The sequence below is a fragment of the Prionailurus viverrinus genome, chromosome A2 (genome assembly GCF_022837055.1).
Source record: "Prionailurus viverrinus isolate Anna chromosome A2, UM_Priviv_1.0, whole genome shotgun sequence".
In the NCBI taxonomy this organism is placed as follows: domain Eukaryota; kingdom Metazoa; phylum Chordata; class Mammalia; order Carnivora; family Felidae; genus Prionailurus; species Prionailurus viverrinus.
Window position 1 is genome coordinate 69,243,982 of NC_062562.1, and position 288,358 is coordinate 69,532,339.

A 288,358-nucleotide genomic window follows, 5' to 3' on the forward strand; every position below is an offset into this window, starting at 1 on the left:
ATGATTTTGCTACTATTAATGTTGGCATAATAGTAAGTACAAAAGATTTCAAAATGAAATAGTGTTTACTTTATTGATCACGACATAGTCGATACTCAAAGAAAAACATAAAAATGTAGAAAAAGGAAAAAACCTTCTGAGTTCCACTATCCAAATATAACTATGTTTGAAAAGAGTGCATTTTATTTCTTTCTAGTCTTTTTCCTTACCGGTAAAGGGGTCTTGTTTTCACAGTTATCGTCAGCACCAGATACAATTTAGGTTATGATTTTAAATGAAATACTGCAATTTCAATCATAAAGATGACAATGGCAGTAACAATGACTACCAGTTGGGAAACATTTCCACGTAGGAGCCTCTTTGCACATACCACCTCTGATGCACCTAATCCTCTAATTTACTGAATGCTGTATTGACTTCGACATCCCCGTATAAAACGTCTAAATGGATTTTGACGACTTCCCTAAATTCACGGTAGATGTAGACTGTTCCTAAAAGTGCCTTATCAATCCACAAAGGCAGCATTTCCAAGCTGGGAGCGCCCATAACAATTATTAGAGTACAGTCTCATTGTTAAGAAGAGGAAATGAGGACCAAAATAAATTATGTAATTTGCTCCAAGTTAAACAGTGAATTAGTTTCAGGGTCAACCACCGCCACCAGGCCCCTTGATCGCTCTCTAGCCCTTTCCACAACACCCACTGCCTGTCAATCATTTGTTGCCAAAATTAGTATCGACTGGAGGAGGCTCTCTGGAGCTCTCCCAGCCCCTCATACCTCTTTCTTAGCTCTTGGGCTGGGCCAGCTTTTTGGAAAGCTACCACAGAAAGAGTATATAAATACTACATTTCTTTTTTTTTTTTTTTAATTTTTAGTGTTTATTTATTTTGAGAGAGAGCAAGCACAAGCAGGGGAGGGGCAGAGAGAGAGAAAATCCCAAGAAGTTTCCACACCTTGAACATAGAGTGATGTGGGGCTCGAACTTATGAACCGTGAGATCATGACCTGAGTGGAAATCAAGTCGAATGCTTAATGGACTGAGCCACCCAGGCTCCCCTGTAGTTATTACATTTCTATGGGGCGCCTGGGTGGCTCAGTCAGTCAGGCACCTGACTTCGGCTCAGGTCATGATCTCACGGTTCGTGAGTTCGAGCCCTGCGTCAGGCTCTGTGCTGGGCTCAGGTCATGATCTCACAGTTCAAGCCCCTCATCAGGCTCTGTGCTGACAGCTCAGAGCCTGGAGCCTGCTTCAGATCCTGTGTCTCCCTCTCTCTCTCTGCCCCTTCCCCTCTCATGCTCTGTCTCTCTCTCAAAAATAAATTTAAAAAACATTAAGAAATTACTACATTTCTGTCTTGAATTCATAGACAGTTCCTGCAAACTCATAATTCTTGAGTCCTCTCAGGGGCTGAACTCTTCATTTACTGAGGAGGGAGACCTATTCTTCAATTCAACCACACAATTGAGAAAAGCATTTGAGTAGCAAGAATAAAATCTCAATATTGAATCTACCCTTTGTCCTCCTGTCTCTCCAGCTGGCTCTGACTTGGAGTTATCTGAAACAGGCCTGGTATTCTTGGAGGAAAGAAGATGATCTAGAAATAAGAAAAAATTATCCTGCAGGGAAGCTATGGTCGCAAAGAGAACACATTAATTTTTATTTCTTGCTAAGGATAGAAAGTCATTTTAGGATTTGCTTTCCTTTTCACTCACCTCCCCATCACCAAGCTTTCTTGTAGGAGGGGAAAGTTGATTTTGGATGAATTTGGAAAAGCAGTTGCTATAAAAACACTCCTTCTATTCTCACTTCTATGTGCCTAGTCAAACTCAAGTTCAATATGTGGAGGGTATCTCTAGGCTTCTAAAACAACTCATCCACGAACTTGACTCCGGAGGTAAGGCACTCCAGCCTTCCTCTTAGAGTATTTCCTCTTACTCTAAACACAGTTCTCTTCGACAAAGTTGTCTGTCCCAGGAATGCAAACATAGAGATTCTGATGAGGGGACATGTTAGCATGTGACAAAGGTGACACTGTCAGTGGAGAGACAGAAAACCACAAAATCAGAGAGGGAGCTAGTCTGTTTGCCCAGGGCCTTCCCAGCTTTACAGTTAACCCTTTGCAAATTGGGACTCTGCACATATTCAACTGGTCACCTAATTTACAAAGAAGATGTGTTATAATTGCTTAGGATTACACAGCATCACCTCATTTGTGCAGAGATCAGTAACCCCAAACCCTGCTTCTCAGAACTCGGCCAAGAACACAGGAACAAAACGGTGCCCTGAAAAACGAGATGGACTGAAGCAAGGTTCAGGCTCTGAAGTTTAGGTACCTTGCTCATGGCAGAGGCCTCATCCAAAGCCAATTTCATTTTTATCGTTACGTATTTCTAACCAGCACGATTACGAGACTCCTCAGCCCACAATTACGTTAGAAATAGCAACTATTTAAAAGGTAGCTGTCTTGCTCAACTGATGGATGGTTAAGGAGAGATACTGAAAGTTAATAAATGCATAGCCACCTAGATGTGGATTCAGGTTAGAGGCTAATACACCCCAAACCACCTTAGTGCCTAGGGGACCGCCATCTGATCGGCCAGCCTATCAGTGAGTGTCAAGAATGATGAATGTCCGTGGTTCCTTCATGCCCTTCAGATGGCAGCTTGCACATGAAATGCTCGGAGAAACCTCTCCCGTGATCCTACTGGAAGCAGCCCTAACCCATTATTGTTTCTCAGCACCTATCAAAACTTGTAATCATGTTATTTATGACGTTACTTTTTTTTTTTCTTTTGGTCTACCTACTGCATGAGATATGAGCTCCATGTGGCAAAGAGCCACAGTCTCCCTGATTCATCACTGACTGACCAATTCCTGGCTCGGTCCTTGTCAAATGTAAGGTGCTTGATAAATAAATATTGGGTGAATAAAGAAATGTTACCAGAGGGCGCCTGGGTGGCTCAATCCATTGGGCGTCCGACTCTTGGTTTCAGCTCAGGTCCATGATCTCATGGTTTCATGAGTTCATGCCCCACATGGGGCAGCATGAAACCTGCTTTGGATTCTCTCTCTCCCTCTTTCTCTGCCCACCCCCCACCTCCACTTGGGCTGTCCATCTCTCTCAAAATAAATAAATAAACTTAAAAAAAAAAAGAAAGAAATGTTACCAGGGAAGCACCTACATTCCTTAATTACAATATATCACTTTAGAAACATTTTTTTAAGGGGTGCTTGGGTGGCTCAGTTGGTTGGGTGACTGACTTCAGCTCAGGTCATGATCTCACAGTTTGTAAGTTCGAGCCCAGTATTGGGCTCTGTGCTGACAGCTCAGAGACAGGAACCTGCTTCGGATTCTACCTCTCTACCCTTCCCCTGCTCACACTCTGTGTCTCTCAATAATAAATAAACGTTAAAAAAAATTTTTTTTAAAGAAACATTTAAAAAAATTTTTTTTACATTTATTTATTTTTGAAAGACAGAGAGAGACAGAACACAAGTGGGGGAGGGGCAGAGGGAGAAGGAGACACAGAATCTGAAGCAGGCTCCAGGCTCTGAGTGTCAGCACAGAGCCGGGCTCCGGACTTGAACCCACAAGCCGTGAGATCATGACCCGAGCCATAGTCGTATGCTTAACAGACTGAGCCACCCAGGTGCCCCAGAAACATTTTTTTTTAACTGAGGAACGCTCCTCAGAAAGGTGGTTAAAGGATGTTATTTCCTGGAAGGACAGGAAGGTTGGGAAAAGATAACCACCATTTACTGAGCAACTGTGACGTATCAGGAATGTTAATCCTCACAATGACGCAGTAGAATAGGTGTGATTAGTCCTCATTTCACTGATGAGGAAACAAGTTAAGCAACTTTCCAGTTTTGTGACTTAGCGGGAAAGCCTGCATTCAAGTCCATTACTTAGATGGGTAAATCTTCAATATTCTCATTTACGAGATAACTCTTTTATTGTCTGAGATGCTGGATGGGCCCAAACCAAGAACTAGGGTCCAAAGAGACTAATTAGGAAGGGAGGAAGGGAGGAAGGGAGGGAGGAAGGGAGGAAGGGAGGAAGGGAGGAAGGGGAAAGTTCGTGTAGATTGTGGCTGAGTCAGGTCTGAGAGTCATGGCAGAGAGATGAAGCTCAAAGGCCAGACACGGAATTAGGAAAGGACAGAATCAAATGTCAGGGGTCCTGTGAAGACAGGATGAGTCACTCTTCAGCCCATTAAAATCTGGCTTCCTACCCCCAAACTTTCCCCAAACAGCTCTCATTAATGTCATCAATGACTTCGACATCAACAAATCCAATGGGTAATATTTATTCTCTATCCTGCATGGTGTCTCAGTAGCATTTGGCATTCTGACCATTTCCTCCTTTGTGAATCATTGTTTACCCCTGGCTTCCCTGCACCCTCCCTTCTGGTCTTCCTCTTACCTATTTGCCTCTCCATCTCAGTCTGATTTGCTGCTTCACTCTGCACTACCTGGGCAATAAATATCAGAGCTTCAAGGTCAAGGTGAGACTTCTTTCTCTTCTGTCTCCCCGTCTGTATACCTCATGTCTATAGGTAAACTCATCCATTCTCATGGCTCTCGATATTACTGACCAGCTGATGACTCTTTAAAATTTCGTTTCCCATCCTACACTATCCTTCTGAGCTCCAGACTTGATTTAGCAATTGCCTACCTGGCATTGCTCTTTGACTATTCCAAAGGCAGTTCAAATTTAACCTGTTCAAGTACACACTCACCCATTGCAATCTTGATTGTCTTTAATAGTCCTCATCTTAATAAATGAGCCCATCTACCACTTGAGCAAGGCAGGAACTTAGCATGATCTTTATCATCTCCTTCTCCCTCAGTCCTCACATATAAACCTACCAATTATCTTTTTTTTTTTTTTCTGGAAGTACACTTAATTGGTCTCTCCACCTCCACCCTTGGTCTCTTCTGATCCATTCTCTATGTTGTCACCAGAGATTTGGTTTTAAAACACAAATTTGACTACGTCATCCCACTATAACCATAGAATAAAACCCCAGTTTCTACATGGTCTATATATTCCTGAATGATCAGACTTCTGCCTTTATTTCTAGGCACATCTCAATCTGTACTAATTCTCTACTTTTGGGTTCTCGCCACCAATGGCCTTCTTTCAGTTTGTAGAACATATCATGCTCCCTTTGGCCTTAAGGCTTTGGACATATTCTGTCCCTCTGCCTGAAACATGATCACTCCCTTCTATCACCCCGCATTTGGTCAATCCTTAGATCTCAACTCAAATGTTACTTTCTCAGGGTCCATGTACATTTTAGGCCCCATAACACACACACACACACACACACACACACACACACACAGGATTAAGTTCCCCTAATACCCAACATACTTGTTCATAGGTCCCTATACATTGTATAATTTGATTGTCTCTCTCACTGAACTATAATCTTGGAGAAGGGGGGCATGGAGATTGCTCATCATTTTGTCCCAGAAAGAAACACAACATTTTGCACAAGGAGGATCTGTGAGTATTTGTCAAATGAAGGAAGGAAGGAAGAAGAAATGTAGTCCTGAGGGGCCTTTCAGGTATCAACAGCTTATATGTATCAGGCAGTGAGTAGGCAGGGCAGGTATACCTGGCTTAAAGTGAGAGAGATGTAGTGTTATCAGTAGAGAATATGTACCATTTATTTATAAGGCAAGAAACATCTCACTTCATCTTTAGATTTCTTTGATTTTACAAAGCTGAGCTGTTGCTAACAATTTTTTGTTGTGATTGTTGCTGTTTTGGTAAATTATATTTCCCCATTAACTTTTAATTCACTAATTGAGACACATTTCCATTATAGAAATTTATTTTTTTTAATGTTCATTTATTTTTGAGAGAGAGACAGAGATTGGACAGGGGAGGGGCAGAGAGAGAGGGAGACACAGAATCCAAAGCGGGCTCCAGGCTGCAAGCTGTCAGTGCGGAGCCCGATGCGGAGCTTGAAGTCACCACCTGTGAGATCATGACCTGAGCGAAAGTTGGATGCTTAACTGACTGAGCCACCCAGGTGGCCCATCCAACTTTTCTTTCAATGATAAAAGAGATTTCTTCAGGCCTGAAGACCATCGTCAGTGGATTCAGAGTGCTTGGGTTGATACAGCATCTAGCGCTCTTCTGATAAGAGCCCCTTAAGTGCTACCTTAGCAGACCACTTTGACTCAGTCTATGTGGTTGGGGTGGGACTGACCCATCCCTGGCCCCAGGGGAGGGCGAGTGATCCATGTCTGATCAGGGTACCACTTCCCCTGGCCAAAATGACTGGCACACAGAAGGACACAGTTGTGCCAATGGAATTCAATTCTGGTTCTCTGAACTGAGCGGAAAAAAGAGAAACTCTCCTTCCTTCCTCTTTCCTTGGCTGAAAGAACAGAAGTTAGTGTGCCTTGCCTTTCTGCACTCTTGCCCCAACAAAGTGAAAAGGGAGGGTCACCCGGGTGGCTCAGTGGGTTAAGTGTCTGACTTTGGCTCAGGTCATGATCTCATGGTTCATGGGTTTGAGTCCCACATTGGGCTCTGTGCCGCCAGGGACGAGCCTGCTTGGGATTCTCGCTCTTTCCTCTCTCTGCCCCTTCTCCACTCACACTTTTTCTCTCTCTCTCTCTCTCAAAATAGATAAGTAAACTTAAAAAAAATACCCTCCTCTTATTAAAAAAAAAAAGAAAAAGAAAAAAAGAAAAAGAAAATGGAGCTAATACACAGAAAAGCATAAGTGGGGGTTGGTAAGATGATGTCAATGGGCATAATTTGGTGGTCAGTGCATCATAGGGGCCGGGGTGAAAACTTTTTCTGTAAAGGGTCAGCCAGTAAATAAGCTAGGTTTTGTGGGCCAGTTGTGACTACTGCCCTCATAGCACAAAAACAGTGATAGGCGATATGTAAACTAATGAGCGAGGCTATGTTCCAAAACTTTTATTTACGGATACTGAAATTTGAATTTCACATAATTTGTATGTGCCCTGAAATGTTATCCTTCTTTTGATTTTTTTCCAACCACGTAAAAAGTGTAAAAACCAATCGTAGCTTAATAACGGGCTATCAGCCAGATTGGCTTACAGACTACTTGCCTTTTCGGTAGAGGGCCTGTAAATTCTCTTCCTTGCCTTAAATCAATCAGAGTGTGGGGGTTCTTTGTGTTTTGTTTTTTCGTTTTTTGTTTTTTGTTTTTTTGTTATTTGCAAATGGAAGAGTCCTGACCTTATCCCACACCTGGGATTTAGTTTCTCTTCCTTCTTAGCCTAAACAGCCAAGAGGTCTGGACAACTCATAGAAATGAATGCATAAGACACTCTTTTCACACCTGCTAAGGTGGGCAAAAATGTTTGACAATATCTCAGCTGGTAAGCTGTACGAAAGCTGGGACTTCCTGAGGCGTCGCTTCAACATCCACAGGAAAAATTCATTAACAAAAATAACAATGCAGTTTGTTATACATTTACTAAACTAAAAAGAATTACTAACTTAAGAGCCTGAAATTTGACAAGAACTTATTCAGAACAGCGTATTTGTGTTTGACCCTTTCCAGATTGATCTCCCTTGACTCAAAAATACTGTATTAGATGTTAGTATTAATAGTTTTGCCATTGTCTCAGGTGGAATTTATCACCCAAACCAGAGTATACTGCTGACAGTGTTTTTAACAGTACCCTCAATCATTTATTCCTAATTAAAGTTGTCTCTGTCAATCTGCATATATTTTTCTTGCCGCCCATTACCTGTTTATTCGTCATTAAGTTGGTTCTTGGTATTTTAAAAACCTATTGTTTAATTTAAAGCAAAGTGCAACAAAGAGAAACGAACAAATAATTATAATAAATTGATCTCTATGCTAATAATTAACTCAATATACTCTACAAGCTTGAGATACAAGCTTAAAATTACTGTTTTTTTTCTTTTTTACCGAATATTTTTACCTGTTTATTTATTTATTTTATTTTTTAAAATATAATTTGTCAAGTTGGCTAAGAGGGAATTGATTTTCTTGCCCTAATGTGCATCCTAACATTGACACTAATTACTCAGCCATGCAAACTAATGATGAAAGGAAATGCAAATCTGTATGGAAACGCTAACAGAGCCTTCACTTTCAAAAAATATCCACTAATGACACAATGCCCTTTGTTCTTCCACCGTAACAAAATCACTACTTACACGTTTGCACGTTATCTCCCAGGAAGATAATTTTTACACTTCACATTGTTGTCACCATTGCATCCAAATTTCTGCATGTGTTTTTATTGTAACTTTCCATTGAAATTTGGCATTGCTTCGTGTTTCTACACTGTCTTCATAGTGACCATTTTATTGGCAACGTGACATTATAAAATATTATGTTTCCTTTATATATATATAGTAAGCAGAAAGATTGTATTTCCCTGATGTTTTAGAAAATGCTTCTTGGGGTCTCTGAATCCATCTAGAGTCTCTGAGGACCATTAAAGAGTTCCTTTACCATTTCCCTCTTGGATATTAAGCAGCTCCTTCTTGATTTAGTAACTGTCTATTCTCTCCTGTCCAGATCATGCAGGTTGTACATCTACTTTATGGGTATACCAAAAACAAAAGTAGTAATTCCATTACAAATCCTATAGACAACATAGATTTCTTACCTTTTTTACTTTTTTTTTTTTTTTTTTTAGAGAAAGAACATGCATGAATGGGGAAGGAGGGCAGAGGAAGGGAGAGAGAGAATCTTAAGCCTACTCAGGGCGCCTGGGTGGCGCCGTTGGTTAAGCCTCCGACTTCAGCCAGGTCACGATCTCACGGTCCGTGAGTTCGAGCCCCGCGTCCGGCTCTGGGCTGATGGCTCAGAGCCTGGAGCCTGTTTCTGATTCTGTGTTCTGTGTCTCCCTCTCTCTCTGCCCCTCCCCCGTTCATGCTCTGTCTCTCTCTGTCCCAAAAATAAATAAATGTTGAAAAAAATTTAAAAAAAAAATGAGTGAACATAAAAAAAAAATTTTTTAAAGATTTTATTTTATTTTTTCTGTTTTTTATTATTCAAGTTAGTTAACCTGCAGTGTAGTCTTGGCTTCAGGGGTAGAATCCAGTGATTCATCTCTTACATATGACACCCAGTGCTCATTCTGAAAAGTGCCCTCCTATTTAACCCTCCCCCCTCCACCCACCTTCCCTCCCTTCTAGAAACGGTGTTTGGTCTCTATATTTATGATTTGCCTCCCTCTTTGTTTTTATCTTATTTTTCCTTCCCTTCCCCTATGTTCATCTGTTTTGTTTCTCAAATTCCACACCGGAGTGAAATCTTATGATGTCTTTCTCTGACTGACTTATTTTGCTTTGCATAACGCCCTCTAGTTTCATCCACGTTGTTGCAAATGGCAAGATTTCAGTCTTTCTCATCGCTGAGTAGTATTCCACTGTATATATGTACCACATCTTCTTTATCCATTTGTCAGCTGATGGACATTTGGGCTCTTTCCATAATTTGGCTATTGGTGATAGCGCTGCTATAAACATTGGGGTGCACGTTTTAAAGATTTTATTTTGAAGTAATTTCTACACCCACATCGGGCATGTGAACTGACAATTCCGAGATCAAGAGTGACATGCTCCACCTACTGGGTCACCCAGGCACCCTCAAAATGTCCCCTATCTTAGTTGTGGTGGTGATTTCACAGGTGCACTCACTGAATTTTATACCTTTAGCAGATACAGTTCCTTATAAGTGAACTATACCTCGGTCAAGTTGATAATTTTTTTTTAATAGGCAAAAGATTTAAAACAGACACTTCACAAATGGCCAATAAGTACATGAAAGATCTCAATACCATGAGACAATAGAGAAAATGCAAATTTACACCATATAAAGCCACTTAATGCCTGCATTTTACTGCATGTAAATTATACCTTAATTTTTAAAGTGCAGCTCTTAAAAAGAGAATTAAAATAAATTTTCTTTTCAAATCAGAAACAGAACACTCAGAGATTTCACTTGCAAATGTGTGAAATCAGTACTCCAGGTTATTCCTTCAGCATTCTTTGGAAATACTCTAAATGTTCTTCAATAAGGAACAGGAAAATAATTTATAGTACATACAGCAAAGGAAGTACTCTACTATGGCAAAAAGAACAAGGAACTGTATTCCACTGATGTATCTGCAGGTTCTGATGGAGCTGATTAACTTTTCCCCTTTGAAACCTGTTCTCCACTTGCTTCCAAAACAGTAGATCAGGCCACTCCTCTCCCTGGTTTTTCCTCCTTAGGTCCAGGGTCTCTTTCACATTAGAGGCCCCGGGGCTCAGGACTCAGTCACCTGTCCTTGTCACGAATATTGTCTTCTAATCCCTTTATGACCTCATTCAACCTCAAGACTTTGAGTAGTATCTGTATATTGATGGTCCCAATTTTTGTCTCTTGCCTGGACCTCTCTCCTAAAGCCCAAACTCGTAGCTCCAACTCCTTACCCGATATCTCCATTTGAAAATCTAAAAGGATCTCACACATAGCAAGTTCAAAACCAGATTCTTAGATTTCGCCCTTCCAAACCCCTCCCCCCACTCTGTTTTCCATCTCAGTGAAGACCACCATCCTCCACTTGCTGACCAGGAACTTCAGGTCATGCTTGGCTCCTGTCTTCCCCTCCTGCCCCAGATTCAACTCATCAATAATTTGTATCAGCTCTTGTATCTACATACAACCAGAATCTAACCACATCTCATCACCTCCACAGCACCAAGCCAGGCCCACATCTCACCTGGATTATTACAAAAGCTTCTTCCCTGCCTTCATTCTATTCTGGACTCAGCCACAAAAGAGATCCAGTCAAGACCTAAGTCAATCATGTATCTCACTTCTCTGTTCAAAGGCTTCCAATTTTATCCCTTTCTATTTTTTAGGAAAAGCTGAAAATGTTACTATGCCCTACCAAGGCCCTGTGGTCCCCCTGCCCCTCTGACCTTAGCCCCTGTCTCTCCCACTCCCTACCCCGAACTCCATTCCAGCCACGCGGGCCCGCTTGCTGTCCCCTGTATAAACAAAGCCTCCTCCTCCCAGACCCCTGCTGGACTCACTGACTCTCCTCCATGAATTCACATGCTCCCCTTCTCACTGAGGCCCTCCACCCCATCTCATTTAAATTCATTGATCTTTATGCTGCTTCCTTACTTTGTTGTTCTGCACAGCCCTTATCCTATAATATTATGTGTACTGGCAGTCTTTTGCCGGTTAGAATATGTGCTGGGCACTGTTCTCACAATTCGGCAATGCAAGAGTAAGCACTGCTCGGTACACAGAAGTCTCTCAACCAAGTGCATGTGCGCAAGTGTGATGACTGAGGAGTTTACTACACATTTAACTGGAACTTACGGAAGGCCATCTTCCACTCACTCTTCTCCTTAACCCCAAACAAGATGCGCAGAGGTCTGTTCTCCATAGCTCTGTGTGTCCCACAGTCGGTATAAGAGGTGATAAACCAAGGAGCTGTCTCAGGAGGCGACCGGAAGAACATCCCGCTGCTGCTGGAGAAAAAGAACTGGTGATTTCTGTGTATCAACCGCCTTGGAGAGGGCACAGCATCCTGGAGCTTGTCCTAGATTGTCTGGTCATAGTAGAACCCTAATTCCTTGGCCTTGGAGTCAGGTAACATTCGAGGCAGAATCCTGGAACCAGGGAAGGGGGCCCTGCATTTTCCAGAAGATGGTCTCTTTCTGTCTTCTGTACCCTAGAGGGCAGCCTTAGGTTCAGGGGAGGGTACATGACCATTGAAGATTGGTCCGTGAAGCTGTCTGATGCCACAGGATTTATCTTAATCTTTATCTAGAACGTGGGGTCATTAGATCTTCCAGGAATAGGTAAAGGTGTCACACTCCAGTAGAAACACAGCCAGCCGACCTACCCAAGGGCTGGCGGTACAGGAACTATAGGGATCAGGTGACAGGGAGACATGAGAGCTTCTCCACTCCCCAGTTGTCATCTTCTCTCCTCCAGATGTGGCTACTCTTCTTTGAAGTTCTAGCCTGTCACATAAGTCAGTTTAGAGGGGCTGTAGAGTTGGGGTGCGCAGGTTACCCCCTGGCACTCCCCTGAAGACTTCCTGAGGACTCTCCAAAGGGTTGGATGTGTTCAGTCACTTTCTGGGAGAGGAGTTAAACTTGGTGGCCAGGGACGAAACTGGTGTCTCCCACCTAGTGCACTTACTCAGCACAGCTGGGTGAGGGGAGAAGGGCCAGGACTAGGGTGGGGGGAGGGGGCACTGGAGGAAAGGCTGGGCCCTATGCCAAGAGCAGGCTGACCAGGAGAACCCTGGCTCCGTCTAGGGTAAACTGAGAGCAAAACAACCCTGTAAGGGAGGAGAGGCATCTCAGGGCTTGTCTGAGGTGCTACACACAGTGGGATATGCCCTCCGTGGTGGAGGGCCAGGACCCGTAGGGTGGGGCTGGGAGCTCAAGCCACTGCTTTTTTCTCTGGTTCCCCGAGGCCCCAGGTGTCCCCTGGTCCACTCAATGCTGCCAGCTGAAAAAGAAACCGCCCCAGCCAGTTGCCCTGGAGACATCTGGGCCCTCCCTCTTCTGCAGGTACCGGGCAAGAGGCACTGCAGGAAATCGAACTAACAATTCCAAAAAGAAACTTGAGAAACCTTCCAAATCTCAGAAGAGGAGTTGGGGGTGTGGGGGAGGAACGGATATCCCCATTCCTCATCTTGCTGAAATCAAGCTAAGACCCCCATTCTCCCAGGCTGGTCCGGCTTCCAATCTCTCATTTAAAAGTGAAAGGTTTACAAAGAGACAAAAAGTCTTTGTGGGGGAGGGGGGGGGGGACAAAAGTAGTAAAAGGAAGGAATTACAAAGTATCCCAAGGTGTGGCTGGGATGTGGGGCCTGCTGGCCACAGGTCTTGGGTGAAGCTCTACAGGGCCAAAAATCCCACGAAAATCCCGCCCGGGGGCAGGAGGCCCTGGGCTTTCCCCGGGGGACTGCCTCTAGTCTTTGTGGAAGCCCTCAGGGCACCGCCAGCCTCCTCCTACGCGCGCTGCACTTGGCCTCAAAATCCCTCCGGCTGGAACGCAGCTAACTTCACCTTCACAGCTGCTCTGAGATCCCGATATCGGTCTGGAACCCGAGACTGCTCCCCACCCCCACCCCACAGGAAGGGAAGCGGGATTGAAAGCCACCTTTGAAGCCAGGCAATCGGGGAGCTTTTGTGCTGAGGCTCCAGCCAGGCTCCGAAAGTGCCAGTCGAAGGAGCCTGCGTGGTCCCCGTTAGCGCGTCCATCCGCAGGCGGCTGGAGCACCGACGGGGGGGGGGGGGGGGGGGGGGGCTTTTCGGGACATTCATTGCCCCTTTTTCCCTTGCAGCTGCTGCACCAAATAGCAGTTCTTTTGAAGGCCAGGAACAAGGCTGGTCCTCAAAGTTCATAATTAGAAATCTCAGGGAGAAATCACTGTTGCTAAGTTATGCCATGGGGAAGGGGGTTTCTTTTTTTGTAATCAAAAAAAAAAAAAACCAAACAAACAGAACAAAACGAAAAACAACACTAATTCTATGTTTAGATTGTTCATATGACCATAAAGACCAACTGACGGATAAATCTAATGGAGTGCACTTCACGGCAGGGGGCTCCGAGCAGAGCCAGTGAACTGTCTTTGTTTACTGCTGTCTGCAAATACAGAAAGCTTAGAAAATCTCCAGGGAAATGAAAGAATGTTATATATGCAAACCATAGTTCCAAGAACACATGTACATGGTAGGTTTTGTCAACTGCCCTGTGCTAGGTGCCTACATTATTTCAAGTCATAACAAACCTGTGGGGCAAATATTTATGACAATTTACAGAGAAAAAAAAAAACTAAGGCTTTGGAGAGATTGAAAAAAATAAAGCATGCTCAAAGTCACATTTAGTTTATGGCAATTTTTACATCATATGGTTATTCCATATCCCTCCCAAGTTAAATATATATATATTTTATATATATAAATATTATATATATTTATATATTTAATATATATTTATATATATATTTGTGTGTATACAATATATACAGAATAGTAATATGTATATATTATAGAGACATATATATGAATGTATAGCAAACAAAAATAATTTAATATAAAGTATACATAAAATCTACAAATATTTAATTAGGGGTTGAATACTTCTTTTATAAATTATATTAGTGTATGAGGGAGTAAAAAACAACCTGAAAATTCTGATAGCCTGATAAAGGGATCATTGCCTGGCACGTTTCATGCCCATCATGTAGATGTGACCTATGTGTCCCCCGCAGAAGGATCTACTCTCTGCCATCAATTCCACTCCAGGCCCAGGTTGAGGAGGAAGCCACTCTCTGGAGCATTACCAGCCAACAAGATAGAGGGAGAGGTGTCAAAGGAACACCTGTGACAGAAGGGGTGCCCGGCTTCTGAGAGCTTCTGCCCAGAAGTGACGTGTTTCCCTACATTACCATATCACGCAGCTGACTTCCAGGGGACCAGAAAGTACCACTCTCCCTTGGGGGTTGGGTAGCCAGATCCTGAGGGACACACTCTACATTTTTTCCCCATTGGCTACCATGGATTGTTCTCAGGCTAGGTTACTTGCCCAAGAAGGAAAGACAGCGGGCACTTGCCCAATTAGCTCACCAGGTAACAAAACTAAATGGCACATTGTCAGAACAACTCACTAATCTCCAATGACATAGTAATTTCCCTAAATTTCAATGCAAGCATTGAGAATTCATTTTTATAGTGGAATAGCAAAACATCCTATTTTTTTTTTGGTGGTGGCATTTAGAAATCAGTGAAATTGATGATTAAGGTAGAAAGGTTCTTTTTCTTACATACACACACATCTGGTTCGTCTAGGTGACCATTTACAGGCTGCTTATAATTTCTATGAGAGCAGGAACTGGTACCCGACCTCTGAGTAGGGTACTTCAGACTCACTGAGCAGACAGTAAATGCCATTTTTTCCAACTGTGAATTTTAATAAAATAGCTAACAACCCTGAGAACTCCTTTGTGTTTTATTTTACTACTGAAATATTATTAGTCCTTCCCCTCCTTGAAACAATTCATTTGGACAAGGTGCTCACCCTGTCATCTGCAAAATGGCAGGGCCCTCTCTCTGATGTCCCTGCCCAATCTGAGCCTTGACTCAGGCTTTCTTGTGGCTCAGTTCTACAGATTAACAACTGCAATAATTTCTAATTTTCCATTGAATTGCAGAAATAGAAGAGCAATTAACTTGGATTTCTCCAGCTCTGTTGATCATTTTTAATCTACAACATCCTACTCCTTACAGACCCTACAGACCCTGCCATCATCTAGAAATGCCACTTTGAAGGGTACCTGGCTGGCTCAGTGGGTACAGCATGTGACTCTTGATCTCGGGGTCGTGAGTTCAAGCCTCATGCTGGGTGTAGAGATTACTTAAAAAAATAAAATCTTAAAGAAAAATTAAAATGCCACTTTGAATCTAACTTCTGGAGACCCCCTCAAAAGCGATTTTTTTTCCTTCTTTAGTACAGATCAATCCTTCATTCATTTCCTCTATATTCCGTATGAAGGAAAATAAAGTGACACAATTCTCTCACTTTGTGAAGTGCCCTGAATTCCTGTTTAGAAGAAGCTAAGCTTGACAATAGGTCTTTGTCTCTTTCTTACAAGAGAAGAGACACAATTATATTAATTAAAATAAAAATTAAATATAAATAAATGAAAATAATAAATACAAATAAATTAAAATAACAATATTAACTTATAAATAGCTAAAATACCTCAAAATGTCTCCTTAGTTGTTTCCTTATGAAGCACATATTCTATCATGCATTACAGTTTATTATAGACAGATAAGCTGGGCAAAACTTGCTGATTTGCAATAATATTTTGTCCACACAGCCTTCTAAGCCCTTACCTCCTACCCCCGATTTTCTCCAACATTAGCACATGGTCAGCTCACAGTACATGGTCATTGTACATACAACCATCCATTGAGAAGGTCCTTCTTTCTTTATCCTACAGTAGGACTCTATTTGTCTCCAATAATTTTTAATTGACATATATATTACATACATATATATGCCTATAGAATGTCAACCATGATAATGGTATAAGCATGAGCTGCGATAAACATTTGCGTTTTTTGGAAAAAAAATAGAAATATGCTAATGTTTGAAATATGCTAATTTAAAGTGAGGTCTATCTTGATATGCTATGTATTATGACTCGGACCGAAATCTATCCACAAATGCATAGGCATACTCATGAGGTGAGCGAGGATGAGCCGGAGAGAGAAGGGAAGGTAAGGAAAACCAGAGATGAGAACCATACCTAATGCATCATTGGCATTAGCATCCTTTAACTGGGAAGGACACAGCTGTAAACTTGAATGTCTGCAGTAGCCATGAAGATCCATGGACTGATGAATCCAGCTGGTGTCATTGTGAGCTAGAGACTTGATGTCCTTTCTGAAGGGGGCAGCTATGACCCAGCACATTGCCATCTCGCTTGAAAGAAGACACAGTTGGCCAGCACTTCCCGGTTTTCAGGAGGAACATAAAATCTGGGGCACCTGGGTGGCTCAGTCTATTAAACATCGGACTTTGGCTCAGGTCATGATCTCGAGGTTCCCAAGTTCGAGCCCCACGTCAGGCTCTGTGCCGATGGCTCAGAGCCTGAAGCCACTTCAGATTCTGTGTTTCTCTCTCTCTCTCTCTCTTTGACCCTCCACCACTCACTCTCTCTCTCTCAAAAATAAAAAACATTAAAAAAAGAAACACAAAATCCATATTTTAAATATGAAATGTCCTGATTTTTAAATGTTGCTGTTAATTCGATTAAAATAACTATTGAATGGGCCACAGAAGCCACATCCTGAACTTGGTCTTCAGGCCACTAGCTATAACCCTGAGGCTAATGCTATCACTTATAACTATCCCTGAGAGAAGCAGTAATACCTTGGACAAAATTATTTAATCTCACTTTGGAACTGTTAACATGGGCAAAACATTGTGCAGTGTCCAGAAGCTTCCTACAAGATCCTTTGCAAAGTAATTAACAAACATCTCAACAATGCTAGAAACTAGCATTCAGAAATGTGATCCTGCTTTTCAAGCATTACGTAACCCTCAACCCTAGAGATAATGAAGAATACTAATGACATATAATGCTAATAAGAATACTAATGACAAATGAATGCCTCAGCAGTTTTGTGCTAGCCATATTATCTCCAAAAAAGCAGCAGCTTCTTCCCTACTCTCTGCCAGAGATGGCTCTCAACTCAGAGTCAAATGCAAATAACTTGACTCAAAGGGAGAGAATTAATGGCTGAGGAAAGGAAGAATGTCTGTAACTAGGAACTACCCCCCCCCACCCCCACCCCCTCAGCAGCAGGCCTACTGAGGTCACTGACCCTCACCTTACAGAAATAGGTACTGTTCACAGTACAAAATTGCAAAGGTATAAAAGGACAGTTGAAAAATAGGCCTCCTTCCAACCCCTGACCCCCAGCTAACAAATCTTCCTCCCCAGAGGCAACCCTGTTACTGAATTCTTGCATCTTCTTAAAATAAATCTTCAGAAGAGCTGTTGAATGGATGAACATTGGAAACGTATTTTAGAAATACATGCTCTTTTGGAATTTTAGGATTGGAAGGGACCTGGTTCAGTCCTTAACTCACAGCCTCCCTTAGCACTGCTCATACATACCAAGCTTTCTAAGGATAAGAAACCATTCCATTCAGAGGTGGCTCATTCCACTTTTCAATTGCTCTAGTAGTTTATAAAGACTATCTTTAAAAATTTTGAAATCTGCCAATCAGGTGTTTTTCGTCACCAATCCTTGCTTTGCCTTAAAAGGCCAGAGAAAACAGGTGGTCAAAGACCTTTTGCCTCAGGTTTGCCCGAGAAGGAACTTAAAGTATTTGAGGCCCTCCTTTCTCTATTCTGTCAAATAATTTGTTTCTCTTCCCTTTCCACAGGGTGTGTGGTTGCAGAGGACCCACCACCACGTTCCTTCTAGAAAAGATTAAGCTCTTACTTAAAATACTCAGGAAGTTCTTCTAAGAGGAAGACTGCTCGTAAGAGGAAGAAAAGAGTTTCCGATTTGTAGCTGGCCAAGAGAACGGACAGCCTGTGTCGTGAAAATTGATAGACCATATGAGACTTAATGTGGTAAGTACTGGGGTCTCAGTACATACTTGCCAAGATGGTATGCACGGATGCTTTATCCAGAAATTTTTTGGTCAAGCAGCAATTTTGGTTGTAACTTCTCTAAAAACTTGCCAAGATATCCTGAAACACAATTTAGGGTCCTGATGTCTCCATTTGAAATGTCGTAATTGAATGATGGAGGACACAGCCTGGATCTGGATTCAAGTCTGGCTTCATGACTAGCAAATCTTACTTTGGGACTTTTGGGGAAAATTATTTATTTAACTTCTCCAAGCCAGTGTCATCTTGCTGTAAAAGGCAAACACCGTATAACCTAACTAATGGGTAATTAGATGAGCTCATTTCTGATCAGTACTTAGCACGGAGTTGGGGTTGCCTCTGCTATTCGTATGGTGGTGGTGGTGGTGGTGTGGGGCCCAAGACATGCCCCGGGAGCACTCTCTGCAGAGACTGAGTGCCTGGGAACCCTTTACGCAAGGCCCAGTCTGGGCGAAGCTGTATTCTCTTGAGAGGATGTCATTTCTGCCAGCTTGGCCATATGGTTTTTCACTTCACAAATAACACATTATCAGGACACTCCACGTACCTGCCAAAGAGCACAAAATCATCTGGAACGTCACCCCTTCCATCACAAACTCAGGGCAGAAACTGAAACTTGAGACAGGTGCCCCAGGAGGATGTGAAGGTTACCCCTTCCTCCCCAGTCCTCTCCATTCCTTGGGATCAACCCAATATCAGATTGTGTGCCTGGAAGTGTCCCACTGCCTCCTTGAGTAATTGTTTTCATAAAGCTTTGCTTCCTGAGATGCCATCATATCATATCAAAGGTCATTGGAACAAAATAGCTCTAGAAAGCTTAGTACTATTACAAAAAGGTGGCTACTAAGAATTCTGAAGTCTTTGTACATTGTCTTCTTTTGAGGAGTCCCTGGAAGAAATTGCTATGCGGTCTTAAAAATTAGTTGTAGCTTCAATTGATTAGTGTTTTAACCTATGGACAATATGATTTGTGCCACCCATCATATTTCCTTGACAGACGCCTTAGAGTCAAATCCGTGGCCTTGTTAAGTAAACGCACCGAACTTTGCTGTGTGCAAATCTTCTGTAAGACGCCGTTCCAGCTTCATTCCAGGTTCCCCTGTGGTGTTTCTGGTTTGCTCTCCTCCAGTTTGGGATGCTTCTGTAGCTGTGTTTCTTTGCAAAGTGCTTTCAGTCCTTGTTTGGAACACGTGGAGGGAACTAAAACATGGCCTGCAGAATCTTCATAGCCTTCCCCATCCAGGGGCTGAGTGAGTTCAGAAGGCTCAGTGGTTGTCCTGATTTGTTAAAACAAAGGAACAAATGAGAATGACTCTAAATTCAGGTGAAAAATAGATATAGGTTCTATGGATGGTGAGGGGCCCTGTGCCCTGGACCCCTCCTCCAGTGACAGGAAGGTTCTGAGCTTTAACTCCACTTACTTTAGGTTAGTAATTCCTACTTACACAGTGGGGAGGCCAGAGCTGAATCAGACCCGAATGTCACTAGTGAATCTTGTGTGGAGAGGAGGGAATCCAGTTGTAGAATGGGGCCTGCAGGTATCTGTCAGGTCTAGGAAGGAGACTGTACTCTGAAAAAGAAATGTCGCTCAAGTTTCTGCTGCCAGAGAACGTCTGATTTCTTCTGGCCAAACCCTTAGTGAATTTCCCCGTCGTTCCTCCTGCTTGAGAGGCCTGGTTGTGGCAGAGAGGTGTGTCTCCACTAGCGTTTGTGTTGTCTTCATTAGAAGCCCTGTTGTTTGCGAAATAATTTACCAAGCACATTTGCTTTTCAGGTCCCCGTGGCTGGTTGATACGAAATGCTGTGGACTCTGTCGGTACTCATGCATTCATTCAACTAATATTTTCCAAGGCCCATCTCTGAGCCAGGAGTTGGGTGCCCTCATTCCAGCCGATTTCTAGGTTGCTCGACGGGATGTGAAAGGTCCTCAGACTTGAGAGTTCCCATGTCAGCAGCCTGGCACTCCCGCCACGCAGGCGCAGCGTGGCCAGGCCAGCCTCTGACCCCCACTAGGGTCCCGGGGTGCTGTGGAGGAGTTGGGGGCCAGAATAAAGGGATGGTTTTCCATTCCTGCCGTTACCCGGTCTTGGGCCTAAGGCTCGGCCAGTTTGCCCCGGAGCTGGTACAAGTTTGCTCCGCAGGTTGGAGGGACGAAAGGCGGAAATGGGAACCCTGGTACAAATTTGGCTCCACGAAGGCTGGGTCACTGAGTAACTGCTCGAGTCCGCGAGCTCCGGGTCCTGAGGGACAGCGCAGGGAACGTCCTGAGGGCACCCGCTCGGCTCCAGGACATCGCCTCCTGCCGCCACCCCAGCCCTGCCCCGAGCGCTTGGACCCCACGCGGGCCACCGCTGTCCGCCACCTCTAGTCGCCGCCCGCCCGAGGTCCAAACTGCCGGTTCTTCCTCCCTTCTCCGCGCTTTCTGCTCCTCCTCTGCTCCTCCCGATCCCTCCTCCTCCGCCTGGTCCCTCCTCCTTCCAGCCCAGCCTCCCCGGCCCCCGCCCCCGCGAGCTAGACGTCTGGGCAGCCCCCGGCGCAGCGCCGCGGCAGCAGCCTCCGCCCCCGGCACGGTGTGCACGCCCGCGGCCAAGGCGGCCCGAGTCCGAGCGGGTGCCGAGCTGGTCCCGAGCGAGCCCCGGCGGCCACCGCCTCGCAGACCGGACGACAGGCCACCTCCGCGTCCACCCGAGTCTCGCCTCGCCACGCACGGCCGTCCGACTCGCTCGCGACTCACTGCGGAGACCCGGAGCCGGAGCAGGGGGGCAGCGATGCGACCCTCCGGGACCGCGGGAGCCGCGCTCCTGCTGCTGCTGGCTGCGCACTTCCAGGCGAGTCCGGCGCTGGAGGAGAAGAAAGGTAAGGGCGAGTCCCGCCGGCCCCGAGCCGCAGCCGGCCCGGCCCGCACCCGCCGCACCGGCTCGGCGTCCCGCGCCGCCCGCCCCTCCTTTCCTGTTTCCTTGAGGATCAGCTGCGCTGCTGGCCGGGACCGTGGGAGGAACTGGACGTTTCGTTTCTGGGCTGGGCGAGGCAGAGGCGGCCCGGGACCCGAGGCTCCCTGCGCGGGGCAGCGGGGCTGCGGGCGGGGTGTGGGAGCCGCGGGCCGGAGCTCGGCGGCCCGGAGCGCTCGCAACTTTCTGTCCTCACTTCCTTGGCCTCCCGCGCGGGCTCCGTGTCCGAGCGCACACACTTGGCGCGGGGCGGCTCTGGTTCCCGCGGTGCCGGCTCGCGTTCCCGCACGTGCGCCCCGCGCTGTCCTCCGGGGGAGGCCGGGCCGGGGGGCGCGTGCCCGGGGGGGGGGGGGTGTTAGGGAAGCTAGGGAACAGCCCCCGGGAATCCATCGCACCCCTCTCGGACCTCCTAGGACGGGCGGTTTCCCGAGCAGACCCACCTCACATCTTGCCTACACCCGCGTCTCGCACTTAAGCCACCTCGCCGGCCCTGGCCCTGCCAGCGTTGCCAGGCCCACGTCGCAGGACCCTGCAAGCCCTTTTCCTAGGTGTGGTGCTGACCTGAGTGAGACGCCCGAGCGTCTCATGTCTGCCTCAACCCGTGGCTACAGGGAACCGGGGGCTTCGTTTCCTCTTAGGCAAAAAGGGGGTGGGGTCGGACCCACCCCGTGGGCGCAGACCCCGACGCTCGCCCTGCTGTGGGTCCTCCTATCGGTCAGGCTCCGCGACAGCCCAGGGCTCCCTCCCAGGCATCCACGCCCCTCGGGTCCATGGGCTTTTGTGAACTCGTCGCTTCACGGGAACTCCTGAGATTTGTCCCCACCTGCAGCCCTTTGGTTGCAGGTTTTGCTGTGGAGCCGGACCCAGAGGTGGGGCCAGCAGCCACGGGACAGCTGGGTCCTGCTGCGGGGACTTCCTAGGGGCGGGACCCATCCTGGTCAGGTCCCCACGGTTTTTCAAAATAAGGCTCACAGCAAACTTTCCTAATCAAAATCCCGAGATTTTCTCTTTGGGATGTTTCCTTTAGCTTTTTGAAGAATTTGACATTGGGCCAACCAAAATATTAAACACAATTTAAAAAAGCGGGAGGGGGGTGGTGGTGGAATTGATGTCCGTGGTTCATGTGTGCCAAATGTCCAGACCAAACATGAGCGAGTCTGGCTTCGTGACTACCGACCATAAACCCACTTGACATGAGAAACATGCCTCAGAAGGTTTAATTACACAATTTCAAAATCAAGCAACCCGGGTTCCAAGAGTCAGGTCTGTACTTGCTGTTGATGTCATTGGCATAGGGAGTTGGGGCTGGAGCTGAGTGAGTTTGCTAGGGGAGCGGTAAGGCATAGACCAGTGGTTCCCCAAACTTTGTTGCACGTTAAAATCACCTGGGATTTTAACCAAACAAAACAAAAGGAAAACTGATGTCTGGCTCCCACCCGCAGACGTTCTGATTTCATTGATCTGGGATGAAATCTGAGTGTTCAGGAGTTAGAAAAAGCACCTCTGGTGATTCTGTGGGGTGGCCAGGTTTGGAAATCATTGGCATAGAGGAGAAGCTGGTGAAGTGTATGGAAAGATTACCTGCCAATGTAAGGAACTCTTTTTGAATGTCTGGAGTTTTAACAGTCTTGCAGAATATAGGAAAAAGGAGGTGGGGGGTGGTGATTTCAGTAATCAGGGATTAGTCTTTTCACTGAGAGAGCTGGTGGCAAGCTTTCTGTCCTCTAAGGAGTCTGAAGGGCTCCGTCTCCAACTTTGCTATGAGCCCTGGGGGCTGTGGTCCTGCTCCTGAATCAGCTGGCAATTGGGTCCTCTTAGGCAGGTGGTATCTCTCCCTCTCTGTCACAGGAGACCCCTCCTTTTTAAAATTTTAAATGGACTCTTGGAAGGCCTCCAAAGCATCACTTTTTTTTTTTTTTTTTTTTACTTAAATGTTCACAGCGCTTTGCTATTTGTTACCCCTTTGAACACTGCTATTAGCGCTTGGAGATTTGTTTCTGAGAAAAATATAAATACCACTTCATTTGACTGTCACGTATCCACTTAAAACAGAATGCTCCTGAATAAAATTGTGACAGTAGGCGGACAAATGTCATTCTGTTAAAGTAACATTAAAACACCCATTTCAAAGGGCAAATCATTAAAAATATAAAGTGAAACATTTTTACAAAAGGTGTTAAAGACCCGTATCAAATTCAGTCAGTGTTGTGCAGGAAAATCTGCTCATTTTAGAGAGACTTGTTCGGTCTAAGACGGTTATCTTCTGTTCTCACTGCACCTGCTACTGTCAAACACTGTGTTAAGTGTCCTTTTATTCCTTACATTAAGCATATGTGGCAGGTATTCTGTTTATAAAAGGGGAAACTGAGGTACAGAGAAATAAAGCGACCTCCACATTTAGTAGGAATGAACCAGGATTCGAACTCGGGCCTTCTCACCCTCTTGCCCTCCCCCAACCACCTAACTGAGCTGCACTGCCTTGTGTGACACCTGGGAGAGCCAGGTCAGGTGTGTGTGAACGTCTCATGTCAGAGGCTGGGAGCAGGGAGGAAAAGCACAGGAACGGGCGCGTTTTAGGATTGGACTCTGTGTGAAACTTGGAACAAACATCGGCCTGTGCGGTGGTCTAGACTCTTGCTCATGTACTCAGTAGTCGCTCTGCTTGCCTGTTGTGGAGGCAGCGGCAGCTCAGGCACCAGAGCAGTGGTGAGGTTGGAGATCGCTGGGGGGGGGATGGAACGGTAGAGGCTCTGGAAGAGACGCTGGGTGGTATTTTGAATTGTATCCCAAGTGAGGATCCACTTCCCGCCTTTCTCTAAGGAGTTCAGATGTGAGGAAGTTCAGTTCAGTCCTGGCCTGAAGCCAGGACACCTGCCTTCTCCTTGCAGCTCTGAGTCAAGGTGGACATGTCACCGACCAGCTCCAGGCTCCTGAGTCCTCATTTCTGAATTCAAGAAGTGTTTATTGAGTGTATAGAGTGTACCAGACATTATGGGCTAAAAGAGGCAGGGGTGATTTTAATAGTTTCTACTGTTGCTTCCACAGTGTGATTCTTTAAGTCCCTAATTAAGTACAGATGGACCCAGATTTTCGATGGCTCAACTCAGTTTTTTTTGTTTTTGTTTTTGTTTTTGTTTTATGAGGGTGTGAAATCGATGCATGTGAAGTAGAAACGGGACTTGGAATTTTAAACTTGGGTTTTTTCTTTTTCCCGGGCTAGTGATATGTGGTACAGTCCTGTCCCGTGATACATGAGACATTCAACACTTCATATAAAACAGGGGCTTTGTGTTTCAGGACTTTACCCACCCGTAGGCTAATGTAAGTGTCCTGAGCACGTTTAAGGTGGGTTAGGCTAAGCTACGATGTTAGGTATGATAAAAGCATTTCAACTAATGTTTCTAATTTATGGTGACATAACTCCATTATAAGTCAAGAAAGATCTGTATTTGGAAATTGCTTTTCAAATCCGAAAAGGAGACCAGGGGTCTGTGTGTCTATCATACATTCACAGCCGTGGGTAGCTCTGTCTAGCAGTAACTGGTTGAGCTCCAGTAGGTTTTTGACCATTATTTCTGGCTGTATCTATTTAGTTTCATAGTCTGTAATTTTTCAAAAATTCATTCTTAAGTTTGAAGAAACCGATGGCCAGAATCCACTGTGCTACATAATTAGACTTGGTCTGCGTGACAGCACTAACATGTTTTGAAATGTTTTTAGAGGTAGTGTCAGTAAAAGATGAAGGATTCCGCCCTGTTTAAAAAGAAAGTACTTTTTTTTTTCTTTTTTCCCTTTGATCTAAGTTCCAGGGCCAGCAGCTAGTCTGAAACTTTACTGACGGGAGGTCCGAGCCAACTCTAATATTAAGTTGGTGATTATGGATGTTAAGAGAAGATAGCCCTACCCTGGTGCCCCAGGTCCCGAGATTAAGATGGGATCAGAATGTTGGGGACGTGCGGCTTGTTGAAGGACGCACCTGGGAAATCATTTGGCCCTTGCCATGTAGCTTGCTGTGAAAGTTGTGTGTTTATGTGTGTGTTTTGATTTGGACTTAGTACAGTTGAAACGGGCTTATTTAAAGTTAGGTTTTTAGTAATAGAGGTATGTTTTGAGAAAAGCTCCAAATTCTAGAATATGGTTCACCCATGCATCGTTTCCATGTACACAGTTTCAAAACTAGAGTCTGCTCCTCTGATCTGTACTGAACTACTTTCATTTTGTTACCTTCTGTCACTTTTGGACATTTGAAATTGTCACAAAAGACATTTTTGGCCTCAGTTATTACTGGTTTATTCTCACACTATCAACACACATGGAATAGAGTATCAATCTTGTTCTTGTGGGCCATTCCTATTCGACATCAGCACTTCTGCTCATTCCTTCCTTTTCATTTTCCTCCTAAAAGGTTGTCTTTTCTAAGACAATTCCCACAGTTGCTCTTTGCACAACATCTGAGTCTGCCATCCAGCTCATGGCCATGAGCAGGTTAGTTTGAATTTGGGCAAGGATCCAGTCTTACGTCAAATAACCGGTTTGACTGAGATTTTCACTTTTTCAGAGTCGTTAGGTACAGCCTCCTTCCTACACATTTAGATAGACACACTGAATTCAGTTGTCTAGAAAGTTCCCTGAGCCAGCTGGGAGCAGGAGGGATATCTAGGGCCAGTGAGCAATGGTGGCTTGTTTACTTAGCCCTGTTAGAAGCTAAGTGCTGGATTTGACATTTTAATCTCTGAAGGCCCTGAAGTATAATATCAAATGCCTGACTGGCCCTGTTGACTAAGCATCTGTGAATTGCATACGCTTAAAATAAATTTTACTCCTACCAAATTTCAGCAGCTTGCTTCGGAAAGTAGTATGTGAAAGCTAACACAGGGGGATCGAATTTCCCTCTTAGCTCCAAGTTCTAGCCCATGCTGGTGGGCCAGCACACCTGGCCCTGATTTAGTAGAAATAATTACCTAAGTTCACCACTATTGTTTGTCCTCTGAGTATAAGGGCGAGTATTGCTACCTATTACAACTTAGGCTCTTATTTGCTTTATTTCCTCCCCCCACCCCCTTTGTGTTTGAGCTACAGTGAGCAGTTCACACTCTTCTACCCACATTTTGAGATTTAGGAATGAATCGGAGTTGGCACTTGCCCTTAAGTATCTGGAAGTCAGTTCGGGAAAGAGGAATCTATAGGTGACAAGTGTAGAACAACATCAAAGAAGCAATGGTAGGATTCTGTACAAGATGATAAATTCTTCTGGTGTTAGTCTTTGCTTTTAATTCTACCTGCAGAGGGGAATATCCCCCAACGGAAGGGTGTACTCATCTGAGCCTGCAGAGAGCTGTAGGTATTTCCCTGGAGAATATAGTCGGAAGGCATCCCAAGAGTAGTGCCAGTAGTAGCAAAGGTCTGAGGAGCACTGGTTATTTAGTGCACTGGGAAGAGAAGGGGGAGATGGGGAGGCTCCAGTTCATAAGGGCTTTGCCGTCCTCCCCTGTGAAGGGGAGCTCACTGGGGAGAGTTCTCAGCTGAGAACCCACATGATGGCTTTGAGGTTTAAGAACGAGGACTTTATCAGCAGCATGGGGAGCGGATTGCAGTGAAAAATGGGGAGATAGGTGATTCCTGTGGGCCAGGAGAGATACAGAAGAGGGAGTAGCGAGGATGCAGAAAAAATGACTCAGGCTGACCTGGAGGCAGTTAATGTATAACCAGTGCAAGGAACATGGAATCCCAGGTGACACACAGCAGTTCTCACTTGGAAGGCAGGGTAAACACTGTAGCCATTCACAGGTTGTGAATGCTCCCGGGGTGGGGGTGGGGGTGGGGGGGGGCGGGGAGTAGAGTCAGCCAGGGGGATGTGAAGGGCTCAGATGGAAAAATCCAGGGGGCAGTAGAGTATACAGGTCTGGAGCCCAGGAGAGCAGCGTGGCCTTGAATTGTGTTTTATTAGATGTTTCAATTGCAGGCATTGTCTTTGGCCATAACACAACCCGCCTCCAGCCTGTCTCAGGCTCACTGTCTCCATCTGTTTTGAGTCAGGCTGGGTTCTTCTGGATTACCAGCTTCTTTCTTCATTAGGCTGCTGTGGTTACCAGCCCAATTAGTTGCAGTTATCAGCAATTGATAAGTAATATATTATGCGTATAAGTACATTGGGATTCCTATTTGTGTGATACTGCATATCCTTAGATGGGTATCCCCCAGTTCTATCTAAGGCAGCATCAGACTACTTGGTGTGTGTGTTAGGGACTGAACTGAAAAGACTAGAGGTGACTTTTTTCCTTTTTTTTTTTTAAGCAGTAGCTTTTGAACCTTGAATGTACCTTAGAATCACAGGAGGAGGATGAAAAATAGTGTGCCTCATAGCACCCTAAACTTCCAGGGGAAGGAGTGCCAGCATACGTGTTTTTAAAAATTTCCTAGGTGATCCCGATGAGTGCATTAAGTAGTGTGTTTCACTTCTGGCAGAGAAGAAGTTTTGTCTTTGTTCTCAGACTCACTGCCTGAGCTTCCTCAAGATCCAGGAACAGTGTTATATTTCATTAGTAAATCATCTCGAAGTTGATTTTTTTTTCTCATGAATTCTCGAAAAGTCTATTGCAGTGCATCCCAGAGTGTGTTACCCAAGAAACTTTGAGAAAGCTGATAGAAACGCACATTCTTGGATCCTTTACCTGGACCTCTGAACAGGATACTAGAACACGAACCCTCCCACAGACACTGACACATGCCAGTTCCAGAACCACAGACACTACACGCAGACCTCATGCTGGGTTCTGGAAGTTTAAAGGGAATAGGATAACGGCTTGTCTTTGAAGCACTCACATTTGGAAGGGCTGAACAGGGAGAACCTATTGTAATGCAACATCTCATTAGAAGTGTGATTTGGGATTTCAGTGTGAGCCCCCAAAATGGGGTTAATTCTATTTCTGTGAGGGGGGAGGTTTCTCAGAAAGAGAACATTTAGCTGGATCTCAACGATGAGATTTTGCCCGTCTCCAGGCAAAGGGAAAAGCAGACGGACAGTTTATGCACTTGGCGATCCATCAGCAAGCCCATCACTGGTCATTTTCTAAACGTGAGTGTCTTATTAGAGCTCCGGCTAAAGTTTTAGAATTTCCTGCTTTATATTTCTAAACGACCATGAGGAAACTTACAATGTCAAAAGTAAAGTGCCTGAGAGGTAGCACATTTTACATTTAAAAATGAAAATGGCAGTTTTTAAAAAACTTATGGCCAGATGTGAAGAATTGAACTAGAATCTGGATTATAGTTGATAGTTTTAACATTCTTCCCAGTAGCATGACTTGGCCCCTAAAACTTGTTATGAATAAGAAAAATGATTACTTTACATTCTTGATTTGACTCCTACCACAGAGCAAAGGGAGAAAGGAAACAAAAGTCTGGGTAATTCTAGACGTTTAGTAAATATCCGTTGAATCACACTGAATCAGAAAACGTCTCTCAGATTAATTGAGCTCCTGCCACTTGTAAGTTTGAAGACATCTGTGTCCTGATTCATTGTTGATAATTGCACAAATTGACCTGTTTATTTGCAGAGATCATGTGGAAACAAAGGGTAACATGTGGCTGTTGGTGCTACCTTGGGTACTCAGGCCTCTCTTTATGCAAGAGGAAATATCCAAGTGGTTCTAGACCGTTTTGCTGCACAGTTGTTTTAAGAGCATTTTTGAAGGATTTTATTTTAAAACCAGAAATACACGGGTGCCTGGGTGACTTAATCGGTTAAGGGTCCAACTTTGGCTCAGGTCATGACCTCGCGGTTCGAGGGTTCGAGCCCTGCATGGAGCTCTGTGCTGAGCACTCAGAGCCCGGAGCCTGCTTAGGAGTGGGTGTCGCCTTCTCTCTCTGCCCCTCCCCCCCTCACACCCTGTCTCTCTCAAAAATAAATAAAACATTAAAAAATTTTAATTTTTTTTCAACGTTTATTTATTTTGGGGACAGAGAGAGAGACAGAGCATGAACGGGGGAGGGGCAGAGAGAGAGGGAGACACAGAATCGGAAACAGGCTCCAGGCTCTGAGCCATCAGCCCAGAGCCCGACGCGGGGCTCGAACTCCCGGACCGCGAGATCGTGACCTGGCTGAAGTCGGACGCTTAACCGACTGCGCCACCCAGGCGCCCCAAACATTAAAAAAATTTAAAGATAATAATAAAAAAGAAACCCAGACAGGTGATACCTGAAGGTGTACCGCTCTGCACATGGAGGCCTGCACGTGCTGGGTGATGTCATGACTCCCTTAGCGGTTGTGTTTTCTTAACATGTGATTCCATTAGAACTGTTTGAAAGTCCTTTCACCCCAGGTTTCGTAGAAAATCAATGCAGTGCCTATCATCAGTCTCTCCGATATGACACACTGACATTTTTATGTGAAAAACTGTGCGTGTTTTAGTTTCTTTGCCCATAGTCATAAATTTATTGCTATTTTAGAGTCTGGAATAAAAACCAATCATTTATTGAATCTGTGCTAATCCTCAAGGGTGGGCGTGTGCGCCTGGAAAAATTCTTACCATCGTGAATGAGATTTCAGAAAGGGTTTCAGGATTTTTTTGTAACATCAAAAACCTGGTTTTGCTTCTTTACCAGGAAACATTCAATATCTGACAACTGCAGAGGAATTTCATCACCATGGCTTCTCTGCATTTACAGCGTCTCCTGATTCATTCCTATATATTGCAAGCCATAGCGGATGGATACATTGTTTTGAGCAAGATAAATTAGACAAACTATTTTAGGTGTGTTCTAGTATTCACTTGCAAGGTCCTTTTTAAAAAATAGATTTTAATATAGCATTAGAAATTAAATTATCGTAACTTTTCCAGGAAAAGAAAAAAAAAACCCAGAACCCCCCCGAATTTCATTGACTTTTGATTGCATCCAGATGAATGCCAGAAAAACAAAAGGTGGTTGTTGAAGAATTATCACTCCACCTGTTTGGTTTTTTTTTTTTTTTTTCAACGTTTATTTATTTTTGGGACAGAGAGAGACAGAGCATGAACGGGGGAGGGGCAGAGAGAGAGGGAGACACAGAATCGGAAACAGGCTCCAGGCTCTGAGCCATCAGCCCAGAGCCTGACGCGGAGCTCGAACTCACGGACCGCGAGATCGTGACCTGGCTGAAGTCGGACGCTTAACCGACTGCGCCACCCAGGCGCCCCACCTGTTTGGTTTTTAAGATACTGATATCAAGGGTCTTTTGACTATGATGAATTTCAGAACTTTTTCTTGGCTTTCATTTGCTGCAAAGTGAATGGAGAATCAGAAACCTTATCCTTACAGCACTTCTTGATTTCTTTAACTCTGCCTCCATTTCCTGGTACTTTAATAGATTGTATGCATGGAGCATATTTATGAGTGAGAATAATGTATTGCCTTAATCTGTCCTCCCTCCCTTCCTTTCCTGCTTCCTTCCTCTCTTTCTTTTTTGCAAGCTGTTATGGATAAGTCTTCACAAAGAAAGACTTTGACGTGTGATTATAAACGAAAAACCCTGACAAACGGCTGGAAAAATATACTGTGTAATTTTTAAAAGTTAGGACGTCAAAGCCATTCGGTGTTTACGATGATTTTTAATACAAATATGAATATGCATGTATCATTCCTTCAAAAGTTGTATCGCTAAAGGAGTTTTTCTGAGGACATGGCTTCACATGTTTTTCCCTGTAATCTGTTGTTAGTTATGATAGGAAGAGAACACAGGTTAGAACCTACCTTCCCGGTGTCATCTTCCATAAAATAACTAAACTAGATTGTTTGATGGAGCCTTCCAGCTGGAAACATCTATGAAATTAAAAGCAAATATAAATGCATGCAAGATATGTATTTAAACATTTAAATAATAAGTATGCTGTCCCTATAATTTAGATGCCAAAACACTGATGTCATAATAATCATAATAACACCTTGCATTTGTACAGCACTTTACAGTTTACCCAATGCCTTAACATCCATCTCTCCAAGCTTCCTAACAACCCCACAGGGTGGGAATAATTATCCACCTTTGAAGGTGAAGGACTCAAATTCTGCCGTTTGCCGACGATCACCAGGATGGTCAACATTTAGGTGCGGGGACAAACACTGCCTCCTGACACTGGTACCAAATGTCTCCAAAACTCTCCCTCTTCCTCCTTTAACACACCATTGCTTTTCTGTTTTTGTTGTCTCCTCTCACTTTGAGTCTTATTTGTGAGTCAAAAGACTAACATAAAATATTCTCAAGTTTTTTGTTACACTTCTTTTACACCCAGTGCCCCTTCCAATTTTGTATATTCTGCTCCAGTGTTGTTCTTTCCTGCTTTTTTCTTGTTGTGAAGCAGTTTTTCCTAGAGTTAAGTCTCATCTGTGTATTGTAGTTGCCCATTTCATAAGATACAGGGCAATACATTTATGCACCTTGAAAACATCTACTTTGGAAACTAGAACTGTGGCTTTTTGCAGTTATGTCATAAACTTCTGTAAGTTTGCCAGACCTATAAATACTTGAAGTAAAAAGGAGGAGAGAGAGGTGCCTGGGTGACTCCGTTGGTTGAGCATCTGACTTCAGCTCAGGTCATGATCTCACGTTTCGTGAGTTTGAGCCCCACATCGGGCTCTGTGTGGACAGTTCGGAGCCTGGAGCCCGCTTCGGATTCTGTGTCTCTCTGTGCCCCTCCCCCACTCACACTCTGTCTCTGTCTCTGTCTCTCTCTCAAAATGAATAAACATTAAAAACACATTTTAAAAAAAGGAGAGAAAGCAACTTGATGTAGCAGCTGAGTCAGTGAGCAGTGCCTATGGCAAGATGTGGTAATTCACTCACACAGATCTGTAGAGTCATTTATGTGATTTAAATGAAGCACACGCTTAAACTCATTAGGGTGTGTAAATAGCTCTTATGAAGAGAGAGAAACTTAACAAGTTGTGTGTATTCCAGGATTGCTCATTTTCTGTATCAGACCCTTTATAAGAATGTTTTCTGCCCGAGATGATATGTGGAAGCATTGACTTTAAGGAGAAATTACTACAGAAGTCATAATTCTCACTTCGAGGCGCTTCATTGTTTGAATGAATAGAATTTGGAATGTGACACTTAGTGGGTCTCTCATTAATGGCAATATACCTTTTCCACAAGAAATTTCAAAATACAGTGTGTGTTTTCCTCCATTAGGAAGGAAAGAACTTTCTGTGTTCTTGTTTATTTCTAACATCATGGAAACTTTTCAGCACTCTAGTAGATTTTCCCCTCAAACACGTTTCTTTTTCTTTCTTTCTTTCTTTCTTTCTTTCTTTCTTTCTTTCATTCATTAATTTTGGGAGAGAGAGAGCAGCATGAACAGGTGAGGGGCAGAGAGAGAGGAAGAGAGAAAATCCTAAGCGGGCTCCACACTGTCAGCATAGAGCCCGACATGGGGCTCGATCCCAGGAACTGTGAAATCATGACCTGGGCTGAAATCAAGAATTGGATGCTTAACCTACTGAGCCACCCAGCCACCCCAACACATTTACATTGCTTAATTATAAAGCAGAATAGGAAAAAGTCTCATATGTAAACAATAGTTGATCCTTAGCTGTCATCCATGTAGTGTAGGTTTAGAGAACATCACGAAGGGAAGATGTTGATTTTTTTTTAGAGCCAAAGATGATGTATCTCTTGTAGCAAACAGGCAGTTAGCGTATTGATTTCAGGGTGGCTTGCTTCGTAACTGGTCTCTATGCATTGCAAAAGTTATTTGGGCAAAAGCTATGCCATTTCACCTTCAATCAACAGAAATCTGCCCAGCCAAGGCAGAACGGAAAGTTGAGCAATTTGCTGAAATGGGACAACATAGAGTCAGACTAGTTGCTCGTTTTTCACTTCACTTTTGACTTCTCAGGACTCTCGTTTACATGCAAATCTCAGCGCTGTGCCTGGTTTGGAGGGGACGCATTGAATGGGAAAAGTCCCAGAAGGATCCAAGACCCGGGTAGTTATTGGAGTCCATCTTCCCTCATGACAGTCAGGTTCTTAAAGTCTTGGCTAGAAAAGACCAGCTTTTAGAGTGTTGGGCAGTGGCTACTACAGATTCATAATGTTGCCCAGTTGCAAAAACAGAATGTTCAAACAATAGCCAGGAAAATAGGTAGTCAGGGCCTGAACCATGCTAAGGAAGCCAGTGAAAATGGGGTGCCCGAGTGAGGAAAATTGCCGATAGTGTATACACTTCTTTTGCAACTGGGGAGATTTTTTTCTCTCCTCCTTGGACCTTGTTATTTCCCCTCTGGGCTTGCATTCTCTCATCTAGGTGATAAGGGAAGAGGTAGGGGAGGTGCCAGCCACAGGTGAAGCACAGTGTTGGTCAGATAGGTAGCCGAAGCTGAACGCGGGTTTGTCATCTGGCATCATCTGGCAGAAGCTTTACGAGCTGGGTGACTTCTGAACACTATTTACAAGGTTGACTTTCAGTTAAAAGAGAACCCACTAGGTGCCACGTAGTATAATAACAGTAGTCCTGATCTTATGATCGTCACTTGTGCTGTTCACAAGATGTCCTGCTAAGCCGAAAAAAAAAAAAAAAAAAGCCTAGGCTAAGTTTAAGAGTAGTTTTACAAGTAACAGAGGATAATGAATACCCACTGATGTTGAAATGAGCCATCACATGTGTCAACTCAGCAGGGTCCTCTTAGAGATGAAGGGAGAACAGTGAAATTAACAAGTCCGTGTCTGTTTCTGAGGAAGCCCCGTAGTGTGGCCGGGCAGAGTGTTCAGTGCACCTCTGGGGGAGGAAAGTATGTCTGCGGATGAATTTCCTTTCGAAGAGAGTTCGATCCAGTGAAGTTTCATTCTCCGAGGAGAGCTTCACCTGCACACACTTCCATTGTGCCTTCAGAGGTTAGCTAGCAGAACCCTGGTATGATGAACATTGATTCCAATATTTCGGGGGGGGGGGTGGTGTATCATAACATGGGTGACCAGGGTACATTTATGGTTAGCACATGCTGAGCCCAGAGATAAGTGGCGGCTTGCTCTCCTGGCCGTGTGCACGGGTCACTGTGTCTCCGTCTGGCACTCTGACCGCATGCTCTCCCTGTTGGTATTATTTTGCCAGCACATGTTTATGGTCGCTTATCAGCTAGATGTGCCCACTTGCTGGCATAGAATTGATTCTCCTGAAGAATCTCTGTCCATTTGCATTTTTTTGTTCTTGGTTGTAAACTGGAATGCGTATGTCATTTACTTAAAATGGGAAAAATGTTCTGGGGTTTCTCAACTCAGAGAAGAAAAGGGGATACTTCCTCAGCCAGGAGTTGACTACAATTTTGGGGTGAAGGGGAGTGACCAAGCCAGAGGTCAAAATGCCACCTGTGGGGTACCTGGCTGGCTCAGTTGGTTAAGCGTCCAACTCTTGATGGCAGCTCGGGACATGATCTCATGGTTTGTGAGACGGAGCCCCGCGTAGGGCTCTGTGCTGAGAGCACTGAGCCTACTTGGGATTCTCTCTCTCCCTCACTCTCTCTGCCCCTCCCCTGCTCGTACATGCGCGCACTCTCTCAAAATAAATATATAAACATTAACAAAACCCAAGTCACCTGTGCCAGTTGTTCAGGGCTCTTGGAATAACTCTGCTCTTAAAACAAAGGCTACCCTAGGTGGGTGTTTGTGAAGTTCCACTCCCTCTAAGTGTATCCAATGATCGTGTATGTGAATAATTTCCCCAATCTGAACATTGTTATGATGGGCTAAAGAATGTAACTAATCATCATTAACATTTGATGGATGTTTTTGTTGGTGGTGTTCCAGAAAAGGCAATAATAACCCTTCTTAAATCTAGCATCTATTTGATGTTAAATTTTTTTACAAGGAGGAAAACCAAAATGTGTACGTGGGACTAAAACATAAGTATACAAAACAATATGCCAAAGAAAAAAAATGTCTAGACTTTCTATGTGGTGCTTTTCTTTGGACAAAGGTGGTGCATTAAGACTTTGTCTCCTCCACACACATAGGACGGTGCAGGCTATGATAGATAGGGGTGCTGTCTCGGACCCAGGACCCCTTTGGTTTCAGGGTGCTGTTGGCCAAGTTGGGTAACTACCATGAGGCCTGGTTTCCTCATCTGGAGAATGGAGGTAATAATGGCCCTTATCTCACAGAGCTGGTGAGAGGATGAGATGAGATGATTCATGTAGAGGAAGGAGCACAGGGCTCTGTCCCCGAGCACATTCCAGAAATGGTGGATATGATCACCGTTTGAAGTGCTGACTCTCACTGTGACCTCTAACCCTCACCGTGCCCTTATGATCCCTGTTGTAGGTGAGGAACCTGGGGTTTACAAAAGTTGTGTCACTCTCCCAAGGTCATCTGCCTAGGAAGGGGAGACCCTGGCCTCCGGCTTGGAGGCTGTGCCCTTAGCGGCCGCCTGCCCCTGCCCTAGATGTCTGCCCTGCCCTCAGGGCCCTCAAAAGGCCACAGGACCCAGGCAGGGGAAGGCTCAGCTCGCCCTGCCCCCCTCACCTCCTATCTCAGGACTCCCAGAGCCCAACCATCTTGACCCCTGTTTCCTTCCATGGTGGGCCTTCCTTTCCCTCAGAAGAGGATCATTGTTTTCTTGCAGGGCGCCTTTAACATGCTCTTCATTACAATGTGCAGCCTAATGGTTTATTCCTGTGCTGTTTTTACTTTCAGACTTTTGTTATGGCTACTGTGAAGGCTACTGTTTTGTCTGTTTTTTCCTGCCATCCTCTCTCCCCTTTCATGGCACTCGTGGCAGTCATGGCCACGCATACTTACCCAGTCCGGCCTTTATGTCTTCGTGGTCCCCTGGATACCTGGACCACCTCCCAAGGAGGGAGGCAGGCGCCCCGGAGCCCCTGGCCCTTTCAGCAACACTTAAGCTTTCTAAAGAGAGAAAAGAATACAATCTGTATTCTCTCTTTTATTATTTGACCTGAATTAATTGTGCTGTCACAGGGAATGCTTCGTGCACTTGGCAGTGGGTTTTGAGCCACTGCATGCCCTTACCCAAGATACCTTCATCTGGGACTCCACCCTCACAATGTCCTTTGCTGCTGTCCTGTAATGTCCATAATAGCAAGGCCTGCAGGTGTTTATATGGACCATGAAAACACATCAACTCATCTATCATCGTTTTCAAATTTTGCAAAGTGGCGGACTGGTCGTGCATTAATACATGCTAGAGACTTGCTGTTTCCTCCCAGCAGTATATTATTCAAGTTATTGTAAAAGTTGTTTTAAATCTGCGAGCAAAAATAAATTGCTTTTGCTGCAAGAAACACCAAAAATGGAAAAGCTAACAGTTCAAAGATGATCATTTATCTCAGAAGCCCTACTGGCAGCATCACAGTTTTAAACAGTGAGATGATTTATGAGATGATTTGATCTACAAATGGGTTGAAGGGAGGTCCAACCTTTGTGCCACTTTTCTCTGAGCTCCCTGGACCCATAACGTCATAGTCATGGAGATGTGATATGCTTGGAGCGGTCTATTTGAAAACATGACAGACACAACGGGAAGATATGATCACTCCTAATACGTGAGGCTTGGGAGGCAAACTTTGTTTTCTTTGAACATTAACTTTACGGTTAGCATTTTTTTTTTTTTTAGTGTTAAAGCAGTTGAGGGGGGATGTGGGGTTAGGAAGGAAGGATTAAGGAAGTTAACTATCATGCATACCCTTGATAATGTTTTGAGGCATTAAATTCTTCACTTTCAAAACACATTTTAGAGTCAGTATTTGAACTTAATATTTTGATCTTATTTCTTCTCAGTACTTTTTTAGAAGTTAGTACAGAAGTTAAGAAAAGTTTTAAAATTTGCTGTCGTTGTTGGAAAAATCATACTGAAAACAAAGCACTGCCCACGTTATATAAATAAGAATAGTGGTTTGCTGCAAGACCAAAGCTTTTTGTTGCTAGCTTTTTATTTTGAAAGAATTACAGATTCACAGGAAGTTGCAAAATAGGCACAGGGAGGTCGGTGCACCCTCTCCCTAACCTCCCCCCAGTGGTAACATCTTCATACAAAGTTTTAAATATTTAGTTTGGCATCTTTATCTAGTATTGACCTAGGCTAAACGCTCACTGTTTTCGTTAACTAGTGAGAAGATATTCTAGAATTCAGAGCCTTCACAATACTGTTTAGAAGTTAATTTTTTAATGAAATTTTTTGGCCTTTAACATTTGGGGCTCTGCAGGAATGAGGAGGAAAGGGGAAGGAGGGCTAGAGGGAGAGCCTAGGTAGGCAGACAGACAGGCAGACAAATAGACACAGAAATAGGAAAATAGTATGGAGTTTCTTCAGAAGGTGAAAAATAGAACGACCTTACAACCCAGCAATTGCACAACTGGGTATTTACCCCCAAAATACAATAATATTAATTTGAAGGGATACATGCACCCTGATGTTTTTGGCAGCATTACCAACAATAACCAAATTATGGGAAAAAGTCCAAATGTCCATTAATTGATGAATGGATAAAGACGATGTGGTACACACACACACACACACACACACACACACACACACACTAGAATATTACTCAGCTGTGAAAAAGAATGAAATCTTGCCATTTGCAATGACGTGGATGGAATTAGAATGTATTATGCTAGGCAAAAGAATTCAGTCAGAGAAAGACAAATACCGTATGATTTCCTCCTATGTGGAATTTAAGAAACATAACAGATGGACATGGTGGGGGGGGGGGCGGAGAGAGAGAGGCAAACCATAAAACAGACTCTTAACTATAGAGAACAAACTGAGGGTTGCTGGAGAGGAGGTGGGCAGGGGGATGGGCTAGATGGGTGATGGGTATTAAGGAAGGCACTTTTTGTGATGAGCACTGGGTGTTGTAGGTAAGTGATGAACCACTAAATTCTACTCCTGAAACTACCAGAACACTATATGTTAACTAATTAGAATTTAAATAAAAACTTGAAACAACAAAAAAAGAAAAAGAGAGAGAAAAAGTGAGATAGAGAGATGGAGTCATTCATTGATTGGACCAACCAAATGCCCTCTTGTAGTTTTTGGACAATTTGCATAAGCTATGTTTCTATTCTATTCAAATCATAAATGGTTGGGTTTTTGTGTGTGCACCGAATACACATTCATTCTTGTTCATTCTTTATTTATTTTCATTTATTTGGCCTAACTTGCCACCTTAATATTAAGTTTATAGGTGCCCTTGATGCGGGTCTTCTGGAATGCTGATAATGTCATGTTTTTTGATGTAGATACTGATTACACAGATGTATTCATTTGGTGAAGAATTCATAGATCTGCACAGTTTTGATTCGTACCCTTTTCTACATTTATGTTATACTGCAATGAAAGTTTTACATACCATACTCACAGTCACTTCCTAGAGAAGATAACTTACAGGAAAAGCTCATATTTTATGAGAAAATTCAGGATCTCAAAGAAGGTGTCAGATTTCAGTCAAGGCAATGCATTTCTTCGGTTTTGGTCTGTATGACAATAGTCTCTTTATTTATTTATTTATTTATTTATTATATATATTTTTTAATTTTTTTTTAACATTTATTTATTTTTGAGACAGAGACAGAGCATGAACGGGGAAGGGTCAGAGAGAGGGAGACACAGAATCTGAAACAGGCTCCAGGCTCTGAGCTGTCAGCACAGAGCCTGACGCGGGGCTCGAACTCACGGACTGCGAGATCATGACCTGAGGAGAAGTCGGCCGCTTAACCGACTGAGCCACCCAGGCGCCCCGACAATAGTCTCTTTAAAAGTGACATGACTCTGGGGTGCCCGGGTGGCTCAGTCGGTTAAGCATCCGACGTCGGCTCCGGTCACGATCTCATGGTTCGTGAGTTCAAGCCCTGCATCAGGCTCTGATGGCTCGGAGTCTCGAGACTGCTTCAGATTCTGTGTCCCCTCTCTCTTGGCCCCTCCCCCGCTCACACTCTGTCTCACTCTCTCTCTCTCCAAAATAAACATTAAAAGAAATTTCAAAGTGAGATGACTCCTACTTCAGTTTGCTCTAAGGTATTAATTATTTTACAAATCCGGTTAAAAGAGAGTAGCAACAAAGTAGCATGCTTCCCCTCCTTTACATGCATCTCTAAATCCCTGTAGGGAAGGCCTCTGGTAACAGGTATTAACCAAGGGCAGAATCTTTGCGGAAAGACCATGTCTTTGAGGGTAACCACAGCTTCCATCCCTGTCTGTTACTTCCCGATGTCAGGCTCTTGTGGGGCTAGATTCAGACCAACCCTGGGAAAGAGAAAAGAAAGTCGATCCCGTGCTACAGGAAAGCTCCCACCTTCACACACCACACTGCAGATCCTCTTGTGGAGTGTCCAGAACCTTCCAGCTCTCCGAGCATTCTGAGCCCTGATTCTTATACCTGTCCTATTGCACAGCCACAAACTAGGTTTGCAGTATGGCAGGGCGGTTTATTTTAGTAGATGGGGGTATAATTTGGCAGAATCTTCTGTGCATGTTTTGTTTTGAGTTTGCAGTTTGGTTCCACTCCGTAGGCATGCATTAAATGTTTACTGCATCCCGTATACTAAAAAGCTGCTGGGTGCTGGGCTGCATAGAAAATGTAGCCTTTGCCCGTAAGGAGCTGTAGTCCAGCACCCCGTTCATTCTGCCACGTTCCCAGAAGTGAGAATTTAGTCTAGTGTGGTTTGTGAGTACTTCAAAACTGAATGATGGTCACAGAAACCACAGGGGGGTGTGTATGAATGTTAAGTGGAACATAATTTTGCAGAGCACTTTATAGCTTTCTCAGAGCCTTTGACACACTTGATCTCACTTGAATAATCATGTGATAATGACCTGAATTCGCTTTTTGATCTCTTGATCAGGGAGATGCAAGAGGTAACAAGCCTCTAGCTTCTGTGCTCATGGAAGAACTCAAGTAGTTCTGAAAATCTGTGTACACTCTTCACATTCCTTTTTCTTTTTAATTCTTTTTTTTTTTTAATGTTTATTTATTTGGAGAGAGAGATAGTGAGCCCGAGCATGGGAGGAGCAGAGAAAGAGGGAGAGAGAATCTCAGGCAGGCTCCGTGCTGTTAGCATAGAGCCCCATGAGGGGCTCGATCCCATGAATCGTGAGATCATGACCTGAGCTGAAATCAGGCGTCGGCTGTGTAACTGACTGAGCCGTCCAGGGGCCCTCTCTTCACATTTCTAAGTTGACATCTGAATTGTTTGTGACAGGCTTAATAGTTGTAAGAGAGAGAATTTGAATCATTTGCTAAAGCAGGTAGTCAACTGCTTTTCTACCAAATTGATTCTGACTTAAAAAAAAAATTTTTTTTTTATGTTTTATATTTGAGAGAGAGACAGACAGAGAGCAAGTAGGGGAGGGGCAGAGAGACAGAGACAGAATCCGAAGCAGGCTCCAGGCTCCGAACTGTCCACACAGAGCCCAACGCGGGGCTCGAACTCACAAACTGTGAGATCATGACCTGAGCTGAAGTCGGACGCTTAACCGACTGAGCCACCCCGGCGCCCCTGATTCTGACTTTTTTAAAAGTGATTTTCTGCCAGAAAGATTCTGATTTGCTTTCCTGATCAAAAACAAAAAAAAAAAGTTTGTTGTCAAAAAAAGTTTTTGTTCATACTTTTCTCAAAAGATCTAAGTTCTGACTGCCCGTTCTAGGATGGGTATTTGACCCCACGGATGGGAAGGTGAGGCAAAATGACACATCATGAGTTGGTCACCTTCGGCCTCAGTATTTCAGCGCTGAGTTAGCCTCTCTGCTGTCCCTCTATGCGGCACCTGGAAGGGCTTGTCCTGGAGGCCTGAAGCACTTCCGGTGGGAGCAGGTGATCAGGGGGACTGGGAAGGGGAGGAGAGCCCCAGCCCGTGGCGCACGCAGGCGGGTTGGCTTTAGGAAGGAGCACACATGGAAGGTGAGAGCCTGGACGTGGCTCTGTCGTGCCCTACCCCCTGGGACGTCCCTGCACTGCAGGGAGACACCCCAGTTTGGGGACTGCCGCCTCGGGCCCGAGGACCATCCACAAGGCCGTGGTGGGAATTGACACCCGATGAGACTGAAGGGAACACTTGACACTCTTGGCTGTCAGGAAGCTTCCCAAAGAGTAAGCGCCGGCCCCTGGGTACCGTGCGTGCCGTTGGGTCCCCTCGCACCGCAGGTGCGTCGGTTTATACGGCAGCCTTGCACTGAGCACCTGCTGCTATGTGTCATGACCCGCGTTTGCACCTGGGATGCACACACATGTGTATTTGTTATCCCCCCGTCAGGGAGGCTGTAACGAAGCAGTGGCACAATGATGAACCTGCTCCAGGATCATTTTCTCAAACTGACGGCCACAAATGTACCCTTGGACAAGGGCCCTGGAATTTTATCCTCTTTTTTTATACTACTTTAACATTGTGTTTATTCATTTTCGAGGGCAATCTAAATTCTTGCAAACTTGGGTGCAGACCGCTTTAGAGCAGTAAATCACGATTATCGCATATGTGCGTATATGGTAAACTCCACCTTGCAGTGATATTCTAAACAGTCACTTGTATCCTAAGGGAATCACGAGGGAGAAAATATGTATTGACTCACATATTTACATGTGTTTCCCTTCTCTTAGGTCATTCAGTCCTGCCCTGCCCCATTGTCTGTTGCCTGAAAACAGTTGCCCCAAATATTTTGCTCGGTTTTCTGGTTGTTTACAGCAGGAGGGTACATCTGGGACCAGTCGACTAGTTGCTAGAAGCAGAAGTGTATGGCTGAAATTTTATAACTGAAAAACTCAGTCCCACGGTCAGTGCTTCTCCAGTTGGGGTCTGTGGAAGTTGTTTTTCTGTAAAAAGGACCAGTACGTTATTAAATTTGAGAAGTATCACTAGAAGCTCATGTATAAGATGTCGTGGAGCTCAGAGGAGCAACGAGATGGGCCGTCTTGTTCCACATGATATGTTAGGGAGCTGATTATACACACACACACACACACACACACACATATGTATTTATTTATATATGTGTGTGTGTGTCTGTGTATACACACACATATATATCTTTCTTTTAAAGTTTAAGAGAGAGAATGCAAGCAGGGGAGGGGCAGAGAAAGAGAATGCAAGCAGGCTCCGCACTGTCAGCACAGAGCCCGACGCAGGGCTCGAACTTGCGAACGCTGAGATCGTGACCTGAGCCAAAATCAAGAGTTAGATGTTTACACAACTGAGCCACCCAGGCACCCCTGAGAACATTTTTCCATTGGAGAGGAGCTTTGGTAAATACAAAATGGGTGGGATAGGCTTTTGCAATTCATTTTACCCATTGCTATTTTTATTTCAGAACTGATTTGAAATATTACAAAATAAAATGTAAAAGTGCTTTCCTAAACCCTCCTTTACTCTGCATTTCATCATTGGATGAGTAAATAACTGGAGAGAGAACTTTCTTTGTTTCTGTTTTTTGGTGTCTACTTAATAAAAATATGTTGTTGTTGTTTTTTAACTACCGTGTTTTGGGGATAGCATGCCTTTTCCCAGAAAAATCTCAGGTTAACATTAAATAGGCACTGGCTGTTTATCTGATCTTGTTTATAGCAGCATGAGAAATTCAGTAACCTTGTATATACTTTATGCTGTTAACTGGGTAAGAGGTCATTGGAACATTTAGAATTCCCTTATAAACTTCTAAGAATATCAGGTGAGGGCTGCTGTGTCCGTATCAGAAGATGTTTGTTACTCATCTAGGAATAAAATTAATGATGTGAGAAAAAATATATGTGGTTCTCTTTGGAAATCTCCACTCAGTGACAGAAACCCTGACCAAACTTCAAGTCTTTTCCAGAGTTAACAAGGGCCATCTGTCTGGACTGTTCACAAAGGTGTGCGACCTTAGTAAATTCAGTCTCAGCTTCTGTTGTGGTAAGTGTTGTAACTACACACGTGATATGAGAGTCACTGATTATGAGTCAAAGTTATATATGTATAAATAAACACGGGGTGAGCCTGAGGTACCCTGTACTTCTTTGCCGACATTCTCTACTGCATCATCATTGTTTATATTCTGGTGGTAAAGCTTTCTCACTAGATCGTAAACTCCACGCAAAAAGGAGCTGAATGGTTCATTCAGCCTCATAACTCACAGCATCATGCCATGTACACAGTGGGTACTAAATAAGTACTGAGTGCATACACTGAACATATCTAAGGCATAACTGCATTTCAAATAAACCTCTGAAAACCTAACATATCTTCATTCACTGACAAGCATAAATGTAATTGTAAAAGGTGGGGGGGGTGGTAGACTTTGTTTAAAGCAGCAGATTATTAGATTACAGTGATCTCAGTTCATGAATTTCCTCATTGGCCTTCTTTATACTTAATTTGCAGAATATAGAGAAACAAGCATGTCTAAAAGAGTATGGCAAGTGTTTTCTGACTTGTTTTACTTTTCAGACAATTCATCTGTAAAGTAAAGAACATGCATTGGTTTAAAAGTATTTTTAAGGAATTGGTAGTTGGATTAAAATTGATTTATCAAGGAAGAGTATCTTCACTTCATATAATCATGCTTAGATCTCTTCATAAAGAGGGGTCTAAGAGTTACCTGCAGTATTTGCCATCATCCAAACAACACAGAGGTATAGATTCCTTTTTTTGTTTTTAATTCAAGTTAGTAGAAATTAGCAGGCAGTTCAGAGAAATATATGAACTTCAGAGTCCTCTCAGTAATGAAAGGAAAACTATTTTTACATCAATTATGACAAAATGAATTGAAGTGCATAATAAAGGTCATAACCATGATAACTCTTAATATTACATCAAAGAAAAATAAGTTTGACTTTCATTTACTTGGAAAAAATAATTAACTGTAACCTCAAGAAACACTATGAGTGGTGAGCTCTCTCCCCACCGGAGCATTGTAAAAGTCAAATGGCTGGTGGTTATTTACTAACAACAAGAGGCAGAAGTCATGCGCTGTGTGTCGTTGTGTGTCTGGAACTTCCCAGAGTTGGCACAGCGATGATAAGGCCACCATCACTAAATGACGAGCTATAGTGAAATAAAATTGAATTTCAAGGACAGGGAAAGCGAAGTTTATTTAATTCTGTGATTCATGTCCTAAGTGTCATATGCTTTTACACATTCAGTGCAAGATATCACATTTTCTATTTTTAATTGAATTTTATTTTTCGAGCTAGAGTGCCAGTGGGGGAGGGGAAGACAGAAAGGGGGACAAGGTTCTGAGATCTGAGGTGGGCTTTGCATGGACAGCAGTGAGCCCAGTGTGGGGCTTGAACTCATGAACTGTGACATCACGACCTGAGCCGAAGTCTGACGCTCAACTGACTGAACCACCCAGGCACCCCAAGATACCCCATTTTTAATTATATTTCCATGTGGCATGGATGTGGGTAGGAGTCTCATTTAGAAAAAGAGTTAATGCAATTTATTCCATGTAAGCATATGAGAAAGTAGTAAGATAGAAAATTTTGAATGATCAGATTTTGAACGATCAGATGATATTTTGAATTTTTGAAGCAAAAGACATAAAATTGAGAGAATCAAAAGAAATATTTAAACAAAATAATAATAGTGGGTCAAACTTTGCTGCCACACGTGAGTCTGGAGAGGAGTATTGGCTTGATCTTGTGCGTACAAGCTTAAAAAAATGGTTATTTTTCATTTTACCTCTGGAAATGTAAATTGGACTGTGAATGCCTTTATTGGGATGTGGAAGCTGTCTGTAAACTTCCTTTGTTATTTTTAAAAAATGGACTGCTCCATTTCAAATGTGAAAAATTAGGATAAATTGTCATCCTTTTGAAACATAAAGCACAGCCCTCTGGTGTGCATTCCACCTCTTTCAAATAGTAGAGCATCTGTCCTTCAAGCTGCCATTTAGTGTCTGTGTGCTACCTGCAAGGTGTTACCCTCAAAGTTAGGACTTAAAAGGTGGCCAGGACTTGCGTCACCAGTCAAGCTAATAGATTTCAGGCATATGGAGGTTTAGACCAGTGGTTCGTAACTGGAGACAGTTTTGCCCATCCTGCCCCCCTCCGCCCCTCCGAGCAGTGTTTGGTTTTCACCCTGGGTTGTGTTACTGGCATCTGGTGGGTAGAGGCCAGGATGCTGCATAGGACAGTCCCCACCACAAAGAATGGTCCCCAGCCCATGATGCTAACAGTGCCGACAGTGAGGAACCTTGGGCTAGGCCGGGCCAACCATACTCAGCTCTTAGCCATTTCTTTAATATAACAGCAGAATCCATTTGTATTCTTTATGCCTGTTGCTGTGGGGTTAATTGTGCCTTTGCCTGGGTTTTGTATGCGCCCAGAAGTGCAGCAGCCAGCGTGAAGGTTGGCGTTCCAGACAAGTCGCTTTGCCAGCATTCCAGCCTCACCTGCACCGTCTTGTCCAGCCTGAAAACTCACCAAGTGAAAGCAAGAGTCATGTGAAGACGCCTTAATTATACCCACTTGTAAACTTGCTTAAAAAGGAATCGGCAAGGCCCTGGGAGTTGGAAATTGGCCCCTTCGCTGTTGTCGAATCAACGGAAATTTAACATAAAGCACGTGCTTTTCTTTTTCCTTCTTTATTCCCCCTCCCAGGCGATGTAAGAGCGCCATTGGGTAAAGAAGTCTTTCACCACGCCGCTCTCTCAGAACCCAAAGAAAAACCAGCTTGTTCTAGCACAGCTTTGTCATGGACAGACGGCAGCTGCCCTATTCTGAAGTCTCCTTTCTCTGGGTAGCAGCCTGCCCGAGGCTGAAAACGTGTTGAATAGTGTGAGTTGCACAAGGGAACCGTAAATGTATGCCTGCTCCTGCTCTGTGGTATGCTGTTCGGGCTAAGGTTTTATTTACTTATTTTTTTAAAGTTTATTTATAGATTTTGAGAGAGAGAGAGACAGTGAGTGTGAGCTGGGGGAGGAGCGGAGAGAGAGAGGGTGAGAGAGAGAATCGCAATCCGCGCTGTCAGCACGGAGCCCGACATGGGGCTCAAACCCACGAACCGTGAGATGGTGACCTGTGCCGAAATCAGGAGTCAGATGCTTAACTGACTGATCCACCCAGTCACCCCCTTAAGGTTTTAGATTACTACACCTAATGGCTTAGCAGAGGGACAGGCAGCCTCCTCCAGGCAGAGGTCACCAGGTCAGAGTTGGGCCTTGACCCACCAGTTTCTTGAAATCCCCCCAAGGGCTGAGAAGTCCCATGCCTTTTGCCATACCTGAAGGGAGTTACCAGAGTCTCGCAACAGAGCCACACACCTGTGGACATTTGCACAGGACAGATGACCATTGGTCCTGTTGGAATTTAGAGGCCAACTTGAAAACCAAATCGGGTTGTGAGCTTGAGTTGAGTAACACCGGTCTTTCCCTTGTAATTCACATGTATCATAAAACACAACAATTTCTTTAATTTTACAGCCGCATCCTATAATAATGCCTAGCATACACCAGGTGCTCAATAAATATTTGTTGGGTGAATGAATGAGCTCAGAACTGGATGGGATCTTGGTCCAAGTCTCTCATTTATCATGGAAAGAAACTCAAGGTCCACAGAGGTTCTGTAATTACAAAGGAAAAAGGGTGCTTTCATGGCCTGTGGTTTGTGTGGCCCTGTGAATCATGTGCTCGTACACCCAGAAAAACACGCGACAAGCCACCCTGCTGGCACGGGTACCCTCCTGGTCCTCTTCCCAGCTTTCTATAAAAGGGCCTCCAAAATTGCTTCAGCTTTAAGTTCCCCCAAATCTGCATCACACCCAGTTGAGAAAATCAAAAGAATGAATAGTCAGGGGATTGAAGACCTCAGTATAATTATTAGTTTCAAAACAATGAAATAGATATTTTCTTTTCCTTCTCTTAAAAGTTTATTTATTTATTTTGAGAGAGAGCGACCAAGCAGGGGTGGGGCAGAGAGAGAGAGAGAGAGAGAGAGAGAGAGAGAGAGAGAGAGAATCCCAAGCAGGTTCTATGCCATCAGCACAGAGCCCGATGCAGGGCTCAAACTCACGAACCATGAGACCATGACCTGAACTGAAACCAAGAGTTGGGCACTTAACCAACTGAGCCATCCAGGAGCCCCTGAAATAGATATTTTCAAAGGTTTGACTCCATTAAGTAAGATTTTTTTTAAAGTTTACTTCACCATATGTTAGTAATTGCTGTGTGTAAATGCTATGCAAGTATCCTGTGTAAATAAGTTTTAGAGAATCAAACATAATTTTTCAAATACATTGGACACATTCTAATCAAACTTAGTGTGACTACACCCAGCTATATAACTGATTGAACTTAATTTGAATTTGCATATGATGTTTTTTCCAACAAAAGACTTGAGTTTTCCCATCTGTAAAAAGAAGGGGTTAGATTGCATGGTGGCTAAGGTCTTTCAAGTCTAAGAAAAGTAGCCTAAAGGGAGGATTCTGGACAGTGTTCACGGCAGGGGGTGGGGGAGGGGTCCCAGAGCCCCAGAGATAGTACCATCACTTGGTGGCTGTGTGGTCCAGTGGAGACACCTCGGTATGCCTTAGTTCCACACGTGCCAAACACCCAATACGATGGGATCTAAGGCTGAAGGCTGTCATGGGGATTCAGAGAGGTAGAATATGAAAAGTACAAGATGTATAGAAGATGCTTAATAGATCTTAATCCTTTAATGCTGCTTCAATTATTGCTGTTGTAGTTTCTAGATGACTGCCATCCAATATGGTAACCGTGAGCCCCATTTGGTTGCTGCTGAGCACTTGAGATGTGGTTCATCCAAGCTAAGATGTGCTGATAGTATAAGAGGCACGCTGGATTTTGAAGACTCAGTATGAGAGGAAGGATGTAAAAAATCTCATTTAAAGCTTTTTTGAATTAATGACATTGAAATAAAAATATTTGGAGCGTATTGCAGTAAGTGAAATATATTGTTAAAATTCATTTTGGTGGTTCCATTTTTGTTGTTTTTAAGGTGGCTACTAGAAAAATTTCGATGATGTATGTGGTTCTCACTGCATTAGAAATGGTACAGTGAGTAATCTATATGGTTATGGTCTGCAAAATGTGCTGCTCGTTTTGTTATAACCTTAAAGTATCTCCTAGTCTCCTCTGCCTCCAGCCCTTGCATCTTCATTCGACCTGAAATCTTTTATTTTTTTAGCTTTATTTCTCTGAAGGGTTGGCATAGATTGAAAAAAACAAACAAACAAACAAAAACAAACCTAAACATCTAGGCAAACATGAATTTAATTTGTTTTCTGACCATTCTATTCTGGCCGAGAGAAGTATGATCTAGGCGTGAATCTGCCTCCAGTAATTAAAGTGAGGTGCAATCCCTCCCTCTTCAGGGTGCCCACTGAGAAAATGTCACTGAACTTGCTGGGGTATCCTTAACGAGATTGGGTGTCATTATCAAGGGCAGCACTTTGCTTGGTACTCCTTCAATCAGTGGCTCCCAGCTGTATTCCTTAGACACATGTTAGTCTTAATAGATGTTCTTGAAAAAAAGTATTCTGCAGTCAAGTAAGCTTGGAAAGCACTGTGTCTACAAGACCACTCCTTGTGTATGTTTTATATTAAAGATTCTGAGAAGTCCTGCAATAAAGAGGCCGGTCTAACATGTTACAACCCACAATTACTTACATTTATTTGACTACAGATCAGTTTTTCAAAGAACGCCTGTAAGACACACCCCACTGCTTCAGAAACACTGTTTCAGAAACACTGTCTCATAGAATGAAAAGGTCCACTCACCTGAGCAGTGTTTTTAGGGAAGGGCAGGTGAAAACAGTTCCTCTGAAAATGTTCGAGGTCACTGTTTGCAGGAAGAAATCGCTGATAAGTATGTGTCTCCGGAAGGTGAGAAAACAGGAGGATTGCTGTTTTGTAAATACGTCCCCTTTTCATAAAAGAATGCCTTGTTGACGTAAGTAAAGTAAGGAAAAAATTACAAAAGTTCTCCCTTAAATTTGTATTTATTTATAGTCTATTTTCTGAAAAGAGTTGACACATCTTATCAGTGTTACAAATATGACAGGGCGCCATTCCAGCAAAATGGTTAGGTAAGGAGAATGCAGTCCTAAGGGAGCAGAGATGGCACTATTAGAAACTAGAGGCTAATGCAGCTGAGCAGGAAAGTGGGTTCTGAGCCTCCCCGCTGCAGGGAAGCCTCTGCAGGTTCCTGACCCCCACTCCAGACCTGACCTGATTGCTGCCTAAGTTATAGTGTGCAAGGTCAGCTCTGGGAGTATCTCCTCGAACATGTAGTTACTGCAGATTCCAGTTTATAGGACTTTGCATTATTGGAGAAATTGTAATGCAGAAATTCTTTAAGAAAGAATAAACCTAATGCTTTCAATGAAAATGTTTTTTGGTTTATTTTTTTTAATGTCTATTTATTTTTGAGAGAGACACAGAGTGTGAACAGGGGAGGAGCAGAGAGAGAGGGAGGCACAGAATCCGAAGCAGGCTCCAGGCTCTGAGCTGTCAGCACAGAGCCTGACACGGGGCTCGAACTCACAGACCTTGAAATCATGACCTGAGCCAAAGTCAACTGAGCCCAACCTATTGAGCCACCCAGTCACCCCATCATTTCTTATTTCTTAATGTGCAACATACATTAGTACACTATATAAGTGCATTATAATTAAATAACATTTAGTAGAGGGATGTTCTCAGAATGTTTTTTGCAAGCAAGGAATGATGATTAAGAATATTTAGACCTTCCTGCTCTATTTGATCCACTGACTTATCAGTAATGAGGGATATTTATAAGAAGTTTTTAAAATGGCATATGCCTTATTATGGGATGACAGGTCATAGGTGACAGTCGTGTGTCGTGGAAAGCTGTGTAAGCTGGTATCTGGGTCCTGCTAGGAATGTGTCTTACAAGCAATAACGAAGTTGGCGAAGTTTAGGGAAACACAGCTGGGACTGCCCTGATAGCCTTTGGGTGACCTTGGACATCGCTGTAATTTACCTTTGGAGATGCACACGCACATCTTTTCAGCATGATAGGACCTTCCATGATGCTTTTCAAGCGGTTTTGATTGTTTGTTTTGCTCAACAGACTTTTCGTGGAGCCAATAGAATACGGTGGTCAGAGGCATCTCTTTGTAGACAGACTGGGTTCAAACTGGGGTTGCATCTCACTGGCCCTGAGACCTTGGATGTGGTCCAGTGTCAGATTCCTCAGCTTAGGAGGGAGGGTTGAGCCTTTGCCTTCTGTTGGAGGCACTGAATGGGGTAGCTTAGTACAAATGTCCATGGTGATTATATGGCACTAGCTGTGGCCCAACTCGGTAAAATACAGTAGCTCCCGATTCAGAATTCAAACAAGGAGAAAGTGAAGTAAGGGACCTAAAACAGGTTTCCTTCTTTTGAATGACTTCCAGAATTAAAATAGCCTAAGATGCTGGTGGCTCTAGGAAGGAGCTGTGCATCAAACACGGCCTGTCCCTTAATTAAAGGAAATGCAGCCTATTAACACAACTGGTGTGAACATGAACAAGCCATGTATATACACCTCGAACCAAGGCTCACCAAGATCTCCTTTTTCTTTTAATAAATACTTCCCAAACTGTCCACTCTGATTTTTGGTGCAGACACCAAGTTGTGTGTCCTGCTCTCAAGAATACCTGCTAAGGACCCAGAGGGGATCGTTAGTTTTAGGGGCTGGGTGTTTGAATTCTTGTATAAAGTGGCAATAAAATCACCTGACTGTTGTTGCCTGAACTTGGAGACACTACAGTTATTTAAAAAAAAAATTCTTTTTTAACATTTGTTTATGAAAAAAATTTTTTTAATGTTTCTTTATTTTTGAGAGAGAGAGGGAGACAGAGTGTGAGCGGGGGAGGGGCAGAGAGAGAGGGAGACACAGAATCTGAAACAGGCTCCAGGTTCTGAGCGGTCAACACAGAGGCCGACGCGGGGCTCGAACCCACGAACCGTGAGATCCTGACCTGAGCTGAAGTCGGACGCTTAACGGACTGAGCCCCCCAGGCGCCCCAGGAGCCACTGCAGTTAAATCTTGTCCACAAGTATATTGTGATGCTGGTGACAACCTGGCTGCCGATACAGTGTCTCTGAAACATACAAAGGGTGACCACGTGTGTAAAATCAACTCCAAACAAGTTCTTGTTCTTTTTGCCTTTTAAAGCGCTTAATTCTCTGCACACTGTGTTACAGACAGGCAAGGGTCTATTGTCTTGGCTGTGCTTTAACTGAGCCGATGCTTAAAATGTTCTCTGAGTTTAAATTGTACAGAAGCCATATTTCACTTTTCCAAATGTTTATTACTGGGTCACTTTTAACCAGCCTTCATTGAAAATTGAATCTATATTTAACTTTTAAAAAAGAAGAAAAAACTTTGTTATGAGTGTCTGTTATGTCTAACACCCACCTCCCTCTGCACAATTAAAATTAAGCGTGTGTGGTTAGATTTGCCATACGAGACATATTCATCCAGTCTCAACTATTACATGCACACATGCTCTCTCGCAATTTGAAAAGAAAAATAAATCTGAAAAGCAGGTTGAAATTCTTTTATTAGTCAGAAAAAGGTGCTGCGCCAATATTTTTATTAGCTGTGAAAGATCGGTGAAAATGTAACCAGAACTGATTCGTGCGTTCACCAGCTTTTATAGAATTGGGTGCTGTCTCAGGCACTGGTATCCCTAAGGTAATAGGGTCAGGAGATCACGTGACTAGTTAGCGAACATGTACGACCAAAGCCTAGATCTTTAGACATTTGTTGCTTCTGTAACATCAGAAAGAAGAAAGTCATTTAGGAAAAAACCCAGGCTGTGAGGATAACAGAATCTCACTAGCTTATTTCTTGCTAAGAAGACATTCCTGTAGCGTAGACTCATGGAGAGGCTGTGTTTTAATAATTGGAAGCCCAAATGTCCCGCGGTTACATCCAAGACAGAAGTGGAAACTCAAAACGCTATTTTAAAATAATATGTATATATGTTTTATTTGAGTGTCGTTGACACACAGTGTTACCTTAGTTTTAGGCGTACAACATAGTGATTCAGGTTCTCTAGACATCGTGCTGTGCTCACCATGAGTGTAGCTCCATCGGTCACCATACGACACCTTTACAGTATCCTTGACTCGATTCCCTCTCCCGTACCTTTTATCCCTGTGACTTATTCATTCCATAACTAGAAGCCTGGCCCTGTCATTCCTCCTCGCCTATCTTGCCCATCCCACGTCCCCTCCCCTCTGGCAACCATTGTTTGTTCCCTGTATTTATAGGTCTGATTCTGCTTTTTGTCTGTTGGCTTATTCATTTTGTGTCTTTGTTTTAGATTCCGCATAGGAATAAGATCACATGGTATTTGTTTTTCTCAGTCTGACTTTTCACTCAGCATAATCTGCTCTGCGCCCATCCATGTTGTCACCAATGGCACAATCTTATCCCTTTTGATGGCTGAATAATATTCCAGTGGATTTTTAAGTAATATTTTCAGCTCTTTAAAATAAACAGAAGTGTTATTTACTTCTAGTATGCATGCTTTAGCAATATGAAGTACTTTGATCTTGCTAACACAATTACGTGTATTCTGTGGCTTTTTATGCTCAACCTAGTAAAAGTATGGATTCCACCCACATTATAAATCCTAATATGATCCTTTATAGACTGACCACAGGAATAACGATCTTTGATATCTGCATAGGAAGCTCTACTCCATGTTTGTAACCTTCAGTAGGAGGCACAGAGAAAATAGAATTTTAATATGTCTTCCATACGGGGAAAACTTGAAACTCTTGCACATTTCTGCCCCAGGGGATTTCATAATTTCATCTTCAGCACGAATCCTTGGAGAACTCGGCCGACTGGGCCTTCCCCACAGAACCCTGCACGCGGGCTTGGACTTGGGCCTGTACACACCTCCAGAGAAGGAAATTTGATACTTCTTTCCTAGTTTGTTTCTGACGATTGGGTATTAGGCGTTCCTTCACATCAGGCCCTCGCTTTCTCCTTCACTTTCCCCCCAGCCCCTTCCCTTGTCAGCAACTAGCTGAGGCCACTTACCGGTCTGGTCCGTGCCACTGCCAGCCCTGGCCATCCATCATGGCTGTTCCAGGCCTTTGAGATGCATGGAACCAACAGAACAGGGCCCAACAGGGGGCCGGCAGGGTTCTTTGATTTATAAATGCATAAATTCAAACAAAATATGGACTGTGTGTCCACTCGATCAGAGGAGTCTAAGTCCCTTACATGTGGCATCGAGGACAATTTTTTAAAAATTTTTTTTAACATTTATTTTTGAGAGACAGAGAGAGACAGAGCATGAGCGGGGGAGGGGCAGAGAGAGAGAGGGAGATGCAGAATCTGAAGCAGGCTCCGGGCTCCGAGCTGTCAGCACAGAGCCCGACGTGGGGCTTGAACCCACAAACCGTGAGATCATGACCTGTGCAGAAGTTGGCCTCTTAACAGACTGAGCCACCCAGGCGCCCCAAGAGGGCAACTTTTAAAATTAGCCTGGACCTGGAATCTGGGCATCATCTTGACTGCAGAATCCCCACGTGTGCCCTCACCTCCACAGGCTCCCACGTTGTCTCCGGAAATGCTGCTTGACTCTGTCCCTTCACGCCCCCCACCTTCCACCACCCTGGTCTCACTGTGTCACTGTGAGCAGAGCATTGTGACAGTCTCCTGCTCCTTTGCCAAGCCTCCTTTGATCAGCCTCACCCTCCGTCTGCCTGTCTGTCTCAAACTGGTTTTGGTTGTGATAAAATACATACCAGACAGCATTTGCCATGTTGACCATGTTAAGTGAGCCCAGTGTCCATGGCTGGGTGGACCTTGCATTTCCATCACCCTCTGCCTGTGTCCATGCTCTGTTCTCCATCTGGAAGCTGATTCCTAGATCTCTGCATGGTGAGATCTTATTTCTTCTTAAAACACGACAACACAACACCTGGAGAGCTCAAGCATCCTGGCCTGAGGTACAGCATTCAGCAGGGTGCCTGTTCCCTGTCCCTCCCTCCACAGTTGCACCTTGTTATGTGCGTCTGTGTCCTTGTCACCTCTGGGACCTGGGCTCCTGGATGGTGGGCGTAGCATCTGCTAAATCCTGGAAATCCTCCTCTCAGATTAAGTGACCAGCTTCCTGGAATTCACTTATTTCAGGGGTGTGACAGCTCCTGGCCCACATGAGAGCCCTTCTGAAGTTGTTATTCTGTAGATTCCACTTGCTGCCAAGGTCTTTGCAAGAGTTTATCTGGTCACCGGAGAAATGGCCTGTGTGGCAGGTGTGACTCTCGGAACCTTCTGTGCAAGACCGGCTTTCGGCCTTTTTGGGTCAAGTTAGGGTCATGAACCTCTCACATCTGCTTGTCGAACATTAAAAGGAACTTTTCAGGGGGCACCCGGGTGGCTCAGTCGGTTGAGCATCCCACCCGACTTTGGCTCAGGTCGTGATCCCGCAGTTCTTGAGTTCGAGCTGTCTGTGCCGACAGCTCGGAGCCTGGAGCCTGCTTCGGATTCTGCATCTCCCTCTCTCTCTGCCCCTCCTCCGCTTATGCTCTCTGTCTCAAAAATAAGTAAACATTAAAAGGAACTCTTCAAGAGCTGCACTCAGGCTGTGGCCCCACCAGCTTTCGAGCGCATGCTGTCCGACCCGCTGTCCCCTGGCTCACTTGGCTCGGGCCACACTGGCCTCTGCTTAGTTTGTCACACCCAAGTTCTTCCCTCAGGGCCTTTGCACAAGCTGTTCCCTCTGCCTGGAAAACTTGTTGTAGGATCTCACTTACCTTGCAAGAGTTGTTGCAAGGTAAGCACCTTTGCACAAGCTGTTCCCTCTGCCTGGAAAACTTTGGTTGTAGGATCTCCCTTACCTTGCAAGAGTTGTTGTTTGCTCTTTATTTATTTTTTTATTTAAAAAAAATTTTTTTTAACGTTTATTTTTGAGACAGAGAGAGACAGAGCATGAACGGGGGAGGGTCAGAGAGAGGGAGACACAGAATCTGAAACAGGCTCCAGGCTCTGAGCTGTCAGCACAGAGCCCGACGCGGGGCTCGAACTCATGGACCACAAGATGGTGACCTGAGCTGAAGTTGGATGCTTAACTGACTGAGCCACCCAGGCGCCTCTGTTGTTTGTTCTTTAAATGTCTCTCTAGCTAGACTGTCAACACCAGCAGGGCGGAGCTCCTATCTGCTTCTCTGACCTGTGTACCCACAGAGCCCAGCACTGTGTGGCAGCTGGATGGACATGAGATGTGCTGGGTTGAAGGTGAAAGAACCCGGATCCTGGCTCTGTGGCACCTTCGGTACCTGTGTGAGTTTGGTCAAGTCCCTTATTCTCCCTGAGACTTAGTTTCCTTTTGTGTCAAGTATGACCAGTTCCCCTCCCTGGGCTGTCTTGGAGGACTCATGTGCAAGGACACAGAGCCAGTGCCTGCACACTTAGGTCAAGGAACACTCAGTTCCACGCCTTGCAAGAGAAACGGCCGCAACACGCCTTCCTTGTGCACAGCTTAGCTCTTTAATTAGATACATACAGAGAGATGATTTCTCAGGAAGTGATACATGCTCAGCCCTGATGGCAAGTCTTGGTCTTTGATGTCCTTGCCTGAGCCCTCCACGTTGCAACTTTTGTTGTTATTCTTTAAAAATCAGACTTTTCTTTCAAGACTTTCAGTAATCAATCAATTCTTCATAGCAGTAATCATAATGAGAGTAATCCTGCCCTGTGCTGGCTGTGTTGTATGAAAAGCAAACTACAGGGGCGCCTGGGTTGCTCGGTCAGTTGAGCTTCCGACTTCGGCTCAGGTCATGATCTCACAGTTCAAGCCCTGCATCGGGTTCTGTGCTGACAGTGCAGAGCCTGCTTGGGATTCGCTCGCTCTCTCTCTCTCTCTCTCTCTCTCTCCCCACCCCCTCCCCCCCGTCCCTCCCAAACTGTCTTTGTCTCTCTCAAAATAAACTTAAAAAATAAAAACAAACAACACAAAAAAAACCAGGGGCACCTGGGTGGTTCAGTCAGTTAGGCGTCCGACTTCCACCCAGGTCATGATCTCACGGTTCGTGAGTTCGAGCCCCGCGTTGGGCTCTGTGCTGACAGCTCAGAGCCTGGAGCCTGCTTCTGATTCTGTGTCTCCCTCTCTCTCTCTCTGCCTCTCTTCCCCCACCCCCCAAATAAGTAAACATTAAAAAAAAGCAAGTTACATGCTGCTCTCCCCAGAAACCTCAGGGAGATTGCCCCACTCAGGTGTGTGGGTCCCTGATGGCTGAGGAAAGGTGCAGGCAGGTGGAGAAGTGCTCCTGGCCTCCCCCTGCATTTGCCAGGCTTTTGCACAGGGAAGTTGAACCAAGGGGCCAGGGAGCAAATTCTGGGCAGGGCTGTGAGGTAAGGAGAGGCTCCCAGTGGGATTGGGGTGGAGCTGGCTGCCACGTTATAATGTGGCTGTTCTGGAAAAACAGCAGGTAAGCTCTCTAGTCTCCACTCCTTGTTCCTGCTTCTCTGGGGTGGGTCAGCTCCCCAGAGATCCTGAAGACTGTGAAGTTATCAGGAGAGGACCCACGCAAGGAAAACTGGACTTCCCCCATTGGACGATCCCCCTACCCCCTGTCTGAAAACAGTGCCCTTTAGACATTTGGAGGATACGATTTTGAGGAGCAAGATGTTATCGTAGCTTTCTGATTCTTAGAGGATCTTTGCCTTTCTTGGGTCAGGGAGAAAATGCTACCCATTGCACATTCTTCAGGGCAGACTATTTTAATTATTACCAGTTTAATGTGTGCTTTGCTTATTTAAGGAAAATCCCTGTGGTTCCCTGACATGCTTCAATGTCCTAACTCCGTGTTTGGGTAAATAAGGCTTCACAGCCTGCCTCCTGCAGGAACTAATCCTTCGCGTTGAGGCCGGGGAACCTCCATGACCACTGGGTGGGAAGGCCGTGCCTCTAGAAAGGAGGCCAGCCACGCAGCCGAGGTCACCTTTGGCAAGAAACGAGTGTGTTCTCTGCTCCAAAGGATGATGCCTTGTCTGCAAGTGTGTGTATTCCAGAGCATTCCGTTTGCCTGTGGCAACTTTGCGAGACCATTCTGCAAGTTGGGTGTCTTTTGGCCTTGTCCAGAATGTTCCAGTTTTGATAGTCCTTAGAGCTCCCTCTGCCCCCCACCCCGCCCCCCGTGCCTCATTTCTGTTCCCAGGAGGTTCACCAATGGATCACAGAACGAGGCATTTCATTAGAGAGCTCCGTTTACACCGCTTTCCATGTAGAAACAACGCAGTCAACCTGGGCTGACAGGTTGAAGGGACAAAAGCCAGGCAGCAGCTGCCTGCTGGGAGGCCTGTGTGCCAGGAGCTCTAATAGCCATCCTCAGCCTGTTCCTGTGCCCTCCCTGGTAGACCTGGGAGAAATGTGGATTATGTAATTATTTGCTGGTTTCCCAGGGCCAAAAAGGAGAGGTTACAATTGAAATGCCAGGGTTGGTGAACCCTCGGATTCCTACCTCCCCTGCTCAGGCCAGCCCTGCCCTGTCTTCTCCCCAGCCCTGCCGCCCCTGTGTCCCAGGTAACCTCAGTGGGGTGGCACATTTCCTAGGAGGACATTTGATTCCTGGCCATTCCCTTGAGGTGATTCACATGAGCTCACAGTGTTTTTTTCTTTTCTTTTTTCTTTTCTTTTCTTTTCTTTTCTTTTTGCTTTTCTTTTCTTTTCTTTTCTTTCTTTCTTTCTTTCATTCTTTCTTTCTTTCTTATTTTCCTTCCTTCCTTCCTTCCTTCCTTCCTTCTTTCTTTTAGCTCTTAACCCATCTGCTTTACACTAAACTGGTTTTGTTTGAAGCACACAAACCCAATCCCCTAAGGACAGTGATGATTTCTTCAGTCTCTAAGGAGGAGTTTTCATTTTCCCCAACATGCAAGAAAGACACGGGGTCTCGCTGCCCCTCAGTGGAAAATCTCCCATTTATAATGACAATTGCTGAGTGCAGTACGGGTCAGAAACTTCGGTGAAGCCTGGAAGAGGAAAATGTTGCCTACCAGGCTGCCTGTTATTCAGTCTCTGCCTCGGAGTCCCCATCTTCCCCCTTTTCTGGAAGGTCTAAGCAAACCTGCTTACAGCTGGCATTTCCTCTTTACTCTTTTAGACCACCTCACCTGTGTCTCTCAGATCCCCCAGGGCTCCAGCCTGCAGCTAGAACCTAGGAGTTCTGGTCTGACACCCTGCTTGACCTTGGGTGACCTTGAGCAAGTTTCTGGGAATTTCATCCCCAGGTTGTCCTCACTTTGGTGTGTAGGACTTAAGTTAACACCGCATGGAAAATACCACCTGAGGACTGAAACCCATTTTGAAGACAGTAGGAAAGGCCACGCTTGTCCAGACAGGCATGGCATGGGTCTGGGCAGACACGGCTTTAAGGTCACCCTGCCAGGAGTCCCCCGTTATTTCTGGCTCATCTGTGGGGGCTGGGGCTGCGTCTCTCAACAGTCGCTCTAGATGGTCAGCAACTATGGTGGTGCTCCAGGCACTGCTGGTGTCTTTAGTTCCAAAATTGGGATACTTAATCTGAAGTAGAGCTTGGCAACAAGCTCGGACGTGTGAAAAATGTTTGGGAAAGTCTGGAACACCTGGAGGCCAAAACCCTGAACACAGACCAAGGGGCAGCGGATAATCCGGTGCATCTGTGTTCGCCTTCCTCATGTGGTTGTACGTAGGTCCTCGCTGTCCCTCATGGCATTACCGCTCTTATTTTCACGTCAGGATCCCCCCACCCCCATCCTTGACCTTCCCATCTTGTTCCAAATTCTCCTCTCCATGCTCATGTTTGGAGGCGGCCTCTGACTCACAGATGGAGAGCGTCCTGTCTGCATTGTTGTTTTGGAGCCCCCGGGAGGATATGCTGGCAGACCCCGTACCCACTTCCAATGGACTTCCTCCTGCAGTACAGTGGGGCTGTCACTCCTATTCACTTACATACCTGAGCCACCGGAGCCACTCTAGACGTCCCCAGTTTCCCCACTTCACCCATCTTGTCCTCTGGGTCCCCGTGATGATGGTCTTGGGTCAGCCCTCACCATCTCTAATTGTGTCCTCCCCGTCTCCCCTGCTCTGTCTCAGCGCTTCCCTGCTTTGCTGCCAGAACCATTTCTAGAACAGGGGTTCACAACCTTGGCTGCACATTGGGATCGCAGGGGGGAGTTGTGACGACTCCTAATGCCAGCCCCGACTCCTGATATTCTGCTATAGTGGGTCTTAAAGGAGCCTTATAGGTATCTTTTGAAAGTTTTCCAGGTGGGAATGTGTAGCTAGGATTGTTCTAAAATGCCAGTCTGATCATGTTACTAACTCTGTCACTCTTTTAGGTAGCTCCCTTTATCTAAAGTTCAAAATGGAACATATCTGGAATTAGGATACACATTTACACTTGTGCATTAAGTCATTCAGCCCACGGGCATTATTTAGGAACTCTTTACTGTAGTTGTAGATAAGATGTGATATGCTTAATAGTACACATGGTTATTTTCCTCATAAATACAGGACAGATGGGTCTGTCCTTGCACTGATCCACATCTGGTCATCCACTTTCCCTTCTCCCCTTGTCCTCTCCTCCTTCTCTGTTCCCCCCAACACACACACACACACACACACACACACACACACACACACACACGAGGATCCACGTTAGCTACATTGAACTTTATCTTGAACTCCTTTAAGTCTGCACGATTTACTCTATTGTTCACCCGCATTTTCTCTTCCTAATTATATTTCCACTTATTTGAGCTTCAGGCATTCACATGCTTAGAAAAGAGCTCAACAAATCTGAAGGAAGGAAAGGCAACTTCTGGGAGCCTCAGTATCCTCATTTGTATAATAAAGCATTGGGTTGGCTGATCCACTGGGTTCCTCCAGTTTGCTCTGAATAAAGTGATTCTGCAACAGTTTATCTGTTGAAAAGAGAATACAAAAGGTGAGTTATCTCTTTGGCTTGGAGCAAATGATTCACAAAACATGGAAAACCAAATAGGTGAGGGCAGATTGAATGGAAGGCATCTTATAATTCTGTAGCAATATTGTTAGTTTAAGAGTTTTATGGAAAACTTGTGGAGTATTTTCAATATATAAGTAAAAGTAGTCATCCTGGGTTATGTGTAGTTCATACCTGGAAAACTAAGGAACTTGTCTGACGTGTCCTAGTCAATAAAGTAGTTACCAGTGCTACTTACATCATTTCTATGAATAATCTTTTTGACTGAAAGGTTTGATTTCCACTGATTTTCAAACCGATTTTCAAATCTGACTCTTAGAAATATTCTTTGTGCCCCTCTGGACAAACTCATTTGAACATAAAGTGAAACGTTTGACCTCATTTGTCTCCTGCGATCCACATTTCACAGACCACTGGATTTCGGTGAGGTGGTTTTGCCTTTGACAACTAGCCGATAAATGACACAGCTAACTGTTAAATTAACGTGAACACATTTAATTTCAGGTTCACTTGCAGGTCAAACGTTCTTGCGTTTCCTTAATCTGTTTGTCGCCCCATCATCTTATGGAAAATTGTCAGTTTTCGGTGTGGAAATAATTTTCTTGAAGGCAATATTTGTTGAATGGCTGACGGAATGAAAAACACCGGTTGCGTAAGTGTGAAAAAGATCTGGGTGTTTTAGTTGGCTGCGAGTTCAATATGAGCCAACAACAGTCTGACGTTGATGTTGGAGTATGTTAATAAAAGTACAGTGTCCTGAATTCAGGAGGTAATCATCTGGCTAATGCCGTGTGCTGGTCAGCATGTGTGTGGAGGTTACTAGGTGATTCAGGGCCCGTTTTAAAGGGACCTCAGCAAGTGGAGTTTGTGAAGCGGGCGTGGCCAAGGGGGTAGAGGGTTAGAGTCTGTGCAAAGAGGGACACTCGGCACGGCCGACAGACTTCTGGGTGCTGTGACAGCCGTCCTCAAGCATTTGAGATGCTGTGATGTGGCCAGGGCAGCCGGCTTATTCTGGCTGCAGAGCACGGAACAGAGACAAATGGTATGAAGTTGGAGGGCGGCAGATTTTGGATCAACATAAGAAAGAATTTCATAAACAGCTACGGCGATCCTAAAATGGAATTTGCGGTTCATAAATTTGTAAATGCCGCGCCCTGGAAGTGTTTAAGCAAAGTTGGGATGGGCAGTTAGTAATCTCCTCTCCCGAGAGGAGATGCCAGCATTCGCTAGGAATTTGGGCTTCGCTGGCCTTAAGTATCTCTTTGCACAAGCATCTCCGTCAGTTAACAAACTCAGGATGGAAAAGAAGCCGTTTTATTTACGTTAAGTTCCACAGCCTGGGTTTCTCAGGAACGCCGTTGAGTAAAACGTACCTATTTTTCTGCAGACACTACAGAAAAGTTGAAGATTTTTGGTTAGGGTAAAACTGGAATTTGAGAGAAAGGTGGTGGGTGTGGCTTTATTTTCAACTGACACTTTTGTGCAAAAGACAGTTTCACCAGGCCTTCTTCTGTGTTTGGGTCAAGTCATGTAATGTGACACCCCAGGGGTTTGGTTTTCTTACATAAAATAAGGGCGATGCTGGAACATTTCAAGTTCTCGTGGGCTGTACCCTAAATTCTGCTAGGTCAGTACCCGAGAGATATGGCTGCATTTCGGAAAGCCAGGGGGGGATGCATTCTTGCCTTAGGATAGTCACAGAACCTCTGTTTTGCGGGAAACACTACCTGACAAAGAAGGCACAAAGATCGATGACATTGAAACACTAAAGCCCATTTCACTAAAGAAATGAATTCTTGGGGCACCTGGGTGGCTCAGTTGGTTGAGTGTGTAACTCTTGATTTTGACTCAGGTCATGATCCCAGGGGTATAGGGGTCCCCACTGAGCATGGAGCCTGCCTAAGATTCTCTCTCTCTTTCTCTCTCTCTTCCCCCCTCCCCCACTGGCACTCTGTCTCTAAAATAAAATTAAAAAGAATTATTTTAAAATAGCTGATTGGGGGCACCTGACTGGCTCAGTCAGTGGAGGATGTGGCTGTTGATCTTGAGGTTGTGAGTTCAAGCCCCGTGTTAGGTGTAGCATACTTAAAAAATGAAATCTTAAAAAAATAAATAATACTCAGAGTTTTGTAAGACTTCTCCATTATGTCATCATTATGAGAAAACAGCGGTGTCCCAGAGATGTGCGGAGGGGACACTGGCTGTGTTCTTGGCTCAGGTAACTAGCTGGTTGTGGAGGAAAGTTGAGTGGGAGACACACAAAGCCAGTTCTCAGTTCCTGGCCCTGCTCGGCCTCAGGGGAGCATATGTTGAGTTACCTGCTGGCAGCGTTGGGGGATTACAGGCTAATCTGTGTGAAAAAACACCTCTACCCCCAAAAGAACAACATAATTCTTTTCTTTTTTTAAGATTTTATTTTTAAGTAATCTCTACACCTAACGTGCAGCTCAAACTTACATAACTCAGACGTCAAGAGTCAAGGCTCTACCGACTGAGCCAGCCAGGTACTCCCCAAAGAGCAGCTTAATTCTAATTTATTTCTGTCACTTTCAGTTTTCTTAACTTTTTCAATGCACAGGTTTATGAACGTTTAATCATGGAATTCACATTTATAGTCATATGATTTTGTTTCATTTTGTTAACGTGTTCTGGTTTGTTCAACCATATTTTCATCGGGCCAATTTCTGTGGTTGTGCGATACTTGTGTTGCCAATGGTGCATCAGTAGTTTTACACAAAATTAGTTTTCCCTTGTGGGTTATTTCCATACAGTATAGTTCAAGAAGTGAAATTAATGCAGTCTTGTGGTAAATTTTGGAATTTTACAACGTAATGCTGATTTTTTTTGATGTTTATTTATTTTTGAGAGAGAGAGAGAGAGAGAGAGAGAGACAGAGCATGAAGAGGAGAGGGGCAGAGAGAGAGAGAGAGACGGAGACACAGAACCCAAAGCAGCCTCCGGGCTCTGAGCTGTCAGCACAGAGCCTGACATGGGGCTTGAACCCATGAACTGCGAGATCATGACTTGAGCCAAAGTCAGACACTTAACCTACTGAGCCACCTAGGTGCTCCTACAGTGTAATGCTGATTTTTAAAGTTCCATATTCTGTAAGGAAAGTGTACTGAGGCACAAAAAAAGCTTTAAAACTTGACCTTTTAAAAGTATCTTTTCCTTTATGTTTGTATTCGGAATACCTGACTACTTCAGGAGACCAAGATCTAATAAATATCCCTGAGTAAGTTTGGCCACTGTGGGTTTCTTGATATTTAACCTCCATTTCTGGAAAACATTTTATAACTTTTCACCTTCTTTCACTTTTGGGAGCCATAGATAGTTATGGGCAGGAGGCTGGCTGTATAATAGATGCCATAGTTTTAGATGATTATTTGAGATGGATCCCAGTGTAATAATGCAGTTTCCTCTGAAAATTCGATGAGTAGACTTTTGGAGCTCTGGATGCTGCATAGCCTGGAGAAAGAGTGTAGGCTTTGGAGCCCTAGAGACCTGGGCTAAATCTCAGTTCTGCCCATTACCAACTGTGTAACCATGTGATCCTTAAAAATTACATGCACACATGGGGCGCCTGGGTGGCGCAGTCGGTTAAGCGTCCGACTTCAGCCAGGTCACGATCTCGCGGTCCGTGAGTTCGAGCCCCGCGTCAGGCTCTGGGCTGATGGCTCGGAGCCTGGAGCCTGTTTCCGATTCTGTGTCTCCCTCTCTCTCTGCCCCTCCCCCGTTCATGCTCTGTCTCTCTCTGTCCCCAAAAAATAAATAAATAAATGTTGAAAAAAAAAATTAAAAAAAAAAAATTACATGCACACTTTGGTTGGCATAGGGTAGGAGCTCAGTAAATTATTTTTATTTTCAATTGTTCACATGGACCTGGTCAAATCCACTGTATTTTATCTTCTGCCACATAACAGTCTTTTTTAAAAGTTTACTTATTTTGAGGGACTGCGTGCACGAGCGAGTGCACACGCATGGCAGGAGGGGCAGAGAGAGAGAGGGAGAGAGAATCCCAAGCAGGCTCTGCACTGTCAGTGCAGAGGCAGACATGGGGCTTGATCTCACTAACCGTGAGATCATGACCTGAGCTGAAATCGAGAGTTGAACCGACTGAGCCACCCAGGCACCCCCTGGCACATATCAGTCTTTTAAAGTGACTCTAAGCAAGGTAGACTATATGTTGGGAATTACTCCTTGTACTGTTTGAGCAGGGTGGTGCAGACCACAGCCAAAGCCCCCACGCAGGCTGCTCTTTACCATATTTCCACCAGCAACATTTGTGTGGAAAACCAGTTTTCCACCGTGAATCATTTTCAATGAATCCAGTGGATTTTGCTCGTTATATTTAACACGCCACTTCGTAATGGACGTTGGGTCTCTTGTGTGGATGGGGATTCTGCCTTTTATGTAAGATATGTGCTGCAATTCAGCCGTCGGGTCCCAGGCCTGGGAAGGCTACAGGGCCTTTATAAACTGGCCCACCCACGGGAAGGAAAGCGATTGTCCAAATGTGGATGGCTTTGCCTCCCACTGTTCTCAGCTGTTTCCAATTAGCCCCGATATACATAACCCCGGGCTGTATCTTTATCAGTGCAATTCTCCCATGTCGATGCAAATTTTAAACCACAGAGGAAAAGGAGACAACAATGAACATGCTTTTATAACACAGCTCTCTCTTTCATTGCAGCTCTTTCACGGCATAAATTTCCCTTCTCTGATTGAACTGCTTCATAGGCCAGATTGGTTGTTTGTGAGGCAAGCTTTTCCCTACCACGGATGAGGGTCCCAAAGGATGTCACAGATACAAATCACCATATAAATATAAACATATCTCTGTGTGAAACTTCATTTTCCATATGCAAATTTTTGGAACCAAGACAAGTGGAACTTAGCCACAAGACTGAAACCCATAGACTAACTATAATCTAATCTACTTGACCTACTAGGCAGTTTGTTATAACTCGATTGGCATGATTTATGTGCCATCCAAGAAATGAGTCTATTTATGTATTGCAAGCAGCAAAGTCACTAATGGGTATGGTTTTTGGAGATGAGTGGTTTGCTCTAACCATTCCTCAAAAGATCCAGTGTTTGGTGATCACTTTTAGTTGTAGGTTGGAATGGGGGAGCAGGGCCCTATTTGCCCAGGGTGATGGAACTTTAATTTCTAATTTGGGAAAATTTAGGACCCTGGAGGAGTGACTGAAAGACCCCAGTGAGCCAGGCGAGGAATTCAGTGCTGGGGAGATAAATGAAAAATAATAGCTCCAGCTTTAGGAGCAAGAGAACCCAAAAGCTAGAAGCTAGAGGTAGAATGAAGAAGGAGGTGAGGAGGAACTGTTCTAGAACTAAGTCTCAGCCCGAGCACCAGCCGCATCCAAGACTTTTTAGAGAAGGAAACTTCATTTCTGAACCCTGATTAGTCTTCAGAGTCACGGGAGAGGATTAAGGTACTTATCTCTTGCCTTCATGGTCCACCGTGTTATAACAAGGAGTTTTGGCTTTGGATGTGTCTGAATCAACATCGGCATAGTCCGTGAACATGGAAGGGTTAAACAGTAGAGAAATGAAGGATTTCACATCCCAGATACCCTTTATTAACTCTATTTAATTAAGATCATAGCCCTACTCACTCACAGCAATGGATAGATCATCCAGACAGAAAGTCAATAAGGCCACTTAATGGCCTTAAGTGGCACATTAGACCAGATGGACTTAACAGATATTTAAAGAACATCCCGTCCAAAATCAACAGAATACACATTTTTCTCAGGCACGCATGGAACAATTCCAAGATAGATCATATGTTAGGCCACAAGGCAAGTCTCAATACATTTCCGAGGATTGAAATCATCTCAAACTTTTTTTCTGATCACAGTGGTATGAAACTAGAAATTAATTACATAAAGAAAAATGGAAAAATTACAAATAAGTGGATATTAAATAGCATGCTGCTGAACAACCAGTAGGTCAAAGAAGATATCAAAAGAGAAATAAAAAAAAAAAAAATACCGCCTGAGTGGCTCAGTCAGGTGAGTGTCTGACTCTTGATTTTGGCTCAGGTCATGATCTCATGGTCATGGGATTGAGCCTCATGTTGGGCGAGGAGCCTGCTTGGGATTCTCTCTCTCCCTTTCCTTCTGCATGCCCCTAAAATACCTTGAGAACAATGAGAATGGAAATGTAACATAGCAAAATTTATCGCATGCAACAAAAGCAATTCAGAGAAGGAGGTTGATAGTGATCATAGGCCTACCTCAAAAATCGAGGAGAGTCTCAAATAAGCAACTGAACTTTACCCCAACTGAACTTTAAAGAGACTAGAAAAAGAAGAACAAACAAAGCCCAAAGTTAGGTAGAAGGAAGAAAATAACAGACTAGAGGAGAAATAAATTAAATAGGGACTAAGAAGGCAATAGAAAAGAGCGAAGAAACTAAGAGCTGGTTCTTTGAAAAGATAGACTAAATTGACAGACCTTTAGGTGGACTCCTCAGGAAAAAGGAGAGGACTCAAACAAATAGAATCCAAATGAAAGAGGATTTGTTACAAATGACACCACGGAAATATAAAGGATCATGAGAGACTGCTGTGAACAAGTACGCACTAACATTTGGACAACCTAGAAGAAATGGATAACTTCCTAGAAACACACAACCTGAATTCATACCAAGACCGAATTATGATGAAATAGAAAATCTGAACAGACTGATTGCTAGTGAGGACTGAATCAGTAATCAGAAACCTGCCAACAAACAGCAGTTCAGGACCAGACAACCTTGCCGGCAAATCTGTCAAACATTGAAAGAATAGCAATCCTTCTCAGACTCTTTAAAAAAATGGAAGAGGAAGGTATTCCCCTAAACTCATTTTGCCTGTCATATCCTGATACCCTGATCATAATAAAGACCCCATGTGATAAACCCACAGCTAACTTCATACTTAACAATGAAAAGCTGAAAGCTTTTTCTCTAAGAACAAGAATGAAACAAAGATGCCCACTCACTACTTTTACCTAACATAGTATTGGAAGTCCCAGCCAGATTTAGGCAAGAACAAGAAATAAAAGACATCCAAATTAGAGAGGAAGAAGTAAAATGGTCACTACTTACAGATGACATAATATTATATATAGATCATTGTTAAGACTCCATCAAAAAAGCTGTTGGAACTAATAAATTCAGTAAGGTTGCAGGATACAAAATCAATACGCAAAAAATCTGTTGTTTTTATACACTAATAATGAATTACCAGAGAATTTAAGAAAAAAAAAATCCAATTTACAATTGCATCAAAAAGAATAAAATGGCTAGGAATAAATTTAACCAGGGAGGTGAAAGACTTGTGTATTGAAAATTGTAAGACATCAATGAGAAAAAATGGAAAAAGATACAAATAAATGGAAAGATATTTTATGCTCATGGATTGGAAAAATTAATATCATTAAAATATCAACACTACTCAAAGCCATCTACAGATTAAATGCAATCCCTATCAAAATTTTAATAGCAGTTTTCACAGAAATATAACCCACGATCCTAAAATTTGCATGGAGTCATAAAAAACTCCAAATAGTGAAAGTGGTCTTGAGAAAGAAGAACAAAGCTGGAGGCACCATGCTCCATGATTTTAAACTATATTACAAAGCTATGATAATTAAAACAGTATGGTAGTGGCGTTAGAAAAGCAGCCACATGGGTCAGTGGAGCAGAATAAAGGGCCCAGAAATAAACTCACATGTATACAGTCAATTAATTTATGACAACGAAGCCAAGAATATATGGCAAGGAAAGGACAGACGTCAGTAAATGGTGTCTGGAACGTGAACAGCCACATGCCGAAGAATGAAACCGGAGCCTTACCTCACAACAGGAATTACACACAGGAATTAGTTGAAAATGGATTAAAGACTTGAATGTAAGATCTGAAACCATAAAACCCCCAGGAGGAAACATAGGCGGTAAGCTCCTTGACATTGGTCGTGGCTATGATATTTTGAATCTGACACCAAATCAAAAGCAATAAAAACAAACATAAATGAGTGGGACTCCTTTAAACTAAAAAGCTTCTGCACAGCCATCGAGGCCCGCACAGATCCCAGCCTGCTTGTGGTGTGGGGTTGCTACCTGGATTTGGCATCTTCTGGAAATAGGGAAGCAGGGCTTGAGGCCTCATGAGTCTGGGTTTTCAGCTGAGGGAAAGAGAAGACAGTGCTTATAACCAGAAAGTCTAGAGCCAGGTGCAGTGCCCTCCAGGACTCATTACTGTTAACCCAGTCTGGGCTTCATGACCATCATAGAAGTGGATTCCTTAACAATAAAATAATGCAGTTAAAAAATAAATAAATAGAAGCCTCCTACACAGCAAAAGAACCCATCAATGAAATAAAAAGGCAACCTACTGAATGGGATAAAATATTTGCAAATCATATCTCTGATAAGGGGCTAATGCCCACAATAAATAAAGGACTTGTACAATTAAAATACGGGAAGAAGATCTAAATAGACTTTTTTTTTCCAAAGAAGATATACACATGGCCAGCAGGTACATGAAAAGATGCTCTACATTACTAATCATTAGAGGAGTGCAAATCAAAACTGAAATGAGATGTCACCTCACACACACTTCTGGGTAGTTATAGGAGGAAATGAGTTCACTAACTCAAAAATGTCTGTACTGTCATGTTCATCACAACATTTATTTACAATAGCTAAGGTATGGGAACAATCCAGTGTCCATCCATGGATGGATGGATAAAAGAGGTGTGAGATACATATATAGATATCTAGATAGATAGAGAGAGAGAGAGATAGATAGATAGATATAGATAGATATAGATAGATAGATATCTATCTATCTATATCTATCTATATCTATCTATCTATATATAGATAGGTAGATACACATACACACACACAAAGTAGATATATATAGACACACACACACACACGCACACTGGGATATTATTCAGCCATAAAAAACATGCCATTTGCAACAACATGGATAGACCTCAAGGGAATTATGAAATATGAGAAAGAGAAATACTATATGATCTCTCTTACTACTGGAATCTAAAATATATATACACACACACTATATTAGACATATAACATATTCCATACACTATATAAAAGATATATAATACATTCTATACACACTGTATATAAGATATATATAAGATATATAACATATCCCATATGACATATAGGATATGTTATATATGTTATATGTATAGAATATAAGTATGAAACAAGTTCATAGATACAAAAAACATTAATAGTTGCCAGAGGTGAAATGGGGGGGTGGGCGGTGGTGACAAGTTAGAGAAATGGGCAAAACTCTTTTTGCTTTTGTTTTTAGTTTAAATAAATTGAATTTAAGAAAAGAAAACAACAAAAGAACATAGCCCTGAACCTATTTTATAAATAATCCACTGTCGACCGTGTATATCTTATGTTTTCTCTTTCTTTTATCACTGCTCATTTGCATGGAAAAGGGTGCATGGGCTTCTAAATATAACTTTGTGCTTCTTTCCATTATATTTGTGCCACGGATCATATTTGATATGCAGGCAAACGGCCATGTATTACTGCACATTGTTAAAGAACAAAAATCGATCCGAGTAAATGGAGTAAATGTAAAGACCTAATTGGCATTATTTAGTGATTCGTGAAGCGGAGCTGTATTCTATCGAACAAAGAGATGGGGGCTCTGACGAGTTGTGTAAAATGGAAGCTCTTATAAGCAGAAATGGGGCAAGACAAGAGAGAAAAGAAAAGATTGTTTCAGGCAAGGTCACCTTCCTTTAGGGCCAGGGATCTTATTATGCAGATTACTTCAGTGGTGCGGATCAGGAAATTCCAAAGTGATTGGCTGAAGCTTCCGTTAGGTTAGGTATTAAGTCTGGTGGGGCTTAACGTCAGCAACTCCATTTTCAGCTGTTTCTTTTTAACAAGGTTCGCATTGTTATTTTGCACGAAGATGGTGGGGCCGGGGGATGCTTTGCATTACCAGCTACCTTCTTTTCTTCTCCATTCTTTGAAAACATCAGAAACTGACTTTTGGCCTCTTTGCAAAGCTACTTCAAGTGTAATGCTAGGCCCTGTGCTAGAAAATGTGCTCTTCATACAGAATTTATGGAGCCCTTGCTTGTATGAGATGGATCTTACCATGTTGTGGATGCTTGTCTCATGTGCTTTAAACCCGGCATTTCCTCATGTTAGTGCTTAAAATTAGCCTGCGAGAGAGACACCATGGTTCCTTTTCATGGAGGATCAGAGAGGTAGAGTGATTTCTCCAAACTCACAGAGCTAAAACCGGAGCCCAGGGTTGTGAGCTGCGAAGCGTGTTTACCCCTCCACACAACGCTGCAGCTCCGATCTCATCATCTAGGGTCAGATGGAAAGAACAGATGGGGTCAAGTTTCAAACAATAAGAGAAATTAAGAAACCTGTGCCCGGAAGAAAGAATGTCTGCCCTCATTAAAACTGGCTCCGTCCACCTCCTCTCATCCCCATTCTTTTCTGCCTTTTGGCACTCTTTCTCTTCCCCCGTGTTTCCTCCTTGATCTTGTTTGAAACCCCTTCCTTGGTGAAGTCATTAGGCCCAAGCTTTTATATTACTTTGGCCCATAATTTAGATGGAACCGCATGTGCTGATGTGATTATGGAAATCTCTGGACAGCAGTAGAATTGTGGAGGGGTCGAGCACGTGTGTTTGAGAGTAAAAGACCAGGTGTAGGAGAGGAAATACAATAAACAAAAAGTAGGGTTTTAAAAAATGAATACTAAACCCGCACTTACGGAAAAGACTCCCTTCCCAGGAGATCCTCTCAAAGTATCTTACCATTGGCACACACAGAGGTTACCCTCAGTCTCCTGAGCGGGGGCCATCTTGAAATCAACTGGAGGACAGATAGCGCCAGCCAGGCCAACCAAAGGTACGTCGTGAGCGCAGAAGCAGGTACAGATTTCAGCGCCGGATCTGTGTAGTGAGAGGAGCAAACCACGTGGATGGAGTGACTTACGAAGCTATGCTATTCATGAGGGAGATGAAACAGTGAGGCAGACCACGGGCGCCTCGAGATTGGAGGCAATTCCTAACTTGTCCTGGATTGTGAATTCCAACCGTTCTCTTCTTAAACTAAACAATGCCGCTAAATTGGCACGGCCATTCTTGGCGATGATCTGCTGGGTGCTACACATTTTGTCTAGTCTTCAATGGCTTCTCACCTCCACATGCAGACCTCAGAGAGTAAAAACCTTCATACGAAACATTGATTGCCACTGGTTTTCGTTGCTGACGGGAAGGTAATTCCTTTCAGTATTCTTATTTCAGCCTCCCCATGTGTGATGAGCAAGTGGCAGGAAAAAATGTATCAAGTATTTTAGGTTTGTTTGCCTGAACATAATAGGAAATTTATTTATTTTTTTAAGGTATGCTGTAGACCCATAAGTATGGAGAACAAACTGGTGGTTGCCAAAGGAGAGGATGGACAAAATGGGTAAAGGGGAGTGGGAGGGAGAGGTTTTCAGTTGTGCAATGAATAAGTCACAGAGCTGAAAAGTATAGTCTAGGGAATACAGTCAGCGACCTTGTGATAGCATTTTATAGTGACTGTTGATGGCTGCACTTGTGGTGAGCATAGCATAAACCGTGGCCGTGTGGAGTTACTGTGTTGTACGGTTGAAACTGATGTGGGGCGCCTGGGTGGCGCAGTCGGTTAAGCGTCTGACTTCAGCCAGGTCACGATCTCTCGGTCCGTGAGTTCGAGCCCCGCGTCGGGCTCTGGGCTGATGGCTCGGAGCCTGGAGCCTGTTTCCGATTCTGTGTGTCCCTCTCTCTCTGCCCCTCCCCCGTTCATGCTCTGTCTCTCTCTGTCCCAAAAATAAATAAACGTTGAAAAAAAAAATTAAAAAAAAAAAAAGAAACTGATGTAACATCGTGTGTCAGCTCTACATCAAAAATAAATGTTGTGTCTTTCACCGACCACAGAAACTTCCAGGACCAGCTGGACATCAGTTTTTGATGTACGGTTTTGTTTTTTTTTTAACATTTATTTATTTTTAAGAGACACAGAGAGACAGAGTGCAAGTGGGGGAGGGACCGAGAGAGAGGGAGACACAGAATCGGAAACAGGCTCCAGGCTCTGAGCTGTCGGCACAGAGCCCGACGCGGGGCTTGAACCCATCAACAGTGAGATCATGACCTGAGCTGAAGTCGGATGCTTAACCGACTGAGCCACTCAGGCACCCCTGTACAGTTTTTGATGTACAGCAGGATATAGTTCTTTAAACTGTGTCCTTGATATTCACAGTTTAATTTAAAAATGCATGCAAGTTCTGGGGGCACCTGGGTGGCTCAATCGGTTAAGTCTCTGACTTTGGCTCAGGTCATGGTCCCACAGTTCATGAGTTCAAGCCCCGTGTTGGGCTCTGCGCTGACAGCTTGGAGCCTGGAGCCTGCTTCGGATTCCGTGTCTCTTGTTGAATTCTAGAAATTCCCAGGTCGAATTTTGAAACAAGGGAACGGTCAGGGGATAAAGGACATGATGACAAGTGGATACAACCTGGTAGTCTAGGTCATTCGTGTAATGGCAACTAGCAGAAGCCCAGGAGACCTGTTTGTCCTAGCATCGCCCGGGTAATGTAACCAACCTGTACTGCCATGGAAAAGTTCAACTACACGCCATAGCACAAACCCAACATAGTAACATTGGAAGGCATATAGCAAGTGTTTTAGGGATGTGAGTATCCAGAAGCATTAAGCAAGATTCTCAAGTCTTACAGAAGTCAACCTGAGTTATCTAGAAGGTGACTTTTTTTTTGATGATGGCTTGATCCCCAAGAAGTGGGAAGAACAGAGGGAGGGGATTTCCTCTCTCCCTTCTCAGAAGTGTAAAGTGTAATTCTGGAATTCCTTTAGTCTTCCTGGAGATCCTTGCTGCATTCTGGGGTTTTCATGTGTAAACACTTGGATGTCCGAAGCAAGTAACTCCCTAGAGAGGAGAAGGGTGGAAAAGGAGTAACCTTTCCTTGGTGACTCATGAGCTGGGTGGAAATTCCCTCCCTGTGCAAGAGTGCTGCCTGAGTCTAGAGAGTTAATGCACTTGCAAAAGCCTCTAATTTACTCTTCCCGCAGAGTAATTGACTCACCAGAAGTATCTGGGTGCCTATTAACACATTTGTAGCCTTAAGATCGGTTCTATTTTAAGATTAAAAGTACAAAGCAAGAGCTGGAAAGTCATTAAAACCTGACGGCTGGTTTCCCCGTTTTTTGCGAGTAGTCATTAAAAGGTTCCTGTTGCAAAAGGAGCAAGAAATTGCTTGGGATCATGGCACCGTGAATTATATTGTAAACATGTGAACTCTGGCTGGGGAGAGGTCTGTGAATAAAACCAAAGGTAAGAGGAAGCATCACTGGAAGGTGTTGGAAGAGGCAGGAGACAGGGACCCAATATCCCTTCTTCTCTCCACTAACAGCCTTTAGATCTACATGGCAGGGCTGAAAGGCACTGGGCGACAACAGCGTTAAGTGAGATAATTTTTCTACCAGATGAAGTTGAGTCATACAGGCTCTGCCATTCTAAAACTATCCTCTGTTACTATGTGCCTCTCACTGCTGCCTCCCTTTGTAATTCCGGAGAGGGGTTCCTGACGTGTGTCCCCCTTACGTATTCTGAAAAAAAGTAAACGATTCCAAATAGTTTCACATTGTTTCCTAGCAGTGACTGCATGATGAAAATGCGGTGCAGATGTGACACCTGTATACAGTGCTAAAAATGTCTCCAGCAGCATTTGGAGAAGTCCCCCTATGCATTCCTTTCTAGCTTCCCTTTTTTGCAAGTTAACATCTTCCTGCTGTTTAGAAAGACTCTCTTACCTTTCAGCAGGTGATGCTCTCATCTTCGGAAATATAAAGTAACATTTGCAAATCACTATGATCGAGATTCATTTCAGAGACTTACAGACCAGGTTAAAAAACAACAACATAGAATTGGTGCCTAAAGAATCAATGCTGTGATCCTAAAATAGAAATGACGTTTGATAGAAAATGAGTCATTGCCATGATTTCTATTGTTTTCAGACTTTGGCTGTACTTAAAAAAAAAATACAAACAAATGCTTTGGGTGAAATGTGCCGCGGATGGGGGCAGGACTAGTGTGCTCAGGTCGTAATCTCAGATGCACCAGAGCCGAGGAGTGTCATGAGCCTGTACCAGACAGAATTCGGTTCCAGTATGAAGCCAAGACTTCTGGATGCAGTTTAGTTCAGAACTCACTGTAACAGATTCTCTTGTCCTTCACAGAGGCGGCTCTTTTCACTGTCAAGTTTGGTTTGCTGGGTTACGGAAAAGGGCAATTCAAAAACTTTGATTCTTAGATTGATATGAGGAAAATAAGATAAACTTTTCCTGCCTGCTCGGGTAGGAGGCCACACTCGAGCTGAGTGTCTTTTCACTGCACTCAGTGTTGTGGATTTGCAAAGCCCTTCTGCACCTGAAGGTCGAATTCTCTGGCGGCCCCTGAGGTTGGCTGCACAGTCCTCTTCTCTGAAATACACTGCAGCCTAAGCTAATGATGGGTGTGATTCTTTTTTTTTTCTTAAGATTTTATTTCTAAGCCCTCTCTACACCCCATGTGGGGCCTGAACTCACAACCCTCAGATCGAGAGTCGCGTGCTCCACCGACTGAGCCAGCCGGGTACCCTGATGTGTGTAATTCTTAAGCTTGAAAATGATACAGCAAGCAAAAATACATCATTTCACATTCACAGGACATCCCAAAGCCTGAAAGTAATTAATGTACTCGTGTAGAGTGGACATTATAGAACTTGGGGTTGAGGTTGGTAATTGCCAGGAGGCAGGTGGTGAGACACAGGTGGTAGCAATCCAACAGGTTCCTGTGGATGCCTGAGCTCCATCACCCATGGCTGACTAGGTGATATGAGGCCACTTCCACATCCTCAGGCATCTCTTTTGCTCCACTACCCCTGGGATGGTCGGAGGGGAGAGTGTGTCAGAATGAGTACCATTCTGCTGTTTCAGAGCAAATGACGAAGGTCAGGGAAAAAACCCAAGATGGAAAAGGCTGTTGTGCCCTCAAATGCTTTCAAGATTAATTAGGGATGCCATATGAGGGGGGAGATGGAACCCATGAGAATATTATTAAAAAGTATTCCACTTATTAGACAAAGTCATCAGTCTGGAAATGTCCAGTAAACGAATGAATGGCTGAACAGACAGAATCGTGATAAAAGCCCCCGGAATGCTAGCCACTGGGTGATGGTGTTCAAAACCTGCGGTGAGAACGCTCCAGAACAGTCATTGCTTTGGTTTGGCTTCTTGTTTTGGAATCTCAGAACAATGATAATTTTCCATTGACAACATTCCTCAGTTAACACTCTCGTTCTGTTTCAGATATTCCTCATAGACTTGGGGCTCGATAGTGAAATTCTTTGCCGAAAGCAGAGAAGGATACAAAGACGGGATTCAGAAATATCGACGGCGGCCCCACTCTCTTCATCTCTCACTTTCTGCTATCTTGGGTTTCCTCGGCTTAGCGTGCTCACTGGCGTCGGTAATCCTGTCAGTAGCTGCATCAGATAGACAGTGGTTTTCCTAAGAGACAGCCTAGAATGAACGAGCCGCCCAACAAGGTCAAAGCAAGGATTGTTGGTGTCTGCCTGTGCAGGGCACAGTGACCGTCAGCCAGCTGGACGCGCCCTGAGGTCTTGGCCTTGGGGTTGCTGTCCTGTCCTCAGGCCAGTCCTTCAGAAGCTCCACCACTGTGCTGGGGGTCGGTGGGGGGTGGGGGGGGGCATCATGTCAGTGCCTCCAAGGACTGAAGTATGGAAATGCCCCATCGGCCAGGAGGCAATATTCTGTCAACATCTGAGAACAAACTTGGATAAAGCTGAAAGGAGAGAGAGAGGAACCCATGAAAGGCTGCCTCCACGCTTACTGGAAATGTATAAAAATGAGCTTGGAGAGTAGGGATGGGATGGGGAGCATGGGGGGAAGTATCCAGCCATGTATTTCGAGTAGAGAAGTCTGGCTTTGTTATTGAATTTCTAGGACGCTTTGGGAACAGTATTTGTTTCTTTTTGATACTGTTTATTAAAAAAGTCATGAGACTCAAGTCTTCTTATAAAGCAGCTTGAGACATTCAGTTTCAGATTGAATACAGAGGAGTGTGAAACTATTGTTTTTACTGTATTTTTTAAAATGAAATTCTCACTTCAGGAAAGGCAAAGAAACCTTGTGAAAACTCTACAGTCCACTTTTCTAAAATTCAGATAATTAAGGCCACTGATTCTCCTGAAATTGTTGTGCTTATAAAAGAAAAACATTTATTTATTTATTTATTTATTTATTTATTTTTCAACGTTTATTTATTTTTGGGACAGAGAGAGACAGAGGATGAACGGGGGAGGGGCAGAGAGAGAGGGAGACACAGAATCGGAAACAGGCTCCAGGCTCTGAGTCATCAGCCCAGAGCCCGACGTGGGGCTCGAACTCACGGACCGCGAGATCGTGACCTGGCTGAAGTCGGACGCTTAACCGACTGCGCCACCCAGGTGCCCCAAAAGAAAAACATTTTACACAGGTGTCTCTTGAGTTCCATGAGCTCAGCTGCAGAACAAAGTCATTCGTGACTACCCAGCAGGAGACGACTTTTAGCTCTTGCAGGGGTTCTGCTACACATATATGTCCAAAAATAATTTGTTGATTGAATAATAAACAGCCTCAAGAAAAGAGGCAGTAAGTGTTTGCCTGTGTATGGTGCCGTGCCTAGAACCTTCATCTGGCCCCATGGGGCCCCGGGGCCCTGGTGAGCAGGGCACATCACACCGGGGTCTTGCTCAGTCCTGGAGGCCACAGAACCCACAGCTGTTTTACCTGCTAAGACCCAACTCCCTGTCCCCCCTTAACCTTGTCTTCCTTTCAAGGACTGGAGACCTCCTAGGTCATGATACCGTGATGGGCAGGGATCTGCCCTTTCCCTCCTCACCGGTCCAGCTCCCTGAGACCACAGTCAGTGGGAATTGAAATAATACACCACCGACAGCAGAATTGGGTAGATGTGGTGAACCCAGGGAGATGCCTGCATAGATTTCCGATGTTTTCAAGGAGAAATCGTTACAGGGCACCCCAAAAAGTTACCTGCCTGAAACTTCCACCAACCTCAGAGATTTTATTACAATCAACCACGTATTCTCCCCTCTCCTCCCTCCCTCCCTCTCTCTCTCTCTCTCTCCCCCCTCCGTCTCTCTCTCCCCCTCTCCCTCCCTCCCTCCCTCTCTCTCTCTCCCCCTCTTCCTCCCCCCCCCCCCACACACACAATCTCGTTGCTTAGCTTTAAGATTCTTCTTCCAGAAGTTTCCAGGGATACATTCTGTACCAAACTGAGATATTACCGAAAGCTTCTTTAGATCAACACATGATACAGGCTGTGTTATTTTTCACACATCACACTGGAGAACACATGACCACACACATACGTAGAAAAACAGGTTGTTTTTTTTTTTTAAGTTTATTCATTTTGGGAGAGACAGAGACAGCTCTAGTGGGGGAGAGGCAGAAAGAGACGAGAGAGAGAGAATCCCAAGCAGGCTCCGCATTCTCCGTGCAAAGCCCAACTCGGGCCTCAAACTCATGAAACAGTGAGATCATGACCTGAGCTGAAACTAAGAGTCAGACGCTTAACCTACTGAGCCACCCAGGCGCCCCAGAAAAACAGGTTTTAAACTATTTATTTAAATATTTTTTATTTTTAAGTCATCTCTATACCCAACATAGGGCTTGAACTTACAATCCTGAGACCAAGAGTCTCATCCTTTACTGCCTGAGCTAGCCAAATGCCTCTCAAAGTTTTAAAATGGAGAATAATGCTACATGGCTCATCCCACCTTTCTCTGAAGGTTCTGTTTCTTTCTCATCCCAGCCTGCATGCATGCAGAAAAGGAATGTGCTCTTTTTTGAATAATGAAGCCGTGCGCTGCAACCCCCCACCCCCCGCCAGTCACCTTTCAATGCACAATACTGTCCTTTATTTCTGGTTAGACAGGCACAGGTGTTGATAACTAAAATTATATGCTTCTGACTCTGCTAATATCATTGATTTTTTATTCTCTTTTAGGCATCGTAAGAATTGCTAACTTTCCTGCCTCAGCAAAACTTCCACTGCCTAAAGTATAGTAAAGGGATTCATTCTATAAACGGTTGCCACAACTAGAATGGGAACAGAACCAACACGTGGAATTTCTTATCTAATTTCCACATAGAGTTCTGGAATTTAAGTACATGTGTACACACGTACATAAATGCATACAGAAGAGAGAGTAGCACTAGCCTTTATTTATTTATGTATTTATTTAATTTAAATTTAAATCCAAGTTAGTTAACATATAATGTAATAATAATTTCAGGAGTAGAATTTACTGATTCATCACTTACATATAACACCCAGTGCTCATCCCAATAAGTGCCCTCCTTCATGCCCATCACCTCTTTAGCCCTTCCCCCCACCTACCCCACTCCAGCAACCTTCAGTTTGTTCTCTGTATTTAAGAGTCTCCTACGGTTTGCCTCCCTCTCTGTTTTTATATTATTTTTGCTTCCTATCCCTTATGTTCATCGGTGTTGTATCTTAAACTCCACATCTGAATGAAATCATATAGTTTTTGTCTTTCTCTAACTTACTTTGCTTAGCATAATGCACTCTAGTTCCATCCACATAGTTGCAAATGGCACAATTTCATTCTTTTTCATCGCCAAGTAGTATTCCATTATATACGTATGTATATACATATATATATATGTATGCATGCCGTATCTTCTTTATCCATTCATCGTCAATGGACATTTGGGCTCTTTCCATACTTTGGCTATTGTCGATAGTGCTGCTATAAATGCTGGGGTGCATGTGCCCCTTCGAATCAGCGCTCCTGTATCCCATAAGAAAATTGGATAAATACCTACCAGTGCAATTGCTGGGTCGTAGGGTGGTTCTATTTTTAATTTTTTGAGGCACTTCCATACTGTTTTCCATAGCGGCTGCGCCAGTTTGCATTCCCACCAATAGTGAAAAAGGGTTCCTCTTTGTCCGCATCCTCGCCAACATCTGTTGTTGCCTGAGCTATTAATGTTAGCCATGCTGACAGGTGTGAGGCGGTATCTCATTGTGGATTTGATTTGTATTTCCCTGCTAATGAGTGATGTTGAACATTTTTTCATGTAAACTAGCAGTAGACCTTAAGGTGACGGCAAGACGCTGGAGTTGGGAAGGGACTTTGCTCCAGCTCAGTGGTCACCTTTTATAGACGGGAGACAAATGTGGATGGTTCAGTGTATGTCATTATTCATGGCTAGTGCTTATTAGCAAGCAAACCTGTGCAAAAAGAAATCCCTCAAGCTAGGGCTTGCATTTCCTCCTATCCTGCTGTTTCTGTCCATACACAGACTATCTGATCCAAGGCTCCATTTCTCTTATCCCCCCGTATCCTGTCTTGTAGACAGGAAAGGAGGTGGAAGAAAGAAAAAGAAATGGACAAAGCGTGGGCTCTCTTCCCAGAAGAATCTTATTTAATCCCAGCTTTCTAAAGTGTTGCTTCATTCCATGGCAACGTGGGTATATACACATCCCGCTGGACGCTTCAGTGGTTTGGAGCAGGTGAGGTCTGTGCCAGATTCTCGGAACTGGAGCCAATGAAGGTGAGCCCCAGAGTTAAAATGCCGGCTCTTTTCTTATCCCCTCCGTGTCTCAGCCTAAAGATCTCCCTACTACCAACCACTGAAGCAGAGCAAACAGTCTGGGCAGTTTGCAACACCGTTAGGAAGAAGTGACAAGGAACTGGGAGGATTTGTGTTACTGTTCAAATGCAGGAAGACCTTGTGAGTAAAAGGGGCCTGGCACTCCCATTCCATTAATTATATGTGACAGTGGAAAACTCATAAAAGATACAAATACATATGCTTGTTTCCGAAATTTGTGTGTTTTTGTGTGAAGGCTTTTAGGGGCAAGAGGAAAGAAGCAATCATTTTGAATGTGTCCTTCAGTTTGCCTTCTGTTACCTATAATTCTGTTTCACCTGTTCTTTTTCTTTTTTAAAATTTGGAATCTTCTAGAAATCAATGGAAAGTTCTCTCACAATTTTTTTTTTGAAAAGAAAATTGAAAACCGGTACTCTGAGTGTATTAAAATACAGGGCCCAGGTTCTTCTGTTCCTTACAGCCTTTCTGTCTAAGTCAGTCAGTGGTTATTAACTTGCTCCCTTCACTATTGTTGTCTCTTTCCAAGTGTAAATGTTCTTCCTTTCTAAGCAGTCTACCAATGTGCCTGTGTGTGTGTGTCTGTGTGTGTGTGTGTGTGTCTGTGTGTGTGTGTGTGTGTCTGTGTGTGTGTCTGTCTGTGAATGCACTGGGTAGCTCACAAGGACACTAAATAGATGTATTTCTGCTAAAATACTAATATGTTTGCAATCTTTATTTCAAATATTTATTTTTTGGGAGAGTGCAAGTGGGCGAAGGGCATAGAGGGGGACAGAGTATCTAAAGCAGGCTCTGTGCTGACAGGTTGACATCAGCGAGCCTGATGCTCAAGCTCACAAACCGCGAGATCGTGACCTGAGCCAAAGTCGGACACTCAACCGACTGAGCCAGCAAGGTGCCCCTGGAATCATTATTTCTAATCAGTGCAGAATCACATGATTCTCTACAAATTGTGTAAGAGAAAAAATAACCAACATTTATTTTACAAAAATACTCTCAGCCCATTTAGGTCACATATACAAAGATGTTCCAGAATGCAGCTTATCTCTTTAAAGACAACACTGTTTTCTGGGCAAGTCAAGGCAAAATATTCAGTAACTTAGCAACATAAACAGAATAAAGGTTGATATTGCGGGACATTTTTCTCTTGGATTGGACTAGAAAGCACACAGAGGAAACCGTGAAGAAAAACGTGACCTACATCAGTGCAGTTCCCAGTAGGTATACTGTAGGAATACGAACGGGCATGTTCCCCAAAGGTCCTTGACCAGGACTTGGAGTGCAGCGTTCATTTGGTGTGAAACCTACAGGAAAGGGGAATGTGTATACTTTATAAATTTCAAGTGCAAACTTCATTTTAAATTTACATAACATTAAGCGTCACAGCTGTGACTCTAGTGCAAAGTAATTTGAAACTTTCTTCTTCGAGGCACTTTGCTCAGACGTAGACGCATATACCTTCCTGAACGTGTTTGGACGTTTGTGCTTTATTTGTAGTGGAATTTGTAGTGGAAAAGCATGTACCTCGGGGTCAGACGAATGAGGTACAAATCCTGGCTCTCCCACTCAGCAGCCGTGGGATTTTAGTAAATGCCATAAGTTGTCTGGTGCCTGTTTTCCCATGGGGCCATGGGTGTGATCATTGCACTTCCCCTGAGAGGGCTGTGGCAGGGTGAGTTTGCTAGCGTGTGTAAGTAGAGAGGTGCCTGGTACATGGAGTGTTGGCTGCTGTGGTTAATGATGCCGCCGATGGCCTCCCTTTCAGGGAAGTGACTTGTCCTCGCAAAGGCATAAGGATAGTTTCGTGTCAACTCATTTATCCGTTCTTTGTTTCCACGAATAGGGCCGGAGTCAACTGCTTGGTTATGTCCCCATAAATACTGACACATGTTTTTAAAAATCTGATGTTTTGTGTCCTCTTGTGGTGCTTAAAGAGATCCCTGAAAGATGACAGCACAGATAAAGAGATGTCAGGAGTCCCTTGACGTCTCCAAGTGAAATTTGCCAGTTTCTAAAATGTCATCTACGACGGACATCCACCAATTTATTTTAGGCACATGGCTGCAGTTCAGTTCAGTCCGTCGTCTGGAAAGTTCCCTAAAAATCAGACTAAAATTTCTCATGTTAACAACTCATTTACTTTCAGGTCAGAAATATTCAGGCTTTGCTGTGTCGGATCACGCTTGCAGGCCAGGCTTTCCACTAACTAGCTGACCTTTTTTCTGTTAGTTAACAATTTAATTAAGATTTTCCCAAATACTCAACTCGGATACGTCCAGAATCCAAGCAGGGGTGGTCAGATATTGGGGAACAGCATCACGCGATGGCTGAGTGCCGTCGTCCATGTCATGCTAGTGGGTTCTGTGTGGCCTGGAATAGCGTCTCACCTGTCAGCCTGTTTGCTCATCTGTGAGGCTGATGTGAGTATGGTGCCTCCCTGCTAGGATTTTTTGTGAGAGTAAAGACTTTAGCACAGTATGTGGACAAGGCACGTGCCGTAACAATTCTGCCGTCACTGGGATTGATGCCATGCCTTGTGTAGACACCGCAAGGATATATGCATATTACCCCAAACTCCCTGACCGTGACCTCGCAGGCAGCTCACGGTCTGTGTGTGGCCCACAGGGAAGTGAAATGTGTGATATTTTATAAAGCTCAAGTGTGAACCCAGTTTTGAATTTACAGAACATTACTGGCTCTTGGCTGCTGGCAAGAACATTTATGTCTATGTATGCTGTCCCATTTTTCCCTGAGGGGACCAAGGAACAAAAATTAAAGTACTTTCTAGAGTCATCTGAATCCCATTCCTGTTCTTTTGCCACACTGTTAATTATACAGAGACATCCACCTCTACATCAGATTTGGTTTTCCCTACCTCTGAAGATGTTATCGGCTTTGTATTAAAAGAAAGAATAATAAAAAGCAAACGTGCTGCTTACTCTGTGCCCTCAGTCGAGCAATTATAACAATTATAACATTTTTCTTTCAAGACGTTGCATAGTGACAGAGATGTGTGTCCTCTACAAGGATTACGTTTTAGGCAAATTATGATTACAATACTGTTTACATCTCTTTCCCTTTAGAATCGAAATAATGATTTCTTGGATTGGGTTAAAACAGGCCCAGGGCCTCTGTCAGCCTGGTTCTGATGCACATGAGGCAGTGGCCCAGGGGTCACCAGTGGCTCTCCTGTTCACGATTTGTGGTCCTTTGGTAGTATACAGCCACACTGTGTCATTCCCACAGCACCATGGCTCGCTCCAAGGTACACACTATTAACCCCAAGAGAAAACAAAGAGCCTGGCTCCCCGCCCTTTTTTCTGGCTCTGAGTCATGCTGAAAATGTTTCAGGATATCTGTGTGGACAATAAGTGCTCATCTGGAACCGCGAAAACCTTCTAGAGGACCATTTGTTTACTATGACATCTCGTTTTGATCCCACCCCCTCCGCCCCAGCTGATCGATTACTTCATGACTTTCACGCCCTTGCTATGTTCGCATGCTAGCCCTCTCCAGGTTAGAGTTGAAAATATAAAGATGTCTTCGAAACAGAGCCCTGGGTGACAGCTGGTTCCCTGGTTGGGGTTGTGTATATAAAACAGAAACAGAAAGTGTAAGTAGTGACATCGTATTATTTCACTCATTGTGAAAACCACTGGAAGTTTTTTCAGAATGATTTTTGACACAGATTTTTAATTTTTTTTAATGTTTATTCAGTTTTGAGAGACAGAGAGAGACAGAGTGCAAGTCGAGGAGGAACAGAGAGAGGGAGACACAGAATCCAAAGCAGGCTCCAGGCTCTGAGCTGTCAGCACAGAGCCCAACACGGGGCTTGAACTCACGGACCAGACTGCGAGATTGTGACCTGAGCCGAAGGCAGACGTTTAACCGACTGAGCCACCCAGGTTCCCTGACACTAACAGATTTTTAAAAAAATAATTATTTTAAACATCTTCTTACCAGTTCCCCATATACCTGATGTGTTTGCCTAAGATATATAGTGTTATTAAAAAATATATAATATTTAGGGATACTTTTTTAAAATTATAGACTACTACTACAAAATGATCCATTCACTGAAGTCAAAAGAAATTTGTAATTAAGTAGCAAGCTGATTAGCTGGCAAAATCAAGATTATTTTTGCTTAAGGCAGCTGAAGAATAATGGCTAACCTAACATTCTAATTACTAAATAAAGAGTTCTCTTTGGAAGGCTATTTCAACAAAACGTTTCCATCCAGAATTTGAACCTTAGGATTGTACGGTATTTTAGAAAACTATTTTTATATCTTCAGTGAAAGTTCTTACTGAAAATGTCACATGAATGGAAAATGAGTATAAAAAAAAAAAAAAAAACCTCAGGAAGACACCTCACGATACCAGTATCATCAATTGTAACCCTCTTAAAACTTTTTACAGAACACTTGTAAGTAACTAAATAGAAGGTCAATGGTGTATAGGTAACTAAACCCTCAACTAGCTGCTAGAACAGGATCCAGCTGTTCTGGTCTTCATTCTCTAAAGGGAGGACCGATTTGACACAGCAGAAGGCAAAGCTAAAAGAAACAAATGTTTTGAATAATCCCACCAACCAGAGGGCACCACCTGAGACAATCTGGGCCTCACTAGTTTCCGTCCTTGTTTTAGGATGATCAGAGCCTCCGGCTTCCTCAGTACCTCTGTAGCCACGTCCGCGTGTGTCTTAGCCCTTTGGATGGAGGCCATTTTATCAGTTGAGTTGTAGACACAATGACAGAAGTTCCCGTCTTAGGGCTTTTATAATAGAAAAATTATATTGAATTTCAGAATATGCTCACTGGGGAGTGGACATAGCAACAACAAGGACACAAACAAAAAAGAAACCCAGTGCCTTTTGGAACAAATTTGTCCATCTGATTGTTTCCCCAGATTCAGTCACACATCACAGCTGATACAGAGCTGTGCCCCTCCCGAATCTTGGGAACACATCTTCTTGCACTGGATGACCACAGGGTACCTGAAGCTCCGGTTCCTCCGACAGGGACACCTCAGGGGGCAGAGCCGGCCACAGTGGTGAGGACGATGCTTAGGGGCTACCACAGGCGCCCCACAGCTGCCTTCCCTGGCAAGCTCCAAGCTACACAGTGTCCTCTGGAGTTGGAATGCTTTATGTTTTTCAGTTGGTTTGTAAATAGCATTGCACAAAAAATCCATGCAAATCAACTCTCCAAATCAGAATTTGCTCAGCTGAGAAGACCATTAAATTAGGTGGACTGGCTTTCAGTTGGTGGGGGTACAATAACATAACTCTGCATAACAGTCCTTTAAAAAAGACAGGCAAGCACATTACATGATAATTTCCATTAAACTGGAAATGTCCAAGCCTGTTTCCCTCAATTAATTGTCCTTGTCTACTTCTCCAGCCTAGCAATTATCCATTAGTAATTAGTTACGAATAGGGCATTGGAAATGAAAACATTTGAGGTACTGCTACTGCTTATTATCACATTCTATTACCATTTTTTAAATCAGCATTAAGTGTATTAAAATCCAAAGTATATATGAGCTTTATTAGTTTTTCAGGTGGCATACCTAACTGAAATTCTGAACTGAAATACGATTCTCATCATAATAAGGGGCACTACAAGACAGTTTTTTTTAATTTTAAGTTTTAAATGTTTTATTTATTTTTGAGGGAGAGAGAGACAGAGTGCAGCCAGGGGAGGGGCAGAGAAAGAGAGAGGGAGACACAGAATCCGAAGCAGGCTCCAGGCTCCGAGCTGTCAGCACAGAGCCCGACGTGGGGCTCCAACCCGCAAACCATGAGATCATGACCTGGGCCGAAGTCAGACGCTCAACCCACTGAGCCATCCAGGCGAGCCACAAGACAGTTTTGTCGTCAAGATTCAGGGATCCCAGTAAAAGTTGGTCATGTTGATTAGAGAGAATCCCAATAACCATTGCATTTATTCATTTTTATGATTAAAATTTTCAGTATACTGTGTGGATTGTATTTAGGAACGCAATGTCGACAATCAATCCTTTTATTTCTATCATCTGGAATACCTATTTTCACACGCACTTCTCCGCACATACACACCAGCCAAAAACAACCAGGCAAACACACACACACACACACACACTCTCTCTCTCTCTCTCCTGCCTTCACCTATTTCGTTTATAGGAAATATACTCACCTGAATATGACCTACTTAATACTTGATCCCTGCTTCTTACAACAGTCTTTTTCCTGCAATGAATACTTTTCCTTTGAATTTCATTTGTAGAGTATAGGGCCCATTCTCTCTTCAAGGAGTTATTTGTATATATGTCGTCCCTCCTCTCCTAGAATATAATGTCCATAGAGCTCTGAACACCCCTTTATTTATTTGGACCTATGTAATGCCTGCCATCCTGTCATCGACATTGTCCTGTCGGCTGTCCATAAATATATGATAAGTAAAATAGAATGAGGGAAATTGACAAGCCACCAAGGGTCTGAAACTTCTCTGCTTTGGTGTTTGAAAACTGAGTTCACTTACCATTATAGTACATGAAAGGCAGAATGAAAATTATACAAAAATCCATATTCATATCAATATGTCAGTACAGTTGAACAAACAGCCATGTAGTGAGGTGTTGATAAACCTTATTTGATGTCTTGATGAGCTCAATTACAGATAATTATTTAGGTGAAAAAATTCCAACAAAAAGAATATTTAGGTCAGATCTTCAGCCTTTGTAAATATAAGTGAAAATTGGCAGTTTAGTATTCTGCACTAGATGTGGCATTTTTTTAAAAGACACATCTGTGTGCTTAGCATCGGACCTCGGGCACACGGAAATTCTTTGATAATTATAGAATAAAATTTCAAGGTGAAAGCATATTAAGACTGTGAAATTATTTTCCTGGGTGGTGAAAAGAGTAAATAGATATTTTGCACAAAATAAGTTGTACAATTTTATTGCTAAATTTTATGATCTTGGTCTTGTCAAAAATCTGTCTTCTGTATTTTCTTCTCTGATTGTGAAAAATATGTGAGTGTTGTGTGCCATTTCACATGCCCTACCATACAATCCCTGGGCTAATACCTAGATTGATTGTGCATGATTATAATGTAATCAAATGACAGAAACATTGACCTCTGAGTGGAACTAACCTAGTCTTCAGACTAAATGGCCGAGGTCTGGCAGAGAGCTGGAAAGCAGGCAAGAGTAGAAATATCAGGTCCCTCCAGAAAAGTTCTGGAAGGCCACGGAGACTCTTCAGTGCCAGAGTTGGTTAAATGCTCATAAAAAGAGGCCTTGTGGAGGTACTTTTCTGGAGGTAGCCTTGGTTTTTCTTTTAAACTAAGGCAGCAGCAGACAGCTGGACATTGTCCCCTGGGCTGGACCTGGAGAGTAAGCTCTGACGCCATTGAGTTTTGTTTTGTTTGGGTAGCAAGGCTTCACACAATTGTAATGTTTCACCAGCTAAACACCATGGTAGTGAGCCAGCGGCTCTGTGGGTGTGGAGGGGGAGGAGGAAGGGAGGCACTTTAGCTGGCTCTCTTGGGGTAAAGTACACAGTGGGCCTGGCTTCCCACTCTGAGCGGAGAAATCGACTAGAATAGGCTGCGTATGCCCCTCCTGGCTTTCTAGAGACTTTGGAGTTTTTATCCCTTTCCCCTTGGTGATACGTTCCAGTTCCTGAGCCCTCTGTTGCCTTTGGGCGTGTGGGGAGGGGAAGGTAGGGGAACAGGGGAACAGCTGTTGTGGCCAATGGTGGGAGGGCCTGCCCTTCAGGCCCCCCATATCTTCCCTCAAACCCACAGCAGTGCCAGAAAGCTTTCCCCTTACAGCCATACCTTTAAGTACCACACTGTCTCTAGAGGTATCATATACATTTAAAATATATATATATATATATATATATTTTACTTTATTTCCCTTAATTCTTAGGATGTATGCTGAATGTACTATTCCAGATAACACTTAAGTATACAAAGAGTTTACAAACTTTGTCCTTTCCTCTGATCCCAGCACCCTGCCCACAACATGGGGCTCTGCTGAGGACAGAAGTTTGGGCTGCCCGTGGACAGCCCTAGGTTTCTGGGTCCCAGAGCATCACCTTCATCCTCTCTACACAGAAATGGGGTAAGAAAGACAAGAAAGAGTTTCAAGAACTCCACTGTTTTGTGGAGCCCCCACGTCTTCCGGTAGCATGGCGTATCTTTCACACGTCTTTCCCCACCTCCAGGTACCAGGCAGGGAGCTTACATTCAGAGAAAACGAGTTCACTGCTCAGGAGTCCTTCACTCTTTTCTACTCTGAGCCACAGGCATTCTGGACGCAGTGGCTCCTAAGCCTGGCCAGCAGGAGGGAGCAGGGAGTAAATTAGCCCACCGGGAAGACTGAGGCAGGAATAGATGGGCCAACGTGGGGGGCTGGGTGGAGAAGAAACACCCACAGAGGGGCTTGGAATGGAGCACCCGGAGAGGGGAGAAGACAGAGCAGGGATCCCTGGGTCGGAAGGGGGCAGACAGGGGAGCAAGCCGACGCTTTGTGGGCACTCAGTGCCGCAGGGCAGAAGAGGGGCCTGGAGTGGCTGCCATCAGACGCGGGAGGAGTGCGAATGGTCCTCAGTATGTGCTGAAAATCACCTGAGAAAATAAACTGAAACACCCACCCCGAAAGCTGTGTTCTTTCCATTGTTTTTCCTTCTGTGGCCAGAATTAGGTAACGAGTGAGGTGGGCATTGAATCCTGTGTGCATTACATTTCGATACTTGGTCCATCATGGATTTTATGACATTAATTCAGGTTATTAAAAATATTGCAAGGGGGCGCCTGGGTGGCTCAGCCGGTTAAGCATCCGACTTTGGCTGAAGTCATGATCTCATAGTTTGTGGGATCAAGCCCCGTGTCGGGCTCTGTGCTGACAGCTCAGACCCTGGAGCCTGCTTTGGATTCTGTGTCTTTCTCTCTCTGCCCCTCCCCTGCTCAAACTCTGTCTCTCTCTCTCTCTCTCTCAAAAGTAGATAAACATTAAAAAAATTTTTTTAATATTGCAATAAATATTATTTGTCCTGATTATAGTCTCTTGGTGCCCCCTTAAATTTCACACCTGAGACGTGGGTCCTGTTTTCTTCTTCCCTTCCATCATTGGTGAAGCATCTGAAATACCTGAGGAGAGAAAAGGAAGAGGCCAATCATTTGTGAGAAACTAGCCCTTTCTCCCCTGGCCCGGGCATCTTCCAGAGCTGGAAACATTTAGGCTGTTGCCAGAAGTGAGCATTTGTATATTTTGGGAGCTTCTTGTGTATTCTATATATGAGTCTTTGAGCAGACATGTGGTTTTCAAATATTTACTCTCAGTCTGTAGCTTTTCAACCCCTTTATAGGGTTTTTTGCTGAATAAAAGTTTTTAATTGTGAAGTCTGATTTCTCCATTTTTTTTTTCTTTCATGGCTCATGCTTTTTATGTCACATCTAAGAACCTTGTACCAAAATCCAAATCTTGAAGGTTTTCTCTTATGATATCTTCCAAAAGTTTCATAGCTTTGCATCTGAGACTTAAATCTGGGATCCGTTTGGAGTTAATATTGGTATAGTGTGTGAGGGTTAGTTAGAAGGTCATCCTTTCACCTCTGATGTCCAACTGCTCTAGCACCATTTGGAGAAAAGACTACCTGATTTCAAGAGTTATTATATAGCTCTAATCATCAGAAGCTCTTGTTTATATTTGTTGTGTTTTTAACAAATATCAGTCACTGCAACCTGGGTGTGGTAGGAACGAATGGGGAAGATTCCTCTATGTTGAGCTACAATCTAAGGTGACCCAGTGACATTAATCATTTATCAGGAGGTGGGGGTGCTGGTGATGGTAAGCTCCCCCCCCCCCATACCAACCCATGTCACTGCACATTAGGAAAATGCCCCGCAAAAGGTGTACATCAAAGAATGAAAGCTCAGTCCTGTATTTTGAATGCTTGGAAGGTACTCCTGATTGCCACGTTTATATCAAAGAGTTTTCCAGGTAGGACTTTTCTTTTCTTTACAGGTAGAATTTTCCTCATGGAAAAAGCAATAGCCGTTTAAACAGAAAGCATTTTGAAATGTGCCTTGCTTGGCAAGGCTCCTTGCAGATAGGGAGTGGAAATGATTAACAGGGCAGTTATCAATTGTGGGCTTTCGGGAGCAGAAGGAACATTATCTTCTGATGTAGTGTCGGCCTGGGACATGTACCCTAGATATTGGCGATTGCCAGATTACCCTGGAACAGGAGTGACCATTTCTGCACAGCTCCTGGGTGCCTGCTGGCAGCAGAGTGGGTGACGTTTGTTTGTTTTTAATTTGCAAGCTGTTTTCCTCTCTCCAGAACATGCTGTTAAGTGTTTTCTTGCTTATTCTGTAAGGAGTTTTGAAGCCACGTGTAGACTCACGAAAAGTTGGCACCAGAAAGGCTGCTGCCAAATAGAAATGTTCAGTGGCTTTTGAGCATTTTTAACCAAACCAAAGTACGAAATGCGTTTTGAAATCATGACATATACATATAGCTGTATGTAAGGTTGCATGACATAATTACTGTGTTCACAGGACCTGGTTGAGTAGAGGGGTAGCCTTGAACCTCATGCATCTACAGGAGATGCATCAACCTCACCTTATTCACCTTCTCTTCTTTTCCTTTTGCCCCCCTACCCTACACTTTCTTCCTAAGCATCTTTGTTTTCCTTTCATTTCCTTTGTCTCCTACCTATGACTCGCAAAGAAACAGCGTATTTAAACTCAGCTGGTGGCAGATTCCTCAGACACAAACCACCGAGGGGAGCAAAGCATCTTCATATGGTTATTTTCCAGAACCTCAAACAAGGATTTGTTTCATGAAGGATTACTGTCTGCATTTTCAGGCCCCTTATAGACTGTCAGTCCCTCTGTCTACATATGCAGTAGGCCACTCCTTCACGCATTTCTGGAAGTCACCTCTGTCTGAGACCCTCACTTGGAGGTATGGTGGGAGTGGCTGGTTCCGGGCAATCATAGTGTATTAGTTCCCTAATAACTAATAGCAAATACAACCAACCATAGCAGATTACAACCAACTGGGTGGCTTAAAACAATAGGAATTTATTCTCTCCCAGGTTTGGAGACCAGAAGTCCAAAACCAAGGGGTTGGCAGAGGCTGGCTCCTGCAGAGCCTGTAGGCGAGAATCCTCCCTTGCGTCGTCTTAGCTTCTGGTGTTGCCAGAAATCCTTGGTGTTCCTTGCCTTGTGGACGAGCCACTCCCATCTTCGCCTCCATCATCACACGTCATTCTCCTCTCTGTGTACGTGTTGAAACTTCCCTCTTCCCGAAAGGACACGAGTCGTTGGATTAGGGGCCCACCCTAATCTAGTGTGACCTCACTTTAACTTACTTACATCTTCAAAGTACCAGTCTCCAAATAAGGTCACATTCACAGGTACCAGACAGAGATTAGGACTCGAACATGTCTTACTGAACAATTCAACTCCCAACAGTCATTTACACACTCCTCCTTGGGGACTTTGATTTTGGTGGTCTCAACCACTGCAGTATCAACAGGGCCACAGACAGATGAAGTGTGGGCCCTCTAAAGTGAAGGGCTTCCTTTGGATGTTCTTCATGACTCACTCCACTGAGCCCACGCCATAGTCCCGGAAGGACTGTAGCAGATGCCTGTGCCAGTGGTCTAGAGCTCTCTGTAGAATACTGCCTTTGATGAGCGCATTATGAGAATGACAACCATTAGTTCGTACAGGGGCAGGAAAACCTATCTGCATTGTAACAGAAGTGATACCGTGAGGCATCATACGTATCCAGAGCTTGCTTCTAAGCCAAGTGGAGACCTATGGTGGGTCTACCGATGATTATTGGAAACCGAGGAAAGAGAATTCTCTTTTCCCTGAAAATAAATTGCTACTCATTAGCCAAAATTGTGTTTTAGAAATATGTGCACTAGGGACACCTATGTGGCTCAGTCGGTTAAACATCCTACTCTTGCTTTTGGCTCAGGTCGTGATCTCGCGGTTGGTGGATTCAAGCCCTACATCGGGCTCTGTGCTGATGACACAGAGCCTGCTTGGGATTCTCTCCCTCCCTCCCTCCCTCTCTCAAAAATAAATAAATAAACTTCTAAAAAGTAAATATATATATATATATATATATATATATATATATGTTCACTAATATAACACAATCAACCATTAACATTTAAATACACTGAGGAGTCTTTGGTGAAATGAAATCCCCTGTGTCTGTATGTTATTATGTACATGGGTCAGTGGCAGCATGCTAGGAATGACTGTCCAGGTTCAGTGAGTACCCAGGTTTTCTGAATACAAGAAATGAGGAGAGATGATAACACACAGGTTGGCTAGATGAGGATCCTAAAACATAGCCCACGATAAACAGAACAGAATTAGGGACTTTATCCGTGACAAGGTCAGGCCAAAGCCAGCTGCCGAGACACAGGGTAGAGGAAAGCTGGCTAACAAATAAATGCACCTATGAAAAACAGTTGGGGTAGTTTTTACCATAATGAAATAAAAGCCCAGACGGTGATGTTGTCACAAGTTACCACAAATGTCGTGGCTTCGAACAACACACACATATCATCGCACTGTTTCCATGCCTGTGTTCCTGGGGACTCCCAAGGCTGTGATCAGGCCAGGTTCTCATCTGGAGCTCACTGTTCTCCAGGCTCATGCGGGTTGTTGGCAGAATCCAGCTCCTGGAGGCGGCAGGACTGAGGCCCGTGCTCCTAGAGGCTGCCCCTTTCTGGGGCCTGTTCACGGAAGAACTGTTTGCTTCGAGTATCTCCTGCCAGGAAGGGCGCGGACATTTGTTAAAAGCTTTCACCTGATTGAGTCAGGCCCACCCAGGCTAGCTCCACTTCGCTTTGGGACTTTAATGACTTCTGCAAAATGCCTTCCCTGCTGCCATTTGCCTGATTGCCAGAGTATTATCCATCTCTCATTTGGGTTGAATTGCAGTAAGGGATAAGAAGGAAATGGGAAGCTGGACAAGCTTCTGTCGGTTAGAAGTGCTCAGTTCCAGAGCTGCACGGGGGAGGGGTGTTTGCAAACCGGACCAGGCCCAGAGGTGGGGAAGGCACTGGGAAAAAGTCACAGCAACAGATAGAGGTGGAGCGGGATGTTTTTCTGAGGGAAAACAAAGGGAGGATATAATAGTTGTCTTCAGGTTGCTGGAGGGCAGTTATGGGGAGGAGGAATTTGGCATGCTGGTGTTCTGGCCTCCGATGGGAGTGAGGAGGTGTCCTGGGGCACTCATTCCAGCCCGGTGCTCGCCTGCATTCCTTCGTGGCCCCCTCAGTTCAGTGACTTGTCTGAATTCCAGAGGAGTACGGCCGGTCCATAATCTTTAGCAAACAGAAAAACAGCAGAAACGTGGCAGTGGCACGTTTTCATTGGAATGAAGGGCATGCTCAGATCCAAGGAAGGTACTTCTTTGCCTTCTCTGGGTCTCTAGAACCTGAGATGATCCTTGTAGCAACAGAAAATCAGGACACCAGCAGCCTTCAAAAGTGGACAGCAGTCAGCCTGCCTTGAATAAAAACATTCGCACAGGTAGTTCATATTTAATCATGTAAGGGACTCATACCAGGTTGAAAAAAAAAATACTAACAGCCACATTATGAGTTGGATCTTGCCGGAGGCATGGGAGTTGACACGCAGTCGCCCTCTTTGCACTGCATTCCTACAAATCCTCTCAATATTACAAAAACCCAAGTCATTCCTGTGTTCTTGAGGTCTCCAGCGTGCATTTGTTTTTCCACGGGTTTCTGTTTGGTGGCATGGAAAACGCATGGGCTCCGGGGTCAGGTAGGCTCTGTACTCTTTGACCCCCAGACATGGCTGCATCTTACTGGGCCCATTTGATTCTCTATAAAATGAGGATGATTCTCTTCTCCAACGGAACAAAAGAGTCCAGTACTTGGTTGGTGCTTCAAAACTAGTATTTCTCCTACTTTCTGAAAATACATCTGAAGTAACTGGACAAGAATCCCTGAACATTTAGAAATTTAGTTTTAGCCATACCATAAAGTGAGTGGTGTGAAAGTCTGCTAAATAAGATTTGCTAAGTATCAGGACAGAGGAGAGAATTGGCATTTGAGGTTTCTGTCTCCTGGCAACACTAGGTTCTTTATACATCATACCTCTTTTTCTTTTAATTTTTTAAAATTTTCTTTATTTTGAGAGAGAGCACAAGTGGGGGAGGGGCAGAGAGAGAGAGAGAGAGAGAGAGAGAGAGAGAGAGAGGAGAGAGAGAGAATCCCAAGTAGGCTGTCAGCACAGAGCCCTGTGTGCGGCTTGAACTCATAACCGACTGAACCCCTACATTGTATCTCTTAATTTTCACAAACCCACTTTTTACTGTGACAATAAAGAAATGGGGGTTCATCCCGGCCCCACGAGACACAGCGGGGATGCAGAATTCAAGCTCATGTGTATTTAGCCCCATGTTTCATGGGACCCTGAGTTGGACAATACTCATGATTTGAACATCACTCTGCCCCAGGAACACATGACCTTCTTCCACTAACGACTTCCTTTATGCCTTGGACCTCGTTTAAAACCATTATTAATAGTATTTTAAAAGCTGCTGTTGGGGTGCCTGTGTGGCTCAGTTAAGCATCCGACTTCGGCTCAGGTCATGATCTCACGGCTCAGGTCCGTGAGTTCAAACCCCGTGTCAGGCTGTGTGCTGACCGCTCAGAGCCTGGAGCCTGCTTTGGATTCTGTGTCCTTCTCTCTCTGCCCATCCCCACTTGTGCGCTCGCTGTCTCTCAAAAATAAATAAATGTAAGAAAAAGAAAAAAAAAAGCTGCTGTTTGTCAAACACATATACTAGGCCCTGTGCTAAGTAATTTTCATGAATTGTGTAATTTCTATATTGGTTCACAATTTCCCTGCTTAATATCGCCAGTGTCCAGTGGAGGAAAGTGAATCTCAGAAGGTGATTTGCTCAGGTTCACGCAGCTGGTCAGTACAGAATCAGGGGCTTCTGAGCCAGGGACACTCTTAATGCCTTAAAACCATAATGACAGTTTGTAAGATTTATAAAATAAAAAAGAAAGAAAGAAAAAAAAAAAAGCCTGTGGTAATCCAAAAAAGTGAGATGATTTTGCTCCCTTGGAGGAAAAGAGAGCATGAAAAGACGTATCACTAGAGTCTGGGAAAAAATGAAGCTGTGGCTTTTCTGTCAGCCACGTCTTTTCTTTCCTGGCAGTCTCTTGGAGTGAAACCATCTATTCCAGAGTTTTCTGCTTTAATAGGAGCTGCAGGGTGACTCTTTTCTGTCCTGCTTTTATCGCTCTCCCCTTCCTTTTGTCTGCCCGCCCTGCTGCTCAGGGTACCGAGTGAGACCCCCAGCCTGGGCAACCTTGACTCCCCTGCCCAGGTGGGGGGGGGGGGGGCAAGGATGGAGGGTGGCCACCCAGCTGTGGACAAACAGCAGCTGGCAGGCCGAGCCGGAGGGACGTGTGAGATGTGAGGCTTTGACAGCCCATGAGAGAACAGCATTTTTATTTTCCCTTTGTGTTTTCCCTTCTAAGCCATGAATCGGTCTCTCCCTCTCCCTCTCTCCCCCACCCCGTGCCCCTCTCCCTCGCTCTGTCCACCTCCTGTTGCAGGCTTGCACGCTTGCATTTTTTTGGTACACAATCCTATCCTAATATTTCTCTTTCCTGCAGGCAGGAAATGAGAGACCCATTTTTTTAGAGCCATTCAGGAAGTCGTCCAGAGTTATAATGGCCCATTATCTAATGGTCAGAGTTTACTTAGGCTTTCACTGCTCCCACTGCCCACTTGAAACAAGGGAAAATATTTCCCCCACCGCCACGAGGGTGCTATTCACATCTGACCACAAATGCTCAGAGGCTGCGCGTTTTCCATCGAGAACTCAAAGTCGGCAAAACCGTGTCGTGGTGCCCAGCACAGCAGTTCACATGAGCACTATTTTATATTCATTTCGAGACGCTTCTCAATTACGTGTGTATAAGTCTGTGTTCTGAGCATGATTCACAATCCCTTTAATCCCAACGTTTCTTAGCGTTAACGCCAGCAATGGCACTTATTAAAAATGCATAATCTGGGGTGCCTGGGTGGCTCAGTCGGTTAAGCTTCTCAGTAGGATCTCGCGGTTCGTGAGTTCAAGTCCCGCGTCAGGATCTGTGCTGACAGCTCAGAGCCTGGAGCCTGCTTCGGATTCTGTATCTCTCTCTCTCTCTCTCTCTCTCTCTCTCTCTCTCTCTCTCTCTGCCCCTCCCCCACTCACACTCTGTCTCTCTCTGTCTGAAAAATAAATAGACATTTAAAAAATGTTTTTAAATGCATATTCTTAGACTCTGCCTGGTGCCTACTGAGTGAAATTGTTGCAGGGTGGGGATCTCAGGGATGTTCACTCTAGGAGTCTGAGTCTATGTGACCACAATAGGAAGGGCCATCGCTTTAACAAAAGGCAGTTTGCACTGGAAGCATGGAAAGCATTTAAAAGGTATGGCAAAACGTGTTTTACGAACACCAAGGATTTATGATTTTTATTAGGAGTGTTCAGAACAAGATCAAACTTTGAAGGAGGAATCAGAGAGTGGCATTTTTCTCATACGATTTTTGTGATGTTGTGACGAGTTAGAAGGTTCCCTATGAGGTTTATCAGTGCGTGAACACCGGTGTCCCCAGGTTAGCCCCAGCCCTGCCCTGCTCTCGTCAGGATGCAGAAAGGGCTGACTGACTCACAGCTTACAGGAACTTGTGCAGGTGAGCGGGAGACATCCTAACACCCGATGTGCATCGGTCACTCCTCCTCCTCCTCCTCCTCAGCTCCTCCCTCCCATGTGGCGGGCCATGGAAGAAAGGAACTGGTTGTGGTAGCTTCTCTTCTTAATCGTGTAAGGGGGGGGGGAGGGGGAAGGGAATGTGTGTTGGCAGCTGATTAAGGTGGCCCACAGGGAGGGAGATAAATGTAAATCGTGATCTTCTTCCTCAAACCTTGATATAAGGGAGGAGAGTAAAAAGCTCATTCTTCCCCACATCTGTGGCACCTGTGCTACCTGCTCATTCCTCTCTCATCTGCATAAACAGCCCATGAAGCCTGAAGTACCGAGTCAGGAACACGATGGTCACCTCCAAGAAGAAAGCCTGTTTTCAGACTCTGTACTCTGGGTCCCCATGTGCCTCTACTCTGAAGATGGGATCAATTCAGGGGAGGCCCTCTGGACGCCAGGGACCCCAGGAAGACCCCAAAATCTAATCTGTGAAGCTGCAAAACATTTCCTAGGAAATGTTCTAGGACTTCTTCATGAGTCAGAACACAGGTGCATTTAACACCTTTGCTGGAAATGTCACCCCACAGCCTGCAATTTCCCATGTGCAACTCTCCCTGAGGAACCCTGGTCACACTTCTGGCTGTTCAGATTACACAGGGGTAATTTCAGAGTAATTTTCACGTCAACTGCCAGGCATCTGCACTTGCAAATTAAATGCCTGGCCCATGATTTTGCTAAGGTAATAGTTCATTACGATACAAATTACAGGGTGCACCTGGGGCATGTGGCCTCCACAGTCATCTGACTTTCCCTGTGATTACCCAGGGGGGTGGTCATCCTTGCCTGTCAGTCCTGATGAAAGCCTCCTTCATTCTGCTAATGGGGACCTAGCTCCATTATGAACCCCATTTCTTTAATGCTGACATTGTTTTCTTTTTGGAACAAAAGGCCTTTGCCACTTGAACTAGAATGTCACCTGTCTTACCCCTGGCCCTTTGCATATGAAAACATCAAGCTCTGGAATTCACCAGCTTGCCTTGCTGTCCTGCATTCCTTTAGTCTTCCCTTTGTCTTCCACTCCCTCCCTTTTTTTTCTGTCTCTGTTTTTTTATTTATTTGGCTGTATTTAAATTTTTTTTTAAGTTTTTTTTAATGTTTATTTATTTTTGAGAGAAAGAGAAAAGAGGAGGGGCAGAGAGAGAGGGAGACAGAGGATCCAAAGTGGGCTCCATGCTCCACACTGGCAGCAGAGAGCCCTATGTGGGGCTTGAACCCGAAAACCGTGACATTTTGACCTGAGCTGAAGTCAGATACTTAATCGACTGAGCCACCCAGGGGCTCCTGCTCCTTTTTTATTTATTTATTTTTATTTTTTTTTAACATTCATTCATTTTTGAGAGAGAGAGAGAGAGAGAGAGAGAGAGAGAGAGAGACAGAACCCGAGCAGGGGAGGGGCAGAGAGAGAGAGGGAGACACAGAATCCAAAGCAGGCTTCAGGCTCTGAGCTGTCAGCACAGAGCCTGATGCGGGGCTGGAACCCACAAACCATGAGATCATGACCTGAGCTGAAGTCGGACGCTTAACTAATCCACCCAGGTTCCCCAATTTATTTATTTATTTTGAGAGATAGAAAGAGAGAGCGGGTGGGGTAGGTGCAGAGAGAAAGAGAGAAAGAGAATGTCAAGCAGGCTCGATACTGTCAGCGCAGAGCCCGATTTGGCTGTATTTTCATGACACAATACAAAAACACATTCTCTTGGGGAAAAGTTCAGTGGTTACAGGAAGTTGGACGTTAGTAAGAAGCAAGAACCATGCTTTCAGATGCCCTCAGATGCTACTCACACTATCAAGCATGTGGGAGGTGTCCTTCCAGAAGTTTTTCTCTGTATTTCACATGCAAATGCATGTTCACATAAAAATAAGTTTTCTTCCTACTTTTGTACAGATGGGTTCATATACTTTACTTGTTGTGCCATCGTTTTCTTTTTAACTTAATTTCACTTTACTTGAGAGCTTTCCAAATTGCAGTAGGTATGAAACAGCCGCCTTTGGGGGCGCCTGGGTGGTTCAGTCAGGCATCCAACTCTTGGTTTTGGCTCAGGTCGCGATCTCCTGGTTTGTTGGTTCAAGCCCCCCATCGGGCTCCGTGCTGGCAGTGCAGAGCCTGCTTGAGATTCTCTCTCTCCTTCCCTGCCTCTCCCCCACTCGCACATGCACTCTCTCTCCCTCTCTCTCTCTCAAAATAAACAAAACAAACAGACAGCCTCACTTGTGTGATTACTGATGGATACTTAGATTGCTTTGGATTTGTTCGCTGATAGCCTGAGCACTGCCATCAGCATGTTTAAATAAGCCGCTCTGGTGCACGTCGGAAGTGGTTTTCCAGGAGAGATCTAGAAGGGGAGGTGCCACCAATGGACTTTTTAATACTTTTTATTTTTTATTTCGCTTAACACTCAGAAGTCAAAACACACACCCAGAGCCCCTGACTGTCAAGCTTATTTTTCCTTTCATCATCCACCCTTCCGTGTCTGAAATATTTTAAAACCAGTCATGTCTCAGCTGAGGAATCATGTCATGCAGCACTCCAGCCTTCACCCTGAGCGTCTTCAAACACACAAGACTTAACCACCACTCTTTTATGTCATGTACCAACCAGTGCATTGGCGTTTCTCAAAATGCCTTTTTACTGGTAGATGGCTGGAACCGTGATCCCCAAATTGGGCCCACGCCTCACCTTTCCTCGTGCTCTCTAGCCCCTCGAGGGGACAGCCCCTTTCCGTGGTGTGTGGGCGACTGTGGGAACCGGTGTTCGCTGCATCAGTGCTGGGAAATGCCCCACCTGCCAGATTTGCTTCCCATGCTTCCCTCCAACTTGCTGGGCTGTTTTCTCTACTTCCTGTCACCACAAGCTGCCCAAAGCATTGATGAGATGCAAATTCAGCTTTCCAGCCTGACTTCTTGCTAGGTAATGCTCTGTACTTCATAATGCATCAAGGGTGACATGTGTATTTTTAGTTTGATCGTAATGTCTGTTTTTTAAGAAAAGACTTCAGATGGTCTGTAAGGTGCACACCCTTGTTTGCTGATAGAAAAGCTGCCAGTACAAAGGTGTGAGGTGGCAGGCTAAGGACACACAGGCAAGAAGACTTGTCCCCAGGCCTCTCCTCTGTCTGCCGTCCCAGAGGGAGTGCTTTCTTTAATACCACTTTTCCAGCTTCCCATGGAATTGGGATTCATGAAACGGCCATGCAATTGAGGATTCAGAGACAATGACCAAATAGTAGAGAAAACATAACATAGAAGCCTTGAAAAGAGTAGAAAACATATGATTTACAAAAACACCAAGTTTACAGCTTGAAAGATTCACTAGACTTTTGAAAAGTGCGCACGTTAAGCCCTAATTAAAAGTCAAAGCTTAACTTAGATGTATGGCTGGAGATACCAAGGAATGACAAGCCATGTGTGTTGAAGGAGTAATCTGTTACTATTTGGACTTCGAAAATACTGTGTATATCTTCTCTTTCTACATCTTTCTTTTAAAGACAACCATCTCATGGGGCACCTGAGTGGCTCAGTTGGTTAAGTGTCCAACTTCGGCTCAAGTCATGATCTCGCGGTCCGTGAGTTCGAGCCCCGCATCGGGCTCTGTGCTGACAGCTCCGAGCCTGGAACCTACTTGGGATTCTTTGTCTCCCTCTCTCTCTTTCTGCCCCTCCCCCACTCGCACTCTGTCTCCCTGTCTGTCTCTCTCTCTCAAAAACAAATAGACATTAAAAAGAATTAAAGACAACCATCTTGACTTCAAGGTGCGAGGCCACTGAAAGGTAAAATTTTATCTGCAGGCAGCAATACCCCTTAGTTGTAGAAGAAAATCTCTTTTTAACTCTGAAAACCCAAACAGCATTCTGGTTTTCAAGGACCTAACCTATAGCTGTGCATTTTATAAAAGACAAACTATCCTTTCATATGTGAGGTTTTTGGGTGTGTGGATTTTGATTTTTCCAGATATGGGATATTCTTCTAGATGTCAGGCGCCATGCCTGACACCTCTCCTTTGATCATGATCTCATCTGAGCTTCTCAGCAGCACTGCTAGAGAGGCACCACCCTGGGCTAGGAGAGCACCATCCCTGTTGCCCAAGATCACCAGGTTGCCAAATAATAAAGCCAGTATTTTCAGCCCAATTTCTAATGTAAAGATTAGTATCATTTTCACAGTATCATGCTTTATTTTTTTAATTTTTTTAAATGTTTATATTTATTTTTGAGACAGAGACAGAGCGTGAGCGGGGGAGGGGCAGAGAGAGAGAGAGAGAGAGAGAGAGAGAGAGAGAGAGAGGAGGACACAGAATCCAAAGCAGGCTCCAGGCTCTGAGCTGTCAGCACAGAGCCCAACGCAGGGCTCGAACTCACGGACCGTGAGATCATGACCTGAGCTGAAGTCGGACGCCTAACCGACTGAGCCACCCAGGCGCCCCTATGGTATTGTGCTTTAAATGTAAAGGAGGATGCCCTCAACTTTGCAAAATGGGCCCTTCGAATGAAAAGGATCAGCAATATCTAGAAAAGAGCTATGGTAATAGAATATCATCAATGAGTCTTTTACCAATAATTGTGGGGTAAAAAGTGATGGAGCCTGTTGTCTTGAAAGATTCTGCTGATAGCAGTTCCTAATGCAGAGAGGTACATGGGTTGAAAAACTAGCAGCAGTTCCGGGGAAAACGAGATGACATACCGGCTGGAGGGAACACATGGTCGGCTGTCATCCCCTCCGACCTGCTCTCGTGTGCATGCCTCTGATCGTCACCTGCCAGAGATCAGGGCTGAGGAGAGGGGGATATTTCAAGAAATGCCAAAGCCGTCGGTCGAAAAAGCCTGGACTGTGTTCTAAACTCTGGCCCTGACAAGTTGCAAGCAGGCGTCCTTGAGGAGCACTTGAACTTGCCTCAGAGAAGGCCCATCATTCTTCGGAAGAGCTGCACACTGGTGCCACCAGGTCCAATGCTAATTTGTTGTGAGCACCCACGGGAGAAGGGTGTACTGGCACGAAGCTGCCTCTGTCCTCCCCTTGGGCCTGAGATCCCTGCTGTGCTGAGAGCAGAATGGCCTGTAACGCAATACTGTGGGTGAGATTTTGTACACTTGTCCCTCGCTTCTTTTGCATCTGGCCCGACAATTCAATTAGATGCTGAGTCCTGCAGATGTATTTGAGGAGTACAGGAAATGCCCCAGAGGGTGAGATTAGGTGGCTCCCTGTCAGGCTGAGTGTTCACCTTAATTACTGTGGCAAGATCTACATCAGTAGCATTAGCTCCAGCCTCATTTGGAGTCCTGCAGTGAAGCCACGTTCAGTGGGAAGTGTGCTCCCATTTCCCTGTTATTCCATAGTGCAGGGCCCATGCAAAAACTAGACCTATGGTCCACTGCTCTTAAATTTTATGCAGCCCCACAAATGCAGCAAATAAGATGAAACTGGTTTTTATTCCCCAGAACTGCCTTTTCTTTTCTTTTTTAAAAAAACATGTATTTTTGGTGGGGGGGCACCTGGGTGGCTCAGTCGGTTAAGCGTCCGGCTTTGGCTCAGGTCACGATCTCACGGTTTGTGCGTTTGAGCCCCGCGTCGGGCTCTGTGCTGACAGCTCGGAGCCTGGAGCCTGCCTCGGACTCTGTGTCTCCCTCTCTCACTGCCCCTTCCCCCGCTTGCACTCTCTCTCTCTCAAAAATAAATGAACATAAAAAAAAAATTGCTTAGAAAGAAACATTTTTAATGTTTTTATTTTTGAGAGAGAGAGAGTGCACGCGTGCGCAAGTTGGGGAGGGCCAGAGAGAGAGGGAGACACAGAATCCGAAGCAGGCTCCAGGCTCCGAGCTGTCAACACGGAGCCCGACTGGGGGCTCCAATCCACAAACCGTGAGATCATGACCTGAGCTGGAGTTGGATGCCCCACCGACTGAGCTACCCAGGGGCTCCTGCCTTTTCTATATCTATTATAGAAGCATTGGTTTTGAAGAAAGTGTTTGAATTTTCTATCACCCGAGTTACCTCTATGGAATCAAGTTTAGATACTTTTTCAACAGTTCAAAACATGCTGTCCTATCAAATGTCACCGAGCACAGTGGCCAGCAGATGAATGTCATTTATGTGCAGGGCTAATGACAGCCGCCTGCCCTTGGCGTCAGCCACTGGTGGGGCCAGCTGGTGCTGCATCTCGAGCAATTTGCAGATAATGAATGTGATTCTGATGATGTTGCTAAAGGTCTGTTCATTCTGAAATTGGATTGGGTGTCAGGGATTCAGAGGGCTTCTCTCGCTGGCAGTTATATGGTTAATGAGAGTGTTGTGGGTTCTAGCCCCAAAACCTATATGGAAACCCATATAGGACAAGAGTTTACTCAGTTGGTCACCTTTATGTGTCCCACCTTTCTAACTCGCCCAACATTTTCAGGTGGGCCATTTAATCAAAAGAATCCAAACTTAAATGGTACTTTGAGAAACCATTTAGGCTGTGTCTTGATTTCCTCAACTGACATCTAGAGAGAGAAGATGAAGTCACTGGTCTAATGGGTCCCCTCCAAACGTACGTGCCTGTGAACTGCTCACGAGGGGGTCAGGCCTGTAAAGCCCCTTTGTCCGTTGTAGCTGATTTACCTTCTACTCTTTTAGTTCTACGTTCCACGTTTGAAATTATAGAGGTCACATTTCTGTGCTTTTTAAATGGAATTGCTCTTGTGTTGGTGGTTGTGTTTGTCATGTAGCCCGGAGAATCGATAACCAAAATTGGTAACACACGGTTAGTAATAAATCACATAGGTGGGGCGCCTGAGTGGCTCAGTCGGTTAAGGGGCCGGCTCTTGGTTTCGGCTCAGGTGGTGATCTCACAGTTTGTGAATTACGGCCCCACATCAGGCTCCACAATGACAGTGTAGAGCCTGCTTGGGATTCTCTCTCTCTCTCCCTCTCTCACTCTCTTTCTCTCTCTGCCCCATCCCTGAGCTTTCTCTCTCTCTCTCTGAAAATAAATAAACCTTAAACATCAATCGCTCAATCAATCGATCAATCACATAGGTGCCCAAATCCATGTACTCCTTCCACTACTTTTTTGCAGGTTTGAGTCCTAGTTAATGACACACAAAGCAAGAACGTCTCTCACCTGATTGTGAGGCACCTCTCACTACGTTTCCTTGTGCTTTCATAATGTGGCCCAAGTTTCTGTTCCTGGAAACAGTAATTTCTACTCACGTCTGCACACAATCAATCATGAAGACGTGATTTTTGGACAAGGACACTGCATTTATGCCCATTCTAATTCTGACAGGAGACTTTCTGCCGGAGGCCGGGGTTTTGTTTGTGTTAGGGTTTTTGTTTGCTTTTCATTTGCCTTGTCTTAGCATCTGAGAGTTCTCTTCATTTAGGGGCATGAGGAAATTTGTGTCTGTTATCTCAGCACGAACGTCTCTGAGTTTCTCTTGGGTGGAGTGGGTTAAGGCCTCATGCTTGAGTTCAGTCTATTCGTGGCAGCAGCATTTTCCTGTGGGTGTCGTAACTGTTCCTGGAAGCCCAGGGGTTTGCTGAGGAAGCATGGGAGTGTGGAGGTGCCGACGGACATGGAGCAGTTGGCTCCATAAAATATCAGTTACATCGCAGATGATGGCAAAACCATACGTGGGACAGGAAGCGCGTCCACCAAGAACTAATAATACAGCCAACGTGAGGCATGTGAAACTTTCATACAGAACTGTGCACAGGCTCACCAAAGTTACATTTTCTCCGAGGCTGAGGAAAAGTTTGTTTTCAAGAAGGGCTGCTTGACAGGATGACATCTGGTGATAACATTGATTCATTTGGAAATCGGGCTTCGAGTGAGTTTCTGTTGACTGGCGAGGAGGAAAATGAATTGACCTAACTAGTAAGCAGCTCCTTACTCTCAGGAGAGCCTGTGGCCAGTCAGGAGAGGCAGCTGCCTGATCAGAGCGCCAACTCCAGAAGCTTTGCACAGTGCTCTTCCTGAGCACTGCAGTGGCGCCTCACAGGCGTGGGCCCTCCTCTCGAGGTGGTCATTTGGGGACAGACTGGCCTGTTGAGTAGGAAGTCTGGTCATAGACGGGTTTCCAAGGAGTTAGGTTTGGAGCAGCCGAAGACCAGTGCTCGGAGAATCCTAGTTGGAGGCCAATATTTAGGTCATAGTTTTCTGTTAAGAGTCCATAGGAAATAGGGAAAGGAATGTGCTACAGAGCATTCCAAAAATTCCCTTGGAACTTCATCTTTCACAGGGCTAGATCCCCTAAGGCCGCTTATCTATGCTGTTATCTCAGGTCTGTGTGGAAACTGGGTGAAGAGAAGTGAGTGCACAGTACTGTAGGTGTATTTTTGGCCTCAGAATTGCTCTGGCATTACATTTTCATGTGTGTTTATCTTACGGGCTCTAGACAGACCCCGCTCTTTGGCAAATGAGGCAGATATCTTTGGGATATGAGAAAGGCCCCAGATGGATTCTGCAGAAGCGTTTTGGACCGTTCGAAACCAGGACTGGTCGTAACACAAATTCATTGACTCTAACTTTAGTTAAACAAAAAGAAACAGTTTGGGGGGGGGGTGCAGTGCAGACTTGGGATACTGCTCTGTAGACTTTGGAAGACATGGCAGAGGGGGCTCCCTCCTGAGTGGTATGCCTCTTCTCCTTTCTCAAGTGAGGACTCCAATAATTTGGAACTGCCCCCTTCCAGCTGAAATGCCGTGCAAGTATGAAGGAAAAGACAGTAGTGATTTCCTTGAGGATACCAACTTGGTCTTACTCGTTTGTAACTGACCCGGTGCCCAGACTCAGGACATTGATGGCATGATCTCTCAAGACCATCTCTGGACCCCAGAATGCTCACCGCAATTCACGGGCACATACACTTGGGAACTGTTGGGAGAATGAATTTGTGACCTTGGAAACAGCACTATCTCCGGTAAACAGGAAAATCAGGGATGAAGGCGGTTGACTCTGGAGCTTTATCCACTCTCAATACTGATCAGGGAAGCCTTTCTGGAAGATTTGGTTGGAAAGATGTCACAGATAAATGAGAAAATTGTATTTTATAACTAAAGTCTGTGTTTTATTTACTTTTGACTCAGTAAGCACTACGGAATGCCCTTGCTAGAAGCCATCCTGTGAGAACTGAATGTTTTAATTTTCAGTTCCTAGTGGCACTTACAGAGCCAACCACAACTTTGGGAAAAGGGGCTTGTACAGCCCCCTACGCGGGCCTTGCACTCTGCTCCTGGTTACCAGCTTCCGGGAGTTGCCTTCTCTTTCTCCACCAGAAATCAGTGACATTCCAGTTGTCTCCACAAACACAGGGCAGGTCTCCTGACAGAGGAATCCACCTCAAAGAACTCTCTGGGTCCCACTCAGATGCATCCCGCACACCAGAGAGTCAGCATTTCAAGTGTCAGGCGCTCCAGGTGGACTAGCAGAGCGAGGTAGATGAGCAGGCCGAGCAGGCCGGGGCTGGCCTTAGATCCAGCAGGGAGGCAGCAGGGAGGCAGCACCGGGAAATCCCTCCCCACACGCTAAGCCCAGGGTGCGGCCTAGCGCCAGCAGTCTTATCTCTTGGCTCTCTTATCTCTGGCTTTTATTTCTCCTCATAAAAGAGAAAAAAAGACTTGTGTCTTAAAGAAAGCCAAGACTTGCAGGTAGGCTCACTGAGAAACTAATGGCACTCAGGCTTCGGGGCGGCTCTTGCATGGGCCCGCCCCTTGGTCCGGCTCCTACTCTTCTTACACATCCGCAACTTGGCATTGCTTTCTTCAGCCCCCAGCCCACACTTACCAGCTCCAGGACCCACCCTTACAGGCACGTCTTCTCCTCTGTCACAGCCTTGTAACTCAGTTGTCCCTGCGCCATGCAAAATCCAAAAGGTCAAATCACTTAACCTTTCTAAAACTCCATTTCCTTTTCCCTAAAGTACGGAAATCAGGAGACGGTTGTACGGATTCAACGACTGGAGCTCCCACGTGATATGAGCCCGATAAGATTAGCAGCTGTTCTTATTGTCATTAGCGTCCTCTCTGTTTTTAAGCAGGCACACCACAGAGGACTCACTTCCCTGAGCTGTTGCAGGGGCGCTGCTGTTAGCTGCTGTGTTAGGCCCTGTCGTCCGGAACAGGCAGCCCTGCTTCCAGTGACCGTGGCCCTGCTCTGTGCAGCTGTGGGAGTTCAGGCCGGCTTAGCCGAGGCGCCTCAGTTTCCTGATTTGTGTCAAAGGATCACATACAGGGACACACAAACAAACATATATACGTACACGCACACTCAGACTCACATACACACAGACACAGACACACACATACTACACACACACTTAGACACTCATACATGTACACACATACAGACACATGCAAAGAGACACACAGAGACACTCACAGAGGTGAAGTAATATTTACTAGTCAAGAGGGAGAAAGTGGATCTCGTTCCTCTCCACTTTTTACACAAGGAAACATGGAGACTCAGTGCAAGGCGAGTAAAGTACAACACAGAAGTGTATCCCAGGTCCCCGTGAGCCCCGTCTCTGTGATATTTTCTCTCTCTCACACGGACACACATGCTCAGATAGTTTTCAATGTCTTTTTTTTTTTTTTTCGAACTCGTAGTCTTAGCACGATCTGATAGCAAGAAATGGTAATAATTATGCAGGTTACATCAAAGGGACCGAGGATAAATGTGATAAAAACACATCCATGCCTGAGAAGCAGAATCTCCAAGTTAGGAAAACCAAGTCACAGGCACAGGGGAAAGAGCAGAGAGGCTCGTGCACAGTAAGGCACTGTGAACCCCAAACAATTCCTTATGTGTGCATCTGTCCTCATAATTAAAACACACAGGCACACACAAAGTCAGTCTTATTTACATCAGAGCCTATATTAATACCTGGCAGATGGGAGCATACAGCATCCTGACGGAAGCCAGGTAGAACACAGAAGTCAGGTGACCGCTTCCTTCTGCCAGAAAGCGCTCTTCCCTTCGCTGACCCTTAGTTCAATGGTTCTCAGCTCCCACTGGTCAATGGAATCATCTGAAGAGGTTTTACACATCAGTGCCTACCCTAGAGTGATTAATTCAGACTCTGCAAGTAATATTTTTAAAAAGCCCTCCAGTGGCTTAGCATGACTTACTGAATATCTGACTCAATTAAGCCGTCGACAAGTTTTTTCCCTTTAATTTTCTTATTTGTCCATGGGAGCTCCCTACCTGGTGCCTCCCAGGCCTGGTACTTCTTGATTCTATTTCATAGCAGCGTTGGCTCTGCAGTCAGAATTCAACTTACGACATGTTTCTAGAAAAGTGTAGGGGGATTTGTCTCCTTGGCACATAAAAAGGGGTGAATTTGTACATTGATAAGTTTCTTCTTCCGGATGGCAGTTCTCCAATTATTGTGCAGTAATTCTGTTTCTAGTCAGCTGACAATTACATTGGATTTAAAAAAAAAAAATGTGTCGACAAACCCCGAGTTATCGTCAGTGGTGGCTAGTTACTAATGGGTGCATTCGCTCCTTTAGTTCAACAAAGGAACTTTAGTAGAGCAAACATTTGTTCAACACCATCTATCAGGTGTCTACTGAGTGTTTATTGATCATCGGGCACATGTGGGCACAAAGATGTGGAGGAGGCCCCGTCCTACCTTCTCATTTCCCCCGTTGAGACAGTCCTAGTTGGGCCGACTCAGTCGCTAGTGTTAAGTGGATTGAATCCCCCTCTTGGTGTCGTGACAAACCCTGTTCTCAGCTCCCTTGTCTGTTGTTGACTTGAATCGTATCTCTTGGATTCACTTTCCTCGTATGTGAAAATTAAATATTACTGTGGTGCTGCTGGCCGGGCCCTTAACCTGTTCTGCAACAAATCACTTACCTTCAGCTCATTTGTGGCTCCCCGCCTTTCTCTAGTCTCACCCCCCTGCTCTGTGTTTCCTTCCGCACTTGTGACTCCTAGAGGGATAGATGGCCCTTCATGGCTCTCCTGTGCTCTCTCCAGACAGTTAGGTCCCCACCTCCTCATCCTCCAGGCTTATCACTCAGTACTCAGGAGGATGACTCATTCAGAACTCCAAGGATCTTCCACTCCAGATGGCTTTTTCTCCCCGCTCCCAGGGCATTGGAGCTGTTTCACAGAAATCTTGAAGTTTAATATCCCCAACCCAAACTTAAACACTATGGTTAAGAAAAAATGCTAGGGTTGCACCAACACCTATTTCATTTTTTCATAGTGAAACTCTCGTCCCTTTAAGGATGTGACCCCTTTTCCCTCCTGGTTAAATTCTAGTCTTCAGGTCTTCAATCTGTCTTCATCATGTCTTCAGACATCTTCCAGTTCAGCCCCTCTGTCTTGCTTTGGTGGGGGGTGGGGGTGGGAGGGGACCAACTGGTGTGCAACTCACCATCACGATGGTTTCGAAATCAGCTATCAGAAGATCAGTGTCTCTTGGTATTCTCCGGACACTGTTTCCTTTTCTATAGATGTGCGGTGTGTCGGCTGTGAAAAGTGCTGCAGGCGGCTTCCCTGGCTGAGGGTGCCCGTGGCCTTAGGCTAAAAGCGATTTGGATGAGCTGATGAGGCACGTTCATTTCTTCTGTGTCCAGCTTTCCAAGCATCCTGATAATTACTGTCATTCCTCCTGCAATTAGAAGCCCTTTTTCTTTCTGCTCATTTACATAAAATTCACTTTGCAGATTCTTGACCAAAGGAAGACTTTAAACTCTTAGTTGAGATGGTTTTCCATTTATTTTTTTAATTTTTTTTTTTAACATTTATTTATTTTTGAGACAGAGAGAGACAGAGCATGAACGGGGGAGGGTCAGAAAGAGGGAGACACAGAATCTGAAACAGGCTCCAGGCTCCGAGCTGTCAGCACAGAGCCTGACACGGGGCTCGAACTCACGGACCGCGAGATCGTGACCTGAGCCGAAGTCGGCCGCTTAACCGACTGAGCCACCCAGGTGCCCCGATGGTTTTCCATTTATATCGACCAAAGTACTTGGTAACAAGTGAGAATCCTCTGAAACATGCCCATGCTATTGAAATTTGTTTTAGGGTTAACTCCGTGGCACCGGTAGATTAAAGTGTGAATGCGTATAATGGAGATAAGATGTCTTCCCAATCCATGCTTACTTTTTCTGCTCCTTCGTAAACATTGTATCAAGCGATGGGATTAGATAGCGGAGATCACCTGTTGTTTAAAAACAGCAGATTCTATGTATGGCCATTTGACGTCCAGGAAGAGATGGAAGCATTATGATCTCAGAGACCAGGAACCCAAAATGTTTTTTCCGCCCTGACATAAATTTCTGTTCCGGTGGGAGTTCGAGGCCAAGCTGCTCCTGATTAAACTTCCACGGTCACATTGGTAAAGCAGAAATGTATTGGTTCCCTTTCAAAAAGACAGCGCTCCTCTCCCTTACACAGGTGACAGTCTGCACCATTTTAGAATCCTGTCAGGTCCCATGTGGCTCAGGGGGCAAGCAGAGCTTTGGGGTGGCTGTATTTCTGGAGCGCCCCCTTCCTGAAGGTACTGGAAGGTCCTGCCTGGATTAGATACTAATTAAAGTCTTCATGCACCAGGCTTGTGTAATGGACCTGATGGAATGGAATGACTGTAATGAAATCCATTACCCCAGCTCCTCACCGATCCTCAGGCACGTGTTATTAGCTTCTTGTGACTGCTAAGGGAAATTGTGACTTACCCAAGGCCACATGACCTCTGTTCTTTCTGAAACCTGAATTACTGGTTTTAGAACTTTAGCATACAAAGAAGGTTCTGAGGATGTTTTTTCAAAATGCAGATTTCTTGGGGCGCCTGGGTGGCGCAGTCGGTTAAGCGTCCGACTTCAGCCAGGTCACGATCTCGCGGTCCGGGAGTTCGAGCCCCGCGTCGGGCTCTGGGCTGATGGCTCGGAGCCTGGAGCCTGTTTCCGATTCTGTGTCTCCCTCTCTCTCTGCCCCTCCCCTGTTCATGCTCTGTCTCTCTCTGTCCCAAAAATAAATAAACGTTGAAAAAAAAAATTTTTTTTAAATAAATAAAAAAAAAAAAATGCAGATTTCTGTGCCCTACCCCTCAACATACAGAATCGGAGTCTGTGGAGTGAATCCGATGACCCTTTGAAAATCACCTGCCTAAGGTGCTACCACCTAGAATGTGGAGCACCAGCCTCCTTGCTCCTGGCCCGTGGCCCCAGTGTTGTCAGATCCACAGAAGAAGGGGGAACAGCAAAATCAGTGTGGGGATGGCTTCAGCAGATAAAGCCTCCCCCTCAAACATTTACCCAGTATTGTTTTCGTAAAGCAACAACACAAAAACTGTAACCAACCCAAATAGCCTTTGGAGCCAATGGGCCAGTGTGTCACCCCACAGTCACTTAGAGGGGATTTACTTGAAAGCGAATGAAATGTATGCCCCTTCTGAGGCCCTGGGTGGTCCCAGCAGTGTGCTGGCAAGGTCCTATATGTTACGAAATTTGCAAAAGGAAACATTTTGTCACATTTGAGGGACTTCTTGTTCCAGTACTCACTTTCCCTTTGTCCCTAATTTCGTATGCAGCAGCCTAGGACCCACAAACCCCGCGTCTACCTTTGCAGTCACCCAGGGGACACTGCACAGCAGCAAACAGATTGACAAAGACGACAGTGTGCCCAGTGAGCAGCGTCCAAGGTGGATTCTGCCCTTTGCCCCACAGTCTCCACAGGACGATTCTGTTTGTGAAAAAAATATGTATTTGTGTCTCTAAAAACTATGTATTTTTTTGCCCCATACCTGTCTGTACTCTTGAGATCCCCAAACATGTAAAAAATGACATTCATTCTATTATTTTTTCCCAATTAGAAAAGGATAGATTCTTTTTCGTAGGACGTTTGAAAAGTAATTAAAAATAGAATGAGGAAAATTCTTAAGTCAGTAGCAGTAACTACCGCTAACATATATGCAGTTGGTGTTTCTTCCAACGTCGATCCCAGAGTTGCCCTTTGCATTGGTGATATAGCCGCTGGAGAAAAAGCCTCCTAACTGTAGGTTCTGTTTGGTTTCAGACCCCGAAGAGAGGACAAAAATAAGGGTGTTGGTAGCCTTATCAGAAGCTGACAGCTCATTGATTTTCAACATACAAAGAGCTCGGGTTTCTCTGAATAACCAATTTGTGGACTGGTGGGAAGGGGGTGTGGCACTCCTACTCACCTACTGGTGGTGCACCGGCTTGACTGGAAACACGCGTGACCTTCCAATAACCAGAGAGGGATGGGTTAAGTACCTAATGGTTAAGTATATAACTACATAGGCTAGACAGTAAAACTATTGTGTAGATAAATATTAAAATGAAAACTTTTGCAATATAGTGAATGAAAAAGGGCAAGTGTTGATGAGTGTATGTAGTAAAATCCCATTTTTTATAAATAAATTCACCTACCTGCCATGTACATATAGAAGAAAAATTCTGAAAATATAATTACCATATGAATATTGTTGTTCATTTTGTCTTTTTTCTCTATTTGCTTATCTGTAATACCAATTTGCTTCAAAGAACATGTTCCTCCATCAATCTAAAAGAAAATAATTAAGGGTGCCTGGGTGGCTCAGTCGGTTCAGCGTCTGACTCTTGATTTCGGCTCAAGTCATGATCTCACGGTTCATGAGTTCGGGCCCCACATCGGGCTCCATGCTGACAGTGCAGAGCCTGCTTGGGATCTTCTGTCTCCCTTTCTCTCTGACCCTCCCCTGTTCTCTCTCTTTCTCTCTCTCAAAGACACAAAAAATTAATTAATTAAAATAATTAAATTATATTCAGAAAGAACAGGCAAACCTGGTCCTCCAAGCTGTCACCCTTGGTGATGTGAAACTTGTTTTCTTACTTGTTGGAAAGGTTCAACAATGCACGGAGATAGTATTTGACAAAGTGCAACATCCATTCGTGATACAAACTCTCAACCAAGTAGATTTAGAGGGAACATGCCTCAACATAATAAAGGCCATACACAAAAACTTGCAGCTAACATCATTCTTAATGGGGAAAAACTGAGAGCTTTTCCCCCATGACCAGGAACAAGGCAAGGATGTCCACTCTTACCACCATTGTTCAGCATAATACTGGAAGTCCTAGACTCAGCAATTAGACAACATAAAGAAGAAAAAGGCATCCAAATCAGCAAGGAAGAAGTCAGACATTTGTTATTCACAAACGACATGATACTCTACATAGAAAACCTGAAAGACTCCACCAAAACACTGTTAGAACTTACACACAAATTCAGTAAAGTTGCAGGATACAAATCAATGTACAGAAATATGTTGCGTTTCTATACACCAGTAACGCAGCAGAAAGAGAAGTTAAGAAACCCGTTTGCAATTGCCTCAGAACTAGTGCGATAGCTGTGAACAAACCTAATCAAAGAGGTGAAAGGTCTGTACTCTGAAAACTATAAAATGCTGATGAAAGAAATTGAAGATGACACAAAGAAATAGAAAGACATTCCATGCTCATGGACTGGAAGAACAAATATGGTTAAAACGTCTATACTACCCAAAGCAATCTATGCATTTAATGCAATCCCTATCAAAATACCAACAGTGTTTTTCACAGAGCTACAACAATCAAGGGCGCCTGGGTGGCTTAGTCTGTTAAGCGTCCGATTTTGGCTCAGGTCATGATCTCGCGGTTCATGAGTTCTAGCCCCACGTTGGGCTCTGTGCTGACTGCTCAGAGCCTGGACCCTGCTTCGGATTCTGTCTCTCTGTCTCTCTCTCTCTCTCTGCCCCTCCCTCACTCGTGATCTCTCTCTCTCTCTCTCTCTCTCTAAAAAATAAAATTAACATTAAAAAAATTTTAACAAATCAACCCTAAAATGTGTGTGGACCCACAAAAGACTCCAAATAGCCGAAGCAATCCTGAAAAAGAAAAAAGAAAAGCAGGAGGCATCAAATTCTGGACTTCAACTTCTATCATAAAGCTGTAGTAATCAAAACAGTATGGTACTGACACAAAAATAGATGCATACATCAATGGAACAGAATAGAAAATCCAGAAATGGACCCATAACCATATGGCCCACTTCTCTTTGACAAAGCAGGAAGGAGTATCCAACAGCATAAAGATAGTCTCTTCAACAAACTGGACAACAATATGCAAAAGAATGAAACTGGATTGCTTTCTTACACCATACAGAAAAATAAATTCAAAATGGATGAAAGACCTAAATATGAGACCTGAAACAATAAACATCCCTGAAGAGAACATAGGCAGTAACTTCTTTCTTTGACATTAGCCATAGCAACTTCTTTCTGGATATGTCTCCTGAGGCAAGCTAAACAGAAGCAGAAATAAACTATTGGGACATCATCAAAATAAAAAGCTTCTCTACAGCGAACGATAGAATCAACAAAACTATTGCAACCTATGGAATGGGAGAAGTTATTTGCAAATGACATATCCAATAAAGGCTTAGTATCCAAAACATAAAGAACTTATAAAACTCAACACCACAAAAAAATAGTCCAATTAAAAATGGGCAGAAGCCATGAACAGACATTTCTGTAAAGGTATCCAGATGGCCAAGAGTCACATGAAAAGATGCTCAACATCACTCCCGCAGGGAAATGCAGATCAAAACTACAATGAGATATCCCCTCACGCCTGTCAGAATGGCTAAAATCACCAACACAAGAAAAAGGGAACACTTGTGCACTGTTGGTGGGAATGCAAACTGGTGTAGCTACTGTGGAAACCAGTATGGAGGTTCCTCAAAAAGTTAAGAATAGAATTACCCTATGATACAGCAATTGCACTACTAGGTATTTGCCCAAAGAATACAAAAACACTAATTCAAAGGAGTACATGTACCACTGTGTTTATAGCAGCGTTACTTACAGTAGCCAGGATATGGAAGCAGCCCAAGTGTCCACTGATTAATGAATGGATAAAGATTGTGTGTGTGTGTGTGTGTGTGTGTGTGTGTGTGTGTGTGTGATGGAATATTATTCAGCCATAAAAAATAATGAAGTCTTGACATTTGCAGCAACCTGGATGGAACTAAAGAGTATGATTCTAAGTGAAGTAAGTCAGAGAAAGACAAATACCATATGATTTCACTCATATGTAGAACTTAAGCAAAACAAACAAGCAGAGATGGAAAAAGTAAGAGAGACAAAGCTAGAAACGTGCTTGACTATAGAGAACAAGCTGATGGTTACCAGACGGGTGGTGGTGGGGGGATGGGTTAAATAAGTGAGGAGGATTAAGGAGTTCGTTTGTTGTGATGAGCACAGGGGGATGTATGGGAGGGTTGAATCACTAAATTATAGACCTGAAACTAATATTACACTATAAACTATAAATGGAATTAAAATAAACATTAGAAAAAAATAATAAAGATTTTAAAAAAAGAAAATGTTCAACAAGGTAATGAAATGATATGTGAGTAACCACACCTTGAATGGTGTTCAAGTGTTTGTCCATGAGTCCATCTATTAAGTAATTCGACTCCTGACTCCCAAAGTCTTCTGATTCCCAGGCAGCAGTGGGCACAGGAGAGTCTTCTTTTGACTCACTGTCAAGAATAGAACCTTGAAGTTGCCTTCACAGCATTCAGCCCTTAGCTGGCTCTTAATAGATGTGTTTTCTCCCCTCTTTCATTCTTCCTTCTCATGGACTTAAGAAGGAAATCAATTTCTAAATATTCCTGTTTTCTTTCTTACCTGTTTTTTGTGCATGTAATTGTGGTGCTTCGTTTTCTTTCTATTCCTCTCTTGATCCATTCTCTGGAATTAATTTTTTTAAAATTTTTAATGTTTATTTATTTTTGAGAGACAGAGAGTGAGCAGGGGAGGGGCCGAGAGAGAGGGAGACACAGAATCTGAAGCAGGCTCCGGGCTCTGAGCTGCCAGCACAGAGCCCGATGTGGGGCTCAAACCCACGAACCGTGAGATCATGACCTGAGCTGAAGTCAGATGCTTAACCGACTGAGCCACCCAGGCGCCCCATTCTCTGGAATTAATTGAGTCATGATTCCATGCCCAGGATGCTGTGAATATAGTGGTTGATCACCCCCACCCCACCATCTCTTTCAATTGCACAGACATTTCAGATGATATCACAGGTGCTTTTTCTGGGTGGTGGGCGGCTTCCTTTGACTCCTTGTGTTTTGGGGGCAGTCATGGGCTGGGTGATTTTTTTAATGCTACATTCTTTTAAGAATTAAAAGCCACCATTTGGCTGTCAGAGTTTGAAGTCAGTGTGACAGTACAAGCCATGAGAGTGAGGGCAACATTCCTTTTTATGAAGAGGTGAAATGATTGCTTGAAATTGCTGAGCAGGACATGGTCCCAGAGGCTTTGGAGGAACTCTGCATTAGCCAGGAAGAGAGCACTTTGCACGTCGTAACCTTGAGAGCTACAGTCAGCCGCTGCAGGACTCACTGCTGCCAAAGCCACCTTGTTGAGGGCTGCCCGGCTGCCACCAGCTGTGGCTCCTCTTTGAGAGCAGCCTCACCAGGCTGTGGTGGGGTGGGAGGCATCCTCCTCAATCTGATCCGTGAGAAAGCGCGAATGTGTTTCACAATCGTTCCCAGTACCTTCTGCCAACTTCTATGAACAGATGTGGAATTGTGGAATTTAAAAAAAAAAAAAAGGCTAAGGACCTTCATTCTCAATGTTATAACTGGAACATTTTTGATAGAAGAGCACAAGCTAATCAATTGCTTAAATACATCAATACGGATGTATTACCTGCACTGGTGTTTACAGAAATTACAAGGTGGGCTGCATTTTATGGTTTCTCTCTTTAATAATTTTTTTTAAGACATTGTGTCTAGGAGCACTCCATGCAATCCACCAAGCTGTTTTGTCAAAAGGAGGTCAGTTTTCATCATGGACTTCGTGGCCGATCTGAATGGCGAGCTCATCTCCGAGAGTGCCCCAAGAGTGGCCTGCCTCTTCAGTGGAGCGAGCCTCCTCTGGACTCCTGCCCATGCTCATGGAGAAGAGAAAGCACTAGAAAATCACAAAGCTTTCCGCCCAAGCTGTGCTGGGCCACCTGACCTCGTTTTTTTTGTGTTTTTTTTTTTCTAATTTTAATTATGTCAAGTGCTTCACAAAGACGGTAGCTCCCTTGGGTCCCTCATATAAGCTCACGGTCATGAGATTGCTCCCATCACAGCTGTGTTGTGCACACAACGATCCTCTATGACCCAGCAGATGTTCTGTGTAAACAGTTGTATTAATTGCATCTTGAAAACATCGTCCTCCTCAGATTCTCCAGGGTTGGGTGAAGTCTGAGGTGGGCGGGAGGGCCCTCGAGAGAGACATGTCTGCAGGAAATTCTCTCCTTCCCATTGCTGTTCTCTAAATTGTCTTCGAGCCACCACAGCTGTTTACTGCACAGGGACCCTGCTCACAGTTGTGGTTACACGGGGCTTTGAAAGGGGATCTCAGCTCCCACCCTCTTTGAGCGCGGTGCAGGGGACTTCATTGTCAATCTGCATGTGTCCTTGAAGTCCTGCGCTCGCTGGGACGCATGAAAAGGAGCCTGCCACCTGAGCCATCGAGCCACCACAGATGCTCTGTGCTATGTGGGAGTCAGCCATGAGCCTTACAGAGCACCCCCGAGGGCTGCTGGGGCCCTGAAGTCCATTTGAACACTTAGAATGACAGGGAACTTAACCACCACAAGAGACAGTCTGGGGGAGAGGGTTATGTTTTTGTGGGGTTTTTGTTCATTTGTTTTTTGACAGCTGTAATGCTTTAAAAAAAAAAAACTTGTTAACATGAGTCCCTGCCTCACCTTTATTCTTGCCCTCTAACACCACATACTAAGATTTTTTCCGTCATGCCAGCCCCTCAATTTAAACACAGCTGATTCTCCTCTTCCAGGGGCTGAGCAGCCCCCTCCCTGCAAGCAGCTGACAGTTGGCGTCACTTTGACAAGCTCTGTGAGTGCTGCCCGGAAAGGGACCCGGTGCTTTCTGAGCAGCCCAGGGTGGAAGGCATCCATGGGGACCTGTTACCTTTACCACTGCTGCCCTCCCCCGTCCGTTGCACTCTACCTGGGTCTAATCGAGGCTCGGGGCCTACGGAAATTTTGAAACTTAAAAATCCTTTTTAAAAATTACTACTGTTGTCAACACCTCTAAATGCCAGCTCCTCGGGGTCACCTCAGACCCAGTTCTGCCGCCCGGCATACAGAGTTCTGCTTGACGTTGCTTCATTGTGCTTCCTAGGGCTTTATGTACTGCATCGGATTGAAAATGTGGAACGAGGCTCAATTTTCCGTTATTAACTGTAGTACCCCTCATCTGTTTAGAAATCAATCCACCATCAATGGTCTTTGTTGACACTACGGGAATCCGTGAAATCCTATCAGCCAGCACATCTTTGCTTTGAGGCAGACTTGCCAAGTACATCATTATCTGTGTAGCTTGCTGACCTCAGCTACTGCCTGAGGTCTGTCAACTTTGTGGTGCTGCCCCCAAGGTGAAACAAGTTAACCACATATGATCTGTGTTACTGGACTCCCTCGATGTACCCGCCACCAATCCTTTGTCTTTAAAGGCACATACACCAGATTTTAATAGCTGTATTTTTCCTGAGGTAGGTGTTTATCCTCGTCTTCCTTCCCTTCTTGAAAATGAGAGCATTTGCCTGTCAACAGTTTTCAATCTTTCGAAACATTCCCTAAGGTTGAACAATGGTGGTTCAGCTATTTTGACCCATGTTCTTCCCATCAGGTTCCCATTTCATTTATATGTCTTGAATTAAGATTTAAAAAATTATTCAAGAATTTTCTTCATGTTCATTAGTCTCTACCCAAAGGAGTTGAAAATGTATGTCTATACAAAAACCTGCATAAAGATGTTTATAACAGCTTTATTCATAATTGCAAACCTTCGGAGACACCAAGATGTGCTTGAGTAGGTGAATGGATAAATAAACTGGTGTATCCAGACAATGGAATACAATTCAGCATTAAAATGAACTCTCAAGCCATGAAAGGGCATGGAAAAACCTTAAATGCATCTTAGTAAGTGAAAGAAGGCAATCTGAAAAGGCTACATACTGTATGATTCCAACTGGATGACATTCTGGAAAAGCAAAAATGGAGTCAGTAAAAAGATCAGTGGTTGCCAAGGGTTGCATCAAGGGATGAATAGGCAGGGCACAGAGGATTTTTAGGGCAGGGAAACTACTCAGTATGATACCACAATGGCGGGTGTTTGTCATCGTACATTTTCCCAAACCCGTAGAATGTATAACACTCAGAGAGGAGCCTCATGTAAACTATGGACTTTGGGTGAGAAGTCCATATCGCTGGGTTCATCAGTTGTAACAAATACACTACTCTGGCAGGGATGTTGATAACGGGAGAGGCTCTGCATGTGTAGGGCTGGAGGTAAATGGGAACGATCTCCCTGTACCTTCCCCTCAATTTTGTTGTGACCCTTAAACTAATTTTTTATAGTAAGAATAGCCTTGATGAAAATATAAGACACATTACGTAGCTGTCAGTTGACGTACTTAGCTAAAATCGCATACTTCGCGTGGAGGATGGAAAATCAGTCCCTGCAGATTTTGAAGTCCTTATATTTGAGAGGGAAATTTCAGATGGTGTAGTAAAAGGCCACGTGATTTGGCTCTGGATTTTAAATACCTCCCTGTGGTTTTCTCTTTCCTTTGAAGAAACTGGGACGTTTGGGAAGGTGGAGAAAAATGTAAGGAAAAGAATTCCCAAGTGGGCCACAAAGGCTCTTTTGCATTGATGTTCTTAGGTTTGGTCTCAGTATTGGTTCGTGGAGGTGGCGAGCTGCTTCAAAACTCAAATCTCGCACTTCTTTGAGGCCTCCTCTGTTGGTAGACATGCAGCACATTCCTGGACAAGCAAGGCAGACAGATACTTCTCACTAAGGGATTCTCTCCACATCCGGTATCTTCAAAGACTGAATTGCTAACTACGAATCCCAAAGAAATTCCCGAGACTTTGATTCCTTTTGAACCTTTCTATAGGAGAGGCGGAACGTTTTATTAAGTTGGTAATCATTGCCAAGTCCGGACAAGTCCTTAAAAAGTGTCCTCTCTGAGCATTATCCGAATCATGTGTTTCATGTATGGGAAGGGATGTTTTATTTTGGCGTCATTCTTTAAAAAACGAATTTACGGATTAATATTATGGTTTAGCTAACTAGACGGCCTCATTGAAGAAGTTCATAATTGTAATATGTCTTAAAATATCTCTACCTTTTTCCCCCCTCTAACACTGTCTAATGCCATGTAAATGTAAAAGATCCCCTTACAGAATTAATCAAACCTTCATGAATGTGTAGTGTCGCATTAAGAGAATGAGTCGAAGGCTGACATATTTCATTTGAAGCTTAATCTAACGATGGAAGTTTGAATAGACAGAGCCGTGCAGATAGAGCTCTTTGGGAAGAAACGAGGTGGTGGTTGGTGGTGGTGTCCACACCTGAACAAGGAACATGACCAAGGAAATTTAGACATCAGACTATGTTCTTCTGAATACGAGAGTCTATACAGTAATACTCTATAGAAAAACCCTCAATATTCTGGAAACCGCCTATTCCTTTTTTATATCTTTGCGTATCATTGAACCTAAACAGGATTTGGGAATATTCACACAGGTCCTGTCATTTCTGTTTGCAAGAATGAACAGTGCTGTAGGGGAAGGTCACATCTTTTAATTCACGAGAATTCTTTCTTCTTGAATGATGTGGTTTCTAAAAATTCATTATTTGAAATACATTTTCATTGTTCCATGCCAGACTGTAGACGTGCCCGTGCCCCTACAGCCACGTAGGGGCACCTGGGTGGCTCAGTCGGTTGAGCGTCCGACTTCGGCTCGGGTCATGATCTCATGGTTTTGTGAGTTCGAGCCCTGGGTCAGGTTCTGTGCTGACAGCTCGGAGCCTGGAGCCTGCTTCAGATTCTGTGTCTCCTCCCTGTTCCTTCCCCACACACAGTCTCTCTCTCTCTCTCTCTCTCTCTCTCTCTCTCTCTCTCTCAAAAATAAATCAACGTTAAGAAAAATAAAAAACAGCAGTGTAAATCCATGCCTAAATCTGAACCCAGCTTAGAGGAAATATAATGCACCTAGAAGTACCCACACTCGCTGAGTATATAAGCACATCTGTTGCTACTAGTAATAGGAAATATTTATTGAACGCTTACTGTGTGGTGGGCACTGTCCTGTGGGCTTTAGATTCTCAGTAACAACCCTGGGTGGCAAGAAGCATTTTAAGCAGTTCAACATGAGGAAACTGAGGCATAGAAACCAAGTAAATTTCTGAAAGTCACACAGCCAACAACTTGCCAGGCTGGGTTGAAGCCCTAGGATGTTAGTTCCAGAGCCCCCATGGGCTCCATCTAGATAGATGGAGAGTTGAAGTCCCAGCGGATGGTGAGACAGACGGGGTTTAAAGCCTCCCCCAGTTCTCTATAGGCTGTGTGACCTTGGCAAAGTCACTTTCCTGAGCTTCATTTATCATCTATAAATTAAGATAAAAGATGACACTCCCTTTAGGGTGTCATCTTAAGGATTCCAAAGCTGTGCTCAGTACTATCCTCAGTAGAAAGAGGCCAGAAACGCCAAATCACACGGCCCCCTGTGCCTGGCCTCGCTGTGCTGGGTGATTAGCCCACCTTCCCACTTTACCAGCTCCTCACACCCCATAGTAAGGAAGGGTTCAGGTCAGTAACTTAGGGGAAGCACTGGCTCCTTTCATTCAAATGTATTTTTCTTGTTTTCTGTTGCTTTCCCATGAAGCAGGAAGTGGGCAGCCTGGCAGGGAAAGTGATTTAGAATCACTTCCTGTTTATACTTAGGCATCATTTGATCTAACGCAGATCAGCTGCTCTCAGAAAGTTAAATGAAGAAAAGGTTTGGGGGGAGTGGATTTGGGTTAGCCATCTTTTCGGTGAGAGAAATATTATTAAGAATTAATAACAACCTTTTTCGGTCAACGTGGTCAACTTATACCACAGAGTCCCCCTTACACATTAATTGCATAGTGGATATTTGCTTTTGATTTTAGGATTTGGAGTATAATCTGTGTTTTAAACTATTATGGTGTGGGATTATGGTTGTTGTCTGTTTGTCTTTGTTGCTTATTTTCAGCTATCTGCCCTGATGTCAAATACTTAGGCAGGAGTAATATGTTCAGTTGTAATGTAGCTTCTTCAGAACAATTCCATGTACTTTTTTGGTGTGGTTTATGGCTGAGAAGAATAGAGACTGTGCATGTGGGAAACAGCAGAAAGGCTGTGCCTTAATTGCTTCAAGTACTTGAGATGAAACCAGTTCATTTGCTCTTACTTTTTTTTAATCTCGTTCCAAGTGGTTTTGTAAGTCCTCCTAAGTTTTAAAAATGGTTTTCTATTGCTAGGAGAGAGGGATTTACCTTATAACCTTATAAAACAGAGGGTTAGCGGTATCTTCTGTGATCAGACAGAAGTTGGGTCTGGGGGGGAGGGGAAACGGGGAGTTGTAGGTCCAGTTTTAAGACGCATGAGTTCTGAGGATCTAATGTACAGCACGGTGTCTATAGTTAATAATAAGGTGTTGTGGATTTGAAATTTGGGGCACCTGGGTGACTCAGTAGGTTGAGCGTCCGACTCTTGATTTTCGCTCAGCAATGATCCCAATGTCATGGGATCGAGCCCTGCATCGGGCTCTGAGTTGAGCGTGGAACCTGCTCTCTCTCTCTCTCTGTCTCTCTTTCTCTCTCTCTTCCCCTGTCCCCACTCCCTGTTCTCTCTCTCTCTTTCTGTCTAAAATTAACAAAAAAAGGAAAAAAAAAAGAAATTTGCTGAGAATAGATCTTGTGTTCCCCCCCACCCCCGCAGCCACACACACACACACAAAAGAATTAACTATGTGAGGTGATGGATGTGTTCATCGTCTTGATCTTGGTGATAATTCCACAATGTATACGGATATCAAAGCATGACGTTGTGCACTTTAAAAACATACAATTTAGATTTTTCGATTATTCCTCAGTAAGGCTCTCAGAAAAAAAAAAAAAAACCTGTATCTAGCAGTTTCATGCCCTACATGTAGACACTCCTTTTCATCGTGAAAATAAGGCCTGCATAAATGATGCACAGAAATGCATGAACCATGAGCGCACCTTAAGGGGCATGTAGGGAGCTCTGGTGCAAACCTAGCCCACCTCAGTCTACCTCTACGGGATTTATCCGTATCCGGGGCGAATCACAGAACTTATTCTAACCAGAGCCTGTGAATAAAAAGAGTGAAAGAATCCTGATTGTATGCTAAAGTTCTTTTATAGTCAGCATTATTCCAAATGTATAAACTATTTTAATGTAGCTGTTTTGTGAGATAGATCTATTTGATAGATGGGATATCGTTTAAAATAAATGTTCTATTTAATGAATAGGTTTTTTAATACTAGATATCTTTATTCTTCCCTTTGACAGAAGTAGGATGATGAGAGTAAGTAATAAAGACCTGCAGGCTGGACCACTTCAGACAAGATCGGGTGCGTTCAGGGTGGTATGGCCTTGCACGAGGCTGGACCACTTCAGTAGGAAGCCACCACCATGGCCATCGTAAAGAGCAGATGGAAACCTTGTGTCAGGATGCAGAACTCAAAGCCTAGGTAATCCTGATAACACATAGCTGGATATTAAAGAAAAACGTAAATGCTTAGTCTTCCCCTCCCAAACGCCATGGGGAATAATTCGAGCCCAAGTGTCTCACCGTTGGCTCGTGCCCTCTCTTGGCTCAGGAGTGAAAGCTGTGTACCTCTCACCCCAGATCACGAATTCATTCTGGGTCAGAATCGACGGACAGTGTCAGGAAGGCTCTCCAGTGGGCCATACCCGTCCTTTCCTTTTGTACTTGTAGCAGTTGATCTGTATTTCATAATGAGTTTTGCCCTGCTCCTAACATGACATTGATGTCGTTTCTCTGGGCACCAAATCGTCCAGTGGTTGTTCGTCAACACTCAGTCATTTCCCTTCACACATCAGCCCCTGTGTCTGGAATGCTGTGTGTGCTGCACAGTCCACAGGTCTGAGAGAATGTGCCTTTGATGTCACCCTTAATGTTTGTTTATTTTTGAGACAGAGACAGAGCATGAGACAGGGGGTGGGGCAGAGAGAGAGAGGGAGACACAGAATCCGAAACAGGCCCCAGGCTCCGAGCTGTCAGCACAGAGCCCGATGCAGGGCTCCAGCCCACAAACCATGAGATCATGACCTGAGCCGAAGTAGGACGCTCAACAGACTGAGCCACCCAGGCGCCCCAATGTCAGACTTTAAGTAAAAGCTTTCAAACTGTTTCATGTGGAAGTCTAGACCTGATTCATACAAAATGACTTTTTGGACTTTAATTCTAAGACATTGTCCCCCCAACTTTGGAATTTTGTTGCACCCTATCAACACGTATCTTTAATGCAGTAGTTTTCCCCCCCTAAACCTACATTTTACAATGTATAGTTTAAAATCAGTTTTTTTTTTTAATGGTATTTGGAGTTGTTAAAAACTGAGGAGTCAAGACATCACCCTATTAACCACAAATTGTCTTCAGTTGTTGTAACTCAAATATTCCTGAACTCGTTTTCATGATAAATGCATTAAATATGTATCTGTAAATAGAGGCTTATGTATAATGCTTCCAACTTTGTACCTTTCCAAGAAAATTATAATATAGGAAAAGTCAGTCTGTCTTGTCAGAAAAAATCTATTAAGAGGCATAATCAAGAAGCATCTGGTTTATTAAAACTCAGACATTCTTGGGGCCCCTGGGTGGCTCAGTCGGTTAAGTGTCCAACTTCGGCTCAAGTCATGATCTCGCGGTATGTAAGTTCGAGCCCCACGTTGGGCTGTACTGACAGCTCAGCCAGAGCCTGGAGCCTGCTTCAGATTCTGTGTCTCCTCTCTCTCTGACCCTCCCCCGTTCATGCTCTGTCTCTCTGTGTCTCAAGAAAATAAATAAACGTTAAAAAAATTTTTTTTAAATAAATAAGCATTCAAAAAATTTTAATAAGAAAAACTCAAACATTCTCATCGTTTACACAAAATAGTTAATGTTGTAACAGTTGTTTCCTTCCCTGTCCGTGCGTCCTCTGCCTCTCCATTTTTTTCTTTCTGATGCTAGGTATTTATTTTTTTTCCATTTCCACTGACAAGCCACGGGATAAGCAAATGATTACTAGAAGAGTTTTATTCTCTCAGTAAAGAAAACTCCATAACTCCTATGGAGTTAAGTGCTATAAAGCCTCTATTACTTCAGGTGTTTAATGATTTCACATGAAATATTGGCAGTTTAACACAAGCAAAGGAAATATGTGAGGAGGAGACGCCATAGAGAGTGAGGAATGAGTACGGGACTCCTGACTGCCTGGCTCTTGTATTGTTCTTGCAGTGTCCTGCGGACAGAGCATATTGTGAAGTGCAAGGGTCCGGACTACATTTGACTTCCAAATTCCTGAGGTCACAGATTGGGAGACAGAGCAATGTTTGCATAGGAAATCGGAAGATGATTTTTACACAAGTGTCTATCTGTGATCTACAGTTTGCCTGTCCAGTCTGTCCCTCCCTGCCTGTTATCTGAATCAATCTACTGACGAGACAGGCCTACTTGTAAGATAAGTGATCTGCAAACTAAGAAAAATGTTTAAAATCCATATAAATAGTTATACTATCTTACATTATGCGTAAAAATGCCAATAAATAAGGAACAGGTCCTAAACAATTTCACTGCTGTGTAAATGAATCATCTTTTTACTGGATCCCATTGGATCTCTTACAAAGATATGTGGTTCCCCTTCAGTTGTCCTTGAAAGATGAAATTGCAACAAAAGTTCTATTCTTTTTAAGTTGGCAGAACTTCTGAAAGGTGATTCTTTGCTGTGTACCATGACTCATCCCAAATGTAAAATGCTCTGACCCAGAGCTAGCTCTGTGTTTTATGTAGGAGCCTAGAAAAAGCCATGAGTGATGGGACATGGCCATGTGTAGGCTCCTTGGCAAAGTGTGGGCCAGGTGACGGGGACAGCCCAGCAGTGGGGTTGACTGCAGGCTTCATAGGAGGCCACATGTGGCTGCTCCCGTCCCCACCCTGAAAGCTAGTGCACACTCATGGCGTTCCTAAACAGTCCTCTTGAGACCCTCTTAGGAGTTAGCGGGAGGATGCCTGGTCTTCAGAGCAAAGGACAGAGTAATCCTGATCTGTGTTTCCCACCCAGACCACTTCTGGAATAACATTTTGCTTCTCCGATAGTCAAAGTAACGTTAGACTTATATATATATTTGTAAAAACCTTCAAAAATTTTAGAAATACGTAACGTGAGGTAAAATATCCCCATAAACACATCCCTACCCTACTGAGGAATAACAAGTTTATAGCTTTCCCCCCAATTTTGCCTTTCATAAGCACATGTGTGTGTGCATGAATATATATACATATATATATAATGAATTTTTAACAAAAGTAGAATCATATTTATGTTTGAAACCATTATTTAGAGCCTACGACTCATGTTCATAACCATGTTCTAAAAGTTCCTTTTTGCTTTAACTTCATACCACAACTTGAAAAGATTTCCGTGTTGATCCATCAAGACCCATCTCGTTCTTTTATTAGCTGCCGTGTATTGCAGTGTGTGGGTGATCCCCAATTCATCAAGTCCTCTGTTGTCGGATATTTGGGTTATTTCTTTTTTTTTATTGTTTATTTACTTTTGAGAGACAGAGAGAGAGTTGAGGGACGGGCAAAGAGAGAGGGAGACACAGAATCTGAAACAGGCTCCAGGCTCCAAGCTGTCAGCACAGAGCCTGACGTAGGGCTCCAGCTCACTAACCATGAGATCGTGACCTGAGCTGAAGTCGGATGCTTAGCTGACTGAGCCACGCAGGCACCCCTGCTATTTGGGTTATTTCTATAAAAGGTTACAATGAGCATCCTTGTTCATACATTATTATGTACTGGAGCAAGTCTCCTTTGGACAAGTGCTAGAACTGAAATCTCCAGTCAGAATGTGTGTGACAGGGGCGCCTGGGGGGCTCAGTCAGTTGAGCGTCTGACTTCGGCTCAAGTCACGATCTCACAGTTGGTGAGTTCGAGCCCCACGTCGGGCTCTGTGCTGACAGCTCAGAGCCTAGAGCCTGCTTCAGATTCTGTCTCCTCTCTGCCCCTCCCCTGCTCACGCTCTGTCTCTCAAAAATAAACATTAAAAACAAAAAACAAAAAAAACTCAAAGTGTTGTGTGATAGTTTTAAGCGCTACCCTTGAAGAAAGTAAGAAAGTGCAGTAAGACTGAAGAAAAGTAGCCAGCCTGGGACTCGCGTATAGTAGTCTCAAGGGCTGAGCGTATTTATCTTGAAAGCAGAGAGGGGGAGGGAGTTGCAGGTATGACAGCCACCCTCAAATTTTCAAAGAACTGTCATTCAAAAGCAGAATATGATTCTCTGCTGACCCTTGAACATCGTGGGGATTGGGTTGGGGGGGGGGGGGGACCGACCCTCTACACAGTTGAAAATCCAAGTATAACTTTTGATTCTCCCCAAACTTAACTACTCATAGCCTACCGTGGACCTCACTGATAATGTGAGCAGTAATGCAAGTAACATAATTTTATGTTACATGTATTATATACTGTACTCTAACGACAAAGTAAGTTAGAGAAAAGAAAATGTTATTAAGAAAATCATAAGGAAGAGAAAACATGTTTATGGTGCTGGACTGTAATTATTGGGGGAAAAAAAATCTGCGTCTAAGTGGACCTGTGCAGTTCAAACCAATGTTGTCCAAGGGTCATCTTTAATCTGTTAGGACCTCAGGTGGCAGAATATGAGTAGTGAATTGTACCAAAGTTTGACTTGATACGCAACTCCCTTAGGCTTGGAATTATCTGAACTCACCAGTGTCCCCAGTGCCCGGCGTGCGCTAGGCCTTGGCAGCAGGAACACAGGCCGGGCAAGCTGCCTGCTCTCAGAGAGCTTACACTTCAGTGGGGAAGATGCAAAATGAAGAAGTAAACTTATAAAAAAGAAAAAAAAAAAACAAGGAAATTTCCCATAATGGTCAATGCTCGTTGGATAAAAAAAAAGAAAAGAAAAAAATAGGGTAACATGATAGAGTATAAGGAGAAGGGAGGCAGGACAGGGACATTTCATAGGACACACAGCAGAAGCTCCAGTGAGGAGCACGCTGCCTTGTTGGACAGTCAGTTCTGCATTCTTGGAAGTTACAAAGGGGATATGTTAATATGCATGGAGGATTAAATCACGGGATCTGCAAAGTCGCTTAAAGTCTCTTTCCACATAAGATATATTGATGTCATCCAAACACAAGTTATCGACAAGGGCTCCTATTCTTCCCAAGTATCAAGTGTTATTGTAGTTAAACTGGGATGCTGACATTCTTGTGGGGGAAAATTGTGAGGAATATCCACAGGAACGAAAGATCTTCGGGCATTGGGATGTGTTCCCAGGCGATGGTGACTTCAGGCTGATTTTGCCCTTAAGTTGCGGCCTCGTGGCTGTCTTCAAAACAACCAGGGGCCTGCACAAGGCTGTTCCCTGATCTGAGCGCTCCCACTGCCAGAGACCAGGCAGAAAGCAAGATAAGACAGGTCCTGAAGCAGTAATTCAAAGCCTTCCTCTCTTTTCCCATGTGAGTCATTGTTAGTGAGAATATTACCTTTGCAGAGAGGCTTAATTCCTTTCAGACTTTAAAGCCATACTTCCTCTTGGCTTAGGTGTAAGCTTTTGTCTCAAAGGACATACCCTATCAATTCTTTGAGCTTGGGATTGTGGGCATTTGTTTATTTGCATGGCAAAGACGTCTGTTTGGCATTTCAACAAATAAAAACAGACATATAACACCATTCTTTTTTTTTGAATGAGTACCAGAATAGTTCTCATGTGAACTTGAGAAGGAAGTGGAAACCCTGGGGTCCTACTCTGGGATTGGCTATGCATCTGTTATGTGTGACCTCTGACGGGTTTCCTCTCTGTACTGAACAAGGTTATCTAGATAAGCAAATGTGAAAGTACATTGGGAGGCTTAACAAGATAGAAAAATATGGGATATAATTATATAAACCTATGTTGTTGAGAAGGTAATGCTATAAGATTCTGTTGGGGAAGAAGGGAGAGGATCCATATGAATGTTGTGAGAAATTTCAAAGAGAGAAAGGAAAGGGAAGTGTTTTGTGTTTTTTTTTTTTTAGTTTATTTATTTTTGAGGGAGAGAGAGACAGAGAGAGTGGGGGAGGGGCAGAGAAAGAGAGAGAATCCCAAGCACTCTCTATGCTGTCAGCACAGAGCCCGATGCGGGGACTTGAACTCTCGAGTTGTGAAATCATGACCTGATCCGAAAACAAGAGTTGGACGCTTAACCGACTGAGCCACCCAGGTGGCCCTGAAATTTTAAATTTTCATAGGAATGTAGCCAAAGTGAGAGAAAAAGGATCTCTATAGAGATACATGCCTCTGTGACTTGATCATCACTAATCCCGGTAGATAACAAAACAAAAGTGTGTGTCTGGGTCCATGCAGCCAAGCCCACCTGACCTTCTGGGGACAACCCTTCAGCATGGTACAGCCCTTCCCTGCCGTCAGCCACCAGGAAAGACTGGCAGAGGTTGGGCACAGCCCAAGGTTTCCACTGGCACCAACCAATGATTTGCAGGCCTTTGTTTTACATCTTAAATGTCTTAAGATTACTAAATTACTTATAACTCAACGAACATCTATCTATAACCAAGAAATTCGTAAGAGACTATTTCATCATGAACAGAATGAAGGACCCAGGCAACTCTCTATCTTGTAATTACCGGGTTTCCATGCTGCTTCCTGTTCCTATCCGGAAGTTGAATTTCAAATACTGCTTTTCAGACTTTATTTGGGACCAATTTTAGCTCCGCTTTCCTTTCTCCTGCCTCTCTCTGCTGGCCATCGGCCACCAAACTGCACAATGACCAGCTGGCCCCTGGCAGATCTTGGGCCCAGGTGTGAAGTGGCTGGAGAAGCGTTTCAAAGCCAAGAAGGGAGTGATTTCATTTTCCATTGACACTATGCAGAAATGAAGGGGATTCAAGTGCCTTCAGAAAAGCTTCCTTCCAGTGAGCGGAGTTTTGGGGGGTTTCCAGACTTCCACCGCTTTTATTCTTGGAAGCATCATTGTTGCTTTCCCCCTTCCATTTATATCCCAGGAACTGATTCAGAAACCATAGAAATTGGATTTGGAATCGCTGAATGCTAGCAGACAGCTGACTGCACTCTTCCCAAGAAATCCTGCCAGCTGGGTTAGGCTATCAAGTGGTGCATGCCCTCCTGGGCTGGTCCTGCCAGGGCCTCTGACGCCGCGGACTGCCATCGTACAGCAAAGTGCGCTCCAACTCAAGTGTTTTGCTTCATTCTTTAGACATTTTGTGGTTTGGGGCTCAATCAACCGGGGTATGATTTGCAATCCACAGTAACCGGTTTCAGAACAGCTGCCCAACTAGGCGGGTTTCATCTTGCTTGCTTGACGATTTTTTTTTTTTTTTTTTACCCTCACACCTTTTTTTTTTTTTAATTAGACTTGGATTTCAGTTTCCTGAGCTTTTCAGTGACCGTGGAATCAGCCTCTGAGCAGGACCTGCCGGCCTTCCTGAATACAGTGCGGCAGTGAATGTATTTGTAGGTTTCAAGTTGCCCAAAATGTGCTCTAAGAATCACTAAAAATATTGTTGCCGTCTAGATCGGATAAAATCCTATAGAAAGGAATTCCTGGACTTGTGTAAGAGAGCTGGCTTTACCTCAGGAGTAAATGAGTTCAGTTGAATAAGTTAAATTCAGATAAGATCACAATGGATGAGTGTTCACCAGAGAAGCATTTTGGAGTCCTTTCTATTAGAGAACCCCTGTGTGAAAAGCCCGGGGCTTTTGTGTTAGCAGCCCACCAGGTAAATACCGTATAAACACTACATTTAGGAGGGCTTGGGATGGTGCCAATAAAAGGAAACGGTTTTAAAAACAGGAAGGAGGTGAAATGTATGCCCCTTGATTACATGTTACTCCGTGCCAGGCATTGTGCTAAGTGCTTTTGTTCACATTATCTTGCTCAACCTGAGAGCCCAGGGTTGGTGTTAGGGTGGGGATACAGGAGCTGGGAGAGGCTGAGGGATGGGCTTAAGATCTCATGCTAATGCCTGACCGAGCTAGAACTGGAACTCGAGGTGACTGACGCCATCTCCTGGGCTCTCCAGCCTCACCTAACCGCCATCCCCATCCCCACCCCCACCCCGATCAGTAACCGAGATTCATAGGCAGTGGGGCAACCAGGCCATTCCACCTGATGCACAGAAGCTTCCTTTTACCTACTCCTTCTCAGGCTGCAAAAACCCCCACGCAGTAGAAACAAGAATTCAGTCTGTGCTCCACAGCTGACCCCCGCCGCAATATGAAAACACCTTCACAGAGTGGTGCCTTTCTGTCCTTCCATGTCGTGTGGATGCCCATGTTGATGTCAACACTGTTTTAAGGGTGGTTTAGTCATGATGTTTTGACTGCCACATCTCAGTGTCCTTCCCGCGTCCCAGCACTTCTGTGCTCCGAGTGCAGCCAAGACGTCAGTGCCCTGCATGGCGGGGGACAGAATCTCGGGCCAACCGTGAGAGCACAACAACCAGACGACTGAGGCAGCTGGTGGGAGGGGGTCTATCCTCAAACCCGTAATTTGGGGTCAAAACAAACAGATGATTAGCTGGAGGTTGTCACTTTCAATCAAGGGCTTTAGCGTCGTCTAGACATGGCCTCAGAACCTGTTGGGCCCCCTGGCAGGCTCCACGGCAGACGGGGAAACAGGGAGGAAAGGCTACAGCAGGTCCAAGTCAGAAAGCCGGGCCGCCCTGTCTATGCCTCAGTAGTTTCACAGGAAAAGGGAGAGGGGTTTTCCTACACGTGTCTCAGGCTTGCTATTAGAATTGAAAACTAAGAAACAATGAGTATGGATACTGTTTGGAATATGATATCTTGATGATCCTTGTATAAGCTATGAAACTGCAGCCCACAGGGCTTTTGAAACTGGCCAGGGTCACACAGGCACTGGAATTGTCTCCTGACCTTCACTATTCACTCCTTCCCTGGGCACTTTTCATTTTGCCCCAGAGCCTTCCAGTCAGAGTCCTTGGACTCCAGCCTTGGTCTTCTATGATAGGCATTGATTATATCATGGAGATCTTGAAATAGTCATCAAAGGAAGATAAAATGCCATACAGACTCAGGGTGTCCATATTATTTTTCCCTCCAAACCAGGGCACTTTTGAGAGTGAAAAGAGAGAAAATGACCAGACCCTGGAAACACAGCACGTCCCATACACTTCAGAAAGTTTTCCAAAAGTCAAGATGGAAAGAGGCTTCATTACTCAGCTTCTAGTTAAATAGAAAGTGCAGTGAATTAGAGCAACTCATGGCATACACATGCTGACTAATCATGAGACAGTGCTGATAACACTGCTATCTCGGTCCCATGGTTGACTAAAGAAGATAATGTGCGTGCTTAGTGTATGGTGAGCAGTCAGGAAACATGTTTATCCCATAAAAATATTTCCTAGTCAGATCACTAGTGTCCAGGCCATTTCCTTATTTATTTCCCCAAGTGAAATAGATAGTTGAAAACACCTTGATAGCTCTCACTTTCCCCATGTGTTTACAGGACGGTGAGTTTAGTTTCATGTTACCCCTAAAATAGTGGGAAGAGTCTTTGGTGTATATAAACATTATGTTTTTGTCCTGTAGGTAGGTAAGTAAATCACCTTCTCCCCATATTCCCAATATTATTTCAATGGACCTCCTCCAATAAGTAATCAATAAGGGGAAGTTCATTGAAAGCTTCAATTAGATTCACTCTTGACCCGAAAACCTAGCTCAGAAATCCAACCTTTTTTTTTTAAGTTTATTTATTTTTTTGAGAGACAGAGAGAAAGAATGAGAATCTCAAGCAAGCTCTGTGCTCAAACCCACGAACCGTGAGATCATGACCTGAGCTGAGATCAAGAGTCAGATGCTTAACCAACTGAGCCCCCGGGGCTCCCTAAAATCCAACTTTTATTCAACATTCTTGCCCTGTAAGTTCACAGAACTTCAATTCTGTAGAAACACCCCTGAATATTTAGTTTTTACAAGGACCCCAAGGTGATTTGATAAGAAGCAGGGCTGTTTGGACTCTGTAATTTTTTTTATGTAAGTTCAAGTCCTGTCCAACCTCTAGAAAGCAGAAGACATGCTTTACTGCAGTGACCCTGGGCCTACCTAGGGAGCTTGGAACAAAGACTGCCCAAGCCCCACCCTGACATTCTGATGTCCTTTGTCTCTGCTCTGGTGGCAGACGGCTTTAACAGCTTCCAGGGACTCTGTGGATCCAGGGCAGGAAACTCTGCTCCAGAAAGATGATACTGATGCCTTCTTTCCTTTCTGTCTGCACTTCGTACCTTCTCCTTGACTTAAAAAGTAAGACATGGCCATTCAGGAATATTAGAAAAATATAGAAAAGCATGATGTAATAAATAATAACCATACAAAATATTGTTATCCAGACACCATTATTAACACATTTGTATGTGTATGGTTTTCACTCATTAACAAGAATACTGAGATTTTTCTGTGCCATTTAATAATTTTAAAAGATGTGTCCAATAGACTGGAAGTATTAATATATGTGGTTTTTTTCCTGGCATTACCAAAAAAATGAAATATATTGTTACAACCTATGTAAATGTCCACTTTTTTTAATAATTTTAAATTTTTTAACATTTATTTATTTTTGAGACAGAGCATGAACGGGGGAGGGGCAGAGAGAGAGGGAGCCACAGAATCGGAAGCAGGCTCCAGGCTCTGAGCCATCAGCCCAGAACCCGATGCAGGGCTCGAACTCACGGACCACGAGATCGTGACCTGAGCTGTAGTCAGATGCTTAACCGACTGAGCCACCCAGGCGCCCCGTAAATGTCCACTTTTGAGAGGAGACTGCATAGAAATAATGAAACGTTGCTGCCTTTTATTTATTGTTCTTTAAGTTCATGTGAAAAGTTAAAGATGATTTCCAAAAAATGCCTTAAGTTAAAATATCACCAAGACTCTACTTAGGCAAATGTACAATAAAAGTGTGTCAGATACTTTAAAGGCATGATCTTTTTTAACCCCATGATAGGTTGGCAACAAAAGGATTTTACCTGCTAGGATTACTGTGAAAACATCATGCGTACTGCCAGCATAAAGTAAATATTCAGTCAATGGTTGCTATTTTTATGAATTCTGTTTGACAAGTATACATTGTCCTGTATCACATTTAAGAAGTTGTATTATCAGGGCGCCCGGGTGGCTCAGTCAGTTAAGTGACCAATTCTTGCTTTTGGCTCAGGTAATGACTTCGAGGTTAGTGAGTTTTTGCCCCACATCGGTCTGTGTGCTGACAGCCTGGAGCATGCTTGGGATTCTCTCTTCCTTTCTCTCTGCCCTTCCCCTACTTACACTGTCTCTTTCTCTCTCAAAATAAATAAGTAAACTTAAAAAAAAACCCAGAAATATTATCATTACCTAAGATTTTAGATATTCTATCTTTTAGAAATAGATTGATTCTTTTTTTTTTTTAATTTTTAACGTTTATTTATTTTTGAGCAAGAAAGAAAGAACATGAGTGGGGGAGGTGGAGAGAGTGATGGAGACAGAATCTGAAGCAGGCTCTATCCAGGCTCCTAGCTGTCAGCACAGAGCCCCACACGGGGCTCAAACTCACGAACCCTGAGATCATGATCTGAGCTGAAATCAGATGCTTAACCGACTGAGCCACCCAGGCACCCCAGAAATCAGTTGATTCTATAATCAATCACAGGATGGGAGAGTGACTCACAGACCTCCAATCTCCAGGGTTTCCTGGAAGCCTTCTCGAAGGTGGAGACTGTTGGGAATCAATCAGCACTTGGCACAGGGACCAGCAGGGACACAGGCTGCAGGTTTTGCTTCCACCCACAAGTTTTCTCCAGAAGAGCAGGTTGCTGCTACGGAGCTTTGAACAAATACTGACCTGGTTATTTATTTACATCGGTCCTGTCAATTACGTGGAGAACTTCCTGTGTCCCGTCCCTCTGCCATCTGAGTCCACTCACAACAATATGCCTGTGTCTGCTGCGAGGCTGGACTGGTCGGCCCCTGATTGCAGAGCCAGAGAGGAGAATGACTTCAGTAACCTTTATAATCCCCAGGGCAATCGTGTATTGTTATAACTTTACATTTTAAAGGACAACAGGTGATGTATAGGAAGATGGGTGTGCACGCACACACACATATGCACACTTTCCAAGTAATGTGGATAAGCATCTCAGGTTGGAAACAGAAGTATTCCTAAGTGAAGGTTTATTGTTTTTTTATTAGTTCACTCAGTTTGGAATAGGGAGCAGGCATGTGGGTTCATAATTACTGTTAAAACCTTGTTTGACACCTGAACATATATCTTAATCATGCTGGAAAAGAAAGATTACCATACGAAAAGCATGGTCGATCCCCTGATACCAAGTTCTGGGAGCGTTCAGGTCTTTAGGCCTGTTTGTGCTCAAGAGCAGGTGATTGAGATTTCTGAGCCTATAGTGTGCTCAAAATTCTACCCATGGCAGCATTCCAGAAGGAGTCTGGTTGTACCAAGCTTCTCATCTTCTGTGGGTAACTTAGTGAGAGGCCCTGAGCTGGATCCCATCATTCTGGCCTTTCTCTGCTCCCCTATTCGTGTCCCAGGCCAGCCACATATACAACCCCATTCTGAAACCCTGAATGCCTGATGAGGGATTCCATCCCACCAGATAGCTTTTCTCAGAGGAAGCAGCATTCCTAGAATTTTTTTCAAGTACACTTTCAATTCAAGTATAACGTAAAATCAGAAAAGTCCACAGACCAAAGGTGTACCATTCAACGAATTTCACAAACCAAACTCCCTTTGGAACCAGCACCCAGATAAGGTCTTTTGTGCCTCCTTCTGGGATATAGTAATCACTATTCTGATGCCACATCTGTGGATCAGCTTTGCTTATTATATATATATTTTTTTAATTTTTAAATGTTTATTTTTGAGAGAGAGAGACAGACAAAGCATGAGCAAGGAAGGGGCAGAGAGCGAGGGAGACACAGAATCTGAAGCAGGCTCCAGGCTCCAAGCTGTCAGCACAGAGCCCGACGCAGGGCTCGAACTCACGGACCAGAAGATCATGGCCTGAGCCAAAGTCAAACGCTCAAGATACTGAGCCACCCAGGCGCCCCTAGCTTTGACTATTCTTGAACTTCGTATATATGGAAATCATCCAGTATGTACCCTTACGTGTCTGATTTCTTTCACTCAACATCGTGTGTTCAAATCTGTCCATGTTGTTCTGTGTAATTGTTTCAGGCATTCTCAGCTGTACAGTTCATTGTAAAAGAATACCGCAGCGTCCATTCTCCCATGTTTGGGTTGTTTCTCTTCTTTTGCGATTATGGGACTGTGAAGTCATCATACGTGTTTCTTGGTGCACTTGTGTATGCCACAGTGAGTGAGGTACCTACGAGTGGAATTGCCAGGTGGTGGGGTATGAATTTGCTCAGCTTTAGTCGATACTGCCATAAGGTTTTCCAAAGTGGTTTTAGCAAACTACATTCTACCTGCAAATGCTTGAAAGTTTCAGTGTCTCTGGATCTTCCCCAATGCTTGTATTGTCTGGCTTTTTCATTTTAGCTGTTCTGATGAGTGTGCTCCCTAGAAATGTTATGATGAAAATTGATATTAATCAACTTTTAAAAAAAATTATTAACTTCCTTAAATTCATAAATATAGACTTCTTTGCCAAGGAGGCAACATGGGACCTTGCACAGTGTATGAGTGTGTATGGAGTCAGGCAGAAATGGGCTTGAATACTGCTTCTGCCTTTTGTCAGCTGAGTAACTTACCTCTAAACCTAGGTTTTTCCTTTGGAAAAATTAGAATAAAGGACAGGATTGAATGAAGATTAAAAGACAGTGTGTAAAACCAGTAAAGCCCTGAGCCACATGGTTTCTTGTTTATACCCCACTCCCAACAGATTCTCTCTCTCTCTTTTTTTACGTTTATTTGTTTATTCTGAGAGAGAGTTTGATCAGGGGAAGGGCAGAGAGAGAGAGAGAGAGAGGGAGAGAGAGAATCCCTAATAAGCTCTGTGCTGTCAGTGCAGAGCCTGACGTGGGATTCTATTTCCTGAACTGTGAGATCACGACCTAAGCTTAAATCAGGAGTCGGACGCTTAACTGACTGAGCCACCTAGACGCCCCAGATTTTCTTTTTTTTTTAAACACAAATTTATACTTGTTACAGAAAAGCTTGCTTTCCTTAGCAGAGTATGAGGGTTGTGTATGGCCATGAGCCACTATTAACCATGACCAAGAATGGTGAACTGACATACAGTCTCTGCTTTGTTCTCTTCCTAGATAATATGAATTTTCATAGTTTTCCCACGGCCATTTCTAAAATTATAGAGGATGACACTTAAAAGAGAGATTGGAAGCCATCCAGCCCAACAATTCACTCCCCTAAACCGGAACTGAGCCTCAGCGTGGTTGAATGACTTTTCTAAGACCCCACAGGTAGCTGTGGTCTAGAAGCAAATGGAACTCAAACTCTCTGATTCTAGTCTAGTGCCAGTTTCACAGTGTTTGGTGACTCCAGTAATTCGGCCTATATCTGTTCTTAAGTGATAATGAAAATTAAAATAACTTCTGACAAAGGCAGTTACTGTAATTAACAAATTGTTCCCAATAAACCCTAAAAGACTGCTGTGTACATCTGCCACACCAATGACTTCATTATTCAGCAAATCAAATTCAAAGGGAAATTACTTGCTCTTTTGATTCAAATGGTTTATAAAGTGGGATCGGGACATGATTAAAGCTACCTTCTTAGATCGGTAGATGGTGATTGAATGAACGTGAGCGATCGAGTTACCATCGTCCAAGGAAAGATGTCACAATCTAGAACAGAGAAGCATTTCCTCTGGGAAAACCCATGCTTTCTAACTCCCACATTTAGGAAGCATGTTACAGTTAAGCTGCAAAAAACAAACAAGGCAACTCGTCAAAACGGAAGGACTTTTGGCCCTAGCTGCAGCAGCAGTGGAGGAGGGGGGCGGGGGACATTTGATCCCAGGAAAGCTATGGCAGGCCTGGAGAAAAGGCTCTGAATGAGCAGTGAAAGCCCTCCGGGAACAGGGCCCTGCCCTAACTGAAAGAACTCTGTAAAATACCCAGAGAAGCCACAGCAGGCATCTTGCTGAGAGCAATTTGCAGACTGTTTTCTCAGACTTTTGCACACAACGTTCTGCAGAATGCCCTCAGCAGAGTGTGAAGGAAAACCTTGTCTCTTAAGGTTCACGTTTGTGCGTATTTGTGCCATGGGGCTTGAGAGTGATACAGTGGCTGCTGAAAACCACCAATAAGGTACAGTTGAGGTCTTGGAAATTGCAAAAGATTGGATTTTGCAGACAGAAAAACGGAGCAGGTATCATAGTTAGGACCCTCCGTGCTCATGCCAGGGAGACTGGGGTTAGGGCCCATGCAGAACTGGGACCTGGAGAAAGGAGGAGAAGAAGAGGACCTAAATATGGACTGTCCACCCAGACTCAGTATTTGTAACTTGCTGTTAGAACGGTATTATAACTATACCCTCTTACACTGTGGGTGGGTGTGCAAACTGGTCCGGTCATTCTGGAAAACATGCGAAGATTCCTCAAAATGTTAACAATAGAACTATCCTACAATCCAGAAATTGCATCACTAGGTACTTACCCAAAAGATGCAAAAACACTGATTTGGAGGGACACATGCACCCCCGTGTTTATAGCAGCACGATCGACAGTAGCCAAATTATGGGAAGAACCCAAATGCCCATCGAGTGATGAATGGATAAAGAGGATGTGGTATGTGTATACAATTGAATATTACTTAGCCTTCAAAAAGAATGAAATTTTGCCATTGGCAGTGAGGTAGCTCGAACTAGAGAGCATTATGCTAAGCAAACATAAGTCAGTCAGAGAAAGACAAACACCATGTGATTTCACTCGTGTGTGGAATTTAAGAAACATAACGGATCAACACGGGGGAAAAGGAAGAGAGGGCAACCAGAAAACAGACTCTTCGCTGTAGAGAATAAACCGAGGGTTACTGGAGGGGAGGTGGGCAGAGGGATGGGCTGTGTGGGTGATGGAGACTAAGGAGGGCACTTGTGATGAGCACTGGGTGTTGTATAAAGTGGTGAATCACCAAATTCTACAGCTGAAACTAATATGCTGTATGTTAACTAACTGGAATTTGAATGAAAACTCAGAAGCAAAAAAAAATAGTCGGACCCTTACATTACTGGTCGCTTTAAAAGTCTCTAACACAAGTTGAATGTTTATTAATTAATTAGTCCTCCATGTGCCTTCATACAATGCTTAGCAGGAAGCCAGTTACCCCTTTGGGTTGTAAGCAGAAATGCTAGCGTGTAGCGCCAGTAAGGAGCCAAGGATGCCATCCAAACCCCAGAGAAGGAAGATTCCTTCCACCACACCAATATGCCCGCTCCCTGCTGCTTAAAAAGCTTATCACCTTTGGCTTGGTCATTCAGCAAACACATATCAATCAGCAACCTCCCTCCACGTGTCAGCGACCGGCAAGGCACTGGCCGTAGCAAATCCGATAAGACACCCTGCCTGCCCTCTAGACATCTCACATCCCCCGGACACATGGACCAGTAAATCAGTCATTCACAGCCATAGCATAAGTCAGGGGGCTGCAACCAGGATGGGAGACTGGCTGATCCCTCGGGAAGGCTCCCAGGGAAGACTGAATATCGAAGTGACAGATGAGAAGGCCCACATGTTGCCCGTGAATGTTTTCTCAGTACCAGACTGTCAGGAAAATTGGTCAGGTTATTTTGCTTAAAAAAACTCCAACTAGAAAGCTAGAGTTTAACTTTAAAAATACATTTCAAAGACATTTTTAATTTTTTTTTTTTACATTTATTTCTGAGAGACAGAGCACTAGTGGGGGAGGGGCAGAGAGAGAGAGAGAGAGAGAGAGAGAGAGACAGAATCCAAAGCAGGCTCCAGGCTCCAAGCTGTCAGCACAGAGCCCAACGCGGGGCTCGAACTCACAAACCGTGAGATCATGACCTGAGCCAAAGTTGGACGCTCAACCGACTGAGCCACCCAGGCGCCCCAAAGACATTTTTATTTTTAACAAAGCCTCCCTTTCCTCCAAAGTCAAGGACTAAAGAATAAGGCTCCATGGTGGGGGGGGGGGGGGGGGTGGAGATCAAGCAAGCCTGAAAAGACGTCCCTTCCCACCCCTTCCCCTATTGCTCATTTTACACCTCAGGTGTTACTGTGATACACTGAGTACTCTTTTTTCTCCACATGCAGTGTGTACAACGGTCGCCCCATCTCTCTCCCAGGAGCTGTAACATAGTGACAATACAGCCTCAGAAGGGAAGTCAGATTCTGCTGTGCTTTGATGCAGTAGAGATATGACATAAGTGCCTGATACCAACACAGCCTTTGGAGTGTTTAAAAAATATATGGTGACTATAATTAATAATACTGTAGTGTATACTTGAAATTTGCCAGCAGAGTAGATCTTAAGTGTTCACACTCCCCCCCCCCTGCCCCGCCCCACAACAAAAGCTAACTATGTGAGGTGATGGATGTGTTAATTAGCTTGATTGTGGTAATCCTTTAACACCATGTACGTATATTAAATCATCACGTTGGAAGCCCTAAACATAGAGCTTCTACTTGTCAATTAGACCTCAGTTAAAGCTAGGGAAAAATACGGGGGAATAACGTTGGCTCTGGAGTTGCACATCTCCGGCAGATGTTTAGTGCTTGGAAACTAGAATTTCAGTGTCGTCAGAGATGATCCTATCCCAGTAGATGTTGTGAGAAGAGAATTTCACTGTGCATTTGCCCCGCCTATTCAATGCCTGAATTTTTGCGGGTTACAATCTCTGTTCTAGCCGCTCCACTGAACCTTACCCGGAAAGGTTCAAAGAATTTACCACCACAGTCGCTCTGTAGCTGGATCCGGCACATGCCTTTGCCTCTTTATCTGCTAGATCTTTTGCAGGATTTGACAACATGGTATCTGCTTTTGTCTTTTGCCTTGGGGACAGGCCCCTCCCTGTCCAGGTTCTCCTGTCTCCTTGAGGTCTCTCCTTGTGTCTTTAGCGGCCTCTCCTGTTAGGAGGACACTGTTGCAATCCGTGAGCGGTCAATCTCCCTAATGCCTCCTGTGATGAGCTTCCCCTGGAGCTTGTTAGAAATGCAGAATCTCAGGTTCCCTGGAAACCTCTGAATCGATGTTTGGACAACATCCTGGCATTTTGTGTGTTCCTTAGGCTTTGAGAAGGGGTCTAATGAGCTCCTGGAGTACGAATATTGCTGAGGTCAGTGTTCTAATTGGGCGGCTACATATAAGTGTGGAATCTTTGTGTTTCTTGCCAGCCTGAATGGACCCAAGGCCATCCACCTGGGCCAGAACAGGCTGTTCCTTCTTGATTTCTCTCTCACATTGCTGTGTCTCTCTGTAAGCTCAGGTCTGTCCTTCCTGGCAGGAGGGCCATGGACAGGATGAGCTCCCGGCATTTCTGATAACACAGCACACATGCCTGTTCCCCAAGACTGGGGTCCCCGCCCGCCTGCTTGGCTTGTCTGTCTACACCTAGCTGGCCAAAGAGGGCTTGTGGCTCGTGTCTACTTCCTGGTGTTCTGTGTGGAAAACTGAGCTCACTCCATGGATGTTGAGCAACGTGATTAACGGCCAAGGGAAGTACTTTCTGGGTTTGACACATAATCGCTCCCATCCTTTCGCTTGAATAATTTCTACTAGATTATTCACTTTGGTAGAAAAAAGAATGTATGACAACAGTGAGGACATTCACGTGTAAATGACCTGCCTGAAAAGGCAAGTACTCATTTTTCCCTGTTAATCAGCAAGTAAGTGGTGCTGTGAGACGTACTGCAGTATTGAGTGTCTGTCTCCCTTCCTAGACTCTCAGCTCCATGAGGGCAAAGATCCTCTGTATCTCCAGCAACAAGCACAGGACTTGGCACATGTTCGGGGCCCAGCGAACATTTGATGAGTGGCGCATGGACCCATTCGTTCTCCTCGGAGCACTGTTGACACATCTTCACTCATCAGGCTGTGTGTTATTATTGTCTTATTTTCCACTGGTTACAGTGCCTTCAGACTTAAAAGGCATCATTAATATTGTTCTTCAGAAGAAATGTTGATGGAAATGAGTCAAATGGCATGATGGTTAGAAACTTGCCAGGTGTCATTTTTGGGAGATTAGATAACCTGTGTTTTCTGGTGGAGTGAATTGCCTGTTTGTTGCAAGTGAAGACTTTGCTGGACTGGTTTACAGGGCCAGGGGGAAAGAGATAAGTGAGTCTTCTAGTGAGAGGTCATCTGTTTTGAAAGCGGGGAAGATTCCATGAACCAGATCCAAGGGTTACAACACAGGGAAATGTCTCAGACTTCAGGGCAGTGCAGCCCTCGACTGAACATTAAACATAAAAATTCTTCACGCCGTCGTCTTTGGAGAGCCCACAGAACTGTGAGCGCTTGGATGTTTACGGCCGTGAGTAGATTTGGGATAAAACGCTGATACCAAAGGAAACGTGAATCTTTAGCAGGTATTCACGGGAAAAGGCTGTTCCGTCTCCTTTCCTTGCCTCTGCCCTTTCGGAAGCCATTCCAACCGAGGCGATGCAAACAGACATTCCTACTCCTCCACCAGAACTGGAACAAAACCGAGCTGTCATCTCAATGGCATCATGTGCTTCCCTGCCTCTCAGGTAATGGCTTGACCATGACAGGAATGTCTCAGGCATCTTTGTGTTTGCCTTCACGGGAAGAACACAAAGGTCCAGACCTTCTAGAGATTTCATTTGTCCTAAAAAGCCGCTGGCCGGAGCTGTACTTTCTGCTGCTCTGTCCCCCTCCCCACTCCCCTGCCCAACCAAACCACTTTTACTTTCTTTCTTTCCATAGAACCCCTGGTTCAGAGACTTGCCATTAAAAACAGACCAGAAATACAACCCTCTGCAGCATAATGGGTGGTTTCTGTCTTTTGTTTTAGGTTAACAGGCTCTCCTGGATACGTTTGATTCATGGAACCTAGTATGAGGAGAACCTTCCCTTACCACAGTGAAAAGACATTTCAGTGATGCAGTCAAGTGTGTGCTGTAATTAATTCAGTCATCTAACAAGTACATTTGTCATCCTGATGTGACTGGTGACCTTGACTGGGAACAGAGAGCCTCCTGTTAAGGTCTCTTCAGTCCAGGGGGCTCCTGGCTGTCCGATTCCATCAAGTCATATCGGATTGTGCACTTCAGACTTGTTATGAGGATCAATCTCACGTTAAGTGTCTTACCACAATGAAGTGTTTAAAAATTAAATAGGCACACTGTTTGATTTTTTGAAAAGTCAGTTCAGACCATTTGTGTCTCTTTAATCCACACTAGGGGTTCTTTAATATCCAGAAGGATTGAGAAGGTGGATCTGAGCCCACTTTCTGGAAGAAATGGTAACGATTTACTTGGGTAATCTTCACGAATCAGGCATATAACTCACCAGAGGACTCTCTTCCCAAAGAGCCCTCTGAGACCTTCCCACACCCAGAAGTCTCGCTCCACCTCTGCGACCTCAAACAGCCACGTTTCCCTCCCCGCCCCTTCCTCCCTGCTCTCAGCCTTGCCCCTGGCTCTCCAGACCACAGTCACCCTGTCCTTTGATAGCGTGGAATTTCCATCTAGCAGCTCCCGTGTAGACTCACTGCCATTTTTAAGTAGACTACATTGCTCAGTGTTCTTGCCCATTGGGGTCGGCTCCCCCTCTCCTCTCACTGCCCCAGCCCCTGCAAAATCTCTGGCCCTGCTGCCTTCTGGGCACCCCCGCCCTTCCAGTCAGTGTCAGGCTCACTTAGCGGCTATTCTGACCAGCATCCCCTTCCCACTCTTCAGTAGACGTGCTTGTGTGTCTTCTCATGCTCCATTCCTTTGCTTTCTCTTTTCCTCTGTGCACCTGCAAGCTATTCTTCACAATACAGCTCCAGCATCCCCTCCTTTAGGAAGCTTTGTCTGTAAGTGCCTTCCATCCTCTCCTAGCTGAGAACCAGCAGTGTGAGTGCTTGTTTTAACGTCTTTCCCAGCATGTCGCCTTCTGTCTCTGTCATTGGCTGAGTTCCTTTGGGGTAGGGGCCAGTGTAGCGTCTTGCCTTCAATAAATAGTGACGGAGTGGGGTGCGTGGGTGGCTAAGTCGGTTAAGCATCCGACTTCGGCTCAGGTCATGATCTTGCGGTCCATGAGTTCGAGCCCCATGTCAGGCTCTGTCTGTGCTGACAGCTCAGAGCCTGGAGCCTGTTTCAGATTCTGTGTCTGCCTCTCTCTTAACCTTCCCCTGTTCATGCTCTGTCTCTCTCTGTCTCAAAAATAAATAAACATTAAAAAATAAAATAAATAAAATAAATAGTGATGGAAGATTTAATTGACTAGTTAATTAATTAATAGTTTACGGGGCGCCTGGGTGGCTCAGTCGGTTAAGCATCCGACTTCAGCTCAGGTCACGATCTCACGGTCCGTGAGTTCGAGCCCCGCGTCGGGCTCTGGGCTGATGGCTCAGAGCCTGGAGCCTGCTTCCGATTCTGTGTCTCCCTCTCTCTCTGACCCTCCCCCGTTCATGCTCTGTCTCTCTTTGTCTCAAAAATAAAATAAACGTTAAAAAAAATTTTTAAAAAATTAAGAGTTTACAAGTAGCATACCTTGGGTGCAAAGATCACTTTAAAATAATCCACATGCTGGGTTATTTTCCAATGACGACTAGGCTAATCTATGATCAGCAAAAAGTCATTAGACTAGGTCACAAATTCCTTTTTCATCTACTGGCTTGCTGTAGGAGATATTGGTGCCTCCATTTTACCAGTTTCATCTTAAATTTCTTGTCTAGAAAAAAATGGCATGACCTAGTAAGACTAGATAAATTAATGAAATAACAGGGGCATTGTGGGGAAACCAAGGAATCAAAGAGTCGTTCTTTGGCACATAAATATCTGTTCAACCAAGTAAGAATTTAATGTTCAAAATTTATTGATAGTAATTAGCATCATCATTTCTTTTATAAACCTATATAAAGAAACTTAACTAAAAGTATTTTACATTTCTGCTTCAGACTTTATGCCCCAGAACGGATGTATTCTTACAAGCTTTTAGGTCCCCCATTCCACTTTAGTATAGAGTCTGGGGACATGCATTTCTTCACATTTGAAGTGTACCTACTTGTAAGATGTCTTCAGAGTTTACTTGTAGGCAAACAATTGCAGGCAACATCCTGGGGAGTCTTATCTTGTATTTATCACATGCTTCATTTTATGAAGAGAGGAGCTGCGACGTCTGATTGATCTAAATGTCAGTGCAAATCCAAGAAAAGGAAGGCCTGCAGGAGAAGACACAGACAGGGATCAAAATGTGGGGGGAATGTAATAAAATATTAGAGCAGGTGACTTGTCCCAGCTCAAACACAGAATCAAAGCTGTGTATGTGTTTGTGTGGAGGGCAGTGTGTGTGTGTGTGTATGTGTGTGTGTGTGTGTAGTTCCAAAGTCTAATTAGGGACCGTACATGAAGGAACAAGGATACAAGCAAGAAAACTATAGCTTAAGTTATAGGAAAAAACTTTGCTCTAGATTGGTCATGTTTTTCAGATGCCCGGGCTTGTTGGTATTTTCCCCTTGTGCTATTGGCACAAAATGTTCTTGTGACATCCCATGGTACTTCAGTCAACTCTAAAAGCTTTGTTTTAGCATGTTTTATGGATATCAATATGTTTCCAATCTCTGCCAGGTTTTTTAAGGCACATTAGGCATGAAATTGACTAAATCATTCAAACCAGAGGCCACAGACTACATCTATGGACCGAGCAAAGCTCCAGAGACTTACTGGACTGTGTTGTGAAGTTTTCAGATTTCCAAAATCTCCAATTTAAGCCCAAGGTTATCATAGTGTGTATAATCTTCTTCGTTTGTAAAGTATGGTTGGAAAATGATAGGGGACCCTGTGTGAATCCTATGGATCTTGGGATCCTGATGAAATGTGTGTTGTCATATGTGGGTTTGGACAGGGTATAACTAAAGCAGAGGGTAAAGCCATCACGGGCAGTGCACTTTGCTGACTTGAGCCCAACAGAACAGTGAAGAGCCATCACCACCTGGTTGTCCCTTAAGGGCTCTGCTGTTCTCCACAGCCCTAGCAGGGACACACTGCCCAAAGATGTCTGCCCTTCTTGCCCTGGCCAGACTGAACTAAAGTCTTCCCCTGTGATCTAGGCCTTTGAACTATGATCTAGTCCCCTGCTGCTTGAATATTCCAGATTTTTACCTGGAAAGATCCATGGCCTCTGACAGTCTCTTGTAGTTCTAGAACTAAGCCATCCCCAGTTCTGTTGATTCAGACTCCTTAATATTTGTCAGGGTTGTCTGTGACCCTTTCACCATTCTGTTGCACCGCGTGGAAATCTCGGTGCAGAGGCATCTCCTGGAAAGCTTGTGAAGATGCGGATTCTGATCCTGAGAGTCTGTGGGGAGGACTCCCCATCTCTAACAGGCTTCCAGGCAAGGGTGATGTCGCTGGCCCACACACTGCACCCGGAGTCATGAGGTTCTAGATTTCAGCTGCAGTCACCTAACTGGTCTGTCCACACTCCCTCTGGAGGCCACACTCCCTTCTCCACATGGTGGCAAGGACTTTCTTTCTTTTTTTAAGTTAGAAGAGGGAGATTATTTAATTTTACCAAGATGCAGCATGGCACGGAGAAAAATAATTCTTAGTCATAAACCAAGTATGCACCATTGAAAAACCACATGCTTTAAAAAATAATGGCTTCTTCAAAAATAAAGAAACACTGACAAAAGGGGGGGCACCTGGGTGGCTCAGTTGGTTAAGTGTCCGACTTCAGCTCAGGTCATGATCTCGTGGTTTGTGAGTTCGAGCCCCACACTGGGCTTGTGTTGACAGCTCGGAGCCTGGAGCCTCCTTCGAACTCTGTGTCTCCCTCTCTCTCTGCACCTCCCCCCATCTCAAAAATGAATAAACATTAAAAAAAAAACAATAATGGCTTCTGGGGGCTCCTGAGTGGCTCAGTCGGTTAAGCATCGACTCTCGATTTTGGCTCAGGTCATGATCTTATGGGTTTGTGAGATCGAGCCCTGCATCGGGCTCTGTGCTTGGGATTCTCTCTCCCTCTCTCTGCCCCTCCCCCACTTGCTCTCTCTCAAAATAAATAAGCTTAAAAAATAAAATGAAAAATAAAAAATGATGGCTTCTATCTTTATAAGAAAAAAAGTCACAGTGTTTAAAAAGCATAAGCTATTATGCGTTACTCTATCCATCCCACTTAGAGGATGAGTCACCTGTCACCAAGGCATTGCCAAAACCCAAGCTCATTTCATTACCAGTAGCACCGTGGGCCTCCAGCATTAGGGTGCTGGCTCTTCCTGCAAAGCTAACACATACTTAGGGATGACTGTTTTTTGTAAGACCTCGCAGTTTGTGAGTTTGAGCCCCATATCGGGCTCTCTGCTGTCAACTCAAAACCTGGAACCTGCTTCGGATTCTGTGTCTCCCTCTCTCTCTCTGCCCCTCCTCTGTTCATACTCTGTCTCTGTCTTTCTCAAAAATAAAATAAACATTAAAAATTTTTTTTAGCTTTTTGTTTTGAGGGAAGTATAGATTCACATGTTGCTGTAGGAAATAAAACAGAAAAGTCCCAGGTATCTTTTACCCAGTTTTCCCCAGCAGGAACATGTGATATCACAAGCAGGATATGAATGGCAACACAGATTTCTTTCACCACAAGGACCCCTCCTCTTATAGACATGCCCACTTCTGGGCACCATCTAGATCCTTCTTTAAAAAGCAGCAGGTATTTTAAAAACACAAATCTGAGCAAGTTCCTCCTTGTTTAAAACCTGTCAGTGGCTTCTTATTGCCCTTAAAATGGAATCAAAATCCTTCTTAACAAGCTCCTCAGCTGGCCATCCTCTGCCTCCCAATTTCCGGTACTTTCCCAGTTTCCTCTGTACTAGATTTCTGCTCAGTCACAGAACCTTTCACTATGGCCACTCCTTCCGCAAGGAAGCCCCGAGACTTCTCCACACACTTTGCCAAGCTCCTCTTGTCCTTAAGAGCTCAGCTGAATGGCCATTCCTCAAGGAATCCTGCCACAACCTGCCAGACCAGGTCGAGTTTCTACATTCTAGAAGCATCCGCACAGCCATGATCACAACTGCAGTTTGGTCCCGAATTGTTCAACAGTTTGGTGCAAGTCTGTCTTCCCCACGGGGTTGTTAAGTTTCATGAGGCAGGAACAGTGTCATTGCTATCTGTGCATGTCCCTGGACCTCGAGTGTTGTGTGGCACCCAGCAACACCACAGAGATGATGACGACAATGACGATGGTTCACAGGAGCCCAACACTCTTTTATAGATGTTAACAACTGCACCTCCCATGAGGGAGGCACTTCTTATCCTCATTTCACAGATGCACAAAGTGAGGCTCAGCAAGAAGTAATTTGCCCAAGGTGACACCACTAGCTTGTTCACAGGCAGGCATCCAGAGCTGGAGCCCACATGCTTCAGCAGGACAGCCTTCAGCCCTGATGGCTGACCTTTGTGCACTTGGCCACCATGCTGGATGAATGGTGAAGGGAAATATTTTCTGAGCTGGATCTGATTAACCACTTGCATGGAAGTCACAAGTGGACGAAGATTACAAGGAGCATTTTATTCTGGTGGACCTGATTCTCAGTGGTTTCCTTATTAGTTTTTTTTTTAATAGCTTACGTGTTAGACATGAATTACAAAGTCTAGATGATTTGCAAGTATAAACTATAAGGCATTTTGTAAATGTGATTTTATTTGTGAGTGGATGAGTGTATACTGAGTATAGCATTCATTATATGACAAGTATTGTGGGATTTAGGAATTGTTTTATGAAATAACACCAACATCCAGCAAAACACAAACACCCCTATTTAACCTCAAATCAACACTCAGTAATAAATGAATAGACTTCAGAGGAAAAAAGCAAGTGTATTTCTAATGGTAAAAACCATTCCCAGTGAAAATTAATTAAGTTAATAAGAGCTCCTCTCTCACTTGGCACATTAGTACTTACTCCTAATTGTTATTTGATATTTTCGGTTTTGTATTTCTTTTGCAAATTGAGGCAAGCATTTGATGAATGACCGGGTTCTGCTACCCAACTTTTGGACTGTTTCCAAGCATGAAATTACAATTCCAGATAATCCTGTCACAAAGATCTGGATTTCATTAGGAGGGAGGGGAGCTGGGAGATGGCCCAGTCTGGCCTCCCCCAAACCAAACATCCCTGGCTTTCTCTAGTTCTACAAACGATTTAAATTTTTTAGTAATCCTAAAAATTGATGTGCTTTTTCCATGAGAGGAAGTGTGGCCACATTTTCCAGAAGGGGCGGCTATATTCCCTCATGCTCTCATCCCCAGCCCCTCACCCTGGCCACCACCCACATAACATCTGTAGTTCTTCAACTAAAAGCACAAATTATTGTAAAAGTTAATTGAGCTTACAAAGAAATGCTTGTGTAGAAAACTTTCTCGGCTTCAGGGAAAACAATCTGATTTGAGTGGCCATTCAGCAGAGTAGAAATTAGTTCACTGGAAGGCACTCCTACAGCCCCCTTCTGCGGCCACCATTCCCCACCCCGCCCGCTCCCCCCTTTCTCAAGATTTGACAACTTGCCAGAATAAACGGCTTAAGGATGAGTTCGGTTAAGGCATAAAGCACATCCTTACAGTTTTTTACTTCTCTGGTTACTGGCCTCAATAACCAGAGAGTCAGCTGGAAAAGCAAAAACAAACAAACAAACAAACAAACAAACAAAAACACAAACAAAAAAGTGGTTTAGATTACAGATTACTGAGTTATTGAAATATGTCCAGTATACGGGGCCTAGGCCTCCAGCCATTTCAAAGGCCGTCGGATGCCACCCTCACGCAGCACTGGCCTTGCAGGGACATGCAGAGCCCCGGGTTGCCAAGAATGACTTTATCTTCATCAACATGTTCTGTCAGATTGAATGGGACAGCCAGAGAAGCCAGGGCTGGCACGAGAACAAATAGAAAGGTTTCCGATCTCCTGGAGTGAATTGTTGAGCCAGGATTTGGTCCTTAGATCACAGGGGTAAGGAGCTTTCTTTCTTAGTGCTTTTCTCGGCCCGGTGACTTGGCCACAGGTTCCTTTCACCACAGAGCATCCTGGTGGACTTCTTATCGCTTCACCTAATAGCACCTGCATTTTGAGAGACACTTTTGGCCCAAAGCAGCATATGTGCCTCCTGGAGATTAGTCTTTAATTGTCCCTGCAGGGAAAAAATCAAATAGTTTCTTACTAAGAGGTAAGGAAGTCCACTCTAGTATTCTTTGGCCTGGACTTTTTTTTAATCGTGGTGGAACAGTTCACCTTAGTCATTGTATTTAAATGTGAAGGCTGTTTAAGAAAGCTTAGGGAAGAAGAGAATCACAAAATGTTTTCTGTTAGCAAGATAAAAATGTAAGAGAAAAGTGGACGGTAGAAATTTCTTCAAAGGAAGATATGAAATACGTTTTGTAAGTCACCTGGATGAGTTGTTTTTTATGTATTCTGTTGGATAATAATAATGGAGCAAGGATGGCAATGATATGTTTTCTTATTATTCTAACAGACTCATGTTTGGGGAAGACATTGATTGCGCTGGTTAATCTCAGATGTATTCAGTCAGAAGATGGGCTTTCAACGTCAGAATTCTATATCTGCAGTCACTAGCCAGTCTAATTATCTTAGGCTACTGGGATGTGATAGAAACGAACATGTAAGAGAGACCCAAGCAAGGAAAAATACTTCCTCGTCCAAGTTGGAGAGGAATTTACCGTCAGCCCTACTATTAATAGATGCAGCAGAGAGATTCCATTTTCATTGCTCAACTGCCTTATTAGTTATTAAACTTAAAAGAAGTGAATCAAGTCTGAGAACTCACATGTGACGTTAATGCAGAAATTTGAGTAATTCAGCAGTATTTATTCGTCTTTCATTCCTTGCTGAATTTCTCAGTATAATGAACTAAATGGGAGCCAAGGGAGACAGAATGTTTGCTGTTGTTCTCAGATGACACATTATTCTTTAAGAGAGACAAAATGTGCTGTGAAACAACAGAATGCTCTCACCGCCCAAGTATGAGCAAGTGCAAGTCCATAAGAGTCAGCCACAGGACTGAGGACCTGGGAAGAGGAGCTAGCTGGATGGGGTAGTCTTTCGGGAGGATGTCGCTGTGAAGGGAGGCCACACAGGGTGAGAGCAGTGAGAAGCAATCATTCATTGTCTTCCCATATCTGCAGGGCTGTAAGGTAGAGGAGAAATAAATTGCAACTGTGTTAAGCCAGAAATTATCAGGGGCCCAGCTTCAGATCACTGTAGGGAATGATTATGTGATAGAGTTAGAAATACAAGTATATTGCTTCACAAACTCGTAGCAGGATTGAAATTCAGGACAGACTAGCAGGACTTGATAAACATTTGCCATGAACATGGAAGACCAGGATTCTCAGGTGGGGAGGTGTAGAGTTGGACATTCACTTCTAAAAGTAAACGATGCCTAGCGTAGAACTGCAACACCGCCTACACAAACACACGTCAGTGACGATTCCCAGCCCCTGCGCTTCCCTATCAGTTTTTAGTACCTTGTTATCTTCAATTCCTCTATTTAGCTGATGAAATAGGGAGATCTTAACCCTAAGAAAATTCTTTTTTTTTATATGAAATTTATTGTCAAATTCATTTCCATACAACACCCAGTGCTCATCAAAACAGGTTCCCTCCTCAGTGCCCATCACCCACCCTCCCCTCCCTCCCACCCCCCCCATCAACCCTCAGTTTGTTCTCAGTTTTTAAGAGTCTCTTATGTTTTGGCTCCCTCCCTCTCTAACCTTTTTTTTTCCTTCCCCTCCCCCATGGTCTTCTGTTAAGTTTCTCAGGATCCACATAGGAGTGGAAACATACAGTATCTGTCTTTCTCTGTGTGACTTATTTCACTTAGCACAACACTCTCCAGTTCCATCCATGTTGCTGCAAAAAGCCATATTTCATTCTTTCTCATTGCAACGTAGTATTCCATTGTGTATATAAACCACAATTTCTTTATTCATTCATCAGTTGATGGACATTTAGGCTCTTTCCATAATTTGGCTATTGTTGAGAGTGCTGCTATAAACATTGGGGTACAAGTGCCCCTATGCATCAGCACTCCTGTATCCCTTGGGTAAAACCCTAAGAAAATTCTTTAGGAGTTTGGCCTTGGAGGAGAATGATTCTTTTTAACCACATGTACCTTCTAGAAAGTACACGGAAAAGGGAAATCTAATCGTATACTTTCTGACCTCCTCGTAGGCTTTCCTCTAATACAGACGTTGGTGAAGCACAGCCCATGGTTCAAATCCAGCTACTGGCTGTTTTTGTAAACAAAGCTTATTGGCACAGAATGCCACACGCCTGCTCATTTGCTTAAATGAATTCCAGCTACTGGCTGTTTTTGCCTGCCAACAGCAGAGCTGAGAGGTTGAGACGGACACTTTATGATCTGCAAACCTGAAAATATTTACTCTCTGGCTATTCTCAGAAAATGTTTGCCAGCCCCTGCTCTGGAATACCATAAAGGGTGTTTCAGGTTCTCTCTCTAGACTTAGACCTGCTATTTCCTCCTTTTTTCAGGCAGGTGTTGCATCTAATAGCAAATGGTTGCATAGGAGAATGGCTAATGTTAATTGACAGCTCTCTTCATGGAGGGGCGAATATGTTCTAGAAATAATAGTATATGAGCGAAAATGAAAATTCTCCTATGGCAGAAACTTGGCTTGGGCTTCTCCTGACTTAACTTAGTGTCAGTGATTTTCAGGTCTGTTTTCATCTTTGTCCATGAACCCGGGAAGTGGGCTTCGGCACACGGAGCTAGCTAGGGAAAGAGGCTTTGGACCTCCCCCACTGGGACCAGGTCTGTCCTCCTAAATCTGCTGTCTGCACTGCTATTTCCTCTTCTCATTTGAAAGTGAAACTTAAAAGGAATATTTAGATTAAGTAGGAGTAAATGAAAAAATGCCCATTTTAAAGCAAGCATTAAATAAAAACATGTGCATGCACACAGCACAAAAATGCAACTACTCTTACAAAACCACCACAAAGGGTCAGACGAGGCTTTTTCTAAGTGAAAAATAACAGTAGGGAATGTTCTGAGCAGCAAGTTGGGAGTTCTCTTAAGGGAATTCTAAAAGGCATGTAATAGGTGTGGCTTCCTCAGCTTTAAGTGCCCAGCACGGACTCCCTGGGCAGGTATGGGTCCAGACACCTTCCTTTCACGCCATGGGCTTGTCTCTGGACCCAGGCAGACTGGGTAGCTCAGTGGCGAGAGCTCACATCTGCTGGCCAGGCCACACACAGCTTGCGAGCAGAAGGCAGAAGGGTCCACCACTCAGAGCGCTCGGAGGAAGGAAGCGATTCATTCTACTCGGGTCCAGTCTAGATGTAATTCAGATTCAAGCCATAGTCCTATTTGTTAAGGGTCTGCCACATGTCAGGTGCTTTGCCCAGGGGTTCTGCAGTCTCATTGAATCCTCCTGAGTCACAAGTCCCTGTTTCATAGATGAAGAAAAAGAGACCAAACGTGATCAAGAAGTTGCCTCTGTAATGGTGGAACCAGAGTTCTAATCCAGACCTTGTGACTCCAGGGTCACTGATCATTGACAGATGCCAGTGAAAGTTTCCTTATTGTTCTGTAGCCGGAATGGCTAGGGGATGGTTTTCCACGTTTTCCTTTTTTAAATTTCTTTCTTTCTTTCTTTTTTTACTTAACTTTGCTTTATTTATTTTTTTACATACATTTATTTATTTATTTGTTTATTTATTTATTTATTTATTTATTTTACTTTTCAAATCCTTTATGGCATAAAAGTGAAATATTGGTTCATACAGTTCTGCTGAGGTCCTGGTATGTTTCAGTAACTTGAAAAAAAAGGCAAGCGGGAGACTCTCCTCATTAGTGAAATCAAGCCACTAATCTTTGTAAGCAGATTATTTTTCTTCCGCTCCCTGCTTCTCATTTGTTCCCAGCAGCAAAAGGGAGGAGATGATGACACAGAGAACAATTCCACCCCAAAGTAGCACAGTGCTAGCTCAGACGGAGAAGCAGCTTGGAAACGTCAGTTGTGTCCGCTTTGTACCCCCCACCCCAACGAGCCCCCTGTACTCTGACCCCGTCTCCCAAATCCATCTGTCTCCCAAGAACCCCCTATAAAATGGCTCTGCTTCCTTTTGCCTCCAACATCTATGCTTCCTTTCCCCCTGCTCCTTTGGGCACTGATTGTTCTATGTCGATGCTCAGGGCAGATTCCAGATCCACCCTTGCTCCTGGAGGTTCCCGGGTAGAAGTGCCCTTTGATCTCCATGCACTTCATTTCCAGGCTTGCCTGTGGTTCTGCGAGAGCCACCTTTGGGATCGCAGGCTAGCTAAGGAGCTAGTCACACCTTCCCATGGCAGGTGCTGCCTAGGGGAGGGGACGGAGGAGAGCTGGGACTGTTTTAAGGAGGAAACGTGGGCGTAATGGCCTTTTCCTGGTGTCTTAGTGATTGCTCCCTTGTTTCAATTTTTATTGTCATTTGCTTTGTTTTTTGTTTTTTTGTGTTTTTTTGTAGGGGTGGTGGTGGCTATTTCTGTGTTGTGTTTTTTTCTAATGCTTATTGGTAAACCAACTTAAATGTATGTGTATTTATTTTTTTTAAACTTTTCAAATTATGTTTTTAAGTTTTTATTTATTTTGAGAGAGAGGGAGAGCACGAGCAGAGAGGTGGCAAAGAGAGAGAGGGAGAGAGAGAATCCCAAGCAGGCCTCCGCATTGTCAGTGTGGGGCTCGAATTCACAAACTGTGAGATCACGACCTGAGCTGAAATCAAGGGTCAGGCGCTAACCGACTGAGCCACCTAGGCACTCCAAATGTGTGTGTATTTAGAGACAGACTTAAAAAAAATTGTGCATTGCAGACTGATTTTTTAAAAACATGGATAATAATAGAGGAAAAAGTTTAAAAGAACATTTAAGCCATCTTGGGGTAGGGGTAGACATGAATTGCCTCATAGAATTGCAGAGAAACTCTTGCCAAAAAGATCTGTGTCCCCTGTTTTTGGATTGGAAACCTTTTATTTCCTTGCAAATTATGAATCTTTTTCAGAATTTTGTTCAGTAAGAATGGATGGAGACATGACGCTTAAAAATGACTATAAACAACCTCAGGAAGGGTCACTTGTACCCCCAAATTAGAATACGGGCAATGACCCCGAGGAGGAGAACGCAGAAAAACAGATAGGAATGGAAGAAACCCGATTTTCTAGGTGTGGTATATTGTGGGACTGTGTATGGTAGTCACCAGGCTCATCACCTGGCACCTGTGAGCAACTTTTTCTTTTACTCCGAACGTAAGTAAAAGAGTGTCATGTTTCCATTTGCTTGGTAGTAAAGGATACTGGAATCCCTTCCCCAGATGACTCCAGATTGGCGATTTCTCTGCTTTTTGACTTGTGTTCCTTTAGTATGTCTCTACCTTGAGTATCTTTGGGATATCCTGTGATAATTTCATGTGTCATCTCCCCAAAGAGCGAATATATTCCCTCAGGGCGGTGAGTACTTCTGAGCCATTCTTGGCCACTGTGCTTATACTATTTTATGAAACATGCTTTAGTTCACTAAGTGAGTGAACAAAAGAACACCCAGGCCCTCGTGGCCCAGGTGAAGATCACAGAGCACTGGGGACTGAACCCTTACTGAGAGGCTGTAGCAACACCTAAGGGTGAGGACTCTACCTTGCCATGATGCTTCTCAGCCATGCATGGCATTCAGATGAATTCTGGAGGGACAACTCAACCAGCCACTAAATAGCCCAATGTGGAGAATGTTACTCACCCTTTGTCATTAGGGGGTGAGTCACGCGGACCTGGGCAGAATATAAAACAGAAGGTATGTGAGTCGGGTGAGGACTGTGCCCAGAGGAGTGAAATCTTGTCAGCCCGGCTTCACTTCACCTCCCTGTCACCTTGCTGAGAAGGACATAGATTGTGAGGCTGTATCTATGGAGAGAAAAGCTGCACCCTGAGATGTGACACTAGACTCTACTATGAGAAGCTGTTGAAGGCGTAGTAAGTCGCCAACCAAGCACACCGAGGGCTCTGGCATGCTCTCACCCAGCCTTCGCCTTTCAGACTGTGTTCTGCTTACCAGTTCTCTACTGAACAGAGTCCACCTAAGTCAGAATTGAAAGGCGGCGCTAAAATGAGGGCAGTCTTGAGGTAGACTTTCTCACAGGTTTGAAACTCGGTTTTCAAGCAGTGTCCTTGACACCAACCCCATCTTGGAATTTTCTATTTTCCACTTTCTTCCACCAGCCCTTCTCTGGGCTTACCGTCGGTGGCAATCATTTGTGTAACCTTTACCGTCCATCCCACCCCCTACTGCCCCATCCCTTCAAGTCCCCTCATCGTCTGTGTGGCAGACAACGAGTTAGATGGGCAAGCCCATCCTTTCAGTGGGTTCTTCTATGGTAATGGCTTTGCCACAGCTCTTCCTCATCCAGGGAACAGGCAGGTTTTAGGGCAGCCTTCATGAGAATGAGCTTTGAAAACTGAAGGACTGTGCAGATGTCACACGCTAATGTTATTCTTGACTCTGCACTGCCCTGCACTGGTAGGTCTGAGAAGGCAACAGAACTCTGAAGAAATAGGTCAGAAGTATGAAATTGCAGTGGAGGCAAAGGATATAAGCAAGCGGCGGCTTGGCCACCAGACTTTTGGAAGGGAAGTGGTATTAGTCACTTCAGAAGTATTCTTATATGTGAAGAGAGAGCCCCTGAATATGAGTCAGCAATAATCCCCAGCTAGGAGATTAGAAAAACAGAGCTCGGGCCAGAGAGGAGGAACTTACTCATGATATCTCTAGAAAGGAAAAACCAGACACACTAAATTCACTATTGTTTATATTTTCACATGGAGAGGTTTTAAACCAAATCCAGTGCTCTCTTTTCTTCAGGGTGCCCTGCTCAGCATCCAGCATTCAGTGAAGGTATATGTTAGCCACCTACAACCCTAGTTCTATATAACCTGATGTAGAGGCTGATAGAGAATCTGATACACATAATTCCTCCATCCGTGGATTTGTGTTCAGTACGTGTCACCATGTTTAAAATACAGAGACACTGGCCACCAAGACAGAGTGCTGCCAGACACATAGTAGGTGTTCAAAAGAGATTTATTGGATTGAATGAGTAAAAGATGGATGAGTATTGCCTTATGAAATCATTTTTAATCCAAATCAGTTTCTCATAGTCCAACAATGTAGGTCAAATTCATCTCTGACTAGCCATTCAACTACCTATTAAAAAATGGAATGGATTGCCAAGCCCTGTGGTTTAAGATACTTAGTTTCCATTGTTAGGGCCAATCTTTGGATAGTATCCTGTAACAATGAGAAGTGATGACTTTTATTTCAGGATTTTACCTTAGGATTTTATTTTATTTTTTAAGTAGGCTTCACGCCCAGTGAGGAGCCCAACGCAGGCCTTGAACTCGTGACGCTGAGAACAAGAACTGAGCTCAGATCAAGAGTCAGATGCTTAACCGACTGAGCCACCCAGGTGCCCCTATTCCAGAATTTTAAAGCATCCCAGATTTCAACACAACTCCTCAATTCTGCTGAGTCTATTTTTAAAAAAAAATTTTTTAAGCCCCCGGGGGAAAAATAGTTTGTTGGTATCATTGAAAACATAGGCAGAAATAGATTGCAAAGGTTTGGTTGCTGTGGATACTGCTAAGATGAAGCTTCAGTGTCAGACATAATTTATATTTTGAGAGAGTTGTGATTTATGAAGTACTTCTGTGTCCATGATCTCATTACTGCTCACCCTACCCGGTCAACTATGCTGAGTTGGTCCCATTTTTAACCAGTCAGGACACTGAGACCCAGAGACTTAACTGGCAGGAGACCATCCCATAAGGATACTATCGCCATCGTCACTCTGATAGATGTTTGATGTCACTGGAAGCATATTCCACGGTCTGTCATAGAACTGGACTTCCTGAGGTTCGGACCCATTAGTTAATTCCCAGGAGACTGAACACACTATACAAAGGTATCCCAACTCCACATATTGTTTAAAGATCATACACTTGGCTTGGGATTATGTTAGTGGCTAGGAGGAGGGTCATGGGAATGGAAATCAACCAGTTTTGGTGTTCTCTTCCCTAACTCAAAAATAAAAGAGATGTTATTTTAAAATCTTCTGCTTGATAACTTAATTGGAGTGACTGTAGTTTGCCCTTGTATTGGATATGCCAGAGCTTGGTAGATCATCCAATACTCAGGAGGACTTTTTGACTATTACATATGCATTTCCAAATTGCAATGTAGATTCAAATTCAGCTTGATGACTATCTTTGGATGCCTGCAAGCTGAGAACTGCTGGTTAGTTAAAAATCAAATATGACAAACGAACTACTGATAAAATATAAAGTTTTGGAAAATAAGGAAAAATCTTCATAATAAATTAGAGACTTTTCCCCTTCTACAAAACCTACAAAACCTTTGGTTAAACCCCCAGTGAAAATTTATTTATTTATTTATTTATTTATTTATTTATTTAAACATTTATTTATTGTTGAGAGACAGGCGAACGGGGGAAGGGCACATAGAGGGAGACACAGAATCGAAAACAGTCTCCAGGCTCCAAGCTGTCAACACAGAGCCTGATTCGGGGCTCAAACTCACGAACCATGAGATCATGACCTGAGCTGAAGTCAGATGCTCAACCACCTGAGCCACCCGGGTGCCCCACCTCCAATGAAAATTTAAATGCTACTTTGTATTTACTTTTATTGTTTTCCCAAGTATTTTATTATGGCTCAACCATAGATTTTCTGTGTTCCCATTACAAGCTGTTGTGTGAGTTAAATCAGTTTCATAGAGTAGTGTGGTACTGTAAACATAATTTATAATATTTTTCCATGGGAGAAATTTACCCTATGCTCCCCAAAACCAATGTAAAAAATAAATTTATAGATCAGGGAAAAAATGAAATTTGAGAAGCCCATCACTGTTTGTAACAGAACTATCTCTGTGTAATGCATGGTGTTTTCCAAGGGCTCCAGTATGCAGCTATTCAGAACAATGAGGTGAATAATCTACAGCTTACTCTCTCTTCTAGCATTTTCTCTGTCTAGCACTTCACCGTTCATCAATTATTTCTAATTTTTAAAGCACTTTTATAAAGCTGTTTAACACGGATAATGCAAAACTTTGTGGATCTTCGTAGCTGTACTCGATCATTGCTCCTCTAAAAATGTATTTTATTAAAATGTCTTTCTTTTGGCTTTTTTCAACATGGATTTTTGCAAATGTTCCCCTTGGTATTTTTTTATTATAAAGGAATGTATGGTCACTACAGAAAACTTGAAAAAATATAAGGAAGAAATAAAACACTCAGAATCCCACTGTTCATAAAAGAGCATCGTTAACAACTTGGTGTATTTTCTGGGCATTTTTAGCATAGTTGAGATGTACATATGTACACGTTTTAAAATTACCACCACAATACAGTTTCAGTAAGGCAAAAGAAATGAGCAGTTCTGATATGATAAAACCTCTGGCAAGTTCTCTGATGATCTTTTTCTTCTGTATTTTTTTAAATTTTTTAACATTTACTTATTTTTGAGAGACAGAGTCAGAGCTTGAGTGGGGGAGGGACAGAGAGAGAGGGAGACACAGAATCCGAAGCAGGCTCCAGGCTCCAAGCTGTCAGCACAGAGCCTGACACGGGGCTCGAACCCACGAACCACGAGATCATGACCCGAACCGAAGTTGGGCGCTTAACCGACCAAGCCACCTAGACGCCCCTTTTTCTTCTGTATTTTAAAATCCAGTGTATAAATGTCATCTTATTTGGGATTTCCTTAAACCTCTTCAGCATGAAAGTGGAAAAAAGTCCTTTGGCTTTTAAGGCTTAATCAAATATGTTACTTAGACTAGAAAGATTTTGTGGTGACCAACTAGAAGGTTGTGAGGACAAACCCTCTCGTAAGACATCCTGCCTCCACCTCCTCTATCAGACATTTGGAAACAATAAAGGCAAAGAGACCCATGTCGAGTCATGTAAGACTTTCACGGTCACATCTCTGTCATCTATGATCACACAGCCACCCGTTGCTTTCCCACCGAAAATAAACATGCAGGCACACATGTGCACGTCTCACAGTAGTCAGGGCAACGAGATACCCATATATCTATACAAAGTCCACCTCTCTTCACCATCTAGATAAATGAATAAATATATATATTTGCAGAAACAATAATTTTAAGTGGTGATAAATTTACTAAGAAGTAAAGAAAGCAGGGTGACGTGATAGAATGTAATGGTAGATACTTAAGCTGATCTGGTTCTAGGATAGGCTTTTCTGAAAGGATGGCCATTGAGTTGGAATCCCAATGATAAAAGGGAGGCCAAGATGCACACATCTGGAGGGCAATGGAAGAACATTCCGGGCAGATGGGACAGCCCTGAAGTGGGCCAGAACTGGGCCAGCTGGAGAGAACTAGGGGAGTGAGCAGTGAGAGGCTGAGAGAAGGCACGCTGACGAGAAAGGAGCTTGTACTGTGTTCCAATTACACTGGGAAGCTTTTGGTTCAAGCCAAGGAATAGTGTGATGTGATTTCTGCTTCAAAATAAGGTGTTCTGTGGAAAATGGGGCATGGATGAAAGCAGAGATAATTTAGGAGGCCAAGGGGAGAGATTTACAAGAGCCCAACTGCTTTGGCAAACATTAATATGTAGTTGAGAAAACAACAAATTAAGACAATTATAAATTTTCTTAGGCAATTTCAGAAGTCTCTAAGTGGGTTTGGGAAAATCTGGAGAAACTTGTTTTAATGTTGTGTCTTAATCAGCAGGACATAGTTGCCCAGGCTTGTGGGGAAAGAGAGGTGTCCACCCCCATAATGACACGGGAAAGCCACAGGCCCTAACCCATAAAGTCAGGGGGATCCAAGACTTCAAGCAGGCGTATTGTTTTTATTTTCAGTTAAGATAAACTGGGGGGTTCTTAAGAAAAAGAACGACCAGACTGTGGATCAGCCTTAGATGCCCAAGGATAATACACAGATAACTTCCCATAAAACACTTGTCTCGGGGCGCCTGGCTGGCTCTGTCGGTTAAGTGTCCATTCAGCTCAGGTCATGATCTCACATTTCATGAGTTCGAGCCCCATGTTGGGCTCTGTGCCGACAGCTCAAAGCCTGGAGCCTGCTTCGGATTCCGTGTCTCCCTCTCTCTCTGCCCCTCCCCCGCTCACTCATGCTCTCTCTCTCTCTGTCTCAAAAATAAACATTAAAAAAATGTTTTTTAAATAGTAGACTATGAAATAAGCCTTACACAAAAGGGCAAGACTATGTAATTCCATTAATATGAAATTTTACAATAGGCAGGACTGTTCTTAGTGAAAACAAATCACCGTGTGGTTTATGGTATACAGGGGCCAGGATTGCCTGGGAAGAGGCATGAGGGGGCCCCGTAGGGATGATGTTCTATGTGGTGGTAGGAGTGCAGGTTACGTGGGTGTGTGCATTTGTTGAGACTCTCAAATGCTATACTTACGGTTGATTACCTCACAGTTTGTGGATGTTGCACAGTTGTGGATGATGTCAACAACAACAACAACAACAATAGCTGTAAATTAATCTTGAGCTGTGATCAGTGGTATGCCAGGGTGAAATGTACTGACATTTATACCTTACTTTAAAATGCATCAAAAAAAAAAAAAAAGTAAGATGGATAGATATGTGACAAAATGAATACAAGGCTAATCTAAGGATATTCACACTATATCTTTCTTTCAGCTTGTCTGCCCATTTATGAATCGTCATAATAACACTGGAGGATGAAAAGCCAAGTGCTTTGTAGGGCCTGTGTCCCAGGGACTGCTGCTCTTGATTCAGTAGAACTTGTCTTCAGATTTGTAAGAGGTAGAGCAAATCAATAGCATTTTGTATGGAGCTGGATACACTTTTAATTATCTTGGCTTCAAATGTATAGCCCTAAAGTGATACCAAACAGACACAGAGAGAAAGAGTGCGAGCAGGGGAGGGGCAGAGAGCAAGGGAGACACAGAATCCGAAGCAGGTTCCAGGCTCTGAGCTGTCAGCACAGAACCTGATGTGGGGCTTGAACGCACAAACCACGAGATCATGACCTGAGCTGAAGTCGGATGCTTAACTGACAGAGCCACCCAGGCGCCCCTCAATGTGTATTTTAATGAAATCATTAAACGTGTTCCTTTTCTTTCCCTTCCTTTTCTGATACATATTCTACAGACAGAGTAATCTAATGCCCAATATTTGAGTCAGGTTATCTGCAGATACAAATATTCCCAGTTCAGGCAATACCTTCGGGCAAGTTTATGTCCACAGAGGTCCACTAACATCTGTGCAGTTGCATCTTGTATCACACAGTTCTCAGTAGTTAACTTTAACAAAAGAAAGCTGAAAGCTTTTGTGTTCATTCAGCCTTTGAAACAGTTCTGAAGGTCAGTATTAGTTTCACCACGTTTGCTACTTGAGGAAAGCCTGCCGCAGAGAGCTTAAAGTCATCCAGGGTCACATCATGAGGAAGTGGCTAAACAAAAACTTTCTCCTGGATGAATTTAAAAGCTCTTGCTCTTGGCAGTTTTGTCTTAAATCTGCCTGCTTTGTGATTTAAAACATAACAATTTTACTAATTGAGTGGTCTCATTTAAATCTTTCCATTGCTTTATAGTCATAATGTGAGACATTTGGTATAAATAGAGAGCAAAGATTAGGCTTTGTTGAATCAGGAAACCTAGGTCAAATCATTCTGATTGTCACTCTGGATTTCACTTGGACACTGTCATCCCCTTTGGGGCACATGGCAGGAGAAAGCCCCTGAAGAAACACCTTTGTAATGATTTCTCTTGATCCTTTAGTAATTAATCCTGGAATAGAATTCAAGACGGACTTGTCTTACGCTGAATCACGCAGCGTATCAGCTGCCTTCTCAAGAATACACGTGACAGGCAATTGAACATTTAGGGCTTTTTGCGGTTGTTTTTTTTTTTTTTTTTTTGCCATCATTTAAAAAAAAAACATTTTGCATGAAGCTTTTTTGAAGCATATTTATTTCTTTACACAAGTTGTCTAGTTGCTTCCCAAAATGTTTTATGAATAAAGGTTCATATCAATATTGTGCAATGCTGCTATTGCTTCCAAATATAGCAGCATCTGGTTTTCTGAATATAGAAGTAGTTCATGCTAATTGTAAACAATGACGGATGATGGTAGAGATTCATCAAACAAATATTTTAGGAGCTCATTTGGCACTTTTTTGAATGACTGAATGAAAGCACAAATACAGCATTTTTGAAATTATTTTTGCTATGATGTAACAGGCTAAACTTAAAGGGCATGTTTTCTTTTTTTACTGACAAAAGTTACTTTGTCATTGATTTAGTAATGAAAAGTCCCGGGGCGCCCCCTGAGAGAAATTTACAAGCTGAAATCCTTTATCATTTAAAATGAGAGCAATCGTTACTGTTTTTCATTTCTCTGCGAACTGAAGAAACTCTTCTGAAACGCACTCCAACCCTGAGTTCTAGGATGCTGTTCACCTGGCTGGGATGAAGGCGTGACCAATACTGAGCTACTTCAAGGATAGCCAATCAGTTAGGATGAAATTTAGGGACCGTAGTCTCCCAGCAGGGAAAGCAGCTTTTGTTTACCCGTGTGTCGACTGAAAGGTCATGGGTTATTGTCACAACCCCATACCTACATTGGTGGTGGCATCTTTAAGGACCTTGGAATTGGGAAAGCAGTCTGGCCCCATCTATGTGATTAGTCTGGCCCCAACTGTGTACAACTGTCCCAAAGTGAGGTTGCAATCAGAGCGGCCCATACTCCTGAGTGAAAGCAGCCCCGAGATGTTGGGTCCATCCAGTGTTATAGTTGGAAGAAATATGGAATCATTCTGCCCCTGGAGCCAGTAGATAGGGCTTTAGTCTTGTCGACTGTCGAAGTTCCCATGCGAGCGTTCTCTCTACCGCCAGATTTGAATGAGACCACAGAAGAGCAGAGGAGGGAAATCCCCACGGAGTTGCAGAGGATGTGGCGATTGCTTCATTTTTAATATTGGTGTAAATGCTTTGGGTTGAGAATGTGGTGTCTCAACATGTGCTCACGGCCGTGGCACCAAAATGTGAGGGCAGACGGTCAGATGGTGCCCTTCGGAGCAGTTCCCATGGGAGGGAACAAAGACATCTATAAAATGGAAATGTAAATTTAGAGTTTCCGAGGAAAGTACCTGCATATTGACTTTGGCCTTGGTTTTGCGTTCAGCCACCTGGTTACGGATTGCAGCCATGCCTTCGCACATGTAGAAGAACCTGGCTAGTTCTGAATCTAACCTCCAAAGCCAGAGGCCATATTTCTTCACTCTTATGATAATTTTGGTTCAAAGTATAGTCGCTTAACAAGCTCCCTGCTTCAAAAGCCCCAAACCTCTTTGTTTTGTTATACTTGCTCAAACATGCCTTTCAAAGAGCTATGACTATTATAATCTCCTTTGCTTTTAAATATAGACTGTCAAGTGTATTTCCATAGTCTAACTTTGTCCCCCATTTTACTTCTTGTATTAAGTTAAAACATGAAGGAGGTGAGCATGCCAGGACTGTGTACAATTGTGTCTCCACCGTGGATTCACATAGAGTGTGGACAAATAGAAGGACGTATTGGTTTCTCAGTACCTGAGTGTGTTTTTGCCATTTCATTATTTTCTAGATGTATAAGTAGGCCTTTGATTTATTCTTTGATGCATTAGTTTAGAAGAATATTTTTAATCTCTGGCCAGTTGGATTTTAATTTACACTCTTGTCACTGATTTTAAGTTGTACAACACCGCGGTCAGAAAATATCGGCTAGCGTATGTTATGTTTGTAAATATCCTTTGGGCTCACAGTAATGTGATAGTCTGTCTTTTTCGTAATGTAAAACATTCATTGTATAGTTACTAATTCAACATTGTAATTATCTTATTATCTAATGATACATATGTTTTTGTCTACCGAAGCTCTAAAAGACTATTGTGTCTTAAAGATTTTCATAGAATTTTCCCGTTTCCCCTTGAATTTTTAACATTTTATAAAGATTCCATGCATTATAGGGATGAGCTGTCTCTTGTTATGAACTGTATACCTTAGATAAACATTTTTGGCCATACTTGTCTTGAGTGACCTTTTACCAGAATTAATATTGTAAGTCACTGAGACTCTCAAAGTTTGTTGAAATTTGTGAACATTTTATGTTATTTCTGCTACTCTACTTGGCATTTCATGTGATATCTTTTTCTCTTTTGTTCTTTTGCAGTTTGCCAAGGCACAAGTAACCGGCTCACCCAGTTGGGCACTTTTGAGGACCACTTTCTCAGCCTGCAGAGGATGTTTAATAACTGTGAGGTGGTCCTTGGGAATTTGGAAATCACCTACATGCAAAGGAATTATGACCTTTCCTTCTTAAAAGTTAGTTTGATGAATTTGACTGTCTTACCCACATGTGATGGAAGGAAATAGAAGTAGACAAAGACCTTGACAGAATTTAACTGGAAGTCTATATGCTTTTGCCATGGCAATTATGGGCCAATTACAGGTTTTATCAGAAAGCCACTTCACCAGCTGGTGTGAAGTTAGAGCTACGAAATAATGTCAAAGAGAAGGAGGCTAGCCTGACGCTCCTCTATCATCATAGACACTGATATTAAACGTTTAACCAGTGCTTTAGCTGGGGTATCCTGATATATTGGCTCTTAAAAAAAAAAAAAGTCCTGTTTTGTACCATTTGTCTATTTCCTTTGTGTAAATACTTCCACTCTGGTTGGTTTCAGTGACACCAATTCACAAATCTCCCAGCTATTTCACAGTAGCCTCTTGTGAGCCAATAGGAGCCAGCTGGGAAGGCTTCAGATGTTGGTGATAGTTGAACTTTCGATTTGATTGGCCTCCTTCTGGGCTTCTCTTTCTTTTCTTTCTTCCTTTCTTTCTTCTTTTCTTTCTCTTCCTTCCTTCCTTCCTTCCTTCCTTCCTTCCTTCCTTTCTTCCTTTCTCCCTCTCTTTCTTTCTTTCTTTCTTTCTTCCTTCCTTTCTTTCTTTCTTTCTTCCTTCCTTCCTCCCTCCCTCCCTCCCTCCCTCCCTCTCTCTCTCTCTCTTTCTTTCTTTCTTTCTTTCTTCCTTCCTTCCTTTCTTCCTTTCTTCCTTCCTTCCTTTTTCTTTTTTTCTAATAAGAAAGCATGCAAGAAAGACACAAAATGAATTAATAAAACTTTTTCATTCTCTTCTGAGTACATTGAACACCAAGTAAAATGAGTCACAGCATTCCTGAATAATGTACATTGCCCTTTGGCTCAAGAGGTGAAAGTACAGGAGTCATCGTAAATTCTGTCACCTCCCATGTCCCCACTGTAGTTATCTACATGCTTTATGTTTGTCAGCACTCATGTGCATAGCTCACGTAGGTGCCCTGGGCTTTCTTGACCCATTTGAGATCTTGCATTCTTGACTTCTGCACAAGAGAAATAACGTGTTCATGTTTTCTCTCCTTAGACCATCCAAGAGGTTGCCGGCTATGTACTCATTGCCCTCAACACAGTGGAGAAGATTCCTTTGGAAAACCTGCAGATCATCCGAGGAAATGTGCTCTATGAAAACACCCATGCCTTATCCGTCTTATCCAACTATGGCACAAATAAAACCGGACTGCGGGAGCTGCCCATGAGAAACTTACACGGTGAGAGGCCAGGGTACAGGGAGGCTGTGGGTGCAGAGAGCCACTCAGGTGGTACTCAGCAAAACTGTCACTTTTCTTTTCTTTTGTTTTTTAAGTTTATTTATTTTGAGAGAGAGAGAGAGAGCGAGAGCGTGCATGAGCAGGGGAGGGGCAGAGAGAGAGAGGGAGAAAGAGAGAATCCCAAACAGGCTCCACACTGTCAGCACAGAGCCCCACACGGGGCTCAAGCTCACAAACCATGAGATCATGACCTGAGCCGAAATCAAGAGTTGGATGCTTAACCAAGTGAGCCACCCAGGCATCCCCTCAGTGTACCTGTCACCTTTCTTAATGCCACTCGAGAAGACTTTTATTCATCAAATACAAAGGTATTGAGTGCCAACTGTGTGCAAGATACAGTAGATGGAAGTTTTTAAGAAGATGGTAGCTGATGAATGTTAAGAGAAGATTTAAGCCAGGTACCACTTCCTTTATATTCATGGAAAAATATCCAGACGACCTTGGCTGGAATGCAGGCTTTCTGTGCCTAGGGAGTGAATAAACTGCCTATCTTACTACCTGGACCTCGGGTATAAGGGATACACATTAAAAACCAACCCCTATTTGAGACCGTGTTTGGCATAATGCTGTTATACAGAAATTCATCTGTAAGTTAAGGGCAGGGAATGACGTGATTACAGAAGAAGTTTGAATTCCTCTGAGTAGCACACTTGTGAAGATCCTCTGAGTGGGAACTAAGGAAGATCATAGAAGAGACAGGAAGTGGATTTAAACAAAACCGAAGATAATGACGACCGTGCCCTCGCTATGTGGCAGGCACGGTGCCGCTCATGTTAAATCAGGAACTCCGTGCTCACCACCTCCCCTCAGGGCAGGCGTTTAAACTCCCACCAGTTTATACATAAAGATATGGTGGCAAAGTAACTCTCTTAAGGTCCCAAGTTAGTGAAAAAATGGCCAGGAATGGCCACCAAATGTCTGCCCCCAGAGTCCTTACCCTTCCCACATGCAGTGCAGTTCTGATGGGAAGGGGGCTCACCAGGAAAGTGAGGGGAGCGGGGGTGACAGCAGAGGATGCAAGACAGAGACCTGGGGACGGTGGAGGCCTGACAGGCGACAGTGCTGGAATGTGCCAACACATCCAAACCCGGGCGTGCGGGCGGCTGGCACACCACACGAGCGGGGCTCCTGGTTTGGCCATTCTATAAAACCGCCCTAAGACTTTCCACCCACCGCTTTAGCTGCTCAGAGCGCCCACGCACACGGTCTGTGTTTACGCTAATACTAATTTGTGCTATTTACACATTTTGCGAAAGAGTATGTGCATTTAGCGTGTCTCAATCTGCCTGTCTGGCCTCATGCTATCTCATGGTGACAGGCAGATGTGGTTAAGAGCGCGGACCCTGGAGCCAGACTGTCTGGGCTCCAGCCCCTGCCTCTATCACTCACCAGCCAGATGCCCCTGGAGCAGATTCTCTCTGTGTCTCAGTTTCCTCCTCTTTAAAAATGTGGGTAGCAATGGTAGCACACATCCTAGGGGTGTTGAGAAAATTAAGTGGATTGCCATAGAAAAAGCACTTAGAAGTTACTCCCATTGTTGGTATTATTTCTGGGGTTGGCATGGGGTTGTAGAAATGCAGATTCGTTAATGTTATTAAGTAATTATTGTGAATTTTTTAATATTAAGTACTGTTGTTAATAATTAACTCAGGGCCCACCACCAAGCATATAATCACGAAATACTGAAAGTTAAAGAAATGACAAAGATGGATCTCCTCTTTCTCTTCTAGGTGCTCTCTGCCTAGGCAGGGGCACCTGAATTGCCCAGCACCTTTGCTGCCTTCCTTTTCCTTGTCGTGATTGGAGATCGTAGGTACTCTGTACGGCCCCACCGTGACCTTCCATCGTGCACTCTTTCTTGCCACCGTGGTCTGTTGTCCTGATTGTCACAGCAGCTGTGATGCCCCTAGTGTGCGTATCCAGTGCTGACCTCTCATCAGAGATTCGTCCTCTCCACTCTGGCTGCCTCCTGGCCGGATGTTCTCTCTTGATGGTCCTGCTGTCATCTCTGACTTTATACCCAAAGCTCCACAACTTGGCTCTTTGGACCTCCCAGCCTTCCTTCCGTGATTCCTTTGTTCCCCACCACCCGCCGAGGAAAATGCCCGCCTGTCTCACCGACACACGTTGGCTGCGGTCTCCTGGCGAGAGAAAGCCGACTGTGCCCTCCCTCCATGCTCCTTCAGAGTCCACTCCTGTCTGTGTTCTGTGAAATGCCATTCTTTCCAGCAGCCTCAGACCCCTTCTTCGGGAGACCCCTTCCTTTTCCATGATGGTACTTTGTGCACAGAGAGTCCTGGGACCATTCTGAAGATTAATTAAGATAATGTGTTTGAATCAACTAGCAGAGTACCTGGCCCTGTCGCATGGCATGCACGGTCTTCTGTGGCATGACCTCATCATGTGACCTGCCCTGCTCCCCTTGCCTGTCGGCAACTAGATGTGCTTCATCCTCGCAGGGTCCACAGCTCTTGCTGCAGTGTTTCGTGCCACTGTTTCTGTCTAATGTCATCGACGCAACGCTCTCCCTTTGCTCACGCTCGAATCTCTTCTTAATCTGCTCTGATTTTTCCTGTCCTATCAGTTCTTCCTTTGAAACAATCATACGTTTTTTTTTCATGCCATTTGCATTCCCAGTGTCTGCCATGTCTTCATCATGCACGTAGATTCTTCTCAGACCCCTTCACTGCCCACCCCACCCCCACCCCACTTTCTCCAGTGAGGAGCTCAGAGGCAGCTCACAGCATCGCCCTCTCTCCTGGCCTCCCCGGCCCACAGTGAGTGACTGCCGTGGCCCTGCCTTCCTGGTTGCCCCTTGACATCATCGTACAGCTTCCTTCCTCCCCACATTTCTGAATTCTGATAGTTTGCTGATCGAAGGCCCATTTTGGGGTGGGGGGAACCTAACTCCTCCAAGGCACTGTCATCAACTCATTTTTCAGCTGCCCCCACTAAAGCTCTATGGGGAGTCTCGTTTGCACACTGGCATTTTAGCAGGACCCAAAATGTAAAGAAATGCGTATGTACTTTGTGGGAGTGTAAAGACGTGGCAGATGGCTGACTGAGGTTCTTTGCACGTGCAGAAATCCTACAAGGCGCTGTGCGGTTCAGCAACAACCCTGTCCTCTGCAACGTGGAAACCATCCAGTGGCGGGATATCGTTGACAACGATTTCATAAGCAACATGTCGATGGACTTCCAGAACCACGTGGGCAACTGTAAGTGTTCTACAGACGTCCCCTCTTCGTGTAGCTCCTGTGGTGGGACAGAGCCGTGGTGCTTTGGGGTCGGGAGGGGGTGGGGGTGGCGGAAAGCTGAGCCATTGTTTAAGTCACATTAATCTAAACCCAAGATATCTAGCGACAGTTGATCTGCCCACGAGAAGAGCACCTATTTAAGACAGAGGGAAAGTCTGTTTTGGCAGATCACCCCTGAGACAGTTGAGCCCTCGTGTGGCCGTTGAGTCCTGGCATGGGGGGTTCTCCCGTCCTGGCTGGAGGAGGCAGACCAAACTTTTGTGTGCTTCTGACTTGCTGCTGAGCCTCAGAGTGATGCCAGGTCCCTCCGGAAGCACTAAGCTGACCTCCGCCCTCCTACACAGAGCCTCAGGCAAGGTTGGGCACAGCACACAGGGTGGGAGTCTGTCCGTATTCCCCCTAATGCCCATGACCTAGTCACTGCCATTCATCAGTAAAGCGCCCCGTGCCAGGGAGAGGCTGGCAGGGGGCCAGGCTGTAGGTCAAGGCTGTACCCCTTGGCTCCCTGGCAGTGCTGTGTGGGAATCTGCAGACACTTGCCTACAGTTACCAGGCTCCGCTAAGCTTCCCCCTTCCTGATCTCCCTCGTCTTTCAGTCCTTTAAAATAAGAAGCCATCCCCATTTCCTGCTTCTCTGTTTCCCTAAACTATGCCATGGATGCATGTTTTTGTTTGGGTTTTTTTCTGGTTGTTGTTGTTGTTGTTGTTGTTGTTTTCTTTGGTCTCAAAGAATTTGGAGCGCACACGGCTCTTCAAAATTGACTGGAGCCCCTTTGTGGGGATTTCACTTAATCTTACCGATTTGTTTGTTTGTTCGTTGCGGTGAAATACCTCTAACGTAAAATTTACCATCTTAACCATTTTTAAGTATACAGTTCACTGGTATTAAGTACATTCACACCGTGGTGCAATCATCACCACCCTCCGTTCTTCAAAACTCTTTTCATCTCACGAAACTGAAACCTTGTCCCCATCAAACATTAACTCCCCGTCCCTGCCCCCAGCCCATGGCAGCCACTGTGCTACTTTCTGTCTGTGAGTGTGGCTGTTCTAGGGAGCACATACAGGTCGGGTCACATAGTTTTTGTCTTTTTGTGGCTGGCTTCGATCACTTATAATGACCACGAGTTTCATCCATGTTGTAGCATACATCAGAATTTCTCACCTTGATGTGGATGAACAGTATTTTGTTGCATGTGTATACGTACCCACATCCCACATGCTTTGTTTCTCCGTTCATTAGTTGATGCGCTTTTGCGTTGCTTCCATCTGTTGACAATTACGAACAACGCTGCTATGAACATGGGTTTTGAGCCCCTTGGTTTGATAAGTAGATTATTCCCACACATACTCAGCAGGGCACCTACTGTGTTTGCAAGAAACTGAAACCTGTATTTTACGACACAAGATTTTGTGTTATCCATCACATCAAGGTTAACCTTTCCCTAGCTATCTGATGGACAATGAGGAAGTGAAATCGTGCACATTTATGACGACAACAACAAAAACAAAAACTGACACAGGAAGGCTGTGAGGCTTATATGGGTTTCCTGTACATGAGGTCAGACAGCCTGAATGGCACACGTGCCCCCATCACACCAAGACCATGGGAAAGACCCGGAAGAAAGTGTTGGGAAGGAAGAATGACAGGTGCACGCAATAACAAGATTCAAATACAACAAAGCCACAAATTGCAATCTGATAGGATATTGGGTCAAGAATAGATATGTAACAATAAGCCACCAATATGTAAGAGAAAGACAGTAAGAATAAACCTTGCTAAATTAAATGTCCATGAAGAAATGACATTTCAAGCAAATAAGGGAAGAATTCATTATCCAGTAAATTCCTCTAGAATTATTTAACTGTTAAGGAGAAAATGTCAAAGTGACAGAACTGTAATGATTGTTTTAAAAAGGAACACCATTCCCCGGCCATCCTTATTAATCCCCTGACCGGCGACAAGTGCAGGAGTCTGCTGCTGTCCTTGTGGAAAGGGAAACCCTTCCCTTTCCAGCCCTTTTCAGGCCACACATACCTTCTGAGAACTTGTCTTCTTAAATTTTTAGCCAAAAAATCTGATAAGGTGATTTAAGTATTTCATGGACAATGGATTTGAGATTCAGAAAGGTTACCCAGGGTGCCCCTACACTATGTTATTGTTGATTTGTTTGGCAATCAAAGTTATATCAGGTGGGTTTACTTAAGAGGAAACTAAAATAAACCAATCATCCACTTTGTACATCCATATCAATCCCAAATCATATTATATGTAATAAATCACTGAATATATATGTAAGTGCTAGAAGGAAACTTAAAAGTGAATGTGTGTCAAATCAAGTTGGAGAAAAGCCAGTCAGATACCATAAAAACGTGTTAACGACAAACAGAAAATATTGTGCGTCATCTGCTTGCCTTGGAAAGGGCTAATATTCTTGATGATAAGAATGTATAAAGTAGTCTTAGGAATCCCAAGAAAAAGGTGAACCTCCCAACAAAAAAAGAAAAATGGGCCAAAGACATGAACAGTTTGTATCTCCCCACACACAAGTTGGCCAAGAAATAAAGAAGTTATTTCTTACTGTAATTTTAAAAGGGTCAACATAAAACAAAGAAGCATCATTTTTGTCTTTGCTAAATATTTGGATTCCTTTTGATTTTTAGATACTCAGATCAGGAAGGGTATGGAGAAGGAGAAATTCTCATATTCTTCTTGTGGGCCTATAAATTAATAAAACATGGTCAGGGATAGAATTTTGGCAATATGTATTGAAGCTTTAAAGTATGCCCCACCCCCCTGGCCTATGAACTTCATGTCTAGGAATAATAAGAAAAAATAATAAGGAGAATGAAAATTATAGGATATAAAAAAATTATTTTTGTACAAAAATATTCCTTGCAGCCTTATTTATAATGGATTTTGGAAGGAACTTATATATCTAAAAATAAGAGACTGGTTAAAGAAATTATGGTACAACCATGCTAGTAAGAATACTGAGAATGTAGTGAGTACATAACAGCCCCACCAGATTAGTCACACTTAATGTCATGGGAGAAGCTGAAAACTTCTCCCAAGCTTAAACAAATATGGGAAACTGGACCATTGAGTTCATTTGAATTCCAGTCTTCATAGCCTGTGACAAGTCCATAATTACTCTCTGCCTCAGTTTCTACAGCTGAAATGTAAATAAAAGCAGAACGTGGTTCATCTTTTTTTTTTTTCTTATCAAAGTCTTTTGAATCATCTTACAAGTCAACCAGCAAATAAACAGAGAATAAGGAATGTGAAAGCTGTTCCTTGTTTCTAGAACATCATGTTGCTCAGGGGTTTGGGCAGTCCCTGCCATCAGCCTGCTTACTTCCTCTGAGATACGAATTCAACTATTACCTTTACATTTTAGGCCAAAAGTGTGATCCAGGATGTCCCAATGGAAGCTGCTGGGGTCCGGGAAAGGAGAATTGCCAGAAATGTAAGTCAGCAAACAAAATTTCGGATAAATGTGTGCCCACCTTCTTCCCCTTATGCTTAGCGAACTGTATGTGTTTTCCCTTTGAAGATTCCTAAACGCAGTCTTGTTTTAAGGCCAGATGTGAGCAGTTATGTGAATGACATTCTTGAAAATCTCCCCGCATGCAGTTAATCCAGAGTGGGCTCTTTGGGGCACTCCAGCCTGTCGTAAGTGAGTGAAAGCCAGCCACACGCATCCAGCCACTCTCTCTGAGCAGTATGTTTGGCAGATCTTCCTGGGAACAGAAGACTCGGCCATGTTACCTGAGCGTCACAACACTTCTTATTTTCTCTCTCTTGGGAGCCCGCCTATACAGAAGCAGGAGGAATGCTTCTCAGGAGGGTTTTTCTGCAGGAATCCTAGTTTACGAGCATGGGTGGCCTAGGGATCTGGGGACCTGTCACCTTAAAAGTTCATTATCTGTCCTTCAGTTTAATTGTGATGTGAGGGTTTCGCCCTTTTAAACACTCCTTTCTGGCAGCATTTCTGTTATTTGATGTGCTTTCCATATCATCCAGAATCTCAGTTCTAACTAACATGTAATTATCGAGCAGGTCCAGAAGTCTAGACTTGATCTGGTTAGTTCTCCTAAGTGATTAAAAATAAGTAGAAAACAGAGGCGCAATAAAGAAATGTCATGATTCAGTGTTATTAGGCAGAGCGTGAATGTTTGGGAACATTTTAATGAGCCGGGAATCACTAAATTCATCACCTGGTTCACGTTTTCATCTGTTTCCAAGTGCTCTGCAAGGTTCCTGAGGAATGACCCTTCCCTGGCTCTTCAGCTCACAGGTGACTTTTGCTCCTTTTCAGTGACCAAAATCATCTGCGCCCAGCAGTGTTCTGGGCGCTGCCGCGGCAGGTCCCCCAGCGACTGCTGCCATAACCAGTGTGCTGCCGGCTGCACGGGGCCCCGAGAGAGCGACTGCCTGGTAAGGCTCACCCCTCCCCCAGCCCGACCACAGCATCTGGTATCGTCCCGCCTTCACCACTCACCTTGTGACTTCAGGCAAATCATATGACCCCTCTGTGCCCCGGTTTCCTCCCCTGACAACGATGGATAGCAAATACCCACCTGTTAGGTTATTTAAGTGACACAGCGCATGTGGCATCCATAACCGGGACCTGGGCATCGAATGAGCATCAGAATAAATACGAGCTCTCTGGGGTTAACGTGTATTGCGGCCAGTAGCACTGTTCTCACACTCTTTATTGTTCCATGTCAGTCTCAGTATAAACCTATGGAGTTGATTTCGTAAGGCCCCCAACCTGGATACAGAGATGTTACGCAACACATCCAGAGCCACACGGATCTCAGCACGGCTTGGAGCTATGGTTGGATCTTCTGACCGAGTCCCTCTGCTCCTTCCACCACAGCTCAGAGCCTCTGCCCACACCCCCGACACAAGGTCTTGAAGCAGTCGCTTTTGTCCCTGTTACTACAAAGCCCTGGCAAAAGCCTAGTGTCCCAGGGGCTGTGGGCACCACATGTAGGTGTACCTCAATTGTGGGCACCATGGGAGTCCTGGAGACACCAGGGCTGGCAGATGTGAGTCTGGAGGCAGCACCAAGTGCTATGACGCCCCTGTGGGCTCCGGGCGTGGAGGCCCACCTACAGTGGAATCCAGAAGACTCTCAATTTAAGGGAAGGGAGGATTTTTAAAGTCCAGAGGCTGGACCTGGCCAGGATTTTGACTTGGTTTGTCTGGGCTGATTGTAATGTGCCCCTGGAAGGGAGACAGCATGCAGGTCTCAGGGCCATGACCGTATATGGTCTGGTCCCCTCTGCATGGTACCCTTCCTCATCAAGGTTATCTGTAATTTGGCAGTAAGTGCTAAAATGTATCCTCCAGGCTCTGCGCTGGGTGTGAAGCCTGCTGAGATCCTCTCTCTCCCTCTGCCTCTGTCTCCCTCTCTTAATCTCTGTCTCAAAAAAATAAAAGTAAAAATAAAATGCTTTTTAAAAAATGGGGCACCTTGATGGCTCAATCCGGTAAGTGTCAGACCTTTGATTTCGGCTCAGGTCGTGATCTCACAGTCACGAGATCGAGCCCTGCGTCAGGCTCCATGCTGGGCCTGGAACCTGCTTGAGATTCTTTGTCTCCCTTTGCCTCTGCCCTTCCCCAAAATAAAAATAAAAAATAAATGTTTAACATATATCCTCAAGTGTTCCTTATAAGGAAACCCAATGTAAATTGAGTTTAAAAATAATTTCACTCTATAGTTCTCACTCTAGTATGTGAACTCCTGCATCCTTTCGTAGTTAATAAAGATGTATTTTTTTCCATCATAAACCATAAATTATCACAGCTAAGACAGTGTAAGAAAAATCATACTTTTAAGAAAAAGGTCTTTCTGACTCTACTGAAAGTACTTGGCCAGTTTGTTTTTTTGTTGTTTTTTTTTTTTGCTTGTTTTTGTCTTCTTTTTTTGCTTGAATCAAATTCCTGGACATTGGGAACTATAACCTGAGCTTTCTGCACAGAATTGACACAGTGCTGAGCGTCCTTGCCAGTTTGACCAGTGCATGTCCCTCCTGTGAACAGGTCTGCCGCAAGTTCCGGGATGAAGCCACGTGCAAGGACACCTGCCCGCCACTCATGCTCTACAACCCCACCACCTACCAGATGGACGTCAACCCAGAGGGAAAATACAGCTTTGGTGCCACCTGTGTGAAGAAATGCCCCCGTGAGTTCATCACATGCAAAACCCTTTCAGTTATCAGGCATCCATTTCCTGTTTTGTCTCCTACTAGAATCCTTGAGTCCCTCTGTCTTGGGTAATTTTTTTGTCCGTATGTTTGCCTCACAGACAGGTGACCGTAGGCCTGTCCAACGGTATAGGGGACGGGTTAGGACACTGCCACAGGTGACAGGCGATGGCTGGTGCCCTGTTCACCACCGTCAGTTTTCACATCCATGGTGGCCAGGACAAGAAACACACCCTGGGACCGAGGTCCAGCTGTACTGGTCCAGAATATCAGTTGTCTGCTTGGCACAAACCCCATGGCCACTGGGTCATTTCAGTGGTTAGAGAGTGTGTCACAAGACCCGCCCTCTTTAGTGGTTAAAATCCTGGTCAAAACTGTGCCTTCCAGGGGTTCTAACACTGCACAGGAGGGATTTTGTGTATTGGTTTGTTTTGTTTTAATTGTTTTGGATTGGGTTTTGCTTATTTGTATTTGCCCTCTACAGATGGCTATAGTATTCAGGGAAATGGTGATAGGAATTATGTCCTAAAAGAGAAAGTGTAGAGTTGTCTAATTAAAAAGCTTTATAAACCATTCCCAATTTCTAGGAGGGAAAGTTAACCAAGAGAAAAAAACAATTGTAGGCACCATTATGAGAGGGAGCATTGCCCTACCAGATTTGTGGACATGCAAACCTTTAAATTCTATACAGAAAAAATAATTTACAAATTGAACAGTACACCATGGTAATGGGACTAACTGAATAAAATTTCTAAAAATTGCCACAATTATGACACAGGTATCATTTTTGATGGAGGGCTTATAAGGTAGAGTTTAAAAATCCACAGGAGGGGCACCTGGGTGGCTCAGTCAGCTAAGCATCCAACCTTGGCTCAGGTCATGATCTCACAGTCCATGAGTTCAAGCCCCACGTCGGGCCCTGTGCTGATAGCTCGGAGCCTGGAGCCTGCTTCTGATTCTGTGTCTCCCTCTCTCTCTGCCCCTCCCCCGCTCATGCTCTGTCTCTCTCACTCTCAAAAATGAATAAATGTTAAAAAAATTAAAAAAAATAAAAAATAAAAATCCACAGGAAAACAGGGTGCCTGGGTGGCTCAGTCAGTTAAGCGCCCAACTTCGGCTCAGGTCTTGATCTCATGGTCGGTGAGTGTGAGCCCCGCGTCAGGCTCTGTGCTGATGCCTCGGAGCCTGGAGCCTGCTTTGGATTCTGTGTCTCCCTCTCTCTCTGCCCCTCCCCTGCTCACGCTCTGTCTCTCTCTCTCAAAAATAAATAAACATTAAAAAAAGAAAAATAAATAAATCCACAGGAAAACAGAACCTGGGAGAAAAGCAGACAATTTACAGAAAGAAAAATTACAAATGTCCAAGAAATATGTGTGAGGACATACTAGAGGAAGTCAAAACAGGAACACTTAGAGCTCCAGAAACATTGATATTTATGTTAAATTAAGTCAGCGTGAGGGGAGGCTTGCAAGATGACCCATGTGCCTGACTTCATGCAGCACCAGCTGGTGGTCCCAGCCCCCAGCAAAGGGAAGGTTGTCAGGCTGGACAGAACCACAGAGGGCAGCAGGTCTGCCACACGAATTATGCGTATCCCCAGATGAGGCAGCTTCGCTGGAAGAGTGGGCTTCATTCGGGGTCACTTAGTTTTAATAAGTATTCAGGCTTTAACCATAGGTCCTGAAGGTAGAACGTCCAGAAAAATGAGCTGTGAGGAGATGTTTCCAAACTTGTGAGCAGACACCACGTTCTACCTGACACGTCCGTCTCCTACGTGCTGAAATCTATTTCTCCATGTCATGGCTGCGTAAGCTGTTAAAAACTCTTGAACTAGATACCTTGTCTGTTTGCAACCTTTCGTTCTTTGTCCTTAAAGTAAATAAAAGCAGAGGATGATAGGCCCCTTTCATCCGCCCCTTTGTAGGAGAACAGGTGACAACTGTGTGAGGCCCAGAAACACCTGTTGCTGCTTTCACCACCTTCCTTTCCTTGTCTCTCCCCAGGTAACTATGTGGTGACAGACCACGGTTCGTGTGTCCGTGCCTGCAGTTCTGACAGCTACGAAGTGGAGGAAGATGGCGTCCGCAAGTGTAAAAAGTGTGAGGGGCCTTGCCGTAAAGGTAGGAGGCCTGTACGGGGTGGGGATGAGGCTTTCTCTCTGGTTACGAAGCTGGGGGTTTTCTGCCCTACCTCCGCCGGACCCCCCTCGGCATCAGACTCGGGAAGAGATTTGAGCAAGTCTTTTTCTTCAGGCTCGCAAATTTGTTCCTTCATCCCGTGCCCTGTTTTTGGAGTATCCTCAATGCTAGTGTGCTCCTACTTGGGCTTTTACTTTATCATTTTTGTAAAAATTTTTGAACCCCCAGAAACATTGCAGGTATGGTGCAGTGAACATCTGTCAGCCTATTTTCTTACAAAGGGGGCCATTCTCCTAAGTAAAGAAAGACCAGGTTCACACTCAGGATTGTTGAACATCGACTCAATACTCTTTCCTAGTATTCTACGTAGTTCAGACTTCCTCTTTCTGTCCCCATTATGTCATATTTAGCTGCTTTTCAATCCAGACCCCAATCAACAATCATGGGTTTCAGGTAGATGTTTGCCCCCATTTTCTTCATTACTTGACATTTGTGGCTCAGCTCCCCTCCCCCCACTTGCTTTCCTCCTGTTTTCCGTGACCTGATGTGAAGAGTCTAGGCCAGGTATTTTGCAGTAGGTCCCTCAGTTTGGCTTCACTGGCTGTTTTTCCTCATGGTCACATTCACGTTGAGTTTTTTTGGGCAGGAGTATTATACGTCATGTTAATTTCCTCTCATCGTCTCACAGCAAGGGACATAGGATGCCATGTTAGTTCATTACTAATGATGACAAATCAGAAAAGATTTTTGGGTGGTTATAAAAGAGTGACTTCCTATTTCTGTCATTTCTTCTACATTTATTAGTTGGCATTCTTTTAAAAAAAAATTTTTTTTACCTCCTACATGAGATCATGGAATCCTTCTTTATTCAATTTCTTGTAATTCATTCTTGTCATTCCTTTGGGTGCTCAAATTAGCTCAACATGTGGCCAGTGGGAGCCCCTACAGCTGGCTCCTGTGTCCCAGTCGTGTCTTCTGCTCAAAAGCTACTGTCTACGCTCTTTGTACTTTGCTTCTTAAACTTCATATATCCTAGAAATCACTCCGGATGAGTCCATGTAAATCTTCTTCATTCTCCGGTACAGCCGCATAGGCTCCCCTCTGTGGCTGCACCAGAATTTTTTCAACCGATCTCGCTTTATGTGCTCATTTTGATTGTTCCACTATTTCGGTGTTATAAACAGCACCTCAGTGCCCAGCTGCTTACCTTGATATCCACGGGTGCCGCCTTCCCTGTGAAGCTATCCGTCTTTTCAGTTGAAACTGATTGCTCCCCTTTTTACTCCCATAGACATTTGACACGCATTCTCCACGGGGCCAGCTTAGCCTCCATGTCATTGAACCCTCCCAACACCTCTGTGTTATCGTGATCTCGTTCTACAGATGAGGACACCGAGTACCAGGGAGTCTAAATGACTTGCCCAAGTTTCAACAGCTAAGAATAACAGCCAAGATTTGAAGTTCATGCAAGCTTGGTCCTAGGCCAGACCCATGAGCTCGTCAGCTCGGTCTACCTCTTCCTGGTCTTATAACCCCTGGGGGGCAGGCGGGTCAGTGCCCTGATGGATGAGTGTCCTTTGGCTTCAGGAAACTGTCTGGCAGAGGAGACATAGAAGGAGGAAAATAAGAATGTGGGGCGGCGCCTGGCACAGAGGGAGTAAGAGAGAAGAGTCCGCTGAGGAAAGAGAGGGTTACTGTCAGCGCCCTCGCACGACTGACATAATCAGAGATGGTTTGGGTTTGGTTTTGTCCATTTTGTGTTCAAACACATTATGTGTTCAAACACGTAAACAGTTTGATTCTCCTGTAGTGATTCTGACCTATTTTTCTGCGTATCCCAAATTCAGAGCCCTTCAGGTATAGGGCAATACCCCTGGGTAAGGATGACAGTGCAGGAATTAAAGTAGGAATTAAAGTAACCCTGCCCCCACCATCACACACAAGCAGAGAGAGAGAGAGAAAGAGAGAGAGAATGAATATTCTCTCAAACACATGGAATTCTCTGCCAGACCTGTAATTAAATGGCAAGTCCTTATATGGCCACCTCATTCTCCATTGTCAGCCAGACCCTATGAATCCTAAAGAAGCCTGGCCATGAATCCCACAACCCACAATGTGTTAGGTGCCGCACAAGAAGTTTTGAGTGAGCCGGTCGACACAGGAGTCCTTAGAGGAGCCGCCTCCACCCCCAGACCAGAGAGGAGGCTGGCACACAGAGTGAGCCCAGAGACCCAGCAGGACAGTCATGGCTGCCAGAGTGGAAGGTTCTTTGCAACAAGGGACTCCCAATGGAGCAGAGCACAGAGGCGGGCGGTGGGACAGTGGGGCTTGACGGTACCCCCTAGAAGTCCAGGGGGAGGACAGGATAGGACCTTATCCTGAGCAATGAGATTTTCAGTGACTGTACTTCAAAGTCAAGATAGGTCTGGAAGATAGGTACCAAAATTTATCTGCAAATTCTAGAGGGAGAATTACAGCAGATAAATATGGGCTTTAGGGCAGAGATGGCATTTGAGATGGAAATTTAGGAGTGGATATAAATTAATAAATGGGCTCAGGGTGTGGAAAAGGGCATCTGAGACTGATGTAGCAATAGGACACAGATCAAAGCATTTGGCTCAAGTAAACACAGGGGAAGAACAGCAGTTAATCTGATAAAAGTTATTACAGTATTCCCTAAGATGTAATATAAGACAGCCATTAACAATCACCTTCAACGAATAGTTTATATGATATGAGGAATGTTCACAGCAGAAAAAGCGAAAAAAAAAATACATATCTGGCATGTCATCACCACAGAGGATAGCTGGAAGGAACACTTTTCAAAATATCCTAGAGTGGAATTTCTGGTCATTTTGGTCCCTTTATTCTATTTTTCAACATTCTCAGAGGAATGCACCTTAGTCTTACTAATTAAAAAAAAATCTGTGCCCATTGTTTCTGTAAGATGGATGACAAAGACGTAACCAGGTTAGAACAATGGAAAGGTGTTGAGTTTTAGGGGAATGCCCTGACGAGAGCCGGACAGAGGTGGTGCTGGCGGCAGCCGTGGATTGCACTGCCAAGGACACAAACCAGAGGAAGCAAGAGTAGTTAAGAGCAATTAGACTAAGTCTAGGAGGGAGATCGTGAGGAAGAGAACCCAAGTTGAGGGCAGCAACGGCAATCAACGAGGACAGCATCACCTTCTCCAACCGCTTAACTCCAAGCCCTGCCACAGTTACGGTACCCAACCGGCCTCCGTGAATGTTTGTTGAATGAATGAATGATGGCATGGCAGTGATAGTCAAATGGCTACAGTTCCCTTCTCGCTTCCCTCTGCCTGTAGATCCCTAGCTACTCTTAATCCAACATAAGTGAGTGGAATAAACATCTCCCTTCTCTTTATAGTTTGTAATGGAATAGGAATTGGTGAATTTAAAGACACACTTTCCATCAATGCTACAAATATTAAACACTTCAAAAATTGCACCTCGATCAGTGGAGATCTTCATATCCTGCCAGTAGCATTTAGAGGGTAAGTAACAGATTAAGGCACTGGTAGGGAGAGACACAAAATCCACTTTGTTCACTGGACGAGATTGTTAATCAATAATCATTCTGTTGCTTGTTTCAGTGACTCCTTCACACATACTCCACCTCTAGATCCAAAGGAACTGGATATTCTAAAAACTGTAAAGGAAATTACAGGTGTGTGCTGCTAACATATCCATCAACATAAATGGAAAATGGGTGTTGTACAGAGAGAACTTGTGGATGTAATCTCTTCTCTCTTGGCATAAAGACATTTCTTCTGAACGTCTACCACTAATGACTAATGGGTTCTTTGATCATTTTCACAAATGTGCTTTCCCCTGCACATGAAGGGTAAACACTTTAATCAAAGACGAGTCATTCCCGATTTTGTGTCCTTGTCTTCTTGGCCCCGGCCAGCCGTCCTGATGGCCCAGTGACTTTCATGGGTAGAGGGAGAGGAAAGGCAAAGTGCTGAAGGAACAGCACAGGCTCTCGAACCTCACAGACTGGACTTCACGTCCCTGCTCGGCCACCGGCCAACATTTGGTCCATGACTGCCATCAGAGCTCCACTGCCTTCATCCATAAAAAGGGAATAATTGGACCTAAATAACAAGATTGTTTGGAATATTGGAATTAAGTCAGGAAAATCTGTGAATCTCATTCTGTGACAGCTTAAGACATGGCACTTGTCATTAAGAAACCAGTCTGGGTCATCAGATACGGAGCCCAGCAAGGCTGTCAGGGCTACGGCACCACGGGACAGCCTGTGGGGGTGTTGGGTGGTGGGAGAGATGCAGGGAGTGACGGGGGATTCTACATCAGAGGCAGGATGTCCGCTGTATAATTGTGCCTTGGCTTGTATCAACACATGGGTAGGGTAAAGATTAGAAAAAGAATCCAATCAGATGTTCACCTTTCTTGGTCCTGTTACAGTCTCTCGAGAATCCTAAAATGTCTCGTAAAAAAGAAACGTATAAGCGGTGCGTGTCTGAGCCTTCCTTCTGCCTTTGTAGGGTTTTTGCTGATTCAGGCCTGGCCTGAAAACAGGACTGACCTCCATGCTTTCGAGAACCTAGAAATCATACGTGGAAGAACAAAGCAACAGTAAGTTGACCCGAGCCAAAGCCTGGTAGATTAAAAAGCAATTTTTTTTTTTTTTAAAATAAGACCAACAGGGGCGCCTGGGTGGCGCAGTCGGTTGAGCGTCCGACTTCAGCCAGGTCACGATCTCGCGGTCCGTGAGTTCGAGCCCCGCGTTGGGCTCTGGGCTGATGGCTCAGAGCCTGGAGCCTGTTTCCGATTCTGTGTCTCCCTCTCTCTCTGCCCCTCCCCCATTCATGCTCTGTCTCTCTCTGTCCCAAAAATAAATAAAAAACGTTGAAAAAAAAATTAAAAAAAAATAAAATAAAATAAGACCAACAGAAGAGTTTGAAATTAGACTTCTAAAGCTGTTACAAAGATCCTGCAGAGAGCTGCCATCAGTCCTCCAGCCAGCTTCTCACCAAAGCATGGCACGAGAGGCAGAGGAAGAAATTAACATCGGCACATTGCTGTGACCTCCACCACCAGACGTCACTCCGATGTCACCAGTTTGCTCGTGAATGCCACGTGTCAGTGTGCAGTCCAGTACCCCGCACTGCACTTGGTGGCTGTGTCTCCTTAGTCCCTTCCAATCTGTAAACAGTCCCTGTGTCTTTTCGTCTCGTTTATGGCCTTGACACTTTTAAAAAGTACTGGCCAAGCATGTTGTGGAAGGGCTGATGTTTTCTCATGATTCGATGGAGGTTGTATGTGTTTTGGTAAGAGGAGTCCTGAAATGACATGTCCTTATGAGCACACCACGGCAGAGGGGGCTGACAGACTTTTTAATACATGACTGGTTCAGCGGTTCCACTTTTCCAACTCCGACAGTGGCATACTCACGTAGAAGCATCTTGAATATAGTTCAGAGTAATAATGGTTTGAGAATTTCTTTGTCAGACCTGCCTTGGAAACAGTCTGATGCTAAGAACTATTACTCATTAATTGTCCTTTAAAACTACTACATAATATCACTCAATATTAAAGAAAATCATGGGGTGCCTGGGTGGCTCAGTCAGTTAAGCATCCTACTCTTGATTTCGGCTCAGGGCCACGATCTCACAGTTTGTGAGTTCGAGCCCCGCGTCAGGCTCTGCACTGACAGATTCTCTCTCTGCCCCTCCCCTGCTCATGTGCACTCTCTCTTTCTCTCTCTCAAAATAAATGAACATTTTAAAATTATATTAAAGAAAATTAGAGTACAGTACACATAAAATATATACTGCTTTTTAAAAACATTATTGGCTGTGCATCTCTGATAATAATCATTGCTTCCCAGAAAGACCCCTTTGTTCTGAGTTCTCAAGACCACTTCTTTTGAACCACTTCTTTCATAGAGACAAGAGATTTAGATCCATTTTCTTAAGTGACTGGCAGGTGCCAGTTGGCTTACATTTCGGAATTTAAACAAAATTAGAATTACTTTTTTTTTTTTTACCTTTTCACATTTATGAGAAGTCCAGAAATACACAGTCCCTCCTGGGGCAGGGTGATCGCTGGCTCCAGGTACAGCTCATCAGAGCCAAGTCTGGCCTGCACGGAAGACACCAGCTTTGTCCCAGTGCCTAGGCTTCTGTGGGCATATGTTGAGAGAGAATTCCTAAACAGTAGAGTTACAGGTCTTCAACACAGAGCTCCTTGCTTTCCACAGGAGCCAGGTTGTGGGAAGGGAGAAGGAGGAAAGGGTCAGGAGAGAAAGAGAAACAAGGAGAGGAGGGGTCTCCAAATTCAACTTTTATCATCTCCTGTCTGATGTCTCCTCATTGAGTGCTGCCTCAGCTGGTCTATTCTCTGTCCTGGTGTCCAATGAGCTTCCTAAAAATGCAAGTCTCTTTCCTGTAGTTCCCCATCATTTGCACACAACAACCAAGCTCAAGGTGTGCAAGGTCTTCTGTCACCCTCCCTAGATCCCTTGCCCAAGCCTCCTCACCTCCAGGTTTCTGCTCCAGCAGGAGCTCCTGGTTCTCAGCACCCCATCAGATGCTTTCTTGCCTTCCTGTTCCTCCTGGTGGTTCAGGATTTCCCTCCTTTTAGTCTGAATTACTTTTATCCAGTCTCTTGATGATAACATATGGATAGTCTTATAGAGTTCTAGCACAGACAGAGTTGGATGGTTCAGATGTTTGTTCAATATATGGATGGATGGGTTAATGGATGGATTGATGGGTCAGTGGATCAATGGATGGATGGATAGATAGCTGAGTGGATGGATGGTTGAATGAATCCATGGATGAATGGATAGATGAGTGGGTAGATGGATGCATAGATGAGAGGATGGAAGGGTGGATGGATGGATGGATGGATGGATGGATAGATAGGTGGAAAAATGGATGGATGGAAGCATGCCTGCCTAGATAAGTAGATGGACAAATGGATCAATAGATGGGTGAGTGGATGGAAAGATAGATTAATGGGTAGGTGGGTGGATGGAAAAAATGAACCTATGATTTTTGAAGTGTATTTGGATATTTGAGGGATTAGAACATGTTCTCGGGGCACCTGGATGGCTGTCAGTTAAGTGTCCAACTCTCAATAGGCTCAGGTCATGATCTTCAGATTTGTGAGTTCAACCCCTGCTTTGGGCTCTGTGCTGACAGTGTGGAGCCTGCTTGGGATTCTCTCCCTCTCTCTCTGCCCCTTCCCATGCATTCCTTCCCCCTCCCCCATCTCTGTTATGCTCTTGCTCTGTGTCTCAAAATAAATAAATAAACATGAAAAAAGAAAATGCTGTTCAATTCCCAGGCAAAAAAAAAAAAAAAAACATGCAGTAAATATAATAATGACATTAATATTTATTCACCTTCAGTATTCCACTGAATACTCACAAGGAACTAGCTTTTCCCTGGAGGAGCTTAAAAAAATCTGTTGTCATTTTCAAAATTTGCAATACAGACTTCCTGCAATATGACTTACAGTCACTGGGAGGGGGACTGTAGTACATATAAGGTGGTCCAGAATAAAGTTAAAATAAAGCTTTTAGTGATAGAATTTTTTGGTCATTTTTCACAATGTTATTTTTCTTCCCTCCACTGTAGTGGTCAGTTTTCTCTTGCGGTTGTCGGCCTGGACATAACGTCCTTGGGATTACGCTCCCTCAAGGAGATAAGTGATGGAGATGTAATCGTTTCAGGAAACCAAAAATTGTGCTATGCAAATACAATAAACTGGAAAAAACTGTTTGGGACTTCAAGTCAGAAAACCAAAATTATAAACAACAAAGATGAAAAAGGCTGCAGTAAGTAATCACTTTCGTTGATCATGGAGATGGTTCACGTGGGTCATGTATGTTGATTTAGAAGATTCCCAAACATTTAAATTATATTTTTCATTCCTAAAGAAGCAGATTAAAAGAAATCTGTACAGTCCTACATGTGAAGTTATCATGGGAAGTTCACCGGAATTGTTTCCAGATCATTCACATTTCGTAGGATGAATTCGCCTGGAGGTTTAAGCTGTCAATTATTTGTAACATACAGAACTAAATTCAGCATTAATTATTTTACCTTTCAGCCGTTCTCCCTGCTCATTTCAGCCTCTAATGACTCTAGCTGGCAACACATAGAGGCATACACACACATGCAGATAGAATGAGCATTTTACAGTGACATTTCCTCATCTGAGTTTAGAGCCACAGGCTTCTCTTGAAGCCAGGCCATGCACATTTCTTTTTACCGAGACCCTGGTCACTGGGAGAAGCAGATCTGAGTTCAAATTCTGCCTCTAGCCCTTCCTAGCTTCCAGATCTTGGTCAATGTACTTAATACCTTTAGGCTTTGGCTTCCTCATCCATGAAATGGAGACCGCATTCCCACTGCTAGTGAGAGAATGAAGTGAGATTTTGTATATAAAACTCTTGATATGGTGCCCAGCACACGGCAAGGAACCACAAACCTTCCCTTGTGTCTCCATCAGCTATGATACTCATCAGCAAAGTGCTACCCAGGTCCGGACCAGGAACCCTGGACTCCCAGTCCGGAAAAGGGAACTTGAAGTTGGCCTCTAGAAGCCCATTTTGTGTCACTGCTTCTTCCAGGGACCCCAGCATGTCTTTGCAGCTCAGGGTCACAGAGAACCCAGCACCTCATTTACAGGTGTTGTCTCAACTGGCCCCTCTAGTCGCTGTCCCCTAGCTGACTCCTTGTGGCTCCCTGTGTCTTCTCAGAGGCCATAGGCCATGTCTGTCATCCATTATGCTCGTCAGAGGGATGCTGGGGCCCAGAGCCGAAAGACTGTGTGTCCTGCCAAAACGTCACCCGTGGCAAGGAATGTGTGGAGAAGTGCAATGTTCTGGAGGGGTAAGGTTATTTTGTAACCCCTTTGTTCTGATAAAAACTAAGGCGATTGTGTTTATAAGTTTACTGTTGTTCACTTTGATACTTTTCCTTTTTTTTCTTTTTCCTTTGTTTTTATTTATTTGTTGACAGCTGTTAATCACCAAAGGAAATGAACAAACTTTTTGCATTACTTAATCCAATCCACTAATTTATAGAGTCTCGGTTTTGGAAATATCTAATCTCTTTCGAAGCCACACAAAGTTCCCAAGAGAAATGGAAAAGCCATAAATGGTTCATGTGGCCAAGACCACAGTCACTTAGACTTTTCTTTGCAGTACATTTTTCCTGGTGTGTCAGAATATAGTAATACAAATTATATTTCCTGGTTAATTTTTGTTTTATGTTCAAGCAATATCGAACAGTGCAAATAACTTGAAACATAACCATGGACAAAGAAATAATCATATAAATTTGTTGGATTTTTTTGCTATCAGTTAAAAGTACAGTTGCTTGATTCTGTGGGAATCTTGATATTGATGTAAAGCTCAGACCACAAATGACCACAAATAATGACTAAAAATAAATTAATAGGAAAGTAAAATATAAGGATAGAGAGAAGCAGAGGCTTTTTCCTTTTTAATTTAAAGAAAAGGGGACATTTTGTGAGAGAGGAGAGCCATAGGAATTACAAATGGCTACGGGAAATCTTCCTTCTTATTTTGCTATCAGGACTTGGGCCACAGCGCGGATTCAGAAATATTCAGGGGGCTCCTGGGTGCCCAGTCGGTTAAGCGTCTGTCTTCGGCTCTGGTCATGATCTCACGGTTTGTGAGTTCGAGCCCCGTGTCGGGCTCACTGCTGTGAGCGTAGGACCCACTTCAGATCCTCTGCCCCCCTCTCTCTGTGCCCCTCCCCAACTAGTGCTTGCTCTCTCTCTCGCTCTCTCTCTCTCAAAATAAAGACACATTAAAAAAAAAAAAAAGAAATATTCAGGATCAGAATGAGAGGACCAAGTCTAATTCTGTAGGAATCCTTTAGCAGAGACGCCGAGTAACCTAACAGAGTCCTCTGTGTAATTCAACAATATTAATGCAATCCTTACTGCTATGAGTAGACGTGAATGTTGTGTTTTCTACATCTTTTTAAAGGGAGAGGGAATTAAAACCACCATGTTGTTGGTGCCCATGCCTTTCGGCAGCACTTGCTCGGTTTGCAAGATGGGCTCCTCCGGCCGGCATCATGACCCAGAGAAGGAGGGAAGGAAAAACTGGGCACATTTGGTTTAATTGATGACATAAGGGAAGACTTAGGGAACATGTTGCGGGGTGTAAACATTCCTTGTGTTTCCTTGTTCACTGGCGTGAAAGCCTGCAGTTAATTACCAGGCGGCATTCAGTCTTAATAGCTGTCACAACTGTTTTGTCTTTTCAATCAAACATCATCTTCTTGCTTAATGTTGACCCATATATCTTTGAGGAACAGGGAAACTAGTTCAAGCAAAAGTGTTCACACCTGTGTTCCGTGCTTCCTATTTTTATTAATAATCATTGAGTACGTTTTAATATCTCTCCTTCCCTTTCCTGTGAGTCAATCTACAGTTACCATTTCCTTCTAGCTTAATTTAAATATCCATGAATCTGATATTGTTGGGGGTGGGGGAGGTGGTCACCTCTTCCGGACTATTACTTTTTTCATTTGTTGACCTGTTTGCCTAATAGACAAAAACTGTGCCTTATAGAAAAATGTAGGGAAGATATTTTGACTATAAATGAAGCTTGTGCATTTATTCGGAGAGGAGATGACCATGGATTCAGTTAACACAATCGGTTTATCATATTGCAATATAATCCTAGATTTCCTACCGTTAAAATGTTTACCTAAATTTTTCTCGCATTTCTGAGAAAGGTGTTCTGTGTCACCTGAAATTTCAGACAATTGCAACTCAGACAGTGGTAACCTGCCGGCATTTTGAATCAGGATCTCTAGAAATAGCACTGATTGGTTTTCTTTCTTCTCTCAGGGAGCCAAGGGAGTTTGTGGAGAATTCTGAGTGCATACAGTGCCATCCAGAATGCCTGCCCCAGGCCATGAATATCACCTGCACAGGACGAGTAAGGAGCACATTTGATGTTATTCACTCATACGTCCAAGGGAAAAGCCTTACCAAGCAGCAGAACCACGGCAATGAGCCAGCATCACTCTGCGGCTACCAAAGAGGCAGCCATGCCCATACAGGGGGCCTTGTGACCTCCCAGCTGGGTCACAGAGGCTGTGGTTGAGTTGACGTCATCACGCAACCCACCTTGTAGGAGCATTCACCCTTTCTGTCCAACACCCTCCAACAAATCTAATAACATCTACTCTTTTACCAAAAACCAGGATGCCTGTGGGAGGCTGGGGACATCGACAGCCAGTGTTCACTGTTTCTGACATCTGTCATCATTGCTTCGTCATCTTAATCAAACACCATCAGATTCTTATTTAACATTCGTTCATAATTATTTGAAGAGTTCTTAAAGAAACACCTAGCGGAGCACCTGGGTGGCTCAGTCGGTTAAGTCTCTGACTTTGGGCTCACGTCATGATCTCACGGTTCGTGGGTTCGAGTCCGCACTGGGCTCTGTGCTGATGTCTCAGAGCCTGGAGCCTGCTTCGGATTCTGTGTCTCCCTCTCTCTCTCTCTGCCCCTCCCCCCACTCATGCTCTGTCTCTGTGTCTCTCAAGAATGAATGAACGTTAAAAAAATTTTTTTAGGGGCGCCTGGGTGGCACAGTCGGTTAAGCGTCCGACTTCAGCCAGGTCACGATCTCGCGGTCCGTGAGTTCGAGCCCCGCGTCAGGCTCTGGGCTGATGGCTCGAAGCCTGAAGCCTGTTTCCGATTCTGTGTCTCCCTCTCTCTCTGCCCCTCCCCCGTTCATGCTCTGTCTCTCTCTGTCCCAAAAATAAATAAACGTTGAAAAAAAAAATTTTTTTTTTAATTTTTTTTAAAGAAACACCTAGCAAAACTTTTTAAAATTCAGGTTTCTATTTACATAAAGAGTATACGTGAGAATTCAGGTCCTCCTCACATCAATGTCCCAATGTTGTTCATTCTCAATATTATTTATAAGGAGTTCTGTTTGTATTTGAGCTTCAACAGCCATATCTAAACCTTCTAATTGAACACATTTTTCAAAAGCTGTCTCTAAATCGGGCTGAAGGCTGTGTTTTGAGGTGTAGGCTGCTAACAGGGCAGTTTACAAAGTAAACCATTGGTTTATAAGTTTACATGGTGTTAGGTTAAATTTTCATCATTGAAATAAGTCTGTTGGTGATTCTGACTTAGTCATCTGACCGTTCTGGTTCTGGGAACGCTCAGTCTTTGGACAAAACGGAGACATCAGAGAACTTCACCAGTGAGCACATCCTTCCCTACCAGCTTTATTTCACTCCCTTGATGTAGGGCACAACCCAAACAGTCAAGTTTCACTTCTGTGAGTTTTTCAGAGTTTAGCAAACGGAATCAAATAAACACGGTATACAGTTAATTATGCCCCCACCGCTTACTTCCACTTACTGCCTTCTTGTCCCTGGAGAAACATAGATGTGGGCTTTCTTCAGTTCGCCTCAGCAAGTCTGGCTTCCCACATAGCTGCTCTTTAAGTTCAGATATGATATGTAAACAATGCCATCTGAGCGATAGAGATGTAAACGTACACGTAGACTCATCAAGATTGTTTTGACAAAGAAACTTGCCCACAGTCTGTTAACTGTCACGAAGCGTACAGTATAGTTTCTTTTCCGTTGTTATATCGTCAATGCATTCGAAGACTTCTCAGTAGGCTGTGAACAGTGGTTCACAGTCACAGACAAGCTTGTTGTGTTTCTGCTTTAAGAACGTCTGTTGTTTGACTTCTTTTTCACACAAAGTATTATAAGTAAAAAGTTACTTCAGTTTCGAAACAGAAGGAAGCCTATATACATGTCTCTCTCCATCTTGGTGTAGGGACCAGACAGCTGCGTGCAGTGTGCACACTACATCGACGGCCCTCACTGCGTCAAGACCTGCCCGGCTGGCATCATGGGAGAAAACAACACCCTGGTCTGGAAGTTTGCGGACGCCAATCGCATGTGTCACCTGTGCCATTCAAACTGTACCTACGGGTGAGTGACAGCCTGACTGTGGTGCAGACGACGCCGGGCAGAATGTTTCCTGTTTTAATTGTACGTAACCAAAAAAGAAGAAGTCAAGTAGAGGACAGAGAATAAGTTTTCTGATGACATTAAATGATAGCATGATATGGGCTCTTTTACTTCATATTCAACAATTGTTTCTGCAAAATTATGCAAAGGTGTTATCAGCTTTCCCAAGGGGCTCGAGCTTTGTACTCAAATCAAGACTCCTCTAGCGCCTGTCCTGTCACTGTCCTTGTCAAGTCACCTCTTCAGATGTAAACTGGCTTTTCTTTCCCCCTGAGCTACTTCTGCATCAGTAGCTTCTCCCTAGTAACCCCTGCTGTTTCCCCCGAAGCACCTTCAGAGGCTGCCAAAAAAAACCAAAAAAACAAAAAACAAAAAAACAACAAAAAAACCCCGCGTGTGGTCCCAAAATGGACAATTTCAATTTGCACTCACTTTGTGTAGTATTCCCTCTTGGAGACTGCGGGGCATTGTGGGGGAGAAAAAGCTAGTGAGCGGGGAGTTTATCAGTGGTCACTCATTAGTGATGCCTTTTGTCTTTGAGTTTTGGTTTCCCTAGGAGATAATAGAGTGTGAAATAGGGAGGCCTCCCATGCATCCACTTCCTGAAAAAGCCTGTGTGTGTGTGTGTGTGTGTGTGTGTGTGTGTGTGTGTGTGTGTGTGATGTAGGAAGGAAGGCCCAAAGGCACTGGGGAGAAAGGAGCAGGACAGCTTGAAAATGGGGGAGGAAACAGACCCTACCCTCCGGGAGGAGTGTACAAATCCCAGCCCTTGACTGAGGTAGGAAATGGGGTGTTTGACAGGCACCTCTGGCCTGGTCACATACTTGAAATGTAGTCCTTCATCCTTCCCCAGGCCATGAAATGGTAGTGTCCCCCATCTCCTTTTTTAAATTGATATAGAGCTTACACACAATGTTCTATTCGTTTCAGGTGTACAACATAACAATTTGACAATTCTATACATTACGCAGTGCTCCCCACAATATGTATAGTCACCATCTGTCCCCAGACAAAATTATTACATTATGGACTATATTTTCTGTTCTGCACTTCTCATACCCATGTCTTATTTATTTTATAACTAGAAGCTCATACCCCTTAACCCCTTCACCCATTTTAGTCATCCCCCCTGTTTCTCTGTGGCAACCACCGGTTTGTTCTCTGTATTTATGAGTCTGTTGCTGTTGTTTGTTTGTTCGTTTGTTTTATTTTTTTTAGGCTCCATTATATAGATGAAATCTTACAGGATTTGTCTTCTTCCGTCTGACTTGTTTCAGTCAGCATAATTCTCTCTAGGTCCATCCATGTGCAACAGCATGAGTTGTCTTTTGCATTTAATTGGAATATTCTGTTTTCCTACTGATGTTTGTCTTGGCAAATGTTGCCCTACTTCAAAGCCAATGTATTCTGCCTTTTTATATCATTCTGTAATCAAAATAAGGGACGGTGGCCTCCCTCACTAGAACGGCGACCCAGCTTCTCAAGAGTCATTTAAGACCAATGCCGACTCTGCTGTATGTAAGACGTTTCAGTCCTGTGGGAGGAGAGGAAACCAGCTCCCGTACTGCCCCTGGATTCCAGGGTCTGAAGTCATCACTGCCGTTGCCCTGCCCCTGAGACTCATCCTCACACATCGGTTCCTCTCCTCCTACCCCTTAATCAGTATGGCTCTAGTCTTGGCCGCCTCTCCTCCCCTGCCTGTACTGACATCCTAGAGCCAGAGACAGATATACCTATATCATAAAGTACGCATGAACGCATTTCAGTAACAGAGGCCAGAAAATGTCCACTCTGCTAAATGCTAGAACAATCCGTGTCACAGAGTGCAACATTCAAAAATACATGCCGAGTGAATGAATGAATGAATAAATGCAAAATAAATAATTAACTGCTGCCCCCCAAATTGAGATTCATGGTGATTTTAATGATTTGAGAGTAATTTAAAGCACATTGACTTATGATCAAAATGTGTATTTCTCCCTCAATACCCACAGCTGTTCTGGGCCAGGTCTTGAAGGCTGTGCAACAGATGGGTAAGTGTTCTACTTGAGTCTAGTGGACCTTCTCAGAAATGACCAAACACTCTATCTGCACAGATAATGCTTTCCTGCATTTCTGATTCCCCTCTGCCTTCACAGGTTCTTTTTTTTACAGATTTTTAAAAATGTTTTACCTTATTTTTTGAGACACAGAGAGAGACAGAGCACGAGCAGGGGAGGGGCAGAGAGAGGGCGAGACACAGAATCCAAAGCAGGTTCCAGGTTCTGAGCCCAACGTGGGGCTCGAACCCACAAACGCGAGATCGTGACCTAAGCCCAAGTCAGAGGTCTGCTCAACCGACTGAGCCACCCAGACGCCCCTTTTACAGATATTTTTTTTAAGTTTATTTTTTTTATGTTGACAGAGAGCACTCGCAGGGGAGGGTCAGAGAGAGAGAGAGAGGGAGACAGATTAAATCCCAAGCAGGCTTCGCACTGTCAGCGCAGAGCCCGAGGTGGGGCTCAGTCCCATGAACTGTGAGACCGTTACCTGAGCCGAAATCAAGAGTCAGACGCTTCACCGACTGAGCCACCCAGGTGCCCCTACCTTCACAGTTCTTATTTCTTCTCTGGGCTGGCACAGCATCCCTGGCAGAGACCATCCTGCTGGTTGCACCCACCTCTCCCGTGCCTACTTTGTCGTGTGCTTCGGTGGGAGGGATGCAGGATGTGAGCCCTGGGGCCAGTTCCACGCCCAGCTCGTACTTGGTACACAGTGCTCCTCTTTATGTGGAGTCTATTTATGACTTCTTGGTCACACCAGTTCTGCTAGAGCCTCCTTCTAGCTTCTCTTCTTTTCCTGCTTGATGATCCATTTGACCGTATCACAAACCTTCCTGTGTGATGACAGCTCCAGCTTGGGGGGACTTTCTCCCCTTTTCTAAACAATGACTTCCACTAGCATTTCAGTTCTGATTCATTTGCTATCATTGCTTGAAATGCTGCACTAGGAAAGGCAGAATCGGGAATGGCTGTTCAGACTCCTCAGGACAGAGTGGTGTTATTGACCAACACCGTCTAGTGAGGAATCAGAATGATGTACAAGGCTCCTCTTTGTCATTCCTGATGTCCCCAACACTAACCAAACCTCCATCTCTTCCATTTCTCATCATGTCTACAAAATCCCTTCAATAACCTGCCCTCCCTGTCAGCTGACTCTTCTGCCCCAGAATTAACCCTACTCTCAAGTGAAACCTTAAAGACAAGTAAGGCAGTCTCTCGCTTCCTCTTTGCTGAGCCTACAGGGACGTCAGCAAAATTTGTCCTATCTTCATGCTACACTCGGTACCTTTGTAATGAGGTTTTCCGTCAAAGCCCCACCTGGAAACTAGCCAATGGCCATTCTTTATGATATTTACTCTTTTTATGTTTTTCTTCCTTTTTTATTCACTCACCCTTACTACAGCTCCCCATGGAACAGATAGTCTGTAACCAATTATTCTTTATATCTTTCTGGTGTTCTTTTCAATATAATAAAAACTCATTAATCCAAAGGGCATTCACTGGGGAGATGGGATACTGCAGGAGATGACTTTTTCACTCACTGAGAAGAAAGTGTTGTAAATATCATTGTCATGAAGTACCTTTGCCCCACTTACAAGCAATTTATAAGGATCTTGGGATACTTATGTGCTAATGATACTAATTAATCTTTGATGTTCCTTAACATTTCTTCCTAAAAATACGAAGTTTGCCAGAAATTCAAATAGAATAGATACTTGAGAACAATAATTTTAAGATGATTTTTATAGAATTTTAGTATGTAAAATTAAATTATTTTATATTAAATTGATACAGATTATATTTATAGGACTTGAAGATTGTATTATAGTATTTCTAGAATCTATAAATACAGATTATATTTATGGAATTTGAAGATTCTAAATTCAGAACCCACAAATTCAGATGATTGTTTCCTCAGTGAGCTCTAGAACCTGAGTTTTGGGTTTTTGCTGTCCCTGAATCAAGCACCACCTTTGTGGGAAGAAGAATGTGGCAGAGTGGTTTGATGTTGCATGGTGACATCACTCATTTATGACAATGATCTTTTTTATGTTGAAATCCTATCACATGATAACCTCCCCCAAGCTTATTCATAAAGCATTCCACATGGCTGTCATCCCATCTTGAAAGCCAAGAACACTTTGAAGAATCTCAACATTATGGAAAGAGTCCCTTCACCTAGGCAAACCAGTAGACAATGCATGTCTTAATACATGTGATGTGATGTTCTAGGCTTCGTATGTATGGAGATACTCTGGGGATACATTAGAATTCATATAAAAAGAATTACTGAAGTCTGAGTTACTTTTTGAATTATGTGGTTTCTTAAAAGATTAAAATATAATTGTCGGGGCACCAGGTGGCTTAGTTGGTTAAGCGTCCAACTCTTGATTTTGGTTCAGGTCATGCATGATCTCATGGATCAAGCCCATCTAGGTGTGGAGCCTGCTTGGGATTCTCTCTTTCCCTCCCCTTCTGCCCCTGCCCCATGTGTGTGTGTGCATGTTCTCTCTCAATAGATAGATAGGTAGATAGAAAGATAGATAGATGACAGGAAGGAAGGAAGGAAGGAAGGAAGGAAGGAAGGAAGGAAGGAAAAAAGAAAAGGAAAGGAAAATAAGGGAAAGAAAAGAAAAGAAAAAAGAAAAGAAAAAAGGAAAAAAGAAAAGAAAAGGAGTCATATGGAGATGTACAGATGATAGGTCAATTTAAAAAATGCAAAAAAAAAAAACAAAAACCCTGGGGGCAAAGCCTCTTATGCTCAAGAAGGTGGAAACACTACCCTAGAAACTCTTTGCTTTCTTTCCTCTCTGTAGAAGCCACATGGTATCTATTTTCTGAGATGATGTTAAATGATGTCAATGTACCAAAATATGCAGGAAATACATACAATGCCAATGTAATAGAGTCTGTCACCAAACCTCACTTTTCCACGTCTCCCTCTTATTCCAGGCCCAAGATCCCATCCATCGCCACTGGGATTGTTGGGGGCCTCCTCTTGGTGGTGGTGGTGGCCCTTGGGGTGGGCCTCTTTCTGCGCCGACGCCACATCGTCCGCAAGCGCACACTTCGCAGACTGCTGCAGGAAAGAGAGGTGAGTAGGTGCCCAGGCCCTGCACGCCCACCAGTGCCCCTCTCCCCAGCACCCCAGACAGGAACGAAGGCTCTCCTGCCAAGTGTTGCCAACTATTTTAAATATGTAACTGTATTATTATGCCTTATTGCTTACGATGGAAAAACCAGAAAGAATCTCTGAATGTCCAGGTATAAACAATTAATGACGTTTTGGTACCTCTCTGGAGTGAGATGCCAATGTTCCTATTATAAGTCTCACGACACAGATACAAAAGCCATAGGAGTCCTGTTTAACATACAGCATTCAGGTACATGCACAGGAGAAGGGCTTGCAAACAGGTTGTCTGGTGATTCCTGTGAAGGCACATGTTGAGATGTTACTTTGGCAAATCCCATTGTCTACAATAGTGCTGTTCCATTTTGAGCTCTGTTTGTGACTCACTCTACTGGTGGGTCTTCGGCCGGCCTCTTTGTGTCCGGCAGTGTGTCAGAAGCCAGAGTCCCTGGGAGGAGGGACCCGTAGCAGCTCATAGCACAATGGCACTTGTGTGCGTTAGGAGGCCCGACAGGCTACCAAAATGACCAACCATATCAAAACTTCCCTCACCAGAATTCTCTCAGTCCGGCTTATTGGCTGGAAACAGAAATCGAAATTGCATTTGTTGAAATGGAGATCTTCTGTGCAAGGACACCTGTATCAGGGAGTCCCTGTCCCAACATATCTTTTCTGAAGACCTAAAGAGAAGGTGCGCATTCCTCCTTCCGAGTGAGCATGGCGGGTTCTTGGTGCTGATGCCCATCCACACATGGCTGTGTCTGGGCCTGGCTCACACCTCCTCCCATGTGGGCCTGAGCATTGAGGCCGCGACCCTCCTTCCTTGTCTCTCACAGCTTGTTGAGCCTCTTACGCCCAGCGGAGAAGCTCCCAACCAAGCTCTCTTGAGGATCTTAAAGGAAACAGAATTCAAAAAAATCAAGGTGCTGGGCTCTGGAGCATTTGGCACAGTGTACAAGGTGAGGCCACCAGGGCACTGAGACTTCTGGGGATGCAGGTTGGTGGGCATATTCAAAGTCCTGGGCTGTCTACTGTCTATCAAGCTTGTCTACTCTATATGTAGCTCAGGGTTTGGGAAATTCCGATGTTTTCCCCAAGTTGTCGAGAGGGAATCTTTTATACTGGTGACGTATAAGTGGTCCTGTGAGACCTGTACACAGGCAACAAAGTTATCATGGAGGACAGCACTGACTTTGTAAAGGGGTGAGTGGCAGGGATGGAGTCTGAAGGGGGACTGCCTCTCACTGCATGACAGCATCCAAATAATGCCCAGGTCAAAACAGCTCTTAATTTATTTTTCCTGGATCCTGTTATATCAAGTCTGATTTCCATTAGACCCAGAGCCAGTATCTCAGAATTCTGGACAAAATGATCCACACTGGTTTTATAACTCGCACAAGCTTAGGGTTTTTTGTAATCTAACTGCTCTGATTCATGGAACACGATACAGCCAAAGAGCTGCTGAGATATCATGGCTCCTAGCACTGGTGACCTTGGAGCACAGAGCTGTGCTCAAGGTCCCTCACCCTTTTGGATGGTGTCACTGGTAAAGTCCGTGCATCTTGTGAGTCAGCATATTGCATAGTGTGACAGTCGCCAGTTAATGTCTTCTCTCCCTCCTCCTCACAGGGACTCTGGATCCCAGAAGGTGAGAAGGTTAAAATTCCCGTGGCCATCAAGGAGTTACGAGAAGCCACATCTCCAAAAGCCAACAAGGAAATCCTTGATGTGAGTTTCTCCTTTGTTTCCTAGTTATCCACAGGCGTGGACATCAGAAGCCACATTTTAGAAGCCATACACTGCCCTGTTTTAGACTTTCTCCATCACCACATTCTAAATGTTCACTTTCATGTCTTTTTTTCCCTTCAGGCTGTAGTTGGTATAATTCCCTCTCACGGCTTCTCCGATAGAGAAGACTTGGGTCCTCCATTCTGCTATGTCTCCCAAAAGGATAGAAACTCACAATCGCTGGCTGTCCACCAAGGGCCAGGCTCAGGACTAGTTGCTTTGCACATGAGGAACTCTCCCCATGAGTCTGTGGTGCAGGGGTTAACACTCAGTATGCTTTGCAGGCATAAAGAAGCTTGCTCACGTTCACGCGATTGGCACAGGATTCCAGCCTATCGTTATTTCTGCCCCTGAAGCAAGTGTCCATGTTGCTCTACCAAGTTATCTTTGAAGTGGCTTTTTTAAAGGTGCCTGGGATTATAGTATGGATGCTCTCTAGAAGCTCTGTAAAGTGTTGCCCCTCTTTGGTACTTTCCCCCAAATAGCTTAAATGTTATTTCCAGTGTTCTCCATTAGTTTATGGGGCAAGACTTTGAAATGTGCCACAAGATTGTTTGCACGTCTTTACTTTCGGTACCACTGAACTTTCGTCATCTTCTCTGGATCCTCACCAGTCGGCGAGGGCACTGCATCCCTTGAAACAGCAGTTGGCTGAAAGAGGGGCCACCATGGAATGTGGCTGAGCCCGCTTCAAGGGATGCCCAGGAGGATCCAGCGGACAATCCCGTTGGGGTGTCCTTGTGAACACCATTGGCCTCTGTTTGCTGTGGGTTGATGCAAACTTTTGCTCCTGTCCCAGGGCAGAGCCAGAGAAAGAGAAGCTGGAGAGGCTTAGCAGAAGGTTAGGGGAACAAAGTCAAAGCAAAAGAAAACCGACTGCCTCAAAAATCTAGAGAATTCAGTTATCCTACGGTGGGGACGGACAGGAGGCAAATGTAATACTCCCCCAACTTACATCTAACCCACAGGATATATACCAAACAAAGCAAACATGGGCCTTTTAAAAAATGTGTTTAGACACAATGAGCTTCCCAGTGGCATAACACTGTATACACTTCAATTACCCCCAGCTGACTTCCCTCCTTTATAATAGGAGATTCCCACTCTGGCACACCCTAAATGAGAGATGATGTATTAATAAATAAAGTGCAGTAGCAAATCGCACACATTGAAGATATACGTATCGAGCAAAATTACCTCTCATTTTCAATGGCTTACAAATTAACGTGAAGTCCAATTAACATATACCGTCAACTCTCATTGGCATAACCGCAAGAAATATGTTTGCGAAGGCTCTTGACTTAGAACCTCCAGCTCCCTCACGTATTGCGTTGAAAAGAAAATCTTTTTTGCTGAGTCTGCTTCCTTAATTCGTGTTTTACTCATTCAGGGCATTCCAATAAATCTCACAAAACAATGCTGAAATGTGAATTTCAGCAATGTTCACAACCCAGAGTAAGGGGGATTTTGAAGACAATAGGTGTGCTTTGGGGGAGAAGTCGTTTTCACTGAAAAGGACCTCCAGGTCCCGTGAAACTGGAGGAAATCTGCTGTGGTGGGGTAGAGGAGGGGTGGACAATAAAGTAAACCCTGAAAAGTTTACAAAACACGAGCCTCTGTTTACCTCTTGCTCTGCTTCTCTCCTGCTCTCTTCTCCCTCCATTTTGGGGGAAGTTTTGTTTGTTTTGTTTTGTTTTTTGCGTTTTTTTCTCCAGGGTTACTGAGATATAATTGGCGTAAAGCATGGTGGCCTGACTTGCACATACTGTGACGTGATACCGCAGTAAGGTTCACTAGCGTCTTTGCCTCATATAGATACAATAAGAAAAGCAAAAAAACAAAAGTTGCTCCCTGCCTAAGAACTCTTGGGATCTACTCTCTTAACTTCCTTGTATACCATACCACAGTGTCAACTCCTTTTCTCTACCCCCCTTCCCCCCATTATTTTGTTCCTGCCTTTGATTCTTGTTTCTACTGGACTCTTATCTTTTCTGATATCAGACATCACAGCTGTCACAGTTCATGGGTGACACACTTGAGAACTTGTCATTTGCTTTTCCTGAAGCCCAGTCTGCCCAGAATTCGCAGGCCATCCCATCAGGGCAGGGTGATTCCTGGGTGATGGAGAGCCCCTGAAGGAAAGAAGGAGCCAGTAAGGGAAGTGATTATAAGGCCAGTTTCAACAGTGAGCCAAGGGCAAGTCAGTTCTGTGACAGGACAGCCTGATGGGGCTGAACGTGTCCTTTGAAGTGCTCATACTCACTTGTAAATGGTCCCACGCACCCAATACTGGCTACCCTTCTTCCCCTACTGAGATCAGGCACTGAGATCCAGAACATACACGAGGCAGCCTCTGGTTTAAGCGGCTGCTGGTGGCTTAGTTAACTGGTACAGTTTCAAAAATGTAGGGGCACCTACCTTTCATTCTTAAGGTTCAGTGTATGCCTTCCTGAAGGAGTTTAAAATGTAGTGGAATCCTTTTCCCCAATTCTTTTTTTTTTTTAATGTTTATATTTTGAGAGAGAGCGAGAGGCTGTGAGAGTTCATGCCAGCAAGGGAGAGGCAGAGAGAGAGAGAGGGAGAGAGAGAATCCCAAGCAGGCTCCATGCTGTCAGCACAGGGCCTGATGCGGGGCTCAATCCCATGAACCGTGAGATCATGACCTGAGCCGAAATCAAGAGTCAGATGCTTAACCGACTGAGCCACCCAGGTGCCCTCTTTTCCCCAATTCTTTTTTTTTTTTTTTTTTTTAATGTTTATTCATTTTTGAAAGACAGAGACAGAGCACAAGCAGGGGTGGGGCAGAGAGAGAGGGGGACACAGAATCTGAAGCAGGCTCCAGGCTCCAAGCTGTCAGCACAGAGCCCAACACGGAGCTCAAACTCATGGACTGTGAGATCCTGAGATGAAGTTGGACGCTCAACCAACTGAGCCACCCAGGTGCCCTCTTTTCCCCAATTCTTTTTGTTTGTTTTTTTTAATTTTTTTAATGTTTATTCATTTTTGAAAGACAGAGAGAGACAGAGCACAAGCAGGGGTGGGGCAGAGAGAGAGGGGGACACAGAATCTGAAGCAGGCTCCAGGCTCTGAGCTGTCAGCACAGAGCCCGACACGGGGCTCGAACTCACGAACTATGAGATCATGACCTGAGCCGAAGTCGGATGCTCAACCGACTGAGCCACCCAGGCGCCCCTCTTTGCCCCAATTCTTAACCTAAAATAGTTCACAGCTGAAGGAGAAAAGTGAAAAGGAAGGCATTAAACATCATTTTGGCAACCGGGACAAAATAATAGACTTTCAAGGTCCCAAAGCCTCAGAGGCACCCTGCCATGTGACTCAGCCTCGGGGTCTCTGAACTGAACGTGGGCTCTGCCTGCTGGTCTGTACGCGTGGCTGGCGTGTCCAGTCCAGACACTGTTGTGGACTACCACGCATTCTTTCTGCAAGTCACAGTGCACCTTTGAGATTCCAAGATAAACAGCTCAGAACAAAGCTCGCTTCAACTTCTGTGCACACCAAACAGGACACACGACCAAACAGCGTCTCCATTGTATTTGGGGGCGGGGCGGAAGCGATGACCTAGTTCTGTTGCACTATCGGATTTTAATAGGATCGGGGACCTGGCAGGGCTCCAGGCTCTGTGTGGCCCGACACCCACGCCCCGTGCTCCATTCCCCGATCCCCCCGTCCAGGTCAGCTCCTCGCGGCCCCACAACAGATGGGCAGCTCAAACTGCTCTGCTCTGCAGATTTTTCTCCCCTCGAAAATGAATACAACATGTTTCCAAATCTCAACCAGATCTTGAGAAAATAGGAACGGCCAGAGGACTTCTTTGGAGTTATGGTTGTACAGTTTCCCAGACTTGGGGGAGAGACGTGATTTGTGCTTTTCTGGCAATCGCGTGGCCTCTTAATTTTTCCATAGACTTCCCAGTTTAAGTTTAGGGAAGGCAATGGAAAAAGAATGCAAACATTTATATATGTGCTGTGTGTGTCACGAGGTCTCCGAGCTTTCTGGTAGCCTGTTAACCAGAGCGCTCAACAAGGCATCACAGGAGACCACAGGGTGCAGCGTGTGGGGTGAGGAGGGGGCTCGTGGAGGGTGCCTCCCTTGTGAGGAGACCCTTCTGTGGGCCCAGCTCTGACACAAGGCGTCTCCATTCGCCTCCCTGGGCCTCAGTTTCCCTTTCAGGCAAGTAACTGCCTCAGAAGAAATGGGACTTGCAGGACCCTCCAGTTCTAAGTTTTATAAACAGCCCTTCTCCAAGATTAAACGATGTTTGAATGTGCATAAGTGTCAAATGTCTACCCTGCCCTTAAATGTTGTGATACGATGTTTATAATACAGAAGAAATACCAGCTCTCCCAGCTCTCCCTGCAAGGAGAGGGCCTAGGCCTGCAGGAAAGCATCCACACAGACGTTGGCAGCGAATGTTAAAAGCTAAGGGAATTTTTGTTGCTGTTGTTAATGGGAGTGGCACGGTCTCTGATTTGCTTTGAATTTCTGCCTTTGTATGATTTCAGTGTAGTTCAGTCCTGACCGTTTTGAGGCACTTACGTGCCTAGACAGGTGTTTGGTACCACTGGAAGGACAAAAGAGGAATAAATGTCCACCCTCGCACCAAGGCATTAACCCCACTTGCTGAGGCCTCAGGTACATGCAGGGGATATTGAGGCGACAAATGAACAGCGTTTGCCAACAAAATATGGCGCTAAATAGGCAAATGACGGGAGCTGAGAATGTAGTCCTTTCCTCAAAGAGCTTGATGGGGAGGGAGGACATTTTCAGAATCACACAAGTATTTAAGAGCAGATTATGATTAGTGCTCCTGAGCACTCAGAATCCCCTGGGGGGGTTGTTCAAACAGATTGCTGGGCGCACCTCCCAGCATCTCACACGGTAGGGTAGGCCTGGGTGGGGCCCAGGAATTTGGATCTCCAGCAAGTTCCCAGGCAGTGAAGAGCCTGCTCCCCCAAGGAAAAACTGCGAGATGCCAAGAGAGTTTGAGACTGGGGAGTCGGGAAGGCCCCTCGGAGGAGGAGTCAGAGAAGGAAAGAGGAGGTGGAAAGACATTCCAGGCAGAGGCCCTCTTGTGGGCGAGGGCCTGAGGGAGGTTGAGAGAGCCCAGAGCAGGAAGAAGGGGAAGGAGGGGGGGTGGGGGGTTCCGGAGGAGGGGCTGACGTTCAAGGCCTGGGGCTGCCCAGGAACTGTGAGGCCGGAGAAAGGCTGAAGGCAAGAAACATGATGTGATCAGGTTTGAGTTTGGGAGTATGTGTATTGCCCTCCACCCCCAGCCCAGCGACCTGTGTCCTCGGTCTCCTCTGTCACCCCTGGCTCCTGTGATGTTCTCACCCAAGCATCCCCCTTCTCCTGGGGGCCAAGTCCACATTCCACCCTCAGGAGTGGTGGGAATATATGAAAGAACTTCTGAGCTCTCTGTTGCAGGCCATATGGTCCCTGTCACATCTGAATTAAAGGTGTTCGAAGGGAGGACAGAATTTATGGGTACTGAGACAGAAGAGAGGGTCCCATTGTGTGTGCAGTTGGAAATAAAACCTGCTTCTTGCACCCAAGAATAGAAGGGTTAAAATAAAGTCTGTAGTCACAGTTCTGTGTCCCAAAAGGCCTCTGCCGTGACAGCCAGTTAAATGAGGGAGGGGGCACTTTGCAGAACAGCAGTTTCCCATCTTGAGACTGAGGCACGGAGGCAGCATCGACCCCCCTCTCTTGAGAAATGAATCCTGGGCAGGGGCGCCTGGGTGGCTCAGTCGGTTAAGTGTCTGGCTCTCAGTTTCAGCTCAGGTTATGATCTCACAGTTCGTGGGTTCGAGCCCCACATCAGGCTCTGCGCTGACGGTGTGGAGGCTGCTTTGGATTCAGTCTTGCCCCCTGTCTCTCTCTGCCCCTCCCCCACATGCTCGCATGTTCGCGCACGTTCCTCTCTCTCTCTCTCTCTCTCTCTCTCTCACACACACACACACACAAAAATACATAAAAACTGAAAACAACAACAACATCAACAAAAAACAAATGAATCCCGGGCAGCCAACAGAGTCTGCAGTCACTGTAACATAATGCCCTCTGTCTGGTTCAAAGCCACCCAGAAGGGCCTCTCTGGCTCCACTCCCAGGACCATGGTGGTGCAGTGGACCATTGCCCGCTGAGACTTGGCCTTGTTGAGAAGTGAGGTCTCTCTCCGGGGCCACTTGCAGGCTTGTGTGACCTCTGCTGGGAACTTTCACCATCATACCTCTGCACGCGTGTCTCCATTAAGCGAGAAAGGCATTACCAAGGCGTAGGGGCCCAGACACGGATTTCTGCAGCCCTGACAACATTTCAGGGTGCAGCAGCTTTGGCCTTCGGACAGAGGTCTTAAGAACAGAGACGTCAGCGGGTTCCGTTTTCAATCAGTGTGCTGTTGCCAAATGCTGCGTGGGTCTCTCTGTAGACGGAAAGCCTTGCTTCACACTCTCAGGGTCCCGTCTTCCACTCACGGGTCCTTTCACAGCCTAATATGTATGCAGTAGACCTCGCATGAGTGTAAATGTCCGTTGCACTGAATCTTTCATGGGCTGCCCCGTCCTCCACAAGTACACATTTTGGAACTCAAAATCACATTTGCGCTTTGCTTCTTTTTACCCAGAAAGGGCTCTGCCTGCCTCTCCCGTCAGCCACCATAGGGGGACCTTTCTAATGCTTTCCTCTCCTCTCCTTCATGCAGGAAGCTTACGTGATGGCCAGTGTGGACAATCCCCATGTGTGCCGCCTCCTGGGCATCTGCCTGACATCCACGGTCCAGCTCATCACACAGCTCATGCCCTTTGGCTGCCTCCTGGACTATGTCCGAGAGCACAAGGACAACATTGGCTCCCAGTACCTGCTCAACTGGTGTGTGCAGATTGCAAAGGTAAGTCGACGTGGAAGCCCACCCAGAGGGGTTGTGCACAGAGCAGGGCCTGGCTCCGAAAGTAGGGCAGAGATGCCCACTAAACAGGAGGTGCAGCTGCCTTAGCTCGCGGTGCCTGTCCCTCATGGCCTGGGAGGATGCGGTCATTCGTGGGAGCCCCGAAGAAAAACAGCAAGGGGAAAAAAATAAAGACAGCTGGAAAATCGACAATTGGGTTCTCCATCCTGGGACAACTAAGTTTGCCGCGAGGGTACACGCGTGAGTGTGCTTGTGTACCCAGACACACAACATACGCTCTCCTTTATTTTGGTTTCAGTTGAATTGATTGCCTTTGGCATCAAATCAGTGCCTGTCCCACTGCACGTTGAAAATCTAATGATATGACTACATTTAAACAATTTTCTCTTTATTAGGTGTTAGTATGATTTGATGGCCAATGCTCTTATTTCTCTGGCGTCCTTTGTGTTGACTATTACGGTCAAGATGTGGCTTCTGCCCAGTCGGGACTTGATAACAAGGCAAGCAGGGAGGCTGAGGCCGAGACTGGGACTCAGATGGCAGTGTGGCTGTGACGACAAGGGCAGGTGCTGGGTGCGAGACCTAGCAGGTGAACAGGTGCTTCTGCTGCTTCACTGGGACTCCTCATGTGCCCACCCCTCCTCTGTTAACAGGCCTGATCCAGAGCGAGGGAGGGCAGATAACTCTGACAGTGGCCAGGTGGCCCTACCTGTGTGCTGAGGACAGAAGCAGAGCCATGTGCTGGGTATTTAACTACCCATCTGGCCTCCAAAGGACTTGTACTTTAATCTCAAAACTCCCCCCCCCCTTTTTTTTAATGTTTATTTATTTTTGAGAGAGTGCAAGGTGGGGAGGGGCAGAGAGAAGGGGACAGAGGATCTGAAGCGCGCTCTGTGCTGACAGGCCGACAGCAGTGAGCTCGTTGCGGGTCTCGAACTCACAAACCGCGAGATCATGACCCAAGCCGAAGTCGGTTACTGAACCGATGGAGTGGACCAGGCTCCCCTCAGACCTCTCTCTCTTGATCCCAGCACTGCATCAGTTATTTGCAACCCAACTGGCCAAATTCTGTTTTTTCCTGGCAGTGTTTTACTGGGTTGAATTTGGGGAGTTTGTGGGCAGGCCCCTTTCTGAGCATGTATGTCATTGACATTGTCTGTCTCCCCAGTGCGGCAGGGTGTGGAGGGGTGTGCTGGGGCCACAGAGTCAGAAAGCCTGTCTTCCACCACATGTTGTTTGGTTCCTGCCTGCTCACATCACCCCTCGTCGTGGTGGTAGTCAGTCCTGTGGAATTACTTGGCAGTGTTCTGATCTTAATTCCTAGCAGGTGTGCGAGGTGACTGATAGGACAAATAAAACATGTCTGGGGCACTGGCCAGCCAGTGGATGCCCATAATACCACAGGACAGACTCTTGCTGAGAGCACCGGCACCAAGGGAACGCAGGCTCCTTTCCTGAATCTAGGGTTCTGGGCCACGTTGGCCAAGTGGGAGGCCACCTCCCAGGATGACCAGAGAGCAGCACGTTGCTGTTTGTTTATTCCGGTGCCATCTACAGCTGCCGGAGGCTCCCAGCACCCTGGGAAGTGGGGGGGGGGCTCTCCTCCTCTCACCATCTCTAGTCGCCTGGTGTTCCTGTCATTCTCCCAGCCATACCCTGGCCACAGAGCAGAGGGGTTATTCGTGTTATTAGAGAACAGCCCTGGAAGTGTGGGGAGCCATGCCTCCGATGCTGTGGTTTCATGAAAATGCTCATTATTTCTGTGACTGGTTTAGTTTCCTGAGGCTGCCACAAATTGTCACAGACTGGTGGCTTACCACAATGGTAACTCACCCTGTCATGACTCTGCAGCCCAGCAGTCCAAAATCAAGGTGCCAGCTGGGCCATGCCCTGTCTGAAGGCTCTAGGGAAGAATCTGTCCTTGCCTTTCCTTTTTTGGTAGCTCTAGACATCCCCAGGCTCCTGGCTGTGTCCCTCCAACCTCTGCCTGAGTCTTCACATAGCCTCCTTCTCTATGTCTCAGTCAAAATTGCCTTTTCCATTCTCTTAAAAGACACCTGTCACCCCTAAATCCAGGGTGATTTCATCCGAGACCTTTACCTGGTTACATCTCCAACACCCTGTATCCAAACAAACCAGGTCACTTTCTGAGGCTCCTGGTCAGCATGAAACTCAGGGACCCTATTCAGTCCGGAGCAGTGGCTGATCTGGGGGAAGAGGTGGTTAGCCCCAAGTAGGTTTTACTGAATATAGAATTATTCCTAGAGGTCTGCTCATACACTGACTCCTGAACCCAGAAATTCTCACTTAGCTTTCTTCCTCGATTATCTAAGGCAACAAACTGGGAGTATGGCCCTCCGTACCTTGCTTTATTTGCTTTATTTTCTTTTAAGCACATCTTGCTACCTGGGAAGATGTGGCTTATGTACTTGTTCACTCGAGTGTGTGCCCACCTGCCCCATCTGGAAGGTGAGCCCTGGAAGAGTGGGTGTCCTGGCCGCATCGCTACCCGGGGCAGAGCGTCCAGATCTCTGTATATCCACGGCTGGCTTCTCCTCCCAGATTCATGAGGCCCACTTCACCAGAGGGTGCCAAGAGACTGAGCATTTCTTCTCTAATTATCTCATGGCAACCACCAGCTCCACGAAAGTGACATTTCTTGCGATGGGGCACATAGCCTCAGCAAGTTTTGTCCAATACAGAACTGTGTTTACGAGTCAGCAGAGTGTAGATTCAAATCTCAGTGGTGGCATTTATTAGCCATGTGACCTCCGGCAAGTTGCTTGTCTTTTTGTGCCTAGTCTCTTTGGCTGTAAACGAGATTCTGCCATCGGTCCTCCCGGGTGGCGAGGACAACCCCATTTAGCCTCTGTGACGCATCTATCATGGTTCCCGCATGCATGTGGTGCTCACTAAATGCTCCCTCTCTCCGTTTCTTGCCCCGTATTTTTGGCTAAGTTTTGTTGCATCAACAAGTGAAATCTAAGCTGAAATGCTGTCTTCCTCCAGTTGTACATCCGCTTTCATTTAGTAGAGCATCTCCTGTTTCCGGATCTTCTCGCAGTCGTGAGGTTGTTTTTTTTTTTTCCTCTCTCTCCTTTGCAACCTTACGTTTCAATCTGCCTGACCCCTGGTGTCTACAAAGTTGGAAGTGTATTTTACCCTAAACACCAGCTTCTCCGACCAAAATGGAAAAAAAAACCACACAAACATAAATATGCTGGTAGCCACAGCAAGGAGGAATTCAGCTTTGCCTGGGCCCTGTCATAGGAGTTACCAGAGTCCCCGAGTTGAGTTTCCAGGGCCTGAGAGTTCTGCAAGATCGTTCTCCGTATAACGTTACTCACAATTTCAGCCCGTTAATTGAAATCCACTATTCTGTCTATTGTACTTTGTTTAGCTCTACTTCACATTGATGTTCTTCCAGGTGGTGGCTGTTAGCGGTCTGGGATAGATTTGCTCTCTAATTCAGAAGAGAAATCTTTTCCCACTCTATTTGAATAGCTGTAGTGATGGAGTGCCTGTCCCGGAGGGAAAGGAAAATAATGGTTTCCTCAGTTGTGAAGAGAGAAATTTGCTCTTGGGTTAGTGACTTTTTATCTAAGTATGAAATGCTGTTTTTGAAACCACCCAGAAACACTTAGTGGCTGACCAGAAACTAAACTCGTGGCATTTTTAAAGTGGGATGCATTGACTTATAAAAGTCCTGCATTGATTTACAAAGGCATGGACTCTCTTGGGAAGTTTTCTCAATATTGATGGAGAGCTGCCCACTGTTAGGCAAGTTTATTTTCCTGGCTGAACTGCTGAGAGGACAAATTATATCACCTGGGCAAAAGGAAAAGAAAAGAGAAGGAGGAAGGGACTCGGTCAGGATGGGACTGGGAGAGCAGAAGAGAGCCACAGCCCCTCACCATACACGGTGAAAATGGATTCTATTCTCCGGTCTCAGGACCGCCACCTGCCCCCAGTCAGAAAGATCTTTGTTTCCTAAGCTCCTGGCTCATGAGGCCGGGTAGCTCCCACTTGCTGGGACTTAGCTGCTTCAGAAAGTGTATCCACTCTTTCTGGCTACATAAGGCAGCTAGTAAGTCCGAAAATATATCAGATGGCACAATAATGTTATAGTATGTTCTAATCTGAAAGATCCTATTATCCTATCATCCATCTCTTGGAAAATACCCCTCAGAGTATCCGTTGTCCCGCACATTATTGCAAAGTCCTGCAGGAAAGCAAGCTCTCCAGACTGTGCTTAATCCGTCATTTTCCCAAACCTTTGGGACGAAAGAACTTTCTCATCACCTAACCCTGATTAAGATCTCACGGAGTTGAGTTTTCAGGGAATTGGCATACATCAAGGATCCTCGGGATCAGGCCCCAGTGGGGTTTGAAGACAGAAGGCAGGAGGCGGCAGAGGCTCTCGGGAAGACATGGACTGCAGGGCCATTCTCTGACCACAGCTCAATGGGCACCAAACCATGCTTAGGTCAGGCTGTGAGATACAGTTTAATAAGGACAAACTTAAAAAGTTAGTTCAAAGCTTTCATTTTGGAAGTACACGAGATTACTTGGTGTGGTGTAAGTTTATTTGAAGAAGCCCCAGGTGTTTTCATGGGCCACACATTTGTCAGAACCGTCACTGCCTGGGAGCCGCTAAAAGGGGGAGGAGACAAGATGGGCAGAGCCATTCGCAGGTTATCAGGTCCAGGTGAGGAGAAAGAAGTGCTCGTTCTACCCTGATGTAGCCGGAACATTCCAGGCCACGTATGTTCGGTTCTGGGTGCCCCGTCATGAAACCCACGTTGACAAACTCTACTGTGGTCATAATAGATGAGCAGGGGTGTGAGAGAATGAAAATCATGCTGGCTGAAGAACTAGGAAAAGAACTACAGTCTGTTAGTCTAACCAGGGTGTCGTGGCAAAGAGACACTCCATTCTCTGGAACTTCAGATGCACAGGCTCCTGGTCCCGCCTGGGCTCTGGCCTTCCCACTCAGGTCAGCTCCCTCTACACTCCAGGTCAGGATTCATCAAGGTGAGGTTCAAGGTGCAGCCCAAGGGTGCTGATTCACCACTGACCTCTGCTCCGTCCTCAGAAAGGACGACTTCCAGGAGCTGATTCCCCTGCAAAGCACCCTCCTCCGTAAACACCTAGGCAACAAGACAGATCAGCAACAGAGCCAAACAGTAGATCCAGTTACCAGACATTTCAGTTATTTGGATTATTTTTTACTTATTCTCGAATGTTCCACAAAAGGTTACAGTTGCATTTAATCAACCTAAATGATCGCTTTGCAGGAAGTCATTAAAAAGCCAAAAGTTACTGTGCTATTAAAATATCAAAGCATCAAAATACCAACGTTTAGATATTCCATTTCATCATTTCTTGGGTGTGTATGTGCCAGTATTAGGAATCGTGTGAAATAGATGTATAAATAAGATGAAATTTCTTATCTCCCCAGTTTATAAGCCAGTGAGGGAACCGGAGCCACACAGCTAGCAGTGTTGCAGGGAGTGAATGGTCAGAGCAGGAGAGCTGGGTGCACGGAGGACAGACTCCCGCAGGCTGCTATGAAGAACACAAGGGGTCCGGCAAGGTGGGCTCAGTCTGTCAGCCAGGCACCAGGTGCTGTGAGGACAGTGGGGAGGGGACAGGGGGGGAGGGGGATGGGCAGGGGATGGGCACACCAGCCTGTGCCTTAGACTCGAGAGTTCTGTGCTGGAGACGTGAGTGAGAGGCCTGACCCGCCTGTTGGCAGTGAGCACACAGTGAGAGGTGGCCATCCCACAGTGTCAGGAATGCAGAGCAGCTCAGGGCTCTGAGAGCTGGGCTGCTGCGGGAAGGGAAGGCAGGGTGCGGAGCTAGAGAGGAGGAGGGGAGGCCCCGGCAGGGCCAAGAAGACAGCTTCGGATGAAGAAAGCAAAGGACGCCTCTCGGGAATTTATTCACGATCAGACTTTTTGGGAAAGTGGAGGAGTCGCGGCCTAATTCAAGCTCACAGCAAAAGGGAGGGAGAAGTGTGGGTGGATTTGGCAGTTCGGGGGAGATGATGAAGGGCTTTCACTGGGCACCATCCTGAGTGTTCTACATGGATTAACTTATTTAACCATCTGAGGAGCCCAGTTTACATATGGGGAAACTGAGGCACAGGCATGTGTAAGTCACTTGCCGAAGTCTTGAGCTAGTAAGTAGCAAAATCAGGATTGGGCCCCAGGCAGCCAGTCTCCCAAGTCCATACTGTTTTTTATTTTTCTCTTTTTTTTTTAAATATATTTATTTAAAGTGAAGTTAGTTAACATAAAGTTTCAGGAGTAGAACCCAGTGATTCATCACTTACATATAACACCCAGTACTCATCCTTAACAGGTGCCCTCCTTAACGCCCATCATCCATTTAGCCCATCCCCCACCGACCTCCCTTCCAGCAACCCTCAGTTTGTTCTCTATAGTTAAGAGTCTTTTATGGCCTGCCTCCTTCTCTGTTTTTATTTTTCCTTCCCTTCCCCTATGTTCATCTGTTTTGTTTCTTAAATTTCACACATGAGTGAAATCATATGATATTTGTCTGACTTATTTCGCTTAGCATAATACACTCTAGTTCCATCCACATTGTTGCAAATGGCAAGATTTCACTCCTTTTGATGTCCGAGTAAAACTCCATTGTATATATAAACCACATCTTCTTTATCCATTCATCAGATGTTGGATGTTTGGGCTCTTTCCATACTTTGGCTGTTGTTGATAGTGCTGCTATAAACATCGGGGTGCGTGTGCTCCTTCAAATCAGCATTTTTGTAGTCTTTGGATAAATACCTAGTAGTGCAACTGCTGAGTTGTAGACTAGTTCCATTTTTAATTTTTTGAGGAATTTCTGTTCTATTTTCCACAGTGGTTACACCAGTTTGCATTCCTACCAACAGTGCAAAGGGGTTCTTCTTTCTCTGCATCCTCGCCAACATCTGTTGTTGCCTGAGTTGTTAATTTTAGCCATTCTGACAGGTGTGAGGTGATATCTCATCGTGGTTTTCATTTTCCGTACTCTTGCACTTGCTGTCATGGCTCAGGGCAGAACCCACAGACCAGTGAGCCTGGCTGGTCTCCTGTCCCCTCACAGTAGGATGTTGGTGCCAAACGAGCCCTGTCTGGGATTGGAAATTCTGACACTTTCTACCTCTTCTGGGTAGGGGCTCAGTGGTAGGTGAAACATACTGTTGAGTTTACTCTGCCAAAACCATCTGCCAACCTCTCTACTTCCTACTTTGTGCCATTTCCGTACTCACGAAGTCAGGGGTCAATGGACTCCCCATAGCTGTTTATGAAATAGAACAGAAATGGATCCCAGCCTCTCACTCTGGACTCCTCCCAAGAGTTGTAGGATGCTGCAGCCCTCAGGGAAAAGAGTCTGTAAATGTCAAACTCAACCACCCCCAGTCCTTTCTTCTTCCGTAGGTGGTATGCCAGAAAAATCCTTAATATCCGTGTGAAGCATATCCCTGGGCTTCTCTTGTGTGCATACAGGTTCCAAGCTGGCTCTTCAAATTCCCGTATAACCTTCATATTTCAAAATTCATCCTAGCTGTCCTGTAGTAATTAACAAAAATAAATATGTTGATTTAAATTAAAGAGAGGATCTCTTCAGGAAATGAGCTCCCCAAAGAGGCCCTACTGAGCCCGTGCTGATACAGCTTCCTGTGGTTCTCTGTGTAGATGGGCTCTTATCACATCTCTTATCTTTGCTGACTGGTTAAAATATAACTTTGCTGGGCACTGAGATGGTCTTTGAAACTGCCTCTATAGTGTGGGACAGAGACTTGATGAATAGAGTTTTATCTAAGTTCAAATGAGCCTAATCTTGCCGCCCCCAAATCATCTCTGATTTAAACCTCTCTGGCTGATTAGCTGGTTCTCCAGAGGATGTAAACGGCTCTTTCCTCCGCATTCCCAAGGCTTCTCTAAAGACCGATGTTCTGAGAAAACGTCACAATTTATTAAAGTGGTTCTGGTCCTTTAAAGACCGGAGGGTCTTTTTGTTTGTTTATTTGGAGTTTCTTCGACATCTGAGGCAGCCTTTGGGCCAGCATGCGAGTATCAGTAGGAAATTAGGTCTGGGTCCCAATGGTGGTCTTAAGGACCCAGAGCACTTGGTCTGACCGGCCTCTAGACCCTCTGGGGCGGCTCTCAAGGTGGTCATGTGGGTGCCAGGACCCCAGCACCAGAGTGGCTTTCTTTGGAGGTGTATTTGGAATGCCTGGCACATCATCAGTGCTCACAACTGTCCACTGCTCTGATCATTCATTCATTCATTCATTTTTCAACAACTTTTGTGCAAATGTGTCCAGTGCACAGATTGTTAGGCATTCCAGTAGGCAGAATGAAAGGTTTGAGATGGTAGTTAGACGAAGCTGGAAATTCCCTCTAATGTCCCCCCTTGGGGGTCTTGTGAACTCAGAGCACAAATTTGAAATAAAGCGAGAGGGATAGGGCAAGATTGACGGGCTCCCGTGTGTCAGGACTTAATGTGTGATCATTACTATATGAATGTGCAACAGCTACGTGATCCCTACCACTGAGGAAATCTTCGGGAAAGGTCTGATGAGCACGCAAGCCATGCAGGGTGGAAGGAAAAAGAGAAAACAAGGAAACAAGGGCAAGAGAGAGGAGGAAGGAGGGAGAACAAGTGAGCTAATACAGCCTGGAATGCACATGTTGCGCTAACCAGGCGAGAGGCCAAGCTCAATTAACCCTTTTGGAATGGGTAAGAGTACACCATATTTAATAGAGGACTTACTCTTGTATAAGAGACAGGAGGACCAAGCAGGAACCAAAGGAGAAAAGGAAGCTGATGAATGGAGCCCCCTGTGAAGGGGTCGTGGGGAGAGGTGACCGGGTGTAGTAAGTCAGCCTTCTGTTTGGAAGTGTTTTCTCAGCTTCTGTTCCTTCCCTCTCACTCTCCACATGCCATTCCTAAATAATAATCCCTAATTTGGAAACGCTGTCCCAGGGAGAGCCTGCTGGTTTCCTCTTGAGTAGAAGTGAGCCCTATTAACCTTATTATGCAGCACCTGAGAAGTCTTAGAACGGGGGCACTTAAGTCAAACAGTATCTTAAACACTCAGGAACTTTCTAGATAGTACCACAGAGAAGGGAGACATGGGAATTAATCATTTTTTTCCCAAGGAAAGAAAAACATTGAAGCCCTCAAAAATAGCCCACAAAGACTAATTACTGGTAGCATCTTCCTAAGATCCTACTTTCCTATGAGGGTTAGTTTTGCTCTAGAAAGAAAAAAATTGGGGGCGCCTGGGTGGCTCAGTCAGTTAAGCGTCCGACTTCAGCTCAGGTCATGATCTCACAGTTCATGGGTTCGAGCCCCGCGTCGGGCTCTGTGCTGACAGCTCAGAGCCTGGAACCTGCTTCGGATTCTCTCTGTCTGTCCCTCCTTTGCTTACGCTCTGTCTCTCTCTCAAAAATAAATAAACATTAAAAAAAATAATAAAAAAATTTTAATGTCACTTCACTAATAATGTTTACCTAACATCCATGCAAAAGGAAGCAAAGAATTTGCCAGAAAATCTGGGAATCCATACCTACCTACAGGTACTCCCTTCCATTGCCCCGACATGGAAGTCCCGCCATAGCTACAAAAAAGCTAGAGAGTAACGCAGGGTCAGTGAAGCCCATTTGGTTCCATTTCATGCATTTCAATAAGCATTTCTGTGCCTGTCTTTACTGGGGACCTCATGAGTGTCGGCTGTAAAGGAGGTTGGAAACCTGGCCCATTCTCCTGGCTGGAGAGAGAGAGGCACATTTGTGAGTAAGTGGGAGAGAATGTGGGACAAACAACATAAGATGTCTGCAGAACTTAATGGCTTCTCCCACCTGCCAGACTGGCCCTGCACAGAGGTGAGAGCTGCCACGCTCATGTCAACAGGTTGGAGCTTGGGAGGGTCCCAGGGAGCTTGGCTGAGCCAGGCAGGCATGGAGCAAGGAGGAGTAGCGGCCGGAAGTGACCTCACTTGCCAGCAGGAAGTGCGCACGACAGACCCCAAGAAAGCTGTGGGCAAGGACAGGAGTTGAGGGGTAACACTTCTGGGAATTCAGGTGTCAGGCAATGTGCTGGGTGCTTCTCAAGTATTCTTTCTTTCTTTTGCTTTAGCAGTGACTCTGGTTACAACAGAATTAGGGCGGCAACCCAAAGAGGGGGTGGGAAGGGCCACCTTGTAAAAGCAGATGCAGTATCCACGTGATTGCAATGAAAATAAAATCAAACTGGAAAAAGAAACAATCTTCTCTATTGGTAGCGAATCCCGTCAGGTTGTCCAGGGAAGCAGGAGGGGAGTGTGGCTTCACATCACCCAGAAGCAGGGCTCTGCCCCAGCCTGGTGAGCACCCTTACCTTCCCTGCTTCGTAGGTCAACTAAGCACAGGGAAGGGGACACCAGGCAGGGGGCGCGGTTGCCCGAGTCCAGACAGTCATCCAGCCAAGTCTCAGCCCTACAGCAGACTTCTGGCTCTGTCACTATTTAGTAGGTAGTTACTGGGGCGCGTGGGTGGCTCAGTCGGTTGGGCGTCCGACTTCGGCTCAGTTTGTGGGTTCGAGCCCCATGCCGGGCTCCGTGCTGACAGCTCAGAGCACGGAGCCTGCTTTGGATTCTGTGTCTCCCTCACTCGCTGCCCCTCCCCTGCTTGCACTCTGTCTCTCTCTCTCTCTCTCAAAAATGAATTACCATTAAAAAAAAAATTTAGTAGGTGGTTACTAGTGTTGAAGGTGCAAGTAACTGTGTCCTGCAGGGGAAGCACACAGATGGGTGCAAACACAAAGTCCCTGACGCAGAAAGCTCAGAGCCTGTGTGAAGATGGCCTCAAATCCCTGTGCGCAGGCACCAGCTCTCCCGAGGGGAGCGCCTTGCCATCTTTGTATGAACCCAGGTCCGCGCTCTCCAGGGGAGTCGGCTAACCAGTGCGTTCCTTCACCGCACGGCCCCATGTTTCAGGGCATGAACTACCTGGAAGACCGGCGCTTGGTGCACCGTGACCTGGCAGCCAGGAATGTCCTGGTGAAGACGCCACAGCATGTCAAGATCACAGATTTTGGGCTGGCCAAACTGCTTGGCGCCGAGGAGAAAGAATACCACGCGGAAGGAGGCAAAGTAAGAAGCTGGCTGGTAGACCAGCAAGCATTTTCTTGCCAGCAAACTGACCCATGTAGGGGACCTTCTCAGAAGTTCTGGGTGAGGTCACAGCAGCTGCCCTGACACCTGGGTCGAGCCAGGGTCGTCTTCTGGCCACGCAGGCTGGAGGCGCTGCTTTGAGAGCAGGATTTGCTGGGAGAGTGGGTATAGATGGTTCTATCACGTCCAGAGGCCAAAGCCACAACTGTGAGCCAGCTCTGTCTTCAGGTGACCATTGGCCAGGGTTAGGTTTCAGCCTCCTCCTCCAGGATATAGCACCCTTCAAAGGAGCATCTGGGAAGTGTTACAGCCAATTTGGTGGCACACAGCTCTTGAGGACATCTTAGAAATATGGAAAACTCCCCATGCTGTTCTAGAACTCCGGAGGGTCTCCGTGACTCTTGTAGAGTTGGCTCCCTCCTCCCAGACAGGCTTGAGGGTCCTCCGTGGGACTCTCTCCCAGCACTGAGGGGTGCAGGTCCCCCAGGATTTCCGAAGTGGCTGTACCCCTCTTAAGCTTCATTCTGGCCTCTATGGCTCCAAGCAGCTTCAAACACCCCTAAACATGAGGTGGCTAAGACCACAGTGCACGACCAGGGCCCCCAGCCCCCAGCAGGTGCACCCAGTTCACCAGAAGAGCCCACAGACCAAAGGTCCTCAGCTGAGGCATTTATGAAACTGCATGTGGGGACCAACAGAATAGCCCTGTTTTCTACCAGGTATTAAACTTGCTCCTCCCGCTGGCGGGGGGAGCACTGCTCCTGGGGTACTGGGGTACAGTGGCCTGGCTCTCCCACATTTGTCACTTGTAATTTGTTCCAATGTGATCTAGTTTTTTTTCAACAGAGGTAAGCTAACAGTTTACCTTATTACTTTTTCTCTCATCCTTCCAAGGTGCCTATCAAGTGGATGGCTTTGGAATCAATTTTACACCGAATTTACACCCACCAAAGTGACGTCTGGAGCTATGGTGAGTCAAAATCTTGATGCTAATGAATGCGTACTGAGACTAAGCCGGCTTGTATCGTTTGTTGATTTACATTATATGCTCTGTCATCCAAATACTGTCTTTTGAGACAATGGCTGATAATAGTGTCCTCGTTGCTGTCTATTATACTAAGGACATGACAAAGGAAATTGAGTCTAACTACCACACTGCCTGTCACTGGAGATATCAGTGAACTAGTCAAGAGGGGGGAAAGGGAGGGAGAGAGAGCTTGGACTTAGGAAATGCCTGTACCTGTGACATCAAACCAAACTTGACCTCCTGCCATGGATTTCAAGTGAACCAAAGGCAGATGACAAATGAGGCTTCATGGGGAAGAGTTTCCAGGTAGAGAAATGAGGTCTTGTGACAGACTAACTCAGTGGCTGTTGTTTCCTGCTGTGAATGGTGGTCTGTGTGTATCAGAGAGAATGACTTGACAAGAGTGCACTGTGAGGATGTGTCTGTGGGGAAAAAAATAATAATAGTAGGCGAGGGAAATAGTTACTGCTTGTGGCTCTAGTGAGGACATCTCATCGGGACCTGACTCTCTGTTTCCCCCTCCAAATCTCCCCATGGCCCTGCACAGGCCTATGCCTCTCCTCTCAAACACTCCTTTCCCATTCTTGCCTCATTGCCTTTGTACAAAGGACATCCTGAGCCTACAAGGGCCTCACCATTTAAGAAAGTGTCACTAGCACATTTTCACTGACTGCTGTGCTAGGCACCCACACCTGTTCACAGTCAGCCCTCACAAGTCCAGCAATCTGCTGGAAGGCTGCCAAACAGCTCATCTAATATATTTATCCATGAATTATCCGTCTATTTCCACTATTAAAGCAATGGGGGTGAAGGGGAGGGGCCACCCCCTCCGTAGAAATGGGTACTTGGGGAGAGAAAAATTGAAACAAATTTCCAAGAGTAATTTAGTTATTATCACAAAACCAAATCATTCAGGATATCATCTGTTTAGTGGTTTTTTTTCATAGTACTATTGACTTCCTAATATTCTAAATGTGCTTTAATTTCATGGATCTTTGTCTTCTGCTGAAAATGCAAGCTTTACAAAGACAGAGATCTTTGTGGGTGAACAAGTGAATTTTTACACGTGCCTGTGAGCAGGGCTGCCTGCCATGAATGAACCAGATGAGGAAATAAAGCTCTTCTGATGCCTTGTTAGTTTAGTCATTTCCAAGATATGTCTACTCCCCAAGAGGGATAGGAGGAAACGCTTCTTTTCCTGATCCTGAATCCAGGCCAGAGGCATCTGCATTGTCACCTCCCTCCCTCAGTGACACCATAGCAAGAGTTGCCATGGGTCTTTTCTCTTCCTGTTCTACACACATTCATCTATTCTCCAGACAACAGGCAAAAACTATCTTTAAACTAAAGCGGGCTTTTACTTCTCTGAGTATCATCCTTCTTTGGTTTTCCACGTATGTTCCAAATAAGACCGGAGCCCCTAACCACGGTGGGTGAGATCACAATTACGACAGGTCTGGCTTGTCCAGGATCACGTGGCCGAGTTTCTGTCCTTGCCACTGGCGTGAGCCAACTCACAGTCCATGAATTGATCCACATTTGTTGAATCGATGAACACTCTCTACAGTTCTGTGACTTAATACCTTTGAATGATTACAACCAGTATCAGAGACTCAGCATCACTATGGCAGTCATGTGGTTTTCATTTCGGCAGAAGATGTGCTGTCAGCCATTAGGATCGATCTGCTGTCCCTGGCAGTACGCTGGAATTGTTAAACCGTAAGCCTGAAGTTTTAGTTTAGAAAACATATCCTGTTACCCCACTCTCTAGTCCCCACTCAAGACAAAATATTTTAATAAATTAGGAATGTATGTGTTATGCTTAGGAGTTGAAAAGAGAATTTGTGCCATGTTTCAGGCCCACTCAAACCTTGACTTCCCAGAGGAATTGTGCACATTTAAATTTTAATGTTTCTTTATTTTTGAGAGAGAGAGTAAGGCAGAGGGACAGAGCACGAGTGAGGGAGGAGCAGAGAGAGAGGGAGACACAGAATCCGAAGCAGGCTCCAGGCTCCGAGCTGTCAGCACAGAGCCCGACGCGGGGCTCGAACTCACAAACCATGAGATCATGACCTGAGCCGAAGTCAGACACTTGGCCGACTGAGCCACCCAGGCACCCCTCGATGTGCATATTTAAACACAATGTCTAAACCTAGTTATAGGAGAATTCATTGACTTCATGGATCTGGAGATGAGATATTTTTTCATCCAGTCCATATTGACACTGGTGAGGAAGGACAGGAGAATCTACTTTCTTACCCCTGAACCATTACTTTACTCCATTTTTCACTCCTGCATGTTGCATATTCAGGTCATTCAGTTTGGTGATGGCCTCTGGATGATCCAAGCAGACCTGTGGTAATAGGTATCTAGAGGCCAGCTCTAAAGAAAGTCTGTCATCAGACCAATTGGATTATCAGGAAACTGCCAGGATCATGTGTCTGTCCCTCTCCATGCAGTCGGGGACCTGGGCTCAGTCCCACCGGCCTCCTCTCTTAGTCTCCCCAGTGCTCCTTCGCTGTCCAGGTTTCTAGAGCAGAGAATTCCGTCAAGGGAGGAGGCACAGAGATGGAAGGATCGCCAGAACTCAGGGAGGGCCTGGAAAAACACCAATTCTAAAACTGCTTTGCTTTTTTTTTTTTTTTTAATCATGATGCTTGATGGGTTTTTGAAATAAAAGGTATGGTGTTTTTAGGTTTGTTAAAAAGATTGTGGGGTTCTCTGGTTTCCAGTTTTTATTATCATTTTAAAACGTGCAGTGTATATAACCCTGTCTGTAGGTCTCCATCTTCCGCAGATCCAAGTCGTTTAAGGGAGATGTCTGAGTGTGTGACTCCTGCTTCCTTGCATAATAACATGTATGTCATTACGGTGCTTGTGTTGTCATTGTTGCTGTTACTGAAGTTTACCATTTATTGGCCACTTACTATTCGCCTGGCCTTGTCTGAACATTTCCGTTGTGTTATCTCATTTGATCTGCACAACTGTCTTCTAAGACAGATGCTGTTATTATCCCACTTTACCCAAAGGTAAAATGAGTCTTCCAGCACTCAAGCAAATGGCCCAAAGCCACAGGAACATGGGTTTTTAAATGTTAGAAACATTTAAATGATGACTAAAGACAAGGCAGTGTGATTATTATTGACTTGTAAAGCAACTCTTCATCCTCTCAGGAGTCACCGTTTGGGAGTTGATGACCTTTGGGTCTAAACCTTACGACGGAATCCCCGCAAGTGAGATCTCGACCATCCTGGAGAAAGGAGAGCGCCTCCCGCAGCCACCCATATGCACCATCGATGTCTACATGATCATGGTCAAGTGTGAGTGACTGCTGTGGCCATCCACTCTTGCCTAGCTGGACCTTGGCACTCAGAGCCCCTTGTGACTGGAAAGGCATCACTGCCCTTAGCCAAAAAAATTGAGGCCTCTGATTCCCTGAGGAAATATTGTCACATCTTTACAGCAGGCACTCAAGTCCAGGAACATCTGTAAACAGCCTCTTCCAACATTCTTCAGGAAGCACTTGCTTGACCCCTTTGAGCACTGTGACCTGGCATGTGCCCATGTTTGGAAGCAAATAAATAAAATCAAATTCCTCCAGAAGCCATTACACCGAAATATTCTAGTCTCTGAGTTGCTCAATGAAAAAGGCACTCTGCATTTTGAGGCCCGTTACCAGAGAGACAGAATGTTTTTAAATGCCTGACAATGAGTAAGCACATGAGGCTAACAGAGTCAACATTTGTGTCTTGACTTCAGCCTTTCAAATAATAGATCAACGTGAGGTCTTGTGCAGTGTAGCCAGTACACATTTTAATCTAAATAAGAGTGTGTAACTTGATTGATGCTGTTATTCCACGCGTTCAGCAGGCTCTGAAGGTAACGTTATACTGATGAAACAAGGGAGCACAGGGGGTATGATAGGGCCAAGTTGATGTAAATATTACTGCCTTTCTGAACTTCAGACCACAGAGGTAAGCTACTCTCACTTCCTCGCTTTGGGCCGGGGAAGCTGGGGCCCAGAGAGGTTACATGATTCCTCTAAGGTCACATAAGCAGTCTGTCCAAAAATAGCTTGACATCCTGCTGATAGAAAGTAAATGTGAACCCTCAAGAGACGCGAGGATTTCCAGCTGAGAACCGTTCCTCCAGCTTGTTTGATCCAGACTTAGATCGTTGTGTAATCAAATGTGCCAGCGAGGTTAACATGTGTCTTAAGGAAGACTCGGGAACACCCCCCTCGCTTGCGTGCTTGGTTACTGAATATGTAAGACAATGAAAGCACCAGGATGGGAAGTTCCCAAACCCTGAGGCTGTTAAAGAAAGTCCCTAACTTTCTCTAAATTGAATCTAGTGTCCAGCTTGCAAGACTGCCAAGTGAATATAGACGAGCGTGGACGTCCAGGGAGGACTTTGCCGGAGAGCCTGCACGCCGGGGGCTGCCTACAGTCAGAGCAGTTCACAAATAGTGTGGCCCCCGATGCTGGGTCACTTGCGGTGAAAATGCCGGCACTCCGGCTCTAGGAAGAGTAGGCATAGAAAATTAGAGGATGCTCCTGTCATTCTGATTCAAGCGTACTGTGTCATCACGGTCTGTAAACTGTGACCAACGCTCGTCTGCCAAGACAGAAACGTCTATCACAGAGATTAGGTTTCCGCATCACTTATTTGCCTACAAAGAGGTCACCATAAATGCCCCCGTGAAGCAGTGCCATCTCTACCATTTCTTTCAGGGCCTGACTGTACTGTTTTCCTCATTCCTTCCCCAGGCTGGATGATAGATGCAGACAGTCGCCCGAAATTCCGTGAGTTGATCATTGAATTCTCCAAAATGGCCCGAGACCCCCAGCGCTACCTTGTCATCCAGGTACCGGATCACAGTCTGAACTTCCACTGGGAGAGGTCCCTCTGATGGTGTCAACTGTCACTGTGTTGCATCGTGGGCCAGCTCGGCCTCCCTGTCTCCCAGGTCCCGTCCTTAAATCCTCAATGCATTTGCAGCAAGCCTTGAACTAAGAGGAGGGCATGTATGGTGCCTCCAAGTTCATTTGCCATTCCCTTCTAAAATCTAGTGCCCAGACACACCCCCTCCCGTATGTCACCTTTACATTTCAGTTAGCCAGACCCTTCGCGCCGTCTGATGGAGAAGCGGGGCTTGGTGTCAACCAATCTGGCTTCAGATCTCTGGCTCTCCACTTCCCACTTTAGGTTAAAACCAAACTCACGGGGCTGTTTTAATTGAGTCAGTGAAATAATGAATGCAAGATACATCGCATAGCACCCAAAGGTGCTGCTTAGCATTCCGGTGTGTGTTGGGGGGTGGGGGAGAGGGGGTCTCCACGCACCTCCAAGCAAGCAGTTCTCTGACACCAGCTGGGTGTCTCTCCCCAAATCTCCATGTGTGCACCAGCCTTGAAGCTCTCTGACCCTGGTCCCTGTGGGTTTATATGGAGTCTTCATTAAATAGGCATTATTGATTAAATTACTGACCATGGGGACTGATGCAACCTCCAGCCCCTCCCCCATTCCAAGACATCAGGGGTGAGACGGATAGTTCCAGTCCTTGGGTGTGGTCCTAAAGCCACTCATTAATGTAGCAAAAGACACCTTTGCAGCTCTCATCACTTCGGAAATTCCTGGGGTCTAAGAGTTCTGTGTCCTGAGTAGGGATAAATTTCTTATTACAAATGACCACAGCACCTAACAGCATAGTAACACTCAATAAATGCTGCTGCTTCGCCCCTGTCTTCTTCCTCTTATGCTGTTTCTATTTTATTCAGGGTCTTTTATTTTATTTTATGTTTATTTATTTATTTTTGAGAGAGAGAGAGAGACAGAGAGAGCGTGAGCATGCTTAAGCAGGCAGAGAGAGAGAGAGAGAGAGAGAGAGAGAGAGAGAGAATCTCAAGCTGGCTCTGTGCCGACAGAGCAGAGCCCAATGCAAGGCTCGATCTCATGAACCGTGAAATCATGACCTGAGCCAAAATCAAGAGTCAGACGCTTCACCAACTGGGACACCCACCCAGGCGCCCCTCATCCAGGGCCTTTAAAACATCAAAGAACTTTTAGTGTCTTAATGTCAGTAGGGGAGGGAAGGAAGTGGCTAGACTTCAGAGAACCAGGGTGATTTTGTTATAACTAAATTGGCGAACAAATAGGCCTCCCTGTTTGTGACCACAGATCCCTCCTCTAGGCAGGAAGTGGGCTAGCATCTCTCTGGGTTTCACTAACTGTCTCACAATCTCTGCACCAGGGAGATGAGAGAATGCATCTGCCAAGCCCTACAGACTCCAATTTTTACCGCGCCCTGATGGACGAAGAAGACATGGAAGACGTTGTAGATGCCGATGAGTACCTCATCCCCCAGCAAGGCTTCTTCCACAGCCCCTCCACATCCCGGACCCCCCTCCTGAGTTCTCTGGTAGGAGATGTCATTTACTCTCAAGCTGTATCCACTGGTTTGAATGACATGTTGAGAGAAAGTGAGAGAAAATGAGACCCATCTAGTGGAACGTACATAGAGTCAAAGAAGTAAATTTCAACCCAATGGTCAAGCCAATGTCAGAATGAACCAGTTAAGTGTATGAATTCTCTTATTGCATTGCCTCTACTGGATCATAACCTTTTTAGGTCTACTAAGGATTAGAATTAAATCAGAATGAAGCCTAGTTTTCTAAAGCTAATGGGTCAAGACGAAATTAAGCACCTTTAGTTATATCCCCTCCATGAGACCCACCAGTCAGTGGAAATGGGAGAGAAGATGCAAGTGTACGATCAGCAAATTTTTGTTTACCTTTTGTTTGTTTGTTTGTTTACCTCTTTCAGAGTGCCACCAGCAACAATTCCACCGTGACTTGCATCGATAGAAATGGGGTATGTGTGAACACCTAATAAACCAGGATTAAACAACAGCTCTGGATCATGGCTCTCTTGGACATAGAAAATGGCTGTCTTAACCCAACTAATCTTGATTTTCCTTCCTGTATCTCCTTCCTTTCTTCCCTGGTTGGTTTCCTTGACCCCTACTCTGAGGCCAGTAATAGCTATCACTTATCACAGTGCTGTTCAGTATGTGGTTTGTGGACTTGGGGTAGCAGCATTACCTGGCAGTTTGTGAGAAATGAAAACTGTCGAGCCACCGGCCCAGACCTACTTATGTAGGAATGCTGGAGGCAGAGCCGAGCCATCTGTGTTTGAGCTGGCCTTCCAAGGGGTGCTCATGCTTGATCACATGAAGCCTTGATCCAGACCCATACTTACCAAGAGAGAAGCCGCCAGCCACACATATCTGCTTCGATTTCAATCGGCAACCACTGAAGAGCACAGATTATGGAACATTTCTGTTGTTGCTGAATCCCTGCTTCACAGCACTGACCAGGTCCCTGCCACTTGCTCTGTGGTCTGTGAGCCAGCAGCACTGACATCATCCGGGGGGTGGGGGGAGGCTTGCTGGAAATGCAGAATCTCAGGCCCTCTCTAGGGCCTGCTGAATCAGAATCTGCATTTTACAAAATCTCAGGTGATTTTTATACACATCGAAGTCTGAGCAGCACCGACTAATAACCTTGCCTTCTTCCCTCCCCTCAGAGCTGCCCCCTCAAGGAAGACAGCTTCTTGCAGCGGTACAGCTCAGACCCCACTGGCACCTTGACTGAGGACAACATGGATGACACTTTCCTCCCGGCACCTGGTGAGTGGCTAATGCTGAACATGGTCATAGGCTTCCCCAGGCAGCAGGGCCAGCCTCCATCCCCTGGTGCCCAGAGGACATGCTTCCTTCAGGCTAATCCGGAGGTGGGGACTCTGGAAAATTCACAGACACAGTGTAGACAGTGAGAGGCAGAGAAATACAAACCGACCGAGCACACGTGAGGGTCTTTGTATTGAGCTCAAGTCACGTCCAGGTTGGAGGTGTGCTTTTAGAATCAATCAGAAGACGTTCTAGAATTTGAAGCAGGCATTAAAGGCGTGTGTGTGCGTGTGTATGATTGTGTGTGTGCCAGTGAATGTGTGAACACGTGTGACAGATTCGATCCTGGCTCCATTCTTGGCCCATGAAACATGTATTTTCCTAATCTGAGCTTTATCCCCAGACGTACCATACCTGTGTGCACACATGCACCTCAAGGCGGGCCATCTTTTTCCAAACTTTAAATTGGCAAGAGACAGATGTGCCAATTGCTTTGAGAAATACAGAAAGGAACGTAATTTACTTTGCAGCAACAGCCAGAGAATCATCCTCTCAGCTGTCCCTACACTTGGTTGCCTCAGGGAAGAGTATTGATAGGGTTCAGATGGTACACAGGAATCCTGCTTGGGACGATGCTTTGCTGAGTACTTCACCTGCGATTTCTTTTCCATTTCAGAATACATAAACCAGGCTGTTCCCAAAAGGCCTGCGGGTTCCGTCCAGAACCCCGTCTATCACAATCAGCCTCTAAATCCAGCTCCTGGCAGAGACCCTCACTACCAAAATCCCCACAGCAATGCAGTGGACAACCCTGAGTATCTCAACACCCACCCCACTTGCGTCAACAGTGTGCTCGACGGCCCCACCCTCTGGGCCCAGAAAGGCAACCACCAGATTAGCCTGGACAACCCTGACTACCAGCAGGACTTCTTTCCCAAGGAAGCCAAGTCAAATGGCATCTTTAAGGGTCCTGCAGCTGAAAATGCAGACTACCTAAGGGTAGCACCGCCCAGCAGTGAATTTATTGGAGCATGACCACGGAGGATAGTGTTGGCCGTCACAATCTCCAATGTTTCAGTCCCTGGGTCAGGCCACGGCAGCTACTCAGTGCTGATAGTCAATGCCCACGTTAACTCTTGGACCCGTGGACTGGTTCAGCCATATTTGCTCCGATGGGACCCATCTTTCGTGCAGGAAGTTCCCCCTACTTGGACGCACTTTGGGGAAGTTTCTGGGACATTCCTTTGTCTTCAAACTGTGAGGCCTCCACAAAAAAGGCATCCAGCAAGAATATTGTCTGTTTGGGCAGAAGTTCACCTTGCCATGAGGTATATCTGATGAAACAAACTGTGTAAGGAGTTTTATTGCTTGGGGACCCTTGGGGTTTTTAATTGTCATTGTTGATTTTGTTTATAATGGGCTTTTCCAATGAGGAAGAAGCTTGCTTGTAGCACTTGCTGCACTGAGTTGATCCAGGCCCACTGTGACCAAGAAGCAAGGGTCAGCGTCTTCCAGCTAACATTTGATTCCACTGACTCTGCTTCATGATTCTTCCATTGCAAGACAAAACTAGAAGTGCTCTATGTCCTGAGCGGGACTTATTGGTACTGTATCAAATCATACCAGGTACGAGAGGATAAAGCCACTTTGAACCCTTCCTGACTGAAGAAGAAACGGAGGGGGGGAGAACTCTTCTTCAGACTTCTTTTTATGCAGGTTTCCTCATGGTACTTACTCTCCGTTGGTTGTCCAGTGTTTTCTAGTTATAAGTATTAGACTTACTTGTTTATTTTCCATTCCGTTGAAACTCAGTATGCTTTCCCTGTCAGTAGGAGGAGACGGTACATCAAACCATAACCAGCATCGGCTTGTATTTAGACCAATAGCCTTTAATCAAGATGGAACAGTAATGCAAAAGTTCACGCAAGAACATGGCTCTCAAATTTGAGTCTCGAAGGAAATACATCAAGTCCCTTAGGGGTCAAGGAGTGGCCATATATCGGGACACTGCTGAGGTACAGCCACTCCTAAAACACTTTCAGCCTCCCACCACCAAATTAGGCTACTTATGGGAGATAATTTTCTTTTTATGTCACTTTAGAAGATTTTTACTCAAAGGGTACTTTTTTCCTTTCTGATGAGCTGCCCCAAAGCGCCCGCCTCGCTCTTCGGGAATGAAGGGATCCAGGCTCTGAGGCCCCTGTGCGGGAACGCACAGCCCTCGCCGCTGGGGGGCGCATTTGACAGGTGGAAATAAAGACAACATTATATATAGGGGAAGAAAGTGGTAAATATGAAATCAGAGTTTGAAATTGATGACAATGCCTTAACGACATCTATGGGTATTTTAGAAAAAAAAAATTCCCTCTTAAAACAATTTCCCAGTTATTGGAAGATCCAGATAATTTAGGACGTTAAGTGTTTTTCCAACCTGTGTGTCCCTGTAACCCAATCGGTTCACGGCCGTGCTTTGTATACAGTGTTTTAAACACTCTTAGTCAACATCCAGCTTATCAAGGGAAGAATGTTGCAGACAGTATTTCCGGCCTACGGATGTGTTCAGCCACACACACACGCACACACACACAATTGTCCTTTTGCTATTAAATTGACTGTCAGGTCAGGGCCGCACAGCTTTGTTACCAAAATATTGATCTTGTCCCAATGGTATTCAATACTCTTAAGCAACTATCCCAGCCCAGCATAAGCACTAACGATAGAAAAATAAATAAAACATAATCCCGATTCCAAGAAATTCACAATTTGGCCGAGGGAATTGACTCATAAAGGCCAACCTTAAAGCAACATGATGGGATGGTAGGCAAGACAGGTCTGCCGAGCACGGACAGCACAGAACAGGGAATAGTGGATGGGCCCTGCCTGGGGGGACCTGGAAGCCTCTTCGGGGAGGGAGTGGTGGAGTTGGGTCAAAACAGGACCAGGGTCTTAGCCACAAGGGAAATGGGACGTGTGTTCCAAGCAGAGGAAAACTTGACCAAGAAAGCATCTGCCAGAGGAACCACTAATGAAAGTGGGAGAAAAGCCTGCCTTAGGTGGTCTTTACAAACTGTCCCTTTAAGCCTGGGAACTAGCCTGTAACATTTCCCAAGTGCCCTACATGTGGGTCCTTATGGGGATTTGAAGATGAGCAAAAAGATTAAACATCGTTCTAAGAATCTAACACTTTATGCCATTGTCAGTAAAGCACTTCTGTTATTTATTCACCTCAGAACATAAATATTTTGATAAGTTTCTCCAGCCCCAGGAAACAGAATGATGCACATTTTTGTCACCACTTATTCTTCAAGAAGCAAGGGACTAGTGAGGGAGAGCAACTGAATGTGAGTTCAACTGTAGCAGTTAAATCCCAGTATTTTTGTAATTTGCCATATTTTACTATAACATAATAAAACAGCAAAAACTATTCAAGCTTTTTCTTTTTTGTATTTCAGCTTTCCTGCATAAAATCTGGTTGCTAAATTCTCTTAATTGTAGGACTGTGTTTCCCAAAATGTCCTCACAATGGCTGTCCAGGGAGGTGCAGAGGGGGCTTGTAGATGCTTCAGAACCTGAGAATGCAGAGCCCGAGTCAACAGCCCCAGCCGTCACTGTGGGCAGATGAGGAGAGGGCTCCCCGCAGCACCAGTATTTCCATTTCATGGCCCTGATTGGCCAGGGTTCAAAGCTTCTACTCTGTCTCTTCAGTTCCTCCTTGTTGACACTGGGTTCAAAGACCCTGCAGAGAGCCTGTTCCTTCCTCAGTCAGTTCCTGGAAACGTTCCCCTTGACCCCACCTTAGATTTGGTCTTTGGAAACAGTTCAGGGAAAAGTAGTTGGAAGTGAACGCTTACAATGGGCCAGCGTCCTCACACGTCTCGAATAAACTTTAAGGAGTCCCTGCCGTCATACTCTATGAAACACACTTTTGTCACCTCGCAAAGTAAAAAAGATGAATCTTCCAAATTCTAGATTTGCTGAGTGCCAGTTGTCACTGGTTTTATGACCAGGAGCATTGTGGAGGCACCATATGGCATTCGAATTGATAACAAGGCTTAGGTATTTGTTGAAAGTGCTTAATCTGAAGGATTCTTAGTTTGGCTCAGGTGCAGCCTGGACCCATGGGCTTTTCAGAGCTTCCCCAGCTTATTCTGATGAGCACCAAAGTTTGGGGAAACACTGGTATAAAGGAAAGGCCTATGGGGAGGCCCGTCCCTCAGCTGGAGGCATCCCGCTGGCCTGTTGCACACTCTCCAGGCCTCAGGTTACTCAAGCAGGGGTCAAGTTGCTGAGTTATGGTGACCCACAGATCTCACCCTTGCTGCCAAACAGAATCACCTGGTGAGCTTAAAAAGCAGGGGCAGGGTCCCTGCAGACCAATGAAGGGGACTCTCAGGGCTCCCCACGTGATCCTAATGGGCAAGCAGAGTTAAACCCTCACCTCTAAGGTGACCTGTAAGGTCGTCTATACCATGCCCCCAAGTCAGGGCCGAATAGAAAAGCCTGAGTCAGGTAAAGGAAGGTGGTGGAGTCCTTAATATTCCTGAGACTTGCCCACTCGTGACCGTTCCAAAACCTCTAATTCTTCGTCACCGGCAGCTTACCCTGAAAGTGGCAAATACCCAAACCTGAGCCTCCGGAAAGCCCCGGAACAGTTTGCGTTTTCTAAGAAGTTAGAAAAATCGTCTCTCTCACAGTGAGGCGCTCACCGCGTGACAGCTGGTGGAATTGCCCTCAACGGCTACTTTGCATTTCTCTTTTGATAAGTGAACGTTTTTATTACAACGTAACAATCTGTTTATATTTCCTTGCCCACGGGCTGTAAAACCTTACTGAAAAGAAATCCCTGCCTCTATTACCAGCCACACCTGCCGTTTCAGGGGCATACATTTTTGTACTATGAAAGACACACTCACATAGGGTTTGTAAATGTTAATCTATTTTTGTAACTTTTTTTTTGAGGAATAGTAGCCTCTCTTGTAGCACTGAACTTTGTAAGGTATGTTTTTAGAAAAACTCATTTTTCTACTAAAAGTTAGACTGAAATAGAATCAAAAGTCGAAACTGAAATCTTTGAAGGGATTTAATTAAAGCAATGGAACGCTCCTCTTTCTCGTAAAAAGGCACAGCCTCGTCGCAGAGCTAAGCTAGGTCATTGTCCTGATAAAGAGGAATCATGCCTTTTATATTTATAAAATGAGAAAAGGTAAAAAGCACATATGGTTTAGTCTTCCGCTAAAGCAGGCTCTCTCCATGTTAGAGAAAAAGAATGACTTTGTTATTGCTAACACGGATCCAACTGCATGCTATGCTGTACTCAACTGCCAGCATGATCCTGTCGATGTAAAAAAAAAAAAAAAAGCAATAATATAGCACTTTGTTGGTTTGTATACACTAATCTGACTTTGATACAAATTATTTTTATTTTTATATTTATAGCTGATGTGCATTTACCAATAGACTAAACAGATCTGCAGAACCCTAATAATGTTCAGCATGTTTTGGTTACTCAGTACACTGATGAAGTCCATGTTTCCCAAGCCTTCTCATGACCTCACCTTCCCATTCCCGAAAAAGTGTTCTCAGCCCCTGGCTGCACAGTGAAATCCCTTGGGGAGCTTTTGAAACTAGTGAGGTCCAGCTGCACCCCAGACCAATTCAATACAAATCTTTATGGGTGAAATCCAGGCATCCGTGCCTTTGAAAGCTCCTAATGGTCATTCTGATGGACAGCCAAGGTTGAGAGCCACCAACCTAGGTGCCTGGACAACTTAACGCTTCAAGGACCTCAGTGCCAGTTGCTGCGGGGGAGGATAGGTTCTGTGACAAGCTGCCCAAGCACTAGAAGGGAGAGGTTTAACCAGCTGATGAAAAGGGAAGGAAATGTGGAACAGACAGGTTTTTCCATTCCCCCTATTAAAGGTGGACTGGTGGTATAATAAAGGTAGAGAGCATTCTCACTGCTGGTCCAACCAACATGGCACCCATCATAAGCAGGTAACTTTTGTTTGCCCTGCTAAAATAAAACATTGACATATATGTTACATTATAAAGGGGAGACATTAAGAAGATTGTGTAAGTAGCTAGATGGCTTTTACAAAAACAATAGTCCAAGAAAAGGATTCTTCAAGAAACATTTTTATATATTTTCCATAAATTGCATCTAGGGAAAAAAAACCTAAAGCAATTAGGATTTTCTCTTCCACGGTTAAAACTTTACAGCCACGTTACGCCCTCCGAGGTCACAGGTCTGTCCTGTCTAAATTGCCCACAAAAGTTCTTACTATGCATCCCCACCCTATCACCTAGCAGACGAAACTTCAAGGAAAAGCATACTTTTTTTTTCCTTAGGTGCATTTAATTGTTATTTTTAAACCCTTTGACCTGATTTGGTTACAAAATAATCTTATACTGTAACACCATCTCTTGGAAATGAAGAGATCCTATAGATCTGATGCCTGATAACCAGGGTGACCATGTCCAGTTAACAACAGACAGCAATACCTTCATTTCTAAAACAAGCAAGCAATAGCTTTATAGCTTCTATATATGGTACGTCTTAACAATGTAAAATTTTGCTGTGATGAAAGCAATATGTGTACAAATGAAAAGCAAGATTCTCTTTTATATGGTTTACACTGTTGATCAGAACATGTTGATTGTATATTGCGTATTAAAAAATTAGATGTATATTATTCATTGGTCTTTTCTTATATAAGTACCTTATAAATAATAATATTGTATCCTTCGTTAGCGCTGCAGTGTTGACAGTAGTTATTAATCATATCTGACCTACTGAAGATGTTCTTTCCCGATAACTTTTTTAAATTAATTAATAAACTTTATTTTTAGAGCAGTCTTAACTTCAAACACTGAACTGAGCGGAAACTACAGAGGGTTCCCATATCCTCCCTGCCCCCCACTCCTGCCTCCACTGTATCGCGTCCACACCCAAGTGGCCTGGGAACTTTTTAATGTTTGGAGGTTTCCTGTGTGAGACTGAGACTCCTCAATGCCGTGCTGCGTGGCAGCAGCGTGTGGTCTGACCGGGGTCTGCCGCATCTTCGCACCTGTTCCTAGGACCTCCCCTCCCCTGATTTCCTTCATGGTGGAGAAACACAGAGCCAAGGGGAAATGCCTTTTTTTTTTTTAATTTTAATTTTATTTTTTTATGAGGATGATTTGTTGTCAAATTGGCTTCTGTACAACACCCAGTGCTCATCCCAACAAGTGCCCTCCTCAATGCCCATCACCCATTTTCCCAAGAGGGAATTCCTCGGTGGACGGGATTTTCCTATGGCAGGCACCAAAGCAAACAGAAGTTTTGTTGCGATTCTGCTAAATCACAAATGCTAGAAGCCTGAAGAATGAACAAGGCACACCCTTGTGTGAGGGTCCCGCCCCCCACTCTGGGCTGCACGGCTTACACCTTACCACCCACCTCCCTTACATCTGAGGGCTTTCCCAGTCCATGAGGACTCCATGTGGCGGAAACACATATCCTATGCTTCCTGTGAGCCAGGAAAGTAACCACCAGCATGGAGGGAAATTGTTCTGCCAAAGTCAAGGTAAAAGTTCTGTAAGAACCTGGTTCTCCAGCTAAGTACTTGAACACGTAAGGGAATAAGCAGTTTTCTCATCTGTAGTAACCACAGAGTGCGAGTCAAAGGCAAAGGGTGTAAACCCATCTCAACAGCTGAGGAAAAGCCAACTTGGCGATGAAGCAGGTGCCAGCACTGGGGAGGAAACTAGAAACGGGACCAGCAGCTGACCAGCTGGGAGGTGGGAGGGCACAGGGCAGGAAGAGGTGGGCGTGCGGTTTTAAGTTGGCTTTAGATTGTGGAACTAGCACCTGGAATCCCCTGGCCCTGGCCTGGAATCGTCCACAGGGCTTCAGATTTCTTTGACTTTCAGTGCTCTGACCCCAGAGAATAAAGCCCCAACTCCCTCTGCCACTGCTTTCTCCTGGACCAGCTGGTCGCCACACAATGCTCTACCTTGTTCCTGTTACTCAGGAGGACAGAGAGCAGGAAGTGGGGCTCGGCTGGCTCACGACCACCACTGATCCCTGCAGGGCTGACTCTCATCATTTCCAGGAAAATTGCAGCTTTGTTTTTGTGTTGTTCATTCAGAAGATCATCAGTCGCCTACATACAAACGGAGGGCTGAGAGTAAATTGTAATTCATGTGGAAGCAGGACTTCAGGACAACCGCGTCCCTGACGAATAAGCAAATCGGGAACTTTCCAGTTCCCCATTGTGGCCCCAGGCTCCCCTGGCTTCCTGGCCTCCTGACCTTCCACATGCTGGTATTGTCAGGCACCTTGGGAAGGAGTAAGCCTCTTAGAGCTCAAAGCCTTCGATTAAGGGGTTTAGCCCCACGTAGAGAAAGGCAAATGTCAGCAAATAAGGTAGACTTGGAGAGCATTATGGGGCACTGGCCCCCTCAAGCCTCCAATGTCATGCCCTAGGGAAGGCCATGGCTTATGATCCCAGAGGAGTGCCCTTACCTCAGGGCAAACTCCCTAACACCATAATCTCCACCACCGCCCCACCATCCTGCTCCGCATAATTCCAAACTGAAGCTCAGGACAAATGGAGTTTCAGCTTGAAGAGATTTTGCTCTGGGCCAATAATCTTGTGAAACTAATTATAACTACCTGGGGAGAGAAAAGTTTTCCCAAGAACTGGAGGGTCTGAAAAGGAGGACAGAATTCTTTTTCTTTGGGTTTCCCTTTGCTCGGGGCTTGGGCAAGTCCTCCAGACCTTGCCCCTCTCAAGGTTTTTCCTCTATACCCAGAAAGGACAGCTAAAAACTTGGGTAGACCGGGCGCCTGGGTGGCTCAGTAAATTGAGCGTCCGACTTCGGCTCAGGTCATGATCTTGCGGTCCGTGAGTTCGAGCCCTGTGTCGGGCTCTGTGCTGACAGCTCGGAGCCTGGAGCCTGCTTTGGATTCTGTGTCTCCCTCTCTCTCTGCCCTTCCCCCACTCATGCTCTGTCTCTCTCTCTCTCTGTCAAAAATAAATAAACATTAAAAAAAATTAAAAACTTGGGTAGAAAAGCCCTGAGAACAGATCTGATGTCCACCCTACTTTCAAAAATAGTTAACAAAATACGAGAAAGAGCCTATGGGCATATTTGTAATTAGTCCCTTGAAGGAGCCTCCCATTCTGCTCCCCATTAGTCACACTGAGAACCCTGAGAGATACAGATCATGGGAAGAACAGCCAAGTCCACACTCTGAAATGCTTCTACAGATTCTACCTTGAATCTCTCTCCTTGCCCGGGACACTGAGCTAGAAAAGCTGGATGCTAGGGTCTAAAGGAAATAAAAATATATCCTTTACCCCATTCTTGAAAGCAACCCTTCTGAGCCCAAGCAAAGCACATCCCTAGTCCTAAATCCAACACGTGTACACCTGGAGCAAGAGAACAGGTGGACCTGTGGTGCCTCCCACTGTGTTCTCACCTGTGGCTCAGTCCCCCACCGTGTAGGCCACCCCTGGGCCACTCTTTGCCATGAGATCAGTGCAGGTGAAGATGCTGAACAAGCCTCCAGCCTGGGACCACTTGGCAAGAAATCCCCAGGATCCCGGACCTGAGCATGGGGCAGGAGAGGGAGGGCAGGCTCCAGGTAGGTGCTCCCTTGCCTGAGAAAGGGTACAGTCCATGGAATGGGAGGGGGAGGCGAGAGAACAGACTGGGGAGACTGGGGAGGTCTACAACCCAGGGTCCCCAACACCTGGGACCAGATGTGGTCCCATTTGCTCAAGCAAATGAGACCTGATAACTTAATAGAAACTGGGTTTCTTTGATTCCACTTTCCAGGAGCCTAAAGGCCAATTCAGTTTCTAAAATGCACCATCCTTTCTTTTCTTTAAATAGTGATGTAGGGGCGCCTGGGTGGCTCAGTCGGTTAAGCGTCCGACTTCAGCTCAGGTCACGATCTCGCGGTCCGTGAGTTCGAGCCCCGCGTTGAGCTCTGGGCTGATGGCTCAGAGCCTGGAGCCTGCTTCCGATTCTGTGTCTCCCTCTCTCTCTGCCCCTCCCCCGTTCATGCTCTGTCTCTCTCTGTCTCAAAAATAAACATTAAAAAAAATTTAAATAGTGATGTAAAAAACAAAAACAAAACCAAAACAGTGATGCTCCATCTAGGTGAAAGCGAAGGTTGGAAAAAGAATAGCATCCTCCCTTCTACTTCAGATAGAGCTTAGTGCCACACCTTACCAACTGTTTTTATTTCTAAATGGCTTGCTTTTCCCTTTGCTATGTTTCCAGAGCCTTCTTCTTTTATCTTTTTCTACTGTTGGCCACAAACAGAAATGGGCAGATAAACCAACAAGGATATTTTAACCTACAACAACTTTCCCTCAGCTCTTACACTTGGCTGATCAGTTTCCACAAGGGCAAGCCTAAGTGAAATTGACCTAATACAGCACACAACCAGGCTTCCAGGGGAGAACACTGTTTTTCACATAGAACAATAACATAAAAGAAATTGAAATGACAAAGGTTCATCATTAAACACTTCACTAGACTCAAAGAGTTTTGGGGCGTTCTGGGCAACGTGCGAAGAACAGTTATTTTTTATGTCATTTAAAATATTTCAGAACAGGGGCAACTGGGTGGCTCAGACAGTTGAGTATCCGACTCTTGATTTTGGTTCAGGTCATGATCCCAGGGTCATGAGATAGAGCCCCACATCGGGCTCTACACTTAGCATAGACATTCTCTCTCTCTCTCTCTCCCTCTGTCCCTCTCCCCTGCTCACACTCTCTATAAAATAAAAAAATCAATCAATCAATTAATAAATTTAAAAACTAAAGTATTTCAGAACATAGAAAAAGATGGAAAGTTGCCCAATTCATTCCACAATGTTGGAATAGTACTAAAAATCAAATAAATACACAAAAAGGAAATCATGGCTTCATTTATGAATGTAGGTGTAGAAATCCTAAATAAAGTAAATGGAGCCATTTATTCCAGGAATTCAAAGATAATTCAACATAAGATATTTTGTTTATATGCATGAAAAACAAAATAGAGAAAATGTTAAGATTAAGAGATGCTCACAAAGCTCTTGATAAAATTCTTTCATATTGCTGTTAAAATCTCTTAGTAACCTACAAATAAATAACATCTTTAACTGGGTAAAAATATCTATCAAAAATTTAATAAGAAACATTGAAATAGGGGTGTCTGGCTGGTTCAGTTGGTTAAGCGTCTGTCTTCGGCTCAGGTCATGATCTCACGGTTGGTGAGTTCGAGCCCCGCATCAGGCTCTGTGCTGACAGCTCAGAGCCTGGAGCCTGTTTCAGATTCTGTGTCTCCCTCTCTCTCTGCCCCTCCCCTGCTCACACTCTGTCTCTCTCCAAAATAAATAAACATTAAAAAAAAATTTTTAAGGAAACATTGAATTTAATGGTGAAATACCAGCACCTTAAATAAGAACAAGAACACTTCTATTTTTCAACACTGTCCTGAAGTTCACTGTTTTAGAAACAAGGAAAAACATATTATTTATGTATGATATACTTGCATCTTTAAAATATAGTCAGCAAGACTTGTCCCATACCCAAGGACTAAATCCAGCCAGCAGGCTGTTTTTTGTAAATAAAGCTTTATTGGAACACAATTGAACCCATTCCTTTCCATATTGTCTATTACTGCTTACACACTATAATGGCAGAGTTGAGTACTTCCAACAGGGATCTTATGATCTGCAAAGCCAAAACTATTTCCCATCTGGCCCTTTACAGGAGTTTGCTGACCCCAAAACAACTGGCTGGAAAAAAATTATTAAAACAAACCCTGAGAGACTCTTAAAGACAGAGAACAAACTGAGGGTTGATGACTAAGGAGGCACTTGTTATGATGAGCACTGGGTGTTGTATATAAGTGATGAATCACTGAATTCTACTCCCGAAATCCAATATTACACTGTGTGTTAACTAACTAGAATTTATATAAAAATTTGAAAAAAAAAAAAAAACAAGAAAATTCAATAGGGTGGCCATGTGTAAATATAATCAATAGTTTTTGCATTTACCACCAATCATTAACTGGACAATATAATGGAACGAATCTTATTTAAAATAGCAACTAAAACTATAAAATACCTAGGCACACACTTAAATGTGCAAGAGGAGCATGAAAACAAAAACCACAAAATTTTGCTAAGGCATAAAAAAGAACACTTAAAAATATATTACAGTTGTGGATGTGAGGACTTAACCTTGTAAACATACCAATTCTCTCTATTATATAAATTCAATGCAATTCAAATGAAAATTCCAATTATTGTTTCAGAAAGTAGAAGTATTAGAACTTGGAATCTAGAAAGGAAAATGCACAACAACAGCCAAGACCAGGTGAAAAACAATTGAGTTTTTAATTGATATCAGTGATATAAAAACACACTATGTAAAACTTTAATAATTGAAGCTGCATAGTTTACCAATGCTGTCCAGGACACAAATTAATGGAAATACTTCAGAAGTTTGGAAATAGACACGTACTATGTGTGTAAATGCATAGAAACAAGGAAAAACATTTATGTATGATATACTTGCATCTTTAAAATATAGTCAGCAAGACTTGTCCCATACCCAAGGACTAAATCCAGCCAGCAGGCTGTTTTTTGTAAATAAAGCTTTATTGGAACACAATTGAACCCATTCCTTTCCATATTGCCTATTACTGCTTACACACTATAATGGCAGAGTTGAGTACTTCCAACAGGGATCCTATGATCCCTGATCATGATCATATGACATATGACAATGATAACTTTCCGGAGAGTGGACGAATGGAGGACTGTCCAGTAAATGGTTTTAGAGAAAACATCTATGCATTTAAAAATTAATTAGAGCTCTATTCCACACCTTACCCAAAACAAATTGCAGATGGACTAAAGATCTAAGCATAAAAACCAAAACAATCCAAGGATTGGGCAAAATGTATGTGAGTATTTTTGAATCTCATGATGAGAAGCTGCTAGCCCATAACAACAAAACCCCAAAGCCATAGAAAAAGATTGGCAATGTGGCCACCTAAATTTCCTTTTGTTTTTCTTTTTTCTTTTTTCTTTTTTTTTAGTTTTTAAAGAAAAAAAAATAACTAACCACCATTCAAAAAAGTCAAAATTCATATGAGGAAAAAAACTTAAGATACAGCAAGGATTAATATCTTAAAATATGAAGAATTCCAATGAGCCCATAAAAAGTTAAACACCCACCAAAACTCTGACAGTGCATAAATGGACAATTCGTGGAAAAATTACAAATGACTAAAACATTTATGAAAGTGTGTGTTCAGCCCCTCTAACAATTAAGAAAATGCCAGTTAAAATGAAATGATAATGTCATCTCACGACACATTTTGGTGGGAATAGGAAGTGTCACAATCTTTTTGGAAGACAATCAAAATAGTAAATATGTGTATCCTTTGATATGCAGTTTCACTTGCAGAAATAAAAACTTTACTAAAATATTGTTATTGACTGAATGTGGGTCCCCTAAAATTTCTATAGTGAAGCCCTAACCCCAGGACGGTCTTTGGGAGGTGATTAGGGTTCGATGAGGTTGTGAAGCTGGGATCCCATGTGGGACTAGTGTCCTTATAAGAAAATAAGGTCCTCATTTTACGCCTGATGAGGACACCGCAAGAAAGCAGCCACCTGTAAGTCAGGAAGAGTGTTCTTACCAGAACCAGACCATGCTGGTATCCTGATCTCAGACCCCAGCCTCCACAATAAATGTCTGTTGTTTAAGCCACCCAGTCTATGGTATTTTGTGTTTTGGCAGCCTGAGCTAAGACGATATTCAAACAACTATGCAAAGATATATGAATAAGAATGTTGACCAAAACATTATTTGTAATAGGGAAAAAAGTTTTCAATGTCCATCAAAAGGGAAATTATTAAATGAGTCATGGAGCATGGTAGTATGGAATTCTGTGCAGTTGTTAGAACAGGATAAATCCATATGCAGTGGGATGGAGGTATATTCCCTCCTTATGATATATGATATACGATATACAATATGTGATATACAATATATGATATACGATATATAAGACTGTATGATATGGTTTTAAGTGAAATGAAGCAAGATGCTGAATAATATTTTTGGTTTTCTAAGAAAGCTTATATTTGTGTATATACCTACTGCGTGAGCGTGCCCCTACGTATACAATCTGGAAACCATCTAGAAACATTAATGTCAACCCATTAATGGAGGAGACCTGTGGTGAGTAGGGAGCAAAATGTGAATAATAAAGTAGCAAGGAGGGAATTTTACCTTTTATGTTCTATACTTCTCTGTTGTTTGGATTTTTATAATGAATGTGTATTACTTTGGCAATTGTGTTGGGACAAAATTTAAACTATATCAGTTCATAACCTTTCCCTGCCCTCCACTCACAAGACATTTAGCAATTTCTAGTTTAGCATTCTCTTCTTCCTGATCTCTCTGTCCGAGAAAATCCTGTGGCAGCGTCTCCTGGGAAAGCCATCAGTGGAAAGAGAATGCAGTCCTCGGGCACTGTGTGTGGCAGGGAGGATGTGGTGGGCAGAGAGCATCTGGGGCTGAGTGCATGGGTTCTTGCGATGACCAAAGACGGACACACAGCTAGGATGACAGAACCCCTCTAGTGTGACAGTGTCTTACTCAGCTCAGGCTTCCATAAAAAAAAATACCACAGACTGAGTGGCTAACCGTTTATTTTTCACAGTCTGAGAAATCTAAGATCAAGGTGCTCCTGACTGATTTGGTCCTGGTCCAAGTCCTCTTCCTCGCTGTGTCCTCACATGGCAGAGAAAGCAAGATCTCTGTTGTCTCTTCTTAGACAGACACTAATCCTATGCTGAGGCCCCACCCTTGAGATCTCATCTAACTCTACCTCCTGAAGGCCCCATCTCCAATTACCATCACATTGGCGGGGAATTCAACATAAGACTTTGGGGGTGAGGGGAAACACAAACAGTCTATAACAGAAAGTCTTCTTTAATTTAGGAGCAAGAGATTAGGGAAGAGGAGAGGACTTTCCTGAGAGTAAAGTTCTATAGTTTAGATGAGATCCAAATATGGCCTGGAATTTCTGTTTGGGTCTTGTTTCTTTAAATGAGATATTGATTCAAGCATCCAAGTGTCAGCCATTAGAGGTCAAAGTTCCAACACATAACATTTTAAAGCTTAAGAAACAAAACAGTATATTTTTTAAGTTTATGGGCCACAGGCACGAGCCACAGAAAGATTTAGAGGGTGTTTTAAAAAGTGAGTTGGAGTAGAAGGGGGTTAGGAAGACTTTCCTTAAATATAATTCACTTTAAGCAGCACATCCTGAAGCCAGCCTCAACCCCATTCCACAACAGAATTTAGCCCTGATGCTGCAGGAATCCACTGTATGTAGCTAATAACTTCTCCCCTGCCCTTCTGGAACTGTGCTAGTTATGCACCATCCTTGGGAGAATTGAAACAATAGTCACTTAAATTATTTTCTATAAGGTTTAATTCTCTCCAGGTACTCCTGCTGGCCACCAAAAATAAACGATGATTCCATATTCCACCCATTACATTAATCAAAGGAATATGCTCAATAAATCAGTAAAGTGCCAATTAATCCTTGGAACAATGAAAGAATTAACTAACGAAACAATAATAATTGATAGTATATATAAATATAAACAATATGTATACTTACATATTAGACACTGTGCTTAGTGCCCATCTACACTTAGGAAAGAGAAAGGATTTTCTTATTTTATAGATGAAGAAGTATTTAAAATGTAATATTCTGCTACTATTTTGGACAGAGGAAAAATCATGTCACCCTTGCTCAGGACCAGAGCCTACAGCTGGAGTATTTCCTAGACATCAGGTACCACACTTCCTGGACTCCAAACCCAAAGTAAAACCAGTCATCTCTGGTGTAGGATTGGTTCCAGGCCCCTGAGAGTGCACAGACACAAAGTACTAAACCAGCATGCAACTAAGACTCTCAGCTCACTCAACAAACATTAATTGACCCACTCTGTTCCAGGACAGGTGTTGAGCTCTGTGAAAATACCAAGACTAGTGTTGCAAAACTACAAGTAAAGTTACACACGCCCGCACACATGCACACACATCAGAAAGTTGGCTAGGAGCCATGTACGTGGACCCCCTCCTCCTCAGCTGCCAGGTGGGAATTCAGACAACCGGAAATGGTTACAGTTCAGCTGAAATCATACATCCTGATAAAGGGCAAGCAAAAAAGAAAAAAAAAATCAACATGGCAGCCAAGATCATATTCTTTAGCATAAAAAGTACAGACCATAGCACAAGAGATACAGAAGCAGAGTTTACTTTGATGAAAATAAAAAAGATCTTCTTCAAGGAAAGAGAAGTATATTTTCAATAAATTCTCATTTGTACTTCTGGTAAAGACTTCTAAAGACAGCCTTGCCCAGCACACGTCCTCTTCTTGGCACATGGGAGATTGCATTTCCTACTCCTATGAAGCAAATGGGCCATGTGGTTTTTCTGACTACCAGGCTATGAAGAAAGTGACTCCTGAAACTTCTAGAACAAAGCATTACATTGCAGAGCAGAATCCTCCAGCACTGTGTCGCCAGACCCCAGCATGAGATGGGCACAGTGAGCTCGGTTAGGGTTCTGTCATTACCCAAAGATGTAATTTACCTGTGCTTTTAGACCTGTTACCCATCACTCTGCCCACCTCACCACCATCCTACTTCTACACAGTCTCTTATTTTCAGTCCAAAACCAGAGGTTTTTGAGTTGAAGGGTTATATCTTTCAGCACCCATCCACAAATGACAACTTTCTGTTTTCCAAAAATAGCTTTAAATGTCCATTTTGTTCTCTTTTTTTTTTAAATCATTTTTTACAATACTCATGTAGGATATTACCCTGGCTGAAACTATTTGCTTAGATCTTACCAATAGAAAATTTTGATTCATTCATTTTCTCAACAAATATTATTGAGCACCTACCATGTTTCAGGAACCGTGCGAGATGCTGGGAATTTGATGGGAATAAACCAACAAGGTCATGCCTTCCTCCAGGAACATACAGCTTATTTTTTAGGTTCCCTTTTTCCTGTGAGGATACAGATGACTTGAAATATTTGGGTCTGGGGGCGCCTGGGTGGTTCATTCAGTTAAGCACCTGACTCTTGATTTCAGCTCAGGTCATGATCTCACAGTCATGAGATCAAGCCCATGTCTGGGCTCTGTGCTGGCTGTGGAGACTGCTTGGAATCTCTCCCTCTCCCCCCCCTTCTCCTCCCTTTTGCTCTCTCACTCTCTCTCAGCTACCAATCAATCAATCAATCAATCAATCTCTGGATCTGAAAGCACCAAGGAGTTCCCAGAACAGCCCTATTGGATTATTTAGGTGGTTCCTTTTCCTCAGGGAGATATTTACTCATTTTGAAGACCTCCAAACCTCCCTCAGTGAGCTTTCCTTTAAGAAGCTCATGCCTTGACAAAAAGTCTACCTTACCAGGTCTAATGTTATCTAACCAAGCCCAGACTTCTTCCTCTTTATTGCAAACCCTAAGGAAGTACAGACCATTTGTCATTTCTCACCTGGAACCCTGAATTATCTCCCAACTTGTCTTCATAACTCCAAAGATGACATTCCTCTGCTGCCTGGGTGATTTATCTGAAGCTCAGATCTGACCAGAGCGCTCACCTTCTTGATCCTCTACATTGTCCGAGAGGATGAAGTCCAAGCTCCTCAGCATGATGTCCGAAGCCCTCATGACCTCCCCCGTTGCCCCACCTCGGCTCATCACTCCCCCTCACTGCTCTGTTCAAGCACTGCTGAGTGACTTTTGGTGTCCATTACTCATACAATATCATGCAGCCTTTCCCTCTGAATGTATGGCTTTCTCCATTTTCCTTACCAAATCCAACTGTCATTCATTCATCAAGAACCTCCACATCAGGGTGCCTGGGTGGCTCAGTCAGTTAAGCGATTCTTGATTTCATGATCTCATAGTTTGTGGGTTTGCGCCCCATATCAGGCTCCACACTGACAGCTCAGAGCCTGCGTGGGATTCTCTCTTTCTCTCCTTCTCTCTCTCTGTCCATTCCCTGTTTGTGTGCGCTCTCTCTCTATCTCGAAATAAATAAAAATAAACTTTAAAAAGAAGGAAGCCACTTCTGAACCCCCAGTTTGGGCCAGTGCTTGTTTTTAGGGCATTCATAGCACTCTGTACCTCTATTCTTACATATCACATTAATACCGAAAATTCTATTGTATGGAGCCTTTTCCCCTACTAGAAAAAAGCACCTTGGAATTAAGGATTTGTCCATATTAATCATTATTCTCTGCTGCCTGAAGCAATAATGCTGCTTAGAAAATGCTCAGTAAAGATTTGGTGAAATGAACTAATACAATCCCATGTCCTTCTTCCTCACTTAATAAGCAATCTTTCACTTAGATCCAGAAAGGGGAGGCACCCATAGTGACTTTCTACTTGCTCTGTAAGATTAATTTTTCAGTAATAAGGGCCTAATTAGCAGAATGAAATGACCAAGAAAGTTCTAGTTGAAATCTCTCATCATGAGATGTTCGGTATCACATCTCTCTTCCATGACCTGTATCAGGAACATGTTGGTTCCTTTCTTCCATCCTGTTCCACACAATACTCCTCTTTTGCTCCACCTCTGTCCTTTAATAAATGTTGTAATTCTTGCATATAGCCCTTAAGGCTTATATTCATGTAATATGTGTTTATGTGAATTCATCCTTCTTTTTAAAAACTAAAATATTGCAGATGGCAATGAATTTTTTTTAGTTTATTTATGTATTTATTTAGAGAGCTAGAGAGAGCACAAGCAGGGGAAGGGCAGAGAAGAGGGAGGGAGAGGATCCCAAGCAGGCTCCACGCCTGCTTTCCCACCAGGCAGAGACCTCCAGGATCTATTGCTTAAAGAGTGTGGATGCAGAACTCAATCCCATGAACCTCAAAGATCATGACCTGAGCCGAAATCAAGAGTCAGCCACTTAACTGACTGAGCCACCCAGGTGCCACTGGATTTGTTTTTTTTTTTGGTTTTTTTTTTAATTTTTTTTTCAACGTTTATTTATTTTTGGGACAGAGAGAGACAGAGCATGAATGGGGGAGGGGCAGAGAGAGAGGGAGACACAGAATCGGAAACAGGCTCCAGGCTCCGAGCCATCAGCCCAGAGCCTGACGCGGGGCTCGAACTCCCGGACCGCGAGATCGTGACCTGGCTGAAGTCGGACGCTTAACCGACTGCGCCACCCAGGCGCCCCTGGATTTGTTTTTTTTAATGTCGAGGGTTAGTCACTCTTTCATAATCCTGTAGCTTCCTCTTTTCCTTCAGCAATATGTTTTGGAAACCTCTCTCATAATGGCATAGAAGTTCAGCTTATTCTATTTAAGTATTTCCTAATACTCTGCAGTGTGACCATAGGTTTTTTAAAAAGCACCTATCTTGGGGTGCCTGGGTGACTCTGTCAGTTAAGCGCCAGACTTCAGCTTAGGTCATGATCTCATGGCTTGTGGGTTTGAGCCCTGCGTCAGGCTCTGTGCTGACAGCTCAGAGTCTGGAGCCTGCCTTGGATTCTGTGTCTCCCTCTCTCTCAGCCCTTCCCCTGCTCACGCTCTGTCTCTCTCTCTCTCTCTCTCAAAAATAAATAAACATTAAAAATTTTTTTTAAATAAAAAGTATCTGTCTCTCTGTGGATAGACTTTGGTAGTTTGATTCCAACCTTTTACTATCATAAATAATGTTGTGATGAACATTATTTTGTATCCCCTCTTGTACCTCTGCAAGGCTCTCTCAGGGGTTCTGCAATAGGAAATTGCTTTGTCAAGTTGTGGGCTATTTTAAATAGAAATTATCAAATTGCCAGGAGAATATGAGGGACCCATTCCTTCACATCCTTGCCAATTCCTAATATTATCAAATTTTGTAATTTGTGTCAAGTCAATGGAGGTTAAATAACTGGTTTGTTTTAGTTTCTGTTTTCTTTTCCTTTTTGTTTTCTGCATTTTCTCAGTGAAGATCAGCATCTTTTTAGTGTTTATATTTGCACATCAAATATGCTTATTTTAAATAAAGCATACAACAAATATAAATAAAAATACATACAATATGCTTATTTTTCTTACTTTATTACCCATTCAAATTTCATTTGTGGCCTTTTTTTTTTATTGGTATGTCTGTCTCCTTTTTATTGACTTATAGGAGTTCATTATGCATCCTGGATTCTCATTTTTAATTTTCTAATCACATATATATTGTAAATATTATCATTGGTAAAACATAATTTTGACTTTTTTTTACATCAAATTTATTTTTTTCTTTGTGGTATTTGCTTATGCATCTTGTTTCAGAAAGCCTTTCTTTTCCTCAAGGACATAAAAATGTTTTCCCGTATTTCTCCTGTCCGCAGGCTATTTTTACTTCCACTTGATGAGTTTCAATGGACTACCTACCATTTCTGGTGTTAGACCACACACCCTGCTGATGAGGCCATTTCTTCTATCCTGGGCACTCTGCACTTGGCCCTTCCAGGCCTCAGTCTCCGTCTGACCAGGTCTGTGTCCTTCCCAGCAGCTCACATCCACCCTCACAGCCTCCCACACCACCCACAGAGCCTCAAAACCAAGGAGAAACCCTGGGACTTACCTCACTGATAGGAGGTTCATGTGATTCCTAGACAATCCTTGAAAACGCTTGTCTGGTGTGTCCTGGCAAAGTAATATGTACCCACAGAAAGCAGTGAAGGGATCTGAAAAATCTTGCCAGGTTCTGTCACGGCCTGAACAGTTTTTCCAAGAAGAACTCTTAGATGCTGTTGGCCACCAGAGTGGTACTGAGTTGCCTCCATAGGAAAGAGTCAACCACATAGCCAGGCCTGTCTTCTTCCTAGGGCTGGAAAGAAAACTCCCTCACACCCCCAAGTGCCTATAAGGAGTCCCTACTTCTCTGGAGCCTGCAGACTTCCAATTACTACACTTTTTCAGTGGGAGAGAACTTCCCCTCCGTCAAAGACCTTCCCTTTTGTCAGAAAACAACCTAAATTGCAAGGATCCAAGCCTAAACATAAAAGAATTTAGTTTCCTTATGGTGAGCCTGGAGGTAGGTAACCCAAGGCTGACACAGTTGCTCAGCACTGCCTTCGGGCACTGGACTTTTTTCTTCCTACTCAGAAAGCAATGGCTTTCATCAACAGACGGCTTTGCGGGATAACTGCTGCTCCCCCAGATAATATAGAATTACAGGCAAAAAGATGGGGGGAGGATAAGGAGATAAAGACGAATTCCAAATGAAGCTAGTGCCTTTTGATCAGGAAGTCTAGAAATTGGTTGTAGATCATCTGCTGGACACTGGCCAAGGGCAACAAGGGCACATAACCCTTGTAGGGCAGTCATGTTTCATCCATTTGGGCTAGAGCTCTCACCTGCCTTCCCAGGATCAAGGAATTTCTGCCAAGTGCCTGAACAATTGGGGATTCTACATCAGATGATAAGAGAGATGAAATGCTGTCGGATAAGTAATAGCCAGTGAACACAGCAAAGGGAAATCTGTGGGAAAACAGGACTGTGGTAAAGGATATAAATTCTCCAGGGTGGTGATCAGTGGCCCTATCACAACTTCCATCAGACAGACTGGAAAACTCAAGCTTGATGTAGGGAGTGCCCAAGATGAGCTGGGATGTGTTTCTAGAAAGTTGGGGGTGCCAGGGCTGTTTGAATCCTACAATTATGTTGTATATTCTACCCAGTGTGGAGCAGAACCCTGGAAAGCTAATGGGGTTAAGAAGAACAGAGTCCAACCCATAGAAGAGGGACTGGAACAGAGTGTCTAGGCCCAGATAAGTGGGTCACAGAGCAGGATTCAGCAGCAGCTTCAGGAGGAATCTAGAAGACAACTGAGAAATCAAGACATAGATGACTCTATGGCCCAAGAAGACACAGCTAGCATTAAAAAGGAAAGGTCAGACTTTGTAGACATCCTCTGACCCAAAATTGCCTCCAGGTGTACCCCAGGAATGCCAAGAATAAGGTTTAAGCAGGAAGACTGAGTGTAGCCTCAAGACACTGGTTGAGATGAGGCTCTCATAGTCTTCCTGCCCCTGCCTGTGCTGGAAATGACCAGGCCTGTTAAAGCTGTTCCTAATTGAGGTATCAATGGCTAGAGTTGGAAAATCCAAGGAAACAGGAGGTAACACATTCTATTCAACTCTTCCTTATTCATCAGACTTCTCTGTATCCATCTCTATAATGAAGCAGACAACCCACTCCTTTCATCTCTTTTCATCCATGTTTATGGTTCTAGAGGAAAGATGGAAAAAATAAGCCTCCTTCTCTTTTATTCCCCTTTACTTCCTTCCCATTCTCTTGGCTTAGGTTTTGACTCTTGGCCATGCTGCACTTGTGTACCCCCTGATTTTATTTATGCGTCATTGCTCTCCATTTCATATAGGAGCGCTCCATCTACTGAGTTAACCTAGAGTGTAGACAGACATTAGAAACCTGCAAATTGTTTATGCTCCAGGATTCCTACAACTGGAATCTGGAACCCCTTTACTTTTTTCCCACCCCCTTTCCCACCTGGAATTGTAACTTGTTGCTTGGAAGCACAGTGGCCATCTTGCCACCGGGAGGGATGCCTAAAGATTTTCTTTTAAGACTTTGTCATCTCTTGCATATTGCAGCTCAGTTTTTACCCTCTACCTCTTGGTCTCCTGTCTTCCTCCATATAATAGAACATAACATGATGAGCATTTACTACAGAGCAAGAATCAGTGAAGCACTGTGACACATGGCTTCATTTATTTTGGGATTTTCATTCCTAAACAATATAGAGTATAGGGTATCTTCTTGCTAGTAAATTACCTGATTATTAGAATAAGACATCTTGCTTAATAAAGACTCCACAATTGTTATGAAGTCATATATTCTATCCAGAAGTTGGCTTAATATCTTACCCCTCCACTGCTTTTTGACCCACTACCCAACTCATTATTAAGAACATCACCAATTCTGCCTCTCTCCTATCACATTCCCCTGTGGACTTCTCAGATATAACCACCACCCTGAATTATGTGTTAAATCATTCCCTAGCTTTTTCTAAAAAAACAATGATCATAAATGAAATGTACTTATGGACAATATATTATTTCATCTTGTTTGATCTTTATCACTCTAAAAATGAATCCCTAGTTTAGGCAGTGTCTCAGGGTTGCTTTTCCCAGTCTGAATTATGTTGGTGAGATTCCTCCTGTTTTGTCGAGTTGGAGTAAATTCATTTTCAGTGCTGTAGTGTCTTTCACATTCAGTAAGAGATGAGGAGAATTACAGGCCCTGTTCCTCCTACTTTTAGCCTGCGTGGCATTCTGTCCTCCACGATGAATCTTGTGATGGTTCACCCTTTCACGATGCAATATTGGGGTATTTGCGCTGCCAGGCAAGTGAGGGCTGGTGCATGTGTGAGGTTGCTGAGTGAGACAGGAACCACTTTTCTAGTTTAGAAACAATGTTATTACTCCTCTGGTATAGAACAGTTCTTCAGAAAACAGAAATTGTCATGTTATTTCTCAAGAATGCATTTAGTGTGTTCTAAGATGACAATGTCATAACCTATACAGTTAAGAGAGGGGACCCCCTGGGAGACCTCAACACAGACAGATCTCATGATGAGTCACATTTCTCTTGGTCTTGAATGCATATAACTTGAGGCTTAAATTGCTTTCCATGTGACCTTAATCAATAAGCTTCCACAAGAAAACATGAATGGAGCACTGTGGGCACTAAGGACACTCTGGGCAGACAGCATCATCTGGAATAGGAGCCACAAGACCTACTCTGGTCCCGAGTCTGCAAGCCATTCACTGAATGGCCTTGAGTGGACTTTCCTTCCTGGCTTCAGTCTACTCCTCTCTGAAATAAGGGGACTGGGCCAAATGGGCTTCACTGAGGTCCCTTCTGGCTCCCAAATTCTAGCACACCTTATCTCAGAAAAAAATTAAGAAGGTAGAACTCTTGCTGCCCAAGTCCAAGGTGAGAAAAGGGTTTAAGCTGCACTGTCTGTTCTGCATGCATATTCATCAAAGTTTCTCAGCAGCCAGAGATGCCCCATCGTTTTATTAATCTGCTTCACTGAGCGTAAGTTTGGTTTGGAGGTAGACCAAGACTAATTGGCAGGTGACGGAAGCTCCAGTTTTCTTTTCTTCCCAACAAAACAATAAAACCCACCGTCTGGGTTTTGCCCAGCTATATGGTTTTTCCAGTAACAGGCACTTTGAGTCAGTTTCAAAAGCATGAGCTTATGCTGACCTTACAGATTCTAAAATTAGGAAGTAGAAGAAATATCCGCACTTATCCCATAAGTGTGGTTTTAGCTCATAAATGGACAAGGAGCAGACCTTTCCTTACTCACCCAAGGAGCTCATCTGGTTCTGCCACTCAGTTCTGGGTGACTGTAAGTAAATCGTATATCCCCACCCCCCCTACAATGAAGAAGATGGGCCAGAAGGTCCCTGAAGTCTACCACCTCTGAAGTCCCAAGGTCAGACAATCTGTCTAGAATAAAAGAAACATATGCAGATATCTATTTGAGGAGAGTTCAACATACAGAAAAAGAAATTTGGATCCAGACATTACCTTCCTCTATGTCTTGGGTATTCACTGAGCATCTATTCTGTGCTGGACACAGGCATTGTGTCTTTATACACCCTGCCAAGATTATTAAGGTGTCAGTAATATTGTTCCCATTTAACAGATGAGGAAGTTGCATCTCAAAGAGAGTAGGTAACTTTCTTAATAATATGAGTCCCACAAATACTGCGTGCCAGCACTAGGATTTGAACTGAGGCCTGCCCCAAAGTCCACATCATATTTTTAATTTTTTTTTTTAATTTTGAGGGAGGGAGCGTACGTGCAAGCAGGGGAGGGTAGAGAGAAGGATAGACAGAGAATCCCAAGCAGACCCTGTGCTGTCAGCACAGAACCCCATGCAGGGCTCAACCTCATGAACCATGAAATCATGACCTTAGCCGAGATCAAGAGATTTGGCCCTTAACCATCTTAGACACTTAACCAACTGAGCCATCCAAGCACCTGCAAAGTCCACAATCTTTAAGCGATAGATCCCAGAGATCTTCACCTGGTGGGAAATAGCACCGCATGTGTTTTCGTGGTGGCATGCTGTTAAAATATCTACACACAGTGTCCCTGTGGGATGTGTGCACTTCCCAGCAGGCTAGCTGCTCCCATTGTCCCTGCTTTAAAAAACATACCTGGGAGTGGCAGGGGGGTGGGGGGTGGGGGTGGGGAGGACACCTGGATAGCTCAGTTGGTTCAGTGTCTGACTTTGACTCAGGTCATGAAATCGCGGTTCGTGAATTCGAGCCCCATGTCGGGCTCTCTTGTGTCAGCACAGAGCTGGCTTCAGATCCTCTGTCGCCCTCTTTTTCTTCCCCTCAAGCTCTCCCTCTCTCTCTCTCTCAAAAATAAAATAAACATTAAAGAAAACATAACTGGGAAGAAAGGAGATTGAGAAGCTCTATGCTGCACGTCTGTAATGAGCCTCACGCAAAGGGCAGGGAAATGCTGTTTTATTTACCTTGTTTTATGCTCTTTGAAAAAAGAAGGAAGCCAGCTTGGATTGCACATGGGCTAACACTACTTTGGCAGTGAAGTTTTCAAAGTAGCCATTGGTGTGATGTTTACAGGTATATAGGAGCTAAACACCAGGGGGCCAGAAAATGTGCAATGATTCCACAATGATGTGCCTTATCATTTTTAAAAGACTCATCTTGAGGCAAATTTGGACTTTGTAATGTCCTAACACAAGTATTTTCTCACTGACTGTAAGTAAATATTTTCTAGAATGCCTACATGGCCCAGCCTATTCCCCAATGTTAGGAAGCCATAAGCCATAAGGGGACCCCAATGTTATGTACAGGATAATATAAAATGAGATTCTCTTCCTGTAAGTGGGGAAGAAGAACAAGTGGAAAGAGCATATAACTATTTAGATTTGAGTTTGGAGGCATGGACTGTACCAGTGTAGACACTGCCAGGTCTAGTCAAAAGTGAGCCCCAGGGGCGCCTGGGTGGCTCAGTCGGTTGAGCTTCCAACTTCGGCTCAGGTCATGATCTCATGGTCCGTGAGTTCGAGCCCTGTGTCAGGCTCTGTGCCAACAGCTTGGAGCCTGGAGCCTGCTTCACATTCTGTGTCTCCCTCTCTCTCTGCCCCTCCCCTGCTCAGGCTCTGTCTCTCTGTGTCTCGCAATAATAAAAAAAAGTTAAAAAAAATTTTTTTTTAAAGTGAGCCCCAGGTTATGACAGAACAGTGAGCCAGAATTGAGAAAAATAAAATGCAAAGCTGCCTCCACCTGCTTTCCCTTCCTTCCCTCTTGTGCCACTTTGTCCCGCCCCCTAGAAGATAAACCAGAGTGGGGTAGAGTGGGACAGGCAGACACAGAGGTGGCCTTGGGCCAAACGTCTCCCCAGGACAGCACGAAGCCATTGGCTTCCAGGGTGGTGCTAGACCAAAGTCCCAGCGTTCCAGCAGGGATTCTGGAACAAGGCTGAGTTTCATAAGCTGATTTTCTGAAGGCAGAAGTGTCTGGCTGAGGTGACAGGAGAGCCAGGTGGCTCTGTCCACAGAGAGGAGGGGAGCTGGAAATGCCCGGCCACAGCACTTTGTGTCTCCCTGGACTCCTGCCAACGCGGGCCCATGGAGCCCCCAGCTGCTGGCCTGAAACCTGGAAAGGATGACATTCCCTGCCGGACATGTGCCGAGGTGCTTTGCAGCCGTCCCACGCTTGTGTTTGTGAGCGAAGAAATTCATTTTGCGCTAAGGGGAGGGAGAGAACTTGCAAATCTCTGCACCCACCTGGGCTCCCTGATTTTAATCTTTATTCTGTCTGCCACGCCTGCACGAGCCTCTGTCCCTCCATCACTCTTTTCAGTCTTGCTGTCCTTTAAAAACACCGCCATCGGGGCACCTGCGTGTTTCAGTTGGTTTCAGAGTCTGACTCTTGATTTCAGCACACGTCATGATCTCAAGGTTCGTGAGTTCAAGTGCAGAGCCTGTTTGGGATTCTCACTCTCTTCTCTCTCTGCCCCTTCCTCTCTCTCAAAATAATAAATCAACTAAAAAAAAAAAAAAAAACCACCTCCATTGGTGATACAGGAAGAGAAACATCGGCCGTGGACACTTCTGGGCTGGAATCCTGACTCGGCCCCATGGTGGTCTTGTGATGGCAGATGACTTTAACCATACGGCACCTCACTTTCCTCATTAATAAGAGAAGAGAGTAAGGTCCCTGATGTGTGTGACAGAATTGAGGGGTAGTCTGGGAGAAGGTTGCTGGCTGCATGATCCTAAGTCCAGGACCGTGCCTCCTCTGATCACTGATGTTACAGCGGCCAGTCTCTTTCTGCACAACTGCACTGTGCCGTGCTCCTGCTCATCAGCCTGTGACCTGCCCATGGGCACGTGGCAAGGACAATGCCTAGCGTGAATATTGCCCGATTCAGAGACACACAGAGTCACTGCCATTGCTCAGGTTCTGCTCGTGCACCCATGAAAGCAGAGGGTTTTCCACCTTGGGACTCAGCCAATCACGTTTCCTTGTCACCATGGCCTGGACCGGCCCCGGTGCCAACCAGGCTGCACCCTTGCCAGGGCTAGCCCAGGGGCTGTCGTAAACACAAGCTCTCCTCAGTACTGTGTGCGCTCTTATTTGTGCCAGGAAAGATCATAAAAACAGGGGGTTAGACCCCATTCTACTGTAAGTGAGGAGCGCCAGGACATGTCTCACGGGATTGGCAAGGCAGCGCATGAACTAGTGTACGAGAAGAGCCCAGTATGGGACCTCGTGCTAGTGAGTGCCAGGAAATGTTACTTTCCTTTTCCTATTCTGTCACTGCTTCTTTATGCTTGTCTGTGTCAGATGGCAACGAAGAAGAAAGAAAAAAGAAGAAAGAACCAAGTGCGTTAACCAAAAGTTTTCCTCTTTATGGGTACCAGCCATGTTTCTTTTTTGATTCTGACTCCATGAAGACAGGAACTGTTTCATTTGATTTACAAATATATTATGAATGCTAATGTCTAATATCAGTATCAAGGAGAGTTTTAAAATGTCATCTCTGGGGTGCCTGAGTCAGTCAGTTAAGCATCTGACTCTTGGTTTCAGCTTAGGTCACGATCTTATGGTTTGTGGGTTTGAGCCCCACATTGAGCTCTGAGCTGATGGCATGGAGCCTGCTTGCAATTCTCTCCTTCTCTCTCTGTCTCTTCCCTGCTTGCTTTCTCTCCTTCTCTTTCAAAATAAATAAACAAATTTAAAAAAAGAAATGTCATCTGTGCACAGGAAACCCTTCCTGTTACGCAACCTGATCTCTTGAGGAGTCAACAATCTGTGAACACGAACTTGTCAGTAGGACATGGTTGAAATTCTAGAACAATATAAATTTTGATGAATCTCCTGAAATGAAACCTTGTGTTACAAACTAATTCCATTCCAGGCAAAGGTCAAATGAAGCAGAAGGTTGAAAAAGTGCTATTATGTACACAAATCCCATGGTCCAGACTCTGGGTAAAGCTCATAACCAGAGCTGTCTTTCAAATGTTTTAACTTTTTTTTTTCATCAGAAAGACATGTACGTGTTTTCTAAAAATCAAATAGTGTAGAGACACAGATAAGGAAAAACAACTGTCCCCTGCCTGCCCCCCCAGCCTCCATCCTGGTCTCCAGAGGCAATCATATTTAATAATTTCTGACTTAGTTCTTCTGTGCCTGAAGTTCTCAATAACAAGCTCATGGAGCTATTTCTAGATTCATCAGTCTTATATATTATCCTTAAACTTTCTGTTGTGCTACATGACAGTTTAGTTTGCTTATACCCCAACATCTTTCTTTGTAACACATTCACCTGCTATATACATATGTATGTATAGGAAATATATGTTTATAATGCCTTTTTAACTCATTTATTTATTATCTTTATAACTTTATATCCTTACCTCTCTCTATATTTTCCCATCAATATAGACAGGATGTATTTCTCTCTTTTTGAGCTATAATCACTAATACTCATTTATTAATCCAAATCAAATGGGAAATAAAAATAAATATCAAACCACTAGACAAATCCCTTTTCTGCTCTGATTTAGGATTTAGGATTCCTAGCTGTTGGAGACAGTAAGCACTCAGCTGGACAAGTCTACTGACAAATGTAGATTATCTTAGTGGTGCGAGCCTTGATGATCCATACACGTGGACTCACCATTTACGGCTGAGCTCCTTTATGGGATCCCTTAGGCATCTTCCAAATATCCAAGGCCTGTAATTCTGGGACTCACATGTGCAGTCCTGTAAGCCCTGCTCATCCTACACCAATAAGAATGTGCTGCTTTCTCAGACTAGGAATAATTGCTTTTCATCAATGTTCCAACCTTCTTCGGAGCTCTCTTGAATTGGACCCACTATTTCCTGGATCCTACAGCTTTTTTTCTTTTTTCTTTGATCGTAATATTTGCTACAGTACAGTTTCCCAGGACAGACACAGAAAAGTAAATGCGGATTTACTGTGATGCTAATGAAGCATAAAAGCTTTAATGTCCCCAACCAGCATGGGCTTCTTCCAAGGCCCAAGGAAGGAACGGCCTTTGCTTTAGCATCACATGATTGTGTGCTTTTATAAAATCTGCAAAAATAAAATAGTTTAACAATAATTGTTTAGGACAACATCTCTCTCCTTTTTTCCCTCTGTCACACGTATGTTGCTAGGTGATGATGCAGTGGCCTAGAAACGTGTTGAAAATTAGGTAAGGGGAAGCTGAGTTGGCGATACAGAGTTTGGGTATAAGAGTCATGGCTACCTCTATGTATAATTGAGTACTTGTGAATTCAAAGAAATGGCTTCCAGAAAACTCTTCTCTCTGTTTCTCCTCCCTCTCTCCCTGTCAGCCTCACCAGCTCAGAGCCTGAGGTCATATCTCAATATGAACACATTAGTTTCCTATACTATCAATCAGAAATAACAAATTTTGGTCAACCATAAGAGCACAGAAAAGACTGAATATTTCTATTCTTTCTATAAAAATATAAGCCTGGGTGGCTCAGTCAGTTGAGTGTCTGTCTCTTGATTTTGGCTCAGGTCATCATCTCATGGTTCATGGGCCTGAGCCCCAAGTTGAGCTCTGCACTGATAGCACAGAGCCTGCTTGGGATTCTCGTTCTCCCACACTCTCTGCCTCTCTCCTACTTGTTTTCTCTCTCCCTCTCTCTCTCTCTCTCTTTCTCCCTCTCTGTCTCTCTAAATAAATAATGACAGAAATCAGTGAATCAAAATTTTTCTGGATTTTATAATGTTTATAATATTTAAAGCTAAAATTTTTGTTTAATTGTGATTTCTTCATGAGTCTAAGTAAATATTCACTTTTGAACCTAATTACAGGGTAGTAATTTATTTTTATTTAAAAAAAATTTTTTAATACTTATTTAAATTTGAGAGAGAGGGAGAGATACAAAGCGTGGGCTGGGGAGGAAGAGAGAAAGAGGGAGATACAGAATCTGAAGTAGGCCCCAGGCTCTGAGCTGTCAGCACAGAGCCCAACGCGGGGCTCAAACTCATGAACCTGTGAGATCATGACCTGAGCTGAAATCGGACACTTAACCGACTTAGCCACCCAGACGCCCCCAGAGTAGTGAGTATTAATGCTTTTCTTAAAGAGAACCCCCCCCAATTTGCATAAGCTTCAGGCCCCACCAAACTTGAATACATCACTCTACTGGAAGTACATTTCCTGAGGCCTTGCAAGTCTAAAAATGACTTTTATTGGTGGATAGTGTGGCCAAGTCAGATTTCTAGTTTGATTTTTTTTTGTTTCTCAGATACCCAAAAGCACCGAACCAGTGCTGAGAATACCATTTTGATTCACTTCCCTACTTTGGCGGAGTGGGGCAGAGAGTGGGCAGAGTGGACAGATGTTTCACACTAAGATGTATTGCTAAAATACAGAAATTCTTCTGTAGCAGTAGGTACATGGCCAGTGTCCTCTAGCGCCCCCACCCCCACCCCGCCAAAGTCTCTCCAAGCTGTTCTGGCCTCTGAAGACTTTCCTCTTGGATCCCCTAGACTTCCCACAACCCAAACAGCTAACAGGCTAATGCCCAGTACAGCAAGACACTATTTTAGTGTTACTTCTAGTAGCATCCATTCTGATGGGTCAGTGCCCAGGCCATACAAAGTGTCAAATATTTTGACTACTGCCACTTGAGGGTGGGACTTTGTTGTTATCATTATCTGTTTATTTTAGTCTAGAAGCTGTCAGTATTTTCTTTTGTTGTATGAATTCTGTAATTTCACGATCATGTGGCTCATCTGAGTCTCTTTCCTTTCATTGGGCTGGGTCCTCTGCCATGGATGTCTACAGTCAGTCTGGGACTTTATCCTGACCCTTCTTCTGCAGAAAGGCTCATTCTGATTTTGATAGCTGTCCAGCCTGTAATGGGATTATAAATTCTTTCCTTAGGGAATTGCCCTGAAACTGTCAAGTCAACTGACTCTTCAGTTTTCTTCCAGAAAACACTGTACACAATTAGGCCAAAAACTGGGTCTTCACCTCGCGCCCCCCACCCCGCCTCCCCTTCACAGATCAGCACACACTAGTCTCCCACCCTCTCCACTTGCATCTAGCCCTTTCCATCCTCCCACATCTCTTTCACGGACATGACGTGGATACTTTTACTCCTAAATGGTCTTTGTGTTTTACTCTTTCTTCTGAAGCACAGATGCTCACCTATCATTTTTGTCTTCCAAAATTATACAGAACTGTCCTTTGCATGCAAAATATTATCTATGGTGTCCAAAGATGTCTAGAAAGTAATCTGTGTCTGGTTTCTAGATTTGCATGATAATGTCTACCATCACCATCCCAACCTGCCCTCTGTGTCATATTCCAATCCCCGTTTGGCCTGAGGAGACCTTTCTCCCCAACCACCCTATAGAATTTAGCTTTCCTTCCACCTTTTCCATAAGGTTGTCACAGATCCAAATATCCCCCTCCCCACTACCAAAGGAATCTCTCCCTTATCCTACTCCCATTGAGTTTCCAAAGCTTTTTACTTTTAGGTTCCCTGGTGGGACTATCTTTCCCTATGTTGTGAGCATCTGCAGGCAGAGAGCTCTTTCCCAGCTGCCAGCACACTGGTTTCTACATTACATAGTATCTATCATTTAATTTGAGAGAATGGAAAGAGAGGGGGTTCTGTGAATGGAAACTCTTTGGGTAAAAAGGTCGAGAAGAGCCAGAAAACCAGAGCTCTGCAACTTTTTATAATGGAGGCTTAATTCCATTTGCTGAGACTCTGCATCTCTGAATTTCAGACTTAGAAAGGGGAAAGTTGGAAGAGTTAAAAAGACTTTTTCCTCTGGTTTTGCCATCAAGCCTTGTTGTTCAGCTGCTCCTTTTATTCCTGACCCAAGTTTAAGGTTAAAGGAGGAGGATCAGGCAAAGGGATCTGTATGTCCCACTAAGTAAAAGGAGCTTGCAGATTATAAAAACAGGAGGCTAGCCCACACCATCTGAGAGCCAGGCCATCGTTCCCTCCGGAGGATGTCAAATGATTCAGGCCTCAGAACTTGGAGGCAGGCACACAGCCCCCCTCCCACCCTGCATTGGAACAGCCCCAGACAAGGGGCTGGGTCTGGGGATGAGGAGGCCTAGCTCTTGACTCGCCAGCGAGCACCTTCGCTCCAGGTAAAAATATCTGATCAGCTTCCTGAAAAGCAGGAATATGGAAAAGAATCAATTACCACTTCCTCCTCTGCTAGATCCTTAGTCTTTATGACCCTTTGCTCCCCGTATGTCGCAGTCAAGGGAAGCCTCAGAGTTCAGATACTTTGTAGGACAGCAGGACCAGTTAAATATGAGGCTCAAGGCTTGAGCATCTACAGAGAAAAAAAAAAAAAAATCTGGGGTCTAAATCTGACCTCTGCCACAAGTATTCCAAAACCCTCTTTTTTTTTTTTTTTGTTCCTGAAACAGTCGAGTACTTTAAAAATCAAATTATCAATTATTTTATTTATTTTCTCTGATATCAGAAAATACTTGAAGTCTTAATAGATAAAGTAAAATTTCAAATAGGCCTCAAATGGTGGAATTTTATGTTATGTTTGGTTACAAAAATAATGCAGGTAGAAACAAATATAATCAAGAATTCTTATAATTTTTTTTTAATTTAAATAATATTTTGCTCATCCATGAGGAGCCCCTGTTTTCTCTCTTTGGCTGTCCCTGCCATTACTCAGCACAAAGCTTCCACGTCTTAATCCAAGATGGCTGCTCTAATTGCAGCCAAAATATCCACATTCTGGGCAAAAAAGGACACAAAGGCAGGAAAGGGCTGTGCCACGAGCTCTTAAGAATGCTTCTCAGAAGTTGTGCCCACGCTTACGTGTCATCCGTGCTATGTTCTCATGTAGCCACACCTCACCGTGACGGGGATGCTGGGGAACAGAGTCTTTTCTGTGCCCAGATAATATACTTGAGTTCATTTGTTGTAGAAAAGTGGGAGAGCAGATATTGGATACTACCAACAGCCTCTAGGACAGGGAGTAAATTCCAAGGAGAATCTTTGTCAGGTCAGCAAAGGGAGTGAATGTGAAGATACAAATGGCAGTTTGCTCTGTCTTAGGGAAGAGATGGTGTGGGGGGGTCGGGGAAGACAGGGCTGGAGCCAGCCTAGCCAGAAAAGCCCAGATGCACTGACTTTTAGGTGGAGACATGAGACTGCTGACTCCAGGAAAGAATTCAGGCAAAAGGGAAAAAATGTAGAGGATTTTGTAATAGGGGTTTGCAATGGAAACCCTCTGTACTGAATACCTACATAATCCTCCCTAAGTATCGGTGCCTTGTTAATGTGGTGTGGAGCCGGATCTGTTTCGGAGAAGGACTGGGGTTGCTGCATCCTGCTTTGGGGGAGGTATGCAGTTGCTATACTGAGGCAGAGCGGCTCAAAATACCAGAGTTCTGCACATTTTCTTGCGGGGTGTAATTGACCTGGGCAGGGAAAGATTCATTCATTCATCTTTGAAGGAAGAGATTTCTCCAGGTCACAGGGAGTGGAGAATATCTCCAGCCCACACTATCCACATGTGTGTTGGTGGATTCTTTCTGGTTAGACATGGAGTTCTCACACATCTGATGGAGTTTTTTCCTGGTGTCCTGGTGAACGCAGCCTTACTACCAAGAGTAGAAAGCAGTGTGAGTCCTCATGTTCTCTGCCTTCCTCCCTCGGGTACTGATGAAGAAGGCAGGGGCGTGCCTGGGTGGTTCAGTCAGTTAAGCATGTGACTCTTGGTTTTGGCTCAGGTCATGATCCCAGGGTCATGGGATCCGCACTGAGCATGAAGTCTGTTTGGGATTCTTTCTCTCTCTCTCTCTCTCAAAATAAATAAATAAACTTTTTTTTTTAAAGAAGGCAGGTATGCACAATTTATAACTACTATTGGTGGCCAATAAGAGTGATGTCTGAATAGATGGAGTCTTGGTTTGAGGAATTGTTGGCGGGTGGGCTGGCCATCCTAGGAAGAAGTAACAAGGTGAGAAAAGATATGGAGTTAGGAGGGTGAAGCCTCAAATCAGGAACTAACAGCAAAGTGAGGATACAAGGTGCTATAAGAGGCAGGGCTAGAAAGATGCAACCCTCGGCAGATAAGTCTGTCTCAGTTCAAGTGCCAGCTCCCATCAGCTGGAGGCAGTGGCTCCCCAGGGGTCTGTGGCACGGTGGACAAGAACGGCTTGATTAGCTAATGAGGTTCCCCCCAAGCCTGAGGAGACAGAAGTGGCAGGAAAGGAGCCACAGAAGCCTGTGACAAATCTGAGAGAAGAGGGTAGAGAGCCTCAGAGCCACATGAGGAAGTCTGAGTTCTGTCTGAAGGGACTTGTGATACAGCATGAGCCAAAATACATCTAATGATTTCAGAATCCCGGGGGACTGAAAATTAAACTGACGTACCCTTCTCCTAAGAGTTGGCCAGAGAGGTGGTGGGGTGGAATATAATCCCTGGGATTGTATTTGCTTTGAGAATAGTAATGACGGTCAGGGGCAGGTGCACGAGAGATCACAGGGACACGTGGGCCGGAAGGGGTGTTTTTCAGCTGCTTACTTGATAATGATAATGATAGCGAAGAAGCTCTGAGAACCTGGTAGAAGGAGACTCAGAGGAGGACTCACAGTTTTGGGATTCCCTCCAACATCCCTCTCCATTCCACTTCTGTGGTTACCGGGGGAAGGATTCCACCCTCAGCTTCAAATCTCCAAGTGACCTCAAGCATTTGAAAAGGTCACTTTGCTCCTCCAATTCGCTGTCCTTCCCGTGAAAGAATTTACATGTCACTGTGGTTGTGCTCATGGCACAGAAGGGCCGCCACCACAGTCCCTAAGTGTTCTTTTCAAAAGCTGGTGTTCCTGGATGGAGTTTCATGTACTCCTAGAGATTCTCCCTCACGCCCAAGGGTAAAGTCACTCTTATTGCTCTATGTGTGTTCATGAATCTTATCCCAGTGTCTAAAAATCCAGACTGGTGGTCCTCAGACCATCTGGGCCATTTCTCAAAAAAGCACAGGAACTCCCATAGAAAGCATTCTCCTGGTGGTCACCTGACACCCCAGGCTTTCTGAAGTGTATATTCAAAAAAGACACCTCACCTAATAGCATGACTCTAGAAATACAGCTCTTTGAAGCTTTCACATTCCAATTTTCCCCATCCATCAAAAAAAAAAAAAAAAAAAAGATTAAGATGCAGCAATGGTGTCACAATTTCACCTGCCTGTCATCAGACTTTAATACAACTACCTGATCTTGGCAGTGTACCTGGTAGGGACAATGAAGTCTTCTTAAAACAAAAGTTCCTGAAATGGATGAATGGAATTTCTCGTTTATTCATGAAAGCCACTCCTCCTTTGCCAACAATGCCCTTTGGTACCCATTCAGTGTTCTCTGTCCTCATTATCTGCCTCCACGTGACAAAGTGTCCCAGTCTCCGTTCACACCCCCTGCTTTGCTGCCAGTTCTAATACTGACCTTAAAATGACCATGGGCATGCTGGGGATGGATGTTGCAAATAGAGGCTGCTTGCTTGTTTATTTACTTATTTAAAAACTCAGAGCTTTTGTCTAAGGACACAGTGCAAACAGTGATCTGCCAGCCTTTGGTATCTGATTGGCCTAAACAGGCCATATGTTTTTAGGTTCCTTTACTTCCAGACATCCTACTAATTTCCTCAAGGCTAATTTTTTTCTGACTCTATGTTCTCCCAGTCTTTTTCTGCCTCAGCCCCTTTTAGACACTGCTTGTCCATTTCTCACAGCCCCTACTACCCACCCGCCTCACTACCCCTCACTTAGACCATACGTCTCTGTATCATCTTTCTAACCTAGCAGTAGTTGGGCGTGTCACTGCTATCTTACATTCACTGGCTGTTCACATTCACATTCGCTCCCTAGCCCCTCAAGTCTTTTTAGTTTGTGTTTCCCAGAGTAAAGTTAAAGAAGATATCCAAGAACATAATCCTGGAGAGCACTAACAAAGGGATGGACAGTGAAAAAGCAGTTAAACATAGAAGAAATGGTCAAGTGGGGGATGCACCTGGGTGGCTTAGTCAGTTGAGCACCTGACTTCGGTTCAGGTCACGGTCTCACGGTTCACGAGTTCGAGCCCCACATTGGGCCCTCTGCTGTCAGTGTGGAGCCCGCTTCAGATCCTCTGTTCCCTCCTCTCTCTGCACTTAGCCCGCTCACACTCTCTCTCTCTCTCTCTCTCAAAAATAAACATTAAGAAATAAAAAATTAAAAAAATGGTCCAGTGGATTGGCAGAAACCAAAGGAGAGGAGAGTTTCAAGGACACAGTCTGGGTCAAATACCAGATGGATGTGACAGAAGATAAGGACTGGAAAGGGTCTACCGAAGAGTTGTATTAAGTGGGTAGCTGGGCATGACCACGGAGGAACTGGGTCATTGGAAAACTGACAGTCTGGTCCTGTAGGCATGCAGCCTCTGTAAGGCAGCTGGGCATTGTGGAAGGAACTTGGATTTTAGAATCATTCAATTTGGCTAGAAGCGTGTTCTGTCATTTACTAGTTCTGTGATCCTGGACAAACAGCTAAGCAGAACCTCGGTCTCCTCTGCAAATGCACATAAAAATACCTTCCTCAGAGGGCAACTGAGAATGGAGTGGAATGACACTGTGAATGCCGGGAGGTCCCATTACCTTTCCATCTGGTTTCTTCAGTCAGCGCTATATTCCACCTCACTTGTTCACGATGTTGTCATGCGGTGACTTGTTGGTAATTTCAGCAGAGAAGAGGCTGCCTTTTGCCTTGCGTTCCGCCTCCTCAGTAAAGTGGCTTCAGAGACAAAGCCCTGTCCCTGGCAAGGCTGTCAGCTCATGAGCACTCAGCAGCTGAGCTCCAAAGGGAGGACTCTCCCCCCCCCCCCGCCCCAGTTTCTGCAACCTCCCTCACCACTGCATTGTTTCCCACTCACACCTCTTACAGCCCCTTTGCTGCCTTCTCCACGGGCTGTTCTGTCCCCTGTAGGGCCCTAAAGCAGAACTTACCTCAATTTTCAATCCAAGCCCCCTCTTGGCTTGGTTTTTTTACACCTCAGAGGTTTTATCCACACTTAATTTATAACTTCCATATGGAAAACATCCAAATAGGTCCACATGCACATCTACTGCATCTATAAACCAAACATCGTAACTTCCTCCTACCTCTGCTTCCCTCTAAAAAATAATTTAAAAAGAACAGCAAGGTCTTCAAGTCACCGAATCTGCAATTGGCATCACGACCCGGGCATCAGTTGCCATTCCTTCACCCATTTCCGCCCGCAGAGCCTTGCAGACTCTGCCACTGCTGCTTCCACAGGGGTCCCTATTGAGGCCGAGATCTCAGGACATCCTCTCTAACCTGTGGGAAGGAAAGGGGAGGGAGGGGAGCAAAGGAGAGGGGCCAAGAGAGGGGAAAAGGGGAGGGGGGTAGGGGAAGAGAAGGAGGAGAAGAGTGGGCAGAGGGATATGGGGAAGGAAGGGAAGGAAATTTTAATGAGAACCTACTTTGAGGCAGAAGCTTCCCGAGGTAATTTCTAATAGCTAATCGGAATTAGAAACCTTGGCTTGAACGATTACTGCACCACCTGCAGGCTCGGTCTGCTAGTTCAAGACCCAGTGGGAACAGAAAGCGCTCCACCATGTCAATTGCCCTTCGCATGCCCACTCACACACGCACACATAGTGCCACACACACACCAACACACACATGCACACGGAGTCCAGGGGGCGTGGACTCAGGCCATGGAGCTATGCCTCTGACTGCTGAGTTCCCGTCTTATTCATGCAGCAGTTCTAACTCCGCCCTCTGATCAAGGCCCTCCTGAGTCAAGGGACAAAGCTGTGTCCACCAGCTTGCCCATGTTCAAAGCACCCGGCCTCTGCTTTCATCCTGACTCCCAAGCCCCTTTTCCTATTGGGATTCCTATTTGTCAAACATAGCCGAGGACTGGCTGCCTCCAACCCTACCTAACTCCCAAACGCCCTCACCTGGAGACAGATCCTCATCACTCTGGCTTACTATGTGTCACATACTGTGCTGGATGGCTCTCACACAGTGACTCATTTTATTCCCACCACAATCCTGCAAGGAGGTCTTACTATCCTCAGGTCAAACAGCTGGAATGTGCAGAGCAGAGTTTCACCCCATCTGTCTGTTAAACTGTCCCGGGGGACCTTGCATTGTGGAAGGGCATGGATTCGTTTGAAAGTGGTAATGTCGCAGTGATGAATTGTTCTAAAAGAAGAAATAAATCCAGTTGTGGCCACCTGTTTTCTGTCAGCACAAATGGCAGTGTATTTCTGTGCCTGGATGACACAGGGACAGAGATATCCAGTGGCTTCTGCGGTACTCAGCCAATGCTGATGCTTCTCTAAACCTGGTTTTCAAATGAGCTTCCATGTGTCATAGGGATATCTGTCTCCAGGTTAGAGTACATCACGATGTTTCATATCCTTTTATAAAATCCAGTGCCTTCAAACACTCAGCATATATTCTTAAAATTATGAATGCAATATCCCCATATTATATTTTATCAAATATTAATGCCTTCCTTACAATGCCTGGACTAGAAACCAAAATTGTCAAAAACACCAATAGATTAATGGTGCCCTCTGCTGGTGGCACTTTGTGCTTTACAGCATAAAGGCCGAAGGTCATCAATGTTGAGATTCAGAAATGACAGTGTGACGTGTTAGAAGTACTCAGAAGTGAAGAAACTAAATGTCAGCCCCAACTCTTCTGCAAGTTGACTTCCTGACATTATACGAGTGATTTCCGCCTCCTGGGCCTCAGTGGTCTGTTCCAGAATGGAGTTTGAGTCAGGTGGTCTGCAGTGCCTCCAGGTTCCTACGTTCCTAGACAGCACAGGACTCAGATGCACGCTCGTGCCAAAATTTGGGAACCAGACCCTTATATAACCTGGTAGAGAAGCAATAAAACTCCCTGAACCACCATACCCTATAGGTCAATAACGTATCACGTACTTTATCATGACTTATTGACTTTACACTAGACTGGAGAGAAACCTGAGACAAAGGAAACAGCTGGCTGAAATTCCTGAACACACAAGTGACCAGCATGCTCACGGGCTTCCCAGTGGTCTGAATCCTGGGAGGTAATGACCCCGAGATAGAACAGTCACTCATCTTTCCACCTTAGGCATGGCTGATCCTTTGAATTTCTCTTTAATTTTTTCACTTGGAGGTATGCAGATTGTGCATTAACTAACACATGAGACTCTTACTGCTGGTGAGGGTCATTGACAAGCTGTCCTGAAGCCAGAACTTTGATTTGTTCCTGATGGGCCCTGGGCCTGGGGAACCTGGCAATGCTAGAGGCTCCAGTTCTGCTTCTGCCACCTGTGTGTCCTGAGTCTCCATTTCTGCATTGTTGAAAAAAGAAGGGGTTTTCCTGAGGAGCAAACAAGATAATGAACACAGTACTGCTTTATGAAGCTTGAATATCATGCATATAGATGTGGTCATTAGTATAGAAAGGCATCAAATAACCATCGGCCATATTTTCCCAGTAAAGAGTGAATCAAAGTAAACTGAAAAGGAAACTACAAATTTATGCAAAAAAGAAACTAGGAGGTCTTAAATAGCAAAAGCAAGATTATCTCAGGGCATCACTTCCCTAAATAAAACTCCCTTAAGATGCTCCCAAGATAAAATGATTGCACAGGCAAATAATTTACTCCCCTCTAGAAGATTCACAATTTCTGTCAGCATGTAGGACTGCATTTTGTGACCAAATTTGTTACCAAAAATGTTCCATTTTTCAGAGTTGTTTGGATTTCAGAATTGCAGTTAAAAACTTGTAAACCTGCATCAAAATCCATAAAAGGCTTTCAATCTAAGTGGCTCCCTGCTCTCTTTAGAAGAATCCACCTTTCCTCCTAGTTTTATTTTACCTAGTTGTCAGTAACTTAGTAGTCAAAATAATCTTCCCAACTGGGGTTGAGTTAGGACTACATCGTCCAACGTATATAAAGTGCTTGTCACGTAACTGGGCAAGCGAGGGTTTAATAACTGTGGCTATAATTACCACCTGTGGTGGAAAGGGTTCATTCTGGCTCCAGGTCATGCGGGAGGGATTCGATACCAGAACTGTCTAAGAAAGAGGACCCATGCCCCCACTTCGTGCCAATATTCTGAATCCTGAATAAGGACTGGTGATCTGAGAATCACAGAATAGACTACTTGAACTCAGGACTGGCACAGAACATCTAGGATACATGGATGGCATGAGAAGGTGGTGTCGATTATTTAACAATTGCTCCATCCCACAAGGTCAGATTTATATCTGTCGTATAACTCTTACTTACAATATAAGATGAAGGAGCAGGGAGAATGATGATTTTACCCAATGCCTATGGTGAGTGGCTCTAAACTTTAACTTCCTGAAATACTACCATGAGCTATGGACCTTCCTACAAATTAGGGTCTTTTTTCAGCTGGCACACACTTCCTTGTCTTGAGTATGCTGAACATGAATTCAAAAGAGCCACTGTTCCCAAGTCAAGTCATGATTAAACACCAGTGGATCCTGTTCTGGATATTCTCTGCTGTTCTTTTGACCTCTTTGTTGATTTTTCTGCCTGCACCAAATGTCTTGATTACTATAGAATTATTAACTTTATACAAGTGTTCAAATTGGGGAGTGTAAGCCTTCCAATTTTGCTCTTTTTCTCCCAAGATGGCTTTGGATATTCTAGGTCCTTTGCATTTTCATGTAAACTTTAGACTCATCTTGTCAATTTCTACAAAAAGTCATGTTGGGATTATGATTGAGATTGCAGGGAATGCCTATGTGGGGAGAATTGATAACTCCATACTACCAAGTCGTCTAACCCATAGACATGGTGTATGTCTCCATTACGTAAGTCGTTAGTTTCTCTTAGCACCATTTTGTAATTTTCACCATAGAGGTCTTGCATATTTTTGCTGATTTATTGCAAAGTATTTTTTTTCTTCCAAGATTTCATTTAAATTCAGGTTAGTTAACATATAGTGTAATATTGGCTTTAGGAATAGGACCCAGTGATTAATCACTTACATATAACACCCAGTGCTCATTCCGAGTGCACTCCTTAATGCCCACAACCATTTAGCCCATCTCCCGACCCACCTCCCCTCCGGCAATCCTCAGTTCCTTTGTTCTCTGTAGTTAAGAATCTCTTATGGTTTGCTTCCCTCTCTGTTTTTATCTTATTTTTCTTTCCCTTCCCCTGTTTTCATCTGTTTTGTTTCATATGTAAGTAAAATCATACATTTGTCTTTCTCTGACTAATTTTCGTTAGCAAAATATACTCTAGTTCCAGCCACATTGTTGCAAATGGCAAGATTTCATTCTTTTTGATAGCCAAGTAGCATTCCATTGTGTGTGTGTGTAGCACATCTTCTTGATCCATTCATCAATTGATGAACATTTGGGCTCTTTCCATAATTTGGCTATTGTTAATAGCACTGCTATAAACATTGGGGTGCATATGCCCCTTCAAATCTATTTTTTAAATTTACATCCAAATTAGTTAGCATATAGTGAAACAATGATTTCAGGAGTAGATTCTTTAATGCCCCTTACCCATTTAGCCCATCCTCCCTCCCACAACACCTCCAGGAACCCTCAGTTTGTTCTCCATATTTATGAGTCTCTTCTGTGTTGTCCCCCTCCCTGTTTTTATATTATTTTTGTTTCCCTTCCCTTATGTTCATCTGTTTTGTCTCTTAAAGTCCTCATATGAGTGAAGTCATATGATTTTTGCCTTTTTTGACTGACTCATTTCACTTAGCATAATACCCTCCAGTTCCATCCACATAGTTGCAAACGGCAAGATTTCGTTATTTTTGATTGCTGAGTAATATTCCATTGTATATTTATACCACATCTTCTTTATCCATTCATCCATCGATGGACATTTGGGCTCTTTCCATACTTTGGCTATTGTTGATAGTGCTGCTATAAACATGGAGGTGCATGTGTCCTTTTGAAACAGCACACCTGGGGGCGCCTGGGTGGCTCAGTCGGTTGAGTGTCCGACTTCGGCTCAGGTCATGATCTTGCGGCCTGTGAGTTCAAGCCCCACATCGGGCTCTGTGCTGACAGCTTGGAGCCTGGAGCCTGCTTCAGATTCTGTGTCTCCCTCTCTCTGTGCCCCTCCCCTGCTCATGCTCTGTCTCTCTCTGTCTCAAAAATAAATAAAAACATTTAAAATTTTTTTTAAAAAAAGAAAAAGAAACAGCACACCTGTATCCCATGGATAAATGCCTAGTAGGGCAATTGCTGGGTTGTAGGGTAGTTCTATTTTTAGTTTTTTGAGGAACCTCTGTACTGTTTTCCAGAGTGGCTGCACCAGCTTTCATTCCCACCAACAATACAAAAGAAATCCTCTTTCTCCGCATCCTCGCCAACATCTGTTATTGCCTGAGTTGTTCATGTTAGCCATTCTGACAGGTGTCAGGTGGTATCTCATTGTGGTTTCGATTTGTATTTCCCTGATGATGAGTGATGTGGAGCATTTTTTCATTGTCGGTTGGCCATCTGGATGTCTTCCTTGGAGAAGTGTCTATTCATGTCTTTTGCCCATTTCTTCACTGGATTACTTGTTTTTTGAGTGTTGAGTTTGATAAGCTCTTTATAGATTTTGGATACTAACCCTTTATCTGTTATGTCATTTGCAAATATCTTCTCCCATTCTGTCGATTGCTTTTAGTTTTGCTGTTTGTTTCCTTCGCTGTGCAGAAGCTTTTTATTTTGATGAGTTCCCAGTAGTTCATTTTTGCTTTTGTTTCCCTTGCCTCCAGAGATGTGTTGAGTAAGAAGTTGCTGCAGGCAAAATCAAAGAGGTTTTAGCCTGCTTTCTCCTCAAGGATTTTGATGGCTTCCTGTCTTACATTTAGGTCTTTCATCCATTTTGAGTTTATTTTTGTGTATGGTGTAAGAAAGTGGTCCAGGTTCATGCTTCTGCATGTCGCTGTCCAGTTTTCCCAGCACCACTTACTGAAGAGACTGTCTTTATTCCATTGGATATTCTTTGCTGCTTTGTCAAAGATTAGTTTGTGTGCCCATCAAATCTATTTTTGTATCATTTGTATAAATGCAGAGTTGTGCAATTGCTAGGTCATAGGGTAGTTCTATTTTTAACTTTTTGAGGAACCTCCACACTGTTTTCCAGAGTGGCTATACCAGTGTGTATTCCCACCAACAGTGTAAGAAAGTTCCCCTTTGCCACATCCTTGCCAACATCTGCTGTTGCCTGAGTTGTTAATTTTAGCCATTCTGACAGGTGAGAGGTGGTATCTCATTGAGGTTTTGATTTGTATTTCCCGGGTGGTGAGTGATGTTGAACATCTTTTCATGTGTCTGTTAGCCATCTGGATGTCTTCTTGGGAAAAATGTCTATTCATGTCTTCTTTCCATGTCTTCACTGGATTATTCATTTGTTGGGCATTGAGTTTGATAAATTCTTTATAGATTTTGGATACTAGCCCTTTATCCAATGTGTCATTTACAAATATCTTCTCCCATTACATTGGCTGCCTTCTAGTTTTGTAGTTGTTTCCTTTGATGTGTAGAAGTTTTTTATCTTTTTTTTTTTAATTTTTTTTTCAACGTTTATTTATTTCTGGGACAGAGAGAGACAGAGCATGAATGGGGGAGGCGCAGAGAGAGAGGGAGACACAGAATCGGAAACAGGCTCCAGGCTCTGAGCCATCAGCCCAGAGCCCGACGCGGGGCTCGAACTCACGGACCGCGAGATCGTGACCTGGCTGAAGTCAGACACTTAACCGACTGCGCCACCCAGGGGCCCCTAGAAGTTTTTTATCTTGATGAAGTCCCAATAGTTCATGGAGTGCCTGGGTGGCTCAACTAGTTAAGTGTCCAACTTTTGATCTCAGCTCAGGTCATGATCTCATGACTTCTGAGACTCAGCCCCATGCCAGGCTTTGTGCTGACAGCATGAAGCCTGCTTGGGATTCTCTCTCTCTCTCACTCTCTCTTTGCCCCTCCCCATCTTGAGCATGCTCTCTCTTTTTTTTTGTAATTAAAGTTTGTAAAAAAAGAAAATTTTGTAAATAAAATTTACAAAAAATTGTTCATTTTTGCCTCCTGAGACATTTCTAGTAAGAAGTTGCTACAGCCAAGGTCAAAGAAGTTGCTGTCTGTGTTCTCCTCTAGGATTGTGATGATTTCCTGCCTCACATTTAGGTCTTTCATCCATTTGAATTTATTTTTATATATAATATAAGAAAATTGTCAAATTCCAATCTTCTACATGTCACCATCCAATTTTCCCAACACCATTTATTGAAGAGACTGCCTTTTCCATTGGATATTCTTTTTGGCTTTGTCAAAGATTAGCTGACCATATAGTTGTGGGTCTATTTCTAGGTTCTCTATTCTGTTCCATTGATCCATGTGTCTGTTTTAGTGCCAGTACCATACTGTCTTGATGATTATAGCATTGTAATACACCTTGAAGTCCAGAATTGTGCTGTCTGTCCCCCACTTTGCTTTGCTTTTCAACATTATTTTGACTAGTTGAAGCCTTTGTGTTTCCATATAAATTTTAGAATTGTTTATTCCAGTTTTGTGAACAATTCTGGTGGTATTTTGATAGGGATTGCAATGATGTTTACATTGCTTTGGGTGGTATAAACATTTGTAAACATTTCAACAATATGTGTTCCTCCAATCCATGAGCGTGGAATATTTTTCCATTTCTTTGTGTCTTCCTCTATTTCTTTATACGGGTTCTATAGTTTTCAGAATACATATCTTTTACCTCTTTGGTTAGGTTTATTCCCAAGCATCTTATTGTTTTTGATGCAATTGAAAATGGGATCGATTCCTTGATTTCTCTTTCTGCTGCTTCATTATTGGTATATTGAAATGCAACAGATTTCTGTACATTGATTTTATATGCTGTGACTTTGCAGAATTTTTTGGTAGTCTTTTGGGTTTTCCACATAGAGTATAATGTCATCTGTGGATAGTGAAAGTTTGACTTCTTCCTTGCCAATTTGTATGCCTTTTATTTCTTTTTGTTGTCTGAGTGCTGGGGCTAGAACTTCCAATACTATGTTGAACAACAGTGATGAGAATGGACATTCCTATCATGTTCCTGACCTTAGGAGAAAAGGTCTCAGTTTTTCCCCTTTGGGGATGATATTAGCTGTGGGTCTTTCATATATGGCCTTTATAATGTTGAGGTATGCTCCTTTTATCCCTACTTTCATGAGGGCTTTTATCAAGAAAGGATGCTGTATTTTGTCAAATGCTTTTTCTGCATCTATTAAGAGGATTATACGGTTCTTATCCTTTCTTTTATTAATGTGGTGTATTATATCCATTGATTTGTGGATATTGAACCACCCCTGCATCCCAGAAATAAATCCTACTTGATCATGGTGAATAACTCTTTTATTCTTTTATAATAACTCTTTTATTCTTTTTTGAATACTGTTAGATTTGATTTGTTAGTATCTTGTTGACAATTTTAGCAGCCATGTTCATCAGAGATACTGGCCAGTAATTCTCCTTAAAAGTGAGGTCTTAGTTTCTTTATCTGGGAAAGGAGGCAGCTGAACACCATGGGACAGATCAGACCACTGCTTTCCAAGTCCTGCCATTGATCACAGGCTTGTGGGCATGTTCCTGTGCCTCTCTGAATGGGACCATCATTGTCAGAATCCTCCAAATACGAGCAACCTCATGTATTTGGATCAGATGAGAAAATGGACACAAAAGTCCTTCAAAAATTGCAAAATAGTGTACAAATGATAAGTCAGCTTCATCTCATTCTCCAAATTCCCTTTCAGACTCAATTAATTAACTAATTAATTAATTCACGAAATATTTTCAGGACCTATTATGTGCCACACACTATGGTAAACCATCTATATCTATAGTGATAATCTATACAAACACAACCCTTGTCCTCATGCTGCTGTGGGCTAGTGGGGGAGAAAGACATTAAATAATAGCATAAATATTTTTGTGATCCTGTAACACAACCTCTTTTCTTCCATATTCTTCTTTCCCAGTCACCTCTAACACCATGTGGTCCCAGTGGTGAGTATTGAGGGGAGGGAGGAAGACTCACTCCCATCCCCACTTACCCTCTACTGCAGGGGAGAAGGACTCTGTCACTGACACTGTGTAGAATTTCTAGCAAGTGGAGACTATAAAAAGCAGATGTATTTTAGTCAACTTTATGATGGTTGTAAATTCATTTGAGACAGTCCACCCCTTATGGTCTGCACCCAGGGGGGTACCATGTCTGTACACCATGGGAACCCCATGCAGTTACCTCTCTACCACTGCCTGTGGTTTGGCCCACAGGCTGTCATATCTGTCAGGAGAGTGTCTCTTTGTTCTAACTATCAGTGTTAAAAATCCTAACTCAGCTCCTGTATGCTCTCACAAAACAAAACAAAACAAAACAAAACAAAACAAAACAAATTCACTCCCAACTATCTCCAAAAGAGGTCCATGTCAAATTTTGAACTCAGAGCCTTTCAATTACTAGGAGGCTTATATCATCTCAGCTCATTTAAGCACTTCAGTGCATGTAGGCCTCTGATTTCTAATATGTCACAAATAAAATGAGAAATATTACCACTCGCAAAATAGACGACACTCAGACAAGCTTTAGACCATAACTCTTGTGGTCAACAGAATAATATCCCCACAATATGCTGTATTAGTTTGTGAGGGCTGCCATAACACAGACTGTGACACAGAAAGTACCAGAGACTGGGTGGGTTCAACATGAGTTTATTTTCTCATGATTCTCAAAACTGGAACTCTGAGATCGAGGTGTTGGTGGATTGGTTTCTTCTGGGGCCTCTCTTCTTGGCTGTAGAGAGCTGTCTTCTCCCTGTACCTTCACATTATCTTCCCTCTGCCTGTGTCTGTGCCCAAATTTCCTCTTCTTATATGGACATCAGTCATATTGAATTAGGGCCCACCCTAATGACCTTATGTTAATTTAATTATCTCTTTAGAGACCCCATTCCCAAACGCAGTCACAATCTGAGGTACTGGGGGTTAGAACATCAACATAGGAATTCTGAAGGAACACAGTTCAGCCTAGAGCAGATATCCACATCTTAATCCCCAGAACCAGTGAATATGTTACTTTACATGGTAAAGGGACTTAGAAGATGTAATTTCATTTAAGGATATTAAAGTGAGGATATTACTCCGGTTATCCAGGTGGCCTCAATGTACTTACATGTCCTCAGAAGGAGGCTGAAGAATCAGAACCAGAGCAAAAGGTATGACAGCAGAAACAGAAGTCAGAGAAAGACAGACAGACTTAGAGAGATAAAGAACTGGCTTTGAAAATGGAGGGAGGGACTGTGAGTCCAGGAACACAAGTGACTTCTAGAAAATGGAAAATACTAGAAAATGGACTCTCCCCTAGAAACCCCCAAAGGAACACAGCACTGCTGGCACCTTGGTATTAACTCAGTGAAACTTCTGACGTCCAGAACAATGAGATAATAAATTTGTGTTATTTTAAGCCACTAAGTTTATAGGAATTTGTTATCGCAACAATAAGAAAACTAATATAATTTTCCAGTCTGGATATATTTTAGAAGCTGTGAAAATGGGGAAAAAATCAGAACAATAATCAGAAAATAATGAAAAACCAGAGATCAAGGGACAATACCAAAGGAAATGAGGAAGGAAGAAACAAGGAGAAAAAGAAATTGAGAGAGAGACATGGTAAGGAATTCAGAAGGTAGCAGGTCTTTCTGGCCTAGAGAAGATTATAATACTAGAGAATTTAAAACACAAAGCACAGAGTATGATAAAATCAGTTGTGGAAACTGGAGCCTCTAGGAAAGGAGCCTTATTCAACTGCACCCAAGACTCTGACTGCACTGATACAGCAATACCTGGGAAGAGCTCCCTCAGCAGGGACAGGCCACAAAACTAATCATCCAGATCTGAAAATAGCCCAGGGCATGCATGCTTTAGAGAAGCCACTGACCTAAACAATACCTAGTTCTAAAACCATCTGGGTGAACAATTGGGGCATCCTCAGTGGGGGTGACCATAACAATAATAGCTACTTTTTAGAAGTTTGTTACTATGTCCAAGCACTTGAGAGAATGAACATATAAACAGACAATGGCCAGCCTAGCTAACCTACAACTTGCAGCAGGCAGCCCAGGAAGCCAGCCTGCCATAAGTCAGACTTAGGGGAAGTCAGACTGCTATCTCTGATAACAATCCAGGAAACCAAACAACAGCTTCTGTAACAATTGGCCCCAAAGGGCCAGGACTTGATTAACAACTTACAGCTTCATTAGTTTTTGCCCTTATTTCCAACTTAGGTCCAAGCAGAGAAAGCCAATTATACACTCCTGGTTACACATTGGTTATAAATGTAACCAATCACATAGAATGTCCTCCTTCTAGTACCCATCTCCAGCTTTGCCATGACAACAGCCTCCAATCAGGACACACTAAAACCTTCTGCTTTTTCCACAATGAAGCTTTCCTACTCCTCATCTGAGTTTCTGCCAAAAGCAAGTTATGGTGGCTGACTCCCTTGCTATAGCAAGGGTTTGCTTATTTTCATCTTTATGGTCTTCATGTAAACACATAGGAAATACTTTCTCACAGCTTCCCTAGAGATGATAATGTATATGATGGACAGATGGCAGCACCTAAAGGGTCATTCTCTGATTGGGATCTGAGGCTCTGCATTCATTACCTGGGACTTAAATACCCAGAGAAGTTTGACTAAATACTTTTCCCAGAGCTGACCACTAACCACCTTTGGGAAAGATCAAGCTAGAGTTTGGGAAAGATCAAGCAAAGCCAAGCCTGGGAGCCAGAAAGTAATAGTTGAATTGAATACCAGAGCAGAAGGATTAAACATGGAAAACCAGAGAATGGTCAACATGAGGTGGTCACATGTATCTGGCCCCATCACAGGGGTATTTTGTTTTAGAGATTAGCATGCTTTAAAATTTGCCCAAGTATTCCTGAGGGTTCCCCCAGGGTCTTGTCTCATTGTCAAGCACAGTCCAGGCTCTCATGCCACCACTGTGCTTGCCTTGATGCTTCTAAGACCACTGTGTTCCTGGGCTTAGAAGATGCAGATGCCACCTCTCTCTCTCTCTTTCTCTAGAAGCTAAGCACTCAGAATCCCATATTGTTGCACTAGATATGGCACCACAGTCCCAAAATCAGGATGATCCATACCTACCAAACATCAGAGCCTTGATCAAACAGTCCCATCACAGACATTAGGACTTTCCCCTGACTCTGTCTCAGGCTCACCTCCATGAGCCTTGTGCTTTGTCCAGCATCACCGTCATTCCAGATGATTGACAACAAAACATCTACTCCTTTCCTGCTATGATTCTGAAAGTCACTCAGTGATCTAACATTGAGACATTCCCATGATTGTCTTGGAGCAAATAGTTTTAAAATTAATTCCACAAATATTATTCATGCACTAAACTATCCCTCTTTTGGAGGATGATGAGCACTGGGGATGGGGGCTGGGTTTTCATCCAAAAAGTAAAACATATTCAGTGAAGCCAGGAACAGGATTTCAAAGAAATTAACCCATCATAGCTGCCATCCACATCCCCACCATGAGCCCTCACCACCTAGGTTCCCTTTGCTGGGTGGGGTAGAATCTGAGGGGGCGGGGACATGCTGGAGAATAGGTCACCATGTAAAGAAAAGGGCAAACCAAAGAACACTTGCCAAAAATTTAAAAATTCATTGGCATTAAGCCAAAGCACTGTAAGATTATGGCCAAGTACCACATACTTGCATGTGGGAAGTCAGGTTTCCTTGAATCTCATCCTGTGTATCCATCATTTAAGACAATGCTCGTCAAAATCCAAAGGCAGCAAAGGTGCTAAAAGTATGATGTACAAAGGACAAAAACCAAGCTGCAATGTTTTCTAAATGGAGGCATCAGAAGGATAGCTATGTGTGAACTTGGCAGTGTGGAACCAAGTGGTCCCATTGTTATGAGAGTGGCAGGTACGATTCCTGATGCTCTCTTGTGTGTGTCAATACACCCCAGCTAAACCTCCCCACCTCAAGTGCATGCACTAGAGAAGTTAAATAGCAGATGTATTCACCTTTGGTCTGTGACACATGCTTTTCTTATGGAAACTTCTGCCCTCAAAATAATATTGTCAAGGCTGAAAACTGAGGATTTCAGCCTCTTCCATTATAAAGTTGGCCTATTTGTGTGCCCCATCCCTCCAGACTCTGTGATTGGTAAAAGGGTAAGATATGATCCAACAAAACCAACCAGAATATTCAGGCAGAGGGATGAGGGCATTAGGAAACACAATTCTCTTTCCTTAGCAGATTGCTAGCTATGGGGATCATGTAAACCTGGGGCATCTGGAAGTCATTTTTCCCACCACCAGGAAAGAGCTTCCCAGAGCAAAGCAGAGCTGAGAGAAAGAGACGAACCAACTCTTGACAACAAGCGTTGAAAACCAGAATTCTGCATTGCTGAAGAAACATGCTGAATGAATTCTTAGTTCTAAGAGTCAGCAAAGTCCCTTGTTTTTTCTAGGCAGATTCAACTTTTACTTTTGTCAATTAGTCCCAGCTAGAACAGAGGGAAATCTACTAAGCCTATACTTAAAATTAGGATGTACACTAACAACAGATTTCCTGCCTCTTCCCCAGTGCTCATGTCAAACAGTTAATCTGGGAAGGCAGCAGGGAGACAGTGCCTTCAAGAAACACAGCTCCCTGCTAGATCTGAGCCAGGACCAAGAGGAGGTAGTCATCTTACACTGGGCACATCAGATGCCTGAAATAGCACCATGGTGTCAGGAAGGCTAACATAAAGTGGCAAGAGAGGTGCTTTCCTCCAACAGGGCTTTAGCCTCAGGACCTGTAACACCAGCCCATTTTTCCAGGGCACATAACTCTGAATAGCAGAACATGTCCACTTTGATGTGGTGCCCCCACCCCCAGAAATCCAGAGAACCAAAGTGAGCGGAGTCAGAAACTCATACTCCAGTGTGTACAACCACTTATTTGGAGTGGAGCCCATTTTTGTTTTCAGAGCCACTGGGTTATCTGGTAGAGCAACCAAACATCCCTGGACATAGCCTGTTTTGGACTCTAAAAGGGGCTCATCAAGTCCAGGCGAGGCCATAGGATAGCTACAAACTTTATTGTGTCCCCTCCAAATTCATATGTTGAAGCCCTAACCTCATGTAGCTGATTGGAAATAGAGCCTTAAGGAGTTGATTAGGATAAAGTTAAGGTTAAGGGTAGAGCCCTGATCTGTTAGAACTGGTGTCCTACCGAGGAAGAAACACAGGAGACCTCTTTTCTTTCTCTCTCTCTCTCTCTCTCTCTCTCTCTCTCTCTCTCTCTGTCATGCAAGCATGCAGTGAAAGCCAGGAAAAGAGTTCTCACCAGAAGCCAAATCCTGCCTTGATCTTGAACTTGCCAGCCTCCAGAACCATGATAAATAGATTTCTGTTGTTTAAGCCCTCTGCCTTCCTCCCCACATCTGTGGTATTTTGTTATGGAGTTCTGAGAGGACTAAGACATGCACCATAAAGCTCTTGGATAGCTATGTCCCAAGATCTCTAGTAGATATGACACCCATCTGATATTGTGGTTTCCTGACAAAACCTGAGACAGCACCTCAGCTAACCTTGAACTCCACATGCAAAAAGGATGGGGACTGTGTCCTGGCTGCTGCCTGGCAGCTAGAGGCTGCAACTTCTGGAAGCCTCCACAGCTGGTCAGATGCCTTCCATGTGAGGCCAGCAGAATGGAAGGGTAGACTTTATGACCAGGAGTTCGATTTCCTCCCTGAGGAAGGAAATCAAGTCTGCTGGGTCAACTTTGAGGAAAATTAAGTTCTAGGCAAAGTCCTGTCTCAGGGCCCACCTAGTCAACTGGCCTCAAAGTTTGGAGTATGTCAAGTAGCCACAGACTGAAGCAGGCCTTCCAATTACAAATGTCTTAGTTGTGTCAGAAGCTGGGCTACAGTCAAGAACCTTTTTCTGACAATTATTCAGCAGAGCAGCCACACTGGACAAGTGCATGGAAAATGGCCTCACTGGGTGGGTCCCTATTGGCTGTTCTCACTGCTTCCTTCCCAAAGTGTGGAGCAGAACAGGCAGGGAGCTGAATAGCTGTTTCCCTGATGAGGGGAAATAGTGGGGCCTTGGACAATTCCTGGCTGCTTTTCTGGTTGCTTCCAATCAACAGTAACAGAAATGCCCCATTTGTTCTTACACCATGGGTGTCACCTGTCCTCGATATTCGGCCTGGTTTTCCCACCCTGTAGCTCTCTTCCTAGTTTTGTCAAGTGGAGGCAAATTCTCTGCCTCAGTTGGACTATTGCTTCCTCTTGGGGAGAGGGGATTCTCTTCTCCTTTATAACCATAAATCCCAAAGGGACCCTACCCTGCCCAGTCATCCTACCACATTGCTAGAATCCTTTGCTCTCTCATTTCCCCTGAAGGTTATTTCATTACTCCTCAGTGCTTGAATTTCCCACACCCCTCTCATGCTGGACCCCAGCATCTTGTCCTCACTAAATATGCAATCATCTCCTGCCACCACATCTGCTGATCTCCCTGCACCTAGACTCCTCCACTCCCTGTTCTCTCCATGGCAGGTAGCCAGCGGTCCTTGCTTCTTTCTTAAGCAACCCCTTTGCATGTGCTCTGGACCTTATCTCTCCTTTATACTCAAGGACGTTTCTCCTATAATTATCTTCCCTCCCTCTGGCATCATAAATCTACCCCTATATCCTGGCTTATCACCATAAGCATATAATATGTTCTAGTATCTCTCACCTTTTAAAAAAGTCATTTCTCTGGAACCCATGGTCCCCCTTGCACTCCTTCTTGCCTTGCTACAGCTCCTTTGTAGGGCCCTTCATTGGCTCCTCACCCTCTAAATGGAGCCCGGGGTGGCATCTCTTCTATCTACAGTCATATGCCATGACATCTCATTGGTCCCTTGGCTTTAATGACACCAACGTGCTCATGATTATTGAAAGTCTATTTCTAGCCCAATGTCTTTTCTGAGATCCAACCTCAGATATCTCAGTGCTGAGTTAGATACCTAGTAGGTGTCTCAAGTTCAGTAAAATCAAAACAAAACTCTTATCAGCTCTGCTCAAACTTGTGGGTCCCTCTGATCATCCCCATTTCAGCAAATGGTACCAATATTTCCCTCATTTTCAAATCAAACCCTGGGAATCCTCATTAACTTCTTTTCCCCATATACCCTGGAATTCTTCCTGCAATTTCTCAGCAGGTCACACTCATTCTTACTTTGTGAACCCCGAATCCAAACCCTCCTCATCACGACCTTTCAGCCATGTGTTCAGATTCATGACACCTCTCAAGCTCTAGCACAGATTGCTGTCCATGCTGTGAACACCACAGCCCCTGAGGAAGGACAGATTGTGAAGAATAAGCAGGGACAAGAGCAATTTCCACTGGCTACCACATGCAGGACCAGGACCACAGAAAGACAGTAAAGACAGTAAATAGAAGAGGCAGGAATTGAACCTAGGAAGTCTGGCTCCAGAGTCAGTGCTCTCAACCACACGACGCTAAAATAAACACAAGGGCTGGATGAGGAGAGTGTCTGGCATAACTAAGGAACTGTCCAGCTGACCTGTGAAACTTTTATTTTTGAGATGAAAAAAATAGGTTTACTCAAAACCCTCTCTATTTCACCACCCACACATTACCATGATGATAGGCCATATATAGTTGTAGGAGGTCATAAGGCCATTTTTCAGTCTTTGAAAACACTCTCTTCCCAGGATGAGAGGCTAAGTTAAAGGTTTGGATCCATCAAAATGACCATTTGGGCAATTGGTATGGTGGGGATAAGGACAAGGGGAGCCAGGGAATAAAGGAGTGACCAGAAGAGGAGCAAGGTACAAAACCGCAGTTCTTGAACTAACACAGGGACTCCTTTCTGGGATTACAGAGTCCCCCTTATGTGGCCTGACCCATGGGAACAAAATCTAAGAGTCCCACCTGGACCAGAAACTAACTGCCCAAGTCAAAGAGACCATACGTTCCTATTGTGACCACCAGAATTGCTTCAGGAGACTAAAAATATGGATTATATACCTTATTGAATCAAAACATCTCAGGTGGCATCTGAGAATCTTTACTTTTAGAAGCTTCTCAAATGATCCTGTAGATCATCCAGATCTGAGAATCACTGGGGCAGCGTGGAAGAAGGAAGAGATGATTGAGGCCTGTAGTGACAGCCAACTTCTAGGCTGACCCCCAATAATTCAAACTTTCTGATAGTTAAACCCTGTGGAATCTCCTTCTACAATGAATAGCCCTGACCTGTTTAATCAATAGAATATTGCAAAAATTATGATGTGTGGTCCTAAGCCAGGTCATAAAAGACATCACAGCTTTTTTCCTCACTCTCTCTGGATCACTTTTCTGGCACTTTGTGTCATAGGGACACTCAAGCAACCCTGCAAAGAAGTTTACATAGAAAGGAACCCAGGCCTCCTGCCAACAGTTTAACATCAACTTCCTTGTTACATAAGTACACCATCTTGGAAGTGGATACCCCAACCCCAGTGAAACTTTAAATGTTAGTTCTTCCTTACATGACTCCTCATGAAAGGCTCCAAGGCAGAATACCCAGCTAAGCCACTCCTGAATTCCTGACCCACAAACTGATATAAAGTAATAAATGTTTATTATTGTTTTAACCTGCTGAGCTTTGGGGTGATTCATTAAGCAGAAAGGAATGATCAGGACCACTTCATGAAGGAAATGGGGCTCTGAGCACTGATAAGAGAAGGGACAAGAAAGAGAAGAGACAGAAGGGAGGACATTAGGTAGAACAATAATCTAGGTCAGGAACAATATATTTCACTGGAAGTGAAATGGAGAAGAGCACATTTATTCCTATTTTCCCAGAAAGAGTCACAGTGCTCCTCCAGGGTGCAGGAGGACTGGCATCATTGTGTTCAGTGATGTGGAATGCCCACACTGCTCCAACAAGTTGGCCTGGATGCTCATTGCCTTGGTCCCTGCGTCTCAAGCTGAGCTACACATTAAGGTCACCTGGGGAACTTTAAAAAGTATTGATTCCTGGACCACATCCCCAAAGATTCTGGTTTAATTTGCCTGGGCTATCACCTGGGCATGGGGGGAAGTCTTAAACTCTCTCCAGGTGATCGTAACATGCAGCCGTGGCTGAGAACCACTGCTATAGTCAAAGAGCTTCAGTATCTTTCTACGGCTGCACTAAATGTGTGTACAGTGAGCATAAGCAGAAAACTGGGGGCCCTTTGTTCTAATGTAGCTAATGTGCAGGGGTGCTGGGACCATGCACACTAAAGTCAGCTCTCTTCTGAAGGGCAATAATCAAATAGCCAATGGGATTGCTGTTCTGGTTATCCATCACTGTGTGGCATAAACCACAGTAACCATTTATTGTAATTATCACTCTTGGACTGGCCTCAGCTAGATGCTTTCTTACTTGGACTCTTTCATGTGGTTATAGAGAGATAGTGGTGAGGGCTGGAGTCCTCTCTAAGGCTTCCTCAAAGATTGTCTGGTGGTTGATGCTGGCTGTCAGCTGGATCTTGTGTGCACTCTTGGTGGAACATCCACATGCAGACTGTTCATGTGGGCTGAGCTTCTTCACAGCATGATGGTTGGCTTCCAAAAGTAAGCATCCCAGGGAAACCCTCACAAGCTATAGAATCTGTTATAAGCCAGCCTTAGAAGTCATGCAACATCACCACATTTCGTCATCAAGCCAGTCACAAAAGCCCAAGATCAAGGTGCTGTGGACTGACTTGTGTCACCCCAAAAATTCATATGTTAAAGCCTAAGTCCCTAATGTGATGATATTTGCAATAGGGTCTTTGAGAAATGATTGTAATTAGATGAGGTCTGAGGGTGGAGTCCTCATAGACACACCAAAAAGCTTGCCCCTCTCTTTGTTTCTGCCAAGCGAAGACATAGCAAAAAGGTAGCCATCTGTAAACCAGGAAGAAGACGCTCACCAGAACCCAACCACACTGGCACCTTGAACTCAGACTTGGTCTCCAGAATGGTGAGAAATAAATGTTGTTTAAGCTCCAGCCTATGGTATTTTATTATAGCAGTCTGAGATGACTGGGATAAAAGAAGGGTCAGAGACTCCACCTCTTGATAGGACAAGTGTCAAGGAATGTGCAGACATATTTAAAAACCACCTGAAGTAAAATGGACAGGAACAACACCTCTTGGATACATCAAGATTCACACCCAGTCTGAAGCAGAGAAGTTTCTGGTATTTCATAGAGATGATCAGCAGTAAAATTATTTTGTAATCCATAGAGTTACTGTAATTGTAGGTCCCGGGCCTTTTCATGCAGAAATGAGAGGGGTGGAAGTCAACTTGGTGGTCTTACCGGGAAAGCAGCAGAAGAAATTCTCACTTGTTTTTAAAATTCCAACATACAGCACTCTGCCTAGTACACAGGAAGCACAGATATTTAGTGAACTGATGAATTTGGTTCAATTACCATCTCAGTTACCTACAATACTCATCCTTGAAAACCCAACAGAAAGGCCCTGTGCTTGAATCACCTCTATCCTATGTCTGGTATGGCTCTGCCTATTGCAGAACAGAAGATGTGAAGCGACAAGGGGTCCACCTGCTGCCCAGTGACAGAGATGGGAGCTGGCAGCAGAAGGCTGAGAGTGTTTAAGAGTAGTTACTGGAACTGGTTTATGCTCTGAGGGAACAGCGTGGGAATCTGTGAGGGGGATTAAGCTGTAGCTGAGATGCTGTGATTCGTTTCAGATGTGGATGACAAGACACAGTGGGAACGGAATGCAGACAAACTCTCAGGCTGCCCTAGCCCTTCAGCTGCTGTGAGGTGGTCCTGTGACCAGACATCAGGCACTAATGGTGCCTGGCACAGGCACTGCTCTCAGGGCCCCTCCGGGCCTCACAAGCAAAAGTATGGTGTAGATACAATTCCACTGGCCACACTACACTTGCATCCACTCAACTGGTCCCATTGGGGAAGGCAGATGGGAGGACCAAGCAGATGGCAGGAGGCCCATGAAGGTGAAGGGCACAGGCTCAGCAGTGGCTGAGACACTGAAGGGAGGCTCATGCTCCTCAGAGCAGCAGGGCACCGAGAAAACAACCCCAGTGCTGCCATGGAGGGTGTTGGGTTGAGGGATTTGCTAAGTGGGTGAAGAGTGAAAAGGCCACAGGGAAGGTGACCTGAGATGAAGTGGGAGGGGATTCCCAAGAATGAGGAGGCTGTCAACCATGAGGACTCTCAAAAGCAAAGAAATCAACACAAGTAATAACTTTTAACATTCTAAGGACTTACTAAATGCCTGGAAAATGGCCTTCAGCCATCCAGAGCTGTGAATTGGCTATCAGAGTGACTGCACAGCCATTCATGAAACATACATTATTTAATCTCACAGCAAACTCTGAGGTGACATTATCCCTGCTTTGCATCTGAAGAAACTGAGTGTATTAGTTTCCTATGCTGCTGTAACAAATTACCACAAACTGAGTGACCGAAAAGAACAGAAATTTATTTTCTCATAGTTTGGGAAGCCAAAAGTTCAAAATCAAGGTGTCAGCAGAGTCATGTTCCCTCTAAAGGCTCTAGGGAAAAATCCTTCCATGCCCCTTCCTAGCTCCAGGTGGCTTCTGCCAATCCTTGGCATTTTTTTGGCTTATAGACACATCACTCCAGTCTCTGCCTCTGTCTTCACATGGCATTCCTTCCTGTGTGCCAGTCTCTCTGACCTCTCCTTTTCTTATAAGGACATCAGTCATTGGATTTAGGACACACCCTAATTCAGTATGACCTCATCTTAACTAATTATATCTGCAGAGATCTTATTTGGAAATAAGGTTATTTGGAACATTCTCAGCTTCCAGGTGAACATGAATTTCAACCCAAACATTGAGTCTTAGAGAGATTTAAGGAATTACCCAGTTTCCACAGCCAGTAATAAGGCAGTTGAAATAGGGTTTGAGGGGCGCCTGGGTGGCGCAGTCGGTTAGGCGTCCGACTTCAGCCAGGTCACGATCTCACGGTCCGTGAGTTCGAGCCCCGCGTCGGGCTCTGGGCTGATGGCTCAGAGCCTGGAGCCTGTTTCCGATTCTGTGTCTCCCTCTCTCTCTGCCCCTCCCCCGTTCATGCTCTGTCTCTCTCTGTCCCAAAAATAAATCAACGTTGAAAAAAAAAAAATTAAAAAAAAAAAAAAAGAAATAGGGTTTGAACCCATAGAGCAAAGTCGTTGCGCTGGTCCCAGCAGCCCAGAGTTGCCTCAGCAACAGAATGGTTTAACCCATTCTGTTAAGCCCCCAAGAAGCATCACCACCACTACCATCACTTTTTAGCCAAGGGGACAGATATTGTGCCATCAGCGTGAACTCCTGAATAAACAATTACCTATGCCAACAAAGAAAAATGTAAGCAGAATTTGGAGAAAATGAACTCTCAGGGAGTAAAACATAACACTACCCTCCCCATCATAAGCTGACAGGACCCACAGGGAAGGAGTTGAGGGAAATTTTGCCCAGTAATTTGAGGACATGAGAATGGTCTCATCAAGCTTGAGGGAGATCATCCAACCTGACATCCACATTCCCACCCTCACTGAAATTACTGGGTGTAATCCCAAACTCTGCAGGACAACCTGGGACAGCCTCCAACCTCAAGAATTCTATGCAGACTACAGTGACCCCTGGTGGCCTGGAGGAAAAGTGCTGGTGGGATAGTCAAAGGCTCAAATGGAAAGCAGGAGCCTCCAAGGGATGTTTTCAACTCCAGGAGGGACCCCAGAATTCCAGGGAGAGGGAGCCTGAGGGAAGCAACACAGCTGGAGGGCCTTGGCATTATCGAGCTGGGACAGTGGCATGTGGGCAACGAGTAGGCGGGCCCTGAACAATGAGTAATCCTTCCTTCATCCAAAGACTCCAGGCTACACTGTGCAGCATGTTATCAGAAAGCAAGAATTAAACACAGCACAAGACAAAGGAATAAAGACCTTCTTCATGTACTCAGTGCTGTTGGCCTTCATAATAGAGGGGCTGGGATGAGGTCCCTTTGCTGTTAAAACCCTTTACCCTGCCTCCTGCTGGGTCTCAGACTGTTCCCAGGGTCCCAGAGGGCAGGTGACACAAGCTAATCCTCTGGCTTCTGCCTCAGCTGTCTCACCCTTTAGCCGTTACCTCAGCCAAGTTGCTAGCCTGCTCTGGGCCTCAATCCATTCAGTTAAACAAGGCAAATAACAATACTGGCCTTGTCCACCTGACAGAATTATAGCTGGGAACAAATGAGACAATAACAAAGTGTAACCTGAAGCTCCCTTCCCAAAGAAAAGAAAGCAAAATGGATTTCTTTTTTTTTTTTTTTTTTTTTTACAAAAAAAATGTTCTAGATAGTTCCTCAAACCAGGGAGACAGGCTGGAGCTCAGAGCTGGTTCCACGTGTTGTGGCCCAGGGAGTTGGCCTTGGCTGGAGCTCAGAGTAAGTGTCAGGAGTAGGGTCCCTAGAGGCTGTAGGGCTGAGTCCACTGCCCTGCCTGTGTCCCTGTGTGGCAGCTCTGTGACCCTCAGCAGGCTCCTCTAACTCTCCAAACCTCAGGGCTGAGATGAGTCTCAAAGAAGCTCACACGGAACTTCTAGGCATCCGTAGGTATGTTTCAGAAGTCTGCACATGTTCTCCAGATGATTATCTCTCCCTTAATTTTATATTCTGCTGCCACTTTCTAGTTTATATGATGTATCTTTTCAAGGGCATTTCTTCAGTCCTCTTTCTATATTCCTCACCTCGTCTCCGGCTGTACCTGGTGGTTCTCCTACTCCTTTACCCAAATGCTGAATTTTCCTAACTAGTGGGTGGACATTTTGTAGCTCAGCCCTGCACCCTCCAGCAGAGCACTCTAGGAGCTGTTGGCGGAGAGAAGTAAGTAAGGCAGTGCCTCCAGAAGTAAGGCACTCTTCTGGGAGCTGGAATTGGAAAGCTTTAAACCCTCACCAGCACTGCAAACAGTAGAGGGCAGTGGTTCCTACTTATCAGATTTGGAGACGGGTCATCTCAGTTTGGAAGTCAGACTCAGGTTGGAAGTTGAAAAAGGAACCTGGGATTCCCACCCACTCCCCAACCATCCCCCACCCACCACGTTCTCCTGCTTTAGACCCAGGCTAGGGAGGGAGTGGAAAGAAAATATTAGGGGAAGTTGAGAGAGGAAAAGAGAATAAAACAAGTTTTTATTTCTTTGCCCATGTGCCTCAGAGAGATCTACCCCTGAGGTGCACAGACAGACCAACCCTCACCCCAGAGCAAGCTGTAGCCTCCAGAGGAGGCTCAGAACCCTGTGGTGATTTCCTGGCAAGATTTCCCTGACTAACCCCTTTCCCCTCCCACATTCCACCCTACTGGCAAGTAGGGAAGTCTTTGGGAAAGGTAATTAATTAAAAGTTGTATACATTAAATATGTAGAGCTTTTTGTATATCAATTATAGCCAATAAAGTGGGTTTTTAAGGCCCAAAACATGTACTTGTCATCAATTTCAAATGCAGAAATTTATTCTAAGAAAACAAACATGTCAAGAGGAATTATTACTAAATTCTAATAATAAATGATACAATGAATTTAGTAATAAACTATGCAGCCATGAAATCTTGAGGGAGAATGTGTTTACATGGTAAAATGTCCATGAGCAAGTCGAAAAACAGATCATAAGAGTATGTATATTACGATCATAGTTTGCATTATTTAAAGGGGAAGGAATGAGAGAAGGAAGGAAGGAAGGAAGGAAAGAAGGAAAGAAGGGAGGGAAGAAGAGAGGGAAGGAGGGAAAGAACAATAACTCTATTAAACAAAATGTCAACAGTGATTAGTTCTCGTTTTCAATATAATTATAATTAACATATATAATCATATAACAAATTCTATGTTTACACAAAAGAACAAAAAATTATCTAAATAAGTTTATGTCTAACAACCTCATGCCTCAGAAGTATTTTATTAAGAAAAAAAGTAAAATGAAAATTGAACCACAACTTTAAATTTCAGATGTAATCACAAATGAAAAGAGAAGGTGTTTAGAAGTTTTCTGTCCTCCTCAAATCTCTGTGTGTCTTGATTTGAAACGGTAAGTCATTAGGAATTGAGAAGAAAACTTATGCCTTATCTATAATATTGCTTCTTCATAAGTCTGGTATTTAACTTCAGGAATTGTTCTACTTACAGACATGCAGCTTATCCCATTTTAAAATTAATGTTTACAAAAGCTCTAGCACCAAGACTCTTCTCGCCACCAGCAGGTAGCAACAAAGGTGCTGGGGATTTGCAGAGAGAAGACAAAGGGGAAATAGAGAAGCAGGAAAAGTCAATCAATAGCAGTGGTTCTCCAACTTTGGTGTTCAGCTCTCTTCAACAGACACTTGTTTGAATACAGCAGGCATCAGGTCTTTTTCCCCCCAACAACGGCTGCAAACCATTCATTCTGCCCTATCTTATTAACTCCAGAAGATCCAGGATCCCAAGCAAGTCCCCTGCAAAGCTTTCTCCACTTCCCTTTTGAGGCTGCATTGACAAATAGCAACATTGGGATTTCAAAATCTTACGAGATTAAAAAACCATCCTCCCACATGCTGACTGTTAAATTAGTTAACTTGATTTTACTGGGGGTGCCTGGGTGGCTCATTTGGTTGAGCGTCCAGCTTTGGCTCAGGTCATGATCTTGCAGTTCATGAGTTCGAGCCCCACATCAGGCTCTGTGCCGACAACTCAGAGCCTAAAACCTACTTTGGATTCTAGGTCTCCTTCTCTCTCTGCCCCTTCCCCACTCGTGGTCTCTCTCTCTCAAAAAATAAAAAAATAAACATTAAAAAATAACCTTTTTATTAAGTTATTATAATCAGGAAATAGTAATATCAAAGAATATCTATTTCATATTAGCTGTGTCCTGGCTGACATATTCAGAGTCTAGATTATATACTCTTATTTGTAGAGTCAAATAGAAACTGCAGATATATGCAATGCATGGAGTTGCATCTGTAGATTATAAGCTGTGAGTGTAAAGTAGTGGAAATGCGAATAGAACAGTTGGCCACATCATACCTTAAAATCTGCCCTTATAGCAGAAGTCCTGATCCAGCATCTTAGAGTCATCAGAGGAGGTCATTTGAACTGCAAACGTCTCCCAGAAATTCTGATATGTATCCCCAGTGCCCACTGAAGCACCCTCTTCCAGTGTCCCACTGCTGCTATTGAAGAGCTGGCATCATTTATCAGAGTGATGGGATGAAAAATTATTTAGTAACTGCTCTCTTAAAACAACTAAAGACAACAGTGTGGTACTGGCACAAAAACACACATAGATCAATGGAATAGAATAGAAAACCCAGAAATGGACCCACAACTATATGGTCAACTCATCTTCGACAAAGAAGGAAAGAATATCTAAAGGAAAAAAGGCAGTCTCTTCAGCCAATGGTGTTTGGAAAACTGGACAGTGGCATGCAGAGGAATGAACCTGGACCACTTTCTTACACTAAAATAAAATACACAAAAACAAATCAAAATGGACGAAAGAAGGGATGCCTGGGTAGCTTAGTTGATTAAGTGTCCAACT

General features: G+C 44.3%; 1 protein-coding gene across 3 annotated transcripts; it reads left to right on the top strand.

Annotated features, from left to right (window-relative positions):
* The first annotated feature begins 20,716 nt into the window (after nucleotides 1-20,716).
* Nucleotides 20,717-231,929, top strand: EGFR (epidermal growth factor receptor). Of its 3 annotated transcripts, XM_047850320.1 has the most exons (28): nucleotides 20,718-21,058; nucleotides 165,164-165,315; nucleotides 166,393-166,576; nucleotides 169,720-169,854; nucleotides 173,295-173,363; nucleotides 174,216-174,334; nucleotides 175,949-176,090; nucleotides 178,116-178,232; nucleotides 181,641-181,767; nucleotides 181,867-181,940; nucleotides 182,782-182,872; nucleotides 185,884-186,083; nucleotides 187,011-187,143; nucleotides 189,143-189,233; nucleotides 191,108-191,265; nucleotides 193,299-193,337; nucleotides 196,299-196,440; nucleotides 197,313-197,435; nucleotides 198,106-198,204; nucleotides 204,986-205,171; nucleotides 216,183-216,338; nucleotides 217,254-217,329; nucleotides 220,560-220,706; nucleotides 222,156-222,253; nucleotides 223,640-223,807; nucleotides 224,212-224,259; nucleotides 224,974-225,076; nucleotides 225,753-231,929. In XM_047850320.1, exons 1-28 carry the CDS (start codon nucleotides 20,971-20,973, stop codon nucleotides 226,109-226,111), a joined length of 3,624 nt encoding a protein of 1,207 aa, XP_047706276.1. In that variant the 5' UTR covers nucleotides 20,718-20,970; the 3' UTR covers nucleotides 226,112-231,929. The 3 variants fall into 3 exon arrangements, with proteins under 3 accessions (XP_047706277.1, XP_047706276.1, XP_047706278.1); XM_047850321.1 differs by lacking the exon at nucleotides 193,299-193,337 and having other exon boundaries at nucleotides 20,717-21,058; XM_047850322.1 differs by lacking the exons at nucleotides 181,641-181,767; nucleotides 181,867-181,940.
* Nucleotides 231,930-288,358: the final 56,429 nt, after the last annotated feature.

Coding starts and splice junctions, on each gene's coding strand:
- EGFR (XM_047850320.1), top strand. CDS start 20,971: ATGCGACCCTCCGGGACCGCGGGAGCCGCGCTCCTGCTGCTGCTGGCT. Junction 217,330..220,559: donor AAGTGACGTCTGGAGCTATG/GTGAGTCAAAAT, acceptor TCATCCTCTCAG/GAGTCACCGTTTGGGAGTTG. Junction 223,808..224,211: donor CCCCCCTCCTGAGTTCTCTG/GTAGGAGATGTC, acceptor TACCTCTTTCAG/AGTGCCACCAGCAACAATTC.